The sequence below is a fragment of the Kickxella alabastrina genome (genome assembly GCF_025024165.1).
Source record: "Kickxella alabastrina strain RSA 675 chromosome Unknown BX661scaffold_23, whole genome shotgun sequence".
Lineage (NCBI taxonomy): Eukaryota > Fungi > Kickxellomycota > Kickxellomycetes > Kickxellales > Kickxellaceae > Kickxella > Kickxella alabastrina.
The window spans coordinates 1-261,436 of NW_026251494.1; the positions used below are offsets into that span (position 1 = coordinate 1).

A 261,436-nucleotide genomic window follows, 5' to 3' on the forward strand; every position below is an offset into this window, starting at 1 on the left:
AACCAGAACCGCATGAGGCATGTCTGGATTTCTTCAGCTCCATCAGACGTCGGGCTATTCGTATCAAAGCACAGCTGGCCAAGCTTGACGATGTACAGTTTATCACGATAATATGCATGAAGCGTCAGGAGGTGCCCATGGAGGTAGAAGACAGGCGCAAACGTGCGGGTTGCCTGCTTATCATTAAGCAAATGGCCGTAATCTGCGAGCTGGCCGCGAGTATCCTCTATAGGTCCGCTGAGATCTGGATCCATCTTAGCCTCGAGTATAGCATGGATGGAATGAGCATTCTCCTCTGTGTAGCCTCTGTAGTAAAACGCGATATCTGGCTTGTGCGGAGTCTTTGGTATAACCTTAAGCTGATAGTCCTTCAGCTTAAGCTTGCAGTCTGGGATTAAAGTTCCGCCTGCTGGAATATCTTTATTTGCGTCATGAACCACATCGACCATCTCGTTGAAGAGGAAGATAAAATATTTGACCAAACGAGCTTCCTTAGTCAACCCCATCAACTCATTCAAGTAAGATTTGAAAACGTCAGTAACGAGCAAATTCTTGAGTCTAGTATTCGAACGACGTGTATTGGCTACGATGCATTTGCCATCAGCCACTGGCGACCCCCTAGCTATGTCGAGGAAGAGATTGGGCCAACCCTTGATGAACCGTTCATACCGCTCCTTCACACCCAGAGATTCAACAAAGGCATTGAACAGATAGTTGTGTTTATGTTATCGCCAAGGCATTTCAGCAGCCGCTGACGGCGCTTATCGCGTACTTCGGGGGGCTCCGATTCCCCGGGCGGCAGTTCCTCCTTTTTTGATTTTTTGGGGCGTTTGGAAAGTACCACCTGTCTTGCTGTTCTAATAAAAAAAAACAAAATGTTTTAAATTAGTGTCCGAATTAGTTTTATATGCACGCAGAATAAACAACAACAAACAATTCATCAATATCATAACGATCCGTTTATATTGAAGTACTTACGCCTATTTGATTCGGCGGGGTCTTATTCGGAGGAGCTAGCTCAGACATCATTGAGAGAAAGGAAAGGGAAATAGAAAGAGAGGGGAGAGAGAGGGAGAGAGAGAGAGTGTGTGTGTGTGTGTGTGTGTGTGTGTGATAAGCACTGAGGTATGGTAAAAGTAATAAAAAGTGAAGAAAAAAACAAATTGAACGAAATGGTGCGAATTGGAAAAAAGCAAATATTAAAAGTAAAGCAAAGGTGGAAAGTTGCAAAGGTGAAATTTGTTGCGATGGATTGCGCCAAAAACAAAAAACAATTTTTTAATATAAACAAAAAATTTGAGCTTCTCATGCTTGCATTTGGTTGGCTGAAATATGGAAACAAGAAATAATTATATTTACGGATTAATTTCCAACCAGCATTGTTCTTTGTTGTGCATTGATTTTTTAGCTTTTGTTGCTTTTTTTGGAGCATAGTGGCCCTGCCATTTACTGCTGTAAAAAATATGCTTCCCTGACGCGTACACTGAACCAGAGATGCGTCTATGCTCTGTCGCCTGGCTGTCAGGCCAATTGAGACACAGAGCCACATGTTTCATGTGTCCATGACGGAAGCATAAAATTCTGAATGCGAGAGAACTTTCACTTGGACCTTTAAGACCCATTCAAGATCACTTGCCTGAAACAATCAACAGACTCCAGGTGTATCCAGCACCACTAGATTGTATGTTGGAGAAACTCAAAAGTGTGTGGACGCCCACTATCAGGACAAGAAGCTGGACCTGAATATGAGATGGGCTGGAAGGAGCTGACAGAGGAATTTGTCATTTTATCAAACCACATCATTTAAAATTTAGTATAATTAGTCCCCTCAAAAGGCATTGTTTTGTGCGCGTTGGGTGTTTTCTAATATTTCATTTAACCCGTTCCAAATTAATATTCAATTTTCATTCATTAGGAGCTGACAGAGGACAGGTACATAACGCTGGCCAAGAAGCCCCAGGGAGAGTGTGCAAAATCAAGCAACAGTTTTTGTAAATGAGAGCATAAACAAACAGGACGACTGGTACAAGGAACAGTGCAGCCTTCGGATTGAACGGGAAACAAGTTGATCCTTGACGCCTAAGAAACGCTAACTGTTGATGAGAACTCCAATCTCAACAAACACCCCGACTACCAAATCCATGATAAGATGAAGATAACAGCTTGCCAAGGTGACTTTAGACAAACAGCAATGATGATGGCAGATATGCACAGCAGCCATCTGGCCACGCTTGATGCTCTAGCTGGCAGATCGAGTGCTCAGATTTAATTTTATTAGCCTGGTTTTAAGCTTATGGAAAAGATGTATGTAAAATAAAAATACCTTTAATATCTTCGAAAACCAGCTTAAGAAAAGAGAAGGAATCACAAAACTAATTGTTGTTCGTTCATGCCTTTGGAACTATTCACAAAGGTGCTGATTGTCTTTAGATTAACCAGTCAACACTCCTCCATCAGATATTGTCGAGTGGTCTATGTAATTGTGTATGGCATCCTCACTATGCCCTTCTCATAGACCCATTTCGACTCAGCAATGGTGTTGGGCACACATTTCCTTTGTACCCCAACGCCCATCAGTTGCCTTTCTTTGTGAGCACTAAGACTCAAAGTCATAAAAAGGGCAAAACAACATTCACTAGTTTGGTCTCTTCTATATCAGTAGTTTTTGAATATAGTTTTGAGTACATTTATTGAACTCACTCATTAACACCAGCCCTCAAGCGACAGACAGAGTGGCAGCAGCAGCGACTGAATTGTGTGGTTGTTTGAATTGATGTCTATCAGTGGCGCAGTAGGTTGTATTGCTATTGGTATGTAGAGATATAAAGGAAGCGGAAGTGTGGGAGCGGGGTAGAGTAACTACTGCCTTTGATTGTGCATGGGATAAAGCTTCAACAAATAATTATAATAAAATTGAAAATGCCATAAAAAAGAGAAAAACAATAAATTAAATAATGGTTGGGCTGCCCGTATCATTTATTTAACAAACAACAATATAGAGCAACACATTGGATTATAAACCTCATCAGGACACACCAGAGCCAGTTGGAAAGGGGTTACAAAAGCAGATAGTAAATAAAAGCACGCATAATTGGCTTTCGACTGGCGCAGCGCCTATTTTGGCCTCCTGTTCTTGCACCACTGCTTGCGACGATGGAACGCCATTTGGATATCCTAATTTCCCCGACACTAACCATGGATTCGCTTTGTCTTGTAGTATTTTTTCCGATAGTGCACCCAAGCGCAAATTGCCTCAACCCTGCTCATCATTCCAAACTCGCATTTAGTAGATATCAAGCCGCCAAATAAACACTCACATCACTCACACGCACGGCTTTGCGATTGAATTCAAAAATGTATATCCGCCAGATGGTGCGAACATAACCTCGCATAGTAACGAGGCTTTTTTGTTGTGCTCAATCTCGCATGAAAGCAATTGAATCAACAGTGACTGTGGCTAGGTTATACGCTGTTCCTGCGCAAATTCCGTTTGTATTTCCGGCTGGGAGTACATTGGCACTATTGCAATGGCCCAGCTTCGTAGCAGCGACTCCAACTGCAATAATATCAATGCCGCGTTATATCATATTTTCGGGATCACCACAATGAGCGAGTGGCCTGCTGGCCAAACATGTCCAAACATGTCCGAACATGACAATGCTTGCTTGCAGGCGTGAGAGCACCTAGTCACCTATTAATTTTGACTGGAAACTTGACCAATCACTAAACCGCATTAATAAAAAAGGCACCAGTAGTGCCAGCAACATGTTGGCCAGCAGCCTGACGGCACAACCAAGTCAGAAGTAAAGAAAATATGTAGCTTGATTTTTTACTTATTTTTTATACTCTTGCATTTGCCTTTTTGACTCAATAGCACAAAAATACGACTAAAATTCCGCGATTATATTCTATTTGTACACACAAATCAGCCTTCGACATTCAAGAAACAACAGCTCGAATTTATTGGAAACACTACCAATTTGGTGGCAAATTCCTCGCAACTTTTCAATGTATGCAAGCAGAGTGCTCCACAAGTATTCTGGTGCCAACAGAAGTAATAGGAATATTGACATATGGAACCGAGTATATATGCCAAAGCACAACCACTGAATAAAAATATGCAAAGAATCAACTTATTTGTTTTGTTTTTGAATGTATGTGTTTGTAGTTTCAGGCAGGTGCGAGCGATACACATAACGATCAACAACAGCATCAACAACAAAAACACCAACTGAAACCGCCGCTGCCGACCCCGCTTCTCTCCCGCGCTCACCGCAAATGATTACCCTGGTCTCAGCAATTGGCGAGTGTCTGTCCCAGCTGGACAAGGGCAACTTTGCTGACTCTTTGGGAGTTTTGGACCGTTTTGAACTCGGCAGACTGGATTCAGGCGACAATGATGTAGTCGACGACGATGATGATGATGACGCGGACAGAATCAGTGTGGCGAGCAGCAGCTCCAGTGGTGCGGCCAGCTTTTGCGATGCCAGCAGCTCGCCTGTGTGGTACGACATTGAATCTTCTCAGCAAGTGCCACCGCTGCGGCTGCAGAATCCGCTGCAACACACCACCGAAAGCATGGTCCAAGGCTTGCGGCATCTCATCGAGCGCCAGGAGGCACTGCTTAATATGAAGGCCATGTACGAGGGCCACCTGTCGCTGATGGCTGTGCACTTGCAGAAGCAGTCGGACAAGTTGGCGGAGCTTGGGTGCCCTATGCCTGGTGAGACCGAGTCTGGCACCGACGCCCCGGTTGACGTTTTTGTCAATTCGCCGATGTTGCCTTACAACGCATCAGTTATTGAAAGCCCTCGCGATCTGGCGCAGCAGGGCGTCGATCACCAGCAGCCGGCGAACACCCCTCGCTGGTGGTCCACGTTCTTGCCTGCTGGAGGTGCTTCCCCATCGCCCTCGGAGCACAGCGCAGCCGGCCGGGCAAACTGGTTGCCCCTTGCAATTGCCCTACCCCACTCGATCACAAGAAAACCGTGCCACAACCCGCCGAGATACCTGTGCCAGCGGCTACCGAAGACGACGCATGCTCGAGTGCATCCAGGCGTGCGAGCGTGTTGCCAATGCTGTAATAACGGCGACTTTAGCCTGCGTGTCCAGTGCAGCCGCTGCCAAACCGATGAGGAAAGAGCTGCCAACGACCCCGCCTTCCCGCGCCGCATGGCCTGGCTCGATCTAGACCGGGACGCGACACCTCCCGACGGCCGGCCCGTTACTCACACGCGGCGCCTGGCCAAGCGCGTCAACTGCATGATGTCGCTGCTGTCGTTTGTCACCCACCAGCTCTTTGAAGTTGCATGCAACGACGGCATTCGCGGAAAGCTCGGCATGCAGCTGATCTCCGAAGGCATGAGCGGCACCTGGCTCAACCTTATAAAGGAGGTCAATATGATGTCGAGGATCCAGACTGCGCAAGTGCGCGACATCACGCAAGTGTGCAATGCCGTGGCCAACGGCGATCTGACGCGGAAGGTCGACATCAAGGTCAACGGCGAGATGCTCGCCCTGAAGACGACGATCAACGGCATGGTCGACCAGCTGAGCGCATTCTCGATGGAGTGACCCGCGTCACTCACGCGGTTGGCACGGAGGGCATTCTGGGCGTCAGCGCTAACGTGCCTGGCGTCAACGGTGTGTGGAAGCAGCTTACTGACAACGTCAACAACATGGCCGACAACATTACGAACCAGGTGCGCGACATTTCCAAGGTGTGCAAGTCCGTGGCCAGCGGCAACCTGGCGCAGCTCGTCGAGGTAGAAGCGCAGGGCGAGATGCTCGAGCTGAAGACCACAATCAACAGCATGGTCACGTCAATTGACGGAATGGCGGGTGAGCTGATACGCCTCACCGTTGAGGTGGTGTCCATGGCATGCTCGGCGGCCAGGCCATAGTGCCCAATGTTGATGGAGTCTGGAAGGACCTGACCGACAACGTCAACAACATGGCTAACAACCTCACCATGCAGGTGCGCGACATCACTAGCGTTGCCAAGGCAGTAGCTGCAGGCGATTTGACCAGGAAGGTGATATCACCGCTAAAGGGCGAGATGGCCGAACTCAAGTCTACGATTAACACGCTAGTCGACCAGCTCAGCATGTTTGCTGGCGAGATTACCCGGATCTCATACGAGGTCGGCTGGGAGGGCGCCTCGGCACTCAGGCGCAGGTACACGGGGTCAGCGGTGTGTGGCTTCACATGACGACAGCATGAACAATATGGCGCACAACATCACGCACCAGCTGCGCACAATCAGCGAGGTCACTGCATCTGTCTCAGAGGGCGATCTCGGCAAGGTCGTTGACATCCACTGCCAGGGTGAAATGGAGTTCCTGAAGAACACGATCAACGACATGGTTGGCCGCCTTAAGACCTTTTCGAGCGAGGTGTCGCGTGTTGCAAAGGAGGTGGGAACAGATGGCGTGCTGGGCGGCCAGGCCGTAGTGCCAGACGTCGAGGGTATCTGGAAGGACCTGACTGATAACGTCAACAAGATGGCGAACAACCTAACGATCCAGGTGCGCGACATTGCCAACGTGACTAAGGCGGTTGCTGCGGTGACTTGAATCAAAAGGTTACATCCGAGCTCAACGGCGAAATGGGTGAGCTTAAGCAGACATCAATGACATGGTTGACCAGCTCAGCACCTTTGCTGCCGAAGTCTCTCGTGTCGCCAAGGAGGTCGGTACAGACGGTGTGTTGGGCGGCCAGGCCAAGGTGTAGGTGTTGACGGCACATGGAAGATTCTCACTGACAACGTCAACAAGATGGCTGATAACTTGACAATCCAAGTGCGCGACATTGCCAATGTCACCAAGGCGATTTCGGCCGGCGATCTCACACAGGAAGTTACTTCAGAGCTCAACGGCGAGATGGGCGAGCTCAAGTCTACTATCAACACAATGGTCGACCAGCTTAGTACGTTTGCCGCCGAAGTGTCCCGAGTTGCCAAGGAGGTCGGCACTGATGGCGTGCTCGGCGGCCAAGCCAAAGTTGATGGTGTCGACGGCGTGTGGAAGGATCTGACTGATAACGTCAACAACATGGCCAATAACTTGACGATCCAGGTGCGAGACATTGCAGCTGTAACCAAGGCTGTTGCAGCAGGCGATCTGACACAAAAGGTTACGTCCGAGCTTAAAGGCGAGATGGAAGAGCTGAAGACAACAATCAACACTATGGTCGGTCAGTTGAGCACGTTTGCAGCCGAGGTCTCGCGTGTTGCCAAGGAGGTCGGCACAGACGGCGTGCTGGGCGGCCAGGCCAAGGTCGTGGGTGTGGATGGCACATGGAAGGACCTGACGGACAACGTCAACAAAATGGCCAACAACCTCACGATCCAAGTGCGCGACATTGCCAATGTCACCAAGGCGATTTCGGCCGGCGATCTCACACAGGAAGTTACTTCAGAGCTCAACGGCGAGATGGGCGAGCTCAAGTCTACTATCAACACAATGGTCGACCAGCTTAGTACGTTTGCCGCTGAAGTGTCGCGCGTTGCCAAGGAGGTCGGCACAGACGGCATCCTTGGAGGCCAGGCCAAGGTGAGGGGGTTGACGGCGTGTGGAAGGACCTGACAAACAATGTCAACAACATGGCCAACAACCTGACGCTACAGGTGCGTGACATTGCTAATGTCACCAAGGCAGTTGCTGCGGGCGACCTGACGCAAAAGGTCACTTCCGAGCTCAATGGCGAGATGGAGGAGCTCAAGTCCACGATAAACACCATGGTCGACCAGCTGAGCCTTTTGCTGACGAAGTCTCTCGTATGGCCCGCGAAGTTGGCACGGATGGTGTACTGGGCGGCCAGGCCAAGGTCGAGGGCGTCGGCGGCGTTTGGAAGGACTTGACTGACAATGTCAACAAGATGGCCGACAACTTGACTCTTCAGGTGCGCGATATTGCCAATGTCACCAAGGCGGTCGCTGCCGGTGACCTGAACCAGAAGGTCACCTCCGAGCTCAACGGCGAGATGGGCGGACTCAAGTCCACTATAACACGATGGTCGACCAGCTCAACACTTTGCTGCCGAGGTCTCGCGCGTTGCCAAGGAGGTCGGTACGGACGGTATCCTTGGAGGTCAGGCTCTGGTCCCAAATGTAGACGGCGTGTGGAAAGACTTGACCGACAACGTCAACAAGATGGCCAACAACCTGACAATCCAAGTGCGTGACATTGCGATGGTTACCAAGGCCGTTGCTGCAGGCGATCTGACGCAACAAGTTACGTCGGAGCTCAACGGTGAGATGGGCGAGCTAAAAACAACGATAAACGACATGGTCGGGCAGTTGAGCATTTTTGCAGCCGAGGTCTCTCGTATGGCTCGCGAAGTTGGCACTGACGGCGTGCTGGGCGGCCAAGCCAAGGTCGAGGGTGTGACGGTACTTGGAAGGACCTGACCGACAATGTCAACAAGATGGCCGATAATTTGACAATCCAAGTGCGCGACATTGCGATGGTGACCAAGGCTGTTGCCGCCGGCGATTTGACACAAATGGTCACGTCCGAACTGAACGGCGAGATGGGTGAGCTCAAGTCCACTATAAACACGATGGTCGACCAGCTCAGTCTTTTTGCCGACGAGGTCTCTCGTATGGCCCGCGAAGTTGGTACTGACGGCGTGCTGGCGGCCAAGCCAAGGTTGAGGGTGTTGACGGCGTGTGGAAGACCTGACAGACAATGTCAACAAGATGGCCGATAACTTGACCAGCCAGGTTCGAGACATTGCAGCGGTCACTAAGGCTGTTGCTGCTGGTAATCTAAATCAGAAGGTCACCTCGGAGCTTAACGGCGAGATGGGTGAACTAAGTCCACTATCAATACGATGGTTGACCAGTTGAGCACGTTTGCTGCCGAAGTCTCTCGTATGGCCCGCGAAGTTGGTACTGACGGCGTGCTGGGCGGCCAGGCCAAAGTTGAGGGCGTTGACGGCGTGTGGAAGGATCTGACGGACAATGTCAACAACATGGCCAACAACCTGACGCTACAGGTGCGCGACATCGCTAACGTCACCAAGGCTGTCGCCGCCGGTGATCTGGCACAAAAGGTCACATCCGAGCTCAACGGCGAGATGGGCGAGCTCAAGTCCACTATCAATACGATGGTCGACCAGTTGAGCACGTTTGCTGCCGAGGTTTCGCGCGTTGCCAAGGAGGTCGGCACAGACGGCATCCTTGGAGGCCAGGCCAAGGTCGAGGGTGTTGACGGCGTGTGGAAGGACCTGACTAATAACGTCAACAAGATGGCCAACAACCTAACGCTACAAGTGCGCGACATTGCCAACGTGACCAAGGCTGTTGCCGCTGGCGATTTGACACAAAAGGTTACGTCCGAACTCAACGGCGAGATGGAAGAGCTGAAGACAACAATCAACACTATGGTCGACCAGCTTAGTACGTTTGCCGCTGAAGTGTCGCGCGTTGCCAAGGAGGTCGGCACGGATGGTGTGCTGGGGGGCCAGGCTAAAGTCGTGGGTGTCGATGGAACGTGGAAGGGCCTAACTGACAACGTCAACAAGATGGCCAACAACCTGACAATCCAAGTGCGTGATATTGCGATGGTTACCAAGGCGGTTGCTGCGGGCGATCTGACGCAAAAGGTTACGTCCGAACTCAACGGCGAAATGGAAGAGCTGAAGACGACTATCAATACTATGGTCGACCAGCTCAGTACGTTTGCTGCCGAGGTTTCTCGTGTCGCCAAGGAGGTCGGCACGGACGGTGTATTGGGCGGCCAAGCCAGGGTTGAGGGTGTTGACGGAACTTGGAAGGATCTGACTGAAAACGTGAACAAGATGGCCGATAATTTGACAATCCAAGTACGTGACATTGCCAATGTCACCAAGGCAGTTGCTGCAGGCGATCTGGCGCAGAAGGTCACATCTGAACTCAACGGCGAGATGGGTGAGCTCAAGTCCACGATCAACACTATGGTCGACCAGCTCAACACTTTTGCTGCCGAGGTCTCGCGCGTTGCCAAGGAGGTCGGTACGGACGGTATTCTTGGAGGTCAGGCTCTGGTTCCAAATGTAGACGGCGTGTGGAAAGACTTGACCGACAACGTCAACAAGATGGCCAACAACCTGACAATCCAAGTGCGTGACATTGCGATGGTTACCAAGGCCGTTGCTGCAGGCGATCTGACGCAACAAGTTACATCAGAGCTCAACGGCGAAATGGAGGAGCTCAAGTCCACTATCAATACGATGGTCGACCAGTTGAGCACGTTTGCTGCCGAGGTCTCTCGTATGGCTCGCGAAGTTGGTACTGATGGCGTGTTGGGCGGCCAGGCCAAAGTCGTGGGTGTCGACGGTACTTGGAAGGACCTGACCGACAATGTCAACAAGATGGCCGATAATTTGACAATCCAAGTGCGCGACATTGCCAACGTGACCAAGGCTGTCGCCGCGGGTGATCTGACGCAGAAGGTCACGTCCGAGCTCAACGGCGAGATGGGCGAGCTCAAGTCCACGATCAACACGATGGTTGACCAGTTGAGCACGTTTGCTGCTGAGGTCTCGCGTGTCGCCAAGGAGGTCGGTACAGACGGCATCCTTGGAGGCCAGGCCAAGGTCGAAGGTGTTGACGGCGTGTGGAAGGACTTAACCAACAATGTCAACAAGATGGCCGATAACTTGACCAGCCAGGTTCGAGACATTGCAGCGGTCACTAAGGCTGTTGCTGCTGGTAATCTAAATCAGAAGGTCACCTCGGAGCTTAACGGCGAGATGGGTGAACTGAAGTCCACGATCAACACCATGGTCGACCAGCTCAGTCTTTTTGCCGACGAAGTTTCGCGTGTTGCCAAGGAGGTTGGTACTGATGGCGTGCTGGGCGGCCAGGCCAATGTCGATGGCGTCCATGGCGTATGGAAAGTCCTGACCGACAATGTCAACATCATGGCCGACAACTTGACCAGCCAGGTGCGATCGATCATTAAGGTTACCACTGCTATTGCCGAGGGCGACCTTAGCAAGAAGGTTGACGTAGACGTGCAAGGCGAGATGCTTGACCTCAAGACCACAATTAACGATATGGTTGAGAAGTTGCGCGAAATTGTGTCCGAGGTGTCCAGCGTTGCGCTGCAAGTCGGAACGGACGGGGTCCTCGGCGGCCAGGCTAACCTTAAAAATATTGGCGGCACTTGGAAGGACCTGACCGACAACGTCAACAACATGGCCAACAATCTGACAAGCCAAGTGCGCGATATCGCTAACGTCACCAAGGCAATTTCTGCGGGTGACTTGAACCAGAAAGTTACTGTGATTTTGGATGGCGAGATGGGCGAGCTGAAACAGACTATCAACACGATGGTCGACCAACTGGGCACATTTGCGTCGGAAGTCTCGAGAGTCGCCAAGGAGGTCGGCACCGATGGTGTTTTGGGCGGGCAGGCCAACGTGGAGGGCGTCGACGGTATCTGGAAGAGGCTCACCGACAATGTCAACACTATGGCTGACAACTTGACCAGCCAGGTGCGCTCTATTAGTGAAGTCACCACTGCTGTTGCGCACGGTGACTTGAGCAAGAAGATTGAAGTGGACGTCAAAGGAGAAATGGGCGCACTCAAGCAGACAATCAACACGATGGTAGACCAGCTGAGCACGTTTGCCCGTGAGATTATCCGTGTCGCGCTTGAGGTTGGAATCAATGGTGTTTTAGGAGGCCAGGCATTGGTTCCTAATGTTGACGGCGTATGGAAGGCAGTCACGGAGAACGTCAACACCATGGCTGACAATCTGACCCATCAGGTAAGTTATTTATTATCATTTGAAACCAGTGGGGTCGAATGCGGCAACTATTTGGAAAATGTGCTTGCTAACTGCGTTGCTCACCGACAAACATGGCCTAGTGATACCTGTCAATGACCTGTAATGTTATGCGTGTTGCTTGTCATTATATTTGAAAGTGCTCAAACATTATTATGAAATGTACTTTTTGTGCTGGCAAACCAATTATAAGCACAACAATAGTCTGTGATCAAAATGTCCTACAGGCAATACCTTTCTAATGACTATCATAACGTGACTGAAATATACAATAGGTGCGGATAATCAGCGACGTGACTAAGGCGGTGGCTGCGGGCGACCTGACGCAGAAGATCGAAATCGACGTGCAAGGGGAGATGCTGGATTTGAAGTCGACGATCAACGGAATGGTCGACCAACTCAACACGTTTGCTGCCGAAGTCTCGCGTGTCGCCAAGGAGGTTGGTACTGACGGAGTGCTAGGTGGTCAGGCCTTTGTCCCCAACGTCGATGGCACGTGGAAGATTCTCACTGACAACGTCAACACCATGGCCAATAATTTGACGACGCAGGTGCGCGACATTGCGACTGTAACCAAAGCCATCTCGGCTGGCGATCTGACGCAGAAGGTCACGTCCGAGCTCAACGGCGATATGGGCGAACTGAAGCTGACTATTAACACGATGGTCGGCCAGCTGAGCACTTTTGCAGCCGAGGTTTCGCGTGTTGCCAAGGAGGTCGGCACGGACGGTGTGCTTGGTGGCCAGGCCCAAGTCGTGGGCGTGAATGGAACGTGGAAGGATCTGACCAATAACGTCAACAACATGGCCAATAACTTGACACTCCAGGTGCGCGACATTGCAATGGTTACCAAGGCGGTTGCTGCAGGCGATCTAACGCAGAAGGTTACGTCCGAACTCAACGGCGAAATGGAAGAGTTGAAGACCACTATCAATACTATGGTCGACCAGCTCAGTACGTTTGCTGCCGAGGTTTCTCGTGTCGCCAAGGAGGTCGGCACGGACGGTGTATTGGGCGGTCAAGCCAGGGTTGAAGGTGTTGACGGAACTTGGAAGGACCTGACCGAAAACGTGAACAAGATGGCCGATAATCTGACCATCCAGGTGCGCGACATTGCAATGGTGACCAAAGCTGTGGCCGCCGGCGATCTGGCGCAGAAGGTCACATCCGAGCTCAACGGCGAGATGGGCGAGCTCAAGTCCACTATCAATACGATGGTCGATCAGCTCAGCCTCTTTGCAGCTGAAGTGTCCCGAGTCGCCAAGGAGGTTGGCACAGACGGCGTGCTGGGCGGTCAAGCCAAGGTCGAGGGTGTTGACGGCGTGTGGAAAGACCTGACCGACAATGTTAATAACATGGCCAACAACCTCACGATCCAGGTGCGCGACATTGCCAACGTGACCAAGGCGGTTGCTGCGGGAGATCTGACGCAGAAAGTCACGTCCGAGCTCAAAGGTGAGATGGAGGAGCTGAAGACAACGATCAATACCATGGTCGGGCAGTTGAGCACGTTTGCTGCCGAGGTTTCGCGCGTTGCCAAGGAGGTCGGCACAGATGGCGTGTTGGGCGGCCAGGCCAAAGTCGTGGGTGTTGATGGCACATGGAAGGACTTGACTGATAACGTCAACAACATGGCCAACAACCTCACGATCCAGGTGCGCGACATTGCCAACGTCACCAAGGCGGTTGCTGCAGGAGACCTGACGCAAAAGGTCACTTCCGAGCTCAACGGCGAGATGGGCGGACTCAAGTCCACTATCAATACGATGGTTGACCAGCTTAACACCTTCGCTGCTGAGGTGTCCCGAGTCGCCAAGGAGGTTGGTACTGAGGGCCAGCTTGGTGGCCAGGCCGTCGTTGATGGTGTTGACGGCGTGTGGAAAGACCTGACAGACAATGTCAATAAAATGGCCGATAATTTGACAATCCAGGTGCGCGACATTGCCAACGTGACCAAGGCTGTCGCCGCGGGTGATCTGACGCAGAAGGTCACGTCCGAGCTTAATGGCGAGATGGAAGAGTTGAAGACTACGATAAACACGATGGTCGACCAGTTGAGCACGTTTGCTGCCGAGGTCTCTCGTATGGCCGCGAAGTTGGTACTGACGGCGTGCTGGGCGGCCAGGCCAAAGTTGAGGGCGTTGACGGCGTGTGGAAGGACTTGACTGATAATGTCAACAAGATGGCCGATAATTTGACAATCCAAGTGCGCGACATCGCCAATGTCACCAAGGCTGTCGCTGCGGGTGATCTGACGCAAAAGGTCACCTCGGAGCTTAACGGTGAGATGGAGGAGCTCAAATCCACGATTAACACTATGGTCGACCAGCTGAGCACTTTTGCAGCTGAAGTGTCCCGTGTCGCCAAGGAGGTCGGCACAGACGGCATCCTTGGAGGCCAGGCCAAGGTTGAAGGTGTTGACGGCGTGTGGAAGGATCTGACTGATAACGTCAACAACATGGCCAACAACCTGACTATCCAAGTGCGAGACATTGCCAATGTCACCAAGGCCATCTCGGCCGGCGATCTGAAACAAAAAGTCACCGCGATTTTGAGTGGCGAGATGGGTGAGCTCAAGTCCACGATCAATACCATGGTCGACCAGCTGAGCACTTTTGCAGCCGAGGTTTCGCGTGTTGCCAAGGAGGTCGGCACAGATGGTGTACTGGGGGGCCAGGCCAAGGTCGTGGGTGTTGACGGCGTGTGGAAGGACTTGACTGATAACGTCAACAACATGGCTAACAACTTGACGATTCAGGTGCGCGACATTGCCAATGTCACCAAGGCCGTTGCTGCTGGCGATCTGACGCAAATGGTTACATCCGATCTCAACGGCGAGATGGAGGAACTCAAGTCCACCATCAACACGATGGTAGGGCAGCTGAGCACGTTTGCTGCCGAGGTGTCTCGTGTTGCCAAGGAGGTTGGTACGGACGGCATTCTCGGAGGCCAGGCCCTGGTTCCAAATGTTGATGGCGTATGGAAGGACCTCACTGATAACGTTAACAAGATGGCCGACAACTTGACAAAGCAAGTGCGCGACATTGCCAAGGTGACCAAGGCCATTTCGGCCGGCGATCTGACGCAGATGGTAATGGCACCACTGAGCGGCGAAATGGGCGAGCTCAAGACAACTATCAACACTATGGTTGGGCGTTTGAGCAGGTTTGCGGAGGAGCTCAAAAAGGTTGCCTATGATGTCGGTACGAGAGGCAAACTGGGCGGTCAGGCACATGTTGTGGACATTGACGGTGTATGGCGCGACATGACGAGTAAGGTCAACAACATGGCGCACAACCTCACAAACCAGGTGCGTGCCTTTGCCGCGATTACAGCGGCAGCGTCTACCGGCGACTTTTCGTCTTTTATTACGATTGATGCGATGGGCGAAATGGACGCGCTCAAGTCCCAGATCAACCGCATGGTGAAGAACCTACGCGAGAGCATTGAGCGTTACGTGAAGGCCCGTGATATAGCCGAGCAGGCCAATCGCGCCAAGAGCGAGTTCCTTGCCAACATGTCGCACGAGGTGCGCACGCCGATGAATGGCATTATGGCATGACTGGGATGACGCTGGAAACAGATCTGACTCATGCGCAGCGCGACTCGCTGATGATTGTGTCAAGTCTGTCCAACTCGCTGATGACGATTCTCGACGATCTGTTGGACCTGTCCAAGATTGAGGCCGGCACATGAACATTGAGCGCATCCCGTTTTCGCTGCGCAACACGCTTCTCAGTGTACTTAAAACGCTATCACTCAAGTCGGTGCAGAAGGGCCTGTCTGTCAACTTCCAGTGCGACACGGGCATACCTGATAACATGGTTGGCGACCCGAACCGGATCCAGCAGGTATTGACTAACTTGGTTGGCAACTCGGTAAAGTTCACCAGTGACGGTGAGATATCGGTCAACTGTTTCGTGCACGAGTGTGTGGCTGAAACCAACGGGGACAACGCGATTCTGGAGATTTCGGTGCGTGATACGGGCATCGGCATTGCCAAGGATAAGCTGTCTGTGATCTTTGACTCGTTTACGCAGGCTGATGGCTCGACAACACGCAAATACGGCGGTACAGGTCTGGGACTGAGCATCTCCAAACGGTTGTGCCAGCTGCATGGCGGTGACATCCGCGTTGAGAGCGTTTACGGTGAGGGCTCCAACTTTATATTCACGGTCAAGGTTGGGATATTCGAGCCCAATTTTGCCAACTGCGAGAAGCGCATACTGCCCTACCGCAACCGCAATATGCTGATCATCTACGACGCGTGCCAGAAGCCAGTGGAAAGTGATGATTACCGTCTGCGTGACATGCTCAAGGCTTTCCACCTGAGTACAACTGTGGTCGAGAGCACTGAGAGCGCCCGCCACCTGTTCTTGCGCGGCTCACCGGGCCAGCGGCAGTTCGATACGTTTATTGTCGACAGCTTGGATACAGCCGAGGAACTGCGCACGTCGGGGCTATCTAACCTCAGCGTCATGCCTATTGTCTATCTTGTTGAGCCAGGCGTTTGCAACATTAATGTCAACCGCGTCATCGAGCACAGCATTACCTCCTATCTCGACATGCCGCTCGACTTTGGCAAGCTGGCCAGCGCCATCGTGCCAGCGCTCACATTGCACTCGTATGTTCCGGATCTCAAGAAGCACCGCAAGCGCCCACTGCATATCCTTTGGCGGAGGATAAGTCGTAAACCAGAAGCTGGCGCTACGGCTACTTCGCAAGTGCAACCACAAGATTGACGTTGTGTCGAACGGCCAGCTGGCGGTAGAGGCCGTCATGGAGCAATGGAGGCGTAACCTCAAGATCTATGGCAGTCACATCAGGTCGACGGATACGCAGCTGGTAGTTGTGCAACCGGCGGCTTTGCAGTCGACAGGCATCCATCGCAGTCAACAATCTCACGGTCGGTGGCCTCGCAGTCTGGAAGTGACAACGAGCGTCTGCTCGAAGGCATACAGACTCGCTCGCCCTTTGCGATGGGTCCCGACGACCCGTCACCTGCCGATGAGCGCCAGAATACATCAGCACAGACAATGTCGATAGTGAAGACTCTGCGTCCGAGTCACAACGGCCGTGGTCGCCGCCGGCAGAGTCGGAATCCGAGAATGGGCATCCCCAGTATGCTGAAGGCACGATCTTTGCTGACAGCATCTACCCGCCCGCGGTCAAGGCACCTGATGACCTGCCGCTGATGGCGGATGAGATCATTATCCCTGGAAGCAGCGAGGACCTTAGCGGACAAGGAGTCAGCAAACAGCCCGGAATTCCGGGCAGCGTGGGGGTGCTGCCATAAAGGCACGCAGCCCTAATGCTGGTATCTACACGCTCGAGGATGAGCTCAATAGTCGCAAGCCAGCGGGAGTTCGCGATCCAAACAACAAGTTTGCCTGTGTACCGATGCCTTTTGACATAATCCTGATGGATGTGCAGATGCCAGTCATGGGAGGCTTCGACAGCACCAAGTGCATCCGCAATTGGGAGGAGAGCGAAGGTGTCGACTTCCGCACCCTATAATTGCGCTGACGGCGCATGCCATGAATGGTGACCGTGACCGCTGTCTGTGGTCGGGCATGGATGAGTACGTCACCAAGCCTCTGCGCGTCGAATCGCTTCTATCTGCAATCGAGCGTTTCAACCCGCGCATGTTTAACGAAAACGGCGAGATCGTGCCCATTATTGACCCAGTGTCCAGCGACTCGAGCGACTCGAATGACGGTTCTCCCGGGGATAATCATGACGGAGACTACGGAGTTCATGACTATGAGTTTTCAGACGACGAGGGTGACAATGGTGGCAATGCTGATAATGGTGACGATGGTTTCAGCGACAGCTCGACTAGTGACGAAAGTCTGACTCGTGACACAGCAAGCCCGTTTGCGACCTCGGCAGCCATAGCATCTGCAGGTGAGGAGACGAGGAAGACCGGGCTCACCACCACCGTCACCATTCGGCCACGCCAAAGAACCGTTCCTCGAGGGTGCAGCCGCTATCCTCGCAAACAAAACTTGAAGATGGTGACATTGAGGACGGCGAAGACGAGGACAAAGACACATTGGCAGCGGCCGCCTCAAAGGGAGCAAAGGCAAGAGCAGCCGTGGGCGCTTTGACCCCAGCAGCAGCGATATTCACACCGCTGCCTTTACCCATGCCCGCGCTCTGGCAATGTCCAAGCCTCCTGCTCGTGATGGCTCCGAGGCTGAAGAAGACCCCTCGCTGCGAGCAATGCGGCAGATGCGTGCTGCACGAGAGCTGCGCAAGTGGGTGCGGCTATACAAGCGCGAGTATGGTGACGACCTGGACAAAATGCCGGGCATGTCTGACATCAAGGCCAAGCTCAAGGGCAAGGCCAAGAAGACGACAGATGGCGCCGATGGCGAAAACCGGCCCGCCAAGTCTCCAGTCATTTCACAGCCGTTGGGATCGGGGTCGAGCGAGGAGGGCGCAAGGGCAACATTTTGTCCAAATCGCGGTCAACTGCTGTTCTGGGAACACTCTCGCTTTCAGCAGCGCTCAAGCAGCCCAGGGCTCGGCTTTCAAGGCCAGCGCCAGAGTGCTGACTGATCGCGACTACTGCAATATGCAGACTGACAACGACGGTGATGACGACCACAAAGGCGGCAGCGGCGACAGTGGCACTATTGCCGACCTGCCGTCGAGCAAGGGCATGACGGCGCAGGGCAAATCGTCTCACAGCCCTACTCTGCAGGATCTGTTTCTGCGTCTGCTCGCGCGCGCCACGACCGCAAGCTGGCCCACGCTGACTTGCGCGCGTTCTCCGAGCCACCATCCCTATTCAACGAAGCTCCCAACCGCCCGTTGCTCCAGAACCAGCAGCCTCGTGCGCCGTCTACATTCACTCGCCGCAGCGCGTCTGCCGGTCCCAACTCCGAGGCGGTAGACATAAGCAAGGCCAAAACCAAGCGCAGCGGCATGCGCCGCGATACGCCGACATGGCATCTTCGACGTACCGCGATGGCATCTATGCGGGCGGCTACAACAAGGGGGCCCAGAAGTACGACTCGCGTAATTATCTGGACATGCCACGCCACAGCGTCATAGATCCATCGATGCTGAGCTTTGATCTCCCGGGAACCACTTCTCAAGGGGGTAGCTACAGCGGTACGGCCCATGCTCAATCAGAGGACATGGGTGGGAGAACCATGGGCAGCCCAGCCTCTTCCTTCAGCAAGACATCCGCCACTGGGCCCAATTTTGCTGCCGACGCTGCCAGCTCTGGTGTGAGTGCTGGCTGGTCGGTAGCCAAGCCAATCGGCAACAGATTCCTGCCCTTGTCGCTGTCCGCCCCCGATTTAGAAGACTCTCTTGATTTAAGGAGCCAGGGAACATCGAACATCTCAACGTTCTCCACTAGCAGGCAAGTAGATTCTGACATGCCGAGCCGCAACTATGCGCGCCTTAGATCCGCATCCGATATCAATGTCACTGTGGACACCGCTGCTTATAGGGACAATAATGCTGCGCGAGTCTTCATGACCACAGGCATGCTTTCGGACATTGACGATGTGCCGACGGAACCAGCTGACACGCGTGGGCGTGGCACGTCCTTGCAGAGCTCCTCCAGCGCTGCTGACAAGGCGCCAGCCAACGATATCCCGGCGTCTACCACTTCGGCAAAACCAACGGTCAAGCTATCGCGCAACGTAAGGGACCGCCTGATGAAAGCCCGTATGAAGCAGAAGCAGAAGACTGAAGAGGCTGCAACTGGTGCTGCGCCTACTGAGGACACGACAGACGCTTGATCTGGGCTTTCATTTTTCATTACTTCATATATTTCAATATTCAATTTATTCATTTAGTTGTTTGTTTTTAATCATATGTAGATAATACTGTTGAATGCCAAAAAATTGTTTTTTCTATAGAGGAACGACAATATATAAGATATAATAGAAATATGTGAACTAAATTTAAATTTAGGACCGGCGCTGAATCATCGCCTGCACTGTGTGGTTGATGAACTCACGGCGCACCGACATGTCTATGCCAAATATGCGCGACAGCTCGTCGCGCACCTCCTTCATTGACACGCTTGCCAGGTCCGACGAGTCGAGGATGCCCGATATGGCTGCAGCGATAGACTCGTCCGCGGGCATCTGGCTGACAGCTGGAACCTGCATCAGGTTGTATATCGACGTGGCTACCGGCTGCGGCGGTTGAGGTGGTGGCGCGAGCCCGTTGGCCATGCTGCCGAAATAGAGGCTGTATGCAGCCGGGCTATACGGCTGCTGCTGCTGCATGCCGAATGCCAGTGAATCCGGCATACCAGTCGAGTACATTGACATGCGCTGCTGCGGCTGCTGGGATGCTGTCCCGTCGAGGCCCGGGATTTGGGTGAAGCGGCTGACTGGGCGCACTCCGGCATTGCCAAACTCGTCAATAGCCTGTGCAACCGCCTCCATCTCCTGGATCTGCTGCTGGCGCTTGAATATCTCGCCCTCATACTCGCCCCAGGTGCGCATGGGGATCTCATCAGGATCAAACGGCTCTTCATCTTTGACAAATATCTGCCGCTTGCCGTCCTCGCCAACGACAATGCGCGTGTTACCCCACGAGAAGTCGTCCATGTGCCAGAACGCGTAGATCGGAATGAAGAACGACCACAGCGGGTACGCAAGCAAATAGATGATCATCCATCCGACATGCTGCCACTGTCGCTTGATCACAAAAATAACCGCCTGTAGACCGTAGATAGCGCCAATGAGGATCAGCGAGATGTATCCGATGTCGGCAATCTTGGATATGCCAGGTAAGCCAGGTAGGCCAAGTAGAACAATGTGCACGGCATTGTCAGCGTACCAAACAGATCGATGAACACAACAAAGCGCATTGAGAAGCAGCAAAACCCGCACATCTCGGGCAGGAATACCAACTCCACCAGGTTGTGCACTGTCGAGTTAATCCAGCGGCGGCGCTGCGACAGCAGCACTGACCATGTGTCTGGCGCCGTAGTGCGGCATTTGGCGTCGGCTGTAAATGTCATCTTGTACTGCGAAAAGTACTTCATCATCAGCGTGGTCAAGTAGCGGTCCTCGCCGAGCGACAAAAGATTCTTCTTGTGCAGGGTGTCGACGTGGTTTTCGGAGTAGTCGTTGACGACGTTCTTTGAATGATCAACGGCATTCCGCGCGCCGTTCGCAGGCGGTACATACAGAAGCAGCCCGGCAGGCAAGTAACGGACCCAAACAGCGACTCAAATGCCTTGGCCATGTGGTGGGAGATAAAGTACTCGTACACCTGGATCATTGTCGTCCACGAAAAGTCCTCGTTTGTCAGCTGGGTCTCGCCACAAATGCCAATCACCTTGGCGTCGTGAACCATGCAGGCAACCAGGCGTGTCAGCGAGTCGGGCATCACCTCTGTGTCAGCGTCGACCATGAGCAGGTACTCATAGAGCGATGGATGCACTCCAATGACGTTCTTCATCTGGTGGTAGATTTCAAGGTCCAGTGGCGACATCGGCGCCTCAAAGTGCACGCGGTTGAGGAAGTGCACAGCAGCATCTGCGAGTCGCGCTTACCACGATTTCCAGGGCGCGACTTTTCGGTTGGCTTGCCGATCTTGGCCACAACGAGGTATGGCACAACATGGCCCTCGTACTCATACAAGCCCGAGTACACCTTGGCCATATTGTGCTGCTGTCCGCCCTCACCGATAGAGCGGAAAGAGCGTGGGGGCGGGTCGAGCTTGGGGTCGACGCCCAGGATGTCTAGCACAATGCGTGGCGTTGGGCGATCGTTTCCAGACCAACAATGTTGCCGTCGCAAATAATAAATAGCAGGCGGTGCTTGTCGTCGTATCCGAGCGTCGCCAACGAGTCTATAGTTAGGCGCAGGGACGACTCGCCCTCAGTGTAGCAGGGCACTTGACAGATAACAAACTTGTCGTGCTTCTGCGGCTTGCGGCGCGAGGACAGCTGCAGCGATGCCAGAAACTTGATCAAGATGACCAGCATGAGCAGACACGCGGCCGCCAAAAGCAAAAAGTTGGGGAACAGGCAGCGGAAGCTGTGACGCGTGTCGACCTTGCCGACGTAGAACAGAGTCTTGAGACACCGATAGTTTGCCAAGCGCATAGGCTTGCTCAGTGGCAGCATGCGCCAGTACTTTGTAATGTCTGTGTCGCGCGCGCCAGCGTCCTCAAAGATGGACTCAACAGCCGGTGCAAGAAGCGCCATTTTTTCTGGTCGATGTTCTCGGGCGCATCGCGTGTGGCAAAATATGAGTTGAGGTTAAACACCTCGCCGTTGATGACGCGCCAGTATTGGCCGCTGCGATGGTGCATGCTGTGGATAAACTTTGGATCCCACACAATGTCGCCAACCTTGAAGGCGCGCATTTTGGGCACAACACTGCGCTTGTAAAAGTCCTGCCGCATCAGCGACTTGGAGTTGGCCAGCGACCCAGCGCGGTGCACAAAGGGCGACGCTATCTCAGTCTCAATGTCCGCCTTAGATACATCAGCCAGTTTGGATCGTCCCGCGCGGGCACCAGCTCGGGACAGGCAGCGCGTAGTGCCAGCGGAAATGACGCGTTGATCTCCTGGCCGGAGTACATGATCATATCCTCGGGACTCGCGCCGCCACGGCTCTTGCCATGCTCCTGGTTGATAAAGTTGGTAATATCGTAGACGCGGCCGCGCAGCGCAACGTAGGCGTCGCTTCGCTCCGTGTGGTCGGCAACCTCGTCCATGTTGTACACAAACTGCTTTGGGCACATAAGCAGGCCTAGGCCAATGATGAAAAACAGTACAAAGCCCCAGGTCATGATGATAATCAGACAAATAGCAACCTTCTCGCGCCAGGCCATGCGAATGTCCTCACGCTTCATGCCACAACACCGGATAATCCAGTCAGGGATCAGCCAGGTAGCACGTTAGTTGTCCGCGACCAGCAGCGGCGCGCCTGCGTTGTCTCAACCTCCTCGACCAGGCCCTCGCGCGCGGCGGCAGCGGCTGTCACCTGCTGGCGGTGGCCGTAGTCACCGTCAAAGTTACCGTGCGCCCAGTTGTGCTGATGCTTTTCGTTACCGTTGGCGGAGCCCGTGGACATGGCGTCGCTCCGTAACCGTGACCACCACGAGAATGGAAGTTGTGTCTCCCTCGCCACGACCGCCATTGATGTAGTCCTCGTCATGGCTCTCGCTGTCCGAGAAAAAGCCATCAACCTCGGGGTCAAAGCCAGCCGACTCGTCGGCCTCGCTGCCGTAGGCAGTGCTGGCAGCGTCGTCATCAAAGTTGAACATTGCCTGGGGATGTACGAGCTCACCGTTGTTGTCGATCTGTGCCAGCGCATCGAGCATGCCTGGCCCGTGATTGCCGCCGCGCCGCCGCACCAGCGCTCGCTGTTCTCATGCACGCGAAGCGGCAACTCGACGCTGCGCCACACGCGCTCGGTCATAAATACGTGGCGATGGCCAGTGACGTAGTGCTGACCGACAATCCACTGCTGCGCCTGGGCGGCCTGGTCAACGAGCAGCGACGGGGTTGCGTCAGTGTCGGTGCTAATTACTGGCGAGTAACGGCGCAAAAAAGTGCTAAAAGGCATGGCAACAGTAAACTCGGTCGGCGTGCGCCTCTGCGCCATGTCGGCCAGACCCAGAGCGTGCACCTGCTGGCGCACAAACTCGCGGTCCAGGTTGCCAAAGGGCGCAACAACGCCAGCTGAAGGCTGCAATGGGTGGTTGGCTCTCACATGCAGCACATGCCACACCTTGCAATAGTCGGCAGCCGCAAACACGTCGTCAAGCGCGCTGCTGACTTCGCCGATAAACGTGTTGGCCGGTTCGGCCGAGTCGACAGCCGGCAGCTCGCCGGCCAGCATCATTTGCTGGCGACTGGCAGCAAGGTCTGCTGGAGCAGTCGGATCGGCCTGCGGCTGCGCACAGTGGGGCGCGACGATGGGCGCGTCGACAAGAACGTGCCGACAATTGTTGATTCCTCGTCGGGATGGTAGTCCAGCGCAATCTGGTCGATGGCAAACAGGCGGCGCACAAAGCTGCTGCGGCTGGCATCGTGGAACAAGGCGTAAAAGTCTGGGCTGACCTCGAGATCCATGTTGCGCTGGCAAAAGCCATCGACGCTATACATTACAGAGGCTGGCGCCAGCCAGTGCCGCACACCAAACTGAGGCAGCTGGCGGTCGCCCGCGTTGGGCGGCGCGCCGGGCACAAAGCTTGGATGCTGCCCGTGCGCGCGGTTTATTCTGTTGATCAGCGCCACGTCGTCGGCTGCCTTGACGGGATCGCCCGCCGCTGCGTGCGCCTCAATGGCGCCAATCAGGCCTCCGCGGCGCCCAGCGTAGTCGCCGACCAGCAGATGCATTGGCTGCAGACGTCCTGCCCATGCTGGCACGTGCGGCAGACCAACAGCGTCATCGTGCATCAGACGCGCAACGCCGGAATCGGTACCGAGCACCTCGCGCAAGACGTAGCCGCCCAGGCGCTCGTTGGCCATGTTGACTGCAAACTGCTCGAACGACGCGGCAGCTGCGGCAGAGGCTGGCAGCGAGAAGCCGTACATCTGCAGCACTGCAACGTGGTTGACCGCCTCTGCGTCACCAATGTTGCGGTTAAGCTGCTCGATCAGCCAGTAGTACAGCAAGTGGTACAGTGCGCGGCCAGTGCGTCACGCTGCGCGTGTGCGCCGTGGCCGTTGAGAAAGACCGTGCATAGGTCCCCACCGACTAGCGCCGTCTTGTACGTCAGTGCCGCGCAAAGCGCTGTCTCTGACACGCCCAGGAGCTGCGCGCATAGGGCCGCTGCCTCGGGGTTGCGAACAACAGCGGCCTCGTCTCTGCGGTCGGGCGCGTCGGCAAACTGCACGTTGCCCAGATGCAGCACAGCCGCCAAAACCTGCAGCATCGCCTGCTGCTGGCGTGCGCCAATCCCGCACACCTTGAGCGACGTGCGCAGCTGGTCCATCATCTGCGCACAGTGGCCTGGGGATGCCGCCGCCGGCGCGCCCTGCGCTTTCTCGTGAGCAAGGTACGCAAATGCGGCCTCGTCGCCGTGACGCAGCTGCCATTGCGCGCGCTCGGCCGAAGTCGACCCATGGAGCAAGTACGTAAACACGTTAAAGTTGCCCTCACCGACGGGCCGGCTCGTCACTCGCCAGCGGTCCAACCCAAAGGCCACCAGCTTGGCGCCTGAAATGCGGCCACGCTCATTAAACTGCACCTCTTGCCACAGGCCCACGCGCGTCGCACCCAGGCTTTCATGCGTTGCTGCGCTGGAGAACCCCTCGACGACCGCGCCTACGTAGGCCATCTGGTACTGCGCACGCGTGCTGTGTCGCCCTGAGTTTGACGCCAGCACGCCCAGCTGGTCAAAGATCAGCTTTGCGGTTCCGACTTGCCGCTTCCACTGACTCCGCTCAGCACAACGACCTGATCTTGTCGCAGCCGCCGCATGTGCGCGTAGGCGTCGGCTACCAGCTCAAAGACATGAGGGTCCAGAGAGTCGCGTGCAGTCGGGTCCTCTACATCGTGGTAGCAGGCGTCGCTGTAGACCACGCTTGCTTCTTCGGAGAACAAGTTGCTTGACATTGCTGCCTCAGAATGGCATGCAACCAGGATCGACGTGTTTATGCGCAAGTACGGCACCCCGCGCATAAAGGCGTCGGTCGCTGCCTGGCACACCTGGTCGACCGTCGTTCCCGCAGTGACTGAGCCAGAACCATGGCCGCTGTGACCACTCTCGCCGCCATCAGGCCTGAAGCCGGCATAGCTGCTTTGCCCGGCATCTGCCATGCTGCGACGCGACCCATAGTGCGGCGCGCTTATGCCCATAGCCTGAGATGCAGCTGCTGCCGGTCATTCGTGCTCGCGTTCGCGGTCTTACCCTTTTCCTTCTTGGACTTGCGAAACAACCCCATCACAAGAAAGTAAAGCAAAAAAATAAAATATTAATAAATGAAAAATAAACAAACAGTAGTGCACCTTGCTTTTAGAGTCGCTGGCTATATAACTCCAATTAGTATAATACAGGTGTGTATGTGTGTGTGCGAGGAATAATGCAAATAAATGCAAAGTGTCGTATCGTATTTTATTGTATTGTGAGACGAGCTGGCTATGACAAAAGAGAAGAGAGATGTCAATTTTGCATTGCGTGTACGAGCAGGTTCAGTTGTTTTCTTGCTTTCGATGGCTGTGACATTTAGTACTTCCATGATATTATTTCAGATTTGCATTACCTACTAACTTCGTGAATATATACGCATGCTGTTGTATAACCCCCACGGTTACTCTGAAACGAAACACTATTATTGTATTATTTTGTAACACATGCTCATGTGCTCTAGAGCACAAGTGCACGCGGAGACAAGTAGGTAAATGTCAAATCCTCTCAACAATAAAGATCACATATCCTTTTTCTGCCTCCGCAAAACTACCTTGTCATATTTAAAATGGCTTTTTGACCAATAATACGGCCATTTGCGCTGCCCAGAGTCTTGCTCACGTTGTGTGTGGGGGAAGGCGGGGTAGAGGGGCAGTGGGATATGAAATATGAAATATGAACGTGGAGCCGATGATGATAAATATGCTGATGATGAAGTTAGGGTGGCCATATAATATTTATTTACCCGCGGTATACTATTTACAATCAAATATACTTGTGAAGCGGTAATCAAATGATTGAGCGATGATAAATTGATTTCGGTAAATAAAAATACCTATTCATAATGCAATATAAAATCTAAAGATAGAAACTATGCTTACAACCAGAACGCACTGTTGTGCAGCCCGAGGACATGGAAGTGGATGTTGAGGTTGAGAATCGTGAAACAGATTCCCGCCTGCATGCTAATAGGTTGAATATAGACTAGATCATAGGGGATCGAATCAGGCGCCATTATTGAAATCCAGACACGTTTCCGTCTTGAAATATATGTGCATGAGCGTACACCAGCGAAGACCACAACAATGACATAGCAGAGTCCTGGGCTACTTTCATAGGAACCAGTTCTTCCAACGGAGGGCACAACTAGTGGAGTGCACAACGAAGGCAACGAGACTCATATATAAGACGAGGCCGGCGCTGGTAGCACTTTAGAAACAAACACTAGTATTAAACCCAATTATAAAACCATCCCTACTTTCCAACACTACTACAATAGTACTCACACACCTCCCCCTCTCACCACAATAGCACTAATAGGATAGCGTTTGAAAATTAAAATGTTGGCGCCCAACGCGCTCGCATTTGCTTTGCAACTGCAACTTCGTAAATTGTAAAAAAAAGCTTCAATTTTATTATAATTTTGGCTTGCAAATTAAGTAAACGTGGGTGAATATGGCCAGTAAAGATTTTTTTTTTTTGCCAATGTTCAATTTTGCAAAGGCAGATTTTATTTTTTCCATTTTATAAAGTATTTAAATATCTTAATTTTATAAAGGGAATATCCCTTGAGATATATAAAGAAACAAAAGCAAGAGGAAAAAGTCGTTTCACGCAAGAAAATTTCATTATACAAAGCGCCTTTTAGTAAAAATAAAAATAAAAACGTTTTCCATTAGCACACTTACACTTTTGCAGCTTATTTTTGAGAGAGAAAGAACTTTTTTCGCTACTATTTCGTTTTATTTTACTTTATCATTTCATTTTCTTCACAACATTTTTATTATTTATTATTTAGCTTACTATTATTTTTCTCATACCTTATTTGACCATAACGCCTTTTATATAGAGATGCGTGCCGTTTATCTTGTGCACGCTTTATCATACTGCTTGTGCGCGCTTGCTACAGTGGCAGCACAGGACGATGTGCTGTCTCTGGCTGAAAAATCTTCGGCAAAAGGCAGCTCAGACAACAGCAAAAGCAGCGACACGTCTGCTATAAGCAAAACAACCAAAATTATTGACTCCCAGTACGATGGAGTGTTACTAGTCGGTTCAAAGCAAACATCCTGCAGTGTGGCCATGCAAACCGGAGTTTATGGATTTGTGGCCGCCAACTGCATAGTCGACAGCAGTACCAACAAAACTATGGACGCATCTAGCTTGGGTATAGCCCTCCACGGCCCTGATACGTCCGTCCTTCTAAACATCTCTGGGGTTACGGTGCACCCTAACTTTGACGCTCAGACGCTGGCCAACAACGTTGCTGTGGTTCAGTATGAAAGCCCCATTGTCACTATAATACACTCTACAAGCAATAGCGAAGCAAATAACATATCCGGATACAGCATTAATGGAACGACGAGCTCGGAATCCCTTGGGTTTATGCGCCGCTCGCTGTCCAGCGTGGAAAGTCTTACGTGGAACCCACTCCATATGGCCAAAAAGTCAACTTCCAATATTCCAGAGGCAATTTGCACGACGGGCTCGGCCATCTACGCCGCAAATGCCGATGCCATGATTTGCAGCAACTCAACTGTGCCAGCATTAGCATCAGACAACCCAGAGTGCTCAATTCCGCTGGGTATGGCATACAGAATAGTAAAGTCCAAGAGCGCCGCTCCCGCTGCAATTTACAGCCACACTGCAGTATTTGGCGGCGACCTGTGCAGCTACAATGAAAAGGCGCATTACTACACGCGGCTCAGCAATTATCTTGACTGGGCTGCTAGCGTTTCTGGAAGCCAACCTGCAGCTGCAGCATCAGGCGCGGTAAAGAATGTAATAACAGCCGATAGTACGAGCTTTGTCATGGTTCCGGCAGACCCCGATGCTCTGAAAATCAACGTTTACGGCGGCAATCTGTACTCGTATATAAATGCACCCGCTGCAGACAGCAATGGAGCAGCTGGCTCGGTGAGTCCAACCAAGACTGTGACTGTGCATACTACATCAACCATTTACATCGTCGGGAATCCACCTGCATCGACTGGTGGGGTGCCGACAACAGAGTCTTCTGCATCTCCATCCGCTGTTGGCTCGACTATTCTCCCAACTTCCGCTTCTTCTACTATTGATCCTATTGATTCTACTACAACGCCGCCTGTTTTTGCCAGCTCTTCTGGCGAGACATCAGACACAATTTCTGGCTCTGGTGATTCAAGTGAAGATAGTAGCTCAACAGAAACTGGCGGCCTTGACGGGCTAGACAACACCAACTCAACGACATCTCAATCTCAATCTCAATCCAAATCAGCTAGCACTTCTTTCATCTCGACGCTAAACACAAGCAGAAACAGCGACGATGACGAATTCGGTATGGGCGAACTTAGTGACGATGATTCCTCATCCAGCTCATCTCTCGATGATTCCGCTGCCAACAACGACCAGGCCACAGCTGGCTCAATGTCCATGGGCGCGAGGATTGGTATTATTGTTGCCGTTCTGCTTGGAATCGGTGCAGTGGGTGGTGCAATCTGGTATTATCGCAAGCGCAAAAATACAACGAGAAACTACATGAATTAGAAAGCGTTGTTTCTATTAATTTAATATTGGACAATCTATTCAGCCAGAAAGCTTGTATATATTATTTCATTTACAAAGTTTATAAAATATGGAATATAGAATATAGGATATAAAATGCCCTATAACGAAAGGATGTTTTGCGGGTTATTGAGACACATCCCAATACCATTATTTTAGTGAAACGCAGGGGTATGCTATGTTTATAAGGTTCATTGTTTCGTCGAAACGTCATTGTCCCTAAATTTTGTTTGTGAATGAGTACTAGCAACAAGCAAAAATAAATTATGCGTTGCCAGCGCATACAACGTTCAGCATTTATTGTGTTCAAAAGCGCGTTTATTGTCTTGTAGTGCTGGCAATAAAACGAGGGTGTAAATTAAGTTTTGTATTCATACTCTTCATATGCTCATCCAATTCCTTTTCCATTTTAAAATAGCATTTTACACCTTTTTTGTCGCTTTTTACAATACTTTTACCAATTACCAATGATGAAGATCAGCTTTGTTTCCATGGTACTGATTGGTGCCGTCTTGTCAGCAGTGTCATTGGCTGATAATGTCTCCACGCCAGCTGTTCGACAATCACGCTTGCCCAGCTCAACCAGGCCATCCCGGCAAGAGCATCCGATACGTCGTGCACTGCGGTCAACACACCCAGCGAGTGCGCGCCCAACTCGCGCGCAGCCACAGCTATCAACAAGGCAATTGCCAAGTACGGAGTGACCGGGCGCGGCGAAATCATCGCAATCATCTCGCTGATGGCATTCGAGTCGGCTGACTGGCAGTACAACATCAACCATTTCCCAGGGCGCGCAGGTCAAGGGACACGCGCTATGCTGATGTACAACTGGATTGAGCAGTACGCCAAGCAGATCCATGCACAGGACGCATCCAAGTTACTTGCCACTGCTGGGGCCGGCAATACAGAGGCAATGAACAAAGTGCGCAAGCTGGTGCTGGGAGACGACGACAGCTTTGGCGCGGCGTTCTGGTATCTTGTGACTGCAGCGCCCGCGTACCACAACAGCCCGAGCAAGCTGCGCGAAGGCAATGTTGAGGACTTTAAGGACTATGTCGTTAATGGCGTGGGCGCCGGCTGGGAGAACGAACGCCAGAGCGTCTGGGCAAGGGTCAATAATGCACTGAGCGCATAGGCTCTCTGCAGTACATTTCTGCTGGATGGGATATGCGGAATTTCAAGCCGGATGCATTTTTGTTCCGTTTGATGTGGTTTCCAGGATTGTAATTATTTTTAGGAAGTGGTGACGTTTCACAATAATAGCGCTAGTCGGTGTCCGCTTTCCTCTCTTTCACTTCTTCCTTGTGCCAGTGCAATTTAATTAAAATGCGTTGTCTTTGGACTTTGTGTATGCATTTTGTGTGCTTGTTTCCCGTTGTGACAAAAACTCAGACATCCTTTTTTGCAGCCTGTGCATGCGGCAGGCAGAAAGAAAATGATTCAAAGTGGATTCTGGGCAGCCTGTCGCACAAAGAGCAAAAGCGAGATTGTCAGGGAAATAAATGTAAATCAACGCGCACAGCCTGGGTGAGGTGTGACATGTGGTTGTCGTCTTTGGCCATTCGATAGAATAGGATATCAAAGAACAGCGCAATGGAAGCCCTGCGCGACCATGCAGCCTGGCAGCACTATTGTGTCGCGCGCTGGCCAGACCAAATTGCCAAGCACCTAGAAAGAAAAGTGTTATTTAGTTTTCCTTTCAAAGGAAATCAGGTTTGAAGCATGCCAAGCCAACCCCGTTCCTGCGCAGCTACACAGCCAGTCCAATCAATTTAGGCGGGATGCGAATCTGGTGCATGTAACAATATATAATAGAAAAAACATGGGTGTCTTGCGTTGCATTGCTTTGGTATGACAGGGTATATTAATCGTCGTGTTTTCCGTTGTGACCAAACATTACTTTAAAATTACCTTCACTTTCATCTTTAACCTCATTCCCATCCTCATACTTATCTTTATAATTTAAAAAGACGACTGGTTCGCATTTTTAATTCCTTTTACGCACTCGCATCCGTCACCCCCCCCTCCCTCATCATCACTGCAACATCTTTTCGCATTCCACCACCAATTTTTTTACTTTATTTTAGAACCAGCTTTCTACTAAACCTTCCAATCACCCTCCTGCTTTTATTTTATTTTAATAATTTGATACATTATAAACAATGAAATTTGCCCTTATCTTCGCCTCCTTCAGCGCTTTCGTTTGCGCCGTGCTCGCCAACAAGTGTGGACAAGCACCGGTCCAGCCCGTGTACTCGACGACCCCTGTCTACCAGGCAACCAGCTCGGCCCCTGCTCCAACAGATACCTATGTGGCCGGGTACACGACTTCGACGGAGCAAGTCACTTCGAGCGCAGTGGCCACCTCTTCTACCGCCTACACCACGGCCCCTACGATTCCCTCTGAGCCTGTCGAGTCGGTTAAGTCCGACTTTGCTGGTACTTCCAACGCCTACTACACAGCCCAGCCCATGCCCTCTGAGTTTGTCGAGATAGAAATGTCCAAAATCGCTGATACCTCTAACGCTTACTACACAGCCCTGCCCATGCCATCTGAGTTCATTGAGCTGGAAAAGACCAAACTCGCGAACTTGGCTTAAAGCCAGTATAGACCCTAGTCTAAAAGCTCCCAGTGGGGTTCATCATCAATTAAAAAGCACGGAACGCTGAGTTTTGGAATGGCTGAACAATCTTTTTTGTTTATATGTTTTTGTCATTTAAGCCCTTAATAAAATAAAACTGATGTCTAATTTGCAATCATATACAAATAAACATACGTACATATTTACATACGTTCAATGATTATTATTCTGAAAAGTGGTATTGCGATGAGCTCTGTTTTTTATTTCTCTTAACAACCTCATGGTGGTTGAAGACAATAGAATGTACTATTCAATATACCCAGAATAACCCTCAAATTTTTAAATGCGAAAAACCCCTGCTTGCCAGCTCTTGGGATATCAGCGCATTTCCTTGATCTAATTAATTACCAATCAACTTGTCATTTTTTCTTTTTTTGATCCTATGTTATCAGGCGTTGCCTTTTTTGAGCATAAATTCCTCAATTTTTTCTTAGCGTACAGTGGGTTCCGCTTCACTGCGATCAGTTCTTATTTATTATTTTTCGTTTGCTTGGCTTTGAATTCTCAGTCTTTTCGTTGTCTTGAAATTTTAGTTAACCTTTTTATTTCAATTATTTGCTCATTTTGAATCGAGGCTCCTTTTTTTCTTTCTTTTCTTCTATCCTCTTTTTCTCAGTTTCTGCGCTCCGCCTGCCTAATTCATTTTTTTTAGTTTTTGAATCGGCAAAGAAAAAAATTATTTCTGGCGCTCTTGTTCTTATCTTTTCATATATAAATATCTGTGTATACTTTCAATTTTTTAACAGACAAAGAAAAGAGAATGCTGTTTTCAATTACACGCACGACATCACGGCTGGCGTCGACAAGCGCAGCGAGAATTTCGGTGCGGCGGGCAGCGCTGAGCACGTTCACATCGCGCAAGGCAGGCAAGCCGGCAGCAGCGACAGCGGAGGACACCAACGGTGCAGCAACCTATGCGGCATTGGAGGCTCGGCTGAACCTGCAGTTCAAGGACCGCAATCTGATGGACTTGTGTGCACGCACACGTCGCACGAGCAAGGACGGGAGGGCAGCAATGAGCGGCTGCAGTGGCTGGGCAAGCGCGTTCTGAACCTTGTTGTGGGCGAGTACCTGTACGCCAAGTACCCCAACCTGCCGGCGGAGGCGCTCCAGGATGTGCAGCATGGCAGCTTTGGCATGGCCAGCTTGGCCGAGGTCGGCAGCACTTTGGTATGCAGCCGGCACTGCGGTGGACGAGCGTCACCGCGGATCAGTCTGTGGGGTCACCAAGGTGCTGGGCAAGGCTGTGCAGGCTTTGGTGGGCGCCGTCTACGCTGACCAGGGCGCGGCTGCTGCGCGGCAGTTTGTCAAGCAGCACGTGCTGAGCCGGCCCATTGACGTTGAGCAAGCGCTGGCGATCAAGAACCCCAAGCTGATGCTCGTTGCGCTGACTAAGCGCAAGAACCTGGAGTACCCGGTTGCCCGCATTATGAAGGAGACCGGCCGTTTTACGGCGTCGCCTGTCTTTATTGTTGGTGTCTTCTGCGGGGTGCGCATGATTGGGATGGGCTTTGGTAGCTCTATCAAGATGGCTGAGCATAGGGCCGCTAAGGACGCACTGATCAAGCACTACGCTAAGGAGATCAAGGACATTAAGGTTAACGAGGCCGGCGACGAGCACAGCCTGTCCTTCTTCGCGGAGGGCACTGAGGCATCGGCGTAACGGAATGGGGGGAAAGGAAACCCCACTTGCTTTGCCATTTTCTATAGCAACAGCAGCAGTGTTGGTGGCGGGGGGGGGGAGTGCCTGGCTTTGGCCTTTTTCAAAAAAATCAAAATACAAACGAGAAACTTGAATACAAATCTTGAATATACAAGCGAAATTTTGGCAGGGAAGAAATTAGGTCGTGTGTGGGGGATGGTTGGCTGTGAACAATCAGGCGTCAAAAGTGCCACGTATGAAAGTGCCAATACATTTTTTATTTTTATTTTAGCTCTTGAACTTTTGCATTTCGACATTTGTACTCCTTTTTATTCCTTTTTATTTGTTTCTTTGAGCATTTAAGCGCAGATTTTTCAAACGCTGTAATCTGGCTTGCTTTTCACACACACCTTTACAACCATGGGTAAGCAGACACATGCACATGCAGTCAGTCAGCCAGTCAGCCAGTCAGTCGGTCAGTCAGTCGTCAGAGCTGAATTTCAAGGCTGCTAGGCATCGGCGCACAAATCCAGATGAAGCCGCGCACACGCACACGCATGCATTTACGTGCCCCGGCAGACTAACACTTTAGGACACATTTGACACATTAATTCCACTCGCTTGGTAGGCAACTGGTTCAGCACGTTATTCAATAAACTCACTGGCGGCGAGAGGGAGGTACGTATTCTAATTCTGGGTCTGGACGGGGCCGGAAAAACCACAATCCTATACCGGCTGCAAATTGGCGAAGTAGTATCGACAATCCCAACAATTGGGTTCAATGTGGAAACAGTGACGTACAAGAACATCAAGTTCCAAGTGTGGGATCTCGGCGGACAAACCAGTATCCGGCCATACTGGAGGTGCTACTACGCGAACACGGACGCAGTCATCTACGTAGTTGATAGCTGCGATAGGGACCGGATAGGCACATCGAGGGATGAGCTGGCGTCTATGCTGAGCGAGGACGAATTGAAACAGGCGGTGCTTCTGGTGTTTGCCAATAAGCAGACATGGATGGCGCATTGAGTGCTGCTGAGGTGTCGGATGCCCTGGACTTGCCCAAGCTGAAGAACAGGCAGTGGGGCATTTATAAGACCAGTGCGCTTAAGGGCGAGGGATTGGACGTTGGGCTGGACTGGCTGGTCAATGCCATTGACCGAAAGTAAATCTTAATTTTTGTCTTTAGAATCCGCCTTTTTACTATTGCACGCACGAGAGCCAGAGAGCACACTTCCATTTCAATAATTATCAGTGACTGGTTTTTCCTTTATTTTCCTCCCTCCTTGCTTGAAAAGCAATCTTTTTTACAAGCGGGATTTGCAGGATCCGTAAGTGGTAGCATGAGGAAAGGTAGTCACGCATTGTGACTTTTATTTTTATTTTATTTTATTGCTCGGTGTGGCCATTCCATCCTCCGGCCTTGAATTGCTCCTGAAGGGATTGTCTGCGGAGGACGTGAGTGCGGGTGCTCGAGCCCAGTATGGTTGTGATTGTCGCAGCAAACAAAAGTGTAAAGCAAGAAGAAAAGGGGGACGCCCACTGAAGCAACAGGTGCCTTTGCTTCAATGGCACAGGTCATCTGCTGACCAGCCTTGCTCGCCTTGCCCATTAAGTGTGCCTAAGCGGGTCGGAGGGCAGGATTGTTTAAGCAGGATTGTTTAAACAGGGAATATTCAGGCACAAGGCGGGTCCGTCCCACTCCCCCCTTCCCTCATCTGTGCTCAGACATGCACATGTTTCCAAGTCTTTCTTGTTTGCTTCTTTCTTTTTGAAATAAAATAAAGCCTCTGCCACCTTTATTGTCGCTCAAGTTATCCGCTTTTTATTTTATTTTTATTTCCAACGCATCAATAGCCACCCCCTCCACTATATTGGTATCCCCAAACAAACAAGCAGAAAAAGCATGTACAGCGGATATATTCCTACGCGTTTCGCGACCACCAGCATAGGGCCCGTCAGTCCGCCGAGCGGCGTCACGACGGCAGTCGAGCCAACACCCCGGTACAACTCGTTTTTTCAGCACAGCCAATTTATCGAAGCCAACAACGGAAGCAACAGGGCGGGCGTACTGGAGAGCGGCTACGACGCGCTAATGCGCACAATGAGCCAAGTGCTGACGCACGGGCCGCCGGTCGACAGAAGAAACGAGGCCCTGCGCATGGTCGACGATCTGTGCCGCGGCAGCCCAGCAAAGGACACCGAAAAGGGCATGGTTCTGGACGAGGAGAAGCTGCTAAGGCTTTACACGCGGTCCGAAACGCTGCTGCCCAATGGATTGCGCGCGCGCAATCTGCTTTGGCGCATGGACGGCCGCCGCCTGAAAAACCCAAAGGCAAGTGTAAACAATTAAAATAACAATTATACGTTAGTGTTTTGTATATATGTGGAGAGGGGTTTGTATTACAATTTGTGTCGCAATCCACTTATCCCCAAAGCTTTTCCTTTTTTCGTAGGCTGCCTCCATGTCAATCGCCACCGTCACAGCCGCAGCCGCAGCCAGAGCCAGCGCTGCTACGAATTGGGCAATTCCAAGCGGGAAAGCTGCGGCGGCAACATCCTTGACCGACATTCAAATGGCAGCGGTACTCAGCGGGCCGCTGACAGAGTCGCCCAAGACCGCAGCGGTCCATGATTTCGACATAGCCTTTATGCCGGCCGATCATCTGGCAGGCTCCCAGCATCAAAATCAGCAGCAGAGTCTGGATATGCAGCGGCGGTCATCATCACACACTCTGCTTAATGGCTCAGACCAGACACTCGGCTTCCCAGAAATTACCAGGATGCAGATCCAGATGCAGCAGCCGCACAGCTACATGTCGGCGATTTCAAACCCAACTCAGGACAACGACTTGGATCTCGAATTAGCAAGGCCGCTGGAACTCTGGGACATCCCATCCATCGACATGTCTCTATTCTATCCGCCAAACCCAAACCCAAACCCAAACCCAAGCCAGCACCAGCACCAGCACACCAGCAGCACAGCAGCACCAGCAGCACCAGTCTGCCAACACAACCACTCAGTATCACAGCCTCAGCCTTCCATTCGCACCCACATCGGCGCCGCCAATTGGACAGACGCCGGCGATCGTCGATACACGGTTCATTGATGCGCGGTCATCCGCAAGCACACAGTCAAAGGCCCGCAGAAACTCAAGTTTGACGGAGATGCGGAAAATGCAGCAGGCGTCGATGATGGATTTAGACATTCTGCGATCGCCCACTTCGGTGCTACCGCATTGGCCCGCTGAGCAAAAATACAGCAGCAGCAGAACGCAGGATGCTCAGATGGGTCCGTCGTTATTGGATCTCGACAACGCTTTGGGAGAGTCTCGGGATGACAATACCGGTAAGTTTTTTTTGCTTTTTATTGGGTGTTTAGGTCGAGTTGGACTATTGATGTGGCGTGTGCACTTTTGTTTTATTCTGCGTTTGCGGTTCAACTCAGGCCTGGCCAAGTTTTTCAGCCTTTGCCACTTTTGTCAATGTTGCCAACCTTTGCGACTCGGCCCTTTTTTCAGCTGTTGCGGACTTGATGTCGATCTCTCTTTTTCCCTTTTTTTCCACAGCCATCTTGTCCGTCCGGCTGTCCATATTTTGTCCTATGCAAATAGTGCTCTGACAGGCATGTTCTTCCGGAACACCGGGTTCAACTGCGCTTTCCGCAGAAGCAAAACTACATATGCTGCCGTATTTTTCTATTCTTCCTCGCTTTGCCATGTCCAATATTTTGCGCTTTCCAAATTAAGTGGTCGAAATGAAAAATACACGCGGACGCCAAATCATTACCCAATTTGGGAAAAGTGTTTAATGAACTATGTAATCTTCACTCATCCAGTTGTTTTGTGTTAAAGTGCAGTTGTAATTGAATACGACCTTAGAGTCATACATTTCAATATTGCCATTATTGTCTTTCTTTACCATGTGTTTTCCCTGCGCCCGCAATTAAAGCAAGGTAGAGCAGTCACTATTTTTGCATTCTTTTGTCCGAAAGAAAATCTTCAACAAAAATTCCTGTTTTTATCTGCCTTGGCTTTTTTCTCAGATGCTCACCATAATCACAACAGCCATGTATCTGCCTGTGTGGACCAATCATAGGACCCACGTTGTCTGCTTTTCCCCCTTCTTTTCTCGTTGTGTGTAACACAATAAAAAATTGCACATGTCTTATTCGCTCACAATTGCGCTGGTGCCTGCAATTCCTTTCTTTTACTTGTGCTTGTCCCATGTGTCCACTGAATTGAATTGAGGCACAAGCTGCACTGTCAAATGTTCACGGCGTTTTCTCTCATTTTCTCCTCCGCCCTTTCCCCCTTCCAAATCTCCTGAGAGCAATGCTTTTTTACTTCAAGAGATTCAACAAGGCGCAAATATAAATTGTTTCCTTTTACGGTATCCGCAAAAAAAGAAGAAAAAAGGTGGATTGAATATGCGGAACTAGCGCTATAATTTGCTTTCACTGTTGCATCTTTTTTGTTGCATTTTGTGCCCCCCATCCAAAAATTTTTCTTATTCATTTTTTTCCACCCCGCCACAAAACAAGCCGAAGCTGAAATAATAACCAACTCGGCGTTAGACACCAAACAACAGCTTTTACTCTATAAACAAAGAGAAAAAATCGGTCACAGACCTACACAAAAAGTCACTCAAACACTGCCCTTGTCCGCCTTGACTATTTCTCTGCCTCTTTCCATTTTTCTTTTTCTCCTTTTGCTCCATTTGTTTTCTTCCATATATCGGGTTAATTCTGCTGCAAGTTTTTGTGGATAAATTTTATTCTCGAAAAAGCCACAAGTCTTTTTGCTTGCTTATATTTTAAACTCTATTTTTTTATCGCCTATACTTTTGATCCTTTAAATGGGGCCAAACATTATTGTTTTATAATAAGGAACTTGCCCGCTTTATCAAGTCTGGCCATTTTTATTTATTTATAATTTTCAGTCTTTTTGCTATCGACAAAAAGCACATCGCTCTCCCCTTTGCTCTCGCAACAAAACCAAATTAAACAGCATCAAAACCAAACCGAACAGCCACGCTAGACTCGTTTTAGACATTTTTTCTAGGCCCTTTTTATTTTTACTTCTTTTTATTCTTGTTCTCTCCCTCCCCCTCCTTTTCTCTTTTCACCCCTACCCCGCAACGCGATACAATTACACCCTGAATAACTTGCCCTATACCCACGCTCATATTTTCACTTTTTTTTGCAGACTAGATTCTGTGTTGACGCTCTATTTTTCTATTCTTGCCTGTTTCATTTATCATTGCTCTTCTTTAATTATAGTAACCCTATTTTTTTGCGCAGTTTTCTTTTTTCCTTTGTTTCTTACATTATTCACACCACGAGTTACACGTATACTCCTGCAAGTGCTTAACCCCCTCCCCCTTGTCTTAGTTTGGCTACTATAAATCCGCTCATTCTCTATTTTATTTCCTTTTGTACATAATCATGATGTATCTAGGCCTGCACAGCGCACTTTTCGAAGCTGCAGCAGCAGCAGCCACATCACCGGGGAACCGGCCATCAGAATCATCAGCAGCAGACATGGCATTGGCGCTAATGACGCACCTGTGCGAAGCCGACGCTAATTCCGCACAAAGATCAGGTAAACCCCTGGGACTCGCCCTGGACGCAGATGACAGCGACGACGACGCAGCCAATGACTTTGACGATGTTGATTCTGTGCCCGACCCCGAATCGTTTGTGGTCTCGTCATCCGACCGCCCAGAGACATTCTCCGCTGGAGGCACTGCTGCTACCGCCGCAGAGTCATTGTTCACCGAGGCGTCCTTGTTCTCCCCAGCAGCGCCAACATGTTTTTGATCGATGATTATCAGCAGCCGCAGAAGGACATAGAGAAAACAGCCGGTGTGCAGACGTCGCTGGCCGAGGCAATGGCCCTAGCCAAGGCAATCAGATCCCGCCCAGCCAGCAGCAGCAGCAGCATCTCTGCATCCGGGGCATATCACCCACACAAAGCAGCAGCAGCGATCATTGTTGGACGAGGATGATGACGACAGTGTTGATGATTCAGCGGCGAACAGCAGCGAAAGCAGCTCAGAGACAGAAAGTCAAAGCACATCATCAAGTGGCAGTCGGTCGCGGAAACCGCGGTCATCCGGTAAGCGCGCACACAACGAGTCCGACGACGACGAGCACAACCGTGTATTCTTCGTCGACCCCAATACCCTGGCGAGCTCATCCAGCGATATGTACTTTGACGACGGCGGTTTCACAAGATTCCTGCGTATCCACGTTAAGCGGCAGCAGGAACGCAACTCGCCGACGGCGCAGCCGACTATTGATCCGGCCACGCATATGCGCAAACCCAGTGCAGCTGACGTGGATATGGCCGATAGCAAGGAAGCCAAGAAGCCGGGTAAGAAGCAGGACGGTTTTGCCGCGGCGTTGGCTGCTGCTCGCGTCATGGAGGACTCGGCGATAGCTGGCGGTATTGAACGGGGGAGCATTCTTCCCTTTGGCGCTGGCCAGATGCGGCAGGCGTCCACAGCGGCGGCAGTTGACAGTGCAATGATGCTGGATAGCGGCCTTTTGGCGTCGGGCTCTTCGGCCATGTCTCTTGGTTTCAGCAGCACAGCGCTGAGCTCGTTTATTGCGCCCAGCCTGGACAACGGCCTAGGCAGCATGCATATGGCCGGTTTTCCGGGCGTGCCCAGCCTAACCGCAATCCCCAACGCCAACCCCTTTATGCTTCCAGGAAGCGGCCAAGGCCCTATTCTGGACTCGGACTCGATCACCTCGACTTTCTACAGCGGCTTTGGCCTGCCTGCACCGCCCCTAGGATCGTCGCAACATATGATGGCGTCACAATTAGCTCACCATCAACTACACTCTGCAGCTGCCGCAGTAGTCAACGCGCAAATAGCGGACAAAGAGGCAGCAGCAGCAGTGGCGTCCGTAGCAGCAGCAGCAGCAATATTGGCTGGCGATCCATGGCCATCTCCAACGACGCACAGCCCCTGGGCATATCCTCGTCACTTCAGTCCAAGCCTGACCAGGCCGCAGACGTCAATGCCATGCTCCGGGCACTGAATGCAGTTGCCAGCGTCACCAACCCCACGCTGCCATCACAGCAGAACACGAACTCGCTACCTTCCGCTGCCATCGCCTCTGGCGCCAATGGGCCATCGGATGCGCTGCAGCAAATGCTGTACTTCAGTCAGCTTGCTGCCGTATCTGGCAAATCTGACGGCGGCATTTCCCTGCCCCTAGTGGGCGGCCGCACGGCGTCCCTGGGCGGCGGGAGTGAGCAGCCGGGCATGTTCAACATGGACAATATCCCGCGCACAATCAACCCCAGCACGATTGACCTGCCTACTGTGACATCTGTGACCGTAAACCAGTTGGGCGACTGCATGGATGTTGAAGAGTCGCCGGCGAAGGCGCCCGTGGTTGCAACACCGAATAAGCGCCCGCGTGAGACTAACACTGCTGCTGCTGCTGCTGCTCAGCCCAAGCCTAACTCCGCCAACGGCAGCAACCAGCAGTCACCAGGCAAGCGCAACAAGCCCAATGCGACAACCGCCACTGCCGCTTTCCAGCCCAAGGACACTGCCCCGCGCGCCACGCCCTCATCAGCAACATCCCCCGCCTCTCCCAGCGCACCATCTGCACCCAAAAAGACACCCGCCAATCCCGCTTCTGTCAACCAATCCGGCGCCATTGCGATCGACGAGAAGACCGGTCACCCGCAAGTCTGCTCCAACTGCTCCACCACGACAACCCCGCTGTGGCGCCGCGACCCCGAAGGCAAGCCATTGTGCAATGCCTGTGGTCTTTTCTGGAAACTGCATGGAATTACCCGCCCGCTGAGCCTCAAGACTAACGTTATTAAGAAGCGCAACAGGACGGCGCGAAGAAGAACACTGCGCTGGTGGCGGTGACGCCGGTGGCGCCTGTGACTGCGATTGGATCTGGACCTGGATCAGGGTTGGGATCAGGATCAGGATCGGGATCGGCGGTGGCTGGGGCTGCATCTGCAGTGCCGGTGCCTGTTGCTTCTGGTATGCCTCAACAGCAACAGCAGCAGCAGACAATGACTGCTGCAAAGATTGCCCATACACAGTTGCAGTTGCAGTCGCAGCCTCGATTGCAGATGCATCAGCAGCAGCGGCCTAGCGCTGTGGCTGGTGGCCATCAAGCCTTTGGCCAGGCGCAAATTCAACAACAGCAGCAGCGTGCGCAGGGATCGCCATCCCACATCCTCCTTCGGCAAAACTGAGCCAGCAGCCAGTAGCCTCGGTGGCAACAGCAGTGCCAGGTGTTTAAAAAGCCAAGCTTGTATGTTCCTAAACGTTATAACTCCTTTTTTTGTTTGACAAGTGTCAATCCCATGTATATTATTAAAATAAACTCCCACCAACCTTAAACATTACCAAAACAGGTCGTTGCGGTTTCCAACAGAACATCAATGCAGTTGCTGTCGATCTGATGGTGCAGCACGATCCGTAGCACGTTGCCGTAGATGGTGACCAGCTTCACGCCCTTCTCGAGGGCGGCCTCGACGAAAATTCTCTGCGCGTCCAGTACTGCAGACGGCGCGCGCACCAGCACCATGTTGGTATCCACAGGCAGGGCGATCTCAAAGCCGCACTTACTCAGCCCGTCGGCCAGTCGCCTAGCCAGCCTGTGCGTGTCCGCCATAGTGGGCCACACATGATCAATGGCATGAGGCCAGCCGCTGCGAGGACACCCGCCTGGCGCCATCCGCCGCCAAAGACCTTGCGGAAATGGCGCGCCTTGGCAATAAACTGCTCGCTGCCCACCAAGACAGCACCAATCGGGCACCCCATGCCCTTGGACAGACACAGGTTGAGCGTATCCACCAGCCCAGCGTACTCTGCGATCGCAATACCGCTGGCCACCGACGCGTTCCACAGCCGCGATCCGTCCAAATGCAGTCTAGCCCCATGCTCACGCGCAAATGCCGAAATCTCCCGCATATCCTCTACCGGCATAATCACACCCGCCATGGTGTTTTCCAAAACTACCAAGTGGGTCGGCGCGCAATGACCCAATTGATTATTCTTTATGAACACGCGCTGAACATCCGCCAGCCGCAGGTTATGTCCCTCGGACGGCTTAACAGGGATCATCTGCGTCTGCGACAGGAGTGAGGCACCGCCACTCTCGTATGCAAATACGTGCGCGTCCGTATGGCACACCAGCGACTCTGGCGGATCGCGCATGTGCGTGCGGATTGCTAATTGGTTGGCCATCGTTGAGGATGCGCAGAAGAGCGCCGCTGGCTTGTTGCATAGAGAGGCTACGCGGGCTTCAAGTGCGGCAACTGTTGGATCTTCACCAAAGACGTCGTCACCGACGGGCGCAGAGAGCATGGCGGAGAGCATTGTGCTGTTGGGCTTGGTCACTGTGTCTGACCGCAGGTCCCAGTTACGGATTCTGAAGAAGCTTTGGTCGGCATGATAAACAAAGGGTGCGGCTTCTAACTATGATGTATATAAAATTTCAAGGGTCTTACCAATAAAATAAGAAAAAATGGAGAAATATAAAAGAAAGGTAAAAAAAGAGACGAGGTAGGCTTGATATAGAGGGTGTTTTTTATTCATCGAGAGGTTCATGGACGTTTTTCCATCTGCTTTCTCTGCTGCAAGCAAGACGTGGCCGCAGCAACAGCTGAAAAATATGCCTGTAATCGTTTTATTTTCTAGTTATATTTGTTCAAAACGAGTACTGTGCCACCTCGGCCGAATCCCACGAAAAAAACCCGCCCGACAGCTTAGGATCAGCCTCCAGAGCCAGCGCGGCAATGACCTGCGCAGGGCGCTCCGGCGCCAAAAGCCCGCCTGAAGTATGCAGGTTGACAAACTTGGCCAGCTCGCCAGCCACCATTGCGCCCTTGCCCTGCTCGCGGATCTGCTCCTGCATGTCCGTAGCCACGACACCGGCCTCAAGGCCACCGATACAACGCTGGGCTCCTCAGCGGCCAAGATCTGCGTGACCATGTTCAGCGCCGCCTTGCTCGGCAGTACGCGCCCCAGCCCTGGTACGCATGCGTAGCAGCTCCCGAGCTCACATTGACTATGCGGCCCGGGACTCGCGCAGTAGCGGCAAGAGGCTCTGCGTGATTGCTACCACCGCAGTGACATTAACATCCAGGTGCTTCTGCAGATCGGCGATCTTGATGTCAGCCAGCTTGGCTAGGGGCTCTATGACGCCGGCGTTATTCACCAGGCCGATCAGCGAGAGACCCGAGCTGGTGACAGCAGCGTGGACTGCGTCAATATCTGCGCTCTGTGTGAGATCCGCCGTGCACGAGATAAACTTGCCGACGTAATCCTTTGTCTCATTCTGAACCTCGAGAAGCTTCTCGGCTGAGCGCGCCACGCCGATGACTGAGACGCCCCGAGCGAGCAGGATTTTGCTGACGGAGCGCCCGATTCCACGCGAAGCGCCAGTGACTACAACGACCTTACCGACAAAAGACATAATAATAAAGCAACTTTTTGATTCAAATGGAATAAAAGAAGAAAAAAATGTTTGTAAAGAGAGAACAAAGGTGGAGCAAGACACAAATGGCCGTTGGTAGCTGGCATCAAGGCACCATTTAGGTTAATGGCGAACAACTTCCTCCCCTCGTCCTCCGCTGAGACCGATCCGCTCTGCATTGATTTGCTTCTGCTTTTGTCTCTCCCCCTGCTCCTGTTCTGCTTTTGTTGGCCACAAGCGACCACAATCTGATGGTGATGACGAATCACTGCTCACTCAACCACACGCTACATGTAGTCCCTTCGTCTCTTCCCACAACTCTGCCTATGATCGATGGCGAGCGCGAGTACGTCTGCGGCTCGCCGCTGCTGTTCCTGCTGCTTCTATCACTCAGCGCCATGCCGCCACAGCCAGGACAGCGACATATCAGCGGTGCTGTAGCGGCTAAATGACTTTCTCGCAGTCCCCGAATACTGTGGCGATGACACCAGCGTCTCAGCGCCGCTGCGGTGCAGCGAATCACGTCTCGGCCTCGATGAGCGCTGGTACTTATTAGCTGTCGGCAGGGCAAAGTTCACTGGGCTTTCTGGCCGGATCTTCTCCAGCATGCTTGGTGCAGCGCCATCGACCAGTGTTCTTGCGGATACTGGGCTGTACACTTCTTTGATATACTCTTGCTCAGCGGCATTTGCTTCTTTCTCAATGACCTCGACCAACTTCTCCTTGATATTCTCAATGGCCTCGATAGCCTCAATGGCCTCGATGAACTCCTCCTTGTCCTCGATCTCCTCAATCTCCTCGATGGCCTCCTCCTTTTCCTCGATCTTCTCAATGACCTCGATGACCTCTTTCTCCTCGATCTCTCTCCTCGATGACCTCCTTGCTCGATCCTCATCTCCTTGATGACCTCGATCAGCTCATTATCGATCTTCTCAATGACCTCGATGACCTCTTTCTCCTCGATCTCCTCAATCTCCTTGATGACCTCGATCAGCTCATTATCGATCTTCTCAATTACCTCACCTTCTCCTCGACCCTTGCATTTATCTCCACATTAATTTCCTCCATATTGTTGATATCGTTGTCTTGGCCACTCTCAACTTTGTCAATGTCTTCAACCACACTGGAATTCTCGTCGATTTCACTGATTTCGCTGATGTCGTCAATATCCTCAATGTTGTCAATGTCGACTTCGTTGTTCGCATTGCTGTCGGCATCGTTCGCTGGTTTTGAGGTAATAATCTCGGCGGCAAATATTTCCGAGGCAGCCAACAGCGGCTGCCGCCTAGTCACCGTCCTGGTTACCGTGCTCGCGTACTTGGCCAGGGCGCTGTCAATAGCCAGCATGCGCGCTGTGCCGCTTCCAAAAGTGGAGGACTGATCAATGGCCGAAAAGTCCGAAAAGCTGGAGCGCACGGTCAGCGAAGGAGAAATGACATAGGACTGCCTGCGTGACCCTAGCGAGTCACTGGTGCGCCAGCGGCGCTCCGTCGTCGAGCACTGACTCAGCGTCGATGTGCGTCTCAGAAGCCTGCCCGGACGCCTTTGAACCTCGTCTCGGCCGTCGCCCACAGCCACTCGGGCTCCTCCGCCCGAACACTGGCCCTGCTGCTGTGCACTACCAACGGCGCCAAACTCCCATGCGTCCCTAGAAACCCGCAGCACACGGGTAAACTCGCTCAGGCAGGCCACGCAGGCCCCATGGGTGGTTTCTTTGTCAAAAGGATTGGACTCAGCCATGCCAAAAGCGTCACCCGGTGCATCCTGGCGGCCACAAACAACTGCCGCACCTGGTCCGGCTGCAGACAATCCAGCGTCTCGTCAACAATGGCAAATCTCGGAGAATGGTACAAAAGCCGACAAATGCTCACAGCGTAGAGCTCGGCTGGACCCAACACCTTGGACCAATCCACCACATAGCCCCAGTCGTCGCTGGCCCTTTGCAGAAGGAACTCAAAGTCCATAAATCGCAGAATGGCACCCAGGTGTCTCTCGCTGATGCCCCGCCGAGTGCACTGCGTTTTGTCATGTGGGAAAATAAGCAAATCCCACAGCGAGCTGCTACCAGCCTTGATGTAGGGTCTGGTAGCAACATGCATGATTCCCGTGTGCGGCTGCGGGCTGCAGAGATGGCCCCCAAGGAGCAGTGTTTGTCTGCCGAGCAGAAGCCGCACAAGGGCGTTGCGCTTGTGCTGCTGCCTTGGTCCGAATATAAGGGTGGGGTGGCCCTGGGTGATGGCCAGTGTGAGCGGTGGCCAGTGCTGGAGCTGAACACGCGCAATTGGATCTGTGAGTTGTCGATTGTCCATTGGGCTTCTGACGCATCCGAGGTGGCTGAGGTGTCTAACCCCTGTGTTGACGCAGTCGAGGCCGTTATTATTGTGATTGATGGATAACCGCCCGCTGGCCTGATTCCTCGGTTGTGCGTTGTTCGGCCTGCTGAATGTCTGCCATGGCCAAAGGGGATAAAGTTGATTTGCTTGGAATAATCCCAATGTCCCAACAACAACAAAAGAAAATGAGTTTGAAAAAAAAGAATAGAAAAGTAAAAGATAGGAGTTTTAAAAAAATACCAAAACAATAACAAAAAAATTATCTTGCAAAAGAAGAAGCAGCAAAGGGGATATTTTTTCCTTGTTTCTTTTAAATGGACGGGCATGTGCTAATATTTTTTTAGTTCCTGTTAAGCGCTTTCTTTTTCTATTTTTCTATTTTTCTCTATTTTTCTTTCTTTTTTAATGCGGAAATAATACTTGAATTTTTTTATCACGCTGCGTGGCTTTTGTTTCTGTTTTTCTCATATTGAATTTTTATTTATTTATTAACAGATGATGCGGCATTGTGGTAGTTTTTTTTTATATATATCTCTTGTACTTTCAGCCTCCCTTTTATAAAAGATGGAGAGCGAGTGAGAAACTATCGTCAACAATTCTTCACAGTGGGGTCTGAAGCAAATAAAGAAAGCAAATATAATATTTCTCTTTTTTTTATTACTTGTACGGAATAGTAGACGTAAACCCGTATTTTCCGAGCATTTGGAAATCGAACGAGGTATATAAAAGGCGCAAGATCGTCCTAATAAAATTTATGTTTGCACTCTTTCATCCCTAAACTTTTTTGCTTGACAAACAGCAGCAGCAGCAAGAAATAAATAAAATGTTCTGTGTAAAGCACGTGCCTTTGTTTATTTTTTACGTTTGGCGGGCATGTCGGTGAGAAGTTAGCATTGTTGGCAATGGCAAAAGCAAAATATAATTTATCATGTATTGTGTATGCAAATGTTCAATTTGTACATGTCAAATAGCAATAATTATATTAAAAACGCCACTTTTACGCTATTTATTGTTTTGTTTTTGACATATTTGACAAAGTTTATTTTTTCATCTCGAGCACAATCCAATGCACTTGAGAGGATAATAAAGGCAACAAGTGAAAAAAACATAAGAGCCACCCTACACTGGAATTCTTTTATTTTTTGGTCATTGTGTATTAGAGTGGAAAAGAAGAAGAAACATGTCTCGATATTTCCTTTTTTATAATCTCTTCTCGGAAGACCCAAATATTAGTTTTTTTTTTCTCCGAATCACATATAAAAAATAAAAAGGCATATTTTTTTTGCACTATCTCCACATTTCCCAAATGTCCCCATCATTTCTAGGCAAACGCTCGAGCACTATAACTACAACGTCTGACCGTCGCACCATCGACAGCGCCAGCAGCACCAGCAGCAGGTTGGCAGAATGGAATCAGCCCAATGCCCTCGCCCAGATCTCGCACACCCTCACCCTTCATCTCGCCTGCCAAAGCAGGTTTCGCGAAAATCTAATATTTTCACACTCGACTTTGAAGTCCTTTCAAACTTCCCTCTGCCACCCACCACACAGCCTGGCCTTACTTCCGTTACCAATTCGCCTCTATCGAAATTTGAATTTGACAACTCCGCTTTTAAATCGGCCATGCACCCGTCACAGCAAGCAGCGAGAACGAGCACGGGCGGCGGCAGCGGCAACGGCGACAGTAGCGCAGTTTGCCCTGGGATTTCGACCTAAACAACAGCTGCGACGACCTGGCGTCCATACGACCGCCGTCCGCGCTCTTCAAAAAATTCTTGAAAAAAAGCCACGACAGCCTCTCGCGGGCAACAGAAAAAGAGAGCCCCAGCAGTGTCGGTAGCATCGAAAGCAGAGCAAGTCGCATTCGACTGCGCCGCATGCCCTCGCTGGAGTCGCTGGAGTCGCTGGAGTCGATGGGTCGATGGGTCGATGGGTCGATGGGGTCCAGGCGCAGATTGCGGATACATGCCCAGGAAGTGTCTCCGTTGGACGAAGAGATGCCGCCGGTATCGCCGTTTTTCACGCGTATCTCGGAGCACGAAATCACAAAGGCGAGGGCGGTCGTGCGCAGGGCCAGCACGTCGCGAAGGAACACCGTGACCATGCACAGCGACTACGGCCAGAGCCTGCACCAGAGGCTGCAGCAGCGAGGAACGTGGTGCTCGCCCGATATCAACACAATGTTTGGTAAGTGCGGCATTTTCCAAAACCAAACAAACACACGCCCTGCTGGGAAAGAAAATGCTTTTTGGCGGTTTTTGTTAAAAAGAAAACAAGCGTGGTGTGAGAAAAAAATATGTTCCCTCTTTGTGTAGAGCCATTGCGGTTGGATCTGCATATGCCCGGCCGCATGCCGCTGCAGCGGGGCCGCTGGACCGCTGGACCGCCTTGTCTCCGACCATGTCCTCGTGGGGCCCGCTTGACGCGCCGGCCAAGCACGCAGACGACATGGCTGGCTCCTTGGAGAGCGCCGAATGGCTGGGCAACCAGGAGCCGCCCATGTCGCCCATATTCGCGGCATACCGCTCGCCGCCGCGGCTGCGCAAGGAGCGGCGGTTCCTCGTCAACATCCACTCTCTGTTTTCGTCGCCGCTGGGCGACAAGGCGCAGCCGCAGCTAATTGTCAGAGAGTTTCCGGAGGGCGGCGAGGCAGTGGACATTGGGGACCCCGACGTTCGGCAGGCGCTGCGGCACCACCCCTGGGTGCTCAAGCTGGGCGGCAGCCAGCGCAAAGCCACGCCTGCAGCCACACGCCTGCGCCTGCCGACCCGGCGTCCGCCCGTAGCCGCCCGCGGACTTGGTGCGCCCACGGTGTCGTTCGTGGCCAGCAATAAGAGCAGCTTTGTGTACTCTGACCGCTGCGTGCGCGCCATAGACATAGATGCCATGGTCAAGGCGTACTTGCCCAGCGTCCATCAGCTGCTCACGGGCGAGGACCCCGAGGACGTGTCGTTGTCCGAGAGCTGCACGGCCACAGTGAGCAGCACGCCGGCGTACGCCGAGTCGGTCCAGTCGGCCCACTCGGGCTCGTCGGATGATACTCTGCGGCTCATCTCGGCCATTTCTCTGCCAAGCACGGGCTGGCCGAGCCGTCCCCGAACATGCTTTCTCGCCGCAGCGACATCGGCACGCGCCCGGATCCGGCAAAGCTGCTTGAAGAGCCGGCGTCGTCAAATGCGCGCTTGGAAGAGCTACCAATGAAGAGACTGGTACGTCGCAGTGACATCGGCATGCGGCCGACCCCGCTGAGGTTCCCAGAAGACGCGCAGCGGCAGCAGCGAGGCGTGTCCGCCATGGATCCACCAGCGCCGAATTCGCGGCTCGTAGAGCCGCCGCTGAGGATACTTGCTCGTCGCAGCGACACCGGGATGCGCCCCGACCCCCTGCGCATTTCCGAGGGCCCACAGCAGCTGCTGCACCACCCGCGTGCAACGACAGCCATGGATCCACCAACGCCAAATAGACGGCTCGGAGAACCGTCATTCAACAGGCTTTCCCGCCGCGGCGACATTGAAGCACGCCTCGATCCGCCGCGGCTTTCGGGGGACGATCAGCGGCCGCCAAGCACATCAGTCGATCCTCCCACTGCAAGGCTGGCCGAGCCACGGCAAAGAAAACTCGGTCGACACAGCGACGCCGGAATTCGCACCGAGCCGCCGCGCCAGCTGCGTGCTTCGGCGTCCGTCGTCAACCTGCGCGGGCATTCACAAACCAGGCACCAAACAAGCGCAATTCTATCCCGGCGCCCAGCCCACGGGTATCCGCGCCGCTTTTGCGCCGGCGCAGCGAGGTTCTGCCGCCGGCGTCCACGCCGCTGCTGCTACGACGGCGGTCGGCGTTCGAGCCCGAGTCCGCGGCGGCGGCGTACCGCGCATAATAGCCTACGGTCGCCAAGAGCGTTCGGCAGCATGGACGATGGCCGGCCACTGCGCGCCGGAGCGCTGTCGCCGAGAACATCCGCGTTGCGCATGTCCGCAGCATCGGAGCCCGGCCATGGGCTGCGCATGTCGGCGTTGCCCAATGCCACATTTCACCGCCGGCTCGCATTGCGCCGAGCCGGCCAGAGCCCACACGGTCGAGCGGTGAGCTTCTGCGCAACACGATGGTTTCGCCCAGGTCGCCGAGCCGAATGCCCAGCCAGCTGCCACTCCGACAAAGACGCGGAATCCAGCTACACAGCTGCCGCTTCCGTGCTGGTGTACGAGAGACGCCCGGTGGACCCGAGTGGTGCTGTGCAGAGGCTGAGTGCGCAGAGGTCGCCCAATATGAACGGGTATAGTACTTTGGGATGCGGCCCAAGGTCTGCGCCGCCTGTGCATGGCTATCTGGGTGTAGACATGCCGGTGCTTTCGAAAAGGCCTTTGGGCACGCGGCGGCTGGACGTCAGGAGCGCGTTTTTGGCTCAGGAAGCAGCTGTTGGTCAACTGGCTATGCGACCGTTGTAACAAGCATTGCACTTTTGTTTTTAGAACTAATTTATACAAATAATATACGAGAGATTCAATGAAAGCATGTAGCGAGAGGAGACACGCCAAGACATGCGCAACACGTGCTTTTTTAAATAGGCTTGGAGGAGTACTTCTCTTTACTGCTTTCAAAATAAGGGCAACTGGGGTGCATTGTAGCGCAGTCATTGCTTCCGTCTCGTTCAGGATTATTTGTTTTATTGGATTTACACTTGTGAACATAAAGCACCAACTTCCCTGACCATTTTCAGTTTGTTTTTATTTTTTTATCCCACCCCTATTTAGTTATACTTTTGCTTTTCTTTTTTTGTCATTTACCATGTCTTACATTGTTGGTCCACACTGTCAACTATCTGCCGATTGAAAATTCGAACAAATCACTTCTTACCGATGGTTTTAAGGAGACAGACTATGTCGCAATATTTAACAACAAACTGGTTTTCTCAGGAAAGACCAACACGTAAACATGTAATTACAATGCGTATGGCAATTGGAAAATATGCCATCCACTCGAAAGTATTAGCAGATATTGGGCTTCCCATTAATGTTCAAATTGTATGAAGGCGCGCACATAGATTCCGAGTTAGACAGTGACGAAGAAATAGAGGCGCCCAAATTTATCAAGGAAACAATGCGCAAGTTGGAGGAAGAAGAGAAGAGACGCGCCAAATATATTGCCAAAAGCAAGCTTTCAAACCAGGTCAAGAAGCGCATCAAGAAAACGCGCCAACCAATTCAGCTTACGCCTGATACAATTGAAGCATATCTTAATGATGAACTTTAGTTATGTTTGTTTTTAATTAGCTAACGTAACGCACTAGGCCTTTTAACAAGCATTCACCACTGCTAATTATATTGTAATACTCCATTTTCGTACATTCATATGCATGTTTTTTGTATATTTGTATATGCTGCGTAAAATGGCACGCGCCTGGTGACATTGTTGCACAGACTAAAGATATGGAAGTGGATGTTGAGGTTGAGAATCGCGAAACAGGTTTCCACCTGCGTACCGATTGATAGGGCGCTAATTGGATCATGCAGGCGTAAATTAGAGGGGCATTACATTGACGCCCAAACATGCTCACCATTTTGCGATGCACACGCATGAGCGCACACGCGCGAAAACCACAACATTGACTTGCCAAGATACTGGCTGCTGCAGAACAACCAGTTCTCGCCAACGGAGTGCATAATTGGCAATGTGCACAACAAAGGCGACGAGGCACATATGTAAGATGAGGCCGGCGCTAGTAGCATTTTAGAAACATCAGTAATAAAACTTTTTATAAATTCAACCCCGTTTTTCTAACACTAGACAACAGTGCTCTTCACACCCCCTCTTATTATAACATGCACTGCGCAATGTTTTTTTTTATAATAGATTCAAAGAAACCAAAAAAATAGCTGCCTTTAACGCTTTAGGTATTAACGTGGCCGCAGCACTTTGTAATACATTATTTTGCTGCAACCATTCGCTGTTCGTAAAATACCATGTAGACGCATACAGATACAACTACAACTACAAACCGTATTTAAACCAAATAAAAGTATGCGCTACTAAATGTGCATTCTTTACCTCTATTTTATTTTTACAATATAATTATTAAACAATAATATAGTACTACAGCTATGTATAACAATTACGACAGGCCGCTCGATACTTGCACATTGAGGGCAGCAAAAAAAAACTGGATGGTGCAGATATCAAGTATAAAGACTACATCAGTAAAGTTAACTACAGTTAGTCAAGTCTGGAAAGGCCAGTGACAAGTACAAGCTACACTACTGTGAAAATGACAAGTGGAAATTATGCGACTCAACGTGTTTATTGAAAATTACTCCACTTTCTCAATGGAGTTTAGAATACCCACCAGCCCCAGTAGCACTGACCAAACGATAGTTTCCAGGACGGAATGTCACTCAAGGATATCAAGGCTTTAGAGCTTAAGCGAGAGGAAGAAGCCCGGAGCACGCAGCTATTTTGTTGGCCAAAAAGGCAAGCGATTCGAAGACAAGGAAAAAAAACACACGCGCAAGGACATTAAGCTTATGCCCGAAAAACTTGAGGGAATTCGCAATGGTGACATTTATTAGGAAATTGATTAATTAATTTGAATTAACAAAGCCAATCAATAGTTTTTTAATAGTTGTAATTTAATTTAGAACGCCTTTGTCATAATATTTTAAATGCATATGCCGCTTTTACATTGCCTTTTTGTTAAATATTTGTTGGCTCTATTTTTTTGAAGTAAATTGCAAATAAAAGTTAGCAAAATCAACAGTTGTGTGCTTAAACGACCAGCATTGTTTTTTGTTTTTGAGCTGCACTGAGCTGTGCTTGGACCTTTGCCAACTAGTTTGGTGGCTAAACCTATTGAAGTTTCAATCTCACTCATAAATTGGCTCAATTAAGTGTACCCAAATAGCGCTTAATTGGGTGCCAAAATTGCAACTGGTTTATTTGGTTTGGTTTAGCATGTGTGTAATTTTTTTTATTGTATAAGCCTTTTGTTCATTTTGTGATGAAATCATACGATTTTTTTACACAAACAAAACACTCAATTCTTTGGCTTTTAAGAGCATAGCAAATTTTTGTTGGCCTGCTTTGCAGCATATTTTATGTTTTTTATTTGTGCTTTATACAGTTGGCCTTGGCAAAGTATAGGAAAATGCAAGAGCAAAAAATAGAAAATAGAAAATAAAAAAGCCCCAATCTCTATCACTCACTGTAAAATAAAAGTATACCCTGCCCTTAGTTTCCCACGTTGGCCATATTCATTATAATTTCTATTAAATATATTCCCTAAAGTGCATGGCAAAGTTGGACGCACCCGGGTTGTATTTCCATTTGATTTGATTTAGTGTGACATTTTGTAAAGAGCGCTGTCATTTTAACTATAAAATCAACAACTCAACCCCTACGTTTTTTTTGTTGCAAGAATTACAGTCAACAAAGCTTGATTTTTCACTTCTATCACCGTGCTATTAATAATGAATTTTATTGGGCTTCTTTTGTTTAAAGGGGGTTCGAAAGGCGACACGGTGCCGTGGCTTCAACGGAAAATAAAAAATAATTGGGGTTGTGTGCGCTTGCTATGTGCTACTGACACTACCAGAGTAGATAGGGTGTAGCCTACTCCAGACCTGTGATGCAAAAAAGTAGTGGGTTGGGTGGCATTAATAGACAATTAATTGTGAATGGTTGTAGCAACGTGGGTATTTTTGCCTGTGGCAGGAAAAAAGGGTTCCCATGTTTGCCCAATTCATTATACAAAGAGTAAAAATCTCCATTAATTGGGTTTTCCGACCAACATCGGCGAGACAGCTTTGTAGCGATTTATTGCACATTTAAATGCTATGGCATCGTGTAATGAATTTTCTTTATGCTTTCTGTGCATTTTTTTATTTATGTTTAATAAAATAGGTGCAAGGGTTTTTGAAGCTTTTTTTCCGCCCCTGAAGTTATATATTTAAGGACAAGCACCATTGTCCACATCTTGTTTTTGCTAGTTATTTACTTTGTTATTTCTTTATTCTTCTATATATTTACTCACCATACTTACAACACTATGCGTTCCAGCAATTATGTTGCGCAACACCTTCCCAACCCGATTATCAGCAGCATTTTGGAGTATGTCGCCGACTTTAAAAGCATCAGCCTCGTTAACAGCATTTACCTCGCTCGACCCAAGATTAACACGTATCTTCAGCTCACGCAAGTCTGTAGCAGCTGGCGGTCGGTTATGATGCACCCCTTGTGCCGAGACATGTCCATTATACTCGGTTGCATAGATGGCCTTGACATGTTTGGGTACCGCATGTGGCCAGTCAACGAGTCGTACGGAAAGTATACATTTGACCACTTGGTAAGGTCACTGCGCTTGGTTATCGACTACTGCACATTAAAAAACGGATCGGCTCTGGAGAGGTTGAAAGAGCTGCCGTACAAGGACATGGTTTTCGAGAATGCACACACATTGAACTTGGTTTTTGGGACTGTTACTGCTGTAAATATACAAAGCAAGCGGATGTGGAAAATTTGGTCGAAAAACACGTGTTGGCGATAAAGGCTATGGTTCCGAACGTGCGCAATATCTTTGTAGAGAGCAGGCCCGACAACACTGGTCTGGACGGCCGTGTATCTGGGTCGTACGACATAGTGCCCCTGCTGTTGAGCGGGGTTAAAAAGTCGATGTTCAGTCTGGGTGACTCGAGGTTTATTGAATTTGTTAATGCGGAAAGTTTTCTCGGTCTAACTCACTTGGCTTTTGGTGGGGATATTGACGATGAGAGAATTATAGAGCTCGTTCACAGCAATTCAGCGACCTTGGAGAATCTCGAAATAAAGTTTATCCGAAATGGCAATGTGGCCCACCTAGCTAGAACTAGCAATGGCGCGTGTGCATCGTTTCCATGCTTACAGAAGCTGCACTTGAAGAGAAAGTCCAAGGGCGTATCAGTCGAGGAAGTTGCGCTGACCGAAGCCATTATGTTCCCCAGCCTCCAGTGGCTGACCATTGAAATGGAGCATCCGTTCGGTGACGATACTATTTTCAGAGGAAACGCCGAGACGCTTAAATACATAGATATGCAAGTAGACACGTCGACATTGGACATGGTAAGCAGATGCGGTGTTTTTGCCAAAGGTCGGTACCGAAAATTAAATTATGTATCGTTAAAGCCTGTCAGGCCGGGTGGAACCGGCATTAATGTGTCTCCAAGCCAGCTGTCGTCGATTGCAATGGCCATGGCTGCCGGCTCCCAATCCTTAAACGTCAACTTGTTTGACCTGGGCAGAGAGGTAATTCACTATATTAAAGAAAGTCCTAGTGTGCGAAACATACGCGTGCTCAATATGACAAGAACAAAGCTGTCTCTTTTCGACATAATATATCTGGTGCGCCAGCTGCCTATTCTCGTAGAAATCGGAGTTCAATATTCCGGAACCGGTTCTGAATTTGATGAGCTTAGTCCCGGTGACTTTCCAGACTACGTACATGCACAGTACCGCCCGCTAGGCCGTTATCTGGATTGCCTGAACCAAGACCACAATGGCACCGACAGCAATGCCGAGAGAATAGCCGCATGTGCTATGCTAATGGCAATTATGTGCCCGAACATGACGCTGGCTACCGTTCCTGATAATTTCAAAGACGGATACACCGGCTTTATAGAGCAGGCACTCACAAAAACGCCATTTGGAAAGTATGCTGACCGGCTCAAGTTTTTAACCGAGCGGACAAGAAAGCCCATCATACATACGCTAAGAATGTAAACAAATAATAATTTATTGTAATTAATACTGAATAATTTTTTAAGAGTACTCATCCATCTTTATAGTTGAATAAAACCACCAAGCAAGTTTTGCTAATAAATGTATTCACGCTGCTCAAATCTTGGGCGCGGAAAACAGCTGCTTCATCGGGTAAAACTCCTTGTCCAGGTAAATGGCGATGTGCTCAAACCTGTCCGACCCAAAGTACATTTGCGGCTCGGACTCGCCCTTTCTATACACAAGAATAGTCGGCGCGCCGAATCCCTTCATCTGCTCAACGTCGGCAGTGTTCTGCTTTACCGCCTCTAGGGTGTCTGGCACACTGATTGCCTCCTCGACAACACGCGCATCTACCAGCCCATCGAGCGCCTGTTTTATGTCATCGGCCGACTCCGGCGCCCTGCGCTCGACGTACTCCATTCTCCACAGGCGGCGCATCGCTGGCACCATCAACCGCGGGTGGTGCGTCTTCAAATACTGTAGCGTGCGTAGCGCGGTGGTAGAGTTGTAAGGGAATTTTGTAGGCTCTCCCTTGAACGGAATCTTTGTGATACTCGACGTGCGACGGGCATCAGTTATCAGGAAAGGCCCCTTGTTCGGACTCAGCATGTTTTTTGTGTTCCTCATAACCTGCCCAAGATTGAACGGACGGTATTCAACCTCGATGCCCCACAGCGCCGTGTACTTTTCCATAAACTCAAATCCAATGTAGCTGAACACGGACAAGACGTCAAAGTAAAACACGATCTTGGGGATAGTAGGCATTGGTTTATTTTGTAAAAATAATAATAATAATAATGGCTAAAAAAAGATAAAAAAAGTGAACAAAAAATGATAAACATAATAGGTGGTAAAAATTCCAATTGTTTTAGAATATCCAGACTCGCACGACAGCGAGCTTTCTTAGGATTGTCTTATTGTGCATGAATGAGGCGGCCGAGTGCATGTTTGCGAGGCAAGGCATGTGATTTGACATTTGAAATAATGAATTTTATTTTATTTTATTTACTCCCAAGTGCGGCCTCGCCGCTGCTGCCACGGCGGCAAGATATTGCATGACTATCAGTAAAAAACAAATGCAAATGCCGCAATCAATCAAATAAATATACTGATATATACATATACACGACATGTGAAAGTAAGCAGCGGCATTGAATGTCGTATATAAAAGCAAAATGTCGAGACGCTAAAAAAGTACATAAAAAAATATATTGGATGAGAAAAAATAACAAGTTGTACACGGAAGAGATGAAAAGTTTATAATACGAGGTGTGTGTGTGTGTGTCCACGGGACAGCACAAGAGGCGCCACTCTGACCGCTTTTCACTTTGCAATTGAGCTGCGCAGAGTCCACAGAGAGCGAGCCTTGCGCAGGGTCGGGATGTTCGAGGCAACAGCAGGCGAGGCGTTGGCCGCCGGTGGAGCGGCCTTGGCGGGCTTGACGGGCGCGGGCTTGGAGGATGGCGACATGAAGGACGAAAAGAGGGCATCGGAATGCCAGAGACAGCCGACGATGTGGTTTCGGGTTTGGCCAAGGACTTGGTCCTGTTGCGACTCAAGAAGCTCGGTCTGCCGAAGCGTCCGCTGAAGCTGCTCCTGGTGGCCGTGTTGGTGGAAGCCTTGGGCGTGGTAGACTCGGAAAAGTCAACAACAGGCAAGCCTGCCGGGCTGCTCAGCGGTGACAAGTGCGACTGCAGTGCCCCTTCGGTATTCGGAGACACCTCAGGGACAGTTGCCAGCGCGCTAGCAGCAGCATCGGGGCTCTGGGGCACGTTGCGCGCGCAAAACTCGCCAAAGTCCTCGACTTCATCGTCGTCGTCATCGCTTAACGTGTAGGCAAAGGTGATGGTGTTGACCTTGGCGTGTGGTGAGGCGTTGGTGCGGAGCATGTCGGCTATGCTACTGTGCAAAATGCCGACGTTTGTCTTGAGCATGGGCGTCATTGCGCGCTCCACCAACGCGGGTCAATGGTCCGCGGCACAATGTCTGGCGTGTGCACCGGCCGCAGCGTGAGGAACTCATCATCCTGCTTGAACAGGTTCTGGATGCTCGGCCGCTGCAGGCCAGATGCAGAGGCTGAAGCAGAGCTAACTGTGGTGGATCTCCTTGTCTTCAGTTCGTCGCTATTGCGTTCGCCATTAGCATTCGGGCCGTTTGTAGGTCCTACGCGGTCATTTGAAGTGCTTCCATAGCCGCTGCTGTTTAAATTGATGCGCCGGGTGCTCGTTGATCCAGCAAGGCGCAGCTGGCTGGCCGAAGGCAGCCGCCGGACCCCCTGCCCATTGGCGCCGACCGAAGTTGTGTTGGCCGTCCTGGCCGCTGGCGTGCTTGCCGTGGGATGATCCTGCGACGCGCGCCTGTAGGTCAATGGAAGAGAGCTGCCGTTGGACGACGACAGCCGCGACACATTGGTGCCGCTCAGTGCGCCGATGCTCGCGTTTAAAGCGCGAGTTCCGCACGCCTGGGATAATATCTGGGCTCCTCCTCCTCCATTGCCAGTGCTGCTCCTGTGCGCTGCGTACACCTCGGCATTGAGGCTGCGCGACTGCTGCGAAAACGCATCGTTGAAGCCGGTCGCGCCGACATCATTACGCGCAGCGTCCAGGCGGTGCTGCTGGTGTCTGCTCAGCGTAGCTGCCAGCGAAACCGGCGCGCGCAGGCCCGAGACAGGCGACGGAATCCGTGAAATCTGCGACGAGTCGTATCCGGACTCGGACGCCAGTGAGTAGCGCGAGCCGTTCAAACCCATGACCATTGACCGCGGCGACGCAATGCTCGACCGCAGCGCGCGGGCCTCCTTGGAGCTGCCAAACGATACAGGAAACGACGCGCGTGGGGGCAGCGTGTGCCTCGCGGATGTGGACACCGGCAGGTGGTACGTTGAGCTGCGGCGCATCCCGCTGTTGAGCACGGCATTGGCCTGCGTGATAAGAGACTCGACCTCGCTTCTGCGGCGGCAAGAGGGCAAGGGCAGCAGGGACCGTGAGGACCCGAGCTGCGATAGGGAGTGGTTCGAGCTGCGTCTGTCGGCCATTCGGGCAGCCTGCTGTCCGTCGAGGTCGACAAAGGCGCCTCGGAGATTCATGACTGACGAGGGCGCCCGCAGCTGCCGCGATGCCGCCGACGGCTCGGGCTTGGCGCCCAGTCCGAGATCGCTGCGGCGAGAGGGCTTGCGCAGCGACGACGGCTTCAGACGGGTACTGGGATTTGAGCTGACAGTGGGGGCAGTTGTAGGCGCGCTGCGTCTCAGCGTGTCGTCGGACGATGCGGACTGGTAGGACTCGGCGTATGCCGACTTACCTGTCATTGTGAACGAGCTGCTCTCGGAGGGCGTGCGCTCGTGGTTGCTGTCGGACTCGAGATCCTCGTCAATGATCTCTGTCGGTTGAAGCAGTGCGTGGATGCTGGGCAAATATGCCTCGACCATGGCTTCAATGTCGATGGCGCGCACGTTGCTATCGGAAACAGACTTGACAGTGCTCGCGTTGCTGACCATAAAGGACATCGTGGGTCTGGTTAAACAAAACCCACCAAATGCCGGCGAGTGCTGACGGCAAGAAGGCAGGCGCAAGCGCGATGCCGCAAGTCTTTGCTCGTTGTGCTGCTGCTGGCGCTGGCGCTGTCGGTTGCACAGAGACAATACCCATGGGTAGCCTCTCAGTGCCCTGCGCACGTCGGAGTCGCTGCCAAAATCTTCGACCTCGACCAGGGTGTGGCCAAATTCACCCCTGACGAGCTCGCTGATGGTGACCCGCGGCAGCGCCTTGCTGTTGAGCGGTGACGAGAACGGCGAGAACACATCGACTTTGAAGGTCCGTTCGCGCGCAGGCTGGATTGGGCGTGCGGGGGCTTTGATAATGGCTTGGTTTCTGGCCAAAGAGCTGGGTCCGGTGAAGTGTGGGGAGATGGGTGGCCCCTGGTTGCCCAGCCACTCTTCGGGGCCCTCCGCGTCCAGGGACGGTGAGGCATTGGAGGCCAAGGCTGCCCACCGGACCATTGGGCCCAACAGTGACATGCGCGCTGGAGCGGCGCTGTTAATCTGAACATTCGAAGCTAAGCGTGCAAAACAAATCAAGAAAGCGAGCGAGCAAGACACAATGCCAGCAGGCAAAAAAAAGAGGGAGGAAAGATAATTCAAATTTTAGTGCTTCATGTCGTTCACAAACATCAATGTGGTTTTTTCTTTTACTTGAGCCAAATAGCCGTACAATGACTTACCGTATATGGACTCCCTGTCGGGCGCGCACCATGTATCGCGCTGCTTCGAGCGGCTCTGCACCTGGGGTTCCTCGACAGTCGTGTACAGGCCAAAGGTGTTGCGACGCGTCAAGCGTGCCCGCTGTACAGTATCCCGTGCCACCACAATGTCGTTTGCCGAAATTCGAGAGAAAAACGGCGACACAGGCGGCATCTCAGCGTCGAGCATCGACAGCTGAGGTGACACATCACCAGCATGTGCGACAGCCGATGTGTCCATGGCATTCGCCATCGATTCTACGGCGTGCAAGGATGGGATGCGCTGCAGCTGCTCGCGGTGCTCTTGGCTCAGCGACACCTCGTCGGTGTTTCGGCGTGATGACGCAGGCGTCTCCAAAGTCGCGGTGAACTGGCTCAAGTCACTCATGTCGCCGAGGCTCTTGTCGAAGAGCACCGATGGCGGCCGCATTGTGGCCAGGTTGTCGCCACTGTCGCTGTAGCCAAAGCTCCACGCATAGGCCCTGCTGGCCGCAAACGAGGACGACTTGGTCATGTCGCTCGGCTGGTGCGGTGGTGTGCAGCCCATGGCGGACTCCGAGTAACCCAGCGGCAGTGCTGCTGCTGGTATATTCGCTACTGCGGTGCCCAGCTCTACTGCTGAGGGTAACCGCTGTTGTGGTTGATGCCTATAACCTGGATCTTCCTTGCTCGGTGGATTTACCGCTCTGGAAAGCGTTCCGGAGACGCAGTAGTGGGGTGATGTATCTGCGGCAGATTCAGCAATGCCCTCAATATTGTGTGCAAGCGCGGTAGGGGGGCTCTCGGGTAAAATTGAATAGTCGAATTCAGAGGAATGCAATTTGGGTGAGCTCGGAGGAGAAAGGGGCGGCGGAAGCTGGCCGCCGGCCAAGTGCGTAAAAACACTGCGCGGCGCCTCCGGCCTGGTCACTGGCGGCTCGGGCAGGCTGCTCAGCAGCGCCTGCAGCATGCTGTCCTCGGTCCCCCCAACCCTCCGTAAAGCATGGCATCGTTTACAGCGTCCGTGTTCATCGCGGCTGTTGTTGTGCTGGAGGCTGCTGTCGACGTACTGCTGGCAAATCTACGTATTCGTTCATGACAGCAGGCATTGATAACGCGCGTTGCTGTTGCTGCCGCCGCCAGCGGCGAAGAGTACTGCACTGGACAAGCCGGCATACATGCCTAGTTGCTCTGTTGCTGCTGTTGCTGCTGCTGGGCGTCGCCGTGGAAGCGCCGATTGCCGAAAGCTGCGTGGTAATGTGGATGGCAGGCCGATTGACCTGGCCTTCAAGTCCCATCCGCTGCCTTTTCAGACAGTGTATCGGGGACGGCCATTGGCGGACGAAACAAGTGTTCGACTCCAAAACAATTGAATGTCTAAGTTTCTTCTTTCCCAGGGCTCCAGAGAAAAAGAGAAAAATAAAAGATGAAATAAAATAAAAAAGATTGACGCTATGCACAGTGTGAAGAAAAAACAAGGGAGCGCTTGGATATGTATGGATATGTATGAGTATGTATGTGGCCTCCTGTTTGGGTTTGTTGTTGTCCTAGTCTGTTTATCTGTTTGTCTGTTTGTCGGTCAGTCTGATAGTGCCTGTGTGCAGATGGGGGAGAGGGGTTTGGGTCCCACTAGATGGCAACAGTGGCCTTTTTGTGCGATTTGTGGAAATGAAAAGGATTGAAATAAAGGGCAAATAGCACGCTAGACCTGGCTAGACTATATGAAGAAGAGAAAAGACGGGTCTCGAAAAAGTAAATAGGAAATAAAAATAAAAAAGAAGAAGCCTGGATATTGGCCAAGCAGAAGACAAAGTAAAGTATAAAAATTGAAGAGTGCAGGATTGTCAATTATAGTACGCCTTTAAAAAAATTAAGAAAAAATTATAAGCAAGTTCGCTGAAACTAAAAAATTGGTATGTACATGGAGTAAGGAACTGTAACAATCAAAATATGTGGCCTCTTTAAAAAAAGCTTATAAAAAAAAAGGGCCAGAAATAATAATAGAATTGGTATTAAGAAAATATCTGTTTATTGCGTATTAGTACCCGAATATTGGACCCAAGTGCGTATTTTATTTAGATTAAAATATCAATGGACGCAAGAAAAATAAAAGAAGAAAAATAAAAGCACGCACACAACCGTTATTTGAACAGAATATTAAAAAAAGCTCAAGAAGGGGAGACAAGGGAGGAAAAAAGTAACGAAAAATATAAAGCAAATAAAATCGTGCAAGAGAGAAAGAGGAAAAAAAGAGATGGGCTGAAATGGGCTTTCCCGACACATATGCCTGTTGAAAATCACTTGTATACCTTTTCTCTTCTCTTTTTTTCTATTTTTGTGGCATCTTCGGTTTGACCACCAAAAAAAAGAAGGAAAAAAACAAGAAAAAGTACGGCTCCGCCTTGGTCTCGACCTTGCACCAGGTAAAATAAAAGCGTGCATTTGGCCAAACAGGAAAAGGGGGGAGAGGTAGAGGCAATGGCAAAATAGACCGCTGAGCAACAATTGGTAATTTAGTTGGCCCTAAGTCCCTCTTTTTTCTTTTCTTTTTTCTTGTGGTTGGCTACATACATTTTTATTTCAATTTTTTCTTGTTTCCAGCTTCAAAGAGCAAAATAACAGATGCAAATATAAACAGCTTTTAGTCGACAATCGACTAACAAAAAATATGCAGAAAACGGTGCGCCTTATTATCTTGGGTGAGGGAGGCACAGCCTGAAGCGAAAACAAAATGCAAAAACAAACTGGATAAAATAATCTGTGCTGTCATATTCTTCCTGAGCACGCTCTCAAATTTGCATTCATATTAACAGCCCAGCCAAAACAAATAAAAAATTTGGGGGTGGGCTGAAAGAGAATTGCAAAAAAAAATGCTGCTCTTTTTCTTGTCAACTGCTTCCGCCTTTTTTTGCTTGTCTAACGTGTGTCTGACTGATTAACACTTTTTTTCTGGTATGAGCAAAAAAAAAACATCATCACATTCAAGCCGGTTTTTCTGTTGTTCATCTTTCAATTGGGCTTTACAAAAAATATAGACTGGCACATGCGTTGGTCTGCCTACATGGCTCAACATTTTTCTTATTTTGTGCCTGAAGCAAAAAGAAAAAGAAAATATAAAGTCAGATCATTGTATGTGTTCACTGTTTGATTCATTCATCAGCAGTTTTTTTGGGTCTTTGGTCCTTGCATCGGATGCTATGTATAAGTGACCAAGTGATTGATTGATTGAGTAAGCGACTGTGTACCCAGGAAGAAATAAAAGTTTTTTCTTCCCTTTTTTACATTACTAGGTTCCTTTTTATTCTACTTTGATTCAATGCAAGGAGTATGCCGTAAATGGACATTGACCGGTAGTCAGATATTTAATAAACAGTCTATACTAGCTTTAATCCAATAAAAACAAAATACTATTTTTTTGTTATTCAATAATTATTTTATTTTGCTCAGCCTTAATTTACCACTTGCATTAAAATGATGTATTACTACTGTATTTCTACAAGCAATGCATCCGTCCGCAAAAAAAGTAGTAGTAGAGAAAAACGTGGAGAAAATAACATAAAAATTTATGCAAAATATTCCGTTACTGCTTCTAGAATTTTCTGATATTGCAGGACAAAAATTGAAGAAGCAGAAAAAAAGGTTTAGTTCAATTGTTCTTGGCTCCAATATTTCAATTGTGCTAACGAACCAAAAGCCACATATTGCCTGTAAGAAAAATAGAAGAAAAAGGGGAGGAGGGTAGAAAAAAGTAAATGAAAATGAAAGACCGTTTCTGAATTGGTAGAAAAAGAATGAAAAGTGCCTGCACGCTATGCAAAAACGTAGAAAAAACAGAATCAGTACGATTAATATGCAGGATTCAGGACACCAATGGATCACAATGGTCTTAATCAAATGAACCGCCATTTTATTCAACAAAATCAACACTGAAAATCAACATGTTGGTGTATAAATTCCAACTTTATGAAATTGGAAACCTACATAAAAAACTCTTGCGGATCAAGCGTTTTCCATGGGTTTTCTTTTGTGCGATAACCCCCCCCCCCCACCATGTAAAGTGAATCAATTTCAAGTTCACCTTATATATTTTTGTTATTTTGCTGTGGTGTTTTCAAGTTTGGTATAGGCTGCGTCATCAAAAAAAACAAAAAGATAAAAATTGATCGGCGTTCTATTTGCATTTCCATGGAAAAAAGACTCTCGGCCCCATGTTCACACGGAACAATGTACAATCGATAATATGCCGAGAGCGGAGGAAGAAGAATAAATATTATAAATTAAACTTGGGCTGTTTATATAATTTTTCTATTTTTACAAATAGAATATTGGCGAGCGCCAATCAAACAACAAACAACATTCAAAAACAAAGTGATGTTATTTCCAAAACTAACTCCTTTCCCTCTCTCTCATCTTTTTTAGTTTAGTCTGTGCGTTGTCAGAAGGACAAGCACGCATAGTGAGTCTCATCGGACATTTAGTCAGGATTGGCTGGAACGATTGGCGCAAAATAAAAAAGTATGTGTGTCTACAAGCCCATAAAAGAACAGAGACGGACAGGGGGGGAAGGGGGCGAGGTGGTTGACAGGGAATTGGTTGTGCGGAGTTTTATATTTACTGAATTTGACAAACCCAATAGTACTCCACTGTATTGAGAGAGAGAGAAAAGCTCGGGTTTATGATTCTAATTTAGAAAACATTTAATTTTATTTTGATCTGAGCGTCGCGACCAAATTAGGTAAAACAAAATTTATTTATTTATTTATTTTGTTGTTTGGTTGCGAAATTTCATAAAGATTGTGTAATTCGCCACTCTTTCAATAACTTTATTATAAATGATCCCAATTACAATTACATTGCAATGTATTAAACAGTCTGTTATGTTGTCCATTAACAATGTATATTAATTGTCAATTGTAGGAGTTGATTTGGCCAAAACGTAAAAGCATTTGGTTTCTGTATATTATTTGTCAGGAAAATTAAAAAAAGTGAATAATGGTTGCAATGGCGTGTACAATTTAACAGTACCCGGTTGGAATAATATAAAACAATAACAATAACAAAAAATGTACAGCAACAGCCTTGAGGTGGATTGCAGGCCAGGTTGTTTTGCGGCAAAAAAGGGGGAGGGGTGTTGGCTTCCAAGCACACAAAATAGAGTTGGAAGACAATGGAAAAGCACGTTGGGACGGAATATGGCGTCTTTTTGGGGCATCCCTCTTTGTTTAACATGTTTTATCTGCCCAAAAATAAAAACAACAGACAAAAAATGACATGGCAAGGATGGGGGTGGGAAATGGAATCTAAAATTATCATTCAGATTAAATCAACAACCTAGTATTAAATCAAAGTTTATCGTTCATCGCTAGAGATTAGCCAGCACACACGCGTGAGGTGGCGTGGGGGCTCGTAAGTATGGGGGGGGGGGAATGAGCGCGAAGAGTGCTTCAAGATTTCATTAATTCAAATTCAAATTCCATTTTATTTTTCTTCTTTTAAATAATTATTTTAATCGCCATCGCAACAGCCTACCAAAAAATACTCCATTTCCTCTCTCTCTTTCATTTATATACTTTTTTTTCTAAATCCAGACGGGAAGAAAAATGAGCAACCACACATCAGCAGCGCCCTCGCAGGACATGCCGCCCAAGGGCGGGTTCTCGTCGATCCGGTACGAGCGGCGTCTTCCCAAGCGCGGACCCAGCGGCGTCGGTATGTTTGCGATTGCCGGAGCAATCATGGGCTACGGGTGGTACAAGCTGTACCAGGGCTTGGACGAGAGACGCGAGCTGGACCGCGAGAAGATCTGGGCGCGCATCCACCTGACACCGATGCTGATTGCCGAGGCAGATCGCGATGAGTACCGCAGAAAGCTTGCGGCGCTGGAGAGGGAGCGCGTTATTATGAAGGATGTCCCTGGATGGGAGGCTGGGAAGAGCGTCTACCATGGCACGCGCTATGTTCCCGATGTCATTGCGAATGTTCCGATCCATCAGCAGCCCGGGTTCAAGAAGGAATAGAGGCCCATTGTGTGGGTGGAGCAGAAGCGCTTTAAAGAAATAAATCAGTTAGAACAAAAAGAGTGAAAGAATGAAAGAACGAAATAGGTTAAAGAAGTGAAAAACGAAAACAAGGAGACGCAACGGGAGATAAAAAACGAAAACAATTACAAAAGGCTGGCTGGCAGGGGGACACCTACAGGACGGCACTGCTGTTGTCCGGGTGGTCCGCAGCATCCATTGCCGCTCTTATGGCAGCGGCAGCGCCGCTCAGTGCGCCCCTCAGGCCGGCGTTCTCCTCAGCCAAGCGCGCATTCAGCACACCCTCCGACTGCAGCAGCACCCGGTACTTTTCCTGCACACTGCCGACCTCCACGTGACTCTCAAACGCCGCCGCCCTCAGCGCCCCCAGCGCCTTCGCCAGCGCCGACTCGTAATCGCGCGCCATCCCCTGCTGCTCCTTCAACGACTGCATCAGCAGCGCAACATCGGCCCTCAACACTTGATTCTCCTCTGCCAGGCGGCCGGCTCGCTCACTCAACGCGCCAACATCCAAGTCAGTCTGCACCGCGCCTCCATGCGCTCGTATACTCCCCCAATGGCGTGTGGAACGCCGATTCTGACCGACCAGAGGACTCTGCTGCAGCCAAAGAAGAAAAAGAAGAGCCGGAGCCATTGGCGCGGTTCACTTGGATCTGTAGTGAGTTGAAGTGCTGCATGAGGTCTTCGGCCGCCTGGCGGTTGCTGTGGTTGAGGTCACCGAGGTTACTCAGCAGGTTGTAGACGGTTATAATGGCTGTTCCTCGGTCAATGTCTTCGGTGTCGGAGGAGTCTGAGGCAGAGTCTGCACTCGGTGCGCTTGCTTCGTCTGGCTCGGCGCTGGCGCTGGCACTGGTACTGACGACACTAGTGTTCGTTCTGGTGCTGGTGCTGGTGCTGGTGCTGGTGCTGGTGCTGGTGCTGGTGGTGCTGGTGTCGCTGGCGAGGCGTGCACGCAGGTCACGCATGGCTTCGTTCTGCGACGACGTCCGATAGTTGCGGAATTTGTAGAGACATCCATGTGAATTTGGGTTTTTGGGATTGGGTTGATAAAAAAATGGAAGAGATGTTTTGGAAAAATAAGAAAAATTAAGGTGTGGAGATATCCTTTACATTTTAAAACCCAAAACAACGGAAAGAGGGAAAGGTGGGCGTTTTTGTTTGTTTTAATTATTTGATTGATTTTTTGGTGAAAGGCAAACAGCTGGATGAGGCTGGATGAAGGGCGCTTGGCTATGGCAGTAGTTGGCTATGGCAGTTGGCAGTTGGCAGTCAGGTGAAGGTGAAGGTGAAGCCGTGTCAATTTACCCCTCATCTCACATTCTTTTTCTCTACTGTCAGCATAATGCATAAATTGGTAGTGGTTTACAGGGGCAGTAATTATGAAAACTGCAATACAATTACAATATGCAGGAAATCGCTTTTCTCCGCATAAAAGCCAGCCAGCCAGCCAGTTGGCCAATTTTCCTGTCTTTTCTCTTTTTGGAGTGGCGACGGAAAAAATATATTTCTTTGGCGCTGCAATTAAATCTTCCTCTTTTGCCTTTTTCCCTTGCACTTACTTTGGCTTTGTTATCTTTTTTTGCTCTTTTATCTTTCAACAATCACCCCCTTTTAAACACTTCTTTTCTTATTTCAAACAGCCCATGCCCGTTTCGTCAACACACGGCTCCCGTCGGAGCCAGCGCAGGTTCTGCGCATCGGCACGCGCGACTCCAAGCTGGCTCTCATCCAAACACACCTGGTCGTCGAACTGATCCAGGCAGCGCACCCGGGGCTGGTAATTGAGGTTGAGACAATGAAGACGATCGGCGACAAGATCCAAGACGTCGCACTGAAAAGTTCGGCGACAAGGGGCTCTTCACCAAGGAGCTGGAGACAGCTCTCGAGGCCAAGGCAATCAACATGATCGTCCATTCCCTCAAGGACATGCCGACGCACCTGCCGCCCAACATGAAAATACTGGCGATCACCGAGCGCGAAGACCCTCGGGACGCCGTCATCATGCACAAGTCCAACCAAGGGCAGCTCCTAGAGGACCTTCCGGAGGGCAGCGTCATCGGCACCGGCAGTGTGCGACGGGTGGCGCAGCTCCGGCGGCTGTACCCGCACCTGCGGTTCGCGGACATCCGCGGCAACTTGACAACACGCATGGCCAAGCTGGACGCTGCAGACTCGCCATTTGCTGCGCTGGTCCTCGCGGTGGCCGGCATGCGGCGGCAAGGCATGGGCGCGCGCATCTCGCAGTCGCTCGACGCCGTGCTGTATGCCGTCGGCCAGGGCGCGCTGGGCATCGAGGTGCTTGAGAACGACACAGACACGCAGGCACTGCTGCACGGATGCCTCGACCACAGGGCTACACGCCTGGCTTGTCTGGCTGAGCGTGAGCTTATGCGGAGGCTTGAGGGCGGGTGCTCGGTGCCGATTGGTGTCACTACGGCGTGGTGTGCAGCGGACGAGCTGCGCCTGTGCGCGGTTGTTGTGTCGCCGATGGCGCTGAGGAGGTGCGCTTGCAGGCGCAGGCCGCTGTGGCTAGCGACGCTGACGCTGAGCGCTTGGGCGCTCGCTTGGCCCAGGATATGTGCGCGGCCGGCGCCAGCCGCATCCTCGCTGCCATCCACCACCCGCCACCGCCGTCGGCCGAGGTGGTTGCGCAGGCGGCAGTAAGAAAGTAGATTCTCAAATCCACATGAGGGGGTCTCTAGGCCAGATAGAGAGAAAGCGGATTTACTCGCAATTTGTTAATCTAATAATTTCTAAAATGAAAAATGAAATCTTGTCTAGTTGCCCGGCTCGTGCTTCCAAAGCTTGAACTGGGGCCAGTCGATCGCATATCTGTCGCTGCTGCATGCCCACGAGGGATCCAGCGGCAACGCGTCCGCTGCAGTCTGCCATTGGCGCGCCTGTTTGGTCAGCAGTGCCTCTTGGCGTGCGGCGCTGCGCTTTTTGCGATCGCGCTTGGCCTTTGACTTTGACTTTGGCGTGAGCTCCTCCTCAGCCTCGTTCTTGTCCTCTGGCCTAGTCGTAGCCTCCTCGGCCTCGGGCTTGTCAGCTACAGCCAGCATGTGGTTGCGGTACGCCAGTGCTTGCGCGCCCGTCACACACAGCGCCGGAGATCGCATTTTGATGATGAGTGCCAGGGCGCCGAGGTTGCGTTCGGCGGCAAGTCTCAGGCCAACACGATCCTGGTTCTCATCAGCATCAGCATCAGCACCAGCACCACCATTACCATTATCGGGGTTTCCACCAGTGGAAAAGCACTTGGCATTTAACGCCTTTAGCGCCTCACCCAGCATCGACACCGCGTGGGAGAACAGCTCACCGACCGGGCACTCATCCAGCTGCGCAGCCATAGCGACCCACCCAGTGAACGACAGTGCCGTCGGCGAGTTAAGCCTCGAAAAGGCACGGAACCTTAGGGCAAAGCGCACAGCCTGGGCTTCCTCAGCCTCCAGCCGACGCCAAGTCTCCAGAGCCTCCGGAGACACCACACGGCGATGCCGCAGATCCACGGCGCACGCACGACGCCTAGGCGCTCCAGCGCGTGAGCTACGAGCCACAGTGCCGTTGACAGGTGCTTCTGCGCCAACACAAGCTGTGTCCAGCGGCTGATCTGCGCGCGGCACTCGGCCTCGGGCACTGCATGCAGTGTCCACTGCGCCGGGCTTGCCCAGCAGAAGCACAAGCCGCCGGCCCTGGCCCACCGTTATCTCTGCCAAGCATCTGCGCCATACGGACAAGGTGCGCGTGGTGCGCCTCGAAGACCTGTGCCGCATAACCCAGCACACAGGGCAGCTCGTGGGCCAGGTAAACGTCCAGGCGGAATCCGCCCATGAGCGCAGCCTCGATCAGCAGCAGCTTCATATGGTACGCCCACGAGCTGAACCAAAACGGGTTGCACCGTGGATCCTCCGCAAGCTCCGGCTTCCCCAGCCGCAGTGCCTGAAACAGGTCAATATCCAGCTGCTCCGCGTCCCCCTGGAGGGCGTCCCACGAGGCCGCGCACTTCGTGGCGATCCGCCGCTGCCTTGGCGCATTCTGGCATAGTGCTCGGAACCAGTCCAGCAGGGAGCGCGCAGCCTCGCGGCAAAACACGTCCACGCGATCATTCGCATCCAGCAGCAGATCGCTCGTAGGGTGTGCCAGCAGCGCCCATACTTGGGGCCCACTGAGCTCTGCCACTGCACGCTTGACGAACGCCGCCAGCGGCTGCCCCAGCAATACGCGGTTATCCGCCGCAAGCACAGATACAAACAGCGACCTTGCAAATGGCAGCGGTGGAGGCTGGCGGTGGGCTACGCCTGCGAACACCCGCATTAGCCGCTCGACGCTCTGGCAGCGCACTAGTGGTGTGATCAGCCGTAGATCGCGGATCAGCTGGGCAAACAGGGTGTGCGACTCTGCCAGCGACAGCAGCGGCCGCGGCTTGACTGGCGCCAGCGTCGGGTACTTGCGCATGCACTTGCGGTCGAAGCACCCGGGCACCGGCACTGGCGCCATGGCCGCATCCCCCACGCCATTGCTGCGCCCTTGGTTCGCAGCAACATGCTCGCTGTGCTGGCGCACCAGCTGATCCAGCAAGCCCGAGCCCTTATCCAGCGCGCCCGGGTCGTCGCTCAGGTGGTCGGCCGACAGGTACACCAGGGCGCGCAGCCACAGTGTGCGGATCTCCACCATTTCCAGCAGCAGCGCTGCCGCATCCCCCTCGCCGCCGACATTGGCCGCGCTGGCGTCGGCCAGATATGTGCTGGCCTCGGTGAGCATCTCCGAGGCCTGGGTCAGCGTCACGTGGTCGAAGAACTCCACCGGCACGCCGCCAAAGTACACGTCCTCCTCGGCAAACACGTTCTCCCTGGCGTACTCCGCCCACACGCGACGGCAGCAGGCAGCAGTGGCAATGACCAATGGGAACAATACCAGGTCGCGCGGCTCCATCCCGGGTTGCCTCGGGGGCAGGTCGCGGGCAGTGAAGTAATTGCACGTTACAGAGTCTGCAGCAGTGAGGCCGAGTTATGCCAGGTCATTTCGCAGCAGAAGAGCCGCTCGGCAATCCACCGCACATCGGCTAGTGTTAATCTGCGGTTTATGTCCCATTGGTTGATTTCTGCCTCGTCCTCCAAGGTTAGCATACCCATGTCTAGCCGGGGATCCATCACTTCGACTGAGGTCATGGCGTCGAAGAGAGTGAGGCTGGAGGGCTTGAGAAGCTCGCCGACATCGAGCTCTTTGGTGGCTTGCGTCACCAGAGAGCTGATGTCCAGCCATGTGTCACCATTACTGTCGCTTATCACCGACTCGTGGCTGTTGCTCTGCTCGAAGTGGTGTGGCTGCGTGGTGCTGTCTATTGTTGTTTGAGGAATGGACATTGTGCTTAGTGAGTCCAATGTGTTTGCCAATGCATCTACCGGCGCCATTTGCCTGTGGAATGAGAAGAGAAAAAAGTGTGTTTATGTTTGGGAATTTTGGGTTTCAAATGTAGAATGTGGTGCTGCTGCTGCTGCTGTTGTTGTTGTGAGAAAGATTACTTACATTTCAAGCCCTGCCCTGCCCTGAACGCATAATCTCACGGTGTGAGAGGCGACGGTTGCATGGTCAGCTTGTTATTTTTGGATGATCAAATGATCAAATATAATTCGAATCAAACACGATCTGATCTGATCCTATATTGATATTTATATTAGTATTAGTTAAAAGGAAGAAAAAATTTTCATTTTCAATCTTTTTTATTTCTTCTCCTTCTCTATCACAGGGGGAGAGAGGTATAAAAGGCACTCTGGAAATTTGTCCACCCTCTCCAGCCTTTGGCTGGCTCTCCCTTTCTCTTTTCTTTTTTTCTGTTTCTTTACATTTTCAGCAAGCGCCTTAGATCGATTGACATTGCCACTATTTCAAAACAACTATACACACTTTAGAACAGCGAACCAAGGAATTGAATATAATAATAAATGGGGACTTTAACATTCTAATTTATATTATGTTTTACTCTTTCAGTACCTATTTTTTAGTGCTAATTTTTGTTTTGTAGGTGGCAAGCCAGCCCTACCAGGCTGTTTCATTGTCATGACTTGAGTCATTCGCCTGCAAGATCAATTATAACCTATATGCCCCTTCCTTCGTTATGCCATGATTTGTAATGTATTTTATGGTCTCAGCGTAAATGAACAAAACTCTACTTGTTTTGTTGGCCAAGTTTGTGTTTCTATAGCTAGATTGCTCGGTTGCGTTTTGCAACTAGGCTCATATTTAGTTTGATTCACACAGGACGCCACTCGTGAGTTCTCCTTTTTGTCATTGTTATTTTTATGATAATGGTGGGAGGGGGATGAGTTGCCGGAGGACCTTTTTGGGGGGCTACATTTTTACTTTCATTATTTTCAACAAAGCGTAAGATTCAGAGTGAAATTCCGAATCTATCATGGCCTGAGGCAACTCCTTAACGGAAAAGCCTTGTTCCTGGGCCAATGTTGCAAAGTTTTGCTCCTGTAGGTTGCGGTGCTTGTAGATGAAGTAACCCACTGTGTGGTTTGTCTGCATGAGCTGGGAGAGCGTGTGTAGGAGCGCTGTGTGCTGTGATGAGAGGTAGAGGATCTCAGAGCCGAACACCACGTCAACAGGCAGCAGATCTGGACTGACCGGGTGGCCCCTATTGAAGAAAGCAGAAAGAAAAATGATGAGAATTAGAAAATTGGAATTGAATTGAATTGAATTGGAGGGGTTTTTTGGCACTCAGAAAGGTTGTGTGGCCCGAGAGATTGCATTGGCGCATGGAAAAAATAACTTACCAAACGAGCTCACGCACCTCAACCTCAACCTCAGCTTCGGCTTCGGGCTTCGGCTTCAGCCTCAGGTTTACTCGCCGTGTGCTGGTTCCAACGCTGTTCAGGCCGACATTCGTGCGGATAAAATCCAAATATTCCGGCATGTCCGTCGCCACCACACGCGCAGCACCCGCCAGCCGGGCGACAATCGACACCAGCGCGCCTCCAGCGCCCAGCTCCACACAGCGCTTGCCGCGCAGATGCAGGCGCGCATACAGGAACTTTGCCAGAATATACGCGCCATCCCAAACCAAAAAGCCGGTGTTTTGCTGGAGGCTAATTTCCCTGTGCGGCTGCTGCTGCATCACGACAGTGTGGGCGCCAAAGACGAAAAGCCTTTCGTGCTCGCGCTGCTTGAGGCTGTACGGACTACGGTACTGCCACTTGACAAGCTCCATTTTCTTCTTCTAATTTAGTATTTAATTAATAGTACAACAACTACAGAGAAAGAAAAACGTTTTTTTTTTAAATTTTCCAAAAAATAATTTGGTCAGTCGTCTTTCACGCGGATCACAATTTTGCCGGTTGCGTGGCCGGCCCTCAGCTCCGCAAACGCGTCCTGCACGCCCTTTTCAGTGAACGGATACTCGGTGACGACAACCTTCAGGCGGCCGTCCTCCAGAAGCGGATTGAACGAGTCCTCCAGATCGCAGCCATCCGGTACCACGGACGCATACAGATACTCGACTTGTTTCGCGCGAAACCCCCTGGTCAAATACCAAGCGACGCACGCCACAATGCACTTCAGCGCCAGCAGCCTCAGCCACTGCCACAGGGACAGCGGCACACCCGGCTGCTTAAAATCGTCAATCGCCCGCGCATCCGGCACCATCGCCACAGAAACAACGCGGCCACCAGAACGCGCCACCTTGTACGCCGCAGAGTCACCAATAGTGTCCAAAACGACATCCGCTTATCCTCCAGTACCTCCGTGTAGTCGCACCCAGTGTACTCCACCACGGCAACGCCTTGGGGAGCAATTCCTTTGCCTTGCGCGCCTTGTCCGCGGACACCGTCACGGTAAGTCTGTAACGCCAAAGTGCAGCTGCGCCAGCTGCACGGCGAACAAGCCGACGCCGCCCATGCCGCCGCTGACCACCAGCCGGTCGCCAGCCTGCAACCGCGCACGCACCAATGCTTGCTTCGCCGCTAGCCCAGCCACCGGCACCGCGGCAGCAGCGACAAACCGCACTGTATCCGGTATCCGCGCGAGATTCTCCTCCTCCGTCACGGCGAATTCTGCCACGGTGCCGGCTTGCTCGTTGCGCACCCGGCCGTAGACGCGGTCGCCTGGGGAAAAGCGCCGGACGCCCGAGCCGATTGCTGTGACGGTGCCGGCGAGATCGTAGCCGAGCTGTAATGGGAATGGCTCGGGCAGTGGGATCGCCAGCATGCCCTCGGCGCGCTTGCTGTCTAAGGGATTAATCGACGCTGCGTGCACTTGGACAAGCACCTGGAGCGCCGTGGGCGATGAGGCTGTGGGCGCGAGACGATGGTGTAGTCTGACGGGTTGTCCGTATAGTGGTTGACGACAGCAACGCTGTGCATTTGAGTCATTCTAAATGAGAAAAAGAAACGAAATTTATAAATACAAAGGATAATAATAAAAACAAAAGATAAAGAGAAAAGGGGGGAAGGAATTTCAAGTGCAGATTTCAACACAGTGGCTTTTCGCCAGGTTTCTCGTCCGAGTATATGCGCGACGCATACACTGTGGCGCACGGCGACTCTGGAGGCGTCATCATCACCGGGCCCACAATCTCACAGCGTCCTTGGTGACGCCCTCCGCAGCCGCAGCCGCAGCCGCAAAGTAAATTTCTAGCAGATCCACAGCCAACCACGGATGCGCCAGTGCCCGCTCGGCGGTTAATCTTGCCTCCGGGTCGACGGCCAGCAATGCGCGAACAAAGCCCCGGGCCGTGGCAGATACCCAGGGACTGGAGCACCATGCATTCTCCAGCAGCGCATCGACAGCCTGCTGGCTCGCAATCAGCTCCGGGCGCACCCGGCTGTGGTGGAACGGGTTGGACCCAGAGAGCATGAAGCAGGCAACAACCCCGAGCGCCCACAGATCCACGCCCACCGCGTATCCGCGCCGAAGGACCATTTCAGGAGCCATATACCCGGGTGTCCCACACACCGACGTCATCGGCCCCAAATCCGGATCAAAGCTCCGGGCCATTCCGAAATCCGCAATCGCCACAGACCCATCGCTGCGCACCAGGCAGTTCTCTGGCTTCAAATCCCTATGCACCACCCCGGCGCCGTGCATCACCACGAGGCCCTCTGCCAGCTGGCGCACGACGCGTATACACTCTATTTCATTGCGGCCGCGCATATACCGCAGGAGCTCACCGCCGGAGCACAGCTCGGTGATGATGTAGACGCTGTGGGGAGTTTCAAAGTAGTCGTGGCAGCGGAGGAGGGGGCGCGCGGGTGGGAGGAGAAGCTGGGTGCGGAGCTCGTTGCTTATGGATCGGAGGTTGGTGTGTGCACGCTTGTTGATTATTTTGCCTGCGTAGGTGCGGCCGCTGGCAATGTGCTGCATTTCCTTGACTACCGCGTAGGTTCCGGTGCCGAGGATGGCGCCGCTTCGGTATTTGCACGGCACGGTTGTGCGCAAGTGCAGCTGTGGGGATATGCTGGTGGAATGTGTGATTATGTCAGCCATTTGTTATTATTAATATAAAAGGTTTAATGTACAAGATGAAAAATAAGAGCCAAGTTAATGAGTAAAGAAATAAAATAAAAATAAAATAAAAATAGAATGTTTTTTGTTCTTGTTGTTCTTGGGGTTTGTGGACTTTGGTCTTTGGTGCGTTATTTTAAACTTTATATGAAAACTTCCTGTTTGTTCCACAGCAAAAAAAACAAAAAACAAAGCACAAGAACACAAGAACACAAGAATAAGATAACGACTGATGACAAAATATTTACCACTTATTTATTTTATCTTATGCTTTTTATATTTTTAGTTTCTTGGCTTTTTCATGCTTGGCTTTTTCGTGCTTGGCTCTTTGTGCTTGGCTGACAGAACCCCGAATTAAAAAATAAAAAAGCCCGCTGTTTTGTTTTGCTTCTTTTTCCATTGTTGCTTACTGTATTGTATTACATCAAGCGATGGGAAATAGAAGAATCACGCTATCAACTCGCTGTTATCGCGCAATTATTCTTATAAATATAAATGTAAAAAAAAAAAAAAAAAGATTCGTATCGGATGCTTTTTTTAAAGAGTGGCGATATTATAAAAAATATTGTCCAAGTAAGGGATGAGAAACTTCTAGGTCCAACATTTCGGGAAATCCCAACCCAACCAAGGAAATACCGCCTGGGCTATCTAATCAACCATCAAGAGAACTCAACTCAACTCAACTCAATCAAAACCCAACCCAGTCCTTTTGAACACGAACAATTTAATTGGATGATAACACCCATCGAGTTTTCCTCCTTTTTTTTGCTGCGCTCAAAAAAAAGGATGGTTTTTAGCTTGGCGTGGGATACCCAACCCAAATACACAATCTCGGCCCAACAATTTTTCAGTTCTTGTGATAAGTAAAGCTTTTCTGTTCCGTATCATTAGCGAGCCGATTGCGATTGCGGTTGCGGGCTGGCTGAAAAATGGTCCGATCGGAATTAATGTCCATTCCGCGCGAAAAAGAAAAAAAACACCAGATTTTTATTTTTCGATAACATCAGGTTTTTATTTTATTTTCACATGCTTTTTTTGAGTTTGTAAAAAATAAAATAAAATAAAAATCGAACGGAGTTTCCGCGCACCCATCAGAAAACCCCACTGGAAAATTTTCCACTCTGCCAAGCCTGCAGGACGTTTTCTGCTGCTTTTTTTCCAACCAGCCTTGGCGATAATAATCAAAAGTGATCGAGAGTGATTAAACTTTGTTTTCTGTGATCAAATCAACTGATTGGTTTTTATTCCTTTTAAAAGCACATTGCCCTTTGTGACGCAAGCACACCAAAACAACCCCCCTCTGTACGCTTTGTTTCTTCTCACTTTAACCAATTCGCATTTTTTACTATTTTTTATATTCAACAACCCAATTCACAGCCAAAAACAACAAGTTATAATGGTAGGAACAGTGAGCATGGTCCTTTTTTTTTTTTAAAAAAAACCACTTTCTTTTTATTGAATTCGACTAAAAAGAAAAGCTAATTCCCTCTTTAATTACAATTGCATTTGCAATTGCATTTGCAATTTGTAGTACGCAGACGACGACAGCGACGACTACAGCTTCGAGACATTTGGCGGCGGCGGCGGCGCTTTCAGCGCCTTTGGGCCCATGCGCGGCTACAACGTGCGCCAGTCACGTAACCAGCGGCAGTTCACGCAGTTCTACAGTGCCTACCCAATAGCAGCCCACATGGACAACAAAGCGGACGCCAACCACGGGGGGAAAATCTTCATGCCGCCCTCCGCCCTTGAAGAAATCAGCCAACTCGAAGTAGTCTACCCACTACTCTTTAAGCTGCAAACAGACCACACGGGCGAGCACAAACGCACCCACTGCGGCGTCCTAGAGTTCACAGCAGAGGAGGGCCGGGTGTACTTGCCACAGTGGATGATGGCCACTTTGGGCTTGCAGCCGGGCGCCGCCGTGGAGGTTATCAATGTGGCGCTTTTGCATGGGTCGTTGGTGAAACTGCAGCCGCAGTCGGTAGATTTTTTGGATATCAGTGATCATCGCGCCGTTCTGGAGAATGCCCTAAGGAGGTTTTCGGCACTTACCGTGGGTGATATTATTTCCTTCGAGTACAATGCCAAAGAGTACCAAATCGCCGTCATCGAGACTCAGCCTTCGCCCTCCGCCATCAATATTGTCGAGACCGACCTCAGCGTGGACTTTGCGCCTCCCATCGGATACATTGAGCCCACCAGGGCCGGGTCATCATCCGCCGGCAGCGTAATAAAGGACGGCAAGGGCGGCAGCAGTATGGCGCGGGATATTAAGATCAAGGAGGAGAAGCCAAGGAGAAAGGGAGAATAGCCGGTTTGCGGCCTTCAGAGGCACTGGAAGTAGGCTGAAGGGGGGCGAGGAGAATTCGGGCGCAAAGTCGTATGCTGGCGATGTGCAGGCTGAGAAGGTTGATACGGACGATGGGGCTGGGGAACCGGTGCCGTTGGATTTGCCGCTTGGGACTTTATTCTTTGGGTACCCTGCGGTACTGCCTCCAGGTGCTGAAAATAAGGATGATGCAAAGGATGATGCTGGAAATAAATTCCATGGGTCTGGTCAGGTGCTGCGTCAGCGCCGCAAGCGCTAATTTTGTTGTTGTTGAATTTTTTATGATTTAAACAATGTTTGTTAAATAAAAAATTTTAGATGCAAAATGACTAGCTTGGGATAATCCTTCCTGCATATAATAAATGCTAGTTGACATCATATGTATTTGCAATATGTTATATGTATACATCATGTATACATTTCAGACAAAATGTTATTGTTTGATGCACAATTGCGACATTAATTTTATAAATTATATTTTGGAAAAAAAAAACTTGCTTTAAGATGCCGCCACTTTTATCTATTACTCTTCCTTTTTTCACGTTCATCTGCATTGGACTACTTGTTCGGAAACACACCTATTTTTTCATCTGCCCCGAATATTCCATTGAAAAATATTAATGTACAATTACGAAATATAACATCTACGACCAACCGATGTCGACAAACTACGCACATGCACCTTCTTTTATTCATATGTGTGATGGAGTTCCCAAATACCACTAAAGTGCGTCGATCTATGTGCTTGTAGTGGAAAAAAAGAAATAAGAATACGGCGAAAGAATTCCATTATCAGGTTTTTGTATCCAGTGGGCGCATAGCCACTGTGGGTTTTTAAACATTGGGTACACGTGGACAGAGATATTGGCTCACTCGACATAAAAAAATTCCACTATATGCATGCACGATCAGATGCCCAATAAAGATGATCCGGCAATAAAAAAAAGGAAAGAAAAAAATGCTATGCAAGATGGAGTTTTGCCTATTGTCTGTTGGCTTTTATGCCCAAATTAGTCTTTTTCGCACTTTATTTTGTGCATATTATTGAGAACCACCAATGGGGTGAGAGAAACCAACCACGACTAACTGAATATAACCTGCGATTGGATATTTTAAAAGGCGGATTTCAGCCCGTGAGACAAAACTTTTTTACATATCAATTCAGGTTTGCGTAGTCCCGATTGAGCAAAAAGAACAAAAATAAAGTGTTGGATAATTTTTTATTTTAGATATCAATTTTTTTGCTTTTTGTAGTGAAGATAAAAAATTATGAACTCGGGCTGACTGTGTCCCACCTTCGGCACTATCAACTCTATAATTTTTTTATCCCTCCTTCCCCCCCTCCTCCACCAGTAAAATGTCCGAAGTTGACATTCACCCACCCATTCGCCCCCCCCCCTCCCTCCCTCTTTGTGTCAATTTGCAGGCTGATTGACTGAAAAAAGCACTGGTAGAAAATAATAGTTCAGTTGCTTTTCCTTGCACTACCTCACATTAACTTCCCCCTCTGGGCGCAATGCTGGCGCGGGGAGAGAGGGGAGGTGGTGGTCATTTTGAGCGTACAGAAAAATGAGCAGTCAAGTTTTTTTTATACTCCCGGGCCATTTACCTCCGCTCTCCAAACATATATAAACCAACCGTAGTGCACTGCGGGGTAATACAAAAAAGAATATAGAACGTGTGTCTTGTCCAATTTTCCTTCCTTTTAGCAATTCCTTTGCACTACTTTCTTCATTCTTTTATTTTGTTCTACATTGGAACAATAGTTTAATCATATTTTTAACTTGTATTTTATTCCATTGACATCGCCATTGTTCAAGAACAAAAGCTAGTTTTCCATTCGATTCTTCATATTTATTGCCCGTGTCTGTACGGCTATTTATATTCTAAAGGCCCGTGTCCTCAAGAAGCGCTTCGTTACTTCTCACTAGCTGTCCGTCAATTTTACATCCTCCACATTTTTTTGTTTTATATTTCTCTTAAACTTTCCTTTTCTTTTTTTTATACTTTTTTCTTCTTTTCACGCACACAAATGGGCTTTCAAAACACAAACAGCGGGTCGGATATTGTCGAGATAGAGAAGCCGCAGTACCAGCCTGACTGGACATCGATGAGCGGGATCGAGATCTCCTGCGCCGCCAGCAGGAACTCGAGGAACTCGACGGTGAGACAAAACTCAATTGGGAGATGATCAAGAACTGACAGTCTGCGGCGTAGCCTTCCTTAACGACGCCTACGATATGTTTGCCATTAACATTGTTGCGATGATCTTGGGTTTCGTGTACTACCATGACGTCGAGGGCAACGAGCAGAACACAGTGCCCAAGAAGTGGGATACTCTGATTAAGATGCTGTTCAGATCGGTTGTCTGCTCGGCCAGCTGGTCATGGGCCGCCTGGGCGACAAGATTGGACGGACAACAGTGTATCGGCTAGCCTTATGATCGCCATCATAACGACCATCGCTTCGGCGTTCTCCAGCAACATGGTCAAGGGCTTCAACGTCTTCATCGTTCTCTTCATCTGGCGCGTACTCCTTGGATTCGGCATTGGAGGCGATTACCCCTGACCGCAACGATTGTCTCCGAGTACTCGAGCGTGCATAACCGCGGCAAAATGATCTCCGCGGTATTCTCATGCCAGGGCTTCGGAAATGTTCTAGCCCCGATCGTGGGCATTATCGTCACAGCGTGTTTCAAAAACAGCATTGACCGCGATGTCGAGTATCTGGACTACGTCTGGCGCATTATTATCGGTATCGGGTGTGTTCCTGGCGTGGCCACTTTGTACTGGCGTCTGACTATGGAGGATTCTAAGCGCTTCCAGCTGGAGACTGCCAAGGCTGCTGCCGCCAATGCGGACGAGGAAATGCAGACAGAGAAGCTCCTGGCTAAGCGGCAATTCAACGAGAACGGAGATTACGAATCTCATGTCGAGACCCCCGACGAGCTGCAAGAACGGGCGTCCCCTGCTACGGTGAGCAAGGTTCGTCGTGCGAATCATTTGGGCAGTACTTTGGTGAGTGGAACACATGAAGGTTCTTCTGGGCACATCAATCGCGTGGTTTGCTCTTGACGTGCATTCTACGGCATCAACCTCAACAGCTCCATTGTTATTGACGCCATTGGGTTCGCCGGCGACATCCACAATGACAAGCCCTCAAAGTTCATTATCCGGAATTGTCTCGGCAACATTATCATCAATATTCTCGGATCCGTTCCTGGATACTGGATTGCCGTATTCACGATTGAAAAGATGGGCCGCAAGACCATGCAGCTAATGGGCTTTGGCGCGCTCACCGTTCTCTATATTGTTATCGGCTTCGCCTACCACCAGATTCTCGACAGATCCGTCGCTGGCTTCATCGTCCTATTCACTCTCGCGCAGCTGTTCCAAAACTTTGGCCCCAACGTCACTACTTTTGTCATCCCCGGTGAAGTGTTTCCTACGAGGTTCCGCTCGACCGCTCATGGAATTGCTGCGGCTTCGGGTAAGCTTGGAGCTATTATCGCGCAGGGCGGGTTCATGCAGTTGAAGGATCGTGGAGGAAAGAATGAGTTTATTGATAGGTTGATTCAGATCTTTGCGCTGTTCATGTTGCTTGGGTTTGCTGTCACTTTCTGGATCCCGGAGACTAAGGGCAAGACTCTTGAGGAAATTTGCGACGAAAGCGAGGAGTACTACTGAGTTTATAATCGTCTAGTTTATTCATTATGTAAAAAATAATAAAAATACAATATCTATTTTTTTATTTTTGACTGACATTCTAGCAGAGTTTTTTTGCAATTATGATGACTGGTTACAGAGTTTCATACTTTGTTTGTTCATCATTTTCTATCACATATGCGCCAGTATGCTTCTTACGTTCCTTGTCGGTAAAATCGGTTTTACTCATGGTAATAACAACGAGGCCATTTGCGGATGCGGGGTATTCCAGGATACTTTTTTATTGCCGGATAATTCAACTATAACGACGCACTCGCTCTTCATATATTTGTAGATTTCAATAGCCAAAGCCATTACGGTGATCTTTTGAGGAAGTTTAATTACTTTAAACTCAGTAGCTATATACTCACAAAACCATCCCTGTTTGACTGTAGCGTAGCGATAGGTGTGTATTGCCATGTCAATTGATGCGTTGTAGTATATAATTTTTTTTAAAAAAATTTATAATAAAGAGTGAATTATTGGAATGCAATGAGAAAATAAAATATAGAGTGGAGAGGGGAGGATAAACATTCAACTTTATATACTACTTTTTTTATCATTTCAGCTCAAGCAATATTGGTCTAATAGGCAATTAAATAAAAAAACACGACTTTATCATTTATGTTTTGAAAACACAGGGTGTACCATTGGGGGAGATTTATAAAGACCGCAGTCTAATAGTTAATGTGAAGGAATACTCACTCAACTTGGTCAAATATTCATTCTAGTAAAAAATGGGTTGGTGTTATTTTGGTTGACATACGTCATTTGAGCTAGTCTTTGTAAAATAGAAATGATGTAGTTGCGTCACTTTATTTTCTATTATTTATTTCGCTTATTTTATATAGGTGTTGTGGGGGTGGGGGGGGGGCACAAGTGGGTGCGCAGCAAGGAAACCACTTGATTTTCTCTCTCACAAGTAGATACGCAGCCATTTTTATTCCAAAATGGACAACACCAACACCAACCCTAACCAAACCAAACCTAACAAATACTTTTTAAAAATTGATTGGTGAGAATAATAACAGGATATGCTTTGCTTTTTAAAACTATATTCAACTAAAAAAAGTGGAAAACTTAAAATAAATGGCTGTAAAAGTATACGTTGCAATTAAGACAATACAAATTATTTGTCAAGTGCTTTAATGTACTCCTTGATAACGATACATGGACATAACTAGGCTGTAATATAGCTTGCCATATTTTTTTCCCCGTACACTGCTTAGTCATCTTTTTCTATAATATATGCGCCAACATATTTCTTACGCTCCTTGTCTATAAAAAGCTCTTTTTTATCACAATAAAATACAGATTTTCTTCAGATGCCTTTGTGTATTCAGTTATTGTTTTTCTATCTCCTGACTTAACTATAATAACACACTGTTTATTGTTCTGCTTGTGTATATTTCAACTGCCATACCCTTAACTGAGGCATTTGGGGGCATGTCAATTTCTTTCCAAGCGATTTTTGCCTGCCTCATAAAACCCCAGGTTTAGCGGTTATAGAATGGTACCAAAAAATAGTTATTTTTGATAATGAGCTGTCAAATAAAAGAAATTAGATAACAGAAAATAAAATGGCAACCCGTTTTCTCATCTAAATAATTATACTTCCATTGCTAAAGCTGATACAAAAACAACGGTTAATAAAGTAGGAAAAATATGAATGGCCCGCTTGCCAGTATGACTGAAAGTTCCAACTTTGCACAATGAAAAATGTGGAGTGGTGAAATAGTCATTTTTCTATTTTTTTGTCTGTCTAAAAATATAATTACTCCTTTTTTGAGGAAGGGTAAACAATTTGGTTTTAGCACCTAAAGCATGAAGTTTCTCGACATTCCCTGAATTAAAAAATGAATTTTCCATTGAACAATTCCATAGTGATTCTGTAGAGCGATTCCATACACAATTTCGGGGGTTCAAATATTTTAGATTGGGGTTTTGGGGTTTTATTTATTGGAAAGTACTATAAAATGGCTGGTATTCAGCGCGCCCTGTACCCACGCCTATTCTTCAGCACCATTGCAGACTGAAAATAACAAGGAATTGGGATGCTGGCTTTTTTTAGCCCTTTAGACACTCAGTCCGGTACTGGGGCCGGTGCCGGTGCTTGCTCTTGCTCGCGGCTTGTTTGTTTTCTTGTCTTGTTTTGTGTCCTGACTTAACTGAGAGGCGGCGGCAGTTACAGAAAGATACAAAGGAGCATAAATCAAAAGAAATCAAATTGAGTACTTGTTTTTGCTCTTGCTTTTGGCTGTTTGCTGGTGGTATTGTCTTTGTATTAAAAAGCACAATTATACTAATTATTTAATGATTACTCCCACATATTTTCTATGATAAAATGTTTACTTAAAAAAGGAAGAAAGGCAGGAATTTGGAAAAGGCGCTGAATCTGAGCTAGCAGCTATTTGAAAATGTTAATTTATTAGCATCTTTTGACAAAATAGATAATTCTGGATGTATTGATTAAACCACTAACTGCAATAAATGCAAACAAAAAACAAAAAATGTTAGTTTGTTAACCTCAGTTACAAGTTAAAACATATACAAACTAAATATAAATAGTTGCTAGAGTGTAAACACAAATATTTGCTAAATAGCAACACCAATATTTTAATTTATCAATTATTATGCTGCTTATTCACGTTTATATAAACCATCTGAAGTATATCTTACGCACGCGTCGGCATACCTTTCTTTTAATTTATTTGTGTACTCATCTTTATGAATAACAACTACCACTAGATCATTTGGAAACGCGGATAATTTTAATGATTGCTTGTAATTAACTTTGGTCTTGACAATAACAACGTATTTTTGGTTTTCATTATCATAAATAGCCTTAGCCATGCCCGCAAGGCTGAATTAAGAGGAATTGAAACAGATTTATTAATTAAGGAATTGGAGCCCTTTTTTTTAACTAAATATTGGAAATCTGGCATTGTTGTCAAAGTATTGAATATAAGCTTTAAAAATATATTGTTAATGCAAAAGGTCGAGGTGGTGGTTGGTAAAATAAAATAAAACAAAAAAGTACTGCCCCAACTCTGCTTTTTATACCTCTCATAATAAAGAGCGCAAATATATTGTTCAAGTGTACAGTCAAGCAACCAAGTAAAGCTCAGAATTTATTACCTGCTTGACTGGACACTCAAGCATTATGTTTGTTTTATCTTCTTGCACCTACCATAAAACCAAAGTTTGAAATAGAAGCAAGTTATAAATAGAGCAACAAGGCCACATGCTTAGTGTACTGGCGGCTTTCTACACAAATGGCAGACACCCTATTTATTGGCAAAAACTCAAATGACGGCTAAAATGAGCAGCGATTTTGTCCTTATTTTTTTAAAGCTTGACGTTTTTAAAAAATACAAAGGCAGGTCACTCCATTTTCTATTTCTATTTTTATTTTTGCGTCACATTAGCATAAAATAGTGTTTGGCATGACTGCAGCGAAAAAATGAGCACGAGTTGTTCAAAAACATGCAAAAAGTATACCATGGCGAGTCATTGTGAATTATTTAAAAGCATGTGGACTGTATCTAGGTTTAACAAAGCACTCGAGTGTGTAAGCTTCCGTTTCTTTAGAAGGCTTAGTTTTATTTATAAATATTTTGTATTTCTCGTACATAAAATTTAAAAATAAAACTAGATGCGAGTAAAACAAAACAACACGGGTACAGCGCACAATGTAACGCTCTAGAAAAATGTGGGTCTAAACTGATAGATTTTTATATATCAAGGATTACTTAAGGAATTACATAAGGGGACATCAGTGTGTGGGCAGTGCTGTGAATATAATGTTGTTCCTTGATGTCGGCCAGAAATAACAGAAATGTGTATAGCAGCCATGAGGGCAATCTTGATGCTTGAAAAAGAAGGTAGTGGCTTGGAATGTGTGTTGGGCACCACACACAATGCTAAAGATGTGAAATGAATTGGTCAGAGGTTTGTAATTCTGTGGTTTTTTTTGCTCAGTATAATTTGGGTGTTTGGCTGACAAAAGCAAGAATAATGTCGCCACTGTTAAGCATAATAATTATGTGCTACCAATAAGGTATTTAAAGTTAACAAAATTTATATTTATTAATTTTTAGCATATATGGTAAAGACCTCGTTTTCCTGAGGTATAAAATCAGTTTTACTATAATGTCCTTCAGGCATGACGATGACAATCATAGAAGATAAAATAATTGTGTCTTTTGACAGTTTTTTTTGCCTTTAAATTGCACAAGAACAGCGCATCCGTAATTAACTGATTTGTGAACAGCGTCGGTCAACTCCCCTACATTACACGTTTCGGATATTTCAACGGTGCCTTGGTCAAAACGTTTAGAATCTCTGCGGTTAACCTTGTAGTTGATTGTCACCATTTTTAAAGCGTTGGAATTTTTATATAAGTAATGAATATAAAACTAGTGAATGAAAATAACTATCTGGAAAAGATGAGGATTAGGTTGAGCAGGGGCCACCCACATCATCATTTTATACCCATTCTGCAATTGAAACTAACGGATAATTTCACAGCACAAATAAGTGAGCAGGAAATTCACTTGCTTTTGGTTGACTGCACATGCAGTCATTTCTCGTTTACTTCTGTTTTGCCTTTGCACCTCGATTTTTGTACTAATGCTTGTCTTTATATAAAATAACAAACGAAAATAAATGATTTTTGACAAACTACTTTTTAGCTTTATAATTTGTACTGTCTTACATCTCATACTTTAAAAGCGGCTTTGACGGTTGTAAAAAAATAAAGTTTAAATTGCAACTGGTACTGCGCCAGATAAAGTATGATTAACTCATTGAATAATGATTTAATCACAGTTGGTAACCTCTGGGGAGGCCACGCATGCGCATTGTAAAGTGGCTGATTAAGCGTATGTATTATCGTAACTAATAATTCTTATTTTCTCAACTATTTTATTTTCATGCAAGCGAATGTTCCCTGCTTGGTGTGAAGTTAGATCAGGGGCTGGAATGGTGCGCGTGTGTGTGGAGGGAGAGGAGCATCATTTTGCATCATTTTGTCTGGATTTTACAACTTTTCTTTTGTTCATTTGCTTAAGTTGTATAGAGGCTGGCCCAGCCCCACCCTCGGATTGCAATTGTATATTTTAAAATTAAAATTTTATTTTCTAGAAAAAACACACTCATATTCACACTCGCCCCCTTTTTCATTTTATATCACAACATAAATTTAGTAACCCCCCAAAAATTTTATTAACAAGGTATATATATTTTTTTATCCCCGTCATGTCGACCGGTGTGCTACCCACATCCATGGTTCCCGAAATCCAAGCGGAATGGCAGGTCTCAGAGCCGCCAAGTATCTCCTCCGGCATACTCTCCGAAGACAAAAAGAACGAAAACGCAATCACCACTGATAACATCGAAGCCGACCAAGACTTATTGCAGCGCCAGTATGAGCTTTCTCAACTCGACCACACATCAAAAGCAAACTGGGACAAGATAAAAAAGCTGACCGTCTGCGGCATTGCCTTCCTCAACGACGCCTACGATATGTTTGCCATTAACATTGTTGCGATGATCTTGGGTTTCGTGTACTACAATGACGCCGTGGGCAGCGAGAAGAAACAGTGCCCAAGAAGTGGGATACTCTGATTAAGATCGCTGTTCAGATCGGTTGTCTGCTCGGCCAGCTGGTCATGGGCCGCCTGGGCGACAAGGTTGGACGGACAACAGTATACGCGGCTAGCCTTATGATCGCCATCATAACGACCGTCGCTTCAGCGTTCTCCAGCACCATGGTCAGGGGCTTCAATGTCTTCATCGTTCTCTTCATCTGGCGCGTACTCCTTGGATTGGCATTGGAGGCGATTACCCCTTGACCGCAACGATTGTCTCCGAGCACTCGAGCGTGCATAACCGCGGCAAAATGATGGCAGCAGTATTTGCCTTCCAAGGCTTTGGCAACGTCCTCGCCCCGATCATCTCCATCATTGTCACCGCATGTTTCCTCCAAAGCATTAACCGCGATGTCATGTACCTAGACTACGTCTGGCGCATTATCATTGGCGTCGGCTGTATTCCTGGCGTGGCCACTTTGTACTGGCGCCTGACTATGAAGGAATCGGACCGTTTCCAGCGCTTAAACAACAACGATTCGGCGCCAGTTTGATAACCGCAGGCTCTGAGAATGAAAAACTGCTTGTTTCACCAGAGGATGCAAACGAAGCTGCGGAAAGTCCCTCATTTGCAGAGCAGGGTATTGGCCAAACCTTGTCTGCATCTTTAGCCCTAGAGGAAGCTAGAAGACCGCGGCAGCTCAAGTCGTTTGGGCAGTACTTTGGTGAGTGGAAACACATGAAGGTTCTTCTGGGCACATCAATCGCATGGTTTGCTCTTGACGTTGCGTTCTACGGCATCAACCTCAACAGCTCCATTGTCATTGGCGCCATTGGGTTTGCCGGGAACATATCCACAGACAAACCGTCAAAGTTCATTATCCGGAATTGTCTCGGCAACATTATCATCAATATCTCGGATCCGTGCCTGGATACTGGATCTCTGTATTCACCATAGAGAGAATTGGACGGAAAAAAATCCAGTTGATTGGATTTGGTGCACTCACTATTCTCTACCTCATCCTTGGATTCGGATACCACCAAATCCTGGGCAAATCATCTGGAGCGTTCATCTTTCTTTTTTCACTTGCGCAGCTGTTCCAAAACTTTGGCCCCAACGTCACTACTTTTGTCATCCCCGGTGAAGTGTTTCCTACGAGGTTCCGCTCGACTGCTCATGGAATTGCTGCGGCTTCGGGTAAGCTTGGAGCTATTGTCGCGCAGGGCGGGTTCTTGCAACTCACGGATATTGGCGGCAAAAACGCGTGGATTAACCGGCTGCTGCAGATCTTTGGGTTGTTCATGATGATTGGATTCGTTGTCACTTTCTGGATTCCAGAGACTAAAGGCAAAACTCTCGAAGAAATATGCGACGAGAGCGAGGAATATATTTAACCATATGTACTTAATTACCTCTATTTTTATCACAAATTTCAAATATTTTCTTTTGCTATAATTTCAAAGTGGGTTTTTTTCAGATTGATATTTATTATTCGTTAATTCATGATTAAAGGTAGGAGCTTTGTGTAAAAATGTGGTAGTAGTCAAAAAATGGAAGGTTGTGGTGTGGGAAATGGTGTTATCGAGAGACAGGAAGGGGTCAAATCGGCTGCAAATAGTCAGATTGCTGGAAGACAAGGAGCTGGCGTGTGTAGGGAAGATTGGGCGGTTTGTCGTGCGGTGTGAGATTGGTGAGAAAGATATGTGAATGAAAGAGGAGTGCCAAGCTGAGTGCGAGTAATGAAATGTTTAGGTGTGCGAAATAAAAAAGGGAGGGATTTCAGGAAAAGGGCGAATTAGGAAGTAGATTGGACGAAAATGCGTATAAATTGGAGGCTGGGGCTGAGGGTGAAGCGATATGGCTAATGGAAGAATTTGAGAAGCGGTAGAGAGACGAGAAAGAAAAAGGGAAAATGAAAGTGTAGACTATCTCTTTTATACTCTAGAGTCATTTATTTTTTAATGTTCTCCAGTTTTTATTATGCGTACATTGTAATTGTGCATAGGCATTTTCCAAAAATAAAAATGTGCACATGTCGCAGCAACATCTGATATCATGAACAATGGAAAAGTAATAATTGTATAAAAACAACGTGATGAAAATAATGCACAGATGACACTTTGACATGTGATATGCGTCCATCATCCAAACAACGCGCGTTTTGGCTGGCATTGTAAAATCGGTGTGAAGACGTGGCTTTTTAAAAGTAAAACCTTATTACATCTCTTAAGCCCACTCAATCTCCACTGCCACTCGCTCATTCACTCATTCGTTTATTCGCACGGGCCACAGGATGGCTGTTGATTTTTTGATTACTGGCAAATATACTGTGCAAAATTGAACAAGTAAAAATAAAAAACTGAACTGAGATTTAAGTACGCTGGGATTTTATTTTTGTGAATTTTATTTGGCACCAATATCATTTTTATGCAGGATGTGCTTGCACTCGCATATGATTTCCACAGCATTACGTTCTCATGAGGGTGTACATTTATGCCAGCAGTCGTGTGTAAGCAACTAATTTAACAAGGTCACTCGAACTTTTCTTTTGGATAATATGCGTGCATGTCTGCGAGGTGCAGTGTTTATTCTTGCCATTTTCTTTTTTGTCACTATTACACACCCATTTTCATTTGCATACTACTCGGCCTTGAGCAAGATAAAATCATTCAGGTGGCTCCTGCAGCTTAACCATTAAAACGAAAAAACATGGGAAATAATTTAATTTATTTAAGGATAAAATAATATAATACAGAGAATAAAAATAAAGGTTAAGAAAAAGGAACAAGAAGCAAAAGACTGTAGGCTTATGGTTGATCAAGAGTCAGCGGCCCATTTGATTGTTGTCGGGGGCATTGGTTCGGTACCAGCGTCATTGTCTTATTTGAGCGCTTATGTAGGCGTAATCTCGACGGGATCCAGATAGAGCACTCAGTGACTTTTTTGTACTTTAATTCTCTGATGCGCTCGCGATGGAGCCGATCAGCCTCCCTGGCCTCGTACTCGGCCCGCTGCTGGGCCTCGAGGCTCTCTCGGCGAGTGAAAATTGATTTGTACAGAGGATAAATGGCAAAGTCCATCTTGAGTGGTGTTGATGAGTGGAAGGGCGGACAATAAAGAGCAGTTTTGCTTGTTTTTGCGTGTGCTGAAGAAATAAATAATAAATTGTGAAAAAGAAAAACCAAAGAGAAACAGAAAACAGAGAAGCTTGTGTGTAAGGTTGCACTATTTGCAATTTTACTTTCTTGGTTGCTTTTCTTTATATTCTTTTTTCCCATTTCTTTTCTGAAATGTATTGCGAGCAATGACGCTTGACTGTAATCCGAGAAAGGACAGTGTTTGCTCTTATCACGCGGCTTTCGGAAAATAAACAGCCAGAAAATGAGCTGATTTCTCCCCTTTTTTGTGGGTTCATTGTGAAATGATTGAATGTAAGCCTCCTTTTCTTAGCTTGGCTGTGCTGTGCTTGGCTTTTGATTTGGAATTTTCCTTTCTGTGCATTCGGCATCTAGTACATGCTTTTTTATTTGCTAAGCACCTGATAAGTCCTGTGTTTCATTATCACTGACAGGCACAAGTAAAATAAACGGGATGGTGTTTGTTGTTTTTAATTTACTTTTGTGTGTGTACAAATCCACATGCACAGCGACCGGCGCTGGCGTTTTTGCTGCCGATGCCGATGGCTGATGGTTGGTATAGTGCGTGCATCAACCCCAACCTAACCCAACCCTATCTTTTTTGTTTATCTCAAAGTGACTGCAGCTGTGTTTAAAGAAATAAAATATTTTTGTTCAGGGGGGGGGGGCTAGCGAGCGGACATGGGAAATATATGTCCAGAATATACAACCAGTATTGATGCATAATTCAATGTCCATTAATGAAAGGAACATGGAAAAAGATAAATAAATTCATTCTTGTTCATTCAAAAGTCGTAATCGCCAGCGTCGTCCAAACCTTCGCCATATCCTTCAGTATAGCCCTCATTTCTGCCCTCTTCAAACGCCTCCTCCCGCTTCTCCTCCTGGTGCTCCTGGAACTCGTTAATAGCGTAGGCCCCAACTGCACCGGCGGCTAACCCGGCCATTAACGGGTGCTTGCTCATAAAGCCCTGCTTTTTCTGCGGCTGCGAATCCTGAACAACAATTGTCTGAGGCTGCTGCTGCTGTTGCTGCTGATAGTATCCTTGCTGGTAGTACCCTTGCTGTGGCGGCTGTTGCTGTTGGTAATTCTCTTGTTGGTAATATCCCTGAGGAGGATGACCCTGCTGCCATTGCTGCTGCTGGTAAGGGGGTTGCTGTTGCTGGTAATGCTGGGGCGGACCTTGCTGCTGCTGATACGGGTTTTGCTGATGATATTGCTGCTGTTGCTGCTGCTGTGGATTAGGTGACAAGGAACCGTAGGATGAAGCAGCGGCTTGGCGCGCTTGGTTGGCGTACGCATACGCTGGAATCTGCCAGTGCGACTGCCGAGTGGCTGTGTCGACGTAGTAGGGGAGCTGATGAACAGTGTCGAATTGCTCAATAAAGCCCGGTGGAAGTTGAGGTCTTTGCTGCGCCATAATGTTAAAAAAGCGTAGTAACTTTAAGATGATTATATAAATAAATAACTAGCACACAAAAAAATTTAAAGAAAAAATGCAGTTGTATAAAAAAAGAAAAGAAAAGAAAAAAAGTTGAATAAGCCTTCTTTTCCATTCTTTTTATTTGTAGCAGAGGTTGGGCGGAGTTTTCTGAATGCCTGACCTTTTGCGCCCGCCCAAATATATTCTGGAGGATGGCGTAATCACAGCATTTGATTACGCCAAGTTACACGTTCTGTTTGTATGTCCCCCCCTCAAAAAAAAGAAAAAGCAAGCAGGAAAAATCAAATCAACGTTTTAATCACAAAATTACTTAACCATTTAATCTTTTTAGTTTATTGTATCTTTTGTTTGGAGGACACGAATCGAAAGCAATCTTAGCATTTTTCTTTGGGGGGGGGGGGTTTGCCTCCATTTTTTTAGAGAAGACGAAAACATACGCAAATAGGCTTTACATTCTCAATCCATTTTTGGTCTCTTTTTTCTTGGTCAGCTTTTTTTCTTTTTTATTTCTCTTTTATTTTATTCTTTATTCTTCTGACGACACACTTTTCTCTATAAATTCTTTTTTTTGTAACATCCAATTTTTATCAGCAATTCTTAAAAAAACAGCATTTAACTTTGACGATGGGAAAGCGAATTCTCCACGTTTCTGGTTTCTCTCGTGACACTCGCGCCCGCGATGTTGCCCACGCGTTTGAACGGTACGTTTGTTAATGGTGCTTCTTATATTCCAGCCACAAGCGGAAAATAAAAAAGCCTTTATTAAATTTGAAAAAGCAAGTCCAATTCCTAAAACCAGGACAGAAGCAATAAATAATATTACGCGCTTACTAAATTTCAGCTTTGCATTCCACCCTGGTCCTCTTACTTTTACTAAATAGCTATGGTCGACTCGTTCGATGCGATATTCCTAGCGGTCGTCGGGACGGCACTCCGTAAGTACCAATATGCATTTTGTTCTGTCATCTTTTTTAACAAAGCTTTTTTTCCTCCCTCTTTCTTCCCCTCCTAGCCAGCTAACTTGTAAATTTTCTATTTATCCTCGTTATATTCGAATGCGCCGCCGACGACATCGCGCGACACATACACGCTAAATAACGTTTTTTTATTTGAAATCGACGAAACTTTTATACCTTTGTTAAACTCGTTCGCTCGTTCCCCCGCAACATCGATTTCGCACTCAATCTCGCATACACTAAAGACTTTCGACAGCCCCCCTCTTCGAGATTGTGATTTATTTTTATTTATTTTTATACTATTGATAAATTTTTAATTATATTGCATTTGTTCCCTTCCAATGTTGGCCCGAGGGAAAAAATGGGCAAGTCTGCTTTTTTTCTTCCACTGCCACTGCTTGTGTCTCGTCAACTCCACATATATATCGAATTTAACAAGCCACTTGGCTTTTATGACATATAACATATGTGCACTTGTAGTTTTGCTTTTGTCGAGTACGAAGACTCGCGCGACGCAGCAGATGCCTATGACCGCCTGCATGGACAATACGTCGGCAACCACCGCATATCCGTGCAATGGGCCAAGCGGCCACCAGCCCGCGCGTGGAGATATGATAACGGTGGCACCAGACGTCCCCGTTCGCGCTCTCGTTCTCGCTCTCGCTCGCCCAGCCGCCACAGCCGTCGTCACCACAGCCGCAGCCGCAGCCGCAGCCGCAGCCGCAGCCGCGATAGGCGTGGTTCCGCTGATCGTCAGTATAATAGTCGCGAGAGGAGACGCAGTAGGAGCCACCAGCGCTCTCCGTCGATGTCGCCGCGTGGTCGCGATCTCTCCCATGGTCGGTCGCGCTCGCCCTTGCCGCTGAGGCGCAGATCGCCGTCGCCGTTGCCTGCAAGGTGCAGTAGTCGCTCGCGCTCTCCCTTACCTGCGCATAGCCGGTCGCGCTCGCCACTGCCCCAGCACTCGCCGCGCTCACCGCGTTCGGATGCTGGTGCTGAAGATGAGAGGGTGAGGAAGGGGAGAACCCAGCTATAGCTGAGGATCACGCCGCTAGTATTGAGGGTGACGAGGATGCTGCGCACAATGTGGATGCCAAAGATAATGAGGGGGCTGTGGAATCGCCCGAAGCTAGTTTGGCCAGATCTGAAACGCACTCTGATAGGGATGCTGACTACAAGGAAGACCATGAATGATTCAGGGGCATGTTTGGTATTTAAATAAAAAAATGTTTTGTTTTTTATTCTTTCTCTTTATTAAATACACACTTTTGCTCGCTTACTTTTTTTTGAAATATGAATTTTAGATAACACTTAATTTCAGTAACTGCTTTGACTGGATCTGCAGTTCCCGTGATTGGGGGTGGTAGATAAGGAGGAGGATACATCCACCCATGGCTCTTGACTTTGAAAATTAAAATGGTGAATAAATGAATAATGAAAAATATACACATGTCAGCATGGTCATTGTTCCATGTTTAAAACAACTGTATTGATACCTAACCCGGTACTCTGTTCTTTTCCTTCTTTATCGAATATCCTCCACTACCAGCTTATTCACACATATATAATGGTGTGGCCACATAATTTGGGGGAGGGTTGAAAACACCTCGAATATCTATATTTTTCCTTACTGTCATTTTTTGCCTAATTTTTTATATCATTCCCCACTTCCCCCATTTTGTCACCTCTGCTCCCCACAAAAAAACACATAAAACACAGACACACGTATACTCTGTAATTGCAGACAGCAGCATTCCTGCAGCCATTCAATCACAAAAAAGTAGTAAGCTTCAAGCACCACAATCTCCATTCACAGATTTTTTTCTCACTTTTTATCTTTATCTCACCTGCACCCTCTCCTTATTCTTTACCTTACCACATTTTTTTCTGGCTCGAAAAGACCATTTTATCTTAGTTTGTTGGTATTCTTCCGTTCGACTCAAAAAAATCATTTTATCTTTTCATACGCCTCATATTTTTTTGGTCATATTAATTGTTTGACTTGTTTTGCATTGTTGCACTGTTGCACTGTTGCATTGTCTTCTTTTTATATCAAGAGGCTTGTTCTTATCATTTTTTTGCTCGATAGATCTTTCGAGTGAGCAGTTGAAAAAAGCAATAACAACGTTAAAAGTTCAGCGTTGACGAAGCAACGTTTTGAGTGTTCAAACTCTTTTTTTACTTGATATTGCCTGTCAAAAGAACACCCAACAGAATTCTACATATTATATTTCATATTTCACACTTTTCATTTTCATTTTTCCATCCATTGATTAACCACGCATTTTTTCGTACAAAAACTCCGACTGGCTTGACTGGTTGATTGAATTGCTAGCAGCACCATCATATTTGCATAATATCCAATGACAAAGACATCTGACGGGATGGCCAGAGCCCAGCCGCCATTGTCTTCGTCATCGTTGTCGCCGCCAGATATTTCGCCGACTGACGCGAACTTTACAGACGTCCTGCTGCCACAACTAAACACACCAAGCACCGCCATTGACAATAAAGAGCACCACAGCCCGGTTTTTACTTTGCAGACGACAACAGAGCACCACCCGAGGATGCTGAGCTTGGCCTCGGCACGAAGCTCGGAAACAAGCATGATTTGGAGAAGGATGAGCAGCAGCGGCTGATAGACGAAAAAGCCGATGGTGGCCAGCAGATATTAGCTGACGACGAAGATGACTCGCCATTCGAGGTTGTGCGCTGCTCGGTCTCCAACAAGGATAATCCGTCCATGTACTCTTTGACGTTCGGGTCTGGGTGCTAGGAATCATATTTACCTGCATTCTGAGCTTTGTCAACCAGTTTTTCTTCTACCGCCAGAACCAGCTCTCGCTGGGCGGCTCCGTCGTGCAGCTGCTGGCGTTTCCTGCAGGCTACGTAATGTCGCGCACATTGCCGACCAGAAAGTTTCACACGTTCGGCTGGGAATGGACGATGAACCCGGGGGCGTTCAATATTAAGGAGCACGTACTGGTATCCATCTTTGCCACGGCATCGTCAGGCTCACCATATGCGATCGACGTAGTGACGATTAAGAAGATCTGGTACAAGAGCGACCTGGGCTTTATTGCCAGCCTGCTGTTCATACTGACATCGCAGATGATGGGGTACAGTTTTGCCGGCCTGACAAGAAAGTTCCTCGTGTACCCAGCAGCGATGATCTGGCCATCCACTCTGATCAGCGTCACCTTGTTCCGCACCTTCCACGAGATCCAGAACTTTGGCAGCCGGATGACGCGCACAAAAATGTTCTGGATGTGTTTCACAATCAGCTTTTTCTGGTACTTTGTGCCTAACTTTATTGCGCCCGCGCTCAGCTACATTGCCATCATGTGCTATATTGCGCCCAACAACGTTATTGTGCATCAGCTCAGTGACGCGTATAACGGCCTGGGCGTGATGAACTTTACGCTGGACTGGTCGACAATCTCGTCTAACATGGGGTCGCCGATTGCATACCCGTGGGCGATGGCCTGCAACCTTTTCACCGGCTTTGTCATTCTAATGTGGATAATCACGCCCATCGGCTACTACACAAACACCTGGGGCACCGGCAACCTGCCCATATACACAGCGCACCTGTACAAGATTAACGGATCAGCCTACGACATTAGCCAGATCATGACTTTGGACCAGAACCTTGATGAGGCCAAGTACGCAGAGTACGGGCCGGTGCGTATGACATTCCAGTTTGCCATCTCGTACGGAATTGGGTTTGCGGCAATCATCACTCTGCTTGTGTACATTGGCTTGCATTACGGGCCCGAGATCTACCAGCGCATGCGCGAGTCGCGCAACATGGACGAGGACGTGCACATGAAGATGATGCGCAGCTACGATGAAGTGCCGCACTGGTGGTACATTACCTTGTTTGTCATTACGTTCTCCACGTCTATTGTTGTCTGCGAGGTTTACCATATGATGCCCTGGTACTGGGTAATCCTATCGATCATTGTACCCTTTGTGTTCACCATTCCGATTGGCATAATCACGGCCATTTCGAACCAGCAACCCGGATTAAACATCATCACCGAGTTTATCATTGGCTACGGCATGCCCGGTAACCCGATCGCCAACGTGACATTCAAGGTGTATGGGTACATCACCATGGTGCAGGCGCTCAACCTTGTGGGCGACCTCAAACTGGGCCACTACATGAAGATTCCGCCGCGGCATATGTTCATCGTGCAGCTCGCCGGCACCCTCTTAGCATCGTTCATTGAGCTGGCCGTGGCGTACTGGCTGATGAACTCGGTCAAGAACATCTGCACACCCGAGGGCTACCCATTCACGTGTATTTCCGCCAACACCTTTTACTCTGCATCCGTGCTCTGGGGGCTCATCGGGCCCGGCAAACTCTTGGGTCATCCAGCCCCTACCACCCAATGCTCTACATGTTTTTTATCGGTGCCTTGCTCCCCATCCCCGTATGGTACCTTCAACGGAGATATCCCGGAAGCGCCTGGAAGTATGTCAATATTCCTGTGGCTATGTCGATTGCTGGCGCAATGCCGCCGATGCCTGCGGCGAGCGTGGTCAATTGGTTTATTGGCTGCGTTGTGTTTAATTATATACTGCATAAGTATCGCAATACTTGGTGGCAGAGGTATGCGTTTTCGTTGTCGGCTGGGTTGGACTCGGGGTTGGCTATTTCGGGTATCTTGCAGTTTGGGTTTTTTGCTGGCACTAAAATGCCTGAATGGTGGGGGACAAACACAACCATTGTCCGTTGGCCGCGAAGGGCGGGTATTTGAACCGGCCTCTCTCTTGAATAAATAAAATTGGTTTTTTTCTTTCTTTCTTTTTTTTTGTTTTGGGATGGCCAATATGTGATTACGAATAAATGGATAGATTTGCATTTACATACAATGTTTCGGACATTTTCATTTTCAAAGGTACTTCTTGGCCGACAAAATTTTTTTATTCAAGCAGCGAGCGTTATCATCGACGGTGTCATTGACATTCTGCATTGTACTGCTGCTGCTACTGCTGCTGCTTCAAGATGCAAGGCACAGGCTGACAGCAACACGTGTTTAATTTTTTTTTACATTTATATGGGCATAATATTGCTGCTCGGTACAGGTTGTACATGCATAACAACAGCGGAAAATTGAAACTGGAATGCGCTATTATATAATGAGCAATACACAACAAAGAAAAAACGACAAATGTGAACTCACTGTCCTTGTACAATGCATCTGTGCATTCGCAAACAAAACAAAAACAAAAACAAAATACAAAACCAATCAAAATCAAAATCAAAATGTTTTTTATATCATGGTACTTTTTTTATTATATCAATTGAGAAAATGAGATATTTGGGTGATGATAGATGTGAAAGACGAATGCAAGAAAAAAGAGAAAAAAGTGATGCCCACTTATATACACATTGTGAACAGTAGAAAAAAAAAGAAAGTGCTGAGGACAATAATTTCTTTTATGTAATCCTTTAGCGGATATTTTGGTGGATAGTCAAATCGTACCAAGGATGATCCCTCGCAATATGCTTGAGCATACCCTGAAACGTTTCTGCCTCAATACTACAAAAAGCGCACTCATAGTTATCCTGCGTAAACCTATGCTTATTATCGAGCACATTGTTGTATATGGAAGTTCGCGCAGGGTCTCTACTATTGCTACTGTTGTCTATGCTGCTGCCCTTAATGCTACTGCTTCCCATGTGGATGCTGCTGATGCCACTGCCGCCACTACTACTGCCGTTGCTGTTGCTACGAGGCCGTCCCCGCGAGTAAAACCCATTTGTGTTGGATGATGTTTTGTCGCCGCTGCCATCGTGGGAGATATTGTTCTGTCGATTATTTGATGTGGTACCAAAGCTCTCTATATTGCAGGACACTGGCCGAGTATTGTCCGCCATGTTTGATATCAATAGGGGGGTGGGGTGTTTTTTTTGAAGAAAGGCAATGGAAAATATAAGGAGGTATGGAGTTATTGGGCGGAGAAAATAAGGAAGAGGAGAAAGCGAGCAAGTGAGAGCTAATAAAGAGGTACAATAATAAGAGCGACAGTTGCTTTTTTTATGTAAAACCTTGAGAGAAAGAAAGAAAAAAGGGGTGATGGAACAGGGTTGGCTATTTATGTGTCCTCCTTTTCTTCTTCTAAACCACCTCTCATCATCATTACATTGCTGCACCAGCACAAATAATTTTTTGTTTTTCGGATGGAAATATATTTTCGACCGACTTATTATCTGCTACCTTTTTCTTTTTATTCTTCTTTTTTCTCTCTTCCACACAAAGATATAAAATCAGTTTTGGGAAGTGCTTGGATTTTTCTCCATTTCTCACATGAGATTGGCTTCAAGCGCATTTCTCTCATTTTTCCAGTCGATGCGGAATGACGTAATGCGATTGGAAGACACGGCAACAGCATAAAAATAAAGTTTTTGTAAGGGGGAAGGGGGAAAGGGGTTAAGCCGAAAAATGCAGCCCACAAATGAAGAAAGCCGGGATTTAGAGCAGGCCTAAAATAGGCACAAAAGCATATTAAAAACGTGTGCGTGATGGTTTGCTTTGCTTTGCGTTGCTTTGCTTTGCGTTGCTTTGCTTTGCGTTGCTTTGCTTTGCCTTGCCGATGGCAATTCGGGGCAACAGGCAATTTGGAAGAACGCCGCTGTGCTTTTGTCTTGTTCAAACATCCGGGTTAATCGATATCTGCATAAAAGCCATCAATGTCTTTTTTTCTATTTTTGATCTTCATGGCTGTTGGCAGCAGAGCCGGTACATGAGGCCATATGACATCATCGGGCTGGGCTCTGCGATAGGCGCCGAAATTCAAAAGCAGCAAAGTGGATGGCTGCTAGTTTTGCAGTACAGGCTTTTTCCTATACAAAGCTTTGGTTCGGGCCAATTTTTTGCTTTAAAATTGCAGGCGAGGTTTTTTGTCAGCCAGCAACAACGTTCACACATAATGTGTCCAACTCTTAGTACATCATGGCAAACGCACTAGCATTCTTTCTTTTCTGAACAGGAATGCGCAGCAATTTTAGAATGACGTTTGCCACAGCCTGGATTAGGTCTTGCACGTGATGTAGATTCAATCCCCGCGTAATTTAATCTTGGAAATCCCATTGGCAGGTGATGATGATGACGCTTTGGGCTGGGCGAGCCAGCAGGAAAAAAAAGAAAAGAAAAGGCGGAGAAATTGCTTCCTTCGCTGGCAAGTTGGGCAGCTGAACGATTGGCAACTGTGCGTTTTGTGTGTGAGGGGGGGGTGACCTCTCGGTGGGCACTGCTCTTTTTTCGTTTCTTTCTCTACATTTGGAATTTATACTACTTTTATATATTTTTACCTTGTTCTATCATCTGCTCTTCAATTCAACAAGCTACATATATTCCTCAATCGAGTTTACTTTTTAATAACTCACTTTATTTTTACTTTTCTTCTTATTCAAACTATGAATCCCGAATAGTAAGTGCACAATCGAGTCCACGCTTAAACACACTCGCGGAAAAAAACCACTGCCTTTTATTCGCACTATTCACCAACAATAATGACGTTTTCTCCACCCGCTTTAAATTTCATTGTAGCGATTACTTGTTCAAGCTGTTGCTCATTGGCGACTCTGGAGTAGGCAAGTCGTGCCTTTTGCTGCGTTTCGCCGACGACACTTACACGGAGAGCTACATCTCGACAATCGGAGTGGATTTCAAAATCCGCACAATCGAATTGGAGGGCAAGACAGTGAAGCTTCAAATCTGGGACACGGCAGGACAGGAGCGGTTCCGCACAATCACGTCCTCATACTACCGCGGAGCACACGGCATCATTGTTGTCTACGACGTGACTGACAACGAAACCTTCAACAATGTGAAGCAGTGGCTACAGGAGATTGACCGGTATGCGTCGGAGGGCGTGAACAAGCTGCTGGTGGGCAACAAGTGCGATTTGGAGGACAGTCGCCAGGTTAATTATACGGCTGCGGAGGAGTTTGCCAAGCAATTATCTATTCACTTTTTGGAGACCTCGGCGAAGAACTCGACTAACGTTGAGACTGCCTTTTTGACCATGGCTAAGCAGATTAAGGATAGAATGGGCTCGTCGAATGTCCAGCAGCAGCAGCAGAAGAAGCAGGTTAACCTGGGACAGGCCCAGAACTTGCAGCAGAACAACAATGGATGCTGCTAATGCTCCCCCGGTTTATAGTCTCTTCTTTCTCTTGGCTTTTGTTATTCTCCTTTGCCAGTGTAAAAAAGGGCGCCAGACCCCTTTTTAGCTCTTTTTTTCTCGCTCGGGAGCAGCGGCGACAGTGTTACGAGGAGTAGCCCCAAACTTTTGCTTTATTTTGTCAGGTTTTTCTATCTATATTTTCCCACTCCTTCATTTATATATTGAATTTTAATTATCAGTCTCACCAAAGAAAAAATGAGGCTACAAGTATCCTGCAAACCGACATCCTTCCCTATATGGATTAGCTACCAACCTAACGTGTTTAGAAACTATGGCAATCGACGACCACTATGTGTATCGATATTATCCAGTTCCTTGCTTCTTTGAAGAGAAGAACAGGACATGTATTTTGCGCACACGCTTGGTCTTGGCTTGGGCTTGAGCTTGATTGAGCATCACTGTAGACTCACTTGGGCTCAGCCAACTCTGAAGATGCCTTTTCGCGCAAGAAACGGGAGGAGATTGGCTGTAAGCAGAGCATTAAGAATGATGTGAAAGGTCAACATCGCAGCCGCGTCATGACTCCGCTTCCGTCTGCTGATGGCGCTTTTCGCCATCCTTGATCTTGGTTCCGTCGACCCTGAAGGTTTGCAGGCAGTCTTCCATTGTGCACTGGAGCAAGCCGTGGCACAAAATTTGGCGAGGTTTTTCTACTGCCAGAATTATATCCACGCCTGTTGCAGCTACCTGCTGCTGCTGCTGCTGCTGCTGTTTCTACTCCTGGTGCTGCTGTGCGGCCAACTCGTCGCGTATCCTCTGTCTGATTTTACGCTCGATTTTGCCCCCGCGACCAGCCCTTTTCCTCCCCTATCCACCGGATGATATCGGCAGAATGTGGGCAAATAGGCACCCACTGGTTGCAACTCTGCTGTGCTTTTCTGTAAAAGATGCGGCGTCGGCAGCAGCAGCTTTAGTTGCAATGGAAAAAGCTGTGGCTGCTGCGACAGAATCAGCGGCTGAAGTGGTTGCAGCTGCGACGAAATTAAATGCTGCTGCTGCCATTGCGACGTGGTGCTTGTGCTTGGAATTCTTCAGACGAGGATCATCAATTTTGTGGAATTTCTCCATCCTGCTCTCACATGCCGGAAAAACGTTGAGGTCTAATACTCGTTGATCAAGTAAACAGTGGATTCCTGACCTACTAGCATTTCTCGCAACCCCTTGCCACAAATTGGCTCATGGTGACGGGTCCATGCCTGGGGTCCAATTACCAAGAATTGGGACCGGATATGGTCCAAATTTTGCACGTAAAGATTTTACGAGTTCGACATCGGCGCGCTTTCTGTTAACAAATGAAAGATAATGGAGCTTGCGGTGCAAGGGGTCAGTTCAGCTGCTGCCGTCATGTTTCCGACTCTTGCCGAGGGTCTATGTGTTATGATAATGTTTTCCCAATACAAAATTACCTTTACAGCGCTCAAGGAGGTACTCAACATATAACTTGCAACCAAGTGTGCTGGAGCCAGGGTGGTTGAGCGCATGCTCGGCATCCTCAACAGATGTATACCAACCATTTGTTTTCGCCTTGGCGAGCTTTGTGGGCCAAGCTGGAATATTTTTTTTGCGTTTTCATGGATCCGATGAAATACATGTTCATAATTTTTATTAGCCTCAAAATTTTTGGTATGGTGGAAGTCTCCTCTAACCCTTTTGTAATGCTGTTATGCCCAGACAATAAAGCATATCCCGTCAACCGGTATCACAGAGAACTGATCTGTCAACAATATCATGAATGCCATTTTTTTGACAAATTATCAATATATTTGGGGAGGAGCCTTCTTACTGTGGGGGCACACCATTGGAAAGTTTTCTGTCATTGCTGTTGCTGTTGTTGTCGTCATTGTTGTTGCCGTTGTCAGTGTCATTAGAAACCTTCTTAGACCATACAATCCTCTCTGCCTTGATCCTCTTCCCCTGTGTGTTGACAGGTGAATCTAGTAATACGATAATTGCAATGCCATATCAGTACGGATAATGCCACCAAACCTATGGGGTTTTTTGTCCTTTTGAAAATTGAGCGAGAATGGCTAACATGAAATATCACAAAAGAGTGACCAAATTTATTTTGGTGACTTGTCTTTGAGGTCTTTTAGATGTGGAGTCTCGGGAATCTTGATATCTAGGCAAAGCTTCTCCATGTGTAGCGCTTTAAGTCGGCTCTTTGCGATAGACAGAATACACCGTGCACTAATGGGTCTTGTCGAGCGTAGTAAAACCTGGTACAATAGACATCTTCATCAGAAATAGGAAAATTGTCTTCACAGCCTTGTTGAGCTTTAAAGAGTGGAACATCCCAACAAAGGCTCCAAAGTGCTTTACTGTATTAGCCACAGAGTCATACTTTAGTCCCTTGCTGCCAAAAATGTAGTCTTTAATGTATGCGCCAAAGAAGCTCTCAATTAGGTGTGCCATCCTGTCGCAGAGAATAGGGTCTGGAATCTGCTTGGTGTCAATTAACTTGCTGGTCTCAGCACACAGCAGAGCTCACTTCACCTTGCCCGCTGGAACTCTGATCTCCTTACTAATGGATTATTGTATTTTTTCGGTATTGCTATCCTCACTCTTAAGAATCTCGTATTGCCGTTTAGTCCTTTCCTTTATGTCAAGTACTATGTTGACCATATGTTTCAACTTCTGGTTAAAGTGCTGATGAGACATATGTTATTTATATGCTGCGAGGATTGTCGTACCATCATAATTAGCAACAAAGGCCGCACTAATGAGATGTGGGTACTCAAACTTGGTTTTCTTGACGAACGTGTACTTATACTTGTTGACGAGTTTGCCGTTTGCAGTTGATAAGTTGTTGCCGCATGGTTTGTTTTTTATCACCTCTGCATTTAGATGGTTGGTGATATTAAAGCCCTCATTATCCAGCTCTTGTAAAAAGACATACTGTGTGAGCTCGTATGTGGTTGTTGTAGCACAGTAGACAGTGACAATATGCTTGCATAAAACTGGCAGAAAATAGGACAGTGCATTTTGCAGAGGCCGAGTAGGGCCTCCACACTGATGGGCATAAAAAATAAAAAATAAAAAAAAGTTGAATGAATTAATTTGAAAATAGTGAAAAATGTAAAATTTTAAAACTACTTATAATACTATGTAACTACATGTAGTGCTACTGAATGCTTATGTATATTTGTATTTTATTTGTAAAACAAATTATTATGCAGATACTTTATTTTAAAAAATAAAACTACTTGGCTATTAGTCTTTGTTTCTTTAAAAATAGTAAAAATAGATACATTTGTTTATTATGCCGTGCTCTATAAAAATGTGGTCTAAATTTTATATATTAAAGTCTTACAAATTACTTACTGAACTGAAAAAAGGGGCAGCGCTGTAAACATCATGAGCAAAAATGTGTATAGCGGCCATGAGGGCGATCTTAATTATTGAAAAGGAAAATAGTGGCTTGAAATGTGGTTGGGCACCACATATTATAATACAATAATGATATTTTTAAATATAATTTATAAAGTCGGTATCAATGTTTTTACACATCTTTCATGTAAAACCAAGCTTATTGAGTTACAAAGAATCAGCTCTTGTAAAAGCATCTGGGCGTACTTTGTAAAATTTAAGCCTTATAAAAGGGTTAAAAAAACCCCAGTTACAAAAATATAAAGTCTTTTTTGCATAGCTTCCATACCCTTTCCAAATGTATAAAGCCACAAAGGCAAAGCATAAAGCTGCAAATAGAAAAAGTAGCCTTTTTGCTTTAGTGCCAAGATATTATAATAATGGTAAATATAAATATGCTCTGTTTATTTATTTACATATCAGATAAAAATAAAATATTTTGCCAATTACTGCTCGCTTGGCAGAATTCATGCATACGCTTTACAACGTCGACCAGGTGGTCTTTATCGCATGTGAAGTCGGCGAGGTTGCAGATAATGGCCTGCAAAAAACTGCTTGCCTATGGTGTTAGAAAAACTAGGATGATAAAACGTTTTATGAACATGTAGATAAACTATTATTATATAAAGTGTATTTAATAAATAAGTGCTATGCACTGTTAACGGTAAAAAAGAAACCATATTGCTTTGGTCACTGTCTGACTTCTTGATTTATTGTTTGTGACTAAACAGCCAAGACCAGTTAATCAGTTGATCGCAATCAACCAATACATGGTAATGCCCAAGAATGGCAAGTAGGCATTAAATAAAATTGGTTTAGCCCTGCTTCTCGTACAGTGAGTGCACACACCATTGCTGCTGTTTTTGTTTCTGATATTGTCGCTGTTATGAAGATATTCGGCAATGGCAGCTGGTGGTGCTGGCGGGCGTGGTGGTAAAGTGGCTGTGGCAGGGGTTGTGCGCAGCAGGGAGTTTTATTTCATTTATTAATTTATTTTAAAATACAACAAAAGATACTAGAAAACAGCAGCAGTACTAAAAAAATATTTATTACACTATAAAATTGGTTCTAAGAAAAGAGGAGGATTCTATTCTAGAAGAACAAATGGTGGTTTAAATCCCCCGCTTAAAAATCTAGAATTTGCTATAAGTGTCTGGAAATTACAAAATCCATTTACACCTGTGTCAATACATGGAACAAATGATAAATGTCCTCGCTATCCACCACGCCAACCTTGGCCTCGCATTCTCCACAAACCACCAGCCGGTACAAGTCCTTCTTTTTTTCCTCAGCAACAGTAGCTAAAATAGCCTCCAATCCGCGCCTACCATATACGTAAATCTGGTCATCAAGCACGCGACAGTGCTGTACTGAAAGAGCGCGAAACTGACCCTCGTACCGCGTATGGTGTTGACAAACAAAGCATATTTGGGTAAAGCACATGGGACAAGAAAGAACTGCATCGGTGGTTCCTGGATGCTGCTGTTCGACCCATTCAGAGTCAACATTATCGGCGTTTTCATCGTATAGGTCGTCCTCATCCACCTGAATGTTATTGATTTTGATTTTAATATCACTCGTAGATGAGCCGCTGTCATTGCTGCTTCCGATACTGTCGATACTGTCAAAACTTTGACTGCGCGACCGAGCGATATTTTCAAATTTTATATTGTCTCCTTCCATTATTTTTTATGGCTTGTAGATATACGTAAAAAGGATAATATAATTATTTTATTTTTGCCAGCCAATCAGGTAAAAAATAAAATACATTACATCTTTTTTTCAAGTTGCTTTATTAACCCCCTTATGAGGACAACATAAATATGGGCGAAACTGTCTACCACCTGGGCGGACCTCAGTCCGGACCGAAGTCTGACTCCAACCACATACAGGAGCTACAAAAACTAAAATAGCTAACGTAGCCCCCGGAACTAATGAGAGTTTATTGTGTTGGGTTTGACCCTCTATCCTCGCTGAGCTTTACCCTCTTCATCTTGCCGCGGGTCCAATCCCTGACCAGCTTGTGACACGACTTTCTGAACTCTGCAGTCTGTCTCTGCATGATCTATGGCCACTTGGGCGTCCCGCTCGTGCGCTCCAACGGCGGCCGCTCCATCCTCATGTGCCGTTGTCAAGTTGCCGGTGATATTCCCGACGCCTCCTCCTTCGCGATCTGCGCCGAGCAGCGCGATTTCTAGCAGCCTTCGTAGAGCAGTTGCCATCTTTTTCTGATGGCCACCTTGTGGAGTGCACATCCACTCATGATTATCGACTTCTGCTCTTTCTCACCGACTTCTATGACCGCCTGCCAGTTCGCTCCTTCAGACCTCTGGTTCTGGCGATCCTCCATTACTGCTGCCGACGACGATGGCTCAAGCCGCCCGTCTGGCGCCCCACTGTATGGGTTGCAGTCGCGTGTTGCGCGCTCAAGCCAATTGTTTGCTGCCCGTTTTGGCCATGCCTGTTGCACTCTTGGCGCCCCCATCGTTCCTGTTGTCCCTGCCCCCCTACCTCTGCCGCCGAAAAAAATATATATTATAACTGCGTTGATGTTGCTGGATGTTGGCTAAAACACAAATAGGTGTTATGGTAAAACTTTTTTTCTTGGGTAGCCAAAATAATTTTTTTGTACAATACTGCTTGGGGTGAATGAAAATAATTTCAATTGTTTGTTTTGGTCACTTGAGTGGTACTGGGAATCAATATATGCAAGCTGAAAATTGAATTATATTTGAATTAATTGGACAATCCATGCAATAGATGCTTACTTTTTTCATTTAGCAGACATGCCTTTAATCACATGCTCGATTATTTTTAGTTGCAAATAAAAACATATATCGTTTGCTATGATATTGTGTAAAACTGTAATAAACCCAAAGATTGAATCTCAATATATATTCTCTGTTTACATTATCAAATTGGAGACTGTATTTAATGTAGGAATGTACTTTATAAAGGTGACTAATAATGTAAAACAATAAGATTGTGGGGGGTGTGTATTTTGATTTTGTATTTTGATTTGAAAATTTATTTTGGAAAAAACTATAATTATAAGAAAAAGAAAAAAGGTTGTCAATACACTTACAATTCTGGTATTTAAATTGCTTATTAAATGATTTTTAATAAAACGTCCCCGGCCATTCACTGTCTACCGTACTACTACTACCGCTGCTGGTACTGCTGCTGGTGCTGCTGCTGTTGTTGCTGCTGCTAATACTCAAAAAAATAGAGTCGGGCATGGTGCGTGCGCAGTATTTTAAACTTTTTATTTCGTAAGAGTACAAATCAGCCAATGGGGGTGGGGGTGTTAATAAGTGTATGCGCAAATGTAGATGTAGGAGTTGGCGACAAGATCTGAAAGAAAATAGCTTTAGTTTTTTACTACAGGCAGGTACAGGGCAATCCATGGATAGTGCAAGTAGTGCAGATACTGGCGCTTGGTGGAGCATCCCTACCAGATGCATAGACGCTGGGCTGGTAGTGATATTGACTTGGGGTAGAGTTCTGACTGTAGTAGCTGTTTTCATAACTGTAGGGGTAATTAGAGCTGTTCATTTTTAGTGAGGTGTTTTGGTGAGGGGTTTTGGATGAACACTAATTACAAATAAAAGGCTTTGCTGAGAGAGAGAATTAATAAACTGTATTATTTAGCGTTGCAAAATGGATTTGAGGATTATGCGTTCGTTTGGTCGAGTTTAAATACATTTATTCAAAATACAATTTTTTTATTGTTGACATGCAATTTCTATAATTGTTCCCCCTCCCCCCTCTCTCCCTCTCTTTCCAATTTATTAGTGGATAAATAATAATTATAAACTGCTGGTCTTACTTCATGTCCAAATCATCAATAAATCAACACCCACAGTCAACACAAACGAAAATGAGTAAAATAAAGAAAAATATATATTAAAAGGAGAAAAAGAGGAAAAGTCTTGATACACCAACTTGTCTAATTTATTCATTATAAAAGAAAATATAAAGAGAAATATAAAGTAAAAAAATAAATAAAATTAAAAGAAGAGGAGAGGAGAAAGGAGCTGACTGCCAGCTATTTTTTTTACATTAATTGATGATGAGCAAAAGAGGGGGAAAAGGTATCAAGGCAGTGGAAGGATGGGGGTTTTTAAACATTATATTCTTTTATATGTATATGAAATAAATAATAAAAGGAAAAATTGTATGGCAAATATTTTCTTGTTTGTGTTAATTCAACGGCAGCTGAATTTTTCTATTCCTCACTTGAAAAAATCACATAATGGAACAAGAAATAAAATTAAACAAAAAACCAAGCTGGTTTGAAGAAATTAGACATCAAATATACACATTTATTAGTTTTTTGTTCGTTTGCTATAAAGTACGCATATGTCATTAAATTAAACAAAGAGGAAGAGGTTCAGTATACAAGAAATAAATATTTTTCTCTAGTCTTGTATAGGGAATATTTAATAAATGGGATGATTTTGTTATTTGTCAATAACATATCCAATTCCTCAAGCCCAGAAATAATAATAAAAAAGGAGGCCCTGTCAATCAAAAGAAATAAAGGAAGACTTGACTTCGGGCTACTATTTAACAATTTTTCATTTTCATTTTTTCGTTTCATTTTTTTAACGTCATAAATCCATTGAATCCAAATCCTCGTCTCTCACCAATGCAGCTCTAAACAATACATCTGCTCTTCGAATAAAATCCCAGGCTTTCAAACACCCAGCCATCCACGCACCCTCCGGTTCCTCCCTCCGCCAAACTATCTCGTTTCGTTTATTCCGCACCATCAAATCTGTCCTCAGCTCCTCCGCAGCCATTTCAAAAGACATCAAGGGCAACGATGTGCCCAGAAGAGAGTCCCAAGAAGACACCAGGGAGGATATCGCAGCAGCGTCGCCACCAGGAATCGGGTAAAGCGGCAGCAGCGGAGACTGTGGCTTCTGTGCCCACCGGCCAGCAATATCAGCAAACAGCCCCGGCTGCTGCTGCTGCTGCTGTTTCAGCACAGACTTTGTTGGCAAAAACGTAACGCGAGACACAGCAACACCCGTTCCTATCGCATACGCATCAGCAACAGTCTTGGAGGCAACCTTGGCATGTCCATTGACCACAATATGCAGCGACACCTGCCGGGAATTCAGGGTCGCCGCTGAGCTTAGTCCAGGAATGGTCGCAGCCAAATCCCTCGCGTTCCTAATCAACTTCACCAACGAGCGATCCAAGCACCGCTCATCCACCTGCCGTTGCCTCTCTGGCTGCTGTTGCTGCGCCTTCCCTGCGCCAGCCGGCGCCTTGACAACCACCACCAGCGTATCGCAGACATTCAGCATTAATGCGCACACCTGGAGGTCGCGTAGCCGCGCGGTCGCCAGCCGCGACATTGATCCGTCCCTGCGCGGCCACTTATCCGCAGCCGCCAGCGCTAAAACCGGTGGCGAGTCCAAAAGCAAAACACGCGCCGGCGTCACCCAAAAATCGACACACTGGGTCATTCCGTTGGCAGGAAAAATATTGTTCCCGGAGAGCTCCGACATGACCGTTGACTTGCCCGAGTTGGTGCGGCCAATGGCTCCGATGCATGTGCGGGTCTGCAATGTGCTGAGGTTGCGCCGCAGCACTGTGTCTAGGAGTTTCCCTGAAGACGCCAGGAGGGTCAGTCTGCTGGGCCTTGGTTGGTCCTGGATGTGCTTGAATGAAGAGATAATGTCGAGCGTCTGCTGCTTAGTTGCTGCCGGCGATGTTGTGGCGGGCGTCGCGGCAGCGGCAGCAGCTGCAGGTGTTGTCGACACGTGACGGCGCTGGGTCGGTGGTTCCATAGGCGGCTCCCTGGTTGGCTCGGTGTCTCTCCGCATCAGCCGCGGCGACTCCGTCATCAAAGACAAATTGGAGGCGCGGTGGGAGGTGTTAGAAGTGGGGGCGGAAGCAGGCGGTTCGGACCGGTTCTTACTCTGGGTCTGGGTCTGGCTCTTGCTCTGGCTTTGAGCTGCTGTTGTTGGCCTGGCCAGAATGCGCGGAACAACCGTGGGTGTTGTCACAGTCGAAGCGGACGCCGATGATGCTGCCTTCTGTTTGCTCCTCGGCAGACGATTGCGCGACGGCATTGTGTTTGAATTTGAATTTGAATATGTGCCAGCAGTCAGTCTCCTGCCAACTGCTTCCATTGCGCCTCGAGTAGGAGTATGAGCAGAAGCATGAGCAGGAGCAGGAGCAGAAGTAGAAGCAGGGGTAGGAGTAGGAGTAGGAATAGAAGGGGCGGAGGGAGGAGGGAGTCTGCGTGGGCGTCCGCGACCCGAATTCGCGCTACTTCTCGTGGAATTTTCGGCACTTCCGCCGCTCTTTGTCTCTTGCTTTGTGGACAAAGGAGTGGCTACTGGTATATTTTGCTTTTTATTAAGATTTGGCATTTAATTGGCAAAAAAGAAAGAAAAAAAAGTGTGGGAAATGAGTTTGAATGAAATTGGATTCAAGGAATTTTTTATATAGAATGCAGCTAATTGAAAGAAAGAGTTACGGGTCTCTTAGACAACTGGAGTGCGGCGGCGGCGAGCCTCAGTTTTGACAGCCTTTTTGGCGGCCTTTTTGGCCCTGACCTCTGGATCAGGGGTGGGTCTCTGATGAGCAGCCACGTCCCTCGAGTCGTCCGCAGACTGCACAGCGCTGTCAATCGCGGCGCGCAGCTCGTCATCTTCGCTCTCACTCGTATTCCCCACTTTAGCATCCTCAACCACAGGCTTCTTGTAAAGGCCCACAGCGGCCAGGGCCTCGGTGGCTATCCAGACCGGCAAGCTAACAATAAGCAGGCGGCGAACAGCCGGCGGCTTCACAGTGTACGGATTAATGACGCCCTCAGTATTAACCAAAGCGGCATTATCCTCCACAGGCATCTCGCCATCAGCCAAGGGCCGATCCTGCTTGCGACGCAGCTTAACCTTTCCGCCATTCCTCTTGCTCTCCTCTTCAATCTCCTCAATCCTCTGCTGCGCGCGCCAGAACGACAACCACTGAAACAAAAACTGCATCCCAGACACAAACATCAAAAGCCCTACAACCACTGTGCCAAACCCAGGCCTCCACCGGCTGTACAGATACCCGGTACCACGCCACATTGGCACGCCGTTCTTGCGAAAGAAATTATACCGCTTACGCGACTCCGCATCGCGCAGAATGTTGACGACGAGCCCGATGCGCTGGAACCGCTTCTTGGACGCTTTGCCAGCGGACGCTGGAAGCCTTTGGAGCTTGTCCGGGTGGTACTTTTTCGATAGTTGGCGGTAGGCTTTGTTGATTTCGTCGACTGTGGCTTTGGGCTTGATTGCGAGGAAGTCGTACCAGTCTGTGGTTGACTCGTGCTGCTTGATGTCGTCGTAGAGCTCGAAAATCTCATGGTCCAGCTTGTCCCATGCAAGGACAAGGCTGAGGAGGGAGGCTAGAACCACAAAAAAGAGAAGCGGCTTCATTGATGACGGGTGGTGGTGAAAATAATAAGGAAAAAGAATAAGGAAAACGGAAAAATAGAAAAAGGAAATAAGGAAAGGAGGGATTGTTAGCGAGAAAAAAAGCAAGAGAAAGAGAAAGAGATGAGTGGGAATGACAGAAATGGACAAAACAAATAATTTTTTTCTCTCGGAGGTTGTCGATTGTTAGCATTTATTTTACCATTCTTTTTGTGGTTTACTGTTTGTTTCAACTCGTTGGTCTTATAACATTGTTTTTTATTCTTTGCGAAATCAACCCCTTGTCTCATTGACTAATTTATAAGCGCTCCCGAAAACCCGCACGTTCGCAAAATAATACTTATGAGCAGCAGCAGCAAGGGTAAAAGGCACCACAACAACAGCGATGAGGAGAAGGACAAGCGGAAGCGCGTAGACGCAAGCTCCTCCTCCTCGGGCGAAGAAAGCGACAACAATGGTTCGGACAGCCAAGACAATTCTGACTCGGGCTCCGACTCCAACACCTCCCTTGGTGAAAACGAGCACGTCGACATTGACTTTGAGTTCTTCGATCCCAAACCCGAAGACTTCCATTCACTCAAACGCCTTCTTCAGGGCGGCTTTGGCGATGATGCCGAGGACTTTGATATCAGCGCACTGGCTGACCTCATCCTGGACCAAAAAACCATTGGCTCAACGGTCAAGATGGAAACTAACGGGGAACCCTACGCTCTGTTCACTGTACTCAATATGCAGCACCATAAGGAGACAAAGGTCATGCAGCAGATCTCCGCTTATTTGCTGAAAAAGGCCGGCGCCAAAAGGGAGAAGCTGCGGGAGATTCTGGAATCACACACGGTTGGGCTTTTGTTCAACGAGCGTGTAGTCAATATGCCGCCGCAGATTGTTCCGCCAATGCTGCGAATGCTTATGGAGGAGCTGGAGTGGGCGGTGGAGGATGGCGAGCCGTATAATTTTGATTATTACTTGATCCTGGCACCGATGTACAAGGAGACGGAGGAGCTGGAGAGTGGCGGCCGTAAGGTTGGGCTGGACGCCTTTGTGCATGCTGAGGATGAGTTTATTGAGGAGTTCGCTGGAATCAAGTTTGATTACAAGTTCACTAGGTCGAAGCGCGTGGCGGACTCACGCAATTCGTTTGCGGATACTGGGCTGGCTCCGTCAAGGCGCTGCTTGGTTGTGCACAAGTCAAAGGTTAAGGACATGATTAAGCGTGTGGAATCGGTGCTTGAGGGTTGATTACGTTGGGGGAGCTTTGAGATCAAAAAAATCTAGAATCATATTTAATGTTCTGCTTCTTTTTTGTTCATGATGAATTTATGTTAATTAAATTTGGATTGAACTACATAAAGTATGTCGTGCTCTATAAAAATGTGAGTCTAAATTTTATATATTCAAGTTTTAAAAATTACTTACTGAACTGAACTGAAAAAGGGGCAGCGCTGTAAACATCATGGTTTTCTTGGTGTCAGCCAGCAATACAGAAATGTGTATAGCGGTCATGAGGGCGATCTTGATTCTTGAAAGGAAGATAGTGGCTTGAAATGTGTGTTGGGCACCACAAAGCATAGATAGCAAATAAGCTGTAGTACATTTTAATAAAGCTATTATGATGATTATAACTATTATTTGAAATTAAAATATTATATTATAATGACAGCTATAACAGAGTGCTAGCTGCATCCTCTTGTTTATCAAAATTCAATATTGTCAAAATTGAAGGAAAGTAAATAAATTCACTGTAAATCAAAGTTGATTTATTTGGTTTTTAGTTTTGATCAATTATTTATTTAATTTTGACGCGCGCAGTCAGCTTGGGCAAAAATAAAAAGGAATAACAACTGTTATGTAAGAGGGGGGTGGGGAGCACTACTGTAATAGTGTTAAATAATGGTGTGAAATTATAAAGGTTTTATTACTAGTGTTTCTAAAGTGCTATTATCGCCGGCCTCGCTTATATATATCTCGTTGTCTTTGTGGCACCACTGGCAGTTGTGTGCTCCGTTCGCGAGAACTGGTCCTTATGAAATAACCCGGCTCTCTGATATGGCATGTCTGTATTCTTGCGCCCACACATCTATTTCGGGATAGGCAATATGTCGGATGTCAATTGTGGCGCCTAATTTGATCCCCTGTAATTTGGCTCATATCAGATCCATCTGTTAGCTGACGAGAATCTGTCTCATGATTTTGCCCTCAGCGTCTACATCCATATCTCGGGCTGCGTAACACAACTAGCTGACAACGTTGCTGTTAATTGCGCCATATGTGGGGACAAACCCACCACATGTTGGATAAAAGTCGAACGCTCTAAACCAACAGAGCTAACGAGGAACTATTTGCCGAGTTAGTCATTCTCGCTAAAAAGCAAATAACAGTATGAGGTTGGGCATACGCCTGTTTTTCTGACATTAATATGCTGTGCATTTAATACACACTTTTAAACTTATCAACTTGTACAAAATTTATGCAGCTGCGTAAGCTGGGGAAATATTTTACTAGTTTTAAAAATGACAGCTGGTTGCATCTACTGCTCAGGTGTGACTAAATATGTAAAGGCTACTGGCATTCAATATTTTAATAATGCAATGACGTACTGGATATTAAATAAAGTATTTTTAAGGCACATGTAATATGGCTTGTTAGAATCCTGTAATTTAAAATATTTCTAAGCAATTTTTATTAAATGGCACCTGTCTAACCGTTACCTTTTCAAGGTATTCATTAAAAGCTTGTTGAAACAAAAGAACTTAAACCTTTTATTGAGACACCAACATTTAAATATGTAAGAGTTTGTGAATGTGAATTGGTAGTAATTAAAATTTAATGTATCAAGTTTGCTAAAATATATAATGCAAATGATTGTTCTTGCCACTTTATATATTGTAGCAAATTAAATAAAAACTCAAATCAACAGATCAAATATGTGCACATAAAACACTAACTATTATTATTAACAAAAGCAAATATTTTATCCCAAAGCCGGCTACCGGTAAGTATTAATTATTTATTTATATTATATTTAAAAGCTTTTGACCAAAATCACCTTCAATAACAAAATTAAGCTTAATAAAAACTTATCAATCCAAAATTGCTGCTTTGTAATATTTTTGCTCAAAAATGCCCATCAGCTTGCAAGGTTACCGCCAAAATATGGCCAGCCAATACCCGGGTCATATAATGCTAATTCAAAATATGCCGAAAAATTGAATAAAATATTTAAAACCCAGAATTCAAAACAACACTATTGCTGACGGCAACGTTGTAATAACATTGAGCAATAAAAGCTGTGATAACCAAAAAGACAAATGATTGAATACAATAAATTAGTTTTTAAAATATATCTAAAACTAATGGCACATAATACATGACACACCACTAAAGTTACAATACAAGTGTTTAGAATACCAACTATTGCAAGGTATAACTTAAAATGGGTATCTACAGAATTTAACCAGTTAATGAAAGATAAATTATTTATTAACTATATTATGATAAAAAATATAAAAATATAGTATAAATAAAGCGTTTGATACAGGCAAGTTTATTGGTAAATTATTAAGTTAATCATATATTTGTAGTTGTTAGCTCACAGATAAAATAAGTTCTTGTTAGTTAATAGTTAATTATAATTAAGCAAATTTAAAACCCTTCAACTATAATAATGACTATCTGGATTAAGCCATCATAACCACACCACTTTGCTTAATGCTTTAACCGCACATGCAAACAGTTACACTCCTATTTTCTCTAAACCCTTTAATGAATAATTCTTATAGTGTTGTGAGAGTGGTAAGAGCAAGGCCAGTAACTATGAACTAAACAGCCACAGGGAGTGCTGTTAAAAGGAATTAAATATTTAATATATTTGAAAACCAAGGTGTTCTCGTCCTCATGGCAGGAACACCTTAGTATATATTGAATGCAAACTATGATAAGTGCGTGGCATCTCCCATGCCGCATATATGTAGACAAATATCAAAACAAACGACAATAGCAAAACAAATGCTATTTTGATGCACCTCGAAATTGCATCAATTTCCACTATTGTCAGGATCTGGCAAAAAGAGGTTCAATCATGATCACTACGCCGCTTTGCAATCAATGTGGTTGGATCAGGACATCAGATGAAGTCCTATATCTGTCCGATGTACCTGTGTGCGCAAAGGGGTCTCAGCCCGGGCCGCTGGCCTGGGTGCGGCCCCCTGAGGGGTTTCAAAGATAACATTGTAAATAGGTAAATTTCAAGTAATAGTAGTATAAGAAAATTAAAAGATTTATTCACAAGAAATGATGGATTGTTTGTTGTGCCATCTCTCTTTTTAAAGATAATTAAAGCATATTGCATTGTATGCGCTTGCTGGCGCTTATGGTGGAGAACAATACGCCGACTTGGAATCCCTTTTATTTGTTTGGCACAAACATGCTATTATGAAAACAGTTGCAAGCGTGGATACAATTCCAATTGTGTTAATAGTGAACGCTGCGCCGTATATGTCCAATGTTGTCGCAAGTCAATGTTTTTGTGATGAGCAGCAACCTCATGTTTGTTGTTGTCGACATCCATTCTGTTGTCTTCAACTGCTGGTCCCATGATGCAACAATACAAAACTCCAAGACAAGGATGCATTTCGAAGAATTTTTACGCATATTTGCATAAATCGGTTAACTAACATAGATTGGCAATAATAAAGCTTTATTTATATACACACAAAAATAATTTTCTATAGAAAAATTAAACTTTTGTATTGTGTTTACCATGTCCCAGATATCCCAACGTATTTACGTACGACTTTTGATATTCTAAAGAGTACACATAACATTATGCAAGGTATGTTCAATTGAAGGAAACTAAGGATGTACAGGACAGTGCTTGGTCATATGGTTCTGGAACCACACGATGCACACTTGGCGTTGCTAATATCGCAAGCAGCATTGGCAAATTCAGTGTTATTTTGCGAGAGCATTTTTATTTATTATAGATGTCCTTAATACTGGGTTTTGGAGTGTAAAAGTATTGTATTGGTTGTTGGAATGTTGTTGATGGTGATGATTGGTTTGGAAATGATGGTAGAAAACCGTTTATTTTATAGTATTTTGTAAATTCCATTTTTTTGTTCAACTGGGATACATTTAGTTGGAAAAATACAATATGCTAACCAATGAATTGTGGGAGGGAGTATATGTGCAACTTAAATTTTGGATGAGAGTAGGAATAATGTGTGCCGAGTATTGCACAATTAAATATATGCATGGCGCAATCGATGGATACAAATGCGCAATCGATCGGAAGAGTGAGCCAATGAGCAAGCATTGCTATGAATACTTTTTTTTTTAGCTAAATAGGTTTATTCTTTTTATAAAGCGTCAACGGGGTGTATTAGAGAAAAAAGTAATGATTTTTAATAGGTTTGGTGTACACGGTAGAGCTACGAAGGGCTTATTTTAAACATCCATTTTATTTCTTATTTAAAAAGATCGGTTGGGAGGAACCCTTATATTTTCCGCTTTTTAAAAACTAATGAATTTAAAAGAGGAAACCAACTTTAGAAATAACAAATGTAAATAGGCGCGATCGAGCGTTGATAAGAGAAATACTGCTTAAAGGCATAATACTTCACATACTCACAACACCCCCAATGTAATTGCAAGTAGTATTACTACAATGTGTGTGTATCGATTGTTTATTTTACAACACGTTCTTGTATATATGCCATCTTATCAATGTTGATCAAGAAGTCGGGAATAAGAAGATATCCCATGCAAATTTCTATCTGGTTTGCAAAAAAAAGCATGAATTTAATACAAAAGTAAATTAATCTGATTCCTAGATCTTCATATTCAATCAAATGATCAATCGATCGATAGCAACAATATTGCAAGAATGACGAAAATAATATTAAAAGTACGGTCCAGAATTTACATGTGCTTCAAATATACTGCGATGAACTTTTCAATGAAATAATTAAAAATCATAGCACAATTTTTTAACAAAAAGAATGATCTGGGCCGGAGAAGTAAATGTAAAAATGAGCTATATATTTTAGTAGCTCAGCGACAAATGCTCTCTTTTAAAGTGAAAAATTTTGTCGTCTTTTAGCCCAATTTTTTAACATCTATATTTTCTAATAATTTTCTTGACATCGAAATATGCAGCAAAATTATAACAATGAGGTGACCGGATGGCCTGATGCGTGTCCGGCCAAACAAGGCCTCTACGACCCCTCCAACGAGCGCGATTCCTGCGGGGTCGGGTTCATAGTCAACATCAAGGGCATTTCCTCCCACGCGCTCCTCCTTGACTCCCAATCCCTCCTCTGCAATATGAGCCACCGTGGAGCCACGGGCTCGCACGAGCACGACGGCGACGGCGCCGGAATAATGACATCCATGCCACACGGCTTCTTAACCAAGGCGTTCCATATCTTGGGAATCAATGCACCCATGGAGCATGGGCACTACGCTGTGGGCAATGTGTTTATGTCTACGGATAGCGATGAGAGGCAACGGGCGCAGAAGCGGTTTGAAGCCATAGTGCGCGATGTTGGTTTGATTGTAGCTGGCTGGCGGCGGGCTCCTGTTTTCTCAGAGTGTTTGGGCCCGGTGAGTGCCGGCGGCGAACCTTGGGTTATGCAGCCCCTGGTTGTTTGCTTGGGCGCGTGGGTCGGGGATGTGGAAATGAATAGGATGCTGTTTTTAATTAAAAAGCGCATCAGGCCCGTGGTCGGATATCTTTGCTCACTGGATACGCAAACTCTGGTGTATAAGGGGCTGTTTTGCCCATGGCAGCTGTTTGAGTACTATGCAGATTTGAAAGATTCCACGTATTCAACGCATTTTGCCTTGGTGCATTCGAGATTCAGCACCAATACGTTTCCGTCCTGGGAGCGCGCACAGCCGTTCAGCCTGTGTGCGCACAACGGCGAGATCAATACGCTGCGTGGAAACAAAAACTGGATGCGAGCTCGAGAGGGTCTGCTCAAGTCGGACTTGTTTGCGGATGATCTCCAGTCAGCGTTCCCGATTATTGACGAGTCCGGGTCGGACAGTGCGGCATTCAACAACGTATTGGAGCTGCTCACAGCCAGCCAGGCGTTTTCATTACCAGAGGCTCTAATGGTGATGGTTCCGGAGGCGTGGCAAAACGACGCGCATATGTCCGCGGCCAAGCGCTCGTTCTACGAATGGGCGTCGTGTATTATGGAGCCCTGGGACGGGCCTGCACTTTTTGCCTTTAGCGATGGCAGGTACTGCGGCGCACAGCTGGACCGGAATGGGCTGCGGCCCTGCCGGTACTATATTACCCGGGACGACCAAATGATCTGCGCGTCAGAGGTGGGGGTGGTGAGTGTTGCGCCAGAAAAGGTCGTGCAGAGAGGAAGGCTGATTCCCGGCAGGATGCTCCTGGTGGACACGCAGTTGGGCATTGTGGTGGACGACGAGTTGATGAAGGAAAATATCGCGGGGACGAGGCCATTTTCGCAGTGGATAGAGCAGCAGCAAATCCGCCTTGAGCACTTCGAGAGCACCAGCGACGATATTCTGATCGACAATATTCCGCTGTCAGCTGACTGCCGGATGGCAGCGTTCGGGTACTCAGCGGAGCAGCTCGATCTGATTCTGGGACCGATGGCGCTGCACGGCAAGGAGCCGCTGGGATCCATGGGCAATGATGCGGTGCTGGCATGCCTGGATACCCGGGTGGTGCGACTACCATACGAGTACATGCGACAGTTGTTCGCTCAAGTGACCAACCCACCAATCGACCCGATTCGAGAGAAGCTTATCATGTCTCTGCGCTGCCACGTCGGGCCCGAAAGAAACCTCCTCCAGGTCTCCGAGCACCAAGCGCACCGACTGTCGCTGGACTCGCCGGTTCTCACGCTGCCGCAGCTCGCGGCCATCCGCTGCATGGCTGCCACAAAGTACCCAAGCTGGACTACAAAGACCATTGACATTACTTTTGATGCGGCGCTGGGTATCGATGGCTACGCGGCTGCGCTGGACCGTGCGTGCGCAGAGTCCACAGAGGCTGTCGAGGATGGGTGCCGGGTCATCATACTGTCCGACCGTCTGGCCGACGACAAACGCGCAGCGGTGTCTGCGCTGCTGGCGCTGGGCGCCGTGCACCACCACTTGGTTGCGCAGCGGCAGCGCGCGCGCGTGGCACTGATGGTGGAGACTGGCGAGGCGCGCGAAACGCACCACTTCTGCGTCCTACTGGGCTACGGGGCCGACGCCATCTGCCCGTACATGGCGTACGAAGTGCTGGCAAAGCTGCACCGCGAGAATGTCCTGCAAGACTACACCATTGGTGAGCTGGTCGCAAGGTTCCAGCATGCGGTGGACGATGGCATGCGCAAGGTTATGAGCAAAATGGGTATTTCCACTCTGCAGTCCTACAAGGGCGCGCAGATCTTTGAGGCGCTCGGCGTTGCCAAGGGCGTCGTTGACCGGTGCTTCCGCGGTACCGTGTCACGCATTGGAGGCACAGACATGCGCGGCTTCGCCATGGCCGCCTTGGTGCGGCACCACCGGGCGTACGGCCATCACGTATTGGGCGACGAGGGCGAGTACGCGTGGCGCGCCGGTGGCCAACGCCACGTCAACATCCCGCAGACGATCAGCAGCTTGCAGGATGCTGTGCGGCGGCAGAACGCCGATGCCTGGCGGCAGTACACAGACGCGGCGGAGCGCGCAATGGAGCAGAGTACGCTGCGCGGGCGACTCGAGCTGCATGGCGGCCAGGCCATTGATGTGAGCGAGGTGGAGCCATGGACGGCCATCGTGCGGCGGTTCTGCACCGGCGCCATGTCCTATGGGTCAATTTCCATGGAGGCGCACGCGGCGCTGGGCGTGGCAATGAACCGACTCGGTGGGAAGAGCAATTCGGGCGAAGGTGGCGAGGACGCCAGGCGCTCGCAGCCGCTGGCCAACGGCGACTGTGCGCGGTCAGCCATCAAACAGGTGGCGTCGGGGCGGTTCGGCGTCACGAGCCGGTACTTGGCGGACGCCGACGAGCTCCAAATTAAAATGGCGCAGGGCGCCAAGCCCGGCGAGGGCGGCGAGCTGCTCGGCACCAAAGTGTCAACGGCGATCGCACGCACGCGACACACGACCCCGGGTGTCACTTTGGTGTCGCCGCCGCCACACCACGACATTTACTCAATCGAAGACCTCAAGCAACTGATCTTCGACCTGAAGAGCGCCAACCCGCGTGCGCGCGTGTCAGTGAAGCTTGCGTCCGAGAGCGGCGTCGGCGTGGTGGCGGCAGGCGTAGCCAAGGCGCTGGCCGACCACATTTTGGTGGCCGGCCACGATGGCGGCACAGGCGCAGCGCGGTGGACTGGCATCAAGTACGCCGGGCTTCCATGGGAGCTCGGGCTGGCCGAGACGCACCAGACGCTGGTGCTCAATGCGCTGCGCGGCCGCGTGGTGCTGCAGGCCGACGGGCAGCTGAAGACTGCGCGCGACGTGGCTGTGGCTGCATTGCTAGGCGCCGAGGAGTTTGGGTTTGCAACGGCGCCGTTGGTGGCGCTCGGCTGCGTGTACTTGCGACGGTGCCACCAGAACAGCTGTGCCGTCGGCGTGGCTACGCAGGACCCAGTACTGCGCAGCAAGTTTGCTGGGCTGCCCGAGCACGTCGTGCATTTCTTCCAATATTTAGCCGAGGACTTGCGCGTGCTTATGGCTGCGCTGGGTTTCCGCACGGTGGCCGAGATGGTTGGCCGCTCCGAGCACCTGCGAGAGCGCGCTGGCGCAACACCAGTCGGCATTGATCTGAGCGCGCTGCTGCGGCCGGCGCACAGCATGCGTCCCGGCGCGGCAACACGTTTTGAGTGCGCGCAGGACCATGGCATCAAGCAACGCATGGACGCGCGCCTAGTGCCGCAGCTTCTGCAGGCGCTGCAGACTGGCAAGCGCATGGATGTCTCTACTGATGTGCACAACACCGACCGCGCGGTCGGCACTCTGCTGTCGTACCATGTATCGTGCATCAAAGGCGCTGAGGGTCTGGCCGAGGGCTCTGTGCGGCTGCGGCTGCGTGGATCGGCCGGCCAGTCGCTTGGCGCATTTTTGGCGCCCGGCATTGCCATTGACTTGGAGGGCGATGCCAACGACTACGTCGGCAAGGGTCTGTCTGGCGGCCGGCTAGCCGTGTACCCACAGCGCGCTAGTTCTGATGTCGACAACAACGTCATTGGCCTGGATGGCGCGGCCACCAGCAACAACGTAATCGTCGGCAACGTGTGCCTTTTTGGTGCAACCTCGGGCGAGGCCTTCATCTGCGGCTTGGCTGCAGAGCGGTTTGCTGTGCGTAACTCCGGCGCGCTGGCCGTGGTTGAGGGGGTTGGCGACCACGGGTGCGAGTACATGACCGGCGGCCGCGTTGTCGTCCTGGGCAATGTCGGCCGCAACTTTGCCGCCGGAATGTCGGGCGGTATCGCCTACGTGCTGGCAAGTAACCTGCACAAAATGTGCAATGTGGAATCCGTTGGCCTTGTCGCGGTGCAGGGTGGTGAGGAGGCGCGGTGGCTGAGGCGCACTGTTGAGCGCCACGCAGAATTGACCGGGTCCATTAAGGCACGCAACGTTATCGAGCGTTTTGATGAGCTGCTTCCCAAGTTCACCAAAGTGTACCCGCATGAGTACCGCCGGGTGCTCGAGGCAGAGGCCGAAAAAGAAAAGGAGGCAGAAACACAGACAGAGACCATTTTGCCGCCGGCCTTGGCAGACACGGTGGCGTCGCTGGTGGACATCGAGGATGCAATGGTCGATGACTCGCAGCTGGCCAAGCGCGTCCAGCGGCTGGACAAGCTGCGCGGGTTTGCCAAGTACCGGCGGCGTACTGACGCGTACCGTCCAGCGCACGCGCGCACAAAGGACTGGCAGGAGATCAGCGCGCGGCAGACCAAGGCGCAGCTCCAAGTTCAGGCATCGCGGTGCATCGACTGCGGCATTCCGTTCTGCCAGTCCAGCAGCGACGGCTGTCCTTTGGGCAATGTTGTGCCAAAGTGGAATGACCTTGTGTTCCGCGACCGTTGGCATGACGCGTTCTTGCGGCTGATGGCTACAAATAATTTCCCAGAATTCACCGGCCGCGTGTGTCCGGCGCCCTGCGAGGGCGCCTGTGTGGCTGGGATTAGCGAAAAACCTGTGGCAATCAAGGCTATTGAGGCCGCCATTATTGACCATGGGTGGGAGATGGGCTGGATGCAGCCAAGGCCACCCCCATTGAGAACTGGTCGGAGTGTAGCTGTGGTCGGGTCAGGACCAGCCGGTTTGGCGGCAGCCGAGCAGCTGAACTCCGCCGGCCACCTGGTCACCGTGTACGAGCGTGAGGACCGCATTGGTGGGCTGCTCGTCTACGGCATTCCGAACATGAAGCTGGACAAGCAGCTGGTGGCGCGGCGCGTCGACAAGATGCGTGACGAGGGTGTTGTCTTTGTCACTGGCGCACACATTGGCACCGCTGGCCGCCCAGCGGCAGACCTGCTGCAGAGTGCGGATGCAGTGTTGCTGGCTACTGGCGCAACGTGGCCGCGCGACCTGGCGATTCCCGGCCGCCAACTGGAGGGCATCCATTATGCCATGGATTTCCTAACCACCAGCACCAAGCGGCTGCTGGATGGCCAGCCGGGTGCTTTTTCGGCCGAGGGCTGCCGCGTGGTGGTCATTGGCGGTGGCGACACCGGAAATGACTGCATCGGCACGGCCGTGCGCCAGGGTGCCCAGAGCGTTGTTAATTTTGAGCTGATGCCCAAGCCGCCCACTGAGCGCGCCGTGGATAACCCATGGCCACAGTACCCACGCACCTTCCGCATTGACTATGGCCATGAGGAGGTCGTGGCGCACTGGGGCAGCGACCCTAGGCAGTACTGCATTTCGGCCAAGCGCTTTATTGGCAGCAGCAGTAGCGGTGGTGATTCCAATAGTGGCCGCGTCACAGGAATCGAGACTGTGCGTGTGGAGTGGACCAAGGGTGATTCTGGGTGGACCATGCAGGAGGTGGCTGGGTCAGAGGAGGTCTTTGAGGCCGACCTGGTGTTTCTGGCCATGGGCTTTTTGGGCCCGGAGAATTCTGTTCTGGACGAGCTCTGCGTCGAGCGCATGCCCCGGTCGAACGTCAAAACAGCAGAGGGGTCGTATGCAACTAGTGTGCCCTGTGTGTTCGCTGCTGGTGACTGCCGCCGCGGCCAGAGCCTGGTTGTATGGGCGATCAATGAGGGAAGACAGGCTGCGCGCGAAATCGACCAAATGCTACAGAGGGAATGTGACCAACAGATGGTGGTGGGATTTTCAGACTTGCCGGTTTCTGGTGGTGTTTTGTGCCTCGAACACTTCGAGCCGATTTTGGAAACAGAAGTGGAAGTCAAGATCTAGATTGCGCCACCTTAATTTTAAAGACGGATTAAGTAATGGATTAAGCGAGGGAAAGAGCGTGTGGGCCCAACACCTTTTTTTCTCTTTTAACGCGTGTCCACTTGTTATTTTTGTTATTTTTTCTGCTTGGGTGTTTGTTTGGGAAGAGGCAGGTGGCTTAGGGAAAGAGAGAGCTGCATTTTTTGTATTTTCGTTTCGTTTCAATTATTATTTTTGATTACAATTTATCTGACTTGATCTATAAAATTATATATTTTTAAAATCCTATAAATATGAAGACGCAGCAGCCAAAGTCAAAGCTAAGGTCAAAGATGCAGCAGCAGGAGGAAGAGCCAGAGTCACCCACTTCTGTTTATAGCGACTATGAAGAGCAAGACGAGGATCAGCAGCAAGAGCAAGACGAGGAGCAGGAGCAGGAGCAGGAGCAGGAGCAGGAGCAGGAGCAGGAGCAGGACCAGGACCAGGACCAGGACCAGGACCAGGATCAGGATCAGGAGCAAGAGCAGGAGGACGAGTATGAAGAGGACCAGGAGCAGCAAGAGGACGACAACGAGGAGGAAGTAGATAGTGCTGCTGAAGAAGAGGTTGAAGAAGCTAACGAAGAGGCTGAAGCTCAAGTTGAAGACGAAGCTGAGGAAGAGGCTGATGAGCAGGCCGAAGCTGATGAGCAGGCCGATGCTCAAGAGGAGGCCGATGAGCAAGTCGACGAGCAGCACCAACATCAGCAAGATGAAGAGATGCTCGATACCCCTGCTTTGGTTTCCCCACGCGCCGAGGCGTCTAACAGCGTCAACATGGATGACGCGCTGGCCAAGGCGCGCGCTATCGCCCTGAAGCTGGGCTCGATTCAGAACCCTCCTCTCTCTGCGCCTCTGTCCGCCTCCCTCGTGTCGCCGCGCCCTGAGGACACGTCCGATGCGCACCACCGCCACCGCCGCAGCGCATCGCCTCCAGCGGATCTGACCAGGCATCGGTCATACGACAGTGAGTCGCGCGTGCCGCCACCGCCCCAGCGCGGACACAAGCGCGAGCGCTCGCCCTCCCATGAGCACCGCAGCAGTGGCGCTGTGGATTCACGGAGGGAGAGCCGCAGAAGGCTGGATTCGCTGGAGGAAGGGGGAAGGTCGCCTGAGGCGCTTCCAGTTCTGGAGTTCGCTATTCCCATGGCGCTTGTCGGCTTGGTCATTGGCCGCCAGGGCGCTAATATGCGGTCAATCGAGGTGCGCCACGGCGTGCGTATCCAGCTGAGCACACAGTTTGACCGCCGCGATGCCGAGCGCAAGGTTACCGTGCAGGGCGTCCAGCAGGCAGCTGAGGCAGCGCGCATGGATATTTTGGATTTTGTTGAGGGCCACAAGTTCAAGCTTCAGGAGCAAGGCCAGGACCAGGCCCAGGACCAGGGTCAGGGCATGGGCCATGGTCAGGCTCCTAGGCAGCCGATGTCGCCCCCTGGTGCATACAGCGCGGGGCCGGCGAGCCCTTCGGGTATGACCACCATTATGGTGCCCAGTTCTAAGGTCGGCCTGATCATCGGCAGGGGCGGCGAGAGCATCCGCGATATCCAGCAATCATCGGGCGCTCGTGTGCAGGTGCAGCCGGACAACGGCCGGGGCGCGCCCGAGAGACCTATCCAATTGATCGGTCTACCCGACCAGATCGAGTACGCGCGCGTGCGCATTATGGAGATTGTCAACTCGGAGCGTCCCGTTGGCATTGGCGGCGGCGGCAATGGTGTTGCCCCCGGTGGCTACCAGCAGCGACAGGAGTATGCTCCGCAGAATCAGGCGCAGGGATTTGGTGCGCCGAGACATGCCCAGCAGCAGTCCTACGGTATGCTTCCGCCCCAGCAGCAGCAGCAGCAGGATAGGTATGGTGGGGCAGCGGGACCGATGGCTTCGGCTATGCAGTCGATGGCACCGCCGGCTCATGTTGAGGAGATGCAGATTCCTGCTGAGGCTGTGGGGATTGTCATTGGGAGAGGTGGTGAGAGTATTAAGCTTTTGCAGCAGACTTCGGGCGCCCGGATTCAGATCATTCAGGGCCAGGACCGTAGTGCTCCATTCAAGCCGGTTACCATCTCTGGAGACCATGCCGCTTGCATGCGTGCCCGGAGGATGATTGAGGAAAAGGTTGACAGCTTACAGGTAAGAACATATATAATTATTGAGTTGGCATTGTGAGCCGTATATGGTTTATGTATTTGGTTATTGCAATTTTGTTTATCATGTTATTGACTTCTTTATCTATTTTTTTTTACTTTTTGTATGTCTGTTTTTAATTCGTCCTGTCCCTTTCCCCTTCTCTCTGTCGCCATATTGCTTGTTCTATTGTTGACTTGCTGTTGTACCTATCTTGTCCTCAATGCCCTGTTGTTGTTGCTTGACTGGTCATTTTGGTGGATTACATATGTATTGTCCATTTCTTTTTTTTATGTATTGGGGAAGGATATCTAGGAAAGAGCACCTGTTGCTGCAGGATTTGCCGGTGGCCGTTCTACTCAATATGGCACTGCACCATCATCTGGCTACGACCAGCCGCAGCGCAGATCGGCCCATTCGTATAGCGGAGGCAGTTACGCCCAGCAGCAGCAGCAACCGTCGGCAGCGGTGGGTGGTGCTTATAGCGGATACGCGTCTGAACAACCCCAGCAATTCTACGGCGCCCAGCAGGCTCAATCTCAGCAGGCTCAGCAGCAGATTAATGCAGCACCTGCCGCGCAATACACTGCTTCGAGGTACCAACAGACAGGGTACCAGCCCCAGGCTCAGGCTCAGGCTCAGGCTCAAACACAGGGTCAGGCACAGGTATCTGGCGATCAGCAGGCTACTCAATGGACTAACCAACAAACAGCCGATTATTATTCTCAGTATGCATCTACTAGTCCGGAGTATGCTCAGTACGCTGAGTATTATCGTAAATTGGCTGAGAAGGATCCCAATGGCATTGTTCCTTCTGACAACTAAGAAAAAAATTGTTTGTAATTGTTTTTTTCTTTTTCTTTTGCTGTTGTTTTTATTCGTTTTTATTTACTTGTGATGGAGCGAAGTGGGGGTTTTTTATCTTATTATACGTTCTTTTTTATGTTTTTGGTGCATGTCTATTTGTTTTAATGAATGTATCGCGAAGTAGTTTTCGTTGTATTTGGCTTTTGATGGTGTCAATATTGTATGTTTCAAGGCAGTCTTTTTTTCTGTCAATTGTATGATTGTGTTCTGCGGAATGCGCTCCTTGTCTCATTCTTGTAGTTTCATGTGTTGAATGTATTTTTTTGCATGTACCCAACGATACAAAACAAACCAAATCAAATCAAATCAAGAAAATAAATGGGAGAGAGAGACCGAGGATGAGAAGAGTTGGGCAGAGTTGACTATTGGTTCACCAGCAAATAAAAACGGAATGCAATGCAACATATCTTTTATTGACGGGGAAATATTTGCAAATACTTGCTTGCAGGGCTTTTCAGCACGAGATAAATATATGCACACCAGATAAATAAATAAACAGGATATTCTGTCAGCTGATACAAATTAGTTTGTTTATTTTTCAACTTTAGTCTGTGCGTTTGCAATAAAAAATCCTGGTGTAAATCCCAAAGAAAAAAGTCAATTGTAAAAAAAAAGTATAAACCAAAAAAACGATTTAATTGTCCATAAGCAAATGGATATTGGGTTTTAGGCACTCCTCCTGCAGGATCCGCAAGTGTATGACATTAATTCCCGCAGCACACATGGTCTTCACTCCATTGCAATCGAAAAAGGAGTCGGGCTCCTTGACACCAATGACCACGGTTTTAATTCCAGCGTCAATAATGTACTTTGTGCACGGCACCTTGGACACTCTCTCCGAGGAGCACGGCTCCATCGTCGTGTACAGCGTGGAGCCGGGGATCATATGTCTGTTGTTTCCCTGCTGGGCCTTTGCAATGGCGTGTGCGGCGGCGTGAAGATTTAATTTGCTCTCATTGGACCGGCCCTCGGATATAGGGTACTTCCCCTTGACCAAGAAAACGCCCGTGCTAAAGGCGTTTGTGTTCGGGGCTGCTATTTCGGCCTGCATTATTGCCAGTCTCATAAACTCAATATGTGCCTCGACCTCACCTACACATATTTTATATAGGATTTATATGCAAGGTAATTTTAATAAGAATAGCATTGGTTTCAATTTCTTTTATGAAAAGAAAATCCATTCATCGTGCTGCGTGTTTTTTTATTTTTTTATTTGCCCAGGTGGTACTTACTGCTGGTGCCATCGTCGTGATCTATAACTGTGAATGACCCGGGTGTTATTTGCTGTCGAGACATGGTTAATGTAAGGCGAACTGATATGAGTATTACAAAGGCAACGTGTATAAAAAAGACGATTGTATTGAAAATGCTATTATGCTATAGTGCAAAAAGAAGAAAGAAAGAAAAAAGAAACTAAGAGCGAAAGAAAAAAGTCAATGAGTCAATGAGTCCAAAAAAAGAGGTGGGATTATTCGATTTGCGAATCCAAAAGAAAAATGGTGTGCGACAATGAAGGGAACTGGCAAAATAGGGCTTGCATGCTCCCTTAAATAAAAATTTTTTGGGAGATTTTCTAAAATAAAAGAAAGGGGGAAGAAAATAAAGCACAAAAAGGGGGGGGGAGTATTGGGGATGGTTGAGCGGGTGGGGGTGGTTGGATGTAGGGGGCATCGGCGGGTATAAAGAAAGGGTTTTTGATACCTTTCACTTTTTAATGTGAATGCGAGAGAAAAAAATCAACAATCGAAAAAGAATGCGAAATTGGAAGATGATATGAACAAGGTCAAAGCCCAGGAAAATTGACATGCATATAAGCTTGCGACTCTGTTAATCTCTATACATAGCTAATTTATTTTATTTTCCGCTCGTTTTATTATTCCACTCAAAAATAAGCAATACCATCAGCTCGCAAAAAACCCCTTTGAATGCAATAGAAAAGCACCAAACTAGTCGTAAAGTGACTTTTACTGTTTCAAGTCAAAAGCGTGTTGTTATTTAGGAAATAAACGCCGCTCCACAATTTGTTGTTTGTCTGTCATCCGGAACGTCCACCCGTCATTCAATAATAAATTTTGAGTTTCTGACAATAATCACACTGAACAATGCTGCCTCTTATCCAATTGGCATGGAACATGTAGAAAATAAGCATTCAAAAATTGTAAAATAAAAACTGGGGCGTAGAGGACGCAAGCTTATCACGAATATGTATGAGGAAAGCACGAATGGGCAGCCTTGAGTTTGTCTTGTTATTTGTTGGCTGGCTGGCTGGCTGGCTGGCTGGTTGGGGAGGCAAATAGAAATTGGTGGAAAAGAATGTCGGGTCGAGTATTGGGTTTCGAATAATACACAAAGAAGCTTTTTTCCTCGCGCGCGCGAGCGCGTCTCATTGAGCCATTGCATCATTACATCATTTCGTCAACAAATACAAATACAAATACAAATACAAATACAAATAAACGGGAATTGCTGCAATATAGCATCCAATTTTTCGGGCAATAATAAAACAATAAAATAACGAGGTTTATTTTGTCTTTTGATTCCTGGACATGGGATAAAAGATAATACAGGTGCTTTAAACTAAGTGGGTACAAATCGTATTTTTCTTTGGCATTTTGCTTGTGCGCCTCTCATTTGCTCACGTTATTCCGGCACCAATTTCACCATAACTACTGTAAGCAGTATCATTTGCCACTCGCCAACATTGTACATTTGTTTGGGGTGGTTTTTCATCTGAATAGACAACAATAAATTCTATTATTTTCTACTATTTTCTATCTACTTAGTATTCACTTAGTATCTCACCAAGCCCATTTAATATGGACCAGGATACGGCGAGAGCGTTGTTTGCAAAAGGAGCGTGTCTGGTAATTTTTGATGCCCCAAGCGGAATGGAGTTTGGCATAGACATGGACACTTGGGAAACAGGGCCTTTGTTCAAGGGAATTAAGATGATACCGCCTGGAATTCACTACGTCCACTACAGGTAAAGCGCAATAGCTTATTGCCAAAGCGGTGAGATACGAGTCGGGGGGGGGGGGGGGGACAACAACAGGATGGGGACAAAAGCGTCATTTAAATTCTGAATCTACATATTTATTTATTTATTTATCTGTGCATGCATGCATGCATGTAGTGCAGTGAACAGCGACAAGCAAGCGGGAATGCGGAGTGGATTTTTCCACAACTACATGTCCGGAGAGGTACACAACAGAACACACCAAACGGTGCATAAGCACGTTGTCTGCGAAAAAAAATGCATAGATTGCCATGCGCTAATGCCTTGTTTTTCCATTATCGCGGGATCCCCTTTGTAGATTGTTGCCAGGCGGTGGTGTGCCGAAACCGAGCAGCTTTTCCCGAGAGACAACGTGTCCGAGGACGATATCGTGCGGATTCGTGCGAATATCCGCGACCTGGACTCGGGGCTGGCCGCATACCCGCTGGGCAGCGCCGACGGAGAGAGCTCGTACCTCCGGTGGCAGCGGCTGACCGGATACATGGCGCCCGAGATGCTGACGCGGCTGCTGCCTTGCGGCGGCGAATTCACGTCTGCCACGGGGTCGGCGTACGAGGACGAGGAGATGCAGCGCGCCCAGCGCATCCTGCACCGCACCGAGCCTGCCATAGCCGCCTCTGCTGTGGCCGCAGATGCGGACGCGGATCGATTTGGGTTTGCGCGCATAGACATCAAGCATTCGTTCCCTGTCGGCGCAGCCGCCGAGGATATCCGGCGCTACAGCCTGGACAAAACCTGGCTCCTGCGCACCCTTCTTTGCGAGCACTGGCGCAGTGCATCGGACCTGCTTGGCGAAATGCAACTGTCCTTTCTGATCATTTTTGTCGGCCAGAACTTTGCCGGGCTGGAGCATTGGAAGCACCTTTTGCACTTAGTTTTTGGCAGCGCCGAGGCCCTGGAGGACGGGCGCTTGGTTGCGGATCTCTTTGTGCCTGCTGTCAGGCTGTTGGCTGTGCAGCTGAGGGAGTGTCCGAGGGAGTTTGTGGCGTCGGTGCTGGAGCAGGACAATTTTATTGCGGTGGTTCTGGGCAGGTTGGTGCTTAACTTGCATGAGTGCGGGAGCTGTTCGGGAAGGGAGGCTTTGGAGCCGGAGGTGGGGCGGCTGAGGGGGCTGCTCTATGCGAGGTTCGGCTGGTCTTTGCCTGACGGACAGCAGATGCAAGAGATGGCTGATGTGGAAGAAGGCGAGTATGCTCCGCAGGTGGTCTCGCTGGATTAATTAATGGATTTAGCCTCGATTCTATTGTTTTTTTGGCTGCGGAATCTACATTATTCTTAATGGTTGCCGCGATGGCTTCATTCTCGCCCTATTTTTCTTCTTCTTTCTTTCTTCTTTCCTTCCTTCGTTCCATTCGGTGCGAATTTCAACTTTCAATTCCAATTTCAATTCCAATTCCAATTCCAATTCCAATTCCAATTCCAATTCCAATTCCAATTCCAATTTTTGTTTCCATATTTTTGAATTTATTTTTTCCTATTATACAACATGCTGCTTCACTCAGCAGGCGAGACCAGTACGAGCACACCTCCAGGAGCGACCACAAACGTAAGCCAGCACATAAGAAGAAGCTATACCCAACCCTCCTTTTCCATCCCGAGCAGAAAATAGCCGTTGCTAACACTCACACAAGGCTGTGCCTTTTTTGTTTTGCGTTAGCGGCGACCATGGCTTGTGCGAGCACAAAGCTCCGAGATTTTGTTCTTCAACACAGTACTGGAGACATCACAGCAGCTTAGCCAACAGTCGTCCACCTCTGGCCATTCGGAGAGCACCACCCTACGAGCAGATCAGCTTTTGAAAATCAGTGACACGCATATTGAAATGGAAGGTACGCGGAATGCAGTAGGAGAGGAGCGATTGTGGGTGGTGTGTGCGCTGAGTTCCGTGCCGGCGAAAAGGGTTATGGCGATGCCTGGGAGCGGATTGGATTGGATTGTGGAGCACGTATCGGGCCAGGCCAGTGTCATTGGCCAGGCCAGTGCTTTTGGGCAGACGAGTGATGCTGGGCAGGCGAAGGTGGGCTGCTTGCTGCTTGGATCAAGTGTCGTGTGCTCGTGGTGGATGGATCCGTGGACCGTTGGGGTGGTTACCAGAGACGACAGCGGGATGCTGCTTTTTGTTATTGATTTTCCTGCTGCTGTCGCTGCCGCTGCCGAGGATTGCGGCCGTTTGCCCTACTGCCATGCAGACAGGGCGGTCGCCAGGCTGGGAGCAGTCGAGAGCAGCCAGGAGCCAGCTCTTGGACTGAGCGGCGCTTGCATTGGAGCAGCGACCGGGCCGACGATTGCTCGGGGCAACCACATCGTGCAGGCAATGGGCGGCGTGCTAAAAACATGGCGGATCGACAGGAGAGCCAACGGTGGCAAAGTCAGCGTGATCAGAGACGAGGTCTGCTTGGCCGAGTCCATCCTAGGCGGCCAGGACGTCATTGACCTTCGGTGGACCGGTGACGGCGTAGGCCTCGGCGCCACGCGATCGCGCGCGTTCTGGTTCAGTCTGCCTGCAACCGGCGGAAAAACAGCGTACATTGTTCCTTGCGACTCGTATGACCGGCTCTTGCCCGGCATGGCATCCTGGCGCTGGGGCGAGTCGGTCGTGGCCACTACGCCCTGTGAAAAAAGGGAGCTGCCTCCGCAGGGTGCGTTGCTGTGCTTGCCGTCTCCCACGGGAGTGTCTTTTTACTCGTCGGAGGGCCAACAGGCTGGGGTTGAGCCCGTGTATACACAGATGTTCTCGAAGGGCTGGGTGTGGCTGTGTGGGTCGGAGACTGCTTTTGTCACTTTGTCGCCATGCAGGCAAATGGCTACTGTGTGCCGCATGCCGATGGGCGAGCCTCTGTATACGCTGCGGGTACATGACAGAGCTGGTGGAAAACAGTTGATCCAGGACGGGTGGATGACGGGTGTTGGTGCCGGGTGTGCCATTTCGACAGGCAGCGCTTTGTATTTGGTCGGCTGGCAGAAGTCAAACTAAAAAAATTAGTGAATTTGTATGCACTTGCTTGTCTGGTGATATTTAATCTGTAGTTCTAATTGCGCATCATTATCCCGTTTGTGCAGCAATTAATGTTACTTGCTATTGCCGCCTGGAAATGCAGCTTGATACATGACATGAGTTGTGCCGAGCTTGTCAAATGACAAGGCGACCGGGTGATTTAATGACAATAGTGCCTATTACTTTCCTCCCCCACCCAATTAATGATGTATTGAAGCTCAATTATTGGAACAGAATCACTCGATGCAATGCAAACGAAAAAGACATGTGCGTATGCGAGTTGGATTTAACTGGGGAAAAAAATCAACAATGAATTGAAACATGCATTTTTATAATGGGCGCTATCTCCCCCTTTATACAATGCCCCCATCTAAATTCTTTTTTTTGCAGTCTAGTAGCTTGGCTTGTTTCCGCTTTTAATAAAATGCTTAGGTGATAAGAGAAAAAAGGAAAAAGAGAGGAAAAGAAGACGACCACAAAAAAAAGAGAGCAGTTATAAAGAGTGGCACACACTCTTTGTCTAATAGACAATGATATCCTTTGACCACACTACCTTCAATTGGACTATACATATCAGGAGACTATGAGAACAAACCCTTTTTTCCCCAAAGAAAAATTTAAAGCCAAGAGTGAAGAAGAAGAAAAAAGTAAACGAAAAACGCAGTAGCCTGTTTTGTAGTGTGCTTGTAAGTGGAGCGGACTTGTAAATAATTTAGACAGGCGCAGACAAAAGGCACACCTGCATAAAAAATTAATAATAACTTTCCCTTCTATTTTTCTTTTCTCTTTCACAAAAAAAAAATAATTTTTATTTATTTACACTATACCTCACACTTCCTATACTATTCGATTTTTTTATTTTTTATTTTTCACGTCTTACCACTGTATAAAAACAATTTATTATTTATTTTTTGGACTTTTTTTTCAAATATGACAAACGACGCCCCCGGTAACGATGCTGCGGGTACACCAAAGCCACGCAGGCTGCGTGAGGGGATTGCAACCAAACTGCACTTAGGCAAGGGTGGTCAAAAGGCGCGTCGCGGGTCGACGCCGCGTACCAGCCAAATGACCGAGTCCAACCTGGCAAAGTTCACGCAAATAAGCAGCAACACAGGGTCCTCCACTTCTTCCGCCATCCCCGCCGCCTCTGCCGCCGCTGCTGCTGCCAACACAGAAGACATGCGCAGCATGACTGGGAACATCAAGAAGGATGCAGCCATTCTAGAAAACCTGAACGAGCGACTCCAGTGCATCACCGAGGGTGTAGCCCCCTTCCGAGTCAAATTCGAAAACAACAAAGGAGAGGCCACAATGTCCGACGTGTACCCTGAAGAAGAGTTCAACGAAGTGCTGCAGAAAGTGACTGCCAAACTGCGCATGTCCAGACATTCCGATTACATCATTATGTACAAGGACACGGATGACGAGGAGATTGCGGTTGCTTGTACGGACCATTTGCGCGAAATGTTTGGGCTGTTTGAGCCTGGATGCCGGCTGCAGCTCAAGATTGTGCCGTTCAATATTAACAACAGCGGCGCGCTAGATAGTATTGCGAAAATATGGGAGTATGGCCTGACTCCGAATGTTTTTGTCGACGAAGCGGAGAGCGACGATTCAAGTGATGAGGTGGACTTGACGCATATTAAGCTGGCTACGGACGGACACCAGAAGGAAGAAAAAAAGGCAGAGTCTGCTGCTGAGACCGCAGTGGCCACTGCGGCGGCAGCGTTGGCTGAAGCAAAGGCTGTGGCAGAGAAGGCCGCTGCTGATGCTGCTTCGGCTGCGGGGGTTGCCGCGGCGGCTGAACTGAAGGCCTCCGAGGCGGCGGCGGCTGCCTCTGCGGCTGTTGCCAAGGCTGAGGCCGAGGCCAAAGCCAAGAAGGAGGCCGAGGAGGCTGCCAATCAGCCATCCAGCACCAAGGCTGAGCCCCCATCGCCTGCCTCCCTGTCATCAAACACCGAAAAGGATGGCGACGAACTGCGCCAGGCTATCCTCATGATGTCCAACAACCTGTCCCTGGCTATTGAGAGCTTGGGCACTAGGCTGACGCATAACTTTGACAAGCTGTCTACTGAGCAAGCTAAAATTATAAACACCCTGTCGCATAGCGCCAAGGAAGACGCAGCTGAGAAGACCGAAATCAAGACCGAGACCGAGACTAAAACGGAAACCAAGACGGAGACCAAGACGGAGGAAAAGGTGGAAACCATCAATGTGGACATCAACGATCTTGAGATTATTGACGTCGACGTCAAGGAGGAGAGACTGAAACTGCTGTGGTTGCGGTCAAGAACGAGAAGAAGAACGAAGTTATTGACATTGACGTCAAGAATGAGAAGAAGGACGAGGTTGTTGACATTGACATTAAGGATGAAAAGAAGGACGAGGTTATTGATATTGACGTCAAGGACGAGAACACTCCGCTGCCGCCGCCACCGCCTCCATCGGCAGCAAATCATGTGCCTCCACCTCCGCCACCAGTGCAGAGCGTTCCTCATCCTCCCCCACCAGCGATGCATTGTGTGCCGCCCCCTCCGCCACCAGCGACGCATTGTGTGCCACCTCCACCACCGCCAGTGACGCACTGTGTGCCGCCTCCACCACCTCCAGTGACGCACTGCGCACCGCCATGCCCGCCGCCCCCTTACCACAAGGTTGAGGAGATTACTGTCCAGTTTGTGAACCACAACCATGCGCACGAGGTGCACAAGGCAGCGGCGTTTGCATATAATCTGGCCCAAGCAAACTTTGCATTCAGCAGCAACCCTTACGCTAGCAGCTTTTTTAAAAGCGGCTTTTCTGAGGCCGGCATACCTTCGCATTTTGCGCACCCCTGCATGATGTCGTCTCCATTTGAATGCCAGAACGGGTGCACTTGCGGGCACTGCTAGAGCGTTGTCTATTCTTATATTATATTATTTTATCTTTATTATATTATATTATTATTCACAAAACTGGTGCATGCAGTGTTCAAAGAAGAAGAAAGATGTGTAATCAACGTACTGGTTAGAAATTACCTGTTGCAAACCATGAGATGGGTGTGAAGGCTGTTACGCAGCATAACTGCCAACCGGTGGCAACAGCTCCTTTTGAGCGCTAGTGTCATCTAGGTGTATTTTTATTGTACGTTGGTGTTTTCAAGTGCCAAATAAAAAATACTGCGCTGTCTTGTCTCAAAATTGTTTAAATACCAGGCCAGTGAACCAAGTATTGGGAGGGAGAAACAAGCATATCAGTAATGAGTTTAAATATCATGAATATTTCCAAAGTTTGTGCTCATTGCTCCTATCGATCGATTGATCGATTGATCGGATATAAAATCTAAAAATCATATTAATTATTTTGTGTTAAATTTATGTTTTTTTGCAAACCAGATAGAAATTTGCATGGAATGTCTTCTTATTCCCACTCTTGATCAACATTGATAAGATGGCATATATACAAGAATGTGTTGTAAAATAAACAATCGATACACACATTTTAGTAATACTACTTGCAATTACATTGGGGGTGTTGTGAGTATGTGAAGTATTATGCCTTTAAGCAGTATTTCTCTTATCAACGCTCGATCGCGCCTATTTACATTTGTTATTTCTAAAGTTGGTTCCTCTTTTAAATTCATTAGTTTTTAAAAAGCGGAAAATATAGGGTTCCTCCAATCGATCTTTTTAAATAGAAATAAAATGGATGTTTAAAATAAGCCCTTCGTAGCTCTACCGTGTACACCAAACTATTAAAAATCATTGCTTTTTTCTCTAATACACCCGTTGACGCTTTATAAAAAGAATAAACCTATTTAGCTAAAAAAAGTATTCATAGCAATGCTTGCTCATTGGCTCACTCTTCCGATCGATTGCGCATTTGTATCCATCGATTGCGCCATGCATATATTTAATTGTGCAATACTCGGCACACATTATTCCTACTCTCATCCAAAATTTAAGTTGCACATATACTCCCTCCAAACCATCGATAGCATATTGTATTTTTCCAACTAAATGTATCCCAGTTGAACAAAAAAATGGAATTTACAAAATACTATAAAATAAACGGTTTCTACCATCATTTCCAAACAATCATCATATCAACAACATTCCAACAACCAATACAATACTTTTACACTCCAAAAGCCAATATTAAGGGATCTAAAATAAATAAAAATGCTCTCGCAAAATAACACTGAATTCGCCAATGCTGCTTGCGATAGTGACAAGCCAAGTGTGTATCGTGTGGTTCCAAAGCATATGACCAAGCACTGTCCTGTACATCCTTAGTTTCCTTCAATTGAAATACCTTGCATAATGTTATGTGTACTCTTTAGAATATCAAAAGTCGTACGTAAATACGTTGGGATATCTGAGAACATGGTAAACACAATACAAAAGTTTAATTTTTCTATAGAAAATTATTTTTGTGTATATATAAATAAAGCTTTATTATTGCCAATCTATGTTAGTTAACCGATTTATGCAAATATGCGTAAAAATTCTTCGAAATGCATCCTTGTCTTGGAGTTTTGTATTGTTGCATCATGGGACCAGCAGTTGAAGACAACAGAATGGATGTCGACAACAACAAACATGAGGTTGCTGCTCATCACAAAAACATTGACTTGCGAAACATTGGACATATACGGCGCAGCGTTCACTATTAACACAATTGGAATTGTATCCACGCTTGCAACTGTTTTCATAATAGCATGTTTGTGCCAAACAAATAAAAGGGATTCCAAGTCGGCGTATTGTTCTCCACCATAAGCGCCAGCAAGCGCATACAATGCAATGTGCTTTAATTATTTTAAAAAAGAGAGATGGCACAACAAACAATCCACCATTTTCTTGTTAATAAATCTATTTGATTTTCTTATACTATTATTACTTGAAATTTTGTTTATTTACAATGGTATTATTCCTAAATGGAGTCATGACACCCAAAACTCAAAATACATTATTATATATTCAAGGGTGTAATTAATTTTAAAAAAACTATTGTATTTTAATTTTGTAAAACTAAAAAATGATGCGCCACGCTTGTTTGCAAAAAAATTAAGAAAGGTAATATTTTTTTTAAATATTTGATTAAATATATTTTTGGCAAAAAATAACTTTAGATGCAAAATACCTCACCACAACATATACCGAAACACCAGCTTACATTTTGTTTAATTCTGAAATTGTAAGTGTTTTATTGTTGAAAAATGTTTTTTTGGAAATACCACTAAATTTCTCTAGACTTTGTGAGCAACAACCCAGAGCAAGCAAACATGCTTCTTGCAAATATTTCCAACAAACAGGTTATTACTGGTGGTAATTTTAGAGAGTATTTGCGCGTAGAGAGGATATTATATTTGGCAAAATGCATATTTGTCATAAATTTTTTGAGCTTTGGGTACAACAGTCTGCATGTGCCTGCCGCGGCGCATTGGAAAGAGGTTTAAAACGTTGTTCATTAGAGTTTTTTTTTAAAAAAATTATAATGGTTATAGCATGCCCAGGACCCGTAAAATTTTTGACAGGTATTACCAAGCAGCAAGCACAAGAAGCTGTTTGAGGATATGATGTTGCTCCAGGAACACCGGTGCTTTTTTAAAAGCATTTTTCCGGTACACAGTGTTCCTTATAAATTTAAGATGAGTTTACTTGTATAATAAATTATGCTACTTTTTCATTACGAAATGCTCTGCGGGCAAAAAGAAAAAAAGAAAATACATTTTTTGATGTAGGGAGCAAGGTGAATAAATATAGGTAGATTGGGGTATGAAAACCCACCGCAGTTAGTGTATTTACTTATACATTGCTTTGATGCAATGTATTTATAGTAAGAGGGGGTGTGAAGAGCACTAGTTGTCTAGTGTTAAAAGGTAGGGGTGATTTTATAAAAGGTTTTATTACTGATGTTTCTAAAATACACTAGGGCCGGCCTCATCTTATATGTGCCTTGTCGCCTTTGTTGTGCACATTGTCAATTGTGCCTCCGTTGGTGGTGAGAACTGGATCCAATGTTGTGGTTTTCGTGGTGTGTGCGCTCATGCGTGTGCATTGCAAAATGGGAGCATGTTTGGGCATTATGTAATGCCCCCTAATTTACGCCTGCATATCCAATTAGCGCCTATCAATCGGCATGCAGGTGGAAACCTGTTTCGCGATTCTCGACCTCAAAATCCACTTCCATATCTTCAGTCTGTGCAACAGTACTTTAAATTTTCCACAAGACAATGTCTGTCACAAATGTTTATAAAGTATATCTTATTTTCAAAATTATTTAATTATTTATAAACGTTGGCGATATCTCCATGTCGCGGTATGCTAAAGTACCACAGTTAAACCGACCAGTTTAACCTTAAATGTTCGTAATTGTATTACAGATCAATTTAAGATGGCCAAATTTAAGCATCACATACAATGACCGACTGTTAAAATACCAAACAAAAAATTGGCTAATATAATTTACACACAAGCACCAGTATTTTTAAAATATAATAATTTTTTTAGTTCTTGAACGTCATCGAGCGGTTGCCCTCCTTATTGTTGACTCTCGAGCGAGCAGGCCGCTTAGCCAGCTCCTTCGTAGTGGTTATCTGTGCATATGGGTCATAAGCCTCCTGAGCAGACCTCTTCGGCTTTCTGTTCTTCTTCTTCTTAGGCCTAGCCGACTCACCCAGCACGTCCTCCTCGGGATCCGCCGCGGCATACTCATGCGGCGTAATATCATTAGCTGCGACCTTGCTTCCTCCAGCCTGTATCCTCTTGCTCTTACTCCTGCTCTTCTTGGACTTTGCTGCTGCAGCTGCAGTGGCCTCGTCCTCAGATGACGAGGAGCTGATGTCGCCGAGCGAGATTGTCGGGAGGTTGTCCAGATCCGAGGTCTTCTGTCTCTTAGGGTGTTTCGGGGCCTTCTCCGGCTGGTACTTGGCGTAGGTCTCCGACAGCACGACGGGCTGGTTGGCAGGGGCAGGGCAGTGATGGCGGCGTGCGGGCGCTTTGCAGCGACAGGCACAACCGGCGCATCAACCTCCATGTCCTCAGCACCGGTCAGCACGGCGCTTGGCATTACAACAGTCAGCACGAGGTTCGACCGGATCTCGCGCGCACGCCGCATGGCCTCAGACTCCTGCTGCGGTCTGGCATCAAGACGTCCAAACAGCGCGGCTCCAGGGGACATCAGCACCGCCGCGGCGCTCATCAGCTCGGGCGTCAGGACATCGGCAACATCTGTGGCGGGCTCCTCGTTGTCCGCCGCGTCCATAGGCTCGTTGAAGCGCGTGTGCACCGGGGCCATCGGGCGCACTTCACTATGGACATCATCAATGACGCCACGGAACTCCGCCATGCGCTCCTCGGCGCGCGTCTTGGCCTGCACCACGAGCCGCGCAACATCCGACGCGTAAAGCCGCAGCAGCGGTGGCGTCGGCTGGCAGGCAGCCAGGAGCGCCGCCGGCTCTGTGGGCATGCGGTCAGCGAGCGCGTACAGCATGTGGTTAGGCAGCACGTAGCGTGTAGACTCGTCCTCCTCGCGTGCGCACGTGTCGCGCCACTGGTGCAGCGCGCGCAGCACGGCCATCTGCACGGGGCTGAAGGGGTGGCGCCACTTGCGCAACAGCGCAGCCCAGCCGCCGGACCCCAGACCGTGATCCGCGTCGTACGACTCCTTGACAAAGCGGTTCATCGCTGTCGTCGCCGACCGCTGCAGTGTGAGTTCCAGCGGTTGCGTGGCTGTCGCCACAACATCCATGCCGGCGAGCCGCCCAAAGTGCGCGGCACCCGGCGTGCCGACGTCCTGGCCGACCAGTTCGCGGCCACGCTGCAGAATCTCGTTGCGCATGCGGTCGTAGATGTACAGCAGGAAGTGTGTGTCCGCGCGCGCGTAGTGCAGCATCTCAGCCGGCACCGGACGGATGCGCCAGTCGGCCAGTTGGTACTTCTTGTCGGCGTCGAACGCGCAGTACTCCTTCAGCAGGTGCGCCAGCGAGTGGTGGCCCATGTTAAGCACGTGCGACGCATGGTATGTGTCAAACATCCCGACGACGTAAACGCCAAAGTCGCGCTGCAGCCACACAATGTCGCTCTCGGCGCCGTGCAGCACCTTGACCACGCGCGGGTCAGTTGTGATGCGGTTGAGCTGGTGCAGCTCGCTGCGCAGCGCCAGTGCGTCAACCACAAAATCGCGCGTGCGTGAGCTGATCTGCACCAGGCACGTAAAGCCATGGTACGAGCGGTAGTTATGGTGCTCAAGATCGATGGCTACCTCAGCCGCGCCCTCCAGGTGCTCGAGCATCTCGGCGAGTTGCGCCGGCGTGTCGACAAAGGCAAACGGCGTCTCGTCCCAGTCTTTTGGCTCCTGCGGCGCCTGCTCAACGAAAAGCTGCGCCGGCGGCGGTTGGTGCTTGATCTCGTACGCGTACGGGTGTGGCAGGTCAAAGAGGGCCGGCTCATCGGTGTCGTTTCTGGGCGACGATGCGCCCGATCCGCGTGGCGTGTGGGAACCGATGCCCAGCGATGCCAGGTGCGCGCCCAGCGCCGTGCCCGCGACTGTGGCGCCCGGCAGCCCATAGTCCAGCGGAACCAGCGCGTTGAGCTTTTCGCGGATCTTCCACACAAATGGCGTCGACACCGAGTTGTCCACAATATCCTTAAACGCCACCTGCGGCCGCGGCACGCTGCTGGCATGCACCAGCTTGAGATCTGTGGTGCGTCCACCGGCCGCCGCCACGCTGGTCACCATGGGCGCGCTCTGCGTGCCAACTGCCGCGCGCAGCCGGTGCGCAGGCCGCCGGAGTACCTCGTCCAGGCCAACGTCGATCTTCTCGAGCAGCGTGTCGACCGCCTCGACCACTGCGCGGAACCCAGGCGCCGCCTCCCATTGGCCTGAGGATGTGCGCAGCGCAATGTCGTCGGTGGACTCAATCTCGCTTAAGGACGGATCCGAGCGCGCCTTGGTCCACAGCGTGTTGGCAAGAGCAAGTGTGCGCTGCCCGGTGCGGTCGAGCCGCGCGTCAATGTCCTCGTCCAGAGTGCGGTGGAAGCTGATATCATTGGGCAGCCGTGCTGCTGCTTTGGTGGCCGCCATCAGCGCGCCAAATGCCGACTTTACATTGGCCTCGAAATCAGCCGAACAGTCCATTTTTGTATAATTATAAAAAATTTTTTTGGATTACAAACAAGGAAAATAGCAAACTTTTTTTTTTACTTTTTTTTTGCTATTTATGTCGAGCTTTTTTAATCACCAAAAATAAAGTGTGATCGCTGCAGTGATCGCTTGATCCCAAGCTGTCACAAGCTTGATTCTAAAAATGGCTGACTTATAGGTATCTCGTGCAAGTTACGGCCTGGCCACTCCTTATATGCATAATTTAGCCAAGGTTTATTTATTATTTACATCAACTTGAATAGAAAAATAAACTCATTTGTAAATTTAAACAGTGAGCCCGCCAGTAAAACGTTTAGAAAAAACAAAAGCTAGAATCAAATGAAAAAAGATGAGTAATACAAATGCAGCTAATATTTTCAATTAATATTTTATTTAAAGGCTTGAAATACTTTATGATATCAAATCAGTGCGCGACTCCTCTTAATGAAGTATGCTTCTGCCAGAGACCCATTGTCTGATAATAACGTATTTGTTAATCATGTGCTTTGTTTGTTGCGCACAGTTATCACCCAAAAGCATTGCAACACTCAAAATTACCTTCTCTTTTCCAGTCATTTATCTAGCTTGTAAAATTGAGGCAGGCCCATTTAAAATTTCATTGCACAAAAAGATCATCCAGATCATTAAAATCATCAGAATCAGTTGCCGAGCCTGAGTTGTCCTTCTCATCACTGCAAGCCATATTGGCCCCCTTCAGCATCTATCATATTAGATCCACTCGGCGTGTTCTCAGCAATGCTAACGTTCACTTTGTGCAACTTTTTAAAGTGTTTGATTATTCGATTGTTTTTATTTTTCTGCGCCTGATGGGGGATATTCGAATACTCCAAATTTGGCATATACCATGTAATAAGCTCTGCTCTTCAATAGTTCCTGAAGAGCCATTTAATCTGGATCTGCTGTAGTTACAACCGCTGTCTAAATGGATGGCTTCAAAGCTCATCAAATTGCTAAACGCTACTATCCCCGCACATCTACTGTCTGCAAAGCTACTCCAAGTAAATTGGTTCAAATCTCCCAGCATTGCTGCAGTTTCGATGCTGGCTGCATCCACTGTGGGAAACGGGTTAGTTGTGTTTTCAAAGTTGACAATCAGGTGTCTAAGATTGGATGAAAATTGTGTAGCAGTGTAAACGTAACAGAGACATCGCATCTGTACGACTCTAATTGATGGACGTAGCTGTTAGGAATAGTGCTGCCAAAGTGCTTCTAATAAACATTGTAGCCATTACGCTGAATTAACTCTAATTGTTGATGAAATTGTCAAAAGGATTCCCAACACCAACTATTTAAAGACACTGCTTGCATGTATTTGCCTTCGTTTATACTGTTCGTGATTGGCGATATATTGAACCCAATTATTTTGATCTTCATTTTATTGACACAACCATTTGTCAGCACCAAAGCACATTACTTGCCAAAGTCTATTAGTTGTGGCACATTTAATGTTAAGTTCAAATAGTTTCGGGAATCCAGCACTCAGTGTGCTTTGTTTTTTCTGCTGCGTGGTTATAGACTGCTTATGATTTTCAATATTGTTCTCAGCATCTTCATTGAACTCAATAGACAGTTGTTCCAATTTGTCAAAGTTATACCTACCATTTGCTAATTTGTTTTAGAACATATCCCACGTGAAAGCAGAATCAACACTGGTAAGCTTCAAGTACGGCAGTAATTCAACATGCACAGCTAGAAGAGTGACCAAAGCAGCTGGGTTGACATTCAATTTCAAATGTGATGCCCAACACACATTTCAGGCCACTATCTTCTCTTTTCAAGAATCAAGGTCGCCCTCATGGCCACTATACACATTTCTGTTATTGCTGGCTGACATCAAGGAACACCATGATGTTTACAGCGCTGCCCCCTTTTTCAGTTCAGTTCAGTAAGTAATTTTTAAGACTTGAATATATAAAATTTAGACCCACATTTTTATAGAGCACGACAATATGGCTTGTTTAGAATCCTGTAATTTAAAAATATTTCTAAGCAATTTTTATTGAATGGCACCTGTCTAACCGTTACCTTTTCAAAGTATTTATTAAAAGCTTGTTGAAACAAAATAACAAACCTTTTATTGAAACATCAACGGTTTAAGTATGTAAGAGTTTGTTGAATGTGAATTGGTAGTAATTAAAATTTAATGTATCAAGTTTGCTAAAAATATATAATGTTGTTGTGCATCCCGAAGACATTGAAGTAGATGCTGAGGTTGAAAGTCATGAAACAAGGATCCATCTGCATGCCGATTGATAGGGTGCTAATTGGACTATGCAGGCATAAATTAGGGGGGGGGCATAATAATGATGCCCAGATATGCTCCCTATTTAGCAATGCACACGTACGAGTGCACATATGCAAAAACCGCAAGATTGACTTGCCAAGATACTGGTCTGCTTGCAGAAGAGCCAGGTCTCGCCAACAGAGCACACAACTGGTAATATGCACAACAAAGGTAACGAGATACGCATATAAGACGAGCCTGCCCCTAGTTCTACTTTTGTGATTCCCTTGATAATAAAAGCCTTCATGAACTAATACCCCCCACCTTTAAAACTACATCGTAGTGGTCCACACACACACACACTCTCTCTCTCTCTCTCTTATTATAACAATCCTTGTCTTGGAATTTTGTATTATTCCTGAACAGAGTGATAACACCCAAAACGCAAAATACATTATTTTATATTTAAAGATGCAATTGATTTTTTTTAAAAAAAAAACACTTGTATTTTAATTTTGTAAAACTAGAAAAATGATGCGTTGCGCTTGTTTGCAGGGAAAATATATTTTTTTAAACACGACTATCTTCTTGTATGATTAGTAAAATAGAAGCAATATATGCAAATTAGTGCTATGTCTGCTTTATTTTTAAATAGAAATGGCGAACATTTAAATTTTGTTGCAGATGCAAAAAAAATTATAAAATAATAGAACGGAGAATATTTACAAGAGGTTTATTTTTCACCCGCGCCTAAAAAAGATTTTTCTAGGGGATGCGCACAGACGAAATGAGGTTTGGAATAACATACTCGGGTGCAAAAATATTTTCGTCTTCATCCACATACAAGACCTGATACTGCTCCACGCCCCTTGTGTCGCACAGTCTAAAGCGGAAATGCTTAATCTCAGGTTGCTCCAACACAGCGACATCGGGATCAAACAGCACCAAGGAAACCCCCTCCTCAGCCATCTCCACGCCCACCACCGTCCTGCTATGCCCCTGATGCTGCAAATAAACCGGATGCCTCCTGCGCTCCCCCCCTCGCTTGCAATAAAGTATTCAACCATCCACGCGAACAGCATCGGGTTCGTGCCGTCAGCAGCAGTAGGCCGGTGGAAATCCACGATCCTTGCGGGCACGCCAAAGTGAGCCAAGATGCAGTATATCTCCGTTGTTCCAACCCACTTGCGCCCACCAACAACCCTACGGCCCATCTGCTCAGCGCCATCCGGATCGAAGCCATCGCGCCACGCCAGCTCCAAGCACTCCTGCAGGGCACGTACTGATGGGACGCTACAGGGGAATCTCTCGTGCATATGGTACCGCGTATCGGCCAAAAGACTGCTGAGCAGCATTTGACAGTTACGGTAGCCACAGGCCCACCCGCGATCAACCATTGTGGTGTTGATTAGCTGGGTTGACGCGTTGGCTAGGGCCAATGCGGGCGTAGGGTGTAGTTGGCTGAGTTGGAAGTGGGCGGGCGCGGTGGGTGAGCGGTGGAGGCGGAGGAAACTGAGGATTTTCTGCTTTGTGTGTGGGCTTTTGTGCCTCGTGGGCTTGGAGCTTGCCGCTGCTGGGGCGGCTGTGTCCGAGTCGCCGGTGAGATCGATTAAAGCGGGCTTGGTCGGCATTGGGATGTAGGGTTGGTTGCAATTTAATAGCGTGAAAAATGCTTTTTGTTTGATGGCGGAGCAACTAGGAAAAAAAAGCAGAACTTAAAAGCTAGAATTTTAATGCGTGGCGTGGTCTGGGAAGGCGTGGCTTTGGGAATATACATAATAAATAATACAGGCAGTGCCCATATGGCTCTATGGCTCTGTGGCTCTGTGGCTCGGCGCAGCGCGGCGCAGCGCGGCTCGGCCTGGCTCGGCCTGGCTGAACAAGAGAATGCACGATCTCGATCTCGGGGTTGGGCAGAGAGCGTCACAAGCAAAAAAGAAAGATTGGAAAGAAAGACTACGGGGGAGAGCAAAAAAGCCGCCCGCCCGCCCCCGAAGCGATACTGGGGCTTGCGGTTCTGCGCTTTTTTTATTCTCGCCACACATAGACAAACAAACAAACAAACAAAAGAGATACATGCACAACACACAATGACCAGCAGCAGCATACGCGACACGGTTTCGCGACGAGCACAGGCGCTTTGCGAGGCAAGCATCCCAGCCACACTCACCCTCCTCGCCTGCTGGCACAGCAGCACCACAGCGCCCACAGTGCGAGTGGCCGGAGCGTTGCTCGCCATGCTGGCGCTCTGGCAAAGCGCGCAGACTGCCGCCGGCGCAGCGTCGAGGAGCCAGCGCAAAGATGCCGGCAGCGGCCGAGCCTGGGCCACGCTTCTGGTGCCGCTCGTTCTGCTGGCGAAGGGCGCCGATGCGCCGGCCTGGGCGGCCCCGGCAGCGCAGGCGATGGCGCTGGAATCGGCGCTGTTTTGGGGCGCAGAAGACCCGCGCGCGCCGCCAATGCGCAGACGAGTGGGCGTGTGGGCGGCGGGCGTGGGCGCCTTGGCGTGGGGCAGCGGCGGCGGCGGCGGGGGCGGCAGCGGCGGCGGCACCGTGGCGGCGGCGCTGGCGGCGGGCTGCCTGGGCGCGGCGCAGCATTGGCTGGCGGCGTATGCGATGTCGCGGTTCCCGCGCAGCTTCACGATGGGCGAGGCCGCTGTGGGCGCGCAGGCCGTCTTGCTGGCGGCCGCGCACCTGGCCGCAGGCGCGGCCGGCGGCGGCTCCGTGGCTGGGGCTACGGCGGCCGCCGAGGCCGCGTGCGTCGCGCTGCTGGCGCTCGCCCAGGCGCTGGCCACCGCCACGGCCGGCGCGCGCGCATACACGCGCCGCGGGGCGGCCTTCCTTGTCCTGTCGCCGGCGTTTGCCGCGCTGGCCGTGGCGCTGGCGGCGCTGGCGTCCGGCGCCAGCCCGGCCGCGTGGGCGCTGCACGCGGCGCTGCTGCTGGGCGCGCCGGCGCACCTCGCCGTGCTCGGCTACTGGGCGCTGCTGCTCGCCGCGGCCGGCGCGCTGGCGGCCCGCACGCGCTGGCTGGGCGCCGGCGCCGAGACCGGCGCCGCGCCACCGACCAAGCTGCAGCTGCACGTGCGGCGCAAGGCCTACCACCTGCTGGCCACGGCGCTCTTCGCGCCCGCCCTGCTCCACGCGCCCCTCCTCCTGCACCTGGGCTTCACGGCGGCGCTGGCCGCCTTCGTGCTCGCCGAGTGCCTGCGCGCGCTGCGCGTGCCCGGGTACTCGGCGGCGATCGACGCGTTCCTGCGGCGGTTCACGGACCACCGCGACACGGCGCGGCTGGTGACGTCGCACTTCCACCTGCTGCTGGGCTGCGCCCTGCCGCTGTGGCTCGGAGGGCCCAGCCGCCTGGCGCAGCTCTCCGGCGTGCTGGCGCTGGGGCTGGCCGACAGCGCGGCGTCGCTGGCGGGCGTGCGCTTTGGCAGCCACAGGTGGTGGTTCGCCACCAGCAGGTCGCCGAAATCCATCGAGGGCTCGGCCGCATTTGCCCTGGTCCTGTTTGGCGCCTGCTGCGCGGCTGGCCATGTCGCGGGGGAGCTGCGCGCGTGGCCGTGGCTGGCGCTTGTTTGCGCGCTGATGGCTGCGCTGGAGGCGCTGACCGAGCAGAACGACAATTTGGTCGTGCCTTTGGCCATGTACGCTGCCGTGCACGTGCTGCTGCTGGGCTAGGCTGGCTGCGCTGGCTGCGCTGGCTGCGCTGAGGCTGGGCCGGAGGGGGCGGTGGGGGCGGTGGGCGGCTGGTGGTTGGCTGCGATGGTTCTTCTTTCGCCACAAGCCTTCTTTCTCTTTTTCCTGTTGTTTCTGGGCGAATAAAGCCGTAGACCCCGATGACCATTAACTACCTGCCAAAAAGCAACAAATACGGCGCGGTGCGAATTTCGCTGCCAGTAATCGCAACTATCAAAGTTTTTTTGTTCTCTCCTCTCCGCTCTGGGATGAGGGGGTTCTGGAAGCCCATAGATCTTTTTCTTGCCGCTCAAGGGCGATGGAATCACTCCCCCCCTCCCCTTTATTGATGATGATGCCTGTAAAATAAAATAAAAAGAAGCGCAGAGAATACTCAGGCCTAAAATGCCAAATCGCCAAAAGTGCCAAGCGCGCACTTTCAATGCCAATTGCCCAGCCTCAGCGAAAATAAAGCATAAAAAACACCATCCTTCATGCGTGGGGCCTGCATGAAGGTTCTAGACGCACAAAGAATAATTTCGTATCACTAGCAAAATAAAAAATAAAAATAAAAAATAAAAGTCAGAATGAAAATAAACCACTTTTTTTCCTCCCGCTCTGCTATTTAAACTCAACTTTTCGTCTGCCACTCCATCTTTTGCTTTTTTTCTTGTTCTTCACTTATTAGCACTGTTTTTTTACACACACACACCTGTCAATAACTATAAGCAACTTTATTCACCACTTTATTCCACACCCTTTTCTCATACTGTATAAAACTATCGATTAAAAAATGGGCAAGGCTATCGGAATTGATCTTGGTACCACTTACTCCTGCGTTGGTGTTTGGCAGAACGACCGCGTTGAGATTATTGCCAACGACCAGGGCAACCGCACCACCCCCTCGTACGTTGGTTTCACCGACAGCGAGCGTCTGATCGGAGATGCCGCAAAGAACCAGGTCGCCATGAACCCCCACAACACCGTCTTCGACGCCAAGCGCCTCATCGGCCGTCGCTTCGAAGACGCCGAAGTGCAGTCTGACATGAAGCACTGGCCCTTCAAGATTATCCCCAAGGAGGGCAAGCCCATCATCCAGATTGAGTTCAAGGGTGAGACCAAGACCTTCACCCCCGAGGAGATCTCCTCGATGGTTTTGATCAAGATGCGCGAGACCGCCGAGGCCTTCCTGGGCGACGCCGTCAAGGATGCCGTTATCACCGTGCCCGCGTACTTCAATGACTCGCAGCGCCAGGCTACCAAGGATGCCGGTCTGATTTCGGGCCTCAACGTCCTGCGTATCATCAACGAGCCCACCGCCGCCGCCATCGCCTACGGTCTTGACAAGAAGTCCGAAGGTGAGAAGAACGTCCTTATCTTCGATCTCGGAGGAGGAACCTTCGATGTCTCCCTGCTGTCCATCGAGGACGGTATTTTCGAGGTCAAGGCTACCGCCGGTGACACTCACCTTGGTGGTGAGGATTTCGACAACCGTCTGGTCAACCACTTCACCCAGGAGTTCAAGCGCAAGTTCAAGAAGGACATGACCGGCAATGCCCGTGCTATGCGCCGTCTGCGCACTGCCTGCGAGCGCGCCAAGCGCACTCTCTCGTCGTCTGCCCAGACCTCTATCGAGATTGACTCGCTGTTCGAGGGTACTGATTTCTACACCTCGATTACCCGTGCCCGCTTCGAGGAGCTGTGCGCGGACCTGTTCCGCTCCACCGTCGACCCCGTTGACAAGGTTCTGCGCGACTCGAAGATCGAGAAGAGCCAGGTTTCGGAGATTGTCCTGGTTGGTGGCTCCACTCGTATCCCCAAGGTTCAGAAGCTCATTTCGGACTACTTCAGCGGCAAGGAGCTCGACAAGTCGATCAACCCCGACGAGGCTGTCGCCTACGGTGCCGCCGTCCAGGCTGCCATTCTTTCCGGTGATACTTCGGAGAAGACCCAGGATCTGCTGCTCCTCGATGTCGCTCCCCTGTCTCTCGGTATCGAGACCGCCGGTGGTGTCATGACTGCCCTGATCAAGCGTAACACTACTGTGCCGACCAAGAAGTCCGAGGTCTTCTCAACCTACAGCGACAACCAGCCCGCGGTTTCCATCCAGGTCTTCGAGGGTGAGCGCACCCGCACCAAGGATAACAACCTCCTGGGTAAGTTCGACCTTACCGGTATTGCCCCCGCCCCCCGCGGTGTGCCCCAGATTGAGGTCTCCTTTGATGTCGATGCCAACGGTATCCTGAACGTCAGCGCCGTCGACAAGGCTTCGGGCAAGTCCAACAAGATCACCATCACCAACGACAAGGGCCGCCTGACCAAGGAGGACATTGAGCGCATGGTTGCTGATGCCGAGAAGTACAAGGCCGAGGACGAGGCTGTCGCTGCTCGCATCACCGCGCGTAACGGCCTCGAGTCCTACGCTTACAACCTTAAGAACACCCTGAACGACGCCAAGGTCGCTGATCAGCTGGATGCTGCCGATAAGGAGAAGCTGACCAAGGCCGTTGAGGATGCTATTAAGTGGCTGGAGGAGTCCTCGGAGGCCTCGAAGGAGGAGTATGAGGGTCGCCAGAAGGAGCTCGAGGAGATCGCTAACCCGATCATCTCCGGCATGTACCAGAAGGCTGGTGGTGCCCCTGGTGGCGCTCCTGGCGGTTTCCCTCCCAGCGGTGGTGAGGCCCCCGGCGCCAGCGGCGACCAGGGACCTACCATTGAGGAGGTCGACTAATTGTTTTTAAATAATTCGTTTCTTTTTGATTTGTATACTCGTTTCTTTTCATTTTCAAATTCACAATTCAAACAATTTTTATTCTCATTTTTATGCTTTTTATTATTCCTTAGAGAATGGCTTGGAATGAAAATAATAACTGTTTGATTGTGGATGTGGATGTGAAAATACAAAAAAGTATTTATTTAAAAAGTTTATATTTTTTTTACAACAAAAACAAAAAAATTTAAACTATAGACAACGGATATGGACATGCAATGTGCTGTGCCAAATTACATCGCCAGCAGTATGGAGGCTCGATAAAATTGAATTGTATCCACTGGTTTGCTTATTTCCCATTCTTTGGTGATTTTTTCTCTTTAGCACCAATCAGTTTTTCTTCAGCTATTTTTTCATTAATTTTTTTCAACATCTCTTTTGCAAACCTATCGTATATATCAGATCCAATCGCATCACCACAACCATTGCAGCCGACTTCTTTATCCACTTCAATACAATATTTTAAGCAACGTGCGCAAAAATATGTCATCTCTTTACATTTATTATAAAAACATGGATATGCAAAATCAAACCCAATACTCTTGTTCTCTAACTTACCCCTGTATTTTAAATCTTTATGGATTGTGCAATTAGCATGTTCATCATATATTGTTGCACTAGGGTTCCTGTGTATCTTTAAGCTGTACATTGCTTCGCCTATAGGTGAGCCAATAACTTTGTTGCCATCAACAAGGAATAAAGGTTTATTTTTCTCGCAGTACGCTCTATTTGTAATCACTTTGAGTTTGCTGTTTTTATTCTTGGCCACATCTATTATTTCAGGAGCCAGAGTTTTCTTAGTAGTCTCAGAAGGCTTAAGAGGCATATTTAAATGAAGAAATTGTTATAAGCTGAAAAAAAAATGTTTTAAAAAAAAAAGTAAGCCAACTTTTAATAAAGTATGGTGGTGTAGTTGATAATGATATGAAATAATTGAATTTTACTTCCAGACATCGATGTCGTGCTCTATAAAAATGTGGGTCTAAATCGATATATTCAAGTCTTAAAAATTACTTACTTAACTGAAAAAGGGGGCAGCGCTGTGTGGGCAGCGCTGTAAACATCATGGTGTTCCTTGATGTCAGCCAGCAATAACAGAAATGTGTATAGTGGCCATGAGGGCAATCTTGATTCTTGAAAAGGGAAGATAGTGGCTTGAAATGTGTGTTGGGCACCACAATCGAGGCTTTATATATAAAACTTTTACTATACAAAAGATTGTATTACACTGGTCGTAATTTGGGACCCAATCAAAAATAAAATAATAAGAAAAATTGAAACCATAAAAGCGGAAATCCACTCCCTTTGTATAATGGTATTCATAGGAGTACTAGAAAATAACAAGATTGTATTCTTTTTTCTTTGCCAGTTGGCTAGTCTGTCAAATCTTGGCATATGTGGTCATCGATAGGAAATAAACGTGAAAAATTCGAAGAAAAATTTTGAAGTTTGATGGAACAATTAAGAATAATTGAGGTTTAAAAGGGCACACGTTCACAAATGTTTCTACTATGATTGGTTTGCTACTAATAAATTTTGGCCGGATTGTCAAGAAAAAAATAATAAATAATTTTATACAATGAATACGGTTGCTATTATATTGTACAAAAACGTCCGCAAAAAAGTTAGAAAGGAAATGCTCAAACTAATGAATTTTTTTCTGTCTAAAAAATACCCACTATTCCTGCATTTTTCTTATCTAACAATTGTAATGCAAATGAATGGATCCTTGTGTTATAATTGAAAGATTTATTTTGTCTGTGCAACTTTTTAAGGTATGCGTTGCATACCCCTTTTTATTGCATTGTATTTATTTACTGTGCATTATTTGAGAAACGTCTAAAATAAACTAATACAACTTAAAACTGCGCTTTCCAATGCCTTTAGAATAATTGTTTTTTGGTTTACACTAATATAAAATAAAATCCGATTAAAGATTCAAAATTTTAGTTCAATGAACTATTTTTTTCTACTTTTTATTTTACAATTTTTAGTTGTTTCCCACACTCACACTTTAAATCATTAAAGTGAGTTTCTACGCACTTGCATGTGCTAGGAATATCATGTTTGCATCCAATCTTTAGGCCCAAACACCTGTTACACATGCGTTTACTATGAGCAGAATTGGTGTTACAGCCCAATACAACAAAAAAACGACTCTTACATTCAATGCACCTTTCCGCACTCTTGGGTTTATCACTAGTATTAGGTATGCTTTTAGTATTGGAATTTGACGACATTCGTTAAATGAGTTATGCTACTTAAAGTTGTTTATTAGGCTTGTAAACTAGTGGTAGTGAATTAGAAAAGTTGTTTATTGATAATGGTTATGTAAAGATATAATAAAAGTGGATAAAAACGTCTCCTGCTTGGGCTATATTTATACGTAGAATGGTTCTATAATTTTGTTGTATATTATGAGTTTAAAATAGCTGTGAACAATTAGCAAGTATTAAAACCCAATTTATTAAAACATGTGTGCTGCGCAATAAGTCCACAAGACCGTGTTAAAAATACTCCACTTGCTCTTTTAAAATAAATATACCACAAAGACAATACTCCCTGTATCAAAAAAGTAAAACCAATTGGCCGCAATTCCGATGGTAAAAGATAAAGCAATACAAAAAATAATTTAAAGTTTAAAATAGATTTATTTTTGTATTAGAGAACCGTGTCAAAACCTAGGTTTTGCACCCGCACTCATTAAATGACGGGTTTCCATCTGTTGTAGATGTTAAAGACAAAATTGTTGAGCAATAATATTTATAATTAAATTACATTTCAAACTACTGTCGCTTGGTTTCAAAATGCTCAAACTGTAAAGCCGCAACCATAGACTGTAAAGCCAAACAATGACACTTAGGCATGGGCGCGGTAAATCTTCTAGCCCACCAAACCTTGTAACTTTTTTGGCATTTGAGAGCATCTTTGCACATTTTCCAATGCCGTTGACTACCATGGGCTTGCCAACTTAAATCTCAAAACCTGTTTGGTCTACCCGGATGTCCCCCCCCACAGAAAGCGGGACACCAATAGCCAGAACCACTAAATGCGCTCCCACTTTTAGAAGTAAAGTTTAAGATATTTTGTCTCGCATGGCTTTTCCAGGCCATCAATCACGTGAAAGAATTGCGACGCTGTGGGGACCGCGTCATGTGCCAGCAGACAAAAAAGCAATGAATTTATTTTCAAGAAAAAATCTTCTGCAGCCGCTCCCGTCGTGGGGGCAATGATTGGTGGTTGTCTGAAAATGTATCATTGGTGTGTTTGAATTTGCATCTCCACATGTCCCAACTTATCGGCGTGGCCTTGGTGGTTTGTGCAGCCAAACAGCTGCTGCTCGTTTTGTACTTTAGCAAGGTGCCACCAAATCTGAGCCGCAGTTCAACTGTTTTAAGGAATAATATCAATTAGGTAGAAAACGAGACACCGTTCAAACACTGGGTTTGTTCTAATGTTGTTCCTAATAATACTTTTTGAATAATGGCCGCTTGTGCGTGGCCCTCTGCATGAAATGGCTGCTCATGTCAGTGGGTTTCGTTTGAAAACATTTTCCGAGAATAAACAGTTTGTTCCTCTGCATTGCTTTTCTAATTTTTCCGGGGAAAAAAGTGCAGTGAGCTGCTGCTAACTGATGGGCCTAAAGATGTCCTCAGTTTTTTTGTTTCTGTGGTTATTTTCTAGTATACCCCCTTTTTTAGTAAATGTGAAAGCATCCATTTTTGTGCGGCTGCTCGACATCATTCATTCATTTTCTCTTATAATTTTTTTTTTACATTCCGCCTTTTATTTTAAAAGAAACAATAAGTCACTCTGTGAAGAAAACCCTGTAGTTAGATTCAAACAGAAAATTCGAATTCAACGTTTTGTTTTAAAAAAATTCAGTAGGATGAATTTGAATTCCAATGAACACTAGTTTTTATTTCAAGCTTTTTTTATTTTTTTATACTTGTGGCAATATCCATTACTTAATTGTTTAAAGTAAATTGAACACCCTTGCATGCTAATGTATATTAAACAAAGTGTGGATAATTGATCCGGTGGGATTGACGTGATCGCTGTCTTGTGCAGCCAATGTTTTATGTACAATCTTGGCAAAGGAGGATGGGAGGATCGGTCACATGAAATAAACTCGATAATGTTTGAAAATGATTGAACATAAAAGGCAGCATAAAAATAATGGCCTTTTCATTTTAACAAGCAAATAAAACAGTAATTAAATGGTGTCGGATATTTATTCGTGTGCATTCTCTGGCATGTAAAGAATGTAACAAAAATATCAATAAAATTATTAAAAAAGCTAGTGTTGAGTGAAACCTATTTGTTTAACAGTGCCCAAGTAAATATAGATTAAAGGTTGAAGTATGTCATTAATAGCTTCAATGCAATTGATCTCATTCATCTTGATGTGTATGTACTGCAAGCAGCCATATTTAACATGTGAAGACTGCGCACCTGGTTATGCAATACGTCTCGCAAAAAACCCCCCCGATACTTGCTTTTTTTGTGCATTTTATTCCATGTAACAATGAAAGCAGATGCGGGTTAATAAAAATTCAAATAAAATAAACACTTCATTTTTAAATGCAACAATTAAAACATGTCTCACTTGCAATATATTAAAGGCGGGATGCTGCTGGTTTGTTTGTTTTCCCGACAGAGATATGTCATGTGTAAAATGACAACGTTCTAATTATTTTTTTACGATGTAAAATGTACCTTCAATATCACGCCGGCACTGCAATTATGATGTAGCATACAATTAGTATGTATTTAAATAGCTATTTATTATATATACTAAAAAGACATAGTATAAAGGTTGGCAAAAGTTGTTGACATGGCTAAGCTCAAACGTGGTACTAGGACATTAACAAGAAAATGCGTGTTTTTGTATTGGATCTATACTACTCGGTTGTCATGTATTTTCTGTATTTGCGCAAAATAATTTTAATATTTGCAATGCCGATTGCTTATTGGTAGAACAAATTTAATTCACCGGGAAATGCTTGGTCATATAGGGATACCTACTACATACTTTGCATTTATATGTGCCACTATAAACATTATTGCAAGCGGTGCCAGAGCATTCAGTATTGATTTGAGAGTACATGTTGAATTGATTTATAATATTTTAAATGCAAATTGAAAGTGTTGTATTGTATTATAAAAACTGTAGTATAACAAGATGGTAAAGAAATGTTGCAGTATGTCGGTGGGCAATGTTGGCTTTTTATAGTAAAATTCCCCAGTTGCCTTTTATTTGGCCTTCATAAAACTTGCACAATAAACTAAGCTCACCACAGGAAGAAGAAGAATATTGCGTAATTTTTACTGTAAATGATCTTTAGCAAACACCAAAAATGCACAGGCGTTGCGGAAATAAAAAACAAGGCGGGGCAAATCAAGGCATTTTATCTTGGTGAGGAGATGGCTGCAGGATTAAAAATAATAAGCCAGTAACCCGGGGATTGGTGGAAATGGCCGTAATGTAAAAATAATAAAAAATAAGAGTGCGTCGTATTTAATTTCCCTTGGCTCAAGCAGTCAGATCCCATAGATATAAGAAAATAAATAAATACAACCCAAAATATGCAATCGATTGCAAACATAAAATTGTCAAATACTAATAAAAATTACCAATATGCTTATAAATAGTGATATTGACAGTCTCCCATTTTATGAGGGGCAATTCATGCGTGAATACAAGTGAATTCCCCTTGTTTAGAATTTCACGAAATACATGAATTCAACTTCAACTCCCTCTCCTTTATCGTATGGCCATCGCGCAGTATTGTTTTATGCGCATTTATGTAAATTAGGCACTTGAATTCAAAGCCTTTGGAATTCAAATTTATTTAAAAGAAAAATTCATTTGTACAAAGCGGAAAAAAGAAAAAGGATGGTGATAAAAGACAGAAAAAAAGCAGTCAATCGGTTGAGAAGATACACAATGTGCTTAAGGGCGATTCATAAAAAGGGGAGTAGACGCAGAGAAAGCATAGAAAAATCTGACAGTTTTTTTATATGAATGTGTGTGATCAGAGTACGATATATTACACAGATAGAAAAACCAAAAACCAAAAACCAAAAATGTGCTACTTTAAAATTAGTGTCTGCAAATTTGGGTGTAAGTGGCAAACATGTTCATTTCTGAACAATATTGTAATTGGGCTACAACCATTTAATTAATTAAATGGTAATTAACCTCACAAAATATCGAAAATTAAGCCGCAATACAGCATCCATGCAAAAAACATGGGACGCAATTATTCTACTTAAATAGTCCTTTTCCGGCGCAAGGTTCACCAAATGAAACCAGCAAATATAAATATAAGTGCAATTACGCCAACAACAATTCCAACAATCGGCCCAGCCTTAACCGAATTGTTTGTACTGGAAATAGTCTGAGTGCGCAGCGTGTTCGTCCTGTCGCCTAAATTCAACTGAAAAATGTAATACCATTGCGTACTTCGGTTGTAGCGTTGCCACAAATCACAGCGCCATTGCAAACATCCAGAAGAATAAAGCCGCAATCTGAATCGTTGACCTGAAGATCAGAGCTGGACCAATTGCCACATGGCTGAATCACAATCGTGCTGCTGTTAAAGTCTGTAAACGTGATGTTCTTGTCCGTGTTGAATATGTCCTGGTCGCCGATAACCGGAATATTGGTATTGTTGAGTACAGTGGTGTTTTGCAGCTTGCTGTTATACCTTTTAAGACTGTAGTTGTATTAGCTTGTGTAGTACTATCCACCAATCCAAGAGCCTGATCCGTACGCCTAGTAAGGATACGGGTAAATCGGATAAAACCTGTAGCCCCAAGCGCCCGAATGCACACTGCGCGACATCGACGCATAGTACACAATAGGATAACTAGAAAAAAGTATACGGGGGCAGGGTCTGGCCGCTATTAATTGACAAGCAATTGGAATTTTCAGAGTATAATGGCGGTGGCATGTGTGTGCGCGACGAATCACCAGTGCCAATGGGTCTGGCGCTGACGCTGGTGTCGGAGAGGTCCGGGTAGAGCAAGGTGTAGCTTGGTGGCTTATTGCCAAATAATAATGTGCCTTTGCCTGTAATTCCTCCTCTGCCTTTGATGCTGGTGATTGTGGCGGTGTTTATCTTGCCGCTGCTGGTAGTGCCTTTGCTGCTGGAGCTACCTAAACTACTGTAGCTGCTGTTAGAGGCACTGGAGTTGCTTATTAAACCGCTGGAGCTACCAGAGCTGCCGGAACTTCCAGAATTGCTTGAGTCACTAGTTATTTTGATGTTGGAGCTGCTAGAACTACTTAATCCGCTAGCTACCTTGCTGCTTGACCCATTGACCCCGCTAGTTCTCTTACTTCCAGAGCTGCTTGAGCCAGTAGATTGCTTGTACTCAGTTGGGTCAGATGTCGCCTGCACAACAACCGCCAGGAAAATAAACAAAATAATAACTGGTAACATCCGCATGGCAACTAATCATTGATAATATTATAATAAATGTTGAGGCTCAAATGAAAATTTAAAATGTGGTAGTATGTAAATGGCAGCATATAAATAACAAATATTATCTTTATAAATAAAAAGTGGAAAAAGTGATAAAAAGCGAAAACGCTTGGGCCCATTTTTATTTGGTTTTTCATTGCTGGTTGTCAAACGCTGCTCAATTTTTTATACGGGAATCAATAAATAAGCCGTGCATCATCTGCCTACATCTGTATATGTGGGCCAGTAGTTGCTTCTTTTAAATATCTCCATATGTACACATTGTTTTTGAAATCAACAAAAAAATCTGACATAAATAGCCGCGAAAATCTCGCAAGCTTCAATGTAACACTTCTGATTTACTTTTTGAAAAAAAATGAATTAAACTGATTTCCCCAATTGAATTTTGTTTGTTCTGTTTCAAAACCTGTACTGTGTGTGCAAAATTGCGAAAGAAATCCTGCGCATAGAAAAAACCAAGCTAAACCTTGCGAGGTGCGCACTTATGCGCTCAGACAACGAGATGGAGCTGTGCAAAAATATGTTTCAGCGTGGCAAAAATGCAAGCAAAAAATTTTCACTGCGTTCTGGACAGTCAGCTCAGCGGAATTATCAATTGCTAGAAGCGTACACAAATAAATTTACCATGTACTTTTTATAACATTTTAGCTATTAGAAGTGAGGGTATGAAGTCAAATGAGAATATTTTTATTTAGCCAAGTGGAAAAATTCGAGGAATGAAGCTTGTGAATTAATTTTCCAGACCATTGCTATACATCAAAAAAATATATACCATGTCTCTGATGCGTTAGCAAATGTATAACCTTGTAAACGTTGCAACTGTGTGTGTAATTCAATATTTTTAATTGGTACTAACTAAAAAGAAACGAGGCAACTCATGGTCATATGCGGATATCCATGATAAGGGCATTTAGGAGCATTGTGTATATTATTACAGACGGTGCTGTTGTTTTCGATGCTGGTTTGAAGGTGCATTTTGTTTTTTTAGAAAATTTTATAATGGTTGTTGAGTTAAAAACAACTGTTTGTTTTGGATTGTTGTCGTTAAAATGCCGAGTTGTTTTCTGATGGTGGTGGTTGGTTGTATTATTTTATTGGTTGATGGGGACCAACTGATTAACCAGTCTTGACTATTCCAGCCAATCACACGATCCTTAATAAGTCACAGTGACCAAAGTAACATTATTCTTCACCTTTTTTCAGTACATAGCACTTATATATTCAATACACTTTTATACATAGTATTTTATCTCTACACGTTCACAGAACGTCTCTCCCAGAATTCAACAATAATAAACGCAAATGCATGTGACGGAGCACAAAGAATAAATAAAATAATTCTATTTTTAAACTTCGGATATTTACCAAGCACCCGTTGGGGGTACTCGCCAATTTTAGCACTTTTTGCAAAACTTCAAATAATTATTTAGTCAAAAATAAAAACTACAAATGCAAGTGTGTCTGATCAAAACTTGATAAGGATTTTATATATATAATTATTGGTTGATTGTTATTAACTGATTGACCGATTAACCGGCCTTCATCATTGTTGTTGATCTGCCGGAGCTGGATGCAGCTAGGCATGGTCACACCACATTGCTTATCATTTTAGTCACACAGTGACACACATTATATAGCTGTTATCTCTTACCTTTCTAGTGCATAGCACTCATAGTACACACCTTATTAAATACGCAGTATTATATTATATATATCCCGTTCATAGAACATTCATATTTCAAGAAAATCAACGCAAGCAAATAATTATTGCTATACATAGAATACTACACCAACCAACATCGTATTAAATTGGGAATCTTGAATCTGGCAATTTTGTGATTATCAATTAGCTGTGTACAGCTTTGGTATCAGCACATTTGCAAACATATCTTGCCTATTATTTTGGATATTGCATTTTGTCTGTATAAATCAGTAGCAAAGATATATATTTTTTCGCAGAATAAGAATACTCGTATGTATCGCCTTTATCAAACAAATAAACAAATAAAAAGTGATATCATTCAATTTTTTACAATGAATCATGAATTCCGAGCTATCGCGAATCGGAAGGTTCAGTTGATATTCGCATTTCATTTTATACACACAAAGTTCACATATTTTTTTGCATTTTGCAATTGATAGGAAATTGCATGAAGCAATCCTAAAATTGTAAATATATAAAATTGTAATGAACACCACAACTTTTTTAAAAATAAACTTTTTAAGGCAAAATGCAAAAGTGTTTTTGTTTTTGTTTTAAATTTTTTGCTTATAACATTTTCTAATTTTATTCTACACTTTTTACAAATGTTTCTTATTAGAAAAACGCTCGCCAGCTCTTTGGTGCACGAGCTAGGTTCCTTTGGCAGCGAGACCTACAATTACCTTGTCCACGACTATGCGACCAAATATATCTGCACCGCTATCAATAGTTTATAGCACTTTACCATTGCACTTATTGATATTCCTTCTTCGAACCACACAAAGCTTGCGCTCAATCTCTGCCGCAATGACCCACACTACATATCTGCAACACACGCCAATTCCAACACTTTATACATCAGAGTAACACCGCATGTGCTTACAGATCATGTGGTCCAAGTACCCATGGCCATTGTGCAGGGTCAACCATTGCCAGGCGTTCAGTTAATTCCACTGCGGGTATTCAAATGGGTTGATGCCCAGGGCTCTCTTGATTCTGCCACGGCTTATCGTAGCGCACTGACAGCCAATGTTCTTGCACACACAACTGCCGAGCTCGCTCGTATTTGCCATCCACAAAACATTCCAGAGCACACGGAGATTGTTCGCGGCCGCGTCGATCCACCCAACCAGGAAACGGCTCGTGAGCACGGCCGCATTTTTGAGTTGCACCTTGTGTCAAAATGCATGTCAAATATGCTCGAGGCATTGCACGCCCGCGGGTCGCTGCGGCATGCCACTCACCCCAATAATCTGAGCACGCTGGTGTGCATTCCAGGCCAACGTGCGCTTAGATTAATTGCTGATGAGCACGGTGTAGTCAGTCAGCTGGCCATGGATGCCTGTCATTTTTGAGTTGATGTGCGAGAATGATGCCCCCGTCATATGGTACCATTTTGTTCCCAATTCTCAGAGATATCAGCACTGGAAGAATGCAATGAGGGTTGCTGAGCTGGCCTTTGGGTTTACAAGAGGCCAGTCAAAGATTACCAATATGCTGTGTCCCGTGGGCAGCATGGCCATTGGAAGCCCAAATTTGTTAACAGCAAGCCTGCTGAGCTCCCTGAATCTTGTCCCCAGTGGAGATAACAGCTTTACAGAGCCTGCAACAGGATCTGTTGGCCGCTTTGCACGGCTGCATACTTAGCACCAGCACCGACAAGTGCACCATAGATGAGCTGCTCATGGGCAGGACCAACTGCGGATGGCGCTTGCATACGGCTCACGCCCAACTCTGCCACAGACTGGCTGCGCCAAATCCACAGTCAGCAGCGACACAGACGATGCCGCAGTGCTTTGTTTCTGTCGCATTTCTGCTATCCGCGCTGCCTGAAACAATGTACCGGACACTAGATACGCGCAAAACAACAGTGATGTTGGACTATCTCATCCGCTTGGCGCGCACTACATCTGCATGTCTCGATGAGAGTGGGCCAGAAGCCGCTTTAGAGGCAGCCCGCATTGTGCTGAATCTTGGGTTGCGCATAATCGGCGCTTCACCGCACTGATCTGATGGCGCAGAAGCGGAGGGGCTTGTGCGCCTATTTAAAGAACACACTGCCCGACCCGACAAAAAGTGGAGTGGAGGGACATGGCCGAATGTGATTGGCCTGTGCCTCGCTGATTATTTCGAAGCGAGATGATGGGCTTTGATTTATTTTTCAGCTTGGCCATGCACCTTCAAGCCGATCTTTAGGATGGGCCAAATCCCGTCAAAGGATAGCAGCGACACACAACACAGGAGCCAAAGACCGCGGGTGCAACACACCAACAACAGCCACCACGGTAGACCGACCGACTGACTCTGTTTTTTCTTTCTTTCTCTTCTTTTTTTTGTAGTTTCATTTCAGCCTTTTTGTTTTCCCCTTTACTTTATATATTCTTTCCCACCTTGAACGACCGCCCTACCCTTCATCTCCCCTATCTGCCTTTCATCAACAAAGGACACTCAGCACACGCACACCCTTCCTCCAAAGTAAGTACTCGCACTTTGGTTGTTTCGAAATGTCGAAATTCCAAAACAAGATGACTATTTAAAAGTTCAGCACTCCTCATTCGCCCGTCTCCCCCTCCACAGCCAAAGCACAGCAGCAACAATAATAATAACAATAGCAGCAGCAGCAGCACAGGACTGACCAAGCGGCTGTTAGTTTTTTAAACTCAGAGTTCCCTAATGGCTTTCTCTCGCCTGTCTGTTGCCCTAGCCTTTTTCGCACAAGAGCAGTTATAACTCTGCCTGAGAAACCTGTTCCTAGAAATAGCCTTTCTGTTCATTTGGTCTGTTTTTCACTTTGTATTCTTTGTTACTGCTGTTGGATGAAGCGCCCACCTCCTCACATTCTTCCCCCCATTCATCATCACCTTTTCCTGTCATTATTGTTTGCATCGAGCATATCTGCGCAACTGCGCATATGCTCAATTGGCCGGGCAAAAAAAAACTCCTTCTCTTCTCTTTTTTATACTCTCGTACACTCTTGCTTTTATTTATTCATATTTTTGCTGTAGCTAATTAAAAAGCACGTACTTTGTTCATTCTCGTTTCTTTTATTGCTCTAGACAACTGCCAACAAGTAAAGAAATAACATGGCTGCCACCACTGAACCCACCGTCGACGCTCAGGCCATTGCCGCAGGCACCGATGTTGATGCCGCCAAGAAGAAGAAGGCCAAGAAGGTTGTTGCCGACAACTCCAAGTATGCTGGCATTGAGAGTGTGATGCCCGTGAAGATCAAGTCGTCCCATGCCAAGGGTCGGCACATGGTCGCCGCCAAGGACATCCCCGCCGGAACCCTTGTCACCCTGGAGAAGGCCGCTGCATCCATTGTGCGTAACCAGTCCTTTGTCAGCATCTGCCACCACTGCTACAAGCCCGTGTCCATGAAGCAGCAGTCGCGCCCTAAGCTCGATGCGCAAGGCAAGGAGATCCAGGGCCAGGTCGAACGTTTCAACGTCCCTAACCACTCTTGCGTCAAGTGCAAGATGGCCGCCTACTGCTCCGAGGCCTGCCACAAGAACCACGCGCGCGAGCACGCCGTGCAGTGCGATGCCCTGGCCGAAAGCAACAGCATTTCCAGTGCACACCAGGTGCCTCTGGAGCACCTGCGCGCAGTGCTTGCCCTGCTTGGCCGCCGCGCTGCTGACATTGCCGACAGCCAGGATATCGTGCCCAAGTTCTCGGCCACGGCCGACGGCGCCAAGCCCTCGCCCTACAGTAGCGCGCTTGACCTCAACCCCAACCGTCACTACATTGAGCGCAGCTCGCTCAAGAACCTGCAGGCGGCACTGAAGCAAATTCTCGCCCTGGTTCCCGAGCACGCAAGGATCTCCCTGTCTGAGGCTGTCGAGGTGTCGTGCATCTTCAACACCAACCAGTTCAACCTGTCTGTCAACAACCAGCAGGTTCTCGGCCTGTTCCCCGTCAGCTCGCTGTACTTCCAGCACAGCTGCAGCCCCAACTGCGTATACATTGGCGAGACCAACGGCGTCATGTATGTGCGCACGATGACCGATGTCGCCGCCGACGCTGACCTGACTATCTCGTACGTCGAGCTCTACCAGCCCCGCGAACAGCGCCGCCGCGATCTGCTCCTGGCGCGTCACTTCTGGTGCAAGTGCCGGAGGTGCTCCACTCTGCTCTCACAGTCGGTTGATCGCTTCATGGACGGAATCCAGTGCACAGAGTGCAACAGCGGCGTGATGATCTTTGAGGAGACCAAGGAGGTCCAGGACATCAACGAGCTGATGACAGACATCTCTGCCCTTGATCAGGAGATCCAGGGCAAGTTTGCCGAGTGCGAGTCGTGCCCGGCCAAGATTGAGGTCACCAAGCTTGTCGACGTGCTCAAGGCCGCCATCACCGACTATGGAATTGCCCACCAGACTCTGCAGCAGGGCGACGCTACTAAGGGACGCTACCAGCTCGAGCGCTTCATCAAGGAGTACGAGGAGAAGCACGTCCTCAACCCCCACAACGCGTATCTCGTCAACACTTACAATACTCTCATGCGCGTGTGCTCCCAGCTCGGCGACCTCGACCGCGCCATCCGCTACAACACCGTTGTCATTCAGCGGATGGAGGGCATTCAGGGGGCTGTGCCCGAGAATTACCCGCGCCTGGGTGAGTACCACATGTCCTTGGGCGACATGTGCCTGAAGCAGGCCAAGAAGAAGGCCTCGAACCGCACGCCCATTGGCCGCAACACCACGCGCAAATACCTGAAGGAGGCAAAGGCGTCGCTGGAGGTCGCGTACACCACGCGCAAGGTGGTTTATGGCGAGAACTCTAGCCAAGCCGCCGAGGCCAGGAGGCTGTTGGATGAGGCCAAGAGGGAGTACGAGGAGTACTCAAAGTCCTTGGAGAAGAAGCCCAAGAAGAAGGCCGCTGTCCCGACCCCCGCCCAGATTGCCGCGCCTGCTAGTACCGCCGCCCAGGCCCAGAAGGAGACCTCCGCTTCGGCCTAAGTCAATTCAAATTATTGTTTCTTTCGCATTATCCTTTTTATACTTCAAATATTGTTGTTTCTTCATGTTCTTTTTTTTGTTTGCAAAAAGTCATTCTAAATAAAATGACTCCACATTATTCGCAATTTAAAGTAAACATTGTTGATGCTGATTGCGTCTCGAGCTTTGTCATAGATTGTAAACAGTGCCAGCCTTTCAAATGCTATACACCTCAGAGAATTACCATAGATATTTTCCAACCACACCAACCATTGAAGCAAAGTATGCACGCTATTATGAAAGTGGCTAAAATCCAACACTTAATTTTAGCTCGCTAAATAATATTCAATGTTGATCTTTAGGGATGTAAATTATTTGGGTCACGCCCTATTGCCTCCTGTGAACTGTAGCAACCTGCCATCCATTATTCTTGCTTTTTTGTCTTTCGGAATTTGGCTTTGAAAAAATGGTACGCTCATTTATTGAGAAAAAATTAAAAACTTTCCAACCGGTTCCAGCCAGCCCGCCACCCAGTACGCCTGCTTGTCATCTTGCTTGCTTGTCAACTTGCCTGCTAATTATACTATAAATACAAGCCAAATAAAGAACAGACTGGTATAAAAATTCAAATATATATGTGCAAATTTACTTACATGAAAGTGTGCGTGTTGGCGGTCAATTAAAAATGTATTCTCTGAAAGAAAAAGAGAAGAGAAAGAAACGCGTTTATTTTATGTTTCAGCTGTCTTTGTATTTTGGCTGGTTGCTGATTATCGAAAAAATTGTGATGCCAAAATTAAAATACATCGCGCGACATTACTAGCACATATAATCTCATTTTTGTGACATTGCACGCACGCTGCGATTTCATAAAATGAGCTTCTTTAGTGTTATTCGTAGTCTCAATAAAATATATATTTAGTAAACACAGTAAAATTGTTGTTGCGCAGCCTAAGGGTAGGGAAGTAGATGTTGATATCGAGAATCGTGAAAAAGCTCCCATCTGCATGCCGATAGATCAAACAATTTTCTGGAATATATTACAGCCAGAGGTTGATAAAGATACAATTACATGGTCAAAACTTTAGCTGTTCTAAGTATTAATAGCAAATGAATCAATGTTTATTTGTTTTATATTTACCACATAGAAGAACGAATAAAAGGGATGATATGGAATATCCCGTCCCTTGTTCTCCTTGTGAAGAAATAAACATATCTTGTCTACAATCACCACTTGTAAAACATATGTCAGAAAAATTGAGGTTATTTGATGAAATAGTGCACAAACCAATTTTTTAAAATAATTTTATTATATAGTAGCAGATATATTATACATCCGTAATTTTTATAGTGGTGTCATTAGAATTTGTTAGAAATGTTTATTAAAAATGTTTAAATTCATAAATCAAATGTAGGATAATAATTATTTATTAAAGTAATAAAATATAATAAGCGAGAGAAAATGCTTGAATCAACATTTCTCTTAACTTTTTAGCAGCCGACTTCTTGTATACATTAGTGAAAATGGTTTTTTAGAATTTCCAGACATTTATAGCGAGTCCATATTTTTAAGCGGGGGATTTTCAAAACATTTTTCATGCAAAAATACATTGTCAGAGTCGACTGAAGCCGAGTCTGCAGCGACACCCAAGACTTTGCTCAAACCAAAGCCCAAGACCAAGCGTGTGCGCAAGAATCTATCTCCCCTGTTTCTTTTGAAGAGAAGCAGCAACTGATTAATATTGTCAGCCATAGTGGTCTATTGCCACCAGCTTCTAACCACTATGGGGAAGAATGTCGGTTTGAAGTATATTTGTAGCCTCATTCTTTTCTTTTAGTGTATATGCACACCAATTGACAACCTGAGTATGCAATTTAAATAAAATAAACAGCAGTGCTGGATGTGCGCATTGGGGACCGTTTGCAGACCAGATATGCACATCTTTTTTCCTTTTTCCAAATTAAACTTGATTAGGTCCTGTTTATTTGTTTATTATTTGGCAAATCCCCTCTAAAACGCAAAGTGCAATTCTGTGGACACGAATAGTAGATTTTCAGTCATTCTAGGAAATTTTATAGGAATATATTTTATTTGTTTATTTGTTGTTGCTGCGGTTGCATTAGCCATAAAGAAAATATACGCTGGTACAGCATACTGTTTTGCCTTAGTTTTGAAGTCTTTGGACTGCGGCTGAAAATTTTTTTGGGAGAACATAAAAAGTCTGGCATCAAGACCAGTCCAGCTTTTTATCCTTTTATCTTTCCACCATCATTCTACCTTCCTCTATATTTATTTATCCCTTGTATAGTTTTGATACACACCCATCCTTCATTTTTTGCTTAACGGGGTTTTCGAATATTCAAAATGATTCCTTTTTTTGATCTGTTGGCGAATGGACAGGACATTCCCCACCCGTCGATTTACTTAACTTTTTCAAATAAGCGAAAACTTCAAAGAAACGCTACGAAAATAGTGGATACCAGCTACGCTGCAATTGCGCTCAGCGGGATAATGTTTATTTTTATCTTTATTGCCTGCCTCGCCCTCCCGGCCATTGCCAACCGCACTTCGCTGCGCATTTTGGCCCTCATCAGTTTGTTCAACTTCCTATATGGCATTATTTCAATGTTCAGCTACAATTACAGCCTTAGCGGGTGTGTTGCCCAGGGATTTTTCCTCGAACTGTTCATCTACAGCGGTCTATACCTGACATCAGCCATTGCATTTAATTTGCATCTCAAGTTTCTTCGGTCTCCAAGCAAGCCACTGCCCAAGTACATTGCCTATCTGTATTTTGTCGTCCCCATCGCGGTTGCCACCATGCAGCTGGCTCCCCAGTACATCTACGCGGCAACCCATGGTACATGCAATGTTTCTGGATGGTCTGCTATGGAAATATCAGAGTGGCATTGTTCTTGTTCCTCGTAAAGTTGCTTATTCCTGCTATTTTTGGTATATTTAATTTTGTCACATCGGTGCGCGTTATCATTGTTCTTTGCCAGAAGAGGTGCATAATTAATGGTGCGCTCAAGTCGGTCAACAGGGGAGCGCCGGAACAACATACTACTTCTGCAGTTAGCAAAAGAGTTATCCAGCTACAGGCCGTGCGCAAGGTCTGCAATGCCAGTATCCGCGTTGCTATTTACCCGCTGGTGCCACTTGTTTGGTTGGCGTTGCTTGCCGCAGCATTGGACTGCAAGACACATTCACGTTATCCAGCGTTCATGGCCTCAGACATTACCTCGACGCCGTGTATCTCACCTCACTGCTTGTCCCCGTCACCGTGATAACATACGTTTTGGTCTTTTTATTTGACCCCGTTTTCTGCCAGCTGTTTACATCGTCTAAGACTGACCAGACCGAGCAAGAAGCACAGGATGCTGCTGTTATTGAAGAATCCTCAGAAAGCAACAACTCCATTTCAGCAGCTGTCGAGAAACTCCATGAGAGCGGCGAGCTTGGCCAAATTAAAAATAACGAGGATGCCCAGAAATTTTTCAAGACCATTTAATTGTCTTTAATTTATATTTATACTTGTTGGCATTAAAATATAATACCTAAATTGAGATGCAGGACTGCATGAAGTAGTGCCGAGAGACAAAAAATATATGATTTCAAATGTATTTGTAGGCAATCCCAGCTCTGCTGGTAAAAACACAACTCCCAGTCAAAAAAACGATGAAAAAAATGAAAATAAAAGCAAAAAATATTACTAGAAGGGATGCGCTTCGACAAGCGTGTCAACAGGGTACCACGCACTGTCAACCGTCTTGCGGCGGAACAGCTGGTGCTTTGTGTGCACGACGCTGTTACCGATGGCCATCCCAACATCCATGCGCTCCAAGCAGCCCACCAAGCAGGCATCGTAATTCTTGCTCACAATCTGGCCGTCCCTCGGCGGCCAGCTCTTGGTGCTGCGCGTACTCCTCGCGCTTGTCCAAAGAGATGAGCTTGAACTCAATGATTACGCCAAACTGGTTGGCCTGGTTGTTTGAGCTGTACAGCCGCATTGCGTAGTCGCAGCGGCCAATACCAGTGTGCTTCTCGCGGATAGGCACAACGTGCGAAATGCTGACAGACTTTTGCTTTGGGTGGGTCAGTACGCCAAAGCGCGACACGGCCATCAGCGTGTTGGCCACATGGTTGGCGTAGTCCTTCTGCTGTACTTGTGTGGTTGCTCAGCACACCATGCGACGACGTGGCCAGCATGCACAACAGGTCGGTCTGTCCGCGCCATAGCTGCTGGAGTAGCGCACCACGCGTATAGTTTGTGCTGTTGTCAGCCATCTCTGTGCCCATGACTGCGCGCGCAAACAGCTGCAGCCACACTTGGTACACTTGTGGTTGGGAATGCACACAGACGTGGACTCGCGTCGTGTCAGGTAGCCCGCGTACAGGCATAGTGTCAGCAGTCCGGGCTCGGAGAACTGGTCGCTGTCGTAGTTGATCAGGTTGAGCCGCGTGGCAACCAGGGTACGGGCTCGTAGGTGCCCTCAAAGTGCTGCGGGTCGAGTGTCTTGCAGTGCTCGTAGTCGCATAACAGCCTCTTGGCTAGGCTGACAAACTGCGCACGGTGCTTGTCGATCTGCGCCTCTATCAGCCCCGTTGTGCCTGTAGTCACCCAGAATGCGCGCGCCGCCGACTGTGTGATGGCCTGCATCTGGAAGCCCGAGGTTGGCGGCTCTGCTTGGCTGAGGATGCTGCACAATGTCTCAATAAATGAGCTGACTGACCATGGATTGTACTTGCAGCGGAAACAGCCGATGTAATAGCCGTTGTACCACTCCTTGATGGTCGCTAGAATAAAGCTCTTGTATGTGCCAATTGCCGGATGTGTCTTGGCGCTCTGGTCTAGCATTAGCTTGACCTCGTTGGTGTTGAACCAGAACGAGTCCGTCAGCGCGTCCAGACCATTACCTGAGTGCGGATGGGTGGCTGCAAGGATGCTGCTTTGGATGTCGCTCTCCTCGCTGGGGATCATGCGGATCTCCTTGATGTTGTTGGCGCCCGACCCCAGCTCGGTCAGCGGGACCTCAAAAACGCCGAAAAGTAATCCCTTCAGCAGATTGTCGTTGTCCTATATAAATATATAATAAAATCACCAATGTGTCGTTTAGTTTAAATGTTTGGATGTTTTTTTGCACATGCAGTGTTTTGTTCTAAGCGAGCTTGCTTCTTTTTTGAGAATGAACTTACCTTGAACATCGTCTGGAACAACAGCTTTATGATCCCTTGCGCGGCCTTTTTGGTTTTGATGTCCCATTCGGCCAAATGTATTGAAATGAACGGAATGTCATACTCGTCGATCAGCAGAATGTAGCGGCCGTAGTGAGTTGAGACAAACTCTGAAAGAGCTTTAAACATGACTTGTGTCAAATTGTCATATTTAATCGCAATATCAGTAGACTCATAGAGGATTTCATCGTACTTTTGCAATACCCGCCTTAGGCTATCCACCTCAATACATCATTCTCACCAGAATGCGACCAGATGCCCGACATGCTTTCAGCCACTGTTTAGCTACTCAGCAATGCATCCGCACAGGTTCATGATATAGCTTCCCAATGTCTCACCCTTGCACTCACTGAGCAGATGTTAAGCACGGGTACTTCATAAAGTGCGGACTATAAAACTCAGGATCCATTGACTTGAGCAGGGTGTTGTCAAACAGCTACTTGCGCTTCTTGCGGCACTTGTCTGCCAGGCTCATCTGCGCCAGCTGTTTTGCACTCAAGGTATTGCTTACAAAAACGTTGTCAGAAATCTCCTTAAGCTTGTCCGCCTCGGGCAGCATGCTGAAGTACAGCAGCATTTGCGTCAGATTGTACGTTTTGCCCGACCTGCGCGGCAAGCAAATGCGTCCAACTTTCTCGATGGAATCCCAGAACCCTTTGCACACGAGTGACTTGTCAACCTTGCACAACCCGCGGCTCTCGGCGTCTGTGAAGTTAACATCCGCCACGACTTTTGATCCCGACACCCTGGTTGGCGAGCCGCTAGGGCGCAGGGCTCGCGACAGCTTGTCGGGCGTACGCACCGAAAGCGCAGCAGCAAATGGAAAGCTGAGTTTCTTCTGCTGGATTTTGGTCTGAACACGTGCCTTGGCCCTGTCTTTGGTCTTGGAGCGCGTGTTTCTGGATATTGGGCTGTACTTGTTCTCGTTGTTAACCTGTGCACGGGTGCTGCTATTCCTGGGCAACTTTGCTTTGGGCGACACGCCAGCAGACAAAAGATAATTGACAGCCTTGCGTCTACAATGTGTGAGTAGATAAAATATGCTGTTAAATGTTAGTACAAAGTGCTTGGATGAATAAAAGATACATTTTTAATATTTCAAGCAATTGAAATTTTGAAGCTTACTTTTTAGTCGGCGTCTCGTGCATGTCACGGTATTTGAATAATAGCCAAACGGCTTCTGGCCGTGGTGTTGGTGTTGGTTATGGTGTTGGCGGTTGTCAACAATGGCAGTGGGTCGAGTGGGACGACATGGTTAGCGTGTTTTTCATGTCGCCGTTACTGCTGCGGCTCGATTTCCGTTAGGCCAGGAGAAGGTTCATTATGCTCGAATAGCTCCTGCTGCTTGCCAATGAGAATGAGCGGCATTCCAGCTTCATGCTTAGCCGCTGGTCGGATGGAGGCTCTGCATGTATAGTAATGATGCTGCTGCGTTGAGCTGACATGTTGATAAGGTTAAATAATTACGGTGCTAAAATTGCAAAACATAACCAAAAGAAGAAAACGATAAAACAGAAGATATTAAAAAAACACATCTGAGCGTTGCTTTAGTTGTATATTTTTGTATGTTGTTTTCGAACTAACAAGTTCAGTTTAAAAGTTGATTGTTTTATTCCATTTTTAATTTTTGTTTGTTTGCAAATAATGTTGATATTTTGATGTGTAAATATAACATCTACTCATACACACATGTATTTGTATAGTGATGACTATCAGCAATTATAATAAAATTTGCTCATATAGCCAAAGCAAATAAAAAGACATAGATCTATGATTTGTGCTACTAGTCGAGTGCGGTTGTGTGGATTACAAGTTTGATACATGTATGTTTAATTGAATTTGAGTTGTGCAATCATTTTACTAAAAAAATAATGTGTACTTTTATAACTTCAAAAATTTAAATTTTGTATTCTAATTGAGTAAATATATACCCGAGTGAGGTAGCAAACAAGTAAAAAGTACAAACTAATCATGAGGCTGAATGCTACTGCGCAGCCTTGCCCATCATGGTCTCTATTGCAGACCTGGCTACATGCCCCTATAACAAAAATTAATCTAGGGGTGGCGTGGTTGGGGGTTATTCAGACCTTGGTCTAATTGCCTGGCGGTGGAAGTGTTTCCAGGTGAAGTTCGTATGTTAATTTATGTTTGATCTGATCAGTCCCACTTTAATCACACTTCACGTGGTTATGTTTTTAAGCACAAGGAATGAGCCCAATGTTGACACGCGTTATGCATTATTTGCAATATTCGCAAATTCAAAATTCGAATCGCCACAGCTTTTTGTTTTGCTTTGCTGACAACTTTTGCAAGTGCTATATTATTATTTTTACACCTATATTTTCCATTATTTCTCTAGTTTCGTTATTGCCTATCACACGACAACAGTTTATCAACTGAATCTGGGGTGTCGGCATTAAAAGGACAAGTAATCCAACAGCATTCCCCATGGACGCCGTCGCACCAGAAGCAGCGACCGCCGACAATTTCGAGCAAGTGAAGGCCCAGTTGCAGTTTGATAATGCGCGTCTTGGTAAGCACTCGGCATTGATAAAGATAAATGACTCTTTGCAGCAGCCCAAATTGTCTCTTAAAAATGCGCCAAACTAAAAGAAACCATTTTTACACATGCATTCCAACTGTTGTAGAAAACGAAGTGCACCGCCTGAACAGGCAGATCGGCCAGTTAAAGAGCTCCTTGGAGGGCGCACAGAGCGAAACCAAAACCGTGTTGGATGAGCTCAAGACAACCAAACCCAATTGGATGAGGTCAGCTCAAACCTCCAAGCACAAACCGCACAGGTGTCGGCACACATCGTGCAGGAGTCTCAGTTGCGCGAGCAGGTCAGTCAGCTGCGCGAGGAGAAGCGCGAGCTGCTCACCCAGATTGCCGAGCGGCGCAACCAGCTCGATGAGAAATCGGTGGAGATTAACCGGCTCAACGAGCTCGTCCAGGATATGCGGCAGCAGCGCGCGGCAGACCAGGAGGAGCTGGCACGGCTGCGGTCGCAGACCTCGGTGTCAGACGTCAGCGAGCACATGCTCAAGCAGTCACTCGATCTCGCCAAGAACCAGGTGAAGTGGCTCGACGAGGAGCTGGTGAAAACACAGACCGAGATGCAGATGGCCAAGTCCGAGCTCGCACGCACATCCACCACCGGAAGGGCAGAGGTCGGCCGCCTGCGCGCCGAAATTGAGTCCTTTGGCGAGCAAACCGAAGAGCTGCGGCAACGCAACTCACAGCTTGAGCGCACCCTGCGGGCCAAGCTGGAGAGCGAGCGCATGACCAAAGAGCAGCTGGCCGAGCAAACCGAACAGTTCAAGCACGAGATGGCTGCCCAGAAGAAGCTGTGCGTTGAGTGGGAGAAGACGACCGAAGCCGCCAAGCAGAATGTGCGCAGCGTCGAGGAGAGCTTACGCAACCTCGAAAGCCACCAGCGCGAGAACGAGACAAAAGCGCAGGAGGCTGTCGAGCTGATGGAGCGACGCGTGGAAGAGGTGGAGCAGGAGTACAGCCAGTTGCAGGAGAAGGCTGTAGAAATGGCCAGCGAGCTGGAGAACGCCAACCAGCTACTCAACGAGGCCACACGCTCGCAGGCGATGCTTCTGTCTCCGACGGCCGGTGTCGCGTCAAAACTACAGCAGCAGCAGGGTTCGCAGGGCCGTCTGAACATTACGCAGCTGTACTCAGAGAAGATTGCGCTTGAAGACAAGCTGCGCGGCGCCGAGGCAGAAATAGAGTGCCTGCGCGAGAGCATGGAGCAGATCCTCAGCGAGATTGAAGAGCGTGGGCCGATCATTGCCGCCGAGCGCGAGGAGTACCAGAGGCTGCTCGAGGACGCCGACCAGATCGCGCAAGACCTGACCAGCGTGCGCCAAGAAAACGCGGCTAAGGACCAGTCGCTGCGCAAGTCCAAGCAGGAGAACGACCTTTTGCAGCGCCAGCTCGTCTCAGAGCAGCAGCAGACCCGCGATCTGAGCCGTCAAGTGGCCCGGCTTTTGCGTGCGGTAGAGGAGACGCGCATGGGCGGGCGCACGATGCCCGAGAGGCGCGAGGAAACCTTGGCAGTTGTGCCCGAGCAGGGCGACGAGCAGCTGAGCGAGGTGGATCGCGTCATTACGCAGAACCTCGTTGCATTTTCTGACATCACCGAGCTGGTGTCGCAGAACCGGCGTCTGCTGCGCACAACCCGCGAGCTGGCGGCGCAGGTTGCACAGGAGGAGGAGCAGCGGCGCAAGGAGACCGAGATCGAAATGAAGGGTGCGCTGGAGCAGGCAGAGACCATGCTAGACCAGCTGTCCATCGAGCTCGACGGCACAAAGACTCGCATGAGCGTGCTCGAGCGCGAGCGCGACATGCTCAAGTCGATGCGAGGCCGCTCTTCTGATGACAAGGCCGAAGAGGATGCTGAGCAAAACTTGGCGTCATCGCCCCCACCCCCGCCAGTCGAAACGGAGACCAGCCTTAGCACCCTGCCAGTCGCCAGACGCACAGTGGACACCACTTCCAGCAGCGACACCGGCAAACCCGATGCTGTCGTGCGCCTGCAGTCTGACTTTGACCTGTACGTGAGCGAGTCGCGCAAGACCCGTGCTCAGCTCGAGACTGACGCCACAAAGCTGCAGACCGAAGTATCCGAGCTCAGAGTGCGCGCCGCCAAGGGCGAGGCGCAAAACCAATTTGACGTCGAACGCATCCAAATGCTCACGCGCGACCTGGAGACCCGGCAGGGCGAGATCAACCACCTGCGCTCGTCGACATCGCGGCTGCACAAGCAGATCGAGGCGTGCGAGAAGCAGATGGAGAGCATGGGCCAGGAAATGACTTCCGAGCGCGTTGAGCTCAGCAGGCTGCGCCGCCAGAGCACCCTCATAGAGGCCGAGTGCGAGAACTTACGGAGCAACGACCAGCGCTGGCGCGCGGAGGAGCAGCGCCTGGTTGCCGAGCGCACTAGCCTGACGCAGATTCTTGAAAACACGACCAAGATGCGCGAGGAGTGGCAGCGCGCATCAGAGGCACAGGTCGAGCAAGTGCGCGAGCGTTTGGAGGCCAACCGCCAGGAGACTGACGCTGTGCGCCAAGAACTGAAGCAGGCTCGGGACTCGAGCGAGCGGGCACAGTACAAGTTTGATTCTGAGTTGTGCGAGCTGCGCGGCCAGATCCAACAGCGCGAAGAGCGCATCTCGCAGCTGCAAGATCAGATTTTGGCAGGCAAGGAGCTGCAAGCGAAGATCCAGGGCGAGCGTCATGACATCGAGCTGTCCCGCGATGACCTGCAGCGCCAAGTCGCGACGCTCGAGGAGCGCATTGAAGGCCAGGAGTTGCTTATGCAGCGGGCGCAGAGCCAGGGGCACACGGTGTCCAAGGAGGCGCTGCTGACCGTGCAGCTCCAGGACGCGCGGTCTCAGCTTGAGACTCTGAAGAGCGAGCTCGAGACTACGCAGAGGCGCTCTGAGGACTACCGCCAGCTAGCGACTACCAACGATATCTCGCTGAAGGAGCTGTCCGAAACATACGACCAGTACAAGTCTCAGAACGACAGGACGACCGCCGAACAGTCGGCAAGAATTGCCGAGCTCGACGCTTCCTTGCTGGCATCGAATGCCGCTCTCAATCAGTGCCGTTCTGACCTAAGCTCAGTCACCAAGAGGCTGCAGAAGACGCAGGCCGAAATGGGCGAGCAGAAGGATAATTATGCTGCGCGCCTCGCTAAGCTCGATGAGGAGAACCAGTTCAAGGCGCGCTCACTCTCTGCCCTGCGCGACGAGTTGGAGCGCCGCGATGAAGCTGCCCAGAGCATGCAGGTCCAGTACGAGAAGGAGGTCGTCATGCACGCTGAGGTGATCAAGAGCTCACTGTTAACACGCGAAAGGCTTATTGAGACGCAGCGGCGCCTTGCCGACATCGGTGGTCAGCTCCAGGCCAGCCGGGAATCCAACAACCAGCTTCAAGCGCAGCTCAACCAGGCACGCGACAGGGCGGCTGACGAGATGAAATCGACCCGAGGCCAGCTCGCTGATATTCGCAGGCAGAACTCGCTCTTGCTCGCTCATCTCGAGTCTCTGGGCCACGAGGTGCCCGACATCTCGGTCGACCCCGAGAAGATCGCCGCATCTGCTGAGACTGACACTGCGGGCGGGACTGGCAATGCCGCGGCTGGCACTGGTACCAGCAGCCAGACTGGCCTTCGCGATGTTGTTGTATACTTGCGCCGCGAGCGCGACTTGGCCACCGCCCAATTAGAGCTGGCGCAGCAGGAGTCGCAGCGCTTGCAGCAGCAGTGCACATACACTCAGCGTATGCTTGACGAGGTGCGCAACGAGCTGCTACAGTACACGCCCACGGGCGACGCCGACCCTTTGTCGAACAACAATGATTCTCTGAGATCCGAATCGTCGGCTGATATCATCATGAAGGGCAACGGCCCCATCACTCTGACAGCGACGCAGAGGCAGTCGTGCCAGAAGCAGATAAAGGAAATCTTGGTTCTGCGCGACTCCAACTCTGTGCTGCGCTCGGACATGGAGTCGACCAAGCGGCGCCTTCGCGATACGGAGCGAGACCTCTCGCACTTCCGTGACCAGGAGGTGCCTCGCCTTCAGAAGGACAACGGCTCGCTCCGGGCGGAGCTGCAGTCCATGCGCACCCAAGTGACACAGCTGACGGGCATGTGCGAGCAGTGGAAGCAGCGCCACGAGAACGTGCTGGCCAAGTACTCGATGATCGAGCCCGAGGTGTACGAGGCGCTCAAGGTAGAGAACCAGGAGCTCAAGACGCGCTTCGAAAGGCTGGAGGCCGAGAACAAGCAGCTACAGCAGAGGATTACCCAGGCTACTGAGCAGCAGCTGTCGACCGATGCGCGCAAAATGACACTTTTGCAGTCCGAGATCGCCAGGCTGAAGAAGCAGATTGAGTCGCAGCTGCTGCAGTTGGCCAGCGAGAAGGACCGTGCGAGAATCCAGGACTCGCAGATTATCAGCCTAAGCGAGGCTGTAAAGGCAAAGGAGAGCGCGATCCAGGCCTCGAACAAGGAGGTCGCGGACAGCCAGGTCAAGTTTGAGAAGCTGCGTGACGTTTTCCAGAGGCTGCGCCAGCAGTCAGTCGAGAAACTCGAGCAGAGCAACAGGGTTATCAAGGGCCACGAGTCCACGATCCAGGTGCTGACCGAGCAGATCAACGCGTCCCAAAGGCAGCAGCAACCTGCAGCTTCCACTGGGCCAGAAGCCGACGCCGAGAAGTTGAGGCGGCTGGAGGATGAGATTTCTGCGCTCACAAAGGAAAAGGACGAGGCGCTGGCCGGGTACCAGAATTTGGCCGGCGAGCTGCAGGAGACACGGGCAGCTCTCCAGGTGGCGCGAGCCCAGCTTCTGGAAAAGTCGCAGGCACAAACACAGGCACAAACGCAGCCGCAGACGCAGGGGGAGGGTGTTTCAAGCGACAACACCACTCCACCAGCTGCCGAGATCAACAGGCTCAAGTCCGAGCTTGCTACCGCCGAGGCCAAGGTCAACGAGTACAAGGGCCAGCTGGAGGAGCTTAAGGTCCGGGCGAGCAAGTATTTCAGTGACAACAGGGTGCTCCAAGCCAAGGCTTCTGCTCTCGAGAAGAAGCTGAGCGAGGCATCCACCACCCTTGCGCCGTCAACTGAGCTCCAGCAGCAGCTCGAGCAGACGCAGAAGCAACTTGGGGAGGCGCAGAAGCAGCTCGCCGAATCCGACGCTAAGATTGAGCAAGCGCAGGCGACGGCCAAGAGATGGCTGAGCTGCGTTCCAGGCTGCAGATTTCGCGGGAGGCCAAGCGGGCAGACGATCTGGCCAAGCAGGTCGATGAGTTGCAGACCAAGATCGGCGTGCTAGAGAGCGGTACCGGGTCGTTGAAGCGGCCGATGGAAACCGAGGACGGGCCGTCAAAGAAAGCACATACCGAGGAGTCGTCGTGATTATGCCGTTCTCATTTCTGCAAGTTTATTTGGTCAATTCATTATTTTTCATATTTCAACCATCGACTTTTAATTATCCGGCTTTCAACCTTAATAAGAAGAAAAAAGTGAAAAGGCGGAAAATTCCGGGGTTTTATGTCAACTTGAATTGGGGGAGGTGCCCAAATTTTTTATCCGGAGTGCTGGAACGCTGAAGAAAAGAAAGACCACAAACATCTAAAAAATTCTAATATCCTGCAAATTGATATCTTTGCCTCTAGCCTCTGAGGGCGTTCTGGGCTGCTATGCAATTAGGATGGGAATGTACCACTAATAATCATTGCACTGCTTCTTATGAAGGAAAGCTTGGGCTTGAGCCTTGGCTTGGGGAAGTCTCAGGCAAAATTTCGGGTGTCGCTGTAGACTCGGGTTCAATTGACTCTAGCGGTGCCTTTTTTGCGTGAAAAATGGCATTGAGGATGATGCGAAAGTTTAGCACCACAGCCATGTTGTAATTACTCTTCCGTCTTCCCGAGATCACCTTTTTCACCAACCTTGATCTGCTGCTAACCACTCATGAGCATCATCTAACTTGTGTGCTACCCTTTTCCTACCTCTAGCGAAAGGTGTTAACGCACTTTCAAAGTTTTCTCAATGGTTGGGGATTTGTTGTAGTGGGATTCTGCCTCGCTTTTCTTTGCTTCTTTTTCATACTTCTTTTCACACATATTTGCGAACACTTTATTGTCCTCGCTACACATACACACACATGTTTGCCCGCATTTCCATCGCCCGCCGCACAGCCCGGACTGTTGGTACGCACATTTTTCAATTCCAGAGCTAGCACTGCTATTTACAAGGCTCGCATTAGCAATCTAAATTTCCAGCACTACATCTAAATGCAACGCTTGTCACTATTCTTCCCGTTTTTATAGCCGCTCGCTTTCACACAGCCGTCATAAATGCCGAGGCATCGCAATTCACAATGCCGGCTCTGTCGCCCACTATGACTGAGGGTGGTATCGCCCGCTGGGAAAAGAAGGAGGGTGAGTCGTTTTCGGCCGGTGATCTGCTGGTGCAGATCGAGACGGACAAGGCCCAGATGGACGTTGAGGCCCAGGACGACGGCGTCTTGGTGAAGATCCTGGTGCCCGAGGGCACCCAGGGTGTTTCGATCACAGCCCCATTGCGATTATTGCTGAGGATGGTGATGATATTGGTAGCATTGACATTGCTCGTCTGTCGGCGAAGAAGGCCGCTCCCGCGTCTGCTGATTGGCGCCAAAGGCAACACCCGCACCCGCACCGACTCCTGCACCTGTTGCTGCTCCCGTAGCCAAGCCTGCAGCTGCTGTGGCGGCTGCTGTCCAGTCGCACGGCGCAGAGGACAACTCCGCCCAGGGTAAGCTTGCGCCTGCGGCTGCCTTTGCCATCCATGTGAACCACATCTCCAACGCCAGCGAGATCCAAGGATCGGGCCCCAAGGGCCGCATTCTCAAGGGCGATGTGCTGCAGTTCCTGAAGGGGGCAAGGCCGTCATCAACAAGGATCAGTCCGCCAGCACTGCTGCCTCCGCCAAGGCAACACCCGCCAGCACCCCTGCAAGAAGCCCGCTGCTGCTGGCTCAACTGACGCTGAGACCGCGTTCCTCGTGCAGTCTCTCGAGCCCTCGGTTTGCGCTACCTGGCCGAGCTAGAGCTAGCCAAGAAGAGTACAACCGTGCAAGTTCCGGCCGAGAAGCTGGTGAAGCTGATCAAGTCCAATAAGGCTCTGACAGACAGCGCGTTTGTTCTCCGCGCGGCCGCTCTTGCCCTGCACCAGGTCTCGCTGTCCAAGGATGGAAACACTCGGGTTGGTATTGCCGTCGAGGGATCCCGGGCGCCCAGCGTAATTGAGATCACCGATGCATCGACCGCCAGCGTTCTGGACCTGGCTGCTGCCATTAAGGAGGCCAAGAAGATCGGTAAGACTGCCGCTGAGTTGCCCGCGGTTGTGCTGGCACCAGAGGGCCTGTACACTCCCGAGATGCTTCCCAAGGCCACCACGGTTATTGTCGTGGGCAAGCCCCATGATGTTGTTTCGTCGTCAGACGCCAGTGCGGCGCTCGACAATGCGCTCAGCGAGTTGATTGGCGGTGCTGTGCGTGCGCTGCCTGCTAAGAAGACCTCGAGCGCTATTGATGTCAGCGTCATCAGCGAGTCGCCGGCTGCTGCGGCGTATGCGAGCAAAATTAAGGCGTTCCTGTCAACCCTGAGCTGCTCACATTCTAGGCGGGTGTGTGGTAGTGTTGGATTTTCGGTTTCCATGTTTTGCGTGTATTTGGCAATAAGAAAAATTACAATTGAAAGACATTAATTGAGTTTAACGCCGCAGATTCAGCCACTCAGCTGTGGTTATCTGGCCTGTTTGTTTGTCCGTTCGTCCATTTTCTCAATGGGTACCAGCAACCAACAGAACTCCTATGATTGCCCGGGGGATGGTAGTTTGGGTGATCAGTCTCGAATTGGTCAATGCGTCGACTACAAAAAGACTGTTAGTAGCACCGAGTTAACTTGCCAAATCCAGCAGCGCATCGGAAGAGATAGGAAAAGTGGAGGATGTTGCGGTATTGACTGAATTGGTCGAGTCATTGCAATGTTGGTATAAACAACAGCTTTTATTTGGCACACGAGCAAGAAAAATAACCTTTTGAATTGTGAATCGATGGCAGTTAGCGAAAGCAAAATAAATGGAATGGGTAGAAAGTTCTCACGAGAAAAAGCTTACCAGTCACAATTATAACGATCCAGATCAATGATTTTTTGTCACTTGTCATTTTTCAATGACATTTTCCTCCGAGGTGCATTATCGCTCAAACATCTGGCCAAAAAAAGCACGACTTGCACTACACCAAATATGGCAAGCAAACTTACATGGATGGGGATCAAGTTGGGGTGAAAACTAACGCTGAATACAAACACGTTGTTTCAATTGGTTCTGGCGTTATCCTTAGTATAGGGCAGATAAAATCAAAATGTAACACCCAATGTTAACTTGTTTTTTAATTTCCTAAATTGTAAAAATTCTCTCCCAAAAGATATAATTGTTTTGTTAGTACCGGGTGAAAGGTACAGTATGAAATAATAAAACCAACTTGCCAGCTGGAATTTTGCTGATCGTCTGCAATCATTATTTTATTTTCACCAGGGGAGAAGGGGGGAACGGAGGGAACGGAGGGAACAAAGGAGAACAAGTTTACTAGCAAATAATACAAATTTTGGCATTTGAAATATTATGTATTTTATCTTTTTTTTTTTAAAAAAAAATCCCTACCTGTCTTTTTTCATGTGAATGCGACACAACAGGCATTGGGAATATGAGTGAGTGCATCCCGAGATAATAAATGTATTTAAGCAAACGGGCGGGTGCCATTATCACCTCAGCACAAAAAATAATTCAAAGGCGAGAGAGAACCAAGCGAAATCTTACATTTCCTCTGACTCTATTACTATTATTTCATCGCAATAGCCTTTATATAATAACTTTTCAAATTGATAGCAGTTAAAGTAAATTGCAAAATTACAATAAAAAGTTCTGCGTTCGTACAAAACATTTCATTTTAATCAACATTTGTCTTTTATACGAATTTTAAATTTATAATTATCAAACGCAAGCAATGTCCTGGATTGACAAGCTCAACTCGCGCGTCGCCCAGACATTAATAGGACGTTGGTTCCGACTGGAAGGCTCAGGGGCCAAGATCGAGCGACCCGGATCCAAATTCAGCGTTGAGTTGCGTGCCGGCCTAACAACCTTTATCTCCATGTCCTACATCATCAGCGTCAACGCGCTAATTATCACAGACTCCGGCGGCACCTGTGACTGCGACCGCAATCTATACGGCCTTACTGCGACGATGACCCAGCATACTCCAGCTGCCTGCAGGATATCAAGTTGGATATCATCACAGCCACATGCGCCATCTCCTGCCTGGCCTGTATATTCATGGGTGTCTTTGCAAACTTGCCGATTGCGCTGGCGCCTGGAATGGGGCTGAACGCGTATTTTGCTTATACAGTGGTTGGATTCCATGGCTCCGGTAAGGTGTCATATCGGAATGCATTGTCGGCAGTGTTTATTGAGGGAATTATCTTTTTTGTTCTTTCAGTTATCGGCCTAAGACAATGGTTTGCGCGGCTGATCCCAGTGGCGCTCAAAACAGCCACAGCTTCGGGATCGGCATCTACCTGGCGTTCATCGGCCTGCAGTCGTCGGCAGGAATCGGTCTGATTACGTCAAACTCTTCGACCTTGGTTGAGCTCGGAGGGTGCCCGGCAGAGTTCCGCAATAAGGATAATGTATGCTTGAGCCATCATATGGAGGGAGGCACGATGTGGCTGGGCGCCATGGGCCTGCTTCTTATGGTCACAATGCTCTTGTATCGGATCAAGGGCGCTATCCTCTTTGGCATTGTCCTGATTGCCGCCATCTCATGGCCGCGAGGCACCGCAGTAACGTACTTCCCTTATAGCGCGCCGGGCGACAATGCGTTTGATTTCTTCAAGAAGGTCGTCACGTTCCACCCGATCAAACGAACTTTGGCCGAGTTCCACTGGGACCTAACCTCTGGTGATGTTTGGATTGCCCTTGTGACATTCCTTTATGTGGATATTCTGGACTGCACGGGGACTATGTTTTCAATGGCCAAGTTTGGCGGGTACATGGATCCTAAGACGCAGGATTTCGAGGGATCCAGTATGGCGTTCCTTACAGACTCTGTGTCGATCATTATTGGCTCCATCTTTGGCTCTTCACCTGTCACGGCTTTCATCGAGTCTGGTGCCGGTATCTCCGAGGGAGGACGCACAGGAATCACAACAATAGTCGTAGGCATAATGTTCTTCATTGCGATATTCTTCGCGCCCATCTTTGCTTCCTTCCCGCCCTGGGCGACAGGCCCGGCGCTGATAACGGTTGGCAGCATGATGATGACAAATGTACTGGACATTAACTGGAAGTACATTGGCGATTCTGTGCCGGCGTTCCTCACAATAATTCTGATCCCCTTTGGGTACTCGATTGGGTATGGATTGATCGCAGGCATTGGGTCGTTTGTTTTTATTAATTCCTTGGTGTTCCTTCTTCACAAGGCTTCTGCAGGTCGGATCACGCCGCCTAACTTTGATGAGCGGGATGATGGGTTGGGTTTATTATGAGGGGTGGGTTTAAGAGTAATGTTCCCAGGTGGATCTTGCGTCTGTTTGGCAAAAAGCCAGAGTCGATTCGTGTATGTGGCGGATTTGACGATATTGAGGTGGGCACTACTAGACCGGATGGTGATGATCGGAAACTGGCTGCCGACGAGTTCGGGTCAGACGATATGAAGGAGTTTTCGGAAGTGAGATGATTTTTTTAATAATATTGAAATGTATATTTGCTGATTAATTGATTTGATCGGGAATTTACATATTTATTTTTTTCTCCGTGCGATCAGGCTCAAAAAAAAGAAAGAAAAGAAAAAAGTTGATCTGTTAAAAAAAACCCAAAAAAAAAAGTATGAGTTTAAGTAATTTTATTTTTGCTTTTTTTCATTATTTGCTTTGAGAGTAAAAAATAATAATAATCTGTGGACGTTTACTTTGACCTTAACCTTTTTTTTGTCTTTATCTTTTTTCCTCCTTAAAAATTCCAACTTTATTATAATTATTTTGACACAAACCTTTCTTCTTTTCCACCACTTTTATATAACAAGAAAAAATGAAGGACGGAGGAGTAGCTTCGCAGCTAAACACCAGCGGCGGGGCCAACACGTACCGGTACAAGTCGTTTAATGACCGATTAAACGATATAAAGACAAATGTGCCACTGCGAATTGTGCGGGACTTTGATGAGCCTGAGGAGAATCAGTCGTATTTCGCCGAGGGACTCAAAAGACAGGGCGAGTTGAACTGCACGAAGGATTACACGGAGTTTACTAACCGTGTGGCTAAATACCAGCAGTCCTTGGCGCAGGTGCTTTACCATAAGGAAGATATTGTGAGCGCGATGGAGGAGTATTTGACGATGGAGCACGAGCTTGTGCTGGAGTCGATGCTAGAGTAAGTGTGTGGTGTGTGTGTGGGGGGGGGTTATAATGAACAACCTGTGCGTGAGTGTTTGTTGAGGGGCCGTGGATAATTGGCATGTATTGGCAGCTTATAAACACAAAAAAGCTAAATTCAAATGTACTTTTATATTTTACAATGTAGCCTTGTCACTACCCTAGCGCGCGACTTGCAGGAGGAGATCCTGCCTTACTTTGCACGGCTGGTTCAGCGGATCATGCATCTGATCAAGGTAGATTCAGCAGAAATAGTCGAAGCAGCGTGCAACGCGCTCACGTACCTGTTCAAGTACCTGTCAAAGTGGCTGGTCACGGATTTGCGGCCGACTTTCGACCTCCTGAAGCCGCTTCTCGGCATGGAAAAGCAAAAACCCAACGTTCGGCGATTCGCAGCCGAGTCCCTGGCATTCCTCATTCGCAAACTCCGGGCCGACTCCCTCCAAGATTCGTCGCCCACGTTGTTGCTGATCTCAATGGCTGCGTGGACATTAGGAAGGTGGATTTCCGCGATGGACTGGCGCTGCTGTTTTTTGAGTGCATGCGACAGGTCAATAGCCAGCTGCACTCGCGCGCGGCCGGCACGCTGACAGCGCTGCTGCGCGAAATGTCCGCCCAGCAACAACAAGAAGAGACGGCGGGTGCGCTGGAGGACTGTGCCGGTTACGTGCTGGTGGTTCTGTGCTTAAGCTCTGCCTGCACCATGTCCAGCGCGACACTGCGCAGCAGCTGTGGGCAGTGCTGACAATGGAGTTTGACGCACATATGGGGCGTGCACAACGCATGGAGCCGCATCATTGGTTGCACTCACAGGGCTTCTGGCCACGCCACAGTGGTGCGCAAGGGCAGCCGAGTGGCTGACTACGCGGGGCTGTTCCAAAGATGCCGCAGCACATTCGAGCTCGCCTCGGAGGGCGAGCTGCTGGCGTATGAGCGGCTGCGGTGGCTGACAGCGCTGCTGATGCAGTGCGGGGTGGCGGAGATGGTTGGCATTGGCCGGGTGCTGCTGGACTTGGCTGTGGAGCGCGAGCCCCTGGAGTGCATCCTCGGGATGGCATTGACGCTGGCGCGGCTGCAGTGGCCGCAGTGGTCGCAGATCATGCTGCCGTACGCCGTCCAGCTAACCGTCAAGCATTGGCAGGCGGACCGCCTGCGGCTGCTGCTCTTCTGGGCCACCGTGTTCCAGCTCGGCCTCGTCCAGCCGCCATCGGCCTCGGGCGCTGGGCTTTCTGCCGTGCTGACCAGGCGCGGCCATGTGCTGTTCCCCGCCGCTGCTGCTGGTGCTGGTGGTGCGTGCGGCGTGAATGTCGCGCGCGAGCTGCTCGCGTGGCTGGCCGAGCCGGTCGCCTGGGGCGATGTCGTGCGGCACCCGATGGCGCTGCCGGCAGGCGGCGACGAGGGCGAGTTCCGCGGCTTCGACAGCACGGGCGAGTCGGCTGTATGCACGGAGCTGGCCACACGGTCGGCGGTCCTCGAGGTTATCGCGCGCGTCGCCGTCGACACGCCCGAGCTGATGCGCAGCCTTGAGGCGTTCGCGCAGGAGCTGACGCAGGCGATCGTTGCTGTGACGCAAGAGCTGGCGCCGGCCAACGCGGTGCTCGGCGGCAGTGCTGGCCAGGAGGAGGATGGGGGGGAGGGGAGGCGGCGGCGTGGGCGGACACGAGGCTGCGCAGGCGCTGGGCCAGGACGCGGAGAAGGCCGGGCGGCTGTACTGGGGCGCGTACCACCAGGCGGCGCCGCTGGTCAGCCTGCTGGGGCGCACCTTGCGGCTGCTCGCAGACAGCGCGCTGCAAATGGCCGCGGCAGCCGAGGCGTCGGCGCTGCTGCACAGGGCGTGGCTGCGCACGCTGGACAATGTCGTGGCCGCGCACCCGGCCAACGCCGCGCTGATGGACGGGCTGCTGCAGGTCGGCTCGGCGCTGCAGTTCCTTGCCTCGGCCAAGGCGCAGCCGACCACGGCGCTGGGCGAGGCGCAGCTGGCTTTGCTGCTGCCGCTGGTCGAGCGCAACCTGGGCAGCTTCCAGGCGGCACTGCGGCTCACGACCCTGCGGCTCCTGGCGCTGTTCGAGCAGCAGCCGATGAGCGACGGCAGCGGCGGGCGCTGCGAAATGATCTCGATGGCGGCGGCTCTCGAGGCCACCGACGCCGGCTTCGACACGCACAAGGACCGCATGAACCACCTGCGGCGCATGGCCGTGTTCGCCTGCAACGGCAACGTGCCGGCGCTCTACCGCAACGTCTTCCCGCGCGTCGCGCTGGCGCAGTTCTCGGTCAACTTCCGCCCCGTCTGGGCCGACGCCACGGCGCAGCTGGCCAGGCTCGCGGCGGCGGCGCCGGAGCTGTTCTGGGCGGCCACGTGGCGGCTGCTGCGCCGCTTCGACGACGAGCGGCGGCTGATCGAGCCCGGGCTGACGCCTGCGGCCAAGGCGTGGCTGCGCGCGCGCGCGGCCGAGTGCGCCGCGCAGACGGCGTTTGGCGCGCAGCCGAAGGTCGACGGCCACGCGCTCGAGTGCCCCAACGTCGTGCGGCTCGCGCGCGTGTTCGCGGCCGACCGCGCGCAGGCGTCGGCCGCGCCGGGCGCGCGGCTGCAGGAGCTGATGGCGCGGGCCGGCGGGGCCGAGGGCGCCGCGGCGGCCGCCACCGAGCGCGTCGACTACGCCAACGTGCAGCGGCTGCTGCTGCGGCTGCTGGCCGACCACGGCGTGGCCGCGGCCGAGCGCCACTCGCGCCCGCTGGTGCGCGCGTTCCTCAGCTTCGCCCGCCACGCGCTCGACTGGACCGCGGCGTTCTACCGCCGCGGCCAGGTGGCCGACGACCTGGAGCTCGGCGCCGCGTGTGCGCCGCGGTTCCGCGGGCTGCTGACCGGCTCCGGCCGCAAGGCGCGCGAGGCCGTGTGCGAGCTGTGGCTCGGCGTCTTCGCGCGCATGCGCAGCCCGCGGTCGCTGCACCAGTGGCCGGCGCTGCACGCGCTGTTCACGCGCATGCTCGCGCGCGGCGACTCCGCCGTGCAGCGCCGCGCGCTCGACTGCATCCTGGCCTGGCGCGAGCCCGCGCTGGCGCCCTATGCCGACCACCTGCGCAACCTGCTGGACGAGAAGCGGTTCCGCGACGAGCTCGGCTCGTTCAACCTGGCCGTCGGCGGCCAGTCGATCAACGAGGTGCACCGCGGCGAGCTTCTGCCGGTGGTCTTCCGCATCCTGCACGGCCAGACGCTGGTGCGCCAGGGCAAGGCCGCGCGCAAGGACGGGATGAAGATCCGCCGCGCCGCCGTGCTCACTGCGCTGGCCGGCGTCACGCCGCAGGAGCTGCGTGTGTTCGTGGCCATCGGCCTCGAGTCGTTCACGCCGGTGCTCCAGGCGGCGACGCCGCTCGCCGCGGTCGGCGCGACGGGGGAGCCGCTGCGCCTGGACTACGCTGCTGCTGCGATGGATGTCGACGGCGCCGCCGCCGGCCAGCTGCCGATCGACCGCGTGTCGCCCAAGGCGCAGCTGTCGTTCCTGCACCTGCTGGCCGAGATGGTGCGCCAGCTTGGCTTCAAGGTCCGCCCGTGCTGCATGACGCCCTGGTTGTGCTGCTGAGCGCCGTGGAGGGCGCCGAGCGCCAGATCGCGGCTGCCAACGCAGACCTGCTCGGGCTGGCGGCCAGCGAGGCCGCGGCTGTGGCGGCTGTGGGGCTGTGGCGGCGGTGGCGACGAGGCAGAGGCCGAGGCCGAGGCCGGCGAGGACCACGAGGAGCGAGGACCGCGAGGAGGCGAGGACCACGAGGAGACGAGGACCACGAGGGGCGAGGACGGCGGAGACGGCGCCGCTCTCGAGCACACGCATTTGTCGCGCGGCAGCATCGAGCACCGCAAGAGCGTCGCGCGCGACGTCCGCCACCTGGCGCTCAAATGCCTCGCGGAGATCTTCACCCTGCACCCGCCCGGCTTCAGCTTCGCGCCCTACATGCCGTGCATCTACGCCGTGGCGGTCAACCCGCGCCTGGCGGCACTGAGCGCCGAGAACACGCAGAACAGCTCAGTGCTGCTGCGGCTGCTCAAGGCGTGGACGCTGACGCCGGACTACTTCGCGTACCTGACGGCGTACAACGAGGCGACGTTCCCGACGCTGCTCGACCTGCTGGTGGCGCCCAAGGTGCAGCCCGAGGTTGTTGCGCTGGTGCTGACGTGCTGCAGACCTTCCTGGACTACTCGCCCGAGGACGCCCTGCAGGCCGGCCTGACCGACGACCCGCGCATCGCCGCCGACGCCGCGCTGCTGGCACGTGACAATGTGCAAAAGCACGTGCCCGCATTCTCTCGCACATGCGCACGTGCTTCGCCACCGTGCCGTTCACCCCGGCAGCACGCGGCGCCACCCCCGCCGGCCAGCAGCAGCAGGGCGCACAGGGGGGCGCCCTGGCCATGCGCCAGATCCACATTCTGTCGCGCGTCGCCGAGTACGCAACGTCGCAGGCGGCCGATGCCCGCGCGCTGCTGGATCTGCTGCTGCCGATCCTGCGCAAGCCTAACGCCGCCGTGCCTGAGCGCACCAAGGGCCACGTGCTGCGCATGATGCTGCGCTTCGTGCCCATTGTGCTTGCGCCCGAGGCCGCGCCGCCCGCCACGCTGCTGTCGGCGTACCTGGACGTCGTGTCCGCGTGCTTTGGCCGCCTGCGCCTGGACAGCTCGCGCACGACGCTGGCCGAGATCATGCAGCTGCTCGCTGGCTTTAGCTCGGCGCCTGCCCTGGTTGCCGCCGCCGAAATCATTCGCGACATCAACTCGCTGTCGCAGGAGCGGCTGGGTGGCGCCGACTTTGAGGTGCGCCTGGGGGGCTACGCAAGGCTCAACGAGCGCCTGTGGGCTGCCCCCATGCTGGACTCGCACTCCTGGGTGCCCCTGCTGCACAATCTGACGTTTTTCGCCCAGGACCATGAGGAGATGTCCATTCGCTCGAATGCCGCGTACGGGCTTGCCCGCTTTATCACCCGTCTTGCCTCGGCCCTCCGCGATGACCCGCTGGCCGCCGAGCCAGAGACCCGCTCCCTCGGCCGCTGCCTGACCGCCATTGTCCTGCCGGCCATCCGCCATGCGTTCAACTCAAAGTACGAGATCGTTCGCGAGGAGTACTTGGGTGTGCTCCGTAGGGCTGTGCGCGAGTGCGGCGCCTACTTTGACGAGCTGCGCGACCTCATGGCGCTCGATAACAAGGACGAGGAGATCAACTTTTTCTACAACATCGTCCATGTCCAGATCCACCGCAGATTGCGCGCCCTGCGCCGCTTCCGCAACCTAGTCAACACCAAGCCCATTGACCAGGGCGCCGGCGCTGTGGATGCTGAGTCCATGGATGTTGATGCTGAGGAGGAAGACAGCGAGGATGACGCTGGGAGCGGCGCAGCGACAATGAGGAGATTGCCGATGCCTTGGCAAAAAGAAGCCAGCAGCTGCTGTTGCGCAAAAGCCCAAGGCTGATCGCAGCTCCTTGGCTCCCCTCAACCTTGCCTCCGCCAACAACTCCTCCTCCGAAACAGCGTCGCCGATTTCACAGCCCAATATTCGCGGGCTCTTCATGCCGCTGCTGGAGCACTGGGCGCTGGCCGAGAGCGCCGCCGAGGTCAACCATGAGCTGACCCACGAGGCCATTCTGACTATCGGCGCCCTCGGCGCTATCCTGCCGTGGTCGCAGTATAGCAGCGCGATGCGCAAGTACCTGGCGATGATGAAGAAGTCGCCGGAGATGGAGAAGCGCCTGACCCGCCTTGTGCTTGCGCTCTTGGATAACTTCCATTATGATCTGCGCCAGGTTAAGGTCGACCATATGGGCCGGCTCCTGAGCAAAAGAGATATGGTTCAAGTGGCTGCTCCTCCGGCTCCTCCGGCCTCTATGGCTCCCGCCTTGGTGGTTTCGGAGGATGCTGAGATGGCCGGGAATGAGCAGGAAGAGGATGAGCAGGAAGAGGCGGCTGTTTTAAAGGCAATGTCTGCCGACGAGCGTCATGCCGAGCGCATCCACGAGGGGCTGGTCTGGTTCCTGCTACCGGAGCTCAAGAAGAAAATATCAGACACTAACGAGGATAACATGGCCCTGCGCGCACCCCTGGCTATGGCCGTCGTCCGCATCCTCACTGCGCTCCCCGCCCAAACCATGGCCGCACAACTCCCCGGCGTCCTCACAACCATCTGCAACATGCTGCGCGCCAAGGCCCAGTCCGCTCGTAACGCCACCCGCGACACGCTCATCCGCATTGCCAAATTCCTCGGTCCTTCCTACCTCGGCTTCATCATCAAGGAGCTAGACGCCAGCTTGGCGCGTGGCCCCCAGAGACATATCCTTAGCTACACCGTATACACTTTGCTTAAGGAGATGTCGCGCGGGATCCGCGTTGGTGAATTGGACTATGCCTTGCCGCAGATTGTCGAGATCATGGTCGAGGATGTCTTTGGCCAGGTATCCGAGGAGAAGGACGCTGTTGAGTGGACAACGAAGAGTAAGGAGGCAAGGGTACACCATGGCCCGGATTGCTTTGAGATCCTCGCCGCCCTCTGCTCCTTCGACCATATCCGCCTTATGCTCACGCCATTGCGGGACATTTTGCGCGAAACCGATACCCCGAAACGCACCAAGGCCGTCGACATGGTTCTCCGCCGTATCAGTATCGGACTCAACCGTAACCGCATGTACAGCACCTCCGGTATTCTGACATTCTGCCATGGCATCATCAATCAATACCTTGCCCTGTCCTCCAAAACCGCTCAGGAGACTAACCAGATGAAGGCTATGAAGGAGACCCTGGCCCAGAGACTCAAGCCCTCCGGCGACGCCCTTGTTACCGTCCATATGAAGCGCTCGGATCTCTCGGTTAAGCGCGATACCTTCAGGCCAACGCCTATCGCTTTGTGCAGTTCGGCTTGGATGTCGTCTACTATGGCTTGAGGCGCAGTAAGTTTGATACTAGGGATGCCGAAGTCCTGGGAATGCTGGATCCCTTCGTGGACTTGGCCGGTAACGCCCTGTACTCCAGGTATAACTCGGTTATCACCTTGGGTTGCAAAATCTGGACCATGCTTGTTCGCCTACCCTTGCCTTCAATTGCCCCTGGTGTGCCGGTGGTTATCAAACGGCTGTTTGCTATTTTCCGCCAGTCATCGTCGACTAATTCTGAGATGATCCAGAGCTGCTTCAAGCTGTTGGCATCGGTCTTGCGCTCAAAGGCTGCCGAGGATCTCATGGCCGGCGACAACCCCAAGACCGCAAAGGACGCCAAGGAAAAAAGAAGGCGGCTTCTTCGAAGAGCTTGCTCACGGAGGAACAGCTGCGGGATCTGATAGACTTTGTCAGACCCGATATCGAGGAGCCCGAGCGCCAAGCCACGGCATTTAACCTTATCCGAGCCATCCTCACCCGACGCCTGATCGTCGACTCCCTCTACACGCTCCTTGACACTGTGCGCTCCCTGATGGTCACCGCGCAGGCGGATAACATGCGCGAGCTCTGTCGTCTCACCTGGTTCCAATTCCTCATGGACTACCCCCTGGGTCAACGCCGCCTGGCCAACGCCATGTCCTTTATTGTCCAGAACGCTACCGGATACGAGTTTGAAAGCGGCCGCACGAGTGCACTGGAAATCATGGGCGTTATTGTCTCCAAGTTTGCCGATGAGATCCTACTGCCGACCGCCGCCGAGCCATTCTTCTTGGGCTTGGTCCTGATTATCGCCCAAGATGATAGCCCGAAATGCCGCGAAATGGCCACCCATCTACTGCCAACCCTTGTCGCTAGGTTTGATGCCCAGCGACTGAAGCGTGCATGGATTCTCCTGGACCAATGGTCCGAGGGCACAGCGCAGAGTGCCGGGATTGTTCTCGAAGAAGAGGTGGAGTCCGGGAAGCAAGCGAAGGTGCGGCAGATTAAGATGCGTGAGCTCGGTCGTGCTGCCCTGCAATGCTACGGGATTATCGCTGAGCCGCTCGGTGACCGGTTCACTGCGCGGGTTCCGGCACTTCTGGCCTCGCTGGATTCTGCCCTGACCATTTCCCTGCGGTCCTGGAAGCAGGCCGAGGCACAGCTTAATACCGCCACCCTGGCGATGATTTCCTCGGAGGACGACCCGCAGCGCACCGCCTTGGTGTATTGGGAGACAGCCTATGCGGCGCTCAATACTTTTCGAGATTCGTTTCGGCCCCGATGTACCCTACCCAGTGGTATCGCGCGGATGAACACCGTAGGGCAGAATCTGGCTTCTGGCCATGCAGCATCTCACGCACCCGCATGCCTGGGTTAGACTGTCTGCAGCCAGACTTTTCGGCGTTTATGTGGCATCTGCAGATCCCCTGTGGATGCTGCAAGCTGAGGAGCAGGCTGAAGAATCGGCGGAGATCGAGTGGGAGGTTTCGGAGCATAAGGGTGATCCGAGGTTTGTGCTTATGTCTGTGGGGAGACTGCGCAAGTTGGCCCATGCTCTTGTTGTTCAGTTGAGCGGCGAGGTTGTCGCCCCTGAGTTGGGTAACCAGGTGGTTAAGAACTTGTACTTTATTGCAAAATGCTTCTTGACTGCTGTGCCCGCGGTAACCCCCGTTGTGTCCTTGGTGGCTGCTGATGAGCAAGATGTGATGGAAACCAGGACAACGACGAGGAAGAAGAAGAGGAGGAGGATGAGGAAGAGGATGTCAAGGCTGATCGCCTGCCGCTCGAGCGCAGCCTCTTGTGGCTCATCAACCGTATGGGCAGGCTTGCGCGCACGGAGCTGATCCGCGACCAGACCAACACTACCAAACGCACCTACACGTTCCGGTACTTCGCAGCGCTCACCGCCCTGCTCCCCGCCTCCATCCTCTCTCAATCACCCTACCTCCTTCCAATCATCTCCCCGCTCCACCGCACCTCCAGCTCCCCCGATCAACTCCCGACCACCACCGGTGACTATCCCACAGCACCAGTTTTCAATGAACAAACTGAATTGCGTGATTTGGCCTCCCAGGTCCTGCGTCTTGTGCAGGAACGCGTCGGTGTCACTTTGTTCTCTAGCGTATTGAATAAGGTTCAGAGACACGTGGAGGGTGTGAGGTTGGAGCGTAAGGAGAGGAGGAAGCAGTTGGCGCTGGTTGATCCTGAGCTGCATGCGAAGAGAAAGTTTAGGAAGCATGAGAATGATCGTAGGAGACGTCAGGAGAAGGAAGCGGATAGTGCAAAGAGACGCAGAAGAGGAATTGATATTATTGTCAGGAGAGCTCCGAGAGACAGAAGAGAGACACAGACGAAAAAGTAAAAAAAAAACTTTTTTTTGTTATATGGATGAATATATTTAGTTTTTTTTAGTCTAAAGAATTATTTTAAACATAACATCAAAAAATAAAATCAAAGTCCATAATTAAAGGACAAAGTTAACAATGTATATACATTTGGTGTAACGAAAATTAGATATAATCCGAATCACCCATACATTTAATTTATGATATTTGTCACAGTTTAGGCACATGGCGTTGATGTTGCCTATTGAGATTGATTACCCGCGTGGCAATTAAGAAATGATGATAAGTTTATTATAGTTTATTTATATGCCAAGAACATATAAAAGGAGCGCTATCGGCAGCCAGAAATTGTTCTCCTCGGAAGAAATAAATATCTTTTTGATTTATACCCCTTTGTAACATATTGCAACAACCAAATGGCCAGTGTATTGCCCTATTGTATGTGCTTTAATTTTAAATCTGATAAACATATTTTTCCATTCCTTTTTTTCTTTCTTGCACATTTATTTAGTCATGCCTCCCAGCCAACCCAAACTCCAAAAACAAGTTTTTGAGTGCGCTGTTGTGATTTGAGTGGAGCACTAGTCGCCTAGTGTTAAAAGTATGTTTGGGTTTTGTTATAGTTTTTATTGTCAAGGGAATCAAAAGTAGAACTAGAGCTGTGTTACGCAGCCCGAGGATATGGAGGTAGACGCTGGGGCAAAATCATGAGACAGACTCTCGTCAGCTCACAGATGGATCTGATATGGCCAAATCACAGGGATCAAATTAGGCGCCACAATTGACATCCGGCATACTGCCTGTCCCGAAATGGATGTGCTGGGCGCAAGAATACAGACATGCCAATTATGCCATATCAAAGACCCGGGTTATTTTCATAAGGACCAGTTCTCGCAAACGGAGCACACAACTGCCAGTGAGTGTCACAAAGACAAGGATATATATAAGGCGAGGCCGGCGATAATAACACTTTAGAAACACTAGTAATAAAAACCTTTATAATTTCACACCCATTCTCTAACATTATTACAGTAGTGCTCCCCACCCCCCTCTTACATAACAACAACACATTAATGAAAATGGATTTTGGAACTTCCAGACATTCATAGCAAAATCTCGGATTTTTGAATGAAAATTGAATATTATTTTGGAACGCTTTAAATGAAAAATTAAGTAGCACCAAACGCATACCAAATAACACTCCCTTGTGGGAACCAATTATACTAGACATTTTAGATTCTACGGCTTGATAAAATGACAAATGTCCCTGTCAGCTCCTTTCAGCTGCATCTCATATCCAGGTTCCAGCTTCTTTGTCCTGATAGTGGGCGTCCACAGGCTTTTTAGGTTTCTTTAATATGTAATATATTGGTGCTGGATACACCTGGAGTATGTTGACCATTTGAGCCAAGTGATTTCGCGATTGGGTCTTAAAGATCCAGTGAAAGTTTTCTCGCGTTTATAGTTCTATCTCTCGTCGTGGAGACATGAAACATGTGGCACTGTGTCTCAATTGGGCTGGCAGCCAGGCGACGGAGCATAGCCGCATCTCTGGTTCAGTGTATGCGTTGGGGAAGCATATTTTTTACAAACAGCGAATGGCAGGGCCACTATGCTCCCAAAAGAAGCAATAAAAGCTAAGAATCAATGCGTGAGGAAGAACACAATGCCAATTGGAAATTAACCTGTAAATATAATTATTTTTGTTTCGATATTCCAGCCAATCAAATGCGAGCACAGCGACAAGCTCAAAACTTTTTGTTTATATTAAAAATTTTGTTTTTTGTTTTTGTCGCAATCTATCGCAACCAATTTTCACCTTTGCAACTTTCCACCTTTGCTTTACTTTTAATATTTGCTTTTTTTCTCAATTCGCACCATTTCGTTCAATTTGTTTTATTTTCCTCACTTTTTCATCACTTTTACCATACCTCAGTGCTTATCACATACACTTTTACTCACTCACCCACTCACTCACACACACACTCTCCCTCTTTCTTTTTCTTTTTCTCTCAATTATATCTGAGCTAGCTCCTCCGAATAAGACCCCACCGAATCCAACAGGCGTAAGTACTTGAATATAAACGAATTACTATGATACTGATGAATTGTTTGTTTATTTTGCGTGCATATAAAACTAATTCAGTCACATTTAAAGAAGTTTGTTTGATTTTTTATTAGAAAAGCAGACAAGTGATACTTTCCAAACGCCCCAAAAACTCAAAAACATACTGAGCTGCCGCCAGGGGAATGGGAGCCCAAAGAAGTACGCGATAAGCGCCGTCAGCGGCTGCTGAAATGCCTCGGCAACATAATACACAATATCTGTTCAATGCCTTTGTTGAATCTCTGGGTGTGAAGGAGCGGTATGAACGGTTCATCAAGGATTGGCCCAATCTCTTCTCGCATAGCCAGGGGCCACCAGTGGCTGATAGCAAAGGCATTGTAGCCAATAAACGTCGCTCGACTGCCAGACTCAGGAGTTTCCCGTTACTGACGTTTTCAAAAAGCACTCGGGGTTGATGGGGTTGACTAAGGAAGCTCGTTTGGTCAATATTTTATCTTCCTTTTCGACGAGATGGTCGATGTGGTTCATGACGCAAATGAAGATATTCCAGCAGGCGGAACGCTAATCCCAGACTGTAGGCTTAAGCTGAAGAAGCATCGGACCAGGGTTATATCAAAGCTCCGCACAAGCCAGACATTCGTTTTACTACAGAGGCTACACAGAGGAGAACGCTCATTTCATCCATGCTATACTCGAGGCTAAAATGGATCCAGATCTCAGTGGACCCATAGAGGATACTCGTGGCCAGCTCGCAGATTACGGCCATTTCTTAATGATAAGCAGGCAACCCGCACTTTGCGCCTGTTTCTACCTCCATGGGCACATCCTGACGCTTTACACATATTATCATGGCGGGCTGTATATTATCGAGCTTGGCCAGCTATGTTTTGATACGAATAGCCCGAATCTGACGGAGCAGAAGATATCCAGACATGCCTCATACGGTTCTGGTTCTTGCTGACTCTTGAGTCGGACATTTTCGGTCATTTCTGCAATGTCTGGAGGAATCCAACTCTTTCTTTTTTCTCAGAAAGTTGATGTGGAGAGCAAGGGCGATTCGAAATCAAGTTTATACTGGTTTCCCAGGATGTCAAGGATGTCAAGGATGGGCTGCTCTGTTTTGTATCAAGGAGACAATAGCGCGTTATTCATACATGATTTGGCGCCATGTCCATTTACTCAAGGGGAAATTCAATGGAAGCATGATGCTGTGCTGAAGCTTTCCTGGACCCCAGTCAATCGTTTGCCCGAGGGCGCCGCATATGCCATCCTCAACAAGAGACCAGTCGAAGGTATTCCCAAGATCTTTTCGAAGGGCCTGCTCATCAGAACCTCAATGGATACCGCTGGAGTTGTGCTCATGGAGTACTGCGGCCAGTCAATGGCGGGTATCTGAAAGACAAGGCCGAAAGAAAGACGAGCTAGTTCCTAGGTTTGTCGAGCAGCTGACCCTGTGCTTGCCCAGGCAAATGACACTGGTGTCCTGCACAGGGACATCTCGGCAGGGAATGTGTGCATCAAAAACGGCAAGGTGTATGTCATTGACTGGGGCTGTGCCAAGGTCATTGACTGGGGCACTACTAAGGATGCTGCCAGGGACACTGGCTCAACTCAACCCAATCACATTGATATTGCCAAGCAGTGGAGGTTCAATGCAACAACAGTAGGACAGGTGGAGGTGACCAAGGACCCATTTACAGGACGCCGCTTTTCATGGGATTCCTATGCTCAGCAGCAGCCCCATCCGGGGAATCCTTGACGACATGGAGAGTGTTTTCTATGTCTTTATGGATGCAGTGCGCCCAGCTGATACTAAGAGGGATGACGTTCAGGGCTTCAAATTCCTGGACTCTCCATCCCTCGCCATCACAAGGTGGGGCTTGATCCAAGAGGATGCTGTCTTGCTGGAGGAGTTTGGTGTTAAAAACATCAACCCTAGGCCAAAGAGCTCATTTGTGCAATGCGTCAGTTCCTGTTTGAACCAGAAAACAAGGTTATAAGTCACCGGCTCTGGTCAGATAGCACATTTGTTCGACAGATTAACTGGGATGCTGCTCCCGAGTTCATGCATCCCAAGGCGATTGAGCTCCTCAAAGAGATAATGGCTAGCTTAAGCGACTGGCCGAGGACGAGGTCAATACTGAGTTGCTCAAAAAGATACGCACACTTTAGGTTTTTATATTTGTTTTTAATATAACTTTATAATCGCAAAAAATCAACACTTTATTTGACGTAATCAAGAAAATAAGAACGAATCAGGATTTTAACTCTTGTCTGTCTCTCTTATTTACAGATTCACCGATCCACCAATCACTTTAACTGTAAACAAATACTTTTAAACTCGTGCATTGACCAATTTTACTTAAACAGGGTTGATTTCATCCATAATTTTTGATTTTGTTATTTTGCCAAATGAATCCATTTAATGTTTTTCTTTCTTATTACTCCATTTACTTTCTCATTTGTCCATTCCAATTCACAATTCGCATTTCACATTTCTCTTATTTTTTACATACACTTTCAATAATGTCTTTCACTGGAATAGACAATAGCTGGTACTACCTCGCAATTGGCGTTGAAGCAGTGCTCGACACGTACAAGGTACTTTCGCATTTTTGGATCAATCGCAGTACGGGTTATATTTCTGCTACACACACTGACAAAAACAGCGACAGCGACACGCCTAGTATGCTGGGACCAATACTTCCAAAAGGGAGTGCGGACAACGAGGCAGCGCTGGACATTCAGACGCCTGAGATGGTTAATCTCTTGCATAATTGGCGCTGCATTCAGGCAACTTTAAATTGTGGAATGTTGCGTCTGAGCTGGTGCTCGATATGGCCATGCAGCGAGAGATGCTGCAGCTGATAGTCGCGCAGGCTCGGAGCAGTTCAGGAGCAGATAAGGGCCGATTGCGGGCAGTTGTATTGCTGCAGGTGCTGGTGATGATGCCGCAGCGGGTCGGCAGGGTGGTTCGGGCCGGCGGCATCGAGACGCTGGTGGACACTATGCACACGCGCAGGGAGAAAGAAGTGGCGATGCGGGAACCACCATGCTGCTCGGGTTGCTGGACACATCAGACGCGGCAGTATTCAAGCGGCACATGCGACAGGCAGCCGGCTGCGGGTTCTTGAGGTGCTCAGCGAGGCACTTCTGCAGTCAGCCAATGGTTTGGCTCGAGACAGCAGCAAGCAGAGGCAGCGGTCAGATGCCATGCTTGTGTCGGTTGTGCGGTCATGGCAAAGCAGTTTGCGCTGCGCACCGAGTACCACCGGCGGATGATCGACCTGGCGTCTCTGCTGCATTGCTCGGTGTCGCATGCTAGTCAGTGTCTGAGCTTGAGCTTTTTCGCATGCTGATGGAGAGCCTCACGCGGCTGTGCACTTTTCTCATGGCATATCGACTGGCAGCAGCAGAAGAAAACGCACGGAGATAGCAGATCCGCAGATGGTGCAGCTGCTGGATCTGGGTGCCGTCGATATCATCGCCGCGTGTGTCTGCCAGGATGACCAGATAGTGTCCTCATGGGGCATTGAGTTTCTGCATGAGTTTGTGTCGCGAAGTTTTGGCAATGAGACAGCTATTTTTAAGTGTGTCAATGCATTTTCCTCCAACTAAAACTAAACTAAAACCTCCAAAAACGACTTGTTTTCGCGTCCGCGAGGACTTATTATAAGCCTTGCGCAAAACAACAAATATTCGCCTAGGCGGTGATTGGCTGCCTTCAGCGATCGCGTGACAGTGCTTTTTGGCATCACAGCCATGCATTTTTCACTGCTCGAATGTCCTTTAAATCGCGACCTCTTGGCTTTCCCGCGCATTAAGAACAAGCTCAAAGCCAAAAGCCACAAGTCACCAGCCTAGTGTGGTGATGTTTCAAGTTTTTTATCCCAATCTGCGAAACGTAGTCCAAGGTACGTTTTGGTTTGTGAGGTGGCGAAACACGATTCTGCTGGGGTTGGCGCTCTTGTGATTTTTCTCACTTGGCAACCACGGGATCAATGACATTCTTGACAAAGTATTCACTATTAACAGTGTGCAGTTTGCCGTTAAGGTCGGTGTAGACAATACCAGTTTTTCAGAAGACAAGAGCAATAAATTTGATTTGACCAAAGTGCAAACGAGCCTGGGCAGGTAGTATCTATCTCCAATGATATATACCCTGGCTGCCGAGCCATATGATAACATGTTCAATTAAATACGATTTGTCGCATGTAAAAACGGTATATATATTTGTTCTGGCGAGCCGGGGAAGCCTTGATGAACTGTTGGCAAAACGTAATGTGCATTGGCTTTAGATCATCAGTGAGGAGATGAGGGACCAATTACTGATGAACCATTTTATAGCCCAGATCACAATGCAAGACATTCCCATTGGCTTCACCAAAAAACCGTATTGCTCAGTTAAATTATTAGCTCTTATATGTAAAAATTGGCCGATTGCTTGCGAATAGCGGCGCCATGAAGTTGTGCAATTTTGGATTTCGGACGGCCGCTTGAGACTCATCTTCAATATCCATGTGTCCGTGACTAAACCTGCTGGCCCACTTTCTAACAGTTGATATAGAAGGTGCGCCTGTGCCATAATGCTGGGTAAAATTTGGTGAATGTCCAACGGCTTCTTCCTGTCTGCCTAAAAATAATACAAATATCAATATCGTTTTATTAGATATTATTTAAAGTCATTTTAAAAATTTTAAGTGATAAAAGTCAAATGTTCAAAGTTGCACAGAAGAAAGAGGAGACGGGCTAGGAATTAATGTGAAGGTTGAAAATGATTCCATGTTCTAGCCTTATACTAATAAATATAAAAATTTCTGGATACAAAAAACACTTCACACAGGGAGAAAAACACCGCAAACTTTTAGTCACGGCGATATAACAACGAGCTTTTATTCCATATTTTTTTTTCAAGGATTATTTTCAATATATACACTTTAGTTGTTATTTTTAAAATGGATTTTCATGTCTTCGTTTAATATACAGTGCTTGATGGTTTTAATATTAATAATATCGATAATATTCTGGACCTTGAATATGGCGATCAATTAAATAAAATTTCTGGGTACACATCTATTTTTTTGGCAAATTTAATATTTAACATGGTCTCTTTTCAATACTTAAATTCACCAATTTCAAAATAAAAAAGAGGCTGATCGAGGCTTTGCTTTCAAATTACAATGTTGTTTCTGAATCAATTTCAGAAATAGCTTCCAAATTCAAACTATGCACAATAAATGGCCCTGAATGAAAAAGGGAGAAACGAGGCTTAATGGATATTGTGTAAGTACTTTCTTACTCAGCATTGCTTACATACTGATTTTCGCCACCCTTTTCTTCATCTTTCTTCCAATAGCAAAAAAAACTTACCAACCCCATCCTTTTTATTACTTTTACCAATATCAACACCATGTCGCATCTATTGGACAACAGTGACAGCCTGCAAATGCAGGCATACCGGCAGTCCATGGAAGATCCGCAAAAGTTTTGGATGCAGCAGGCGCTCAATCTCATCGACTGGGAAACCAGGCCGACCAAGGCGCTCATCACGACGACCCCTGAACCCTACACAAAGCTGAATGGTTCCCGACGGCCGCCTCAACGTCTGCTACAACGCAATCGACCGACACGTGCTCGACGGTCGTGGCTCGCAGGTCGCTGTAGTCTATGATTCACCAGTGACTGACACTATTCGCAAGATCACCTACAACGAGCTGCTCCAGGAGGTAAAATGCTTTGCCACTGTCCTCAAAAAATACGGTGTCGGCAAAGGCGACATAGTGCTCCTTTATATGGCCATGGTGCCACAGACTCTTGTTGTTATGCTGGCCTGTGCCCGGCTGGGCGCCATCCATTCGGTGGTTTTCGGCGGTTTTGCGCCCGCAGAGCTGGCAAAGCGAATCAGCGATTGCCAGCCCAAGGTTGTCGTCAGCAACACTTGTGGGCTGGAGAGCAAGACCAAGGTCGTGGCATATAAACCCCTGCTGGACGAGGCATTTGAGATTGCGGGATATCGACCAAGGGTCACGATTATTCTGCAGCGCGAGCAGCTGCGCATCCAGCTGGATTCTCTGAAAAACGAGCACTGCTGGGATTTGGAAATGGCCGAGGCAGCTCCTCTGTCCGGGTCCGTCGGCTGTGAAATTGTCGATTCCAACCACCCGCTCTACATGCTGTATACCAGCGGGACAACGGGCACGCCTAAGGGCATTGTGCGCCCCTGTGGCCCACACGCCGTCGCCCTGCTCTACGCCCAACGATACATGTATGGACTGCAGCCAGGCGAAACCATTTTTACGTTCAGCGATTTTGGCTGGACTTTTGGCAACAGCTACACTGCATACGGCCCTTTGCTTAATGGGAGCACGACAGTGCTGTTTGAGGGAAAGCCAGTGGGGACCCCGGATGCCGGGCAGCTCTATCGCGTGTTCAGTGAGCACCGCGTAAGTGTCTTCCTGTGCGCGCCCACCGTGGTCGGTATTTTGCGCCGTACAGATCCTGACGGGCTTTTCCGCGCCAAATATGATTTGACGCACATGAAGGGCCTGTTTTTGGCTGGCGAGCGATGCACACCCGAGATCCATCGCTGGTGGATATCGACTATCACCGGGCGCAAGATTTCCGCCAACGACACCACTGTTTATTTCGGCACAGACCTCGTAAATGTGATTAGCGACCACTGGTGGCAGACAGAGAGCGGCTCACCAATGACCGGCATCTGTATCGGCTACAGCAGTCGGGGAACCGACGTAGTGCCTATCAAATTTGGGAGCGCTGGGTTGATCCTGCCCGGCTGTGATCTTTGCGTTATCCGCGTCAAGGAGGAGCTAGACGAGGGCGATTGCATTGACGAAAACCCAGAGTATGCTGAGAGCGACGAGGTTGGAAACATAGTCGTTCGGCTGCCCCTGCCGCCAGGCTTCATCACGACGCTGTGGAAGGATGAGAAACGGTTCTTCACATCATATTTCCGCAAGTACAAGGGCTTTTACGATACTGGAGACACGGGTACGATTGACAGTGAGGGATACGTGCATATTCTTTCGCGCACTGACGATGTCATCAAGGTGGCTGCGCACCGGCTTTCTACTAGCTCCATAGAGGAAGTCATTTTCAACCACAAAGCCATCGGCGAGTGCTGTGTAGTTTCGTGCCCTGATCCCATCAAGGGTCGCGTGCCCGTGGTTTTTGCTGCGCTTAGAGGCAATGGCCACTTAGAGGACGACGTCAGAAGGGAGCTGATCAAGCTGGCCAGGTCAAAGGTGGGGCCGATTGTCTCGCTGTATCCGAAAACATTGTCTTTGTAGACAGGCTGCCGAAGACAAGGAGCGGCAAGATTTTGCGCAAGATGATTCGCATGATGATTGACGCTGTGCACGACGCCAAAACCGAGAACCTGCCTGTTTTCGCTGATCGCTGCCCAGTCGGAGCGCCCGCCACAATTGAGGACATGGCGGTGAAACTGGAGACGTGGCAGACTATCGTCAAACTTTATTCAGTTTAATGCTAATGCCAATTTTAATTTTCCATCAATACACTATTTAATTTTTTAATATGCAGAGGGTATCGCCATGCATAAAATTGTTCGAAACAGCTTAAATCTGGCAATACTTTATCTCGGCAAAAGTAAAAACAACGCAGTGCATGGAACTATGCCGCATTTGCCGAGAGTGGCGCAAATAAGCTTGATACCAAAAAATTACACCAACATTTGGGCCTCCGTTTCTAATATATAACGACGCTATTTTCGGCAACAGATAATAAAATAGAAAAGATTGAAAAACACTTGTCACCAGCTTTGTCTTTCAATTGAATATTTCAACTACGGCGCACTTCAAAATGAAACTCGAAATCCAACTTTTTTATATCTCTGGATTTGCAATGTCTTTGCTGGCGGTCGAATCCAAGCCGGGAATGTTTGACAACTTTAGGTGGCTGTGGGGCTCAACAGCAACCACGACATCCCACTCCCGGGCATCTTCCCGCTAAACTCCGACGTCTCCACGTACTCACCCAAATGCATCTTGTCTATGATGAACATTGGGTCCAAATTTGACCTGTCCTGCTACCAAGGAGCCAAATACATATACTTCACCTCCCCGGGCGAAATATGCAAGCCCCAATGCCTCAACACTACAATTGCTCTCTCGCAGTACGTAGTCCGCCAGTGCAACTTGGAAAAAAAGTGCTTCCTCCTATTGAGCCTATTGGCTATAACCACAAAGACTTTGTATACCTTTCGTGGGCCGACAGTAAGCTGGCAAATTTAGTGTGCAATGGCCCGCAAATGAGCGCGGAGGGGACGAGTGGGATCAGCCGGCCAGGTGCTACTCGGCCGTATTTACTGCCGAGACTATCCGCCAGACGGACTCTCTTGCTCGCGATGAACTGCCCAAGGAGTAGTATGCAACTTGTGTACGCAGGAGTGGGTTGACACGCTGCGGAACGGAAGTATTACATTTCGCCAATCCTGTACTATGGTCATATTTCGAATGCGCCCCGCCTGGCGCCTGGATATCCGAGCAGTGCGGGTACAACATGGCTCCATTTTGAATTAAAGTATTAATAAATAATAGCATTACAGCATTACAGCATTCAGTCCACTAGCATTTAGTTTATGCTAAGGTGCAACGAGCATAATATTATAATGTATTTTTCCATAATGACAACCATTAAAAATATCCTTTTACAAATCCCTTTGTTTTCCATAAAAGTCATCTTCTACTGTTGATCTTGTCTGTTTAATAAATAAAATGTCCTACAAGTGCTATCTCGGCGAAGTCCTGTGCATCGTGTATTCGGAGATCGCCTACTTCCGATACCTCTTTCCCAAGTCCTACTTTGAGACCGTGTGCCTGGTGGATGTGGTGTCGCATCGCCTAATCAAGGGAAAGTCACTCGAGTCCGACCAGTTGCTTGCTAATATAGACGGCATTTGTGACGCGCTATCCAAAAACTTTATCAAGACGCTAGTCGTCGGAATTTCAATCAATGCGCTCCGACCTACTTTTATACGGGAGTTATATGCGTTCCAGTTTAATGCCAATACTGGAAGCCCAACAAAAGCGCCTAGCAAGAGGCAGAGCGCCAACGACACTGCCACCACGAGTTGTTTCTCAACAGGCTTGTCGCGTTGCTGCACGAAATGGAGGTAGGACACACTTTAACAGCAATAATGATATTGTCCACTTTTATGTAATTTCGCTTCTAGTTTACTAAGACATTGATTGAGCTGTTTCAATGTAGCCGCTGGCGGGTAAGTTGTACATTTCAAACAAAACAGGCCAATCAACATAAAATTATTGGGCCAGCTATCCAATATGTGTACAATATAATAACACATTGTATATTATTATTTTTATTTAGCGCCTATATCAATCAGTTCGCGGATGACACTGACGGCGGATGCTCCTCCGGGATACATTCCGCCGTCTTTTTTGCCGTTTCCAACCAAGGAAATTACCGGGTTTACCATTCTTCCTCACTGCGGCAGCGCCAGAGTAGGGAAAGCAGTAAAAAACAGTTCGACCATGTACATGTGCGCGCTGTGCGTAGAGGGCCCGTTCAGCTGCCTACTCTCGGAAGTGTTTTGTGCCCGACGCCCATGTCGTGGATGTCGACGAAGACCCGCACGAAACCGTGTTTGTGGCTGCTCCTGAATGGGTCTTGAGCCAGGGCCAGTCGATGGCCATCAGAAAGAATTTCCAGATCCGCGGAACGATGCCCTTGCTCAACGCGCCCAAAAACACGCCCAAGACCAAGGCCATAACCAGGGCGACAATGCTTGCGAGTGCGCGATTGAAATCAACGACAAGGATGTGGTAAGCATCAATCACCTTGTTTTTTTGCCCTTCAAACAGGATTATTTATTATTTGCGCCACAACCATTGTTTGCAATATGTGTGCTCGCTGACTCACGACAAACAAGTCTGGTTTGTGCATAATTACTTGTTCCTGTATGTGGGTCGATCCCAGAACAACTGTAGTGGATCTGCAGCAAGTGCGAGCGCAGTTGCCACACGCTATGCTATAAGCAGGACAAGCCCGGCTCACTTTGCCTTACGTGTCGTATAAGAGGTGACTGCACTACCATGTCCACATTCTACCTCAGGCAGCTGATGCTGACTCGCCGGATGTCTAGCATGCTACAGCACAAACCGAATGGAAAGCTGGCGTGGTTGGTCAAGTCGCTGGGCTCCAAGGACAGCAAGGCGCGAGACACAACCAAGATTGCTCAGGCTCTAGACATCGTGGAGGTCAACAGGACAATCCGCCCCTTCGCGTTCAAGTTAATCCCCGGGACAATGTCACAGGTAGCCGGCCTGCTGTTCAGCGAGGACATCAAAGTTCTCGAAGCAGTAATAGCCCAACCCTTTCGCGACATCGTCACCGACCGCAGCGCAAAAAAATAAAGTGAGCTGAATTAACACCGGGGATCAGCAAACATTTACCATTGCAAAAAATAATAATGTCGAAGGATGCAGTAGCAGTAGCAGCGCAGGCAGTAATTGGTTGAACTAAAAAGTTTAAAACCCTCAATTTTAAGCGAGTCCTTAAGTTTTCATTTACTGCCACTGTAAACTGGGCGGTCTCAGCCTTGACAAATAAAATTGAACTGCTCTGGAACGGCAAGCCAGAGCGCGGCAAAACAATTTAGTTAAATCGAAATTGATTTTCGTTTTTGACGATGATGATGATGTTCGAGTTCAATTTATCATAACAAAAAACAACTGAAGACAAACAAAAAAAACGAGTTTTCCGTCTTCTTTTTTTCCACTCTCAATTTCAACTCTTTATCAACAACCTTATTTTTTTATATCTGACGGGGCTTTAGTTTGCTGTTAAATTTATCCCTTATCCAAATTCCACCCTTTTCCCCACATACACACACATATATCCCGTTTTATCCCAACTTTATTACTCCTTTTTATCCCTCAAGCAGCGCGCGTCTTATCGTAACCGTCGCATATATCATATCCCTGGCTCTAAATTCTCTACTCTTTCCTTCTTTGGTACCACTAGAACTACACGTTAGTATCACAGCGTAAGTGCCACGGTCTTGGCTAACCAGGCCTGCCGCAATTCAGCATCTGTTGCACCTGCTTGCAACCGATTTGAACACAATCAAAACTAACACAACAAAGCGTATTCACTTTATTTGTTTATCGTAGACCACCGCCGAAATCTATTGACCGTTTTCGATGGAGACTATTAGGGAAAACTCTGCCGGACTGGGCGGGCTGTGGAAGCCACCGAGCGCGAGAAGAGGGCGTACGCGTACATGCTGTCGCTGGTAGACACGAACAATGAGGGATCGTGCGGGGACAGCAGGCAGTTCCGTTCTTCCAAAAGTCTGGACTTCCGGACACTGTTCTGGGCGGGGTCTGGCAGCTGGCAGACACAGACAGCAAGGGGCACTTGGCAGCGCAGGACTTTAGCGTGGCGATGAAACTCATTTCGCTGGCGCAATCTCACAAGCCGTGGCCCTGAGCAACCTCAATGACGAGACGCAGTTGCCTGATATGAAGGGGGTCGACCTTGCGCAGGTTTTCGCACAGTTTGGGGCCAGTGCTGCTGGCCTGTCGGCTGCAGCCAATTCCAGCGCATCCTTAGCAGTGCCAGCGCAGGGCGCACGCGGCGCGACTCGACGTCTTCCAGCGCTGGATGGCCAAACGTCGCGGGCAGCGCTGGCGCAGGCGATGACAGCGCTGCTGGCGAGATTACGGTTTTGGCCAGAGAGAAGCAGCAGTACCAGCAGATCTTTGAGAAGAGCCAGCCCATAGATGGGGCAATCAGCAGCGCAGCGGCTAAGGCTCTTTTCATGAAGACCAAGCTGACTAATGAGCAGCTGGGCACGTTTGGAAGCTGGGAGACCCGCACTCAGAGGGTAGGCTGCGGCTGCCCGGCTTTATCGTTGCCATGTTCTACATCCGGCGCATCATGGAGAACCGCAACTACGTCCTGCCAATCATCTGCCCCGCTCGCTGTGGCGGTCGGCTGGCGGCGAAATTCCCCTGCGGTCGTCTCTCGCGGGAAACTTCTCGCAGAGCAGCCTGATGAACGGCTCGAGCGCTGATTTGGCGCTAACACTCGCCAGCCCTGCGCAGTGGGACGTGACCAATGAGGAGCGCGTGCGGTACAGGCAGTTCTTTGACAGCCTGGACACGCAAAAGGCCGGGTTTTTGTCCGGCGATGTTCCTGTAAATTTCTTCCTCAAGTCCAACCTGCCTGAGATGCTCCTGTCCAAGGTTTGGGACCTTGCCGATGTCAACCATAACGGCAAGCTCAGCCGTGAGGAGTTTGCTGTGGCCATGCACCTGATCAACCTGCGTCTGGCCGGCGGCGAGATCCCGGACACACTGCCACCAGCGCTGGTGCCGCCGTCGATGCGCAAGGTGTCGATCACCAGCAACAGCATGCACAACCTTAGCCCGCAGATACGCCCGGCGTCAGCCAGGAGCCACTTGCAGTATGGCGACAACTTGAAGCGTGCCCCTTCGTATGCGCCGCATGTTCGCGGACCAATGCCCATCAGCAGGTCCCCCGCACCCCTGTCGCCAGTCTACGACGATTCGGAGATCTCAGGTCTGCAGACGCAGCTGGGCCAAATGGAGGACATGTCGCGCGGCCTGCAAATGCAGCGCACAAACACAGCCAACCAGATTGCCATTTCCGGGTCTCGCAAGCAAGAGCTCGAGGTCAAGATCTCTGCGCTGCATTCGTCGCAGGAGGCCGAGACGCGCATCAACCAGGAGCTGAGGGACAAGCTCAAGGTCGAGGAAGACCGCGTCATGCACTGCAAGCGCAGGTTGGCGAGGCGAGCCGCGTGCTTTCTGTAGTGTCAGCGCAGCGCTCTGCGCTCGAGCAGGAGGTCCACCGCGTGCAGACGCAACAGCTTGCGCTGCAGCAGAGGCTGCAGCAGGCGCAGGAGGACTCGCGGCAGCTGTATGGGGAGGTCGCAGAGCTTGACCAGCACAGGGTGAGTCTCGAACAGTCGATCGCCGCGATGCAGAGCCAGATTTCGCAGCAGGAGGAGACCAACCGCGCACTGAGCGAGAAGGCTGAGGGCTCAAGACGAGTGTTGCCGAGCTGACGCAGACCTCGTCGTCACTATCGCAGAAGGCAACTTCATTATCGCAGGTGACTGCTTCGCTGTCGCAGGCACGGCACGGTCGGCTACTGGAACTGAGGTTTTGAGTTTTGATGACATATTGGCACTGATGATGCTCAGGCAAACTCGCAATCAAACGCGTCATTTGGCGAGACCTTCCAGGCGATTACTGCGCCTCAGGACCAGCTGGCCACTGCTGAGAATCGCGAAGCGCACAGCAGCATTGCCGAAATTCCGGCAACATTTTCCCCTGTAGCTGGTCAGCAGCAGCAGCAGCGGAGCGTGTCGCCCGCAGCGATTTTGCATCGGTGGCTTCTTTCGCCGGCCATGGTGGCTCCCGTCGCTCAGATTGCCACCAGCACGAACGCATTTGACTCCTTCGGTTCGCACGAGGCAGATCCATTTGAAGAGTTTTTGACCGCCGCCACGTCATCCAAGCCAACCTCGCCGCTGAGCATCCGGAGTACCAGCAATTTGCTGTCGGCAGCTTTGATGATATCTTCAACAACACGCCCGCACAGCGCGCCATTTCGGTCGATCCCCGGAGTGTGTCCAGCACGCCGGCCCCAAGCGGGGCGCTCTTTGGGGCAGCTTCTGCCATTGCAGCTGCGGTAGCGCCATTGCCTCTTCGCCGATCATGGCCAAATCCACACCGGCATCGCCATTTGCCTATGCTGCGTCCGTTGGTCAGAGTAGGCTAAGAGCTCGGAATTTGCTGCCGACTTTGGCTCGGCATTTGATCTGCTTCCAGGATCCGCCGAGCGGGCGATCAAGAAGGACATGGAGAAGTTCGACGAACAGTTCCCCGAAATCAACACCTCACCCTGTCGGAGATACTAAGCCGGTAGCAGCGCCGGCTGTGCCTACTGTTGAGGACACAGAGGGCGTAGCTGACCTGACATTCGAGTCTGTTTTCGGATCTGGTGACAAGGTGGAGCAGGCGGCGGCACCAGCCACCACGGTCGCCATCACCGCCACCACGCCACCCCAGCAGCTGCGGCCAATCTCGAGGCTAAGGCAGCCGAGAAGAAGAGCAGCGACTCAAGCAACGATGATGGCTTTGTGCCTCCGCCGGTTGTCAAGCGTATCAATGGTATGGAAAACTAGATTTGCTTTGTATTCGACGCAATGACTTCAACAGCCTTGCTATGTGCCAGATATTGTTTCAATATTTTCATGAGCAACATAAATGAACAAAAATTGACACAGCTGTACTAACCGTAATGTTTATTTTCCCGCCCCCCGTTTCTTAACAAAGTGTAGCCGGTGTTCGGCCAATGTCGCGAGTGCTGTCAATGTTCGTCCTCTTCCAACAACCGCACAAGCTCGATGCCGGGGACGCCAGCGCTTCCGCGTCGGACAACGGCATCGGAGAAGCGGGAACAGCAAGCCGTGATCAGGATAAAAAGTTTGAGGAGAAGTGGGCCAAGGGTGATTGGCCTGATTGGGTAAAAGCGGCGAGTATTGCAATGAGCGCCGCATGCTTCTTGAAATGGGATATAGCAAGGATCGCGTTGTCGAGGCTCTCGAAGTCAACGATTTCAATCTGGCACAGGCATCCGATTATCTCTTGTCGTCGTAAAAAAATGGGATGCTTTTTCATATTTATATTTTTCTTAGGTTGCGCAATTTATATTTTGTTTTTTAGTTTTTGCTTTCGTTTTATCATTTGATTTTTAATTCGAAGTTCAATTTATTGCTTGTTGCTATTGATATCGAATGCAACGCAAGGGCTTCCACGGAGACCGAAAAATACTATCCATCCGAAGATGCACATTGTAGTGGCAAATCTCCTCCACTACCCCCACCAGCAAGCGGCAAAGTGTAAATTGCCCCCAAAAATGCACGGAAACCCTTTTTCCGTATTTGGGATGCTTACGCCAAACATTAGGGCCGTCATCACACACATACACCTTTGTCAGTGGAAAAAGTGGCAAAGGGTGCATTTGTAGTCCACCACCATGTCTGTTATCATTGTCTACTTTGGAAATTTCAGGGGAACATTTTGGCATATGAAAGATTGTTCGTTTTTTTGTTAACCAAATGAGGTGGGAAAATATCCCGAGATATTGCCGCATCATTGGAAAAAAAGCGAGCAGAAATAATATTAATTAAATAATAATAAAAAACAATCGACTCAAGCCCAAACAATAGTCATAAAAATTCCGCCTCAATTTCCCCAGCAGAAGACAATGTGATTTTTTTCTTAAATTTGTCATTGCCCGCGTGCTTGCGCTCACATATTTTCTGCAGGAGCGTGACACGAAGAAAAAACTGGATTCTCACGCTATGTATGCCATAGCCAAAAGGAAATGGCTGACTCAAACGAGCAAATGTCATGTTTTTCCGCTCGTTCTAACTGCAGTATTTCTGTCAAGTAAAAAACAGCGCAGATGACATTAGTCGAGCCGGACAAAGTCGGAGCAAGGATGCCCTTCAGTATAAAAGCAAATGCAAAGTGTAAAGTATCCCAGACTTTGCCCGCGTATTCATCTGTTGAAAAAAAACTAGCGCTATTTAAGACTTCCACGGCATCATTATTGTCATCAAGACATTCAATTCTCAAAAGTGCCAAGAAATTATCTTCTCTTCTCTAGATATTTTCTGGATTACTATTATTATTTCTTTGTTAAATCTAACAATATTTTACACTTTTTTGCTTATCTAATTTATTTAATTTTGGTTTCCTCTTTCGTTTGATATATTTAAACCCAATATCACTTGTCACTACACTACTGTGCGACCTCGACTTTTATTTAGCCCAACAAACACGCAGAGGGCTGTCATTTTCACTTGTTACGATTGAGCTTCTCGCAGCTCAAATAATAGAGGTCCGTCATATATCCACTTTTAAAAGGTTTAGATATTTATGCAACCATGCTTTATATGTTGCGACTGATCAGCGAACAATGCAATAATTCTGACAATGTATGACGACTGCAGGGGTGCAGGCTTGGCAGAAAAATCCATTGTGTTTCTGGCCCTCACCCTTTCATCTGCCGAGCCAATTACCGCTTGCTTGGTGTACATAAACAATACTTTTTCCTTGGCGCACAAACATTTTGAGCCTATTTTCAGCAAAAAACGAGTGTACTCATCGAGTTTCTTTTTTACATCTACTTTCCACATCTTTAACCCCCTTATAGAAACCAGCATTGGACAGCCTGATCATTCCTTATTCATTTTGTTTTTCACATCCACACATTTAATGGACAACACATATAATAGCGACACAATGGCACCCATCGACACACCGACATTGCCGAAGGGACCGGTAGAGGCGAACAAGGTCATTAAGCCGATAGAGGGAAGCAGGTCTATGCCACACGCATACGACTATAGCAATGGGCACAAACACGGGCCAACCTAGACTTGAAAGACTCACTCGACAGAGTGCGCACAGCGAACACATCCTCACGGTCTTCGATCTACGAAGCATTCGGCGGAGAGTCTGGTCGGACACCCATTGGATGCCAATCAGGAGACCAATCGACAGCGACATACCTGGCACAGTGCTACGAGCGGCTAATGAAGGACACGGCCAGCACACACTCGCCCGTCCATCTCGATCCGCCGAGTTTGGCAGAGGCCGGGTCTAGTGTAACTGCAGCGATCGGCAAAATCCTGGCCGAGAGCCATGCAATTGAAGACCCCCTCACGTATGTCTTTATATTTACAAACCCGCGATCGGGCAACCAGCAGGGCCGAAACTTGATGAACTTGACGTTCAGCAACTTCCGTCTGCGCGACAGGCCCGACGTACAGGTGCAGATATACAACGTCACGGACCCGGCCAGTCAGAAGGCGGGCCTCCATTTCTTGCACCAGTTGCAGTTGCGTCAGAGCGACCGGCTCCTGAGGACAGCGTTTCCAGAGGTGTTTATGCAAAAGCCCGGTGAGACCAAAATATGTCCATCGCCAATAATATGCACGGGCACGACCTGCGATAAACCCAAGTGCACCCATGGGAAGACCAGCCCCAGGGACTCTACCAACTGGTCGACTACGGGCCAGAATGAGTCGAGGGCATGGGCAGACTGGATCTCTGAGGCTGCCGCGCAGCTGGAGAGCGGTTTGACTCAATTCACGGAGAAGGAGCTAGCCGAACGGCTGGACAAGGCGCAGGAGACAGCAATCAAGCTGCACGTGTGGAGCGCTGGTGGCGACGGCACGGTTTCAGCGACGTTACAGGCCATGATGGACTATGGCATTGAAGTCGGGCGTTTGTACTTTTCGTGCATTCCCTTTGGCACTGGAAACGACTTTTCGGACGCCCTTGGTTGGGGTCGCAGTGTGCCGGGCGATGCTGTGGGCGAGAGCATGAAGCTTCTCAACAAAATTATCACCGAGCGGCTGAATGGCTACACCAGCAAGCTAGACATATTTGAGATCACCTTTACAACGTACGACGACGGGCACATCAAGCATGTCGAGAAGGACATGTTTGGCAAGCCCGGGATGAAGCGCTACACGTGCCTGATGATCGACTACTTTTCGCTGGGCGTCCAGGGCTTTGTCGGCTCGAGCTTTGAGATGCATCGCCCGGGCAAGCGCGCGCTGAACATTTTAATGTACACAGTGGCAGCAGCCAAGTGGGTATTTATGAAGAGGTTCCCACCGATCAACGAGGCGCTCGAGTCGATCAGCACAGTGCCCGATGCAATGCTTAATGACCCCAAGCTAACAGACACCGAGCGCGCACATTGGCTCGAGACGGCCAGCGAGGCCGACCGCAAGCAGGTGATGTTGGCGCGCGTCGCCGGTCCGCGCAAGCGCAGCTATGGGCGCAAGATGACGTGGACCAAGAGCCCAAGGCCCGGCGCACGGCCATGGCGCGCGACTTTGGGGAGGGTGTCGATGCGGACCTGCCGGTGATTCAGTACAAGCCCATCGAAATTGACGTTCAGAACGTCGCGCGCTTCTGGGGCCGCGACATTGACGTCTGGAATAAGGCGCACGAGTCCGATGATAAGCACATACTGTCGAACTGCAATGGCGTTACAGATAGAAAGAACTGGACGCCGCAGTACGCCGGCGACGGCAAGGTTGAGATATTTGGCGTGCGTGATATTGGCGACTACGCGCTCAACCAAATACCCGGGCGCAAGGACTATCGCATCGACCGGCTGGCGCAGATGGGCTCACCGCTGGCCCTGCATTTCCGCGAACCCAAGGATTACCCGCCCCGGTCGAACAACCCGCTCACCAGCCACAAGAACATTAAGCAGGGTCTGCTCTTCTCCATGTGCGATGGCGAATTCATTGAGATGTATCATCCGCGCGACATCATCATCTCACGCAAGGTCACGCTAAAGGCCGTCGGAAGGTCTCCCGAGACCAGCCGCATTGTGCTCGACACCATCAAGAACGATGGCATAGACGCCGTACAAATGAACGCGACTACATCGGCCAACAAGGCAATATTGGGCAGGGGATTGACGTGAGAAACTACGTGGCATCGCCCTTTCAGCGCCTCTTTAGTCTTTCGCGCTGCAACACCCAGTCCAGCAAGGCCAGTGCCGCTGCCAATACCTCAGGATCTGCGTCCGAGGGGTGGGGTTCCGTCAGAGATGACAATACGCAGCTTTCAAACCGGCCTCCATTGCAGTCTGGCAGCATGCGCAGATCAACGTTCTTGAACATCCGAAATTCAATATTCCGGCCCTCGCGCAACTCTACATCAAGCTCAGCTGCAAACAATGAGACTGTCCCCAGTGAAGCGAGTCCAATTAATACTGCCGCCACTAACGACATTGGCCTGCACCGGGCCAACACAATATCGACTCGTCGTCTGTGTTGCGTCAGCCGCACCTACTGAACTCGCAGACTCGCCACCGTGTGCTTGGCACCCAGAGGACGATGCACAAGGAGTCGCCGCTCAAGAAGCGCATGTCGCTGGCCGATATCAGCGAAGGCATGGCTGTCACCACATTCACACCCGATGACATCCCCGCGCACCGCGTGCGCTCAAAGTCCTTTGACATCAGCCTTGTCAGTTCCACCCCGCCGCTGCCACACCAGGACCATTTTGAGGATTCTCGGGTGCCAATCAGCGCAAAACTTGATGAGAGTGAGATTCACACTCACATGAACGCCCTAGGCCTGAACAGCATGGCTGGGGTGTCCAATGGCGACGTTTTATCCAGCGTCTCCTCCAGCGACACTTCATCGACCAACCACAGTGAAGATGTGCACACTCGCAGCCGGAACTCGACAATCACAACGCCTGGCGACGATGAGCACGCGCCCAAGCACCCCCACCCACTCACTCTCGGCAAGCAGCTGGTGAAATCGGCCGAGAAGTCTAGGCTGTCTGCTGGAATTAGTGAGCACAGCGACCCAATCACAGACGCCGAGCAGCGGGGCTTCCAGCCTAGTATGCACACCATTCATAGTAGACAGCAACGCCCAATATTTGTCATAAAATCCATCTTTAAATATATTTACAAGTACAATTACGACTACAGCTACCAATAAAGCCACCAATTGTATTATATCATTATTAACATTGCACAATTGTTGTGTGCTACTCGCTATCCACACTATCTACGAGCTCGCCAACGCACCTGTACTTGACTGTGAACAGGCCGACATAGGCATCCAGGGACTCCATATCCTCAGCTGTCAAGTCGTCCAGCGTGTCGATTGGCGCATCATCTCCTCCTCCGTCACACCATCGTCAAACGACTGCGTGGCCAGCAGCCGCGAGGCGTCGCGCCCGGCAAACACATTGTATGATGCGCCTGGCCCGTAAAATCCTCTGCCAGCAGATACGTCATACACTTTCCCCTTGACACCAATAAGGATGGGGGTTCCAGGCTCAATTCCCGTGTATGATGATATCTCGCGCTTTGTCCACTTTTTGTACCTGATACCTGGGCTTGGCCGCTTTGCCTGGTTGACTGCGTCTTTGTTCCATAGCGCTCGCAGACCTCGGTAGGCGCCATATACGGCCAGGCATATTATAAGCGTTCTTGTCACTCCTGTTGGCGACGATAGCGGCCCAGTTGCTATGACTGAATTGCTGCCACTCATTTTCTTAACTCGTTATTTTTATTTTTTATTTTTTTATATTTCTAATGGAAAAAATGACAGAGTTAAGGAGAAGAGCACATAAAATTGACCCGAGCTGAATTCAAAAGGTGCTCTAATTTTAATCCCGAGCACCCCCTTATCCCAAATATCTCTTGCAATAAAAATTAACAGGATTAACTGCAACGCATTACTTGGCCGTTCGCTCAGATGATCCGGCCATCGCAGTTAACTCGCTTAGCATAGTTACACAGCATCTTTGACGTATCAAAAAGGAGGTCCCCGGGACAGTCGTGCACTGAGCCGAACCCATTAGCACACTTGAAGAACTTTGAGCACGAGTTCATGTACGGATAGTCGCCATCACCGTGCCTTTCACAGAATGGGTTTTCGCCTACTACCAGCTGCACTGCGCCGAGAACCGAAACCACGACAGATAGCGAGATAAATGGCTTGAATATCATGTTTTGAACTTTGAATAGTAAAATATAAAATATAGTATGTGTATATAAATAAAAGTATGTATGTATTGTATTTGAATGGTAAAGAAAAATAAAGACGTAGAAATTTATGTTCGTCCACCCCGCCCTCTTTAAATATGACAATTCGATTACAGAGGAGCGTACAACATATATAAATAAAAAATGAAAATTTAGACCATGTGGAGTTGGTTATTGTTTTTCATCCAAGACATTATTGCCGGCATGCCACGCGCGGTCTAAAACAATGGGTGTAAACAATTGAGTACATTTAATTATGAATAATCCAACAGAAATACAAGGTAATTTAAATTTCTACATTTCCCTAGCCGTGCCAGACATGATTGTGCGCGCTCAGACCAGCTTGCGCGCACATGATTCCAGATTGATCAGGCTAGCAGGACCAGAGTCACCGGCTTGCTTGTGTTTCAAGTGAGAGTAATCCGGCCTCTTGAGCAGCTTGAAGCCCTTTGACAGTGACTCGCGCTTGTCCAAAATGGACGCATCAATGCACAGCGACTGCGTCATCCTCTTTGACGGCATTTTAATCTTCACGCTGTCCTTCTCGCCAGCTAGGTTATGGTCGTTGGTCAAATACTCCGGCAGGTCCTTTGTGGACACCAACGCCGGGGCAATTGTGCTGTTGCGCGTGGCCAGCTCATGTATGTCCGTGTACAGCGTCTGCGAGCGGTTCCGAGTGTTAAATCCGGTAGACAATGAGGTGCGGTAATGGTCTGTAGGGGAAATAGCCATGACATCTTCCATCCAGTCCATTTTGCTTACACGGTCAAACACTGCGTGCGACTGTGCCTGGACAGGCGCTGGTTCTTGAATTGAAATGGCTACGCCGTCCGTTGTCATAGCTTTGTCTATTGAATTTTGGTAACGAGCGCTGCTCTTATGACTGGATCCCGATTTTTTGTGTGACCGTTCGGTATGGCCTTTTGCTGACACAGCTGTGTTGCTCCTTGACGACCGAGTGGCGTAAATACCCTCAGGAGGAGCAAATGGAGACATGGCCATGCTTCCCGGGCGCGACACGGTAATGCTTCTGGACGAAAGCAAATCCACTGGGCGCTGCTGCTGGTAGAAATAGGCGCTCTGACGGAAATATGGCGATGTTTCCAGCATGTAGTCGGTGCACGGTGTCGATTTTAGGCAGACGGAGAGCAGTATTCCAAAAAAGGGAATCAACCCGAGGAAAAGTAAGACAACTGCGGTTATCCAGATCTCCATCCGCGTGTTTGGAGGAACCCGAGCTATTGCGTTAATGTTGTTGATAAACTTGACGGTCTGTACAAATACGATGATGGTGCCAATGAACGGTATCAGGTGAAGCGTCGGGTGAAGTGCCAGCGGAAGACGCCTAAAGTATGGCGTCTGCTCGTACTTTGACGCCAGTCTCTGGAGCCCGCATAGTTGTATCTGGGGTTGGAAGGCATAATGTTAGTTATAAGAAGCTAATGAAAGTATAGTCGTTACAGTGATGATAAATGCAAGTGGTGTGACAAGTGGTGGATGAAATAGATGCAAGAATGCAAAATGCAAAAATAATAATAATAGTGTAAAAATAGTCGTTAATGAGAGAAAAAGAAAGAGAAAAGAATAAACCGAATAACGAGTATAAATTAAATAAACGCGCAAAAATGCAGTCATCCTGCACTACTTTTAAATATCACCGTGTATGCTCATATACTTTTTATGCCTAACATTTATTAAACCCACCCTGGTTTTTCTTGGCTATTCTTTTTATTTAGTCCTTTTTCGTTTGCACTTGGCATCCTTTTGGTCTATGAAAACACATCTATTAGCACATTAAAACCTCCACCCGCGCTGTAGTAAGGGCGTGGGTATGCAAGGACACGGGGCATTGTCAAATATCCTTTGCACCGCTTTCTACATTAAATTTTTTTTAAAAAAAGCGGCAAAGAATTCTTTGCCGCTTTTTAGTGTTTCGTTGCTTTTTTGTATTTTATTAGGGCATTGGTATGCAGCGGGGGGAGGGGGGAGCAGACATAGATAAAGACTAGCATTAGCGAGTAAGAAACCTCACGCTTATTATGTTCAACCTGTGCTTTTATTGTTTGCAGCCTACGAATAAAGTTTGATATGATGTAATACTACTCCAACAAAATAAAATAAAAAATCAATGTTATTATTACAAGATGAAAGCATCCAATATATTGGTGTGTAAATTTTATAATGCAAATAAAACAACTTATTTCAGTGGCCAGTTGTCCAGGTGTGACTGTCTAACGGTATAGCCCTTCTTCAGGAAATCAGCCTCCTCGGGAATAGTCGATGCGCGCATACTATCGAAAGAGTGCCTCCTAGTGCTGTAAGCGTCGTATTCGGAATCTGCCATTGTTGACCTTGGGTTGGTTCCAGCGCCATGGCCATATCCCTGACCTTGGTTTTTGCCTTGGGCCTGAATTTGACCTTTAACTTGGCCTTGGGCCTGCATCTGTCCGTACATTTGGTTTTGCGCCTGTACTTGTAGTTGGTTTTGAACATGGTGAGGAAGCTGCACTGGAATAAATGAGCTGTAGCCGCGCTTATCCCTGGGCACTGAATCCACGCTATGATGCTTTTCGACAGCCGCCTTGATTGGGATTGCGGGCCCATTTGGTGTATCGTTAGGAATTTCATACGGAATGCCCTTCAGGGGCGTGGTGCCGGTCGGCGGCGATGCAAGATGATACATGCTGCTGGTGGTCAGTTCAGAGACGGGGAACTCGGCAAGCATGCCGGCCTTTGATACACCATAGTACAAACCCCTGTTGTCAATCTCACTGCTGAATAACTGCCAGCACTTATACAGGGGCCTCAGCTTGTAAGCAAGCCACACGTTTACAAATGGAATAAACCCGACGATGAACATAAGCAAGCTATACCCGAGCATATAAACTATTGTTGAGCCGCCAATGCAGCCGATGTTTGTGGACCGCGAGATAAATTTGCAGGTTATGTAGAACACGACTAGGTTGCCAAAAATTGGAATGCACTGTAGCTGTGAAATTTTGGTCGCCTGGGGAGCCAGTGCCCGAAGACTCGGAAACAGTGGCAGCAAATAGTTGTCGTACTCGTAGGCCATGCTCTGCAGCCCTTTAAACTCCCCGGCTTCCTCGAATGTCATGGGCCGGGTGTGCTTTTCGCCGTCCATATGCTGGGCATTATATGACATGCCTATAACAATAATAAATAACGACTAGTGAAAAATGTGGATATGCAATAGTAGATGGAAAATAAATAAATAATACAAGTGCAAACAATAGTGTTAATGATGGCGGTAAAGTTGAGTAAAAGATGCTTTTTATTTGTAGCAACAAACAAAATGAAAAGGCAGCAACTCTGAGTAAACTGCTGGAAAAAGACACGTTCATTTTTTTGTTGCCAATTCTTAAGACACGAGTGTTTAAAAGAAAGAGGAGCTCAAAAGAAAATATTTTAAAAGAGTGAAAGCTTAAAGTCTTGGGTTTAAAAGGGCACGTCTGTGTATCTGCAGAAAACAAAAATTTTGAGCCAAAGCAGGCTTCTTTTGTCCTTTGACACTTTTTCGATGCAGGTTTTTAATCTTTTTTTTTACTCGCAGTCAGTCTGATCGAAAGGAATAAAAAAGTCTTTTATCAACTTGTGCATCAATATACATGCAGTCCGTATTTTCATTTCATATTTTTCCACCATAAATACAAACGCACGTCAATCATGCAGGCCGCTTTTCCTAGCCTTTGTCTCGCGATTTCTTAATCGGTGATGACGTGGTTGGGCGTTTCACGTCAATCAAAAAACTTAATGAATCACAGAACGTGGCGATGTTTTCAATTCATCTAACTGGACTTTTATTCTGCCGCGCATACAACCCGATCAGTGCAGAAAATTCACAACGGCCATCACAACTACCGAGCGACTGTGCGAATATTATGCGGTGCGGACTATTGCTCAAATACACTCTCACTACTCCTTTTGCTTCTCTCCTTTCTCTTTTCTCTTCTCTCTACACAATCTTTTTATTTTTGTATAAGCTTTATATAATCTGTTTATAAAAATGACCATGTCCAACATTGACGCTTCAAAGCTCAGCACCACGCTGACGCAGACGCCCAAGGCGCTGTTTGAAAAAACAAGATGTCATTGGCAAGAACTTCACCGACCATATGCTGTGCATCAAGTACACGGAGGATAACGGCTGGGAGGCTCCCGAGATCAAGCCATACGGCCCGCTGCAGATCGATCCTGCAGCGTTTGTCCTGAACTACTCAGTCGAGACGTTCGAGGGCATGAAGGCGTTCCGCGCAGAGGACGGCACGATCAACCTGTTCCGGCCAGAGAAAAACATGCAGCGTCTGGCCACTTCCTCGCAGCGCATTATGCTGCCCGAGTTTGATCAGGAGCAGTTCCTGCAGTGTATCAAGGAGCTGGTCAAGGTTGACCAGCGGTTTGTGCCCGACGAGTATGGCTACTCGCTGTACGTGCGCCCTAACTTTATCGGCACTGAGCCTAACCTCAACCTGACGTACTCGCGCGAGGCCATGCTCTACGTGTACCTGTCGCCTGTCGGCCCTTACTTCCCCAGGACCGTCAAGCTCTACGCAAACTCAAAGCTCGTCCGGGCGTGGCCTGGAGGCGTGGGCAACTTTAAGCTGGGTGGCAACTACGCGCCGGCGCTTAAGCCCGCTATGGATGTTGTTGCCAAGGGCTACGACCAGATTCTGTGGCTCCTCGGCGACGACCACTATGTGACTGAGGTGGGCACAATGAACTTTTTCATTTTCTGGATCAACGATGATGGAGAGAAGGAGCTCGTCACGGCGCCCCTTGACGGCATCATTCTTCCCGGTGTCACCAGAGACTCACTTCTGTCGCTTGCCCGCCAGTGGGGTGAGTTCAAGGTCTCGGAGCGCAAGATCACGATGCCCGAGGTTGTCCGTGCCATTGAGGACGGCCGCATGCTCGAGGCCTTTGGCGCCGGCACTGCGTGCGTTGTATGCTCGGTTTCCGAGGTGTGCTACGAGGATAACGAGTACAAGATCCCCGTTGATCCTAGCAACCCCGACGCCGTCTTTGGCCCTCTGACAAGACGCTTGCGCAACGAGCTGCTCGACATCCAGTACGCAAAGACCCCTCGTCGTGGGCTGTGCCGGTCTAGAATAGAACAAATCAATACTATTTATCTTGTGCCTTGTTTTTTGCATGAATTTGGCCACCAAACCAATTTTTTATTTTTGTCTTGCTTTTGAAAATACAAATATAACGAAATACAAAAAAATACGACGACAAATACACATGTGCTTATTTTTTGTTGTTCAGAATCAAGGTGATCCAGATGGGAACAGTGGTGGCGGCGGCGACGCGTTGCCGTTGCTATTCACAGTGGCAGGAGTCATTATCTCTGAGCCCAGAATTGCCGGCTGCGACTCGAACTGGCGGAACTGCAGCATGTCATCGATGCTGAGCTGAGAACCAAAGACAGAATGGTGTGACGGAGTTGGTACTGGTGACTGCAGAGTCAGCGACGTGAATGGCTCACCAATGCCTTGCAGACCAGTTAACGAAGTTGTGGTGCGCAGCGGCGGCGGCAGCGGCTGCAGATATCCCTGCGAATATCCGTACTGGCCAGGCTGGTACTGCAGCGCAGCAGGGTAACCGCCATTATGGTAGGTGTCGTTTGAATAATTGCCGTTGATCGAACTGCTGCGACCCAGGTTGATTGGCTCCCTCCGGACCGCCGCGTTCTTGCGGATAACCTGGACGCGGCCCTCGTCGTCGAGCGCAATCGGGCGCGGCTTTCGATGGAGACGCAGGAAAAGACCGCAAGCATTGCACAGCAGATCCTGTGTCTCTGGGTGCCGGCGCCAGCTGGGCGTATCGGTCGTGCTGCAGTTGGCACACTGCTTACAAGATCCGTCCTGGTTGATTGAAGGAATAACCATCATCTTTGTTTTTCCCGACAACCGACCGCCCTGCTGCTGCTGGTTGTTCTGTTGCTGTTGCTGTTGCTGCTGCTGCTGCTGCTGAAGTTGGGGGTGGCCAGAAACCAGCGCGGTAGTTGAGTTGCTGCGGCGGGATAGTGGCGCATTCGGCGCACGCATATACGGGTGTACACGCGTGAGCACAGCGGATGACGTCCGCTGCTGCTGCTGGCTATTCTGGTTGTTGGGCGATGGCTGCGTGTGTCTGCGCAAAATGCGGTTATGGCCGCTAGACTGCGCAAGCAGGGATACAGTGTTGCTCGAAGTGTCGTGAATTGGCGGTGACTCTGCCAGCGTCGGAAACGACGCGCTGTCAAACGTGTGCGGCGCGATCAGGCTGGAACCGGCAAATGTGTTGGTGCAGGCACCATGCCCGCTATCGCTGCCAAAGTCGCTCTCCGGAAATATTATCTTCAGCCCCGCCGAGCCATCAGACGCGGTGCTTGTGGCAGAAAAGCTCGAACCAAAGTTGGTAGAAGCGCTTGTATTGCCAACAATACTCATGTCATTGAGATCGGCGCCGTAGATGGGCAACATCCGGCTGATGCTCAGCATGTCTGGTTCTTCGACGGAAAAAGTAGAATTGGAACTCGACGTGTTCTGTGAACTATTCAGATTGGTGTACACAAAACTGCTGTTTTTCGGTGAATTATCAGGCGCAGACATGCTGTTGAAGGTGTCAAATGGAAATGAAAGTGCAAAATTGGAACTTGGCTCGGGTTTTGACAGAAGTAAATAAGAGACAAGATCAAATACACCGTCTGAACGAGGAATTGATGTTCCGAAGATGTCTGAGGGGTCCATCGTTTATATATGCAAAATAATCTGTAGTACACAAGGTAAAAAATTGCTGGCCAGTATTTTTTTTAAATACTTGAAAAAATAAACTTTGAGAAAACGGGCGCAGGAAGTCTAAATAGACGTAGCGGTTCTCACGAATTTTGGACTCTCACTCTTTGCTATTCGCTGGCTCTCAGACAGAGAGAAAATTTATTTTGTAAAAAGTGTGACGTGGGGTGACAAAGGAATACAAACAATTTTCTAATGGTGAGGATCCAACGAGAAGGAGAAAGTGAGGGAAAACTAAAATTATTTAAGCTTTTATAAATTGTGGCAAAAAACACTTCAACTTTACATGTCGCTTTTCTCACACTATGCAAGAACTTTGATTTGAAAGCTTTCATTCGTTTACAAGCAGCATTTTTTGTATATATAACCTCTGATACATCATATTACCATGCAGCGCAGCGACAACAAATACGAATATGAATAAAAATGTTACTTACCACCCCCAGCTTTTTCACCCGATTGTGGATGCTTGTACCAAAACAATACTTTAAAAACGACGCTGCTGCGGGCTGCGGGCTGCTGGATAAGGGTAGGAAAAGCGTGGAAAAGCGTGGAAACAGCATGTTTTGTTTGGTGCCATACCTACGCCGCGAGTTAATAGAAAAAATGCAATTTCTTTGTCAACACGCGCTTAATCTTCCGCTCTTTGGTATTCATTTACTCAAGGCTCTTTTGCTTTACATATTAGCTCTGATTTGTGCTTCTTGTAACCAGGCACAATTAAGGATTGATCAAATCAGACCACTTTGTTATTGTTAATTTTTATTGTTTACCATTGTCGCACGAGCGCTTCCAAAAACGCTTGTGTCCACTGCTGGATGCACCTCACATGGCATAGGAAAATAACATTTAGCATACAATCACATGGCTGGTTCAGAGTGTGATTGGCTGAAACGGCGAATTTCACATGCACCGCCATTTCTTGTTCAAAAATAGTAGGTGGTTTTGATTTTTGAAAATTGCATGCTGCAAGTTTTTTTCTCCGCTTCAACCTATTCCAAACAATTCCAACTTTTTTGTTCATAAAATATTATTTTACTCTTCGCACACACAAGCACACATTTTTCCACTTGGTCTACCCACACTCAAGCCACGCACTCACATATTCACAGACATTATCCACAACAATGGCCCCCGAAGAAGCGGCTGCGCCTGCAGTAAGCAGTTCATACAGAAACAACGGCGAAAGACCCGCAGATCCTGTTGCCGACATTGACATCAGCTTGGGCGACAACAAAGGCGATGATGGTATCAAAACAGACAAGACATACGCTCAAGTTGTTTCCGAACCCACTTGCAAAGATGGCGCGCAGCAGCCAGAAAGTTCCACCGCTACTGCCCCTTCGGCAGACACAGACACAAAAACAGCCGGCAGTGAAGCTAACAATGAGGCCGGTTCTGCCAACTTTGAAATAAAAGTCGATGCCGAAGGGGGGCTGGATGTGTTGTTAGCGAGTCCCATACTGTTTCTGCAAAAGAGGACGACACGAGCCATGCAGTCGAAAATAGTCAGTATGAAGACGACTACACATCAGACAGCTACACAGAAGACAACGAATACAGCGACGAATACGCCGAGGAGTCTATATTTTCCGACAGTAACTACAGTGGCAACAGTGACGCGGATAACGACAGGGGCGACAGCCAGCCAGATGAAATCTCAGATCAGGGCAGTGGCCACCACAACCCCACCGTTCAGCCTCAGCCTCAGCACCGCCAGCCCTGGATCCTGTCCGACAATGAGCCAGTGTCTGGAGCAGGCCAGGGAGTTTTTGACACACGTTTCAGCTCTCGCGCAACGAGCCCCACTCCGGCTGATGCACTCAACACCACGCGGGCGACAAATGCACTCGCGCCATCGCATCGCTTTGTGTCACATACGCCGTGGGGGACTTCAACTGGAAGACTCACGCGCGGGCAGCGCGATAAGGCCGGCTGTGGGATGATCCCACCGTGGACAATGCCGCCAAGGCCGAGGAAAGGGCGGAGGAGGGTCTTTCGGGGCCAGAGTTTGTCCAGGACGAATTCCCCATGTATGCGCCTAGCACTCGCAGCGCTGTACAGCCTAATGGCGACAGTGAGCAGCTTTTACAGCAGCAACGCCAACATATGCCCATGCCGCTTCAGCAGGAACAGGCATGGCAATCCAGCATCAACGCCAACGCCACAGCCAACCGAGTGGTCAATGTTGTGTCTGTTCACCAGGGCACCAAGGGATACAGCCAGCTGGAGGAGCAAATACAGCGCGAGCACGTTCTGCAGCAAGACACAATCAAGGGCAAGCTGCTACAAGGTCAAAATGCTCCGCGCATCGTCACCATTGCGCAGTTCATCAAGTCCGTCTCGCGGCTGCTGGGAATCGGCTTCCCCAGCGCCAGTTGCACCGAGGCGCGACTCACACTAGCCCTGGTGGCTGTGCTCGGAGTGCGCACAGTGCTCGATGTGTGGTTTGCCAACTTCAACGCCCGCTGCGTGCGCGCGGTGGTCACATACGACCGCAAGACGCTGCTGCGCCGGCTTCTGCCAGAGTACCTGGCCATGACCCTGCCGATGGCTGCTATCAACCAGGCTATCAAGTGGGTAATCAGTTCGCTGACGATTGCGCTGCGCGTACGACTCGGCCGCTACGCACACCAGCGGTATGTGGACGGCATCACCAATATCACATGGAACCAGCTCCACCACCAGGGTCCCAACGGATCGACACCAGCGTATGAGCGGCCCGACTGGCTGCTGACGGTGCAAATCCACCGCTTTGCAGACATGTTCCCGCGGCTGATTGCCGACGTGGTCAAGCCGACGATGGACTGGTTTGTGTTCTCACGTCTGCTCAGCAAGGTTATTGGGCGCAAGGGGTCGCTCACAATGGTGCTTTATGTGGTCTTGGCCAATATAATCATCCGCGTGTCATCTCCGCCCACAGGCAAGAACGCCAGTCGTTTGGCGCAGCTCGAGGAGAAGTACCGTGGTGTGTATGCCCGGATCTCGTCGATCATTCAGCGCGCTGCAGCTGCAAGTACGCCACTGTTCTACCAACAGAACCAGCAGTGGCAAGCAGAAAGACCAGCGATATTCCCCTTCCGACCCGTCCCCGCACACTACGACCCCGCACGCGCCAGACATGCGCAGCAACAACGCCAGGAACGGTCGGCAGCAGCCGGCGTTTGTGCCCCGTGTGCAGGCGGCGTTCAGGAAGAGGGCGCAAGATGCCCTCGACGGTTCTTTGGACAGCGTCACATCGAGCGTGGTTAGCACCAACATCCGGCGCTTCTTTGGCGGTATCGGCGAGTCCATGCTGGCAAAGTATGGTGCCACACTTACCGCATACTACTTGCTATCGCGGCCGCTGTGCTCGCCGGGCCGCCGCTTGGCTTCAGAGATTATGCACGACCCGCGGCTGTGATGATGAGCTACTCGCGCAACTCGGCGTACCTAATCAACTTGTCACAGGCCACCACTCGCCTGCTTCTGATGGTCAACGACCTGCCCAAGTTTGTCTGGTCCACGGTCAAGGTCGACCGGTTACTGCGGTCGCTCGACGTGCATGCGGGATATCGGCATGCGGCGATAACTTTTCGGCAAATGAAGACTACTCTTCAAACACCACTGCTAAATGTTCATTACATTCAAATAACTTGTTATTTGCTGTTTTCATTTTTTATTTTTTATTCTTTTGAGACGAATTTGGTTTTAAGGCTCCTACTTAGTGTGTAAGTTAATTAGAAAGTGGTATTAATAAAAGCACTATTTGGCAGAGAAGGATAATTGAGTCATATATGTGAAACCCTAAAAATTAGAGCTAATGAATGTAAACCGGTATCTGACCATGGTTTGTGTTAATAAACCTTTATTCAGCTAATCGGTAAGTCATTGCTACAACAAAGGCAATGATTAGATATGAAGGATGTGTGATGCTTATCAGCGGACGTATACATGTCTTTTTAATTAAATAAAGGGGTCTTTTAAAACAAGGCACCGAGGAGTGCAAAAGAAACCCCTGCATCTGTAAAAGTCTAAGGCTACAAGAAAAATGTTGCACTTTAAAATGTATGGATTTGCCCTTTTAAACCCATTTAAAATGCTCAGCTGGACAAAACAAAAGGCTTATAAAAAGCTTTGCGTGGTGCGAAAGGGTTGGGGGTTGAGTCAGGTAGAAAAATAATGGATGTGTGCATCCCGCGCTGTTTTTCTCTCTCTAATGGCACAAACACAGTATTATATTTGAAAATATCAAGCGGTTATTCAAACATATAAATAGAAGGACACAACCACAGTAAAACAACTGCTACTTTGCTTATCATTTTCCAACATATCAAACACATTTTGCATATTTTAAATCTTTAAAACATCTTTCAGACCTTTTTAAGACACCAAACAAGGTGCCGCATGTCGATACTCCTGCTAAAACCAAACATCATAATCATGTTGCCAGCACCAATCGAGTGGATAGTGTACCACGAATGCCACGGATACCAGGGTCGCCAGGACTATCATGAATACTGGGAATGCCAAGATTACCAGAAATACGGGGAGTATTAGGTATCTTATTAGTTACATAGGAGATAAGGCCCCTAAAAAGGTATGTCTCTACAAAGATTGTACAGTGGGTTATTTGCAAGAATATTTGCAACACATGTTTCCTAAGCTCTCGTTCGATTATATGGTGTCTATTAGCAGGCAAATCCATTTTTTAGAACTGTTAAACAAATATGTGATATTACGCTATGGCAGGGACTTTGAGAACTGCATAAATGAAATGGAAGTCATTATTAAGTAAAGCAAACAATTCGAGCGTATTTCTCTTTATTTTGCATTGACAACTCAAGCAATAAAGTAGCGAACAAAGCACAATATTTTAAATAAAAGTATCTGCCGAGCCTTTGCCGTAAAATTGGACTAGTGTATTGCTTTTTATTTTTATTTTCCACTTTAAATAATATACATATACATATTAATGTTACTTATTTTTTTTAGCAATGTGCCTCTATTAAACGGACATTTGAAGCAAAAATAAAAAGTAGAAAAACCCTGGCCCAAGCAACTCCACATTACAATCTTACTTGTGCTCTGATATTTTTATATTTCAAAAATCAATACTGTCCATTTCTGTCGCGTACAATCCATCCAAGTTCTTCTTCATGGAATACGCGTCTTCTCCATCCGCATAATACTTTGCCTCCGTACTGTCGATTTCAAACTTGAGAGTCTTCTTGTACAGTGAGAACGCTGCCGTATTAGAAACGCGCACATGCAAGGAAACACACTTGGATCCATACACTTCGACCATTGCGCGCTGAGCCTGGCTCATAAGGCGCTCGGCGAGGCCCAGTCGCCGGTAGCTGCGCATTACGGAAAGAGAGGTGATGTGGCCGTTGAGCGGCGGTTCAACGTCCTTTTCATCGTTGTTCATTTTAGCCAAAACGTAGCCCACTACGCGGCCGTTTTCGTTTTCGGCGACAAAGGAGAGCTGGGGCCAGGTGGCGAAATGATAGAGGTAGTATTTCATTTGGTAGTTCTCTGGGAGATTGGTCAGATTGCAGTGCTGCATGGCAATTTCGTCGCCAGCCGTGGCCTGTCTAATGGTAATCATTGCTCGTGGGAGGTGAATTAGAATGAAGGGGAAAAATAAATAAAGTGCGAATTAAGTTGAAACAAAAAGTGGTATATAAACGACCTGTTCCTTTTTTAATGTCTCTCAATCCGTGTTCTAATCAATCAGGCGTGGTTTTTTTTTGATCTGAATATTTTAAGCCAAAAATTAGAAATTAAATGATATTTTCTTGATTTACACTAAAAGAAAAGAATGAGGCTACAAGTATCCTACAAATCGACGTCCTTCCCCATGGTGTTAGAAACTAGTGATAATAGCCCACTATGGTTGACGATACTAATCAGTTCGCTGCTTCCTTTGAAGAGAAGAAGCAGGGAGAGATGGATTCTTGCGCACACACTTGGGCTTGGACTTGGGCTTGAGCTTTGGCTTGAGCATCACTGTAGACTCACTTGGGCTCAGCCAACTCTGAAGATGCCTTTTCGCGCAAGAAACGGGGAGGATGCTCGCTTATAAGCAGAGCATTAAGAATGATGTGAAAGTTCAACACCGCAGCCGCGTCATGATTCCGCTTCCGTCTGCCTGATGGCACTTTTTCGCCATCCTTGATCTTGGTTCCATCGACCCTGAAGGTTTGCAGGCAGTCTTCCATTGTGCACTGGAGCAAGCCGTGGCACAAAATTTGGCGAGGTTTTTCTACTTCCAGAATTATATCCATGCCTGTTGCAGCTACCTGCTGCTGTTGCTGCTGTTTCTACTCCTGCTGCTGCTGTGCGGCCAACTCGTCGCGTATCCTCTGTCTGATTTTGCGTTCAATTTTGCCCCGCAACCAGCCGCTCAGCCTACAATGCACTTGAGATTATCGGTAGACTGGAGATTAACGCGTTGCTTCCGATTTCACTCAACCAGCGCATCCCGCAGCTGCTGTGACAGGATCAGCAGCGGCGTTGGTTGCAGCTGTGACAGAGTTGGATGAATATAATTACACCGTTAAAGGTCACGTTTAACTCACAGCCAAAGCACCAGTCAGACACAAACGTTAAATGCTTCCCCGCATCTTCAAAAATCTGGACTTTCTGATATTTTAGGCTAAAAAAACTGGGGGAGGGGAACGGGTTTTGAAAACCCCCCGCTTAAAAATCAGAAATTTCGCTTTAAATGTCTGGAAATTCCAAAATCCATTTCCTTGATTTATTTTTCTCAAGAAATTTTAGGGAACAACTGGGCGATGGACTCGCGCGGCCTATTAATGTTACCCCCAGTGGTGTTCTTCCAGCCCGCGCCAAACTGCGTATCAGACCACTTCCGGTCGGCCTTGTCTATTGCCAGTGGTCCAGCAAAAGACCGGTTTTCTCAGGGATGACCGGCTGCAGCATTATCGCGGCCATACGCACAGCCTCGAGTGAGTAAAACAGGACAACCTGCAGCCGCGCCTCCGACTCCGGGTCATCCTTCTGCACAATATTCCACGGTTCGTTGCATGTGACATGCTTATTGGCCGCGTCCGTCGCATCAAAGATCAGGGCCATGCCGCGGCCAAACTCACCCAGATCGAATTGCGCCTTGACCTTGGCCGGTAGATCGACAAGCATGGAACGCAGGGCGGCGTCGCGCTCATTGGCGTGTTCCACCTGCTGCTGAGATACGGCAGAGAAGCTGGCAAGCTTGGCTGCCAGGCGGTCGGACAGGCAGCGCGAGGCCAGGTTGCCTAGGCGGCTAACCAGATCCTTCTTATAGCGCACAAGGACCTCGTCGGATGAGTAGTCACCGTCGTTGGCTATGCCGCCGTTGCGGATAATAAAGTAGCGGATCGGATCAACGCCGTACCGCTGGATGGCCTCGAACGGATCGACGACGTTTCCTTTGCTCTTGGACATTTTTTGCGAGCCCATTGTCCAGTGTGCGTGCGCCAGGATGCGCCGGGGCAAGGGCAGACCGGCAGCCATCAGTAGCGCTGGCCAGTATACAGCGTGGAAGCGCAGGATGTCTTTTCCTACAACCTGCACATCGGGAGGAAAGAATTCGGGCTTTGCGGTCCATGGGTATCCGTCGACCGTGGCATAGTTGACCAGGGCGTCGACCCACACATAGATCGTGTGGTCGGCGTCGTCAGGCACTGGGATGCCCCACTGCAGCCGGCTGCGCGGCCGCGACACCGATAGGTCCTCGAGTCCTGATTTAAGCCATCCGAGAACCTCGTTGCGTCGGATCTCCGGATAAATGACATCGGGGTTACCCTCGAGCCACTCGATCAGGCGGTCGCGGAACTCCGCGAGCTTGAATTTGTAATTCACCTCTGACACCCACTCGACAGGCTGCCCTGACTCTATGGCAAACATCCCGCGAGCACCCGTACTGGCGTCAACGCGTTCTTCAACCTGTCCCTCGGTATAAAAAGCCTCATCAGACACTGCATACCAGCCCGAGTGCTCTCCCTTATAAATGAAACCGCGGTCCACAAGCACCTTCCAAAAATGTGCAACGGCCTGGTAGTGGTTGAGATCAGTAGTGCGGATAAAGTCAGTGATACCAGCGTTGGACGCCTTCATGAGATCGCGAAAGCGATCCGAGAACTGCGTGCAGAACTCAAGCGGGTCCTTGGCGGCACGTTCGGCGGCCTGTTGGATCTTCAGTCCATGTTCGTCTGTGCCCGCAGACAGCTTGGTGCGCTTACCCTGCAGTTCGGCGTACCGCTTTATTGTGTCTGCTAAGACAATTGTGTAAAAGTGACCAATGTGCGGCACTGAATTGACGTAGAAAATGGGCTGTGTGACATAGAACTTGTCTGCGGTGGTGCTGCTCAGCTGCCGGCCGGTTGAAAATAGCCGTGATACCGGCGCCCTGGCCGCAATGCCAAGAGGGCGAATTCGGAAATTCATATTTGAATGAGTTATGTGTGGAAAGTTACAATAAATACAAAAGAGACAACTAAGGACTAGACCCACATGGGTCGAGGGAATATGAAAAATGGACGGGTCCATTTTATGGCGCGATTTTATCGTCAGCAGGCGAAATCAGAACTGTGGAAATCCACTCCCGCAACTGATCACTATTAAATATTCTTGATCACGATTACAATCTTATCTCGCCTGATCCTTAGGCCGAAAGTGCGGCCAAAAAAATAATCGCAAGATTGAAAAGAGTGGTAAAAAATAAAACAAGCAGCTGGGGGCGCTCTATCTCTGAAGAGCAAAAAGGCAGGGCGCGGGACACTGACAATATTGTATGGTCTCTCTTTTTTTCTTATTTGTAGCTGAATGTTTTGTTGATTTGAATCTTTTTATTTCACACTTTTTTCTTTTTGGTCAATTGTCTTTACATTTATAAAGAGAGAAACCTAATCATGTCGCTTGCCGGTAAATTCGCTGCCTCTGCTGCTGCTTCGGCCACCAGCACCACTAGATTCACGACCGGTCTGACCCGCGCCGCAGTGCGTGCTAACAGCGCCGCCGCTGTTGCCCCCACTGTTCAGGGCGAGCAGAGCTCATACCGCGGTAAGTCTACAGCTTTTACCGCTGGAAGCTCCACGACCAGCTATACTAGTAAGCAATCACACATTTCATGATTTCAAATGTCGATGACAGATAAAGAAGAGCCACATACGCTCTTGCAGCTTGAAACAGAGAGAGAAGGCGACACGATTTTTTGCTAATGACATGAGAACCCACTCCACATGTGGGTGATTTTGATTTGCATTACTTGGTACTATTTTTTTAGCCTCGCCGACGCTTTTCAAGCAGCAACGCTTTATGTCTGGATTTGCCGCCGGACCCGGCTCGCAGAAGGTTCCCTCGTTTGCGGACTACACCAAGGAGCGCAGCCAGGACAGCAGCCGTGCGTTCACTTATTTTATGCTCGGAGCTTCAGGCGCAGTTCTGACGACGGCGGCGCAGTCGTCGGTGCACGGATTCCTCACGAACATGGCGGCTTCAGCTGATGTGCTGGCGATGGCCACGACTGAGGTCGACATGAGCACGATCCCAGTTGGCAAGACCGTGACGATCAAGTGGCGTGGAAAGCCGTTTTCGTCAAGCACCGCACGCAGGAGGAGATTGACGATGCCAATGGCGTCAACCTTAAGAGCCTTCCTGACCCCCAGGATGATGCTTCGCGCGTGAAGATGCCCGAGTGGCTGGTTGTTGTTGGTATCTGCACCCATCTTGGTTGCGTGCCGACTACGGATGCTGGTGACTACGGAGGCTGGTACTGCCCCTGCCACGGCTCGCACTATGATGTATCTGGCCGTATTCGCAAGGGCCCTGCGCCTTTGAACATGGAGATCCCCGACTACGAGATTGAGGGCGACAAGTTGACCATTGGTTAAGCGGATTCTATGCTTTTCTTTCCTTCTTTCGGTATTTCTCTCTTTCCCCTCTTTATACAGTTCCCTTTACCTCACTCCTTTTTTGTCTTATTTCAAATTTCAGCAAAATTCCATACATTTGAAAGGATAATTGCATGTGGAGGCATAGTACAATAGGCTGCACCTTTAATTTTTTTAGTCATTATTTTTCTTGCTTTTGGCATCACTGCGCGCGTCATTTTCGTTTTCTTTTTTTTCCTTCTCTCTATTTTTGTTTATTCTTATTTCTATATTGTTTCACACATATTCTTGTTTATTTATCGCGCGCAATTCAACAGCCACCATTGGCAGGAACCTCCTACCCCCCTCGCCAACATATTGCATGGAAAACTACAAGCGCAAGCGCGAGAAGCAGCGTGTGCGCATCCGCACAAAGTACGAGATAATCGGGTTCATCAGCTCCGGAACCTACGGACGCGTCTACAAGGCGCGCCCGCGTGAAGGCCCTGGCATTGAACTGGCGATTAAAAAGTTTAAACCCGAGCGCGAGGGCGAGACCAGGCCGTCAACCGGAATATCCCAATCCGCGTGTCGCGAAATCGGGCTCTGCCGCGAACTGCACCATGAAAACGTCATAGATCTATGCGAAGTCGTCATGGACGACAATGCAATCCATATGGTGATGGATTACGCCGAGTTCGATCTTTTGTCTATTATGCAGCACCATACCAGCATTTGCGCAAGCCGATGGCTGAGCTTGTGATTAAGAGTATTCTGTGGCAGCTGCTCAATGGTGTAGCGTACTTGCATGGGAATTTGGTGCTGCAGAGGGATTTGAAGCCTGCTAATATTATGATCACGTCTAGTGGCGTGGTTAAGGTCGGGGATATGGGGCTGGCGAGGGTGTTTCGGAGGCCCTTTCAGCCCCTGTATAGCGGTGACAAGGTTGTGGTCACTGTGTGGTATCGATCTCCTGAGCTTTTGCTTGGGTCTAGACATTACACGACAGCTGTGGATATGTGGTCGATCGGGTGCATTTTCGCCGAAATGCTCGCCCTGCGGCCGATATTCAAGGGCGAGGAGGTCAAGATGGAGAAGAAACAGATACCCTTCCAGCGTGGCCAAGTGTTAAAGATCCTCGAGGTCCTAGGGACTCCATCCAAGGAGCAATGGCCGAATATCGAGGTGATGCCGGATTACTCTCATATGAAGCAATTCCGTCACTACGCTAATTCATTAAAGTCCTGGTTTGCCAGCACAGGGCTCAAGTCAGAGTCTGGGTTTCAGTTGTTGTCTAGTTTGCTGGAGTATGACCCGGATAAGAGGATTAGTGCGTCGGATGCTATGGATCATCCATACTTTAAGGATGATCCAAAGCCTGTGAAGCATCCGTTTTTGGAACATAATATTAGTTATCCGAAGCGCAGATTGACCTTGGATGAGCTGTGCGACACTAAGCCGCATATGTCGCATGCACATCATCAGCAGCAGCAGCAGAAGAAGATTCATACTGATACTGGGATTAATGGGTCATCGACAGCCAACACGGCGGGACAATAAAAGCTAGGGTTCTTTGAACTATCGACTGTTCACAGCATAGAATCGAAATTTTTTCTTAGCATTTTCTTTGACACACGAGTTTTTAATTTTTCTTTCGTTTCTCTTATTAATTTTTTTGTTAATTTAAATTTGTTGTTTAGTAATTTGAAACACCGATTTTACTTCTTTAATTATTCTAAATTATAAAAACTTTCTCTTCCATAGACATACACAGACAAAAGCCAGCGAATAAATAGAGTACGTTGACATAAATACCCCCACCCCCCTCTTGTCGGTTCAAACCTCATACATGCCACAACAAAAAAGCCCACCAGCAACAGTCATACTATCTGAACTCACACACCGGTTAACATGCGCACATTGCCACAGGATACTCTGCCACCCACTTCAAATCTGCACAAACAAACACTTTGTATGCAGAATCTGTCTAGATCATATTTTACTCAAACCATTACTGCAATCAACATACCGTGGCTGTCCCCAGTGTGACCAACCTATTAGTGATATAGAGTTTAATCAGTCCGTAGATTTTTTGCTAAGTCATTTCTACACGATCAAGCAGCATATAGGACCGTTGGTATATCCGAGTCAAAATACCGTTGATACTGCGCATAATATGGTGGTGATGGGCTTGGTTGATGCTGAGTTGTCAGATGGGAGCGAGACTGATTTGGATTTGCCTGAGCCTAGTTCGTTTCTGCAAATGACTGCTAGTCCGCAGGATGCTGCGGAGAGGGTGGCGGTGAGCAAGGACACGGAGATTGTGGAGATGGCGGCAGCACCAGAGGTAACGGTAATGGCAGAGTCGGAGGCAATGGAAGCGGCAGCGGCAGGTGGCTCGAGCCCGAAGAGAATGCCAAGGAGGAGGAGGACAAAAGAAGAAGCAACAGCAGAAGACGCGCTGGTTAGGCCAAAAAAACGCAAGACACTGAGAGAATGCAGGAGCTCGTCCAACGCAGATAGCAACGTCACAGTAACCAACCCGGCCAACCCGGCCAATTTCCCCGGCTCCCTTGTGGTTCTGACCACAGGACTAACTGACGCACAGCTGAAAAAAGTCCACCGCGCAGCATCCCAAGCGGCAACACTAACAACCAAGGGACTTCCACAGTTCACTGTTCACACAGATCTCCAACCATCCACCCAGTACACGCATCTCTTGACATTAGTTGGTCGCGATGGGCGCACAACGCGGACCTTCAAGTATCTCTATGCTTTGGCCAGTGGCGCGCATGTGCTTAGGTTTGATTGGTTGGTGGATAGTGTGCGCAAGTCGCAGTATTGTCGGAGATAAAATATGCGGTTACTGGGGATACGGTTATGAAAACTTGTTATTTGGATGGTGGACGAGGAGAGTGCCTGGGAGCTGTTTGCTGGGTATATGGTGTTTGTGTGGCCGGGACGCTGGGACGCTGGGTCGGCGCATTCGCAGGGAGATTTGCTGCGGTTAATACAGGTGGTGGGCGCGGATGTGATAGAGGGTAAGCCGCCTGGTGATATGCTTGCGGCATTGTCAGTAGGAGTGGCTGGGAATGGTGGTGGGGGGGGAGTGTGAGTGATGTGAGATCGAGTACAGGCAAGTTCGCAGCTACTGTTGTGCCTGCGCAGTTCCGCAACATGTTTGAGTTGTCTGTGAAGCGCCGTCGCATGGTCATATTGGTTGATGCCGAGGATATTAAGGGAGCTGGTGGGCATGGGGTACTGGAGGAAATCAGTGAGCTCACAGAGGGACTGTACGCGTGTCGGACAAATCATGGCTATTCGATTGTATCTCTGCCAATGAAATATTATAAGGTGTTGCTTTATGCATTATATATACCACATGAGAAAAATATATATATGAGAAAAATAGAAAATAAATATAGTCTATCGTATATATGTAAACTCTCAGTTCCTTCCAGCCCCAATTCCTTACACTAATTTAAGAGAAAAGGCTGAATATTTTCCGGAAGAAAGAGGGTTTGGGAGTGACAGATACGGGAGAATTAAGCGTATTCTCTTCCTCTGAATCCTTAATCTGCGGTATCTGCGGCTGAGGCGTAACAGCAGCGCTAGTAGCCTGAGATCTCGAGGCTCCAACTCCACTTACAGCAGCAGCCAAAGGGTTCTGACGCAATCTCATTGCGCTCTTTGATGCCGATGACCGCTTGTAATTGTCTGCTAGGTAAGTGATCTGTCGGTTATTGAATGCGCCACGGCGTTTACTGCGAACTAGCTCGATGACATTCAGAGGATCCATTCCACTTTCAATCAGCGCGACTAAAAAAACATAATTATGATGGGGGGGGGGGGGGGTTAGTCTAGTGTTGAGTGCGAAAGAAAAAACATACACAGACTTGAGCTTTTAAATTATAAATGTATATAATAAACTTACCGGCTACGAGAACAGGGGCACGGCCAAGTCCAGCCACACAGTGAACGGCAATAGTGGTGGGAACAGGCTGTTCAGTAAATGCGACTTCCTCTGCAGCACTGGCGACACGTGCATTCACAAGCGCAAGCCACTCCTTAATGACCGACGAAGGAGGCTACAAAATAAATAAATAAAAAAAGTAAATAAAAAGTAATAATAAAGCTGTTAGTATCATATCTGCGTGTGTTGATATTTACCTATATTTATTTTGACAACAGCATGTGACTGTTTTATTTTTCCTTGTATGATTTTTAAACAACTTACCACATCACCGTCTTGGAATGGTAAATCCTAAATCAATAATAGAAAGAAAGAAACAAAAAAGTAGATGGTGTCATTTGTGTTGTTTACACAAAGAAAAAAATCAGATTATTTAGTATTTATCTTTTTTTCTTTAAAGCATTCACACAAGATAAAAAAGAGAAAGCAATTTGTGTTTTCAATATACTTACATGAACAACAATATGTTTTTCGAGCAACACGTCCTTCTCATACGTCGGCTGACAAACACGAACGACATCCTTGACATTCAGCCTATCAAACTCCTACACAGTAAAAAAAACTAAAGCAAATTTTAACATTACAAAGTCCACAACATCCGTTACCGCAGTTTTTCCCATCCTTTATTGCGCATATTATCAGTTTTTATTTCTTACCTTTAGATAAAGCGGAATGGTACTGGCAGTCGGACAATCCATGATGAGAAAACGAACGCTGTTGTTATACTGGATTAGCGAAAAGCTATTAGCCAAGGGAGTGAGCTTTCCTAAACCCTTACGACCACTAACACCTCCTGGGGTGTTGTGGTAGGTGGCTACAGATACCATTGCTATATGTTTTTCTAATTTAGAGCGGGGAGAGGAATGCGAGTGAGTTCTGACCGAATGATACGTTGGGCAGCTGCAGCTTTAAAATATAGGAGCAGTAGAATAGACCACTGTTCATTTGGTTTTGTGTGGTTTAAAGAAATAAAAATAAAATAAAGAAGAAAAATGAGGTAAAATTTAGAGAAAGAATATAAATTTGTAAAACAAAAAAGAAAGAAGAGGAAAAAGGGAGGGGGGAAGGTGTGTTTGTTGTTTGGGATAGACTGGGCACTGCTCTGGACTAAAAAAAGGCGAACCGTACACCTTGTGATAAACTGAAAAAAAGTGTATCGATCTTTTTTTTAGAAAATTGCTTGCTGGCTTTTTGTTCTTTACTACTTTCTTTTTCTTTCTGCGACCGTGCGTTCTGCTTTTATTGCCAAAAAGAGATGGTAAAGTCCTGTTTTTTATTTTGGGGAGAGAAAAAAAAAGATTTCTCAGATGACAAAAGAGAGAGTGCGAAAAAAAAATAGCGCGATTATTGACAATGGCAATGACAATGACGAGCTTTAAAGTGGGAAGGGCGAAAAAAGAACAAAAAAGAAAAAGTGACCCAGCCTGTTTCGTCAATCTGTTTTCCTTGCGATTAAAAGATTTCCTTGGTGAGAGAACGAATGATTGAATGAATTTTCAATATCAACCAAGAGCCAAAAACAATGAGAAAAAAATTGATGACACGCATCAAGTTCGAAGCATTTTTTATTTTTACATAATTCCAAAGCCAAATTATTAATAATAATAATAATAATAAAATGCATTTCCCATCTTCCCTTACTATTTTTATTTTCTGCTCTCTAGGAGTCAACAGTTCACTCTTCGGCAGCAGCAGCAAGGGCAAGAGCAGCGATGATAACTCTTCAAACCCCATTCCTCAGCTATACGTTACCTCAGGCAGCACCTTTAAACTCAATCACATTAAAACCAACACCAACCTGAATCTTCCTCAAGTAAGTTACGGCACCGGCAGCCAGCAACAAGCCATCACGGCTCTAAGCAGCACCAGCAGCGGCACCAAGTCATTCTGGATCATCGAGCCGGTGATAAAAGTAAAGCGCGGCACACCGGTGGACTGTGGAACGCAGATTCGCTTGGTGAACAGTGATTCGATGCATAATTTGCACTCGCATAGTGCGCATAAGGCGCCGATATCGGGTGCACAGGAGGTTTCGGGATTCGAAGGTCGGGATGCCGGCGACCTATGGACGGCCGAGTGCACTGGCCGGTGGGTGAGAGAGGCGCCGGTGGTGCTTCGGCATGTGGAGACCGGCAGGGCTCTGCAGGTTATGCCGGGCAAAAAATACGGGCAGCCAATTGCCGGACAGCTGGAAGTCAGCTGCGGGAAAAGCACGAACGCCGATGCGCAGTGGAGAGCAATGGAGGGCTTTTATTTCAATTAGGTTCTATTACTTCTGTCGCAGCTAGAGGCTGAGGGTGATAAATATATTCAAGAAATTCAAGAAAGAACCACCCACTGCTAGGGGCTTGTCGATGCCTCGCGTCGAAAACACTGTCCCCGGTCGAACTCGCCGCTAACCGCTCGCAATCCGTTAATCCGCATCCGTCTGATCAGGGGATGCGGCTGTATCACTTCTATAATTCAATGTGGAGAACCGAGCAGCTGAGTGTGCGCATGTTCAGCAGGACCACTTGGCCGGTCTGCGCAAACGAAGGGATAGCCATCACCAGGGTGCGCTGGCCTTCGGTGCCCAAGGCCCACGTGGATTCAAAGGCGCCCTGGTTGGCGACAAAGTACACGTGTGGCGCTGTGTCCAGCACAAAAGGGTCGTGTGTGATGAACGGGAAGCACCACAGGGTATCCGGCGCCGACGGCGCAATATGGCGCCAAGTCAGCGAAAGCGCAGCTAGCGCACACGGCGTCACCGCCCCATCCCCAGCTGCATACCGCATCAGATCATCAACGTTCTGGCCGCTGGATCCCAGCATCTGCAGGCCGCCGATCTGCATTGATGCTGGGTTAGACAGCGAGCGGAACGCCGAAGTGCGCGCGCACTGGGCGAACATCCCGCGGGGCATCGGCTGCTGCGGCAGCGACGCGTCCGCCGGATCCCTAGCGCCCGGCATCACTGTCAGCGGCACGCAGCCGGCAATGTCCGCCAAAAAGTCATCGACCTGCGCCGCCAGCCGCGCCGCGCCCGAGCGATCATTAGTGCGCGCGTCCTCAGCGTGGCCCAGCGGTGCCGTGGGCAAATCCATTGTGTTGCCGGCCACCACCACGTGTGCGATACGCGCAGCCAGCTGCTGTGTCCGAGTCGCCCCGAGCGTGCCGCTGAGGAGCTCGCCCAGGAGCTGCATCTGCAGGGTAATGGGCCGCGCCAGTGTTGCACCCAGCCCAGATACCAGCATCAGCAGTGGATCCGCGTCGCTGTCGGCTCCGGGGTCTTCCATGATCCGAAGCGGGCCCAGCTGCGGCGGCATGCCGGCGAAGCACACGTCAGCAACCTCAAAGTCACCCGCGGCCGTCTCAACGCCCAGAACCGCCGCTACGACACCAGAAATCAGAAGCGTTTTTGAAATTTGCTCGCCCATTAGCCGGATGCGCCCGGACTCGTCCTCGAGAAACACAGCCTCGTCTGCGCCGCGGTATCCCTGGGTGACCACCGGATCGGACACGCGGTGCTCGGACTCGACCTGTTGCAGAGTACTGGGTTTGCGCGGTGAGTCTATGAAGACTGTGCCAATGATGTATGTTGTGCCGAGGGAGCTGTCGACGTTGAGGACGCTGGCTGTGAGCTGCGCTTGGCTGCCCCATTTTTGGTGAGCATGGGCAAGTATGTGGGGCTTAAGATGCTGCAGTCGTTTGTAGTAGAGCTGGTCGAATTGCTGCGCGTATGTGCGCCGCCCTGTGAGGAACGCCGAGCTGAACTTGTCGGTGGAGTCGACGTGCGCGCGCGCAAAGTGTGGCCGTGGGCTTTCCATAATGAATTGTGAGAAAAAGGGGGTTTGAAAGATACAATAAGTGTAAACAAAAAATAAGAAACAGATAAAGAGAATGAGGAAGATGAAACGCGTTCTACGTGGTTTTTTCTTGTTCATAACGCGCAGCGCAGCTCAGCTCAGTTCAGTCCTTTATGTATTTTTGGTGTTTTTTTTCAATTCCAGGCCAAAGCTAAATCAAAAAGGGGGCCTGCGAGATCACCGGATCAGCCCCAAAATAGCATCAATCTCCTCTCTCTCCTCATCTCCAGCCGAGTCCCTCTTCCTTGCCTCCTCCAGGGCGCTTCTCAGCTCCGCGTTCCCAGCAACCGCCTCCCTTGCCGCCAACGTAGCCTCCGCCAATGCGCGCACAAACCCGAGCGCCTGGCTCAACACCGCCAGGGATCCCACTGTGCGATTGCCTGGCAGCAACCTCCACTGCGCCCAGCTCCAGCACCGCGTCGACGAGCATTTGTCCAGGCCTCAGCTCCTCGGCGTCTCCTCATCCATCGCCTCATCAATCAACGCACGCAGCAAAAAGAATCCCTTCTGCGCCAGCGCCACATCGCCCACCTGCACTGCGCCCAAAACCGCCTCCAGCCCATTCAGCGCCACAAACTTTGTCAGCCCAGCGACATTTGCCCTTACAAACGACGACACGCAATAAAGCGCCTTCGCGCGAACACCCATATCAGAATCCGCGCGCAAAAGCTCCAACGCTGCTGCCAATCCTGGAAACACCTTCTGGGCACTCGGGTTATGCTGCACCGCGGTGCCGCTGACCCAGAGTGCGTGGGAGCGGATTTCGGCCTCCGGATCATTGTAGAGTTTAATGAGGCGTGGCCAGAGTTGTAGCGGGCCAAGGTTTCCGGCGTTGTCGATGTTTTCCACGAGCATTTCGAGATCGTCTAGGGCGATTATGCGTGCGGGGAGGGGCGTGGAGGTGTGCTCAGTGGCATCGAGGCATTCGGTCATTTGGACTGAGGCTGGTTTGCCTAGGATCATATCGATGATCTCGGGGTCGAGTTTTTGCTGCTTGGGGGCGGGTTGCGATGGATCACGCGTGGGGGCGTCTTCGTTGGCCGTTGCTGAGTTGAGAATAGCCCATTTTAGTAGTGACTCCATGGATGATATGCGATGAATAAAAAAACCTTTTTGTTGTTAAAAGTATGAGTGGGAAAATAAATAGGAGAGAAGGGAGAGAAGTAAAAAAACTGATATTTCGTTTTCTTTTTATAAAAAAATAGACTGAGTGGGGAAGGAAAAAAGAATACAATAGAATATTAATCTATGACGTTCTTTTAGTTATTTTGTTTTCCTTTTCCTTTTTATTTAATTTTCCTTTTCATTAATCCCCTTTATTTTCATTCATTTCTTTCTCTACAATGAGCAATCCGCCGGCCGATTCGCCGGCAACCAGCACCACAGAGCCGGCAGCAGCTGCTGCCGTTGTTGTTGCTGTTGCTGCTGCTGCTGCTGCTGCGAGCAGCCAGCTGGTTCCCACAGCAGCAACAACGATAATAGCAACAATAGTACCAGCACACCAGCAGCCGTTGCCATGGCTCAACCGCCGTCGCAGCCACCGACAATCTTGCGGCGCACCTCACATCGTCTTCTTCCAAGCTGCACGACGTCATCCAGGACATCATCAACCAATTCGACCCTCTCAAAGCCACCACCAGCGCCAGTGCCTCAGCCCCACACCTAACCCAACAGTCCAGCAGACTCAACAACAGCAGCCTCAGAATCAGAATCAGAATCAGAATCAGCAGCCGGCCACAGACATGCAGACAAAGTTTGAGCCTGAAAGCGATGGATTCAACTACAACGACTTTCTGCAGCAGCTGCGGCACCCTGCGGCCAAACCCCTAGCTCGCACAGTCAAGTCCTTCCTGACAGAGTTCGCACGTCGACCAATGACGCTCAACGAGCAAGTCCGGTTTGTGCATGATTTTCTTGATTTTATCGGAGATCGGATGCGCGACAACCCGGTATGGCAAATGATGGATGAGCGGCAGTTTGAGAACGCCCGTGAGGGGATGGAAAAGCTGGTGATGAATCGGCTTTATCACTTGTGTTTTTCGCCAGAGGCCGCAGATGATGCGGAGAAGGACCATGTGGTGAGGGAGAAAATGGGGTTGTTCCGGTGGATCACCTTGGGGCATTTGGATCTGGACGAGCTGGCTGCTGCCCCACAGGCAGAGGCCTTTTTGGTATTTGCGCGCGCGGAGCTGCTCAAGATGAATAACTTCAAGGCCCCCAGGGACAAAGTCATCTGCATCCTGAACTGCTGCACGGTGATCTACGGGTACTGAAGAACCTGGCCAACGGGAGTCGCGGGCCCGAAGCTGCCGGTGATGTGGGCGCGGATAGGTTTTTGCCACTTTTAATCTACGTCGTGGTTACCGCGTGTCCGCCCAAGCTGGTTTCGAATATCCAGTATATTTCTAGGTTTAGGTCGCCGGAGCGCATGCAGTCGGAGGCCGGTTACTATGTGACGAACCTGCAGGGTGCTGTGGCATTCATTGAGTCGATGGATGCTTCGTGCTTGTCAATTACGCAGGAGGAGTTTGATAAGCATATTGAGATGACCATTTGGGAGATGGAGCTGGAGAAACGCACGAAGGAGCGGACAATCGCTAAACAGCAATTGGGTCAGCAGCAACTGGGTCAGCAGCAACTTGGGCAACAGCAGAAGAAGAGCTCTTTGTCGCCGCCACAGACGCTGTCGCAGCTGATGTCGCAGCCGCAGCAGGACATGCCCGGGGAACGCGCACAGTGGCTGATCGATCGCAGCAGCAACTTGGCCAAATCGACGCTGGAAAAAACCAACAATTTTGTCGGCCGCCTAATCTCCGAATTCTCCTCGCCAGTCCAGTCCGAAACTAACAGCAGCAGCCGCAGAAACAGCATCGGCAATCTGAGCAGCACACCACCTGGTATTCGCCATTCAACCACAGCTTCCCGACCACCGGCGCAAGAAGAAACCGTGGACGACTTGGTTGACTCCGATGGTCGCTTTGCTGTGGGCGGAGAGGAGTGGAAGGCAGCATTGGCTGTGGTCCGCGATATGTTTCCGAATATTGACCGTGACGTTGTGGATATTGTCTTTGAGTCGAATGTCGGTATGGTGCCGCGGACTATTGAGCAGCTGCTGGATATATCGACGGATAATGAGCCTTTGGATGTGACTGCAAGGAGAATAAAGGGCCGGGAGGACTCCGAAGATTTGCTGTTGGATAGTCCAGTTATTGTTGGTGCTGCGGATGCTTTTGATAAGGTTGTGGGTGTCGCGGGGAAGGGGAAGGCGCTGTTGGGGGAGGTGCTGCAGGAGGATGTTGTTGAGGAAATGGAAAAGTGGAAGGCCATTGGGCGGACGACTCCAGCGACTCTGGCAATGATGATGACGAGAAGGAGGAATCGGTCATACCGGTGGCTGGAGCTATGCCAACAGAGGATACGCCGCTGGATGTAGAGCCGGCGAAACACAAAGAGCTAGAGCTGGACCGGTGCTAGTGCTTCGGGAACCTCTGGTAGCTTGGCTTTGCCGGACACGTCGGGCGACGAGGAGTATGCTCGCAAGCTGCAGGAGGAGTTTGAGCGCCAGGCACAAATATCGCAACCACTACCGCCACCACCACCACCACCCTCTTCCTCTTCCGCCCTATGATATTTTAATTTAGACTTTTTTGCTTCCATATTAACATTTGATCATTTTTATCTTGAATTGTTTTTTAGCTTTATTTGGAATTGTATGTGGATTAAGAATTGGAGGAGATTTGGTAGTAGTGACAAAACATGCACAACAATACCAATATGGGGAGAAGAAAAAAAAGAAACAGGGGTGATATCAATGGTAAGGCGTGCACTATACTGTTTTTCTGCTGCGTGCATTTGTTTTTGTGTTTATTTTAGGACGTAGATCGTCATTTGTTTTTTCTTTTTTCTTTTTGCGCCCCTGGCTGAAATAGTGTGCGTTTTTTGTCGTTTACACTCTATCTTTATTTTTTTTACTTTTTCCCCAATTAAATTTGCAGTGGAATAGCGTGTGAGATGTACAACAAAAAAAACTGACAGGCAAGAGACAAAATCATTCGGGTATTTTTATTTTCTCTGTCCGCTCAACCAAAAAAATTTTAAATCGCGGAATGAAAAAAAAAAAAGTATTGCGACTATACTACTTTTTTCTGCCAAATGTAAAAAGTAATGCAGTACGAATAGCGCACAAAAAATGAAGAAGGCAATATTACGAATGAACCAGAGAGAGAAAGGAATCTGAAAAAAGGCTGAACAAATTGGTTTTTTTTGTTGTTTTCTTGCGCACTATTTTATCCACGTTTCTCATTCTCTCACTTTCTTCTCTTTCTCTTCTGTTTTGTTTTGTTTTATCTTTTCTTTCTTTTCCACAGCAATTCTCTTATAGCCTTTTGTTTATTTATTTATTTCCTATTTCCTTCTTTCTTTCGCATATTAACGTTATTTTTTAACCCTTTTTTCAATACCTTATTCATTTTTCTCAATCATGTCAATGTTTGGCCGGTTCGACAAGGACCTGAAGCACGCTGAGGATGCCTGCACAAAGCCGCGGATATGTTCTTCCACCCCATCGGCGAGGACATCTTCCACAAATGGGACCACAACCACCCAGCCTTCCCCGGCCCCAAGCTGACCAAAGTCAAACTCGAGTGCAAAACAGAGGCAAAAAAGAGGAGACCAAAGTAGTCGTCAAGGTCGAGGAGAAATGCTGCAAGGAGGAGGCCAAGGTAGTCGTCAAGGTTGAGGAGAAATGCAAGGAGGTCTGTAAGGAGTCTGCAAGGGCCCGTGCTGCGTACCGGTCCACTGCCACTGCTGCGTGCCCGCACCCCCCCTCCCTCCTCCTCCAGCGCCGAAATGTTTTCGCATCTACCCTTGCTTCAAAGTAATCGAGTCCTACAAGATTATTGAGAGCGAGTGGTACCCGACTATGAAGGACTATACTGCGGAGAAGGTCTGGCAGCTGCACGTCTACTTGCCTTCGGTGGCGAAGGATAAGATCTTGGTGGATATCTTGAACGATGTCTTGGTTATTCATGGAGAGGGCGTTTTCCACACCCACTGTGGGATGTGGCCGGAGCAGGTGCCCCATAGCTGTGATTGCACGAGGAAGGAGCCGACACCATTCTGCAAGATGTTCAAGTTGCCTGGGAACTGCAAGTTCAAGACGCCCATGTGGAGTTTGAGAAGGAAGTGCTTGTTGTGCGGATTCAGCGTGGTTAAAGCACCTCCCTTTTTTGCATATTTTTAACCTTTTTTCACACAAGTCTTTTACTTTTACTTTTTTCTACTTGGCTTTTATATTTTTAAATGAGCTTTGCAATATATATTATTATCCCATTCCAATCCCATATATAAATGATTAATTGACGCAAATAAAATAAACCAAAAGTATCTTTGTTATTTTGTAGAGCAGTGCTGGTGATACGGTAATTATTGGATCACCGAATCTGCCCTCCTTTCTCAGTGCTCGGGTTTGAATTTAAGAGGCCCATGTGATAGCAATATTTTTCAATTTGAAAACCTTAACTGGGAAATTTCAACCATTTGTTTTTTCTTGAGAATATATTCCCATGGCTCCTGATAACCTTTCTCTCACTACAATAAAAAATACCAGATACAGGTAATTTCATTTGGTTAAAAGCATTTTAATCAAGTATTGGAGATTAATCTAAAATGTACCTACAAGATGTGACTTGTTTTTTTTTTTTGAAAATTCACTGTAGTTAATTGCGCTGTAGTTGTTGATGATCCTGCTGCTCCGTGCGGCATTAAAGATCGACAAGATAACAAAATAAGTATAATAAAATGCCATTCAAACTGTTCATGTGCTCATGTGGTCTTTTTTCTCTCAATATATTCTTAAAAAATGACTTTGGTTCCCGCGCTCCTTATCAATTTTTTTTAGAGAAATCCAAAAAAATAATGAAGAGCCGGGACAAGCAAGCCACGAAAAAATATGGAAAAGCGCACACTATTAAATTCATGTGAAAAAAGTGGCATTGTCAAAAAACCCTCTCTGAAACGACACAATGCGCGATAAGAGTAGATAATAAAAACCCAGTTTTACTTCCCTCTCCCCCCCTAAAAAATAACAGCCTCTTGTCTTTACTATTTTTTCCATCATTCGTCAGTTTCAACTTTGCACTTTTTTATTATCTATATATATTTTTAGTTTATAACTGTACTCGCAAGATCACTCATTTTCATTATGAAGAGATTTATTGCACAAACACCGTCGCTGCACCAGCCATGGGCAGTCTCGGCCAAGAACTCTATTATTGCCGCCACTAAATCTACAAGAACATCGCAAAGACACTTGCACCTTCCCGCAGCGGGCCTGCCGCCAAAGAGACACTCGGATCAGCCACTACGGTGCACCCCTCTTCCTCTCGCCTGCTCTCCCAAAGAGCCTCGATCCTCAGGACAAGGCCCTTTTCTCATTCTGTGCTTTCCTCCCAGGCGAGCTCCGGGCGCCGAGTCTACAAGCAAGAGCAGAACCGCCAACGGTCGCTGAACGACCCCGAGGGGTTCTGGATGGAGGCACAGCAGGCCATCGACTGGGTCGAGCCACCTAGACGCGCGCTGGAAATCCCCGATGCATCCAAGCCGCACGAGGTTAACTGGTTCCCCGGCGGCCAGCTCAACGTTAGCTTCAACGCCCTCGACAGACACGTCGCGAACGGACGCGGCACCCAAACAGCCATCATCTACGATTCGCCAGTGACCAACAGTGTGAAGAAGTTTTCGTACAGCGAACTTTTGGATAAGGTGCAGCGCACGGCAACTATGCTGCGCGCGAACGGCGTGGAGAAGGGTGACCGTGTGCTTGTTTACATGGGGATGGTCCCGGAGGCCATTGTCACGATGCTGGCGTGTGCGAGACTGGGTGCTGTGCATTCGGTGGTATTTGGTGGGTTTGCGCCGGCGGAGCTGGCCAAGCGCATCGAGGATTGTCACCCCAAGGTTGTCATTGCCAGCTCCTGTGGCATTGAGGCCGCCAACAAGGTTGTCGCGTACAAGCCCCTGCTTGACGACGCCCTGGAAATGTGTAAACATAAGCCGCGCAAGACTGTCGTGCTCCAGCGGCCGCAGCTTGTTTGCCAGCTGAATGCCGGCGAGGAGAGCTGGGACACTGCCGTCGAGGGGATCGCCGAGGCGGATGTCTTCCGCGGATTCACCCCAGTTGAGTCCAACGACCCGCTGTATATTTTGTACACCAGCGGCACTACAGGCACACCCAAGGGTGTCGTGCGCCCGAGTGGTGGCCACGCGGTTGTTCTGCAGTACACCATGGAGAGGATGTATGCGTGCAAGCCCGGCGCGGTGTTTTGGTCCGCGAGTGATCTCGGATGGATCCTCGGCCACTCGTACATCTGCTATGGTCCGCTGCTGAACGGATCCACCACCGTGCTGTACGAGGGCAAGCCCGTGAGCACGCCCGATCCCAGCGCGTACTACCGCGTGATGGCTGAGCACAAGGTTAACACGTTTTTCACCGCGCCCACGGCGCTGATGATCTTGCGCCGCGAGGACCCACACGGCAAGTACCGCAAGATGTACGACCTGTCGCATGTCAAGGCTGTGTTCTTGGCCGGCGAGCGGTGTCCCCCGGAAATCCACCGCTGGCTGGTACGCCATATCACGGGTGTGGACGACACTGGCAATGAGCTGCACCATATTGCGTCGCCGGTGTCCAACGTTATCTCAGATAACTGGTGGCAGACCGAGACTGGGTCTCCATTGGCTGGCATGGAGGTTGGGCTTTCTGAGGACGGCTCGGAGCTACCGCCAATTAAGTACGGCAGCGCCGGCATGCCCGTGCAAGGCGTTGATTTGCGCGTCCTGCGCATCAAAGATGAGTTTGATGAGGACATGGAGATTGAAGCGAACCCCGAAGAGTCTACGACAGGCGAAATCGGCAACATCGTCGTCAAGCTGCCCCTGCCCCCGGCATCATGAACACTCTGTGGAACGATGATGAGCGCTTCTTCAAGACCTACTTTAAGAAATTCCCCGGGTACTACGATACAGGCGACATGGGTATGATTGACGCCGATGGGTACGTGCACATCTTGTCGAGGGCCGACGATATCATTAACGTCGCCGCCCACCGTATCTCCACCAGCGCTATCGAGGAGGTCGTCGTTGAGCACAATGAGATTGCCGAGGCCTGTGTTATTGCTCGTCCGCATGCTATTAAGGGCAGTGTGCCCGTTGTTTTGGCCGTGTGCAAGCGCCATCGTAAGTACCATACGGAGGACCAGATTAGTGCGGATTTGGTTGCTGCTATCCGTGATCGCGTTGGTCCTTTTACCTCACTGTACAAGCAAAACATCATTTATGTCGACCGCTTGCCCAAGACCCGCAGTGGAAAGGTGCTGCGCAAGATGACAAGGTCTATGCTTAGCAGCCTGATGCAGTCGGCAACGCCTGAGGATGTGCCCAAAGTTTGCCCTATTCCTACACCAGCAACTATTGAGGATGACACGGTCAAGGATGAAGTGTGGACGGCTATGAAGGAATGGGTAAAGGCCAATCCCGAATCCAAGTAACGAGTGTTCTTTTTTATGCAATTTAAATCTAATTTGATAATTTAATGTATTTGCAAGTTCACAAATAATGGTTCTATTTATTTTTTGACAACATAAAATAACAAACTGAACTATCTGATACATAAAATGCAATATATGTAAATAATTTTAAATAATGCCGGGTATTTATGTGTTACTTCCTTGTGCATTGTACAAAATCTATAATTAGCAGGGTTTTCATTAAAATTAACATTTTTTATTCCGTATCCTTGCTGCAATATTTTCAAATATGTATGAGGGCTTTGAAACATTTTGCCCGCATTATTTTTTGTCATTTTCATTTCCTCACATTTATTTCTATCGGGATTGATTATTGCACAAATCAAATTTAATTATTCATTCACATATCAAACTTGGAATGCACACAACTGCACTCGACTAGTATCACAAGTCATAGATTTATGTCTTTTTGTTTGCTTTGGCTATATGAGCAAAATTTTATTATGATTGCTGATAACCATCGATCTATACAAATACAAATATATATGTTATATTTACACATCAAAATATCAACATCATTTGCAAACAAGCAAACAAACAAAAATGAAATGAAACAATCAATTTGTTTAAACTGACCTTGTCAGTTCGAAAACTAAACATACAAAAATATACAACTGAAGCAAAGTTCAAATGTGTTTTTTTCCAACGTCTTCTGTTTCTCGTTTCTTCTTTTGATTAAGTTTAGAAAATTTTAGCACTATAATTATATTATACCTTATCAATATTTCAGCTCAACGCAACAGAACCATTGCCATGCACGCAGAGACTCCATCCAACCAGCGGCTGAGCATGGAGTGGAATGCCGCTCATTCTCATCGGCAAGCAGCAGGAGCTATTCGAGCATAGCGACACCGTCGCCTGAGCCTAACGGGAAATCCAGCCGCAGCAGTAACGGCGACATGGAAAACACGCTGACCATGTCGTTCCCACTCGACCCACTGCCATTGGTCGATAACCGCCAACACCAGAATCAACACCAACACCACGGCCAGGAGCCGTTTGGCTATCAATTCAAATACGGCGACATGCACGAACGCCGACTAAAAAGTAAGCTTCAAAATTTCAATTGCTTGAAATATTAAAAATGTATCTTTTATTCATCCAAGCACTTTGTACTAACATTTAACAGCATATTTTATCTACTCACACATTGTAGACGCAAGGCTGTCGATTATCTTTTGTCTGCTGGCGTGTCGCCCAAAGCAAAGTTGCCCAGGAATAGCAGCACCCGTGCACAGGTTAACAACGAGAACGAGTACAGCCCAATATCCAGAAACACGCGCTCCAAGACTAAAGACAGGGCCAAGGCGCGTGTTCAGACCAAAATCCAGCAGAAGAACTCAGCTTTCCGTTTGCTGCTGCGCTTTCGGTGCGTACGCCCGACAAGCTGTCGCGAGTCCTGCGCCCTAGCGGCTCGCCAACTAGGGTGTCGGGATCAAAAGTCGTGGCGGATGTTAACTTCACAGACGCCGAGAGCCGCGGGTTGTGCAAAGTTGACAAGTCGCTCGTGTGCAAAGGGTTCTGGGATTCCATCGAGAAAGTTGGACGCATTTGCTTGCCGCGCAGGTCGGGCAAAACGTACAATCTGACGCAAATACTGCTGTACTTCAGCATGCTGCCCGAGGCGGACAAGCTTAAGGAGATTTCTGACAATGTTTTTGTAAGCATACTTGAGTGCAAAACAGCTGGCGCAGATGAGCCTGGCAGACAAGTGCCGCAAGAAGCGCGAGTGGCTGTTTGACAACACCCTGCTCAAGTCAATGGATCCTGGTTTTATAGCGCGCACTTTATGAAGTACCAGTGCTTAACATCTCACTCAGCGAGTGCAAGGGTGAGACATTGGGAAGCTATATCATGAACCTGTGGGATGCATTGCTCGAGTAGCTAAACAGTGGCTGAAAGCATGTCGGGCATCTGGTCGCATTCTGGTGAGATGATGATATTGAGATGGATAGCCTAAGCGGGTATTGCAAAAGTACGATGAAATCCTCTATGAGTCTACTGATATTGCGATTAAATATGACAATTTGGCACAAGTCATGTTTAAAGCTCTTTCAGAGTTTGTCTCAACTCACTACGGCCGCTACATTCTGCTGATCGACGAGTATGACATTCCGTTCATTTCAATACATTTGGCCGAATGGGACATCAAAACCAAAAAGGCCGCGCAAGGGATCATAAAGCTGTTGTTCCAGACGATGTTCAAGGTAAGTTCATTCTCAAAAAAGAAGCAAGCTCGCTTAGAACAAAACACTGCATGTGCAAAAAAACATCCAAACATTTAAACTAAACGACACATTGGTGATTTTATTATATATTTATATAGGACAACGACAATCTGCTGAAGGGATTACTTTTCGGCGTTTTTGAGGTCCCGCTGACCGAGCTGGGGTCGGGCGCCAACAACATCAAGGAGATCCGCATGATCCCAGCGAGGAGAGTGACATCCAAAGCAGCATCCTTGCAGCCACCCATCCGCACTCAGGTAACGGTCTGGACGCGCTGACGGACTCGTTCTGGTTCAACACCAACGAGGTCGAGCTAATGCTAGACCAGAGCGCCAAGACACATCCGGCAATTGGCACATACAAGAGCTTTATTCTAGCGACCATCAAGGAGTGGTACAACGGCTATTACATCGGCCGTTTCCGCTGCAAGTACAATCCATGGTCGGTCAGCTCATTTATCGAGACATTGTGCAGCATCCTCAGCCAAGCAGAGCCGCCAACCTCGGGCTTCCAGATGCAGGCCATCACACAGTCGGCGGCGCGCGCATTCTGGGTGACTACAGGCACAACGGGGCTGATAGAGGCGCAGATCGACAAGCACCGTGCGCAGTTTGTCAGCCTAGCCAAGAGGCTGTTATGCGACTACGAGCACTGCAAGACACTCGACCCGCAGCACTTTGAGGGCACCTACGAGCCCGTACCCTGGTTGCCACGCGGCTCAACCTGATCAACTACGACAGCGACCAGTTCTCCGAGCCGGACTGCTGACACTATGCCTGTACGCGGGCTACCTGACACGACGCGAGTCCACGTCTGTGTGCATTCCCAACCACAAAGTGTACCAAGTGTGGCTGCAGCTGTTTGCGCGCGCAGTCATGGGCACAGAGATGGCTGACAACAGCACAAACTATACGCGTGGTGCGCTGCTCCAGCAGCTATGGCGCGGACAGACCGACTGTTGTGCATGCTGGCCACGTCGTCGCATGGTGTGCTGAGCAACCACAACAAGTACAGCGAGAAGGACTACGCCAACCATGTGGCCAACACATTGATGGCCGTGTCGCGCTTTGGCGTGCTGACCCACCCAAAGCAAAGTCTGTCAGCATTTCGCATGTTGTGCCTATCCGCGAGAACCACACTGGTATTGGCCGCTGCGACTACGCAATGCGGCTGTACAGCTCAAACAACCAGGCCAACCAGTTTGGCGTAATCATTGAGTTCAAGCTCATCTCTTTGGACAAGCGCGAGGAGTACGCGCAGCACCAAGAGCTGGCCGCCGAGGGACTGGACCAGATTGTGAGCAAGAATTATGATGCTGCTTGGTGGGCTGCTTGGAGCGCATGGATGTTGGGATGGCCATCGGTAACAGCGTCGTGCACACAAAGCACCAGCTGTTCCGCCGCAAGACGGTTGACAGTGCGTGGTACCCTGTTGACACGCTTGTCGAAGCGCATCCCTTCTAGTAATATTTTTTGCTCTCATTTCTATTTTTATTTTTTTTCATTTTTTTTTTGACTGGCAGTTGTTTTTACAAACAAAAGCTGAATTGCCTATAAATATAAATACATCATTTTAATACATTTTGCAGCTATTTATTTTTGGTTGGAATATTACCAATTATCAGTTATATTACATGTGATGCTAGTATATATGAATATTTTAAAACTGGAATGTGTTGCGCCGGCTCAGAAAACTCATCAGGTCCTGCTTGGTTGCAATGCCCAGACAAAACTTCCGTGACGCGTCAGTAACAAAGGCAACGCTATGGGTCTCAAAAAAGCGCGCCAGCTCGCTAAGCGGCGTCTCAGGCGTGATCAGCCAGTACCGACGGTGACGAACGTTACTGCCCCTTTTCTCAGCACTGTCGCTGCCAGCAAACCTTAGCATAAAGCGGCTGACTGGCGAGCTGGGCGACGCCACTCCGCTGTCAATCAGTGTCTGTGCAGCAGACAGCGTCAGATACCCGACAAGGCGGCGGTGTGCGCCAGTAACAGGGACCTGCGAAAAGTCGTTCTCACTCATCAGCGCCACCGCGGCGCCAATCGAGTCCTCTGCACGCACAGTGACGGCAGCAGGCAGCTGTAGATCCTCGATCGATGCGCCGCGGTACTGACCAAGCTGCCTGCGCTGCAAATCACCAAGCATGCGCGCGTCCAACAAATCGTGCGTCAGCATCCACTCGTCAGAAAGCAGCGTGTCGCTGTAGTTGCGCGCTGTGTCTCCAAGGAGCACAACTATCCGACTGCTCTTCTGGAGTCCGCTGCCGCCGCGTATGTACGTGCTGCAGCCACTGATGCACCGGCAGCGGGCCCAGCGTGGATGCCACCAGTAATAAGCCTGCGTGCCATGGAGTACGCCACAGCGTCACTCACCTGCATCCACATATCAATGGCCCCTGCCTCCAGGCAGGCGGAGCGTAGGGGCGGCCAATGTCCTCGCACAGCCAGCGGCGTGCCAGCGGGTTACTGATGGCTTGCTCTCCAATGGCTGAGTTGGCTGGCTCTACACCAACTATCTGCACACCCGGTGTGGTCTCGCGCAGCGCGCGCGCCAGATGCGTGGCGGCGTTTCCCGTGTCAACGCCCAGCACTAGCGCGTCACTTTCCCACCGCACTGCGCAACCATCTCGGCCGCTAATTCCTCATAGCACGACGCCAAATCCCATTGGCCCTGCTCCTCGTCAATGTACACTGCACCGTGACCCCGCTGCTCGACGATTCGCCGCCCAATCTGCACTGGGTGCTCGGGAGAGCCCGGCAGCGCCCCGTCCAGCGTGCGCACAATGTCGGTAATACCTGCCGCCTTGAGCAACCGGATGCGGTCGCTGGATGTGCGCTCGGGGACAAGGCAAAGGAGCCGACGCTGCAGCATCGCCAAACTGATTGCCAGGTTGCCCGGACTGGCAACCACCAGTAGGGCATCCTTGGGTGTCCCCTGTGTGTCGAGCTGTTTATTATGTGTTTAGCCACGCGGTCCTTAATTGAGCCGCCGGGGTTCATGTACTCGAGCTTTCCGACCAGCTCGGCCGAGCATACTGCTGCTCCAAGACCCTCGACGCTGGACAGCCTGGCCATTGGCGTGTTGCCAATTGTATCGACGATATCTACTATTCCCTGAAGTGCTCTGGACATTCTCTGCGTTTAGCTGTTAAAGTGTGCAAAAAAATAAAATTGAAAGTAGTTGAAAATTGAAAGGCAGACAAAGAAAAAAAAAACAGTTTGTTTTCTCTTCATTTTTACATCCCCAAATATCTGACCACTGGCCCTGATCCCACGGGTCATCGTCTGATTTTCTTGATCATCATCATTATGTTTTTGATCGTGGGAATGTTACAACTAATTCGTGCGATTAACCAATTAGTTTATATTCTGATTTTTACTGATAGTTGGATTGACACCAGTGTTACAGTGAATGTGCTTTAGCGCGCTATGCCAGTTTGGGTATCAGTTAAATATCCTTATTTGTAAATAGTTTGCAATGCCCAATGAAAGGTACGCAAACATGAAGTCAAATAAAAATTTTCGCTGAAAATTCCGTGTGTTGCAAGCGGCAGTCAATAATAGCAATACAAACCTAAAAAATTATGAAAAATCATGAAATACCAAAATAATGGTAATGTGGTGGTACTCCCAGTCTAGCAATAACAAAACTCCAGGAGAAAATAATTTCTCTCAAGATGTTATTCCTCTGGAATATTATTCTATTCTATCAATCAATTCTATAATTATTTTTAACTTCACCATGACGATTAGACTGGGCTCGCTCATAGATCGTATTGATCGAAGGGTGGCAGAAAGCCCTGTAGGCCGTTGGTTCTGCTTGGAAGGATCGGGCGCCAAGAAGGAGCGCGCTGGATCAAAGTTCTCTATTGAACTGCGCGGTGGACTTGCCACGTTTTCCACCCTATCGTACATCATTTCCGTGTGTGCCTGATTGTCACAGACTCGGGCGGCCCCTGTGACTGCGATCGTACCGTGTATGGCGCCAAGTGTGAAGGCGACACAGCATACAACACCTGCCTACAGTTGCTAAAAATGGATCTGATCACGGCAACGTGTGCGCTGTCTTGTATCTCTTGCGTCCTGATGGGCGGCCTGGCCAACTTGCCCATTGCGCTGGCGCCCGGAATGGGTCTCATTGCTTACTTTTCGTATACTGTTGTTGGGTTCCATGGATCGGGTAACATTTCGTACGAGAATGCATTGGCCGCCGTGTGCATTGAGGGATTATCTTCTTTGTTTTGTCCATTTTGGGTATTCGCCAGTGGTTTGCGCGCATGATTCCAGCAAGTCTCAAGACAGCTACGGAACCGGAATTGGCATCTACCTGGCGTTCATCGGCTTACAGTCGTCGGCGGGAATTGGTCTTATCACGTCAAGCGCTTCAACTTTGGTCGAGCTCGGAGGTGTCCGCCCGAGTACCGCACTGAAGACAACGTGTGCCTGAGCCACCATATGCAGGGCGGACCGACATGGGTTGGCATCATGGGGCTGGTTATTATCTGCATCTTGACTGTCTACAAGGTCAAGGGCGCCATGCTCATCGGAATTGTCATCGTGTCTATCATCTCATGGCCGCGTGGCACCGCGATCACATACTTCCCCTATACGCAGAAGGGTAACGAGGCCTTTGACTATTTCAAAAAGGTCGTCACATTCCACCCAATCAAAATGATCACGGCCAATTTCAAATTCGACGTCAACAGCGGCCAGTTTTGGATCGCTCTTATTACGTTCCTCTATGTCGATATCCTGGACTGCACGGGCACGCTATTCTCGATGGCTAAGTTTGGTGGGTACATGGATGAGCGCACGCAGGACTTTGAGGGATCTGGTGTTGCATTTTTGGTCGACTCAGTGTGCATTGTTCTAAGCTCGGTGTTCGGACTTCCTCCTGTCAGCTCGTTTGTCGAGTCTGGCGCTGGTATTGCCGAGGGCGCCAAGACGGGAATTGCCAGCGTGATGACAGGCTTCTGCTTTTTCATTGCGCTGTTCTTTGCGCCCATATTTGCCTCGTTCCCGCCCTGGGCGACGGGCCCGGCGCTGATTCTTGTTGGCTCGATGATGATCCAAAACGTGGTCAACATCAATTGGAAGTACGTCGGTGATTCTGTGCCGGCCTTCCTCACAATCATTCTGATCCCCTTTGCGTACTCGATTGGATATGGGCTGATTGCAGGTATCGGCACGTACATTGCCATTAACGGGTTTGTATGGGCTGTTGCCAAGGTTTCCAGGGATCGCATTGTGCCGCCCAATCGCCGCGATAGGGAGATATGGACGGCGTTCATGTCAGATGAGGGCGCCATTGGATTTTGCCACCTTGGCTGCGTAGACTTCTTCGTATTCGTAGCGGTGACAACAACGACATTGCGGATGAGGGAGCCTTTCAGGACATTGAAATGAGGGACCAGGACCACTGCACTTCGGTACACAATACACAAAACAAGCTGCACTGTAGAGGCTCAGTTAACGTGACCAATGGATCGGGCTCTGCGTATGAACTGGGGTCTGGATCGCACACGCGGCAAGAAACACCGGCCAATTCTATCAAGGAATCACACATGAAAAGTAACTGGTTTATATTTTGGCTTATTTTTTCTGTAATATAAGCTGAAAAGTAATATCATTTTTTCATCTACATGCACGTCCAAATCATGTCAGTGAAACATGCAATTTATTATAAAGATCAAAGTGTTTGCATGCAACTTTTCGCGCAGCAAGAGCAATGCCAGTCCATAGACAAATGTAATGTACATTGTGCAACTTTGAGCAAGAAACAATATTTGAAAATATTTAAGTCGGCATTTGGTCGCATTATCAAAATAGTTAAACGAGCAATAAAAACATCGAGCATTATTGTTGGGACAAATGGAGTGATGGCAATGTGTGGGCAGCTAATTTGTTCTGCAAATTGTTTTAGAAAATAATTAAACTTGTCAGATTGTTTTGTTTTTTCTAGGCTGCGCAATGTCTCCCAATTGATATATTCTACATAGCCCACTGTGGTACAAAATAAAAATTGAAAACCATAGCAATTGCATTGTTTACAGTGAGTGGATTTGCCAATGTTGAAGGTAGTATGTGCTCCTCCGTGTCAACTGCATTCTGGCACAATTTTGTTAATATAAAAGTCTCCAAAATGAATGAAAGCACATTATTATTTTTTTGCTTTAGAATTTATTTCTTATTCAACGTTACTTTTTTGTAATGTATACATAGCGATTTTGAATTTTCAAACATGAGGTTCGTTTATAATTTGACAAACATGCGTGGGGGTACGTTTCTTTTCAAATGAAAATATATACTAATCGCCATTATATATTTTTTATTTATACAAAAAAGTAACTCCAAACAATCGTTCTGGTATGGCAAACTTGTTTGAAGATAACGTTCATCTGATCATTCGCCCATTCTTTTTGACCTTGGATAACGGCAAACCCAAATCTAGTATTTCGCACTTCAAGAGACTGCTTGCCTTGGGACAGGTGAATTCGGTTTGGCGCCAGACTGCAACTCCTCTGCTTTACAAGCATCTGATATTCAAGGTCGACAAGTAGGCTAAAAAGCCAGTCTGGGAGTTAAACCTTTCTCTTTTTGTCGGTGCAGCCTCCCAATATGCGTCTTTTGCTCGGCAGCTGCTTGTTTTTGCTCAGACTTTTGACAATAAAACGCTTGGGTGGCTGCAACAGGCCATACAGAAGAGAGGTTTTGGGATTTGCGGCTGGCCTAATTTTCTCATGTGCGCCTAACAATCATCCCCAACAATGCGCCACCGGTTTTCAATTATGATACCATCGATAGATTAATTGATGGGCCGGATTTTCAGATCCCTAAGGAGCCTGTCTCGAACAAAGACACGCCGATCAACATGTTTTGGAGTTATTTGAGCTGTTTCATTACAAAGCCGGGCGCTCGTGGCAACAAAGGCAGTGGCAACAGTGACGAGTGATGGTCAGCTCCGGTGGTGGTATTTTGCCGATGGGGTAAATTGTCGTTTATTTCCCAAAGCAGTCTTTCAACGACATCTAACGATTTTTTATTGATTTGTAAAGCCAAACAGCAGATACGTCCCAGCAACAGCAACACAGCCTCTTGCCACCATTCGTCGGATACATACCAGAATCGACTATGACCCGACTTCTCATCAAACACCATTCGATGATATTGTATTTTATCATCATGTTCGAGTTGTCTACGCTCGTTGAATTAGAAATTGACGAGATTCTGCGGGACAGTGTGCCCATAATTATGCGTATGGGCCTGAGATCCCATGCAAAGCGGCATTTCTGAGATTGAAACATATGGCCTTGCATTTCACGAATAGAACAACTGATATGATCCCGGCAATCGAAAACAAAGGCGGTTTCCCAGGCTGTGCTGCGCAGGCCGACACGGATTCTAGCAACACATTGGCCGGCCACAAACTTCGGGGGTCAGACCATCCCGAGCTAAAACCCTTTGTATTGTCTCTTGCGCGGTCAATTTTGTTTTGATTCTGCAGGGATTCAAGTCAAACAACCCAGTTGCAGTCGAGCTTACAACACCGTACACAAAGTGCCCCAGTGCCAAGCTCCTTATATGACAGCTCAATGAGGCTAACATTGATACACTCGGAATTCTGTGGGCACTCAAAATGTAATTATTTTTGTATGATCACCGGCGCGAGAAAGTGGTTCAGCAATTGGTGAGCTCGCCAATCCGTGTGAGGGGACTCAGCCTGGCAGTTAGGACTCCCACATGTACCTGTACAAAGAGGTACCCCTGTCAGCAATTGGTTTCCTCGGCTTCAGGAAAAAGCATCTGCGCGAGCTTTGGCTGAAAGCCCCCATCGAGTGATGTGACGTCGAGCTCATCCTCAAAAGCCTCCCGAATCTCACCGTGTTTACAGAAAGTTTGATCAAGTATGCACAACAGTCGCTCAGCGATTCAATCGGCGCCAGACTGTTTAAGGATGCGATGGATGCAAAAAATATCTGGAAGCAGAATACCATACTAATAGCCAACTCTATGCTTAAAAGACACTGTGCTTCAAAGAGCTGCACAATGCTGCCGGATTTTGGTTTAATAGCATGCGGGAGCCTGTCGGCAGTAGGCTGGAGAGTATGCTGCTGCGGTTTGTTCATTCGCCGATGTTCCATTGATGCTGGCGTGTTCGCTTATTGCTCTTGTTGCACGTTGCCCTCGCTCGTCACTATGAATATGGATAAATTTTGCTTGGATGCCACAACAAGGGTGTAGTCTCTCGTGTAGTCGTTGCCACTTGATCAAAAGAAGCACAAATCTACATCTGCTTTTGGTCATCTTGCGTCGCTGTCGTGGAAAAAACATTTAAATAATTTATTAACATGGGTTTATATTTAATTTATATATTTATCAATATTTCCCTGTATGAACTGCGATAATTAGCAAAACGTGTTATTTATTTGATTTTTTTAAAAAAATCAAATATTTAAATTCTATAAAAATCAATATCCTTTACATTTCAGAAATCAAACGGATCCTCGTATACAGGCCATGATGAGGCCCACCTCATTCCCCATAGGTCCTTAATAGGCTTGTCCCAGCCAAAAGTCAGCGGCGAAAACCACCAAAAGACAAACGCAACAGCGCCGGTAGCAACAAACAACAACCTCCGGGTACTCTTTCGCTCAGGTACCATGCAGAAAAATGGTACACCTGGTACGCCAAAAACAATATGGCAAAGTACAAGGCAGGCAAGTAATGATGCAAGTACGTGACGCGGCCCATCAAAAAGAAAGGCAGATAATGGAATGCCCAGCCGCCCCACAGAATAAGGGCGCCGTCGATGTAATCGCGGAACTCGCCCGAGCGCCATTTCGCAGCGGTGATGCCTCGACGCCACGCACACAGCCAGTAGAAAAGCTGCAGCGGGAAAACAAGGCAGGCGAGGGCGGAGCCCCACCACAGGAGAGGGTTGCCAACCTCCAGGTACTTGATGCTGCGGTCATCCCAGCCCACCATACGCATAGGGTAGACGAGGAAGGGCCAGGAAATGGGGTCGCTCTCTAAAACGTTGTGTTTGTCGTGATCGGGGATCAGCGCGTTGTTGGTCAACCACATTTGGCGATTAAGAACGCCGAAATCGCGCAAAAAGGAGGACGACATGTGGCGGCCAAGGTTGGTCTTGGGCAGCGCCTTGTTGACATGTCGTTCGATGGTCCACAGGTGCAGGGCAGAGTCCGCGGAAACGGGCGTGTTGCTGTCGCAGGCCATTTCGGATTGGCCCCAGCCCCAGTCCTTGTCCAGTTGGTCGCCGGTGGTCAGGAGCAGGCAGTTGGACACAAGGTTGCGCAGCCGGATCGGCGTGCCCAGCGGGTGGATGCGCCCGTCGGCCATGCGCTTCTCGGGCTTGACAATCTCTACAACCCACAGAATGTTCTGGTGCGTCGCCTCGGAGCTCGTGTTGGACACCACGCTGATCTCTGAGTATTTCGACGTCACAGGTGCGGAATACCCGGGCTCAGTGTACAGGTAGGAAGCCGTGCTGTTGTGCAGCAGGGCCACAAGGTCGCCGTGGCCAATGAACCCATCGATGGGGCTGGCCTCGGCACTGACATTGCTCAGTCTGTGAACGATCCCGCGGCCATGCGCCGCTCAATTCCCCAAAAGTTATTCGGATCGGCGTACCCATACCCAGTCACCTGCTGGCGCTGCGACCCGGTCGGATAGTTAT

At 48.7% G+C, this 261,436-nt stretch overlaps 78 protein-coding genes across 78 annotated transcripts in view; 48 read left to right on the plus strand and 30 right to left on the minus strand.

Annotated features, from left to right (window-relative positions):
* Positions 1-538: 538 nt before the first annotated feature.
* BX661DRAFT_186741 (uncharacterized protein) lies at positions 539-777 on the plus strand (the record flags this gene model as incomplete). The annotated part of the gene is made up of 1 exon (XM_051537091.1): positions 539-777. A coding segment is annotated over one exon (176 nt), but the record flags the coding sequence as incomplete, so codon positions are not given.
* A 512-nt stretch (positions 778-1,289) lies between these two features.
* BX661DRAFT_186747 (uncharacterized protein) lies at positions 1,290-2,143 on the minus strand (the record flags this gene model as incomplete). The annotated part of the gene is made up of 4 exons (XM_051537092.1): positions 1,290-1,325; positions 1,451-1,609; positions 1,644-1,674; positions 2,126-2,143. The coding sequence occupies 4 exons, from the start codon at positions 2,141-2,143 to the stop codon at positions 1,306-1,308; spliced, it is 228 nt and encodes a 75-aa protein (XP_051389522.1). The 3' UTR covers positions 1,290-1,305.
* Positions 2,144-3,765: 1,622 nt separating this feature from the next.
* BX661DRAFT_172824 (uncharacterized protein) lies at positions 3,766-16,520 on the plus strand (the record flags this gene model as incomplete). The annotated part of the gene is given in 17 exon segments (XM_051533805.1): positions 3,766-3,803; positions 3,930-4,054; positions 4,211-5,496; positions 5,604-5,841; positions 5,868-6,177; positions 6,218-6,527; positions 6,649-6,726; positions 6,777-7,553; positions 7,628-7,741; positions 7,756-7,942; positions 8,025-8,392; positions 8,428-8,620; positions 8,688-8,782; positions 8,848-11,760; positions 12,054-13,860; positions 13,875-15,307; positions 15,543-16,520. 17 exon segments carry the CDS (start codon positions 3,766-3,768, stop codon positions 16,518-16,520), a joined length of 11,250 nt encoding a protein of 3,749 aa, XP_051389523.1.
* Positions 16,521-17,315: 795 nt separating this feature from the next.
* On the plus strand, positions 17,316-18,342 carry BX661DRAFT_172825 (uncharacterized protein; the record flags this gene model as incomplete). Its single annotated transcript, XM_051533806.1, has 2 exons — positions 17,316-17,685; positions 17,807-18,342. 2 exons carry the CDS (start codon positions 17,316-17,318, stop codon positions 18,340-18,342), a joined length of 906 nt encoding a protein of 301 aa, XP_051389524.1.
* Positions 18,343-18,731: 389 nt separating this feature from the next.
* BX661DRAFT_172826 (uncharacterized protein) lies at positions 18,732-19,541 on the plus strand (the record flags this gene model as incomplete). The annotated part of the gene is made up of 1 exon (XM_051533807.1): positions 18,732-19,541. One exon carries the CDS (start codon positions 18,732-18,734, stop codon positions 19,539-19,541), a length of 810 nt encoding a protein of 269 aa, XP_051389525.1.
* A 171-nt stretch (positions 19,542-19,712) lies between these two features.
* On the minus strand, positions 19,713-21,803 carry BX661DRAFT_210619 (chitin synthase-domain-containing protein; the record flags this gene model as incomplete). The annotated part of the gene is given in 5 exon segments (XM_051538720.1): positions 19,713-19,741; positions 19,763-20,531; positions 20,615-20,899; positions 20,974-21,299; positions 21,317-21,803. The coding sequence occupies 5 exon segments, from the start codon at positions 21,423-21,425 to the stop codon at positions 19,713-19,715; spliced, it is 1,518 nt and encodes a 505-aa protein (XP_051389526.1). The 5' UTR covers positions 21,426-21,803.
* Positions 21,804-25,048: 3,245 nt separating this feature from the next.
* On the minus strand, positions 25,049-25,582 carry BX661DRAFT_186760 (uncharacterized protein; the record flags this gene model as incomplete). The annotated part of the gene is made up of 2 exons (XM_051537093.1): positions 25,049-25,115; positions 25,146-25,582. The coding sequence occupies 2 exons, from the start codon at positions 25,580-25,582 to the stop codon at positions 25,049-25,051; spliced, it is 504 nt and encodes a 167-aa protein (XP_051389527.1).
* Positions 25,583-27,351: 1,769 nt separating this feature from the next.
* Positions 27,352-29,392, plus strand: BX661DRAFT_56692 (uncharacterized protein). Its single transcript, XM_051539271.1, has one exon. It carries the CDS (start codon positions 27,483-27,485, stop codon positions 29,154-29,156), a length of 1,674 nt encoding a protein of 557 aa, XP_051389528.1. The 5' UTR covers positions 27,352-27,482; the 3' UTR covers positions 29,157-29,392.
* A 249-nt stretch (positions 29,393-29,641) lies between these two features.
* On the plus strand, positions 29,642-30,309 carry BX661DRAFT_172829 (uncharacterized protein; the record flags this gene model as incomplete). The annotated part of the gene is made up of 2 exons (XM_051533808.1): positions 29,642-29,688; positions 29,727-30,309. The coding sequence occupies 2 exons, from the start codon at positions 29,642-29,644 to the stop codon at positions 30,307-30,309; spliced, it is 630 nt and encodes a 209-aa protein (XP_051389529.1).
* Positions 30,310-31,036: 727 nt separating this feature from the next.
* BX661DRAFT_186762 (uncharacterized protein) lies at positions 31,037-31,924 on the plus strand. The gene has a single exon (XM_051537094.1). It carries the CDS (start codon positions 31,337-31,339, stop codon positions 31,772-31,774), a length of 438 nt encoding a protein of 145 aa, XP_051389530.1. The 5' UTR covers positions 31,037-31,336; the 3' UTR covers positions 31,775-31,924.
* Positions 31,925-32,278: 354 nt separating this feature from the next.
* Positions 32,279-33,864, plus strand: BX661DRAFT_186763 (ribonuclease III domain-containing protein). Its single transcript, XM_051537095.1, has 3 exons — positions 32,279-32,788; positions 32,830-32,986; positions 33,048-33,864. The coding sequence occupies exons 1-3, from the start codon at positions 32,577-32,579 to the stop codon at positions 33,477-33,479; spliced, it is 801 nt and encodes a 266-aa protein (XP_051389531.1). The 5' UTR covers positions 32,279-32,576; the 3' UTR covers positions 33,480-33,864.
* On the plus strand, positions 33,759-34,910 carry BX661DRAFT_186764 (ADP-ribosylation factor family-domain-containing protein). The gene is made up of 3 exons (XM_051537096.1): positions 33,759-33,882; positions 34,087-34,453; positions 34,489-34,910. The coding sequence occupies exons 1-3, from the start codon at positions 33,879-33,881 to the stop codon at positions 34,625-34,627; spliced, it is 510 nt and encodes a 169-aa protein (XP_051389532.1). The 5' UTR covers positions 33,759-33,878; the 3' UTR covers positions 34,628-34,910.
* A 1,013-nt stretch (positions 34,911-35,923) lies between these two features.
* On the plus strand, positions 35,924-36,568 carry BX661DRAFT_172833 (uncharacterized protein; the record flags this gene model as incomplete). Its single annotated transcript, XM_051533809.1, has 1 exon — positions 35,924-36,568. The coding sequence occupies one exon, from the start codon at positions 35,924-35,926 to the stop codon at positions 36,566-36,568; it is 645 nt and encodes a 214-aa protein (XP_051389533.1).
* BX661DRAFT_56822 (uncharacterized protein) lies at positions 36,315-37,403 on the plus strand. Its single transcript, XM_051539272.1, has 2 exons — positions 36,315-36,414; positions 36,444-37,403. Exon 2 carries the CDS (start codon positions 36,627-36,629, stop codon positions 37,308-37,310), a length of 684 nt encoding a protein of 227 aa, XP_051389534.1. The 5' UTR covers positions 36,315-36,414; positions 36,444-36,626; the 3' UTR covers positions 37,311-37,403.
* A 3,771-nt stretch (positions 37,404-41,174) lies between these two features.
* Positions 41,175-41,324, plus strand: BX661DRAFT_134587 (GATA zinc finger-domain-containing protein; the record flags this gene model as incomplete). Its single annotated transcript, XM_051532641.1, has 1 exon — positions 41,175-41,324. A coding segment is annotated over one exon (150 nt), but the record flags the coding sequence as incomplete, so codon positions are not given.
* A 479-nt stretch (positions 41,325-41,803) lies between these two features.
* Positions 41,804-42,878, minus strand: BX661DRAFT_186773 (pyridoxal phosphate-dependent transferase; the record flags this gene model as incomplete). Its single annotated transcript, XM_051537097.1, has 2 exons — positions 41,804-42,103; positions 42,133-42,878. Coding segments are annotated over 2 exons (1,008 nt in total), but the record flags the coding sequence as incomplete, so codon positions are not given.
* A 280-nt stretch (positions 42,879-43,158) lies between these two features.
* BX661DRAFT_172836 (uncharacterized protein) lies at positions 43,159-43,926 on the minus strand (the record flags this gene model as incomplete). The annotated part of the gene is made up of 2 exons (XM_051533810.1): positions 43,159-43,407; positions 43,573-43,926. 2 exons carry the CDS (start codon positions 43,924-43,926, stop codon positions 43,159-43,161), a joined length of 603 nt encoding a protein of 200 aa, XP_051389537.1.
* Positions 43,927-44,312: 386 nt separating this feature from the next.
* BX661DRAFT_172837 (uncharacterized protein) lies at positions 44,313-46,025 on the minus strand (the record flags this gene model as incomplete). The annotated part of the gene is made up of 3 exons (XM_051533811.1): positions 44,313-44,793; positions 44,945-45,690; positions 45,717-46,025. The coding sequence occupies 3 exons, from the start codon at positions 46,023-46,025 to the stop codon at positions 44,313-44,315; spliced, it is 1,536 nt and encodes a 511-aa protein (XP_051389538.1).
* Positions 46,026-47,565: 1,540 nt separating this feature from the next.
* On the plus strand, positions 47,566-51,962 carry BX661DRAFT_200194 (uncharacterized protein; the record flags this gene model as incomplete). Its single annotated transcript, XM_051538384.1, has 13 exons — positions 47,566-47,657; positions 47,695-47,735; positions 47,898-47,943; positions 47,983-48,446; positions 48,622-49,265; positions 49,334-49,945; positions 49,975-50,123; positions 50,167-50,265; positions 50,316-50,375; positions 50,401-50,678; positions 51,301-51,425; positions 51,677-51,734; positions 51,838-51,962. 13 exons carry the CDS (start codon positions 47,566-47,568, stop codon positions 51,960-51,962), a joined length of 2,793 nt encoding a protein of 930 aa, XP_051389539.1.
* A 2,335-nt stretch (positions 51,963-54,297) lies between these two features.
* BX661DRAFT_200195 (uncharacterized protein) lies at positions 54,298-56,003 on the plus strand (the record flags this gene model as incomplete). Its single annotated transcript, XM_051538385.1, has 4 exons — positions 54,298-54,735; positions 54,798-55,378; positions 55,418-55,529; positions 55,695-56,003. 4 exons carry the CDS (start codon positions 54,298-54,300, stop codon positions 56,001-56,003), a joined length of 1,440 nt encoding a protein of 479 aa, XP_051389540.1.
* Positions 56,004-56,117: 114 nt separating this feature from the next.
* On the minus strand, positions 56,118-56,768 carry BX661DRAFT_145667 (thioredoxin-like protein; the record flags this gene model as incomplete). Its single annotated transcript, XM_051533129.1, has 1 exon — positions 56,118-56,768. One exon carries the CDS (start codon positions 56,766-56,768, stop codon positions 56,118-56,120), a length of 651 nt encoding a protein of 216 aa, XP_051389541.1.
* A 558-nt stretch (positions 56,769-57,326) lies between these two features.
* Positions 57,327-61,516, minus strand: BX661DRAFT_200197 (uncharacterized protein; the record flags this gene model as incomplete). The annotated part of the gene is made up of 6 exons (XM_051538386.1): positions 57,327-57,455; positions 57,509-57,952; positions 57,985-60,023; positions 60,222-61,194; positions 61,236-61,373; positions 61,397-61,516. 6 exons carry the CDS (start codon positions 61,514-61,516, stop codon positions 57,327-57,329), a joined length of 3,843 nt encoding a protein of 1,280 aa, XP_051389542.1.
* Positions 61,517-65,219: 3,703 nt separating this feature from the next.
* BX661DRAFT_194473 (GRIM-19) lies at positions 65,220-66,235 on the plus strand (the record flags this gene model as incomplete). Its single annotated transcript, XM_051537884.1, has 2 exons — positions 65,220-65,226; positions 65,841-66,235. 2 exons carry the CDS (start codon positions 65,220-65,222, stop codon positions 66,233-66,235), a joined length of 402 nt encoding a protein of 133 aa, XP_051389543.1.
* Positions 66,236-66,322: 87 nt separating this feature from the next.
* Positions 66,323-67,128, minus strand: BX661DRAFT_56924 (uncharacterized protein). Its single transcript, XM_051539273.1, has one exon. The coding sequence runs from the start codon at positions 66,888-66,890 to the stop codon at positions 66,411-66,413; it is 480 nt and encodes a 159-aa protein (XP_051389544.1). The 5' UTR covers positions 66,891-67,128; the 3' UTR covers positions 66,323-66,410.
* A 612-nt stretch (positions 67,129-67,740) lies between these two features.
* BX661DRAFT_186790 (porphobilinogen deaminase) lies at positions 67,741-68,943 on the plus strand. Its single transcript, XM_051537098.1, is given in 4 exon segments — positions 67,741-67,927; positions 67,939-68,081; positions 68,096-68,734; positions 68,755-68,943. The coding sequence occupies 4 exon segments, from the start codon at positions 67,900-67,902 to the stop codon at positions 68,926-68,928; spliced, it is 984 nt and encodes a 327-aa protein (XP_051389545.1). The 5' UTR covers positions 67,741-67,899; the 3' UTR covers positions 68,929-68,943.
* A 3,464-nt stretch (positions 68,944-72,407) lies between these two features.
* On the minus strand, positions 72,408-73,521 carry BX661DRAFT_56940 (putative methyltransferase-domain-containing protein). The gene is made up of 2 exons (XM_051539275.1): positions 73,036-73,521; positions 72,408-72,896 (listed from the first exon to the last, which is right to left on the minus strand). Exons 1-2 carry the CDS (start codon positions 73,467-73,469, stop codon positions 72,605-72,607), a joined length of 726 nt encoding a protein of 241 aa, XP_051389546.1. The 5' UTR covers positions 73,470-73,521; the 3' UTR covers positions 72,408-72,604.
* A 1-nt stretch (position 73,522) lies between these two features.
* On the plus strand, positions 73,523-74,583 carry BX661DRAFT_56939 (uncharacterized protein). Its single transcript, XM_051539274.1, has one exon. The coding sequence runs from the start codon at positions 73,809-73,811 to the stop codon at positions 74,349-74,351; it is 543 nt and encodes a 180-aa protein (XP_051389547.1). The 5' UTR covers positions 73,523-73,808; the 3' UTR covers positions 74,352-74,583.
* Positions 74,584-74,815: 232 nt separating this feature from the next.
* BX661DRAFT_145605 (kinase-like domain-containing protein) lies at positions 74,816-75,742 on the minus strand (the record flags this gene model as incomplete). Its single annotated transcript, XM_051533124.1, has 1 exon — positions 74,816-75,742. The coding sequence occupies one exon, from the start codon at positions 75,740-75,742 to the stop codon at positions 74,816-74,818; it is 927 nt and encodes a 308-aa protein (XP_051389548.1).
* Positions 75,743-77,015: 1,273 nt separating this feature from the next.
* On the plus strand, positions 77,016-78,523 carry BX661DRAFT_186798 (ubiquitin fusion degradation protein UFD1-domain-containing protein). Its single transcript, XM_051537099.1, is given in 4 exon segments — positions 77,016-77,159; positions 77,175-77,177; positions 77,292-78,018; positions 78,059-78,523. The coding sequence occupies 3 exon segments, from the start codon at positions 77,175-77,177 to the stop codon at positions 78,349-78,351; spliced, it is 1,023 nt and encodes a 340-aa protein (XP_051389549.1). The 5' UTR covers positions 77,016-77,159; the 3' UTR covers positions 78,352-78,523.
* Positions 78,524-79,785: 1,262 nt separating this feature from the next.
* Positions 79,786-81,840, plus strand: BX661DRAFT_186800 (major facilitator superfamily domain-containing protein). Its single transcript, XM_051537101.1, has 6 exons — positions 79,786-80,160; positions 80,208-80,256; positions 80,289-80,445; positions 80,528-80,621; positions 80,681-81,109; positions 81,248-81,840. The coding sequence occupies exons 1-6, from the start codon at positions 80,125-80,127 to the stop codon at positions 81,776-81,778; spliced, it is 1,296 nt and encodes a 431-aa protein (XP_051389550.1). The 5' UTR covers positions 79,786-80,124; the 3' UTR covers positions 81,779-81,840.
* Positions 81,841-87,839: 5,999 nt separating this feature from the next.
* BX661DRAFT_186804 (major facilitator superfamily domain-containing protein) lies at positions 87,840-88,876 on the plus strand. Its single transcript, XM_051537102.1, has 3 exons — positions 87,840-87,935; positions 87,959-88,311; positions 88,350-88,876. The coding sequence occupies exons 1-3, from the start codon at positions 87,885-87,887 to the stop codon at positions 88,780-88,782; spliced, it is 837 nt and encodes a 278-aa protein (XP_051389551.1). The 5' UTR covers positions 87,840-87,884; the 3' UTR covers positions 88,783-88,876.
* Positions 88,877-92,594: 3,718 nt separating this feature from the next.
* BX661DRAFT_172850 (uncharacterized protein) lies at positions 92,595-94,120 on the plus strand (the record flags this gene model as incomplete). Its single annotated transcript, XM_051533812.1, has 4 exons — positions 92,595-92,671; positions 92,852-92,905; positions 93,407-93,823; positions 93,982-94,120. 4 exons carry the CDS (start codon positions 92,595-92,597, stop codon positions 94,118-94,120), a joined length of 687 nt encoding a protein of 228 aa, XP_051389552.1.
* A 1,698-nt stretch (positions 94,121-95,818) lies between these two features.
* Positions 95,819-98,711, plus strand: BX661DRAFT_172851 (OPT oligopeptide transporter protein-domain-containing protein; the record flags this gene model as incomplete). The annotated part of the gene is made up of 2 exons (XM_051533813.1): positions 95,819-97,406; positions 98,392-98,711. 2 exons carry the CDS (start codon positions 95,819-95,821, stop codon positions 98,709-98,711), a joined length of 1,908 nt encoding a protein of 635 aa, XP_051389553.1.
* Positions 98,712-100,216: 1,505 nt separating this feature from the next.
* Positions 100,217-101,104, plus strand: BX661DRAFT_186816 (GTP-binding protein ypt1). Its single transcript, XM_051537103.1, has 2 exons — positions 100,217-100,369; positions 100,489-101,104. The coding sequence occupies exons 1-2, from the start codon at positions 100,356-100,358 to the stop codon at positions 101,084-101,086; spliced, it is 612 nt and encodes a 203-aa protein (XP_051389554.1). The 5' UTR covers positions 100,217-100,355; the 3' UTR covers positions 101,087-101,104.
* Positions 101,105-105,440: 4,336 nt separating this feature from the next.
* Positions 105,441-106,234, minus strand: BX661DRAFT_186820 (E2F-associated phosphoprotein-domain-containing protein). Its single transcript, XM_051537104.1, has one exon. The coding sequence runs from the start codon at positions 106,175-106,177 to the stop codon at positions 105,668-105,670; it is 510 nt and encodes a 169-aa protein (XP_051389555.1). The 5' UTR covers positions 106,178-106,234; the 3' UTR covers positions 105,441-105,667.
* A 2,736-nt stretch (positions 106,235-108,970) lies between these two features.
* Positions 108,971-110,991, minus strand: BX661DRAFT_57090 (uncharacterized protein). The gene has a single exon (XM_051539277.1). The coding sequence runs from the start codon at positions 110,884-110,886 to the stop codon at positions 109,108-109,110; it is 1,779 nt and encodes a 592-aa protein (XP_051389556.1). The 5' UTR covers positions 110,887-110,991; the 3' UTR covers positions 108,971-109,107.
* Positions 110,992-111,426: 435 nt separating this feature from the next.
* BX661DRAFT_135448 (DnaJ domain-containing protein) lies at positions 111,427-111,939 on the minus strand (the record flags this gene model as incomplete). The annotated part of the gene is made up of 1 exon (XM_051532655.1): positions 111,427-111,939. A coding segment is annotated over one exon (513 nt), but the record flags the coding sequence as incomplete, so codon positions are not given.
* A 510-nt stretch (positions 111,940-112,449) lies between these two features.
* BX661DRAFT_124795 (p21-C-terminal region-binding protein-domain-containing protein) lies at positions 112,450-113,145 on the plus strand (the record flags this gene model as incomplete). Its single annotated transcript, XM_051532441.1, has 1 exon — positions 112,450-113,145. A coding segment is annotated over one exon (696 nt), but the record flags the coding sequence as incomplete, so codon positions are not given.
* A 4,941-nt stretch (positions 113,146-118,086) lies between these two features.
* Positions 118,087-124,320, plus strand: BX661DRAFT_145625 (glutamate synthase; the record flags this gene model as incomplete). Its single annotated transcript, XM_051533127.1, has 1 exon — positions 118,087-124,320. The coding sequence occupies one exon, from the start codon at positions 118,087-118,089 to the stop codon at positions 124,318-124,320; it is 6,234 nt and encodes a 2,077-aa protein (XP_051389559.1).
* Positions 124,321-124,458: 138 nt separating this feature from the next.
* BX661DRAFT_186830 (uncharacterized protein) lies at positions 124,459-127,308 on the plus strand. Its single transcript, XM_051537105.1, has 2 exons — positions 124,459-126,464; positions 126,774-127,308. The coding sequence occupies exons 1-2, from the start codon at positions 124,593-124,595 to the stop codon at positions 127,281-127,283; spliced, it is 2,382 nt and encodes a 793-aa protein (XP_051389560.1). The 5' UTR covers positions 124,459-124,592; the 3' UTR covers positions 127,284-127,308.
* A 556-nt stretch (positions 127,309-127,864) lies between these two features.
* BX661DRAFT_226266 (diaminohydroxyphosphoribosylamino-pyrimidine deaminase) lies at positions 127,865-128,864 on the minus strand. Its single transcript, XM_051538965.1, has 2 exons — positions 128,558-128,864; positions 127,865-128,417 (listed from the first exon to the last, which is right to left on the minus strand). Exons 1-2 carry the CDS (start codon positions 128,619-128,621, stop codon positions 127,960-127,962), a joined length of 522 nt encoding a protein of 173 aa, XP_051389561.1. The 5' UTR covers positions 128,622-128,864; the 3' UTR covers positions 127,865-127,959.
* Positions 128,865-129,980: 1,116 nt separating this feature from the next.
* Positions 129,981-131,737, plus strand: BX661DRAFT_186842 (A1 cistron-splicing factor). The gene is made up of 3 exons (XM_051537106.1): positions 129,981-130,308; positions 130,459-130,525; positions 130,640-131,737. The coding sequence occupies exons 1-3, from the start codon at positions 130,142-130,144 to the stop codon at positions 131,558-131,560; spliced, it is 1,155 nt and encodes a 384-aa protein (XP_051389562.1). The 5' UTR covers positions 129,981-130,141; the 3' UTR covers positions 131,561-131,737.
* Positions 131,738-131,827: 90 nt separating this feature from the next.
* Positions 131,828-133,315, plus strand: BX661DRAFT_172860 (uncharacterized protein; the record flags this gene model as incomplete). Its single annotated transcript, XM_051533814.1, has 2 exons — positions 131,828-131,887; positions 131,999-133,315. 2 exons carry the CDS (start codon positions 131,828-131,830, stop codon positions 133,313-133,315), a joined length of 1,377 nt encoding a protein of 458 aa, XP_051389563.1.
* Positions 133,316-134,128: 813 nt separating this feature from the next.
* Positions 134,129-136,544, plus strand: BX661DRAFT_186846 (uncharacterized protein). Its single transcript, XM_051537107.1, is given in 3 exon segments — positions 134,129-134,324; positions 134,355-135,589; positions 135,604-136,544. 3 exon segments carry the CDS (start codon positions 134,267-134,269, stop codon positions 136,228-136,230), a joined length of 1,920 nt encoding a protein of 639 aa, XP_051389564.1. The 5' UTR covers positions 134,129-134,266; the 3' UTR covers positions 136,231-136,544.
* Positions 136,545-145,337: 8,793 nt separating this feature from the next.
* BX661DRAFT_186848 (peptidase family C78-domain-containing protein) lies at positions 145,338-146,726 on the minus strand (the record flags this gene model as incomplete). Its single annotated transcript, XM_051537108.1, has 1 exon — positions 145,338-146,726. A coding segment is annotated over exon 1 (866 nt), but the record flags the coding sequence as incomplete, so codon positions are not given.
* Positions 146,727-146,800: 74 nt separating this feature from the next.
* On the plus strand, positions 146,801-148,384 carry BX661DRAFT_200222 (uncharacterized protein; the record flags this gene model as incomplete). Its single annotated transcript, XM_051538387.1, has 1 exon — positions 146,801-148,384. One exon carries the CDS (start codon positions 146,801-146,803, stop codon positions 148,382-148,384), a length of 1,584 nt encoding a protein of 527 aa, XP_051389566.1.
* Positions 148,385-149,174: 790 nt separating this feature from the next.
* Positions 149,175-151,112, plus strand: BX661DRAFT_145607 (hsp71-like protein; the record flags this gene model as incomplete). The annotated part of the gene is made up of 1 exon (XM_051533125.1): positions 149,175-151,112. The coding sequence occupies one exon, from the start codon at positions 149,175-149,177 to the stop codon at positions 151,110-151,112; it is 1,938 nt and encodes a 645-aa protein (XP_051389567.1).
* Positions 151,113-157,590: 6,478 nt separating this feature from the next.
* BX661DRAFT_216317 (uncharacterized protein) lies at positions 157,591-158,608 on the minus strand (the record flags this gene model as incomplete). The annotated part of the gene is made up of 2 exons (XM_051538764.1): positions 157,591-157,864; positions 158,073-158,608. The coding sequence occupies 2 exons, from the start codon at positions 158,606-158,608 to the stop codon at positions 157,591-157,593; spliced, it is 810 nt and encodes a 269-aa protein (XP_051389568.1).
* Positions 158,609-161,251: 2,643 nt separating this feature from the next.
* On the plus strand, positions 161,252-161,701 carry BX661DRAFT_172866 (uncharacterized protein; the record flags this gene model as incomplete). The annotated part of the gene is made up of 1 exon (XM_051533815.1): positions 161,252-161,701. One exon carries the CDS (start codon positions 161,252-161,254, stop codon positions 161,699-161,701), a length of 450 nt encoding a protein of 149 aa, XP_051389569.1.
* A 1,728-nt stretch (positions 161,702-163,429) lies between these two features.
* On the plus strand, positions 163,430-165,307 carry BX661DRAFT_172867 (uncharacterized protein; the record flags this gene model as incomplete). Its single annotated transcript, XM_051533816.1, has 1 exon — positions 163,430-165,307. The coding sequence occupies one exon, from the start codon at positions 163,430-163,432 to the stop codon at positions 165,305-165,307; it is 1,878 nt and encodes a 625-aa protein (XP_051389570.1).
* A 2,157-nt stretch (positions 165,308-167,464) lies between these two features.
* Positions 167,465-168,860, plus strand: BX661DRAFT_186858 (uncharacterized protein). The gene is made up of 3 exons (XM_051537109.1): positions 167,465-168,147; positions 168,192-168,453; positions 168,474-168,860. Exons 1-3 carry the CDS (start codon positions 167,652-167,654, stop codon positions 168,796-168,798), a joined length of 1,083 nt encoding a protein of 360 aa, XP_051389571.1. The 5' UTR covers positions 167,465-167,651; the 3' UTR covers positions 168,799-168,860.
* A 712-nt stretch (positions 168,861-169,572) lies between these two features.
* BX661DRAFT_57257 (uncharacterized protein) lies at positions 169,573-170,804 on the minus strand. Its single transcript, XM_051539278.1, has 2 exons — positions 170,484-170,804; positions 169,573-170,364 (listed from the first exon to the last, which is right to left on the minus strand). Exons 1-2 carry the CDS (start codon positions 170,649-170,651, stop codon positions 169,735-169,737), a joined length of 798 nt encoding a protein of 265 aa, XP_051389572.1. The 5' UTR covers positions 170,652-170,804; the 3' UTR covers positions 169,573-169,734.
* Positions 170,805-172,822: 2,018 nt separating this feature from the next.
* Positions 172,823-178,462, plus strand: BX661DRAFT_226277 (uncharacterized protein; the record flags this gene model as incomplete). Its single annotated transcript, XM_051538966.1, has 4 exons — positions 172,823-173,055; positions 173,171-173,250; positions 173,292-178,289; positions 178,316-178,462. Exons 1-4 carry the CDS (start codon positions 172,971-172,973, stop codon positions 178,460-178,462), a joined length of 5,310 nt encoding a protein of 1,769 aa, XP_051389573.1. The 5' UTR covers positions 172,823-172,970.
* A 664-nt stretch (positions 178,463-179,126) lies between these two features.
* BX661DRAFT_186862 (uncharacterized protein) lies at positions 179,127-180,683 on the plus strand (the record flags this gene model as incomplete). Its single annotated transcript, XM_051537110.1, has 5 exons — positions 179,127-179,256; positions 179,377-179,609; positions 179,728-179,992; positions 180,021-180,112; positions 180,133-180,683. Coding segments are annotated over exons 1-5 (1,187 nt in total), but the record flags the coding sequence as incomplete, so codon positions are not given.
* Positions 180,684-181,756: 1,073 nt separating this feature from the next.
* BX661DRAFT_186864 (permease family-domain-containing protein) lies at positions 181,757-183,877 on the plus strand. The gene is given in 6 exon segments (XM_051537111.1): positions 181,757-182,297; positions 182,345-182,606; positions 182,648-182,935; positions 182,951-183,416; positions 183,438-183,619; positions 183,637-183,877. The coding sequence occupies 6 exon segments, from the start codon at positions 182,096-182,098 to the stop codon at positions 183,824-183,826; spliced, it is 1,590 nt and encodes a 529-aa protein (XP_051389575.1). The 5' UTR covers positions 181,757-182,095; the 3' UTR covers positions 183,827-183,877.
* Positions 183,878-184,013: 136 nt separating this feature from the next.
* BX661DRAFT_57287 (uncharacterized protein) lies at positions 184,014-185,295 on the plus strand. Its single transcript, XM_051539279.1, has 2 exons — positions 184,014-184,517; positions 184,668-185,295. Exons 1-2 carry the CDS (start codon positions 184,177-184,179, stop codon positions 185,107-185,109), a joined length of 783 nt encoding a protein of 260 aa, XP_051389576.1. The 5' UTR covers positions 184,014-184,176; the 3' UTR covers positions 185,110-185,295.
* An 11,033-nt stretch (positions 185,296-196,328) lies between these two features.
* Positions 196,329-197,816, plus strand: BX661DRAFT_207132 (uncharacterized protein; the record flags this gene model as incomplete). Its single annotated transcript, XM_051538652.1, has 4 exons — positions 196,329-196,392; positions 197,003-197,206; positions 197,264-197,725; positions 197,754-197,816. The coding sequence occupies 3 exons, from the start codon at positions 196,329-196,331 to the stop codon at positions 197,575-197,577; spliced, it is 582 nt and encodes a 193-aa protein (XP_051389577.1). The 3' UTR covers positions 197,578-197,725; positions 197,754-197,816.
* A 3,344-nt stretch (positions 197,817-201,160) lies between these two features.
* BX661DRAFT_226279 (uncharacterized protein) lies at positions 201,161-204,291 on the plus strand. Its single transcript, XM_051538967.1, has 7 exons — positions 201,161-201,421; positions 201,483-203,100; positions 203,145-203,301; positions 203,727-203,734; positions 203,770-203,977; positions 204,022-204,070; positions 204,118-204,291. The coding sequence occupies exons 1-7, from the start codon at positions 201,229-201,231 to the stop codon at positions 204,219-204,221; spliced, it is 2,337 nt and encodes a 778-aa protein (XP_051389578.1). The 5' UTR covers positions 201,161-201,228; the 3' UTR covers positions 204,222-204,291.
* A 1,053-nt stretch (positions 204,292-205,344) lies between these two features.
* Positions 205,345-206,579, plus strand: BX661DRAFT_57327 (uncharacterized protein). Its single transcript, XM_051539280.1, has 3 exons — positions 205,345-205,639; positions 205,805-206,218; positions 206,274-206,579. Exons 1-3 carry the CDS (start codon positions 205,478-205,480, stop codon positions 206,337-206,339), a joined length of 642 nt encoding a protein of 213 aa, XP_051389579.1. The 5' UTR covers positions 205,345-205,477; the 3' UTR covers positions 206,340-206,579.
* A 171-nt stretch (positions 206,580-206,750) lies between these two features.
* On the plus strand, positions 206,751-210,557 carry BX661DRAFT_186904 (uncharacterized protein). Its single transcript, XM_051537112.1, is given in 19 exon segments — positions 206,751-206,848; positions 206,990-207,089; positions 207,130-207,200; positions 207,257-207,399; positions 207,411-207,674; positions 207,710-207,776; positions 207,866-208,606; positions 208,627-208,797; positions 208,813-208,896; positions 208,908-208,958; positions 209,050-209,408; positions 209,536-209,611; positions 209,626-209,755; positions 209,778-209,890; positions 209,941-210,022; positions 210,139-210,140; positions 210,193-210,283; positions 210,316-210,377; positions 210,392-210,557. The coding sequence occupies 18 exon segments, from the start codon at positions 207,020-207,022 to the stop codon at positions 210,509-210,511; spliced, it is 2,697 nt and encodes an 898-aa protein (XP_051389580.1). The 5' UTR covers positions 206,751-206,848; positions 206,990-207,019; the 3' UTR covers positions 210,512-210,557.
* Positions 210,558-215,390: 4,833 nt separating this feature from the next.
* On the minus strand, positions 215,391-216,032 carry BX661DRAFT_186911 (cytochrome b5-like heme/steroid binding domain-containing protein). Its single transcript, XM_051537113.1, is given in 2 exon segments — positions 215,391-215,586; positions 215,604-216,032. 2 exon segments carry the CDS (start codon positions 215,962-215,964, stop codon positions 215,456-215,458), a joined length of 492 nt encoding a protein of 163 aa, XP_051389581.1. The 5' UTR covers positions 215,965-216,032; the 3' UTR covers positions 215,391-215,455.
* Positions 216,033-216,794: 762 nt separating this feature from the next.
* On the minus strand, positions 216,795-217,882 carry BX661DRAFT_172879 (uncharacterized protein; the record flags this gene model as incomplete). Its single annotated transcript, XM_051533817.1, has 2 exons — positions 216,795-217,699; positions 217,831-217,882. The coding sequence occupies 2 exons, from the start codon at positions 217,880-217,882 to the stop codon at positions 216,795-216,797; spliced, it is 957 nt and encodes a 318-aa protein (XP_051389582.1).
* A 632-nt stretch (positions 217,883-218,514) lies between these two features.
* Positions 218,515-219,771, minus strand: BX661DRAFT_207137 (uncharacterized protein). The gene has a single exon (XM_051538653.1). It carries the CDS (start codon positions 219,622-219,624, stop codon positions 218,659-218,661), a length of 966 nt encoding a protein of 321 aa, XP_051389583.1. The 5' UTR covers positions 219,625-219,771; the 3' UTR covers positions 218,515-218,658.
* Positions 219,772-220,281: 510 nt separating this feature from the next.
* Positions 220,282-221,591, plus strand: BX661DRAFT_207138 (aminotransferase; the record flags this gene model as incomplete). The annotated part of the gene is given in 2 exon segments (XM_051538654.1): positions 220,282-221,547; positions 221,558-221,591. 2 exon segments carry the CDS (start codon positions 220,595-220,597, stop codon positions 221,589-221,591), a joined length of 987 nt encoding a protein of 328 aa, XP_051389584.1. The 5' UTR covers positions 220,282-220,594.
* A 100-nt stretch (positions 221,592-221,691) lies between these two features.
* Positions 221,692-222,401, minus strand: BX661DRAFT_186915 (uncharacterized protein). Its single transcript, XM_051537114.1, has one exon. The coding sequence runs from the start codon at positions 222,371-222,373 to the stop codon at positions 221,750-221,752; it is 624 nt and encodes a 207-aa protein (XP_051389585.1). The 5' UTR covers positions 222,374-222,401; the 3' UTR covers positions 221,692-221,749.
* A 1,840-nt stretch (positions 222,402-224,241) lies between these two features.
* On the plus strand, positions 224,242-226,798 carry BX661DRAFT_186917 (ABC transporter transmembrane region 2-domain-containing protein; the record flags this gene model as incomplete). Its single annotated transcript, XM_051537115.1, is given in 7 exon segments — positions 224,242-224,700; positions 224,715-225,211; positions 225,241-225,291; positions 225,304-226,096; positions 226,112-226,274; positions 226,321-226,657; positions 226,669-226,798. Coding segments are annotated over 7 exon segments (2,286 nt in total), but the record flags the coding sequence as incomplete, so codon positions are not given.
* A 622-nt stretch (positions 226,799-227,420) lies between these two features.
* Positions 227,421-228,134, minus strand: BX661DRAFT_186918 (uncharacterized protein). The gene has a single exon (XM_051537116.1). It carries the CDS (start codon positions 227,943-227,945, stop codon positions 227,679-227,681), a length of 267 nt encoding a protein of 88 aa, XP_051389587.1. The 5' UTR covers positions 227,946-228,134; the 3' UTR covers positions 227,421-227,678.
* Positions 228,135-228,230: 96 nt separating this feature from the next.
* On the minus strand, positions 228,231-228,905 carry BX661DRAFT_165114 (N-alpha-acetyltransferase 11-like protein). Its single transcript, XM_051533342.1, has one exon. It carries the CDS (start codon positions 228,846-228,848, stop codon positions 228,342-228,344), a length of 507 nt encoding a protein of 168 aa, XP_051389588.1. The 5' UTR covers positions 228,849-228,905; the 3' UTR covers positions 228,231-228,341.
* Positions 228,906-232,152: 3,247 nt separating this feature from the next.
* BX661DRAFT_200241 (Rieske [2Fe-2S] iron-sulfur domain-containing protein) lies at positions 232,153-233,133 on the plus strand (the record flags this gene model as incomplete). Its single annotated transcript, XM_051538388.1, has 3 exons — positions 232,153-232,303; positions 232,527-232,804; positions 232,843-233,133. The coding sequence occupies 3 exons, from the start codon at positions 232,153-232,155 to the stop codon at positions 233,131-233,133; spliced, it is 720 nt and encodes a 239-aa protein (XP_051389589.1).
* Positions 233,134-233,494: 361 nt separating this feature from the next.
* Positions 233,495-234,858, plus strand: BX661DRAFT_194488 (kinase-like domain-containing protein; the record flags this gene model as incomplete). The annotated part of the gene is made up of 3 exons (XM_051537885.1): positions 233,495-233,791; positions 233,845-234,557; positions 234,813-234,858. 3 exons carry the CDS (start codon positions 233,495-233,497, stop codon positions 234,856-234,858), a joined length of 1,056 nt encoding a protein of 351 aa, XP_051389590.1.
* A 1,666-nt stretch (positions 234,859-236,524) lies between these two features.
* BX661DRAFT_186933 (protein-tyrosine phosphatase-like protein) lies at positions 236,525-238,378 on the minus strand. Its single transcript, XM_051537117.1, has 5 exons — positions 237,742-238,378; positions 237,538-237,630; positions 237,350-237,376; positions 237,047-237,200; positions 236,525-236,931 (listed from the first exon to the last, which is right to left on the minus strand). Exons 1-5 carry the CDS (start codon positions 237,910-237,912, stop codon positions 236,594-236,596), a joined length of 783 nt encoding a protein of 260 aa, XP_051389591.1. The 5' UTR covers positions 237,913-238,378; the 3' UTR covers positions 236,525-236,593.
* Positions 238,379-238,907: 529 nt separating this feature from the next.
* Positions 238,908-239,324, plus strand: BX661DRAFT_130606 (MIR motif-containing protein; the record flags this gene model as incomplete). The annotated part of the gene is made up of 1 exon (XM_051532546.1): positions 238,908-239,324. A coding segment is annotated over one exon (417 nt), but the record flags the coding sequence as incomplete, so codon positions are not given.
* A 217-nt stretch (positions 239,325-239,541) lies between these two features.
* On the minus strand, positions 239,542-240,888 carry BX661DRAFT_145626 (DNA polymerase delta small subunit-like protein; the record flags this gene model as incomplete). The annotated part of the gene is made up of 1 exon (XM_051533128.1): positions 239,542-240,888. One exon carries the CDS (start codon positions 240,886-240,888, stop codon positions 239,542-239,544), a length of 1,347 nt encoding a protein of 448 aa, XP_051389593.1.
* Positions 240,889-241,186: 298 nt separating this feature from the next.
* BX661DRAFT_57632 (nucleotide exchange factor Fes1-domain-containing protein) lies at positions 241,187-242,129 on the minus strand. Its single transcript, XM_051539282.1, has one exon. It carries the CDS (start codon positions 242,008-242,010, stop codon positions 241,369-241,371), a length of 642 nt encoding a protein of 213 aa, XP_051389594.1. The 5' UTR covers positions 242,011-242,129; the 3' UTR covers positions 241,187-241,368.
* Positions 242,130-244,791: 2,662 nt separating this feature from the next.
* BX661DRAFT_186937 (uncharacterized protein) lies at positions 244,792-245,169 on the minus strand (the record flags this gene model as incomplete). Its single annotated transcript, XM_051537118.1, has 2 exons — positions 244,792-244,847; positions 245,067-245,169. Coding segments are annotated over 2 exons (159 nt in total), but the record flags the coding sequence as incomplete, so codon positions are not given.
* Positions 245,170-253,325: 8,156 nt separating this feature from the next.
* Positions 253,326-254,938, minus strand: BX661DRAFT_186942 (tryptophan synthase beta subunit-like PLP-dependent enzyme). The gene is given in 5 exon segments (XM_051537119.1): positions 253,326-253,974; positions 254,019-254,135; positions 254,207-254,340; positions 254,355-254,686; positions 254,710-254,938. 5 exon segments carry the CDS (start codon positions 254,869-254,871, stop codon positions 253,400-253,402), a joined length of 1,320 nt encoding a protein of 439 aa, XP_051389596.1. The 5' UTR covers positions 254,872-254,938; the 3' UTR covers positions 253,326-253,399.
* Positions 254,939-255,413: 475 nt separating this feature from the next.
* Positions 255,414-257,491, plus strand: BX661DRAFT_186943 (uncharacterized protein; the record flags this gene model as incomplete). Its single annotated transcript, XM_051537120.1, is given in 6 exon segments — positions 255,414-255,665; positions 255,683-255,953; positions 256,027-256,147; positions 256,159-257,030; positions 257,075-257,310; positions 257,460-257,491. 6 exon segments carry the CDS (start codon positions 255,482-255,484, stop codon positions 257,489-257,491), a joined length of 1,716 nt encoding a protein of 571 aa, XP_051389597.1. The 5' UTR covers positions 255,414-255,481.
* A 2,673-nt stretch (positions 257,492-260,164) lies between these two features.
* BX661DRAFT_186946 (uncharacterized protein) overlaps positions 260,165-261,436 on the minus strand; it is a 2,608-nt gene continuing 1,336 nt past the window's right edge. The window contains 3 exon segments of the mRNA XM_051537121.1: positions 260,165-260,381; positions 260,399-261,328; positions 261,391-261,436. The exon segment at positions 261,391-261,436 is cut by the window's right edge and continues 292 nt beyond it. Coding sequence (XP_051389598.1) covers positions 260,225-260,381; positions 260,399-261,328; positions 261,391-261,436 — 1,133 coding nt within the window. The 3' untranslated portion in view covers positions 260,165-260,224.

What these genes read in the sequence shown, in the direction of transcription:
- BX661DRAFT_56692 (XM_051539271.1), top strand. Translation starts at nt 27,483, where the DNA reads ATGCGTGCCGTTTATCTTGTGCACGCTTTATCATACTGCTTGTGCGCG.
- BX661DRAFT_186762 (XM_051537094.1), top strand. Translation starts at nt 31,337, where the DNA reads ATGAAATTTGCCCTTATCTTCGCCTCCTTCAGCGCTTTCGTTTGCGCC.
- BX661DRAFT_186763 (XM_051537095.1), top strand. Translation starts at nt 32,577, where the DNA reads ATGCTGTTTTCAATTACACGCACGACATCACGGCTGGCGTCGACAAGC. An exon ending in GACCGCAATCTGATGGACTT is followed by an intron (nt 32,789 to 32,829) that starts GTGTGCACGCAC and finishes ACGGGAGGGCAG; the next exon opens with CAATGAGCGGCTGCAGTGGC. An exon ending in CCGAGGTCGGCAGCACTTTG is followed by an intron (nt 32,987 to 33,047) that starts GTATGCAGCCGG and finishes GGGGTCACCAAG; the next exon opens with GTGCTGGGCAAGGCTGTGCA.
- BX661DRAFT_186764 (XM_051537096.1), top strand. An exon ending in AAACAGGCGGTGCTTCTGGT is followed by an intron (nt 34,454 to 34,488) that starts GTTTGCCAATAA and finishes TGGCGCATTGAG; the next exon opens with TGCTGCTGAGGTGTCGGATG.
- BX661DRAFT_56822 (XM_051539272.1), top strand. Translation starts at nt 36,627, where the DNA reads ATGCGGAAAATGCAGCAGGCGTCGATGATGGATTTAGACATTCTGCGA.
- BX661DRAFT_56924 (XM_051539273.1), bottom strand. Translation starts at nt 66,890, where the DNA reads ATGGCTCCGGCTCTTCTTTTTCTTCTTTGGCTGCAGCAGAGTCCTCTG.
- BX661DRAFT_186790 (XM_051537098.1), top strand. Translation starts at nt 67,900, where the DNA reads ATGCCCGTTTCGTCAACACACGGCTCCC.
- BX661DRAFT_56940 (XM_051539275.1), bottom strand. Translation starts at nt 73,469, where the DNA reads ATGGAGCTTGTCAAGTGGCAGTACCGTAGTCCGTACAGCCTCAAGCAG. An exon ending in GAGGTGCGTGAGCTCGTTTG is followed by an intron (nt 72,897 to 73,035) that starts GTAAGTTATTTT and finishes TTTCTTCAATAG; the next exon opens with GGGCCACCCGGTCAGTCCAG.
- BX661DRAFT_56939 (XM_051539274.1), top strand. Translation starts at nt 73,809, where the DNA reads ATGCACTTCAGCGCCAGCAGCCTCAGCCACTGCCACAGGGACAGCGGC.
- BX661DRAFT_186798 (XM_051537099.1), top strand. An exon ending in GGACGGCAAGGGCGGCAGCA is followed by an intron (nt 78,019 to 78,058) that starts GTATGGCGCGGG and finishes GGAGAAGCCAAG; the next exon opens with GAGAAAGGGAGAATAGCCGG.
- BX661DRAFT_186800 (XM_051537101.1), top strand. Translation starts at nt 80,125, where the DNA reads ATGGGCTTTCAAAACACAAACAGCGGGTCGGATATT. An exon ending in GATACTCTGATTAAGATGCT is followed by an intron (nt 80,446 to 80,527) that starts GTTCAGATCGGT and finishes TGTATCGGCTAG; the next exon opens with CCTTATGATCGCCATCATAA. An exon ending in ATCATTTGGGCAGTACTTTG is followed by an intron (nt 81,110 to 81,247) that starts GTGAGTGGAACA and finishes CACAATGACAAG; the next exon opens with CCCTCAAAGTTCATTATCCG.
- BX661DRAFT_186804 (XM_051537102.1), top strand. Translation starts at nt 87,885, where the DNA reads ATGAAGGAATCGGACCGTTTCCAGCGCTTAAACAACAACGATTCGGCG. An exon ending in ATCATCAATATCTCGGATCC is followed by an intron (nt 88,312 to 88,349) that starts GTGCCTGGATAC and finishes CACCATAGAGAG; the next exon opens with AATTGGACGGAAAAAAATCC.
- BX661DRAFT_186820 (XM_051537104.1), bottom strand. Translation starts at nt 106,177, where the DNA reads ATGGAAGGAGACAATATAAAATTTGAAAATATCGCTCGGTCGCGCAGT.
- BX661DRAFT_57090 (XM_051539277.1), bottom strand. Translation starts at nt 110,886, where the DNA reads ATGCCAAATCTTAATAAAAAGCAAAATATACCAGTAGCCACTCCTTTG.
- BX661DRAFT_186830 (XM_051537105.1), top strand. Translation starts at nt 124,593, where the DNA reads ATGAAGACGCAGCAGCCAAAGTCAAAGCTAAGGTCAAAGATGCAGCAG. An exon ending in AAAAGGTTGACAGCTTACAG is followed by an intron (nt 126,465 to 126,773) that starts GTAAGAACATAT and finishes AAGGATATCTAG; the next exon opens with GAAAGAGCACCTGTTGCTGC.
- BX661DRAFT_226266 (XM_051538965.1), bottom strand. Translation starts at nt 128,621, where the DNA reads ATGTCTCGACAGCAAATAACACCCGGGTCATTCACAGTTATAGATCAC. An exon ending in TCACGACGATGGCACCAGCA is followed by an intron (nt 128,418 to 128,557) that starts GTAAGTACCACC and finishes AAATATGTGTAG; the next exon opens with GTGAGGTCGAGGCACATATT.
- BX661DRAFT_186842 (XM_051537106.1), top strand. Translation starts at nt 130,142, where the DNA reads ATGGACCAGGATACGGCGAGAGCGTTGTTTGCAAAAGGAGCGTGTCTG. An exon ending in ATTCACTACGTCCACTACAG is followed by an intron (nt 130,309 to 130,458) that starts GTAAAGCGCAAT and finishes GCATGCATGTAG; the next exon opens with TGCAGTGAACAGCGACAAGC. An exon ending in ACAACTACATGTCCGGAGAG is followed by an intron (nt 130,526 to 130,639) that starts GTACACAACAGA and finishes TCCCCTTTGTAG; the next exon opens with ATTGTTGCCAGGCGGTGGTG.
- BX661DRAFT_186846 (XM_051537107.1), top strand. Translation starts at nt 134,267, where the DNA reads ATGACAAACGACGCCCCCGGTAACGATGCTGCGGGTACACCAAAGCCA. An exon ending in ACCAAAGCCACGCAGGCTGC is followed by an intron (nt 134,325 to 134,354) that starts GTGAGGGGATTG and finishes AACTGCACTTAG; the next exon opens with GCAAGGGTGGTCAAAAGGCG.
- BX661DRAFT_186858 (XM_051537109.1), top strand. Translation starts at nt 167,652, where the DNA reads ATGATTCCTTTTTTTGATCTGTTGGCGAATGGACAGGACATTCCCCAC. An exon ending in CATCTACGCGGCAACCCATG is followed by an intron (nt 168,148 to 168,191) that starts GTACATGCAATG and finishes GAAATATCAGAG; the next exon opens with TGGCATTGTTCTTGTTCCTC.
- BX661DRAFT_57257 (XM_051539278.1), bottom strand. Translation starts at nt 170,651, where the DNA reads ATGTTTAAAGCTCTTTCAGAGTTTGTCTCAACTCACTACGGCCGCTAC. An exon ending in TGTTCCAGACGATGTTCAAG is followed by an intron (nt 170,365 to 170,483) that starts GTAAGTTCATTC and finishes ATATTTATATAG; the next exon opens with GACAACGACAATCTGCTGAA.
- BX661DRAFT_186864 (XM_051537111.1), top strand. Translation starts at nt 182,096, where the DNA reads ATGTCCTGGATTGACAAGCTCAACTCGCGCGTCGCCCAGACATTAATA. An exon ending in CACAGACTCCGGCGGCACCT is followed by an intron (nt 182,298 to 182,344) that starts GTGACTGCGACC and finishes ACGATGACCCAG; the next exon opens with CATACTCCAGCTGCCTGCAG. An exon ending in GTTATCGGCCTAAGACAATG is followed by an intron (nt 182,607 to 182,647) that starts GTTTGCGCGGCT and finishes AAACAGCCACAG; the next exon opens with CTTCGGGATCGGCATCTACC.
- BX661DRAFT_57287 (XM_051539279.1), top strand. Translation starts at nt 184,177, where the DNA reads ATGAAGGACGGAGGAGTAGCTTCGCAGCTAAACACCAGCGGCGGGGCC. An exon ending in GTGCTGGAGTCGATGCTAGA is followed by an intron (nt 184,518 to 184,667) that starts GTAAGTGTGTGG and finishes TTTACAATGTAG; the next exon opens with CCTTGTCACTACCCTAGCGC.
- BX661DRAFT_226279 (XM_051538967.1), top strand. Translation starts at nt 201,229, where the DNA reads ATGTCGCATCTATTGGACAACAGTGACAGCCTGCAAATGCAGGCATAC. An exon ending in TTCCCGACGGCCGCCTCAAC is followed by an intron (nt 201,422 to 201,482) that starts GTCTGCTACAAC and finishes AGGTCGCTGTAG; the next exon opens with TCTATGATTCACCAGTGACT. An exon ending in ATACCTTTCGTGGGCCGACA is followed by an intron (nt 204,071 to 204,117) that starts GTAAGCTGGCAA and finishes ATGAGCGCGGAG; the next exon opens with GGGACGAGTGGGATCAGCCG.
- BX661DRAFT_57327 (XM_051539280.1), top strand. Translation starts at nt 205,478, where the DNA reads ATGGGTCTTGAGCCAGGGCCAGTCGATGGCCATCAGAAAGAATTTCCA. An exon ending in AAATCAACGACAAGGATGTG is followed by an intron (nt 205,640 to 205,804) that starts GTAAGCATCAAT and finishes GAACAACTGTAG; the next exon opens with TGGATCTGCAGCAAGTGCGA. An exon ending in ACATCGTCACCGACCGCAGC is followed by an intron (nt 206,219 to 206,273) that starts GCAAAAAAATAA and finishes ACATTTACCATT; the next exon opens with GCAAAAAATAATAATGTCGA.
- BX661DRAFT_186904 (XM_051537112.1), top strand. Translation starts at nt 207,020, where the DNA reads ATGGAGACTATTAGGGAAAACTCTGCCGGACTGGGCGGGCTGTGGAAG. An exon ending in ACCGAGCGCGAGAAGAGGGC is followed by an intron (nt 207,090 to 207,129) that starts GTACGCGTACAT and finishes ACGAACAATGAG; the next exon opens with GGATCGTGCGGGGACAGCAG. An exon ending in CGGAGTACCAGCAATTTGCT is followed by an intron (nt 209,409 to 209,535) that starts GTCGGCAGCTTT and finishes CTGCCATTGCAG; the next exon opens with CTGCGGTAGCGCCATTGCCT.
- BX661DRAFT_186911 (XM_051537113.1), bottom strand. Translation starts at nt 215,964, where the DNA reads ATGAGTGGCAGCAATTCAGTCATAGCAACTGGGCCGCTATCGTCGCCA.
- BX661DRAFT_207137 (XM_051538653.1), bottom strand. Translation starts at nt 219,624, where the DNA reads ATGTCATATAATGCCCAGCATATGGACGGCGAAAAGCACACCCGGCCC.
- BX661DRAFT_186915 (XM_051537114.1), bottom strand. Translation starts at nt 222,373, where the DNA reads ATGATGGTTATTCCTTCAATCAACCAGGACGGATCTTGTAAGCAGTGT.
- BX661DRAFT_186918 (XM_051537116.1), bottom strand. Translation starts at nt 227,945, where the DNA reads ATGGATTTGCCTGCTAATAGACACCATATAATCGAACGAGAGCTTAGG.
- BX661DRAFT_165114 (XM_051533342.1), bottom strand. Translation starts at nt 228,848, where the DNA reads ATGATTACCATTAGACAGGCCACGGCTGGCGACGAAATTGCCATGCAG.
- BX661DRAFT_186933 (XM_051537117.1), bottom strand. Translation starts at nt 237,912, where the DNA reads ATGGTATCTGTAGCCACCTACCACAACACCCCAGGAGGTGTTAGTGGT. An exon ending in AAAAACATATTGTTGTTCAT is followed by an intron (nt 237,377 to 237,537) that starts GTAAGTATATTG and finishes TTATTGATTTAG; the next exon opens with GATTTACCATTCCAAGACGG. An exon ending in CATTCCAAGACGGTGATGTG is followed by an intron (nt 237,201 to 237,349) that starts GTAAGTTGTTTA and finishes TTTATTTTGTAG; the next exon opens with CCTCCTTCGTCGGTCATTAA.
- BX661DRAFT_57632 (XM_051539282.1), bottom strand. Translation starts at nt 242,010, where the DNA reads ATGGAGTCACTACTAAAATGGGCTATTCTCAACTCAGCAACGGCCAAC.
- BX661DRAFT_186942 (XM_051537119.1), bottom strand. Translation starts at nt 254,871, where the DNA reads ATGTCCAGAGCACTTCAGGGAATAGTAGATATCGTCGATACAATTGGC. An exon ending in CATTGGAGAGCAAGCCATCA is followed by an intron (nt 254,136 to 254,206) that starts GTAACCCGCTGG and finishes GCCTGGAGGCAG; the next exon opens with GGGCCATTGATATGTGGATG. An exon ending in TGCATCAGTGGCTGCAGCAC is followed by an intron (nt 253,975 to 254,018) that starts GTACATACGCGG and finishes GCAGTCGGATAG; the next exon opens with TTGTGCTCCTTGGAGACACA.